Source organism: Strix uralensis, chromosome 18, assembly GCF_047716275.1.
Source record: "Strix uralensis isolate ZFMK-TIS-50842 chromosome 18, bStrUra1, whole genome shotgun sequence".
In the NCBI taxonomy this organism is placed as follows: domain Eukaryota; kingdom Metazoa; phylum Chordata; class Aves; order Strigiformes; family Strigidae; genus Strix; species Strix uralensis.
In genome coordinates, this window is record NC_133989.1 from 1,633,648 (window position 1) to 1,844,197 (window position 210,550).

At 46.6% G+C, this 210,550-nt stretch overlaps 8 protein-coding genes and 3 long non-coding RNA genes across 31 annotated transcripts in view; 6 read left to right on the plus strand and 5 right to left on the minus strand.

The window, feature by feature from the left end:
* STMN3 (stathmin 3) overlaps positions 1–16,459 on the minus strand; it is a 17,274-nt gene extending 815 nt beyond the window's left edge. Inside the window, exons 1-5 of the mRNA XM_074887907.1 lie at positions 16,168–16,459; positions 7,107–7,202; positions 6,470–6,645; positions 5,479–5,670; positions 1–4,972 (exon numbers count right to left, since the gene is read on the minus strand). The exon at positions 1–4,972 is cut by the window's left edge and continues 815 nt beyond it. Coding sequence (XP_074744008.1) covers positions 4,913–4,972; positions 5,479–5,670; positions 6,470–6,645; positions 7,107–7,202; positions 16,168–16,186 — 543 coding nt within the window. The 5' untranslated portion in view covers positions 16,187–16,459 and the 3' untranslated portion in view covers positions 1–4,912. The remainder of the gene's footprint in view (positions 4,973–5,478; positions 5,671–6,469; positions 6,646–7,106; positions 7,203–16,167) is intronic.
* Positions 16,460–22,156: 5,697 nt separating this feature from the next.
* RTEL1 (regulator of telomere elongation helicase 1) lies at positions 22,157–72,725 on the plus strand. 6 transcript variants are annotated; one of them, XR_012631430.1, is made up of 37 exons: positions 22,157–22,202; positions 22,562–22,679; positions 23,825–24,023; positions 24,390–24,483; positions 25,413–25,494; positions 26,100–26,160; positions 26,404–26,479; positions 27,200–27,284; positions 28,407–28,472; positions 30,300–30,453; positions 30,809–30,847; positions 31,473–31,551; positions 32,220–32,317; positions 33,598–33,653; positions 37,128–37,202; positions 38,107–38,188; positions 42,114–42,246; positions 42,406–42,519; positions 44,085–44,125; positions 45,191–45,276; positions 46,022–46,099; positions 46,830–46,907; positions 48,861–49,004; positions 49,810–49,925; positions 50,701–50,824; positions 51,924–52,077; positions 53,655–53,809; positions 56,683–56,778; positions 58,717–58,927; positions 60,136–60,273; positions 60,788–60,904; positions 62,781–63,023; positions 64,525–64,701; positions 65,255–65,440; positions 65,960–66,063; positions 71,266–71,434; positions 72,659–72,725. XR_012631430.1 is itself a non-coding variant. In XM_074888286.1 (36 exons), exons 2-36 carry the CDS (start codon positions 22,578–22,580, stop codon positions 71,338–71,340), a joined length of 3,918 nt encoding a protein of 1,305 aa, XP_074744387.1. In that variant the 5' UTR covers positions 22,157–22,202; positions 22,562–22,577; the 3' UTR covers positions 71,341–72,201. The 6 variants fall into 6 exon arrangements, 5 of the variants coding, with proteins under 5 accessions (XP_074744387.1, XP_074744390.1, XP_074744391.1 ...); XM_074888286.1 differs by lacking the exon at positions 72,659–72,725 and having other exon boundaries at positions 71,266–72,201; XM_074888289.1 differs by lacking the exon at positions 72,659–72,725 and having other exon boundaries at positions 65,964–66,063; positions 71,266–72,201.
* LOC141951711 (uncharacterized) lies at positions 71,421–82,358 on the minus strand. Of its 2 annotated transcripts, none has more exons than XR_012631432.1 (3): positions 81,516–82,358; positions 72,615–72,759; positions 71,421–71,523 (listed from the first exon to the last, which is right to left on the minus strand). It is a non-coding gene; the product is annotated as an uncharacterized LOC141951711 (long non-coding RNA). The 2 variants fall into 2 exon arrangements; XR_012631433.1 differs by lacking the exon at positions 81,516–82,358 and adding an exon at positions 80,237–80,359.
* TNFRSF6B (TNF receptor superfamily member 6b) lies at positions 74,135–87,437 on the plus strand. Of its 5 annotated transcripts, XM_074888300.1 has the most exons (7): positions 74,135–74,185; positions 78,556–78,639; positions 78,720–78,822; positions 80,339–80,415; positions 80,975–81,359; positions 83,530–83,727; positions 86,548–87,437. In XM_074888300.1, exons 1-7 carry the CDS (start codon positions 74,174–74,176, stop codon positions 86,823–86,825), a joined length of 1,137 nt encoding a protein of 378 aa, XP_074744401.1. In that variant the 5' UTR covers positions 74,135–74,173; the 3' UTR covers positions 86,826–87,437. The 5 variants fall into 5 exon arrangements, with proteins under 5 accessions (XP_074744401.1, XP_074744403.1, XP_074744405.1 ...); XM_074888302.1 differs by lacking the exon at positions 74,135–74,185 and adding an exon at positions 78,928–79,235 and having other exon boundaries at positions 78,589–78,822; XM_074888304.1 differs by lacking the exons at positions 74,135–74,185; positions 78,556–78,639; positions 78,720–78,822 and adding an exon at positions 79,772–79,790.
* Positions 86,852–89,183, minus strand: LOC141951712 (uncharacterized). The gene is made up of 2 exons (XR_012631434.1): positions 88,644–89,183; positions 86,852–87,386 (listed from the first exon to the last, which is right to left on the minus strand). It is a non-coding gene; the product is annotated as an uncharacterized LOC141951712 (long non-coding RNA).
* A 2,842-nt stretch (positions 89,184–92,025) lies between these two features.
* LOC141951589 (uncharacterized) lies at positions 92,026–100,740 on the plus strand. Its single transcript, XR_012631393.1, has 2 exons — positions 92,026–93,625; positions 100,317–100,740. It is a non-coding gene; the product is annotated as an uncharacterized LOC141951589 (long non-coding RNA).
* Positions 100,741–101,775: 1,035 nt separating this feature from the next.
* ARFRP1 (ARF related protein 1) lies at positions 101,776–114,267 on the minus strand. 4 transcript variants are annotated; one of them, XM_074888049.1, is made up of 9 exons: positions 113,570–113,659; positions 112,681–112,780; positions 112,204–112,291; positions 111,653–111,735; positions 111,074–111,155; positions 110,507–110,577; positions 104,233–104,333; positions 104,076–104,116; positions 101,776–102,675 (listed from the first exon to the last, which is right to left on the minus strand). In XM_074888049.1, coding segments are annotated over exons 1-9 (603 nt in total). In that variant the 5' UTR covers positions 113,572–113,659; the 3' UTR covers positions 101,776–102,640. The 4 variants fall into 4 exon arrangements, with proteins under 4 accessions (XP_074744150.1, XP_074744151.1, XP_074744152.1 ...); XM_074888050.1 differs by lacking the exons at positions 104,076–104,116; positions 113,570–113,659 and adding an exon at positions 114,115–114,267; XM_074888051.1 differs by lacking the exons at positions 104,076–104,116; positions 113,570–113,659 and adding an exon at positions 114,169–114,236.
* Positions 114,268–114,448: 181 nt separating this feature from the next.
* ZGPAT (zinc finger CCCH-type and G-patch domain containing) lies at positions 114,449–122,757 on the plus strand. Its single transcript, XM_074888247.1, has 7 exons — positions 114,449–114,499; positions 114,705–115,509; positions 116,276–116,409; positions 117,167–117,325; positions 118,381–118,512; positions 119,687–120,104; positions 120,560–122,757. Exons 2-7 carry the CDS (start codon positions 114,875–114,877, stop codon positions 120,696–120,698), a joined length of 1,617 nt encoding a protein of 538 aa, XP_074744348.1. The 5' UTR covers positions 114,449–114,499; positions 114,705–114,874; the 3' UTR covers positions 120,699–122,757.
* Positions 122,758–123,022: 265 nt separating this feature from the next.
* Positions 123,023–130,043, plus strand: LIME1 (Lck interacting transmembrane adaptor 1). Of its 2 annotated transcripts, none has more exons than XM_074888139.1 (6): positions 123,023–123,221; positions 127,587–127,739; positions 128,272–128,323; positions 128,430–128,517; positions 128,787–129,208; positions 129,566–130,043. In XM_074888139.1, exons 2-6 carry the CDS (start codon positions 127,624–127,626, stop codon positions 129,968–129,970), a joined length of 1,083 nt encoding a protein of 360 aa, XP_074744240.1. In that variant the 5' UTR covers positions 123,023–123,221; positions 127,587–127,623; the 3' UTR covers positions 129,971–130,043. The 2 variants fall into 2 exon arrangements, with proteins under 2 accessions (XP_074744240.1, XP_074744241.1); XM_074888140.1 differs by lacking the exon at positions 123,023–123,221 and adding an exon at positions 126,289–126,309.
* A 5,213-nt stretch (positions 130,044–135,256) lies between these two features.
* On the plus strand, positions 135,257–141,162 carry SLC2A4RG (SLC2A4 regulator). The gene is made up of 8 exons (XM_074888299.1): positions 135,257–135,373; positions 137,085–137,266; positions 138,136–138,245; positions 138,345–138,589; positions 139,118–139,218; positions 139,344–139,599; positions 139,746–139,825; positions 140,902–141,162. Exons 1-8 carry the CDS (start codon positions 135,257–135,259, stop codon positions 141,011–141,013), a joined length of 1,203 nt encoding a protein of 400 aa, XP_074744400.1. The 3' UTR covers positions 141,014–141,162.
* Positions 141,163–142,788: 1,626 nt separating this feature from the next.
* ZBTB46 (zinc finger and BTB domain containing 46) lies at positions 142,789–202,157 on the minus strand. Of its 7 annotated transcripts, none has more exons than XR_012631431.1 (11): positions 201,382–201,632; positions 194,902–195,029; positions 192,984–193,122; positions 184,355–185,324; positions 167,375–167,656; positions 161,265–161,437; positions 160,029–160,080; positions 159,629–159,937; positions 153,174–153,349; positions 146,827–148,012; positions 142,789–146,453 (listed from the first exon to the last, which is right to left on the minus strand). XR_012631431.1 is itself a non-coding variant. In XM_074888292.1 (11 exons), exons 4-11 carry the CDS (start codon positions 193,035–193,037, stop codon positions 147,626–147,628), a joined length of 2,403 nt encoding a protein of 800 aa, XP_074744393.1. In that variant the 5' UTR covers positions 193,038–193,122; positions 194,902–195,029; positions 201,382–201,562; positions 201,705–202,157; the 3' UTR covers positions 142,789–147,625. The 7 variants fall into 7 exon arrangements, 6 of the variants coding, with proteins under 6 accessions (XP_074744393.1, XP_074744394.1, XP_074744395.1 ...); XM_074888292.1 differs by adding an exon at positions 201,705–202,157 and having other exon boundaries at positions 142,789–148,012; positions 201,382–201,562; XM_074888293.1 differs by adding an exon at positions 201,705–202,157 and having other exon boundaries at positions 142,789–148,012; positions 201,382–201,591.
* Between the last annotated feature and the right edge of the window lie 8,393 nt (positions 202,158–210,550).

Sequence of the window (210,550 nt, forward strand, 5' to 3'; positions counted from 1 at the left end):
TTTCTGTGCGTGTGTGCACAGCCCAGTGCACAGCCACTGCGAGGGAGGGAAGTAATGCAGCGGGAGGGAATTAAACGAACCCCATGAGACAGGCTTTGCAGAGCCAGGGCCAGAGACTCACACCGGGCTAAGCAAAAGCAAGCAAGCTGAAGGTTACATTGGAAAAGGAGCAGCGATACCGACCTACCCCCAAGGTAGGATGCATGCAATCGTGAACTGCCACCATCCTGGAAGGTCAACTCAAAGGTAACCCCACGTCTGGGTCACAGCAAGATTTTTTAATGACTCAAAAAGAATAAGACAAGGAATAGGCTCAGTCCAGAAGCAGTCTGAGGGGCCAGCAGCCTTGAAACACCCGTTCACGGACAGAGCTGAGCTCTTTGCTGTAAGGGGTGATGTGAGCGCAGAGCTTTAATTTGGGATACGAGCCCCGTTGTCCCAGCTCTCCCACAGCTTCACTCACCACCTGGCTGTCAGTGCCAGCTGGGAGCTCATTTAGCTTCAGCGTCTCTGTCTTGCTCGAATCAGAGGCCCTTCTCCAGGACAGCTCTTTGGAAGGTGTATACATGCACGTAATAAATTGCCACCATCTCGTCTTTCCTCCCTCACACAACTGCAAACGGTCGTGGTCCGGGCAGGGACGCTGCCAGCGCCCTGAGGATGTTCTCCCTACCAGGCACGAAGTCTGGTGTTCACACGCTGCTGCAAAAATGGGGCTGCTAATTGTGGTTACAAAGCTTAATTGATAAACACCTCCGGGAATCAATGAAGAACCTCAAGCCCGACCATAAGGAAGGTGGCCCCGGGAACTGGGGGGCTGCGTGTCGCGCCGGCAACCGCGGTACGTGGGAACGGTCCGGGAATGAGGGAGGCTGGGACGGTAAGGATGTTAATGAGGATACTTAATTAGTCTCGATTGAGGCATGAAGTATGCTGCTGCACACAACCGCTAGCAACCCTGGGAGATGGAAAGGCATGAAATGACCGCGATCCCGGGCCGGGCCACGTGCTGCCGGTCAGGTGCGGCGCCGCGTGAGCCGCTGGCACCGGCAGCACCGTCCCGGTGGGTTTGGAGCGGCGCGGCGGGTGGGTGGACACCCCTCGTCCAGCCGAAACCGCGGGAGCTGGTGCAGGCAGCCAAAGCAATCACACATTTCCCTGATAGCGTCCAGTGGCACTGGACAAATGTCAAGCTCCCGAACATCCCTGCTACATTCACCCGCACCGGGCCAACATCGCTCTGCTGCACCCAAAGCACCCGGCCCCACGGATGAGGTTGTTTCCCTGGCAGCAGTTCCCTGACACTACCGATGCAAAACTCTCCCTGCACATCCCTGCTCCTCTGACGCAGGAGCTTACCCTGCAGTAACACGTTTTCCAGCCACGTCCACTGTCCCTCACAGCACCAACCTGACGGAGGGGAGAAAAAAGGAGTTTCCCAGTGCTCACACCTGCGTGAGCACCGTGTGCCGGGCCACTCTCCTGCACATTTCCCACGGGATTCTTTGCCAGGCAAAGCTATTGCAGGAATAAGTCCCCACCTGAGATCCAGGCTGGCCTCCGGGGAGCGGGAGGAGAGCGGGACTGGGGCCCTAAGCTGACAGCACAAAGGCAGACGCAGGCAGGAACCGAGTCCAGGGACTCGGTAGCTATTTGGGGACGACGGCTCTACCCAGCACAGCCTGCCACCAACCGCTCCTGCTTCAGCACACGCCAAACCTCATGGCTCCTCCGGCCTCCCCTGGGGCTGCAGGGAACAGCCTGGACCCCCTTACAGGAGGAGGTTTGGGTTAACACTAAATTACATGTACCAGAATTGAAGCATCACCTCTCAGCCCTTCCCTCTCCTCCCCAGCACGAGGAGCAGCCTGGCCCCGCTCTCACCGCCCTGCCCGCAGGACTCAGCTGCCTCCAGCTCCCGACGCCGTGATTTTCCAGCTGCTCTCTGGTCCGGCATCCCACCCCGCCAGCAGCCTGCCTTCACCCAGCCCAGCCTCCGACTCCTTCTGAGCCCCAAGGAGGGAGTGAAAACGGTCGTTTCTCTTGTTTTAAACTCCTGCTCATGAGTACAACATTTCTGATAATAATAATCATAATAATCATAGTACTAAAAACAGTATTTACAACAAGCTCCAGGTCAGAATTACACACCAAGCAAACACTCAGCACCACAGAGAGTAGGACAGGGTTAATATCTCGCAGATACCTTCTCAGATCCCACCAACGTGGGACACAGACATTTGACAGTTTCAACCATTTCTTACACACAAACATTTCGCTTAAATTACTTTTAAATTCTTTTTTTTTTTTTAAACTTTTTAAAATTTCTCGTCACTATATGAATGAGGTGATGCTGGCGGTGATGCCGCGCTCTACACAGATGCTTATCTAAGACAGCTGCTACTATAAACTGATCATTAGCTACTGTTAAGAAATTCAACCCTCAGTTTCCTTCCCTTTTCCCTCTTTGCCCTAAATCTTTTTTTTTTTTTTTTTTTCCCACTGACAGTGCTGGGGCTTTCTAACAGTCCTGTCCTCCCCCTGGCCCAGGCGGAGGGGTTTGGGAGTAAGGTAGCCCTTCCTTTTAGGAGCAGAGTCCCCTGACATCAAACTGTGGCCATCGAGGGATCCCTCCCGAATCCAGCTGGGACTTCTGGGGAGATTAGCAAAGAGCCCGGGATTTGATCTCCAGCAGCTGCTGCTCTTTGGCTTTTGGGGGGGTTTCTGCGACCGCCTGATGCTCACCCCAGACTGTAAGCAATTCTTTACCTAATTAAAGAACAAGGTAGACAGAAAACTCCAGCTTCTGACAAGACTCAGTGATGATTTCTTTTTCAGAGGGGAGAGGCAAGGGTTGTGGCCTCTCGCCGTTCCCCATGCAAACCCCTCATCTGCTCTAGCTTCTCATCGCTGCCAGCCATCGCCCCCCGGGGAGCCCCACGCCCCCCCTCTGCACCCCCTGTGCACGGAAATGATTCCCCAAAGATCCTGCAAAACCCACCGCAGGAGTCCCTCATCCCACCCACAGAACGGCTCTTCGGAGGCACAGCTAACTACCAATTACTACTAATTAAACGTCTCGGTGCCTTGGATGCCCCTTTGGTTTATTCTGGGGTCTGAGAGGGCAGCCGGGATGGAGGGGCCATCGCGAGGAGGAGGGAGCGGTGCCGCGGTGTCAATACCACCCAGGCACCCTGCGCCCGAAACTCTGTTAAAAAAATAACCACCCAGTAATCTCCAAGCGCAGGACAGAGGGGAATTCTTGTTACCTTCTGCCTCAAATGAAAGCAGCTTCCACCATCTCCTCTGCTAAACCTCGCCGCAGGACCGCGCTCTGGCAGGGCTGAGTCCCCAGCACTGCGTCCCGCGAGGCCCCGCTTGCCGGCGGGTGGCCATGCCCTGCTCTTCAGATGCAACATCTCCGCTTTGTTTTTCAAGGCAGAAGCAGAGCTGGGGCCGGGTGAGCAGGTCTGTGGATCTCAGCGGGAGGTTGGCAGCCCCTCGCAGTGCGCGGTGCCTGCCTGGAGCTTGGCCACCTCCGTAAGCCGGGACACTAGAAGATGAGGAATCTGTGGGCTTTGACAGTCACCTATTTAGATCAAGATGTTACTGCCATGCTTGCACGTTCTCTGCTCATCCCTACCTCAATCAAGAGACAAGTTTTTCTTAAAAATAGGCCTTGAAAAGCTAAAGATAGACAAGGAATGAGCATGGGGACATCTCTTCACCCCTTACTGCAGAACTGCTCCCCTCTTAGCTCCATCTCACCCAAAGCCACGGGTCTGGAGGTGCCCTGACTCCCCAGCCTACGAGCCAGAGCTCCGGGGCTCATCTGGCAACCTCTGGTCTCGGTGTCTGCCCTGTAATGGCACCGAAGAGTCCCATCCATCTTTGGAAAGAGGGAAGGATGACTATTCTGTTCACTAAAAGACTATTTCACAACCATGCACCATCTCTACTGGATTTTCTTTCTTACTGGAGTGACAGCTCGTGTTGCAGGAGCACTGGAGAGGCCGCAGACCCAGCGCCCTCTCCCAGGGCTCCCATGGAGCCGGGGACGCAATCGCCATCCGCGGTTCTCCTGGGCTGCTCGGCCAAGACCTCTCGGTCCCCGCTCTGCCAGGGAGAGGGTGGCTCAGTCTAGGGGCTCCTCCAGCTCGCGGCCCACCAGGGCGTCCGGCGGTGCCTGCGGTGACGGGGCCTTGCCGAGACGGGGACTCCCCTCCCGAGCTGTGGGTGGAGACCCTCACCTGCCTCCCCACGGGCTATCAAAGAATCATCCAGAGGTGGGGACTCTGGGTCACTGCCTGCCTGGGCTGGCTCCCGGCGCAGCCATGAGATGGGGGTTTCTGCACACTGCGACTCCGGAGCCATCCCATCCCTCTCTCCTTCCTTGCTCCTACCGCTGGCAAACATGGGGCTGTTCCCTATTCCACTTCACACACAGAAATTGTCACTTACTTCCCATTATTCTGAAACTGATATTTGGCTCAGAGCAAACACCAAGAGGAGTAAAAGCCCTGGATAAGAAATCCGTATCTCCGTGACACTGCTGGTTGAATTTATTAATATCTTAATTATTTTTTACATCAGTTTAAGAAATATTTTTTTTTTAAAAAAAGGACAAAACCCTCCAAAGAAGCTGTTTGATTGACTGATTGATCAATTGATTCTCTATTTCATGTGAACTAGTTGCTATTCTGCTTAGAGGTCCCTATGATCTGTGAATCCCCACAAGTACTGACAATTAAGGATGCAGAGATAGAGAAGCGTGTAGCTGGGGGACGAACACCAGGGGAGGGGGGGATGGAGAACCGAACGTCGCATCTAGACAAACAAAATAAAATGTGTTGGTTGGTCGATTGGTTGGTTTGTTAACAGGAATCAGGTGCTAGATGTGTAGAAAAGCCCTTTATCCAGAGATCTCCTCCCGCTGTTCCTTGTTCCTGCGAACTTCAGCTGCGTGCAGTTCCTGCAAAGATGGGAGAGACGACACCAGGGTAACACTTTCTGCTCTTGCACCCTCTATTTTCCTCCTCTCCTGCACGCAGGATTTGCATCAGAACAAAAAAAAGTGACCAGGTTCCCATCTGACGCACCCCAGGACAGTGGGTTACGCCTGCAAGGAGCGAAGCGTCCCCTCCGCGGGAGCCAGGCGGTGACACAAACCTACAGCGAACGCACTCGCAAGTCCCCTCGTCTGCAAATCCCCTCGGCCACGCAGCCCCTGCACGCGGGGTGGGCCTGATCCTGTGCCTTTGAGCTTGCACTTACCAAGATCAGCCAGACGGTGTTTTCTCTACTGACCCTGAAGGACACATCCCCCCTCCTCGTGCTGCTCCGGAGCGGAGCTGCTCCACAGCCCGTGTTCCATCAGCAACGAAACGCCCTCTCCCCTGTGCCCATCGCTCCGGGATGACCCCCCAAACCCCGCCATGGGTGTCAGCACCCAGCCCTCTCCCAGGACATCGCACTCGCCTTCTCGCGGAGCCGCTCCCTCAAGGCGGCAAGATGTGCTTCACGGATCTCCCTGCTCAGCTCCATCTTGTAGTTGAGCTTCTCCTCGGCCAGGCGGCTGAAGTTGTTGTTCTCCTCCAGCGCCTTGTGCAGCACCTCCCGCTCGTGCTCCCGCTTCTCTGCCAGCTGCTTCAGCACCTGCGCCTCCTGGGTCTGCCGAGGCAAGGCGTCGGGAGAGGTGTGAGGCAACTCAAGAGACTCTTCTAGCCGTCAACTCCCCCAAGAGGCTTTCTGACCGTCTCCTCTGCTCCAAACCACTCTGCCACCCGCCTCCATCCCATAACACTCTTGCCTGGAAGACACTTTGACACATTTTTCCTCCTATGGGGCAACGTCTGCTGGGTCCAGTGTTCCAGGCAGGCAGGTGACACAACGTTGCACCCACTGGCTCAGCAAAACCGAGGTGACACGTCTGCAGGTGCAGAGTCCCCTCTCCGAGTGCCACCTCATTCTTCAAACCATTTCAGCTCCCTCTCCTCTTACCCACCGACATTTGTAACATTTCTATTTATTTTCCCTTTTCCAATAGTTTTCCCCAGAAGACATTTTATACAGCGCTCACCATAAAGTGGGGCACAGCCAGCTGGTAGAGACACAAGGCTGTGTTTAGGTTTGGAGTTTCAGTTTGTGTGTGACCAGCTGCTGCATCTCCTGCAGAATTAGCTGGTGAGAACCGTCGCCCAGCCGGGTCACACGCGGAGGAGCGAGAGGACCCTGTACTGTGTGGTTTTAAGAATAGGAGGATGACGACAATGAGCACTGAGTCCAATTCCCTGCCTAAACCAGGCTGCAGAACCTCACTCCATGACTCATCTGACAAGTGGAATATAATAATAAGTGCAGAAATACTATTTCCAGACATTTTTGATTGCTCCTGCTAAGCCAGTTTTAGGGTTTGGTGCAATCAGTACCCGTCACAGAAAAGTCACAGCTCTACAGCACATCTCGTTACCTTCCTCCTCTCTTCTGCAGCCTCCAGCCTCCTCTGCAGCTCCTCCAGGGACAGGTCCTTCTTCTTGGGGGGGGAGGAAAGGATCGGGCTCTCAGGAGATAAATCTGAAGGGGACTTCAGGATCACTTCGAAGCTCTGGCCCGATGCCCTCTTATCCAGCTGCTTCACCTCCATATCTTTGGGGGGGAAAAAAAACCCAGAGGCTCTGTGGACCTGTGACCCTCAGGGGAGAGTTCACCTGAGGGCACCGGGGTCTTCACATAAGAATTAGAGTGTGCCCATGTCCTGACCTGGGTGATTTTGTTCTGTATTCAAAATTTCCTGATTAGTGATCAGCTTCATCCCCCCCAGGACAACGCAATTAATTTCATTTCACAGCACAATTACAGAAAGGCCAGCCTGCTGTTAACACCTGGTACGTCACCCCAGTATGAAGCAGCTGGCCAGTGCAAGCAGTTTCTTTCTGGGAAAATGTAGGTTACATTAATAAAATAAACTGTGAAAGGAGACAAAACATGAGCCAAGACATGGATTGCTGCTCCGGGATGGGGCAGCCCAGTGTGCTGACGAGCTCCCCTGGTACCTCAGGAGCATCACGCAAGTGATGCCGCCGCTCCCGCGGGAGCAGGTTACGTACCTCCATACTGGTAGATGGTGTTGGGATGGGGCTGGGTGTGGAAACAGGAGCAGATGAGGGAGAGCAGAGACAGCTCCTTCATTTTCTCCTTGTAGGCTGAAAAATACAAAAGAGCAATGAGAAGAGAGTCTAATGGCAACGACAGCTCTTTTTCATGGAGAAATGAAGCAAGTAGACACAAGAAAACCCATTGGCAGCTACCGGACTCCATGGAGGCTTTTCCAGGCTGCCAAAGCTTGCCAGAAGGTCCCCAGGGAGCGTCCGTTCTAGAGCAGACTGAATTATCTGCCAGAGTGGCAAATGTCACAGGAAGACATGCAGTGGGAATTTACAACATCTAGAGTTTCTGTGCAGGATTTTCCCTCCAAAGGAGCTGAAACGCTGCAGCCCGGGTAGTTAACCACGTTGGGACAGCTGCCCAGACCCTTCCTCCACTCCACTTCCAGACTCAGAGGTAAAATGACGCCCATCAACCCTCGGGAACATTCGGAATATTTCACAATTCAGCATTTCTGACATCAGGGTGAAGAGGTAAGATGTGGAGAAAAAAATGGGCATTTGAGTGATGAAACGGTTCAGGGGTGTTGCTATCGGGGGGAAGTGCTGCAACCCAGCTTCCCCAAGTACCTCCTTCCCTGCAGGAGCAGAGAAAGGAGGATGTAAGTGGATTCTGTCACCACCTTGGCCCACACAGGCAGAGGTTGATGCTGGTCTGCAACCACAGTACATCACAGAATCATCAGAGAATGGTTTGGGTTGGAAGGGACCTTAAAGATCACCCAGTTCCAACCCCCTGCCATGGCAGGGACACCTTCCACTAGCCCAGGTTGCTCAAAGCCCCGTCCAACCTGGCCCCCAACCTTCTGCAAAGGACAGGGAAATACATAATCCCTTTGAGCCCTCCAGTTTTCTCATCATCCCTGTGACTGGAGGATGCACTACAGCATCCTCAGCGATCTCAAGTGTGCAAGGTGCTGCCCTAACGACACACAGCTCGCACTGCACCTGTTTCTGGGGCAATCTTCACCTGTAGTTTCAGTTTAGCACATTTAAGACAGCAAACTGTTAGTACAGGCTTGACAAAGAACCTCAGAATAGAAGGATGACTTGAAAACAGAGAGGTGCTCTGTCAGGCTGTCGAGCTTTTTATCACATCAGTGTAACCCTCACAGCCTCGCTGCTATGTCACAGGTCAGCAGCTGATGGCTCAGCGGTGAGAGCTGCTCTCTCACAGCGGCTGTGAGGCTCTGGTCTGGCCTGGCTGCTCAGGGGACACCCAGGCACATGGGGACAGGGTCTTCATGGCTGCGTGTGCTGCCAAACCTGCCCTGAGCCTCCTCGTGCCGCCCTTCCTCCTGCCTCCACCACAGGGCACAGGAATTCTGGCGTCCAGCCTTGGCTCTGCCTCTGGATTTCCCACGTCCTTGTGCTTCTGGCCTGGGTTTGTCCCTTCCTTACCGAGCTTCTGTTTCAATCTCTGGCCAGGGGTGAACCTGCAGCCTGGCTGCCAATGCCACCTTCATAGCAAGACCCTTCACCGGGCCAGGAAGGGGAAATGCCCAAAACTTTGTGATATGGAGAGACGTTAGATGCAGAACAATTTGGAAAAGAAAAAAAAAAGTCACCCTGTGTTCCGTATGCCCTCAGGAACACCTTTCAGCTCTTCTCTGCCTTCCCACGGCTACTCAGGTGGGAAAACAGTGGTTTCTATGCCTACTGCACTTATTTTTCCTCCTAGGTACAGAACTTCACCCTAATTAACACCCTCCTTTTGCTGACTGACAGTCCCTGCAGCTCAGACCTTTACTGAACATTTTCCAGTTCACTCCACATTCTGATTTTAATACCCTGCCCAGCCCTTCTGTTAAATGTAAACCAAACAGGACCAGTTTACATCAGCAGTGCCAGCCACAGAGCCGCCCATCTTTGATTTTGTTCTTAATGAGAAAAATCTTTGGAAAGCCTCTGAGAGGGCTGTATTGTGCTCGAAGTCGTGGCATGCAGCAGTAAACTAATGTATCTCATAATGTGCTGCCAGGAGCCCTGAGGAGGGTCCCCTGGATTAAACGAGAGACATTATCATTTAATAGAGACAAACCACGCACCGAGGTCGTTGCTCCACCATTATGTCTGGCCCTGGGTGAAACCAAGACGTTAAGCAGACGTGCCACGGCCCTGGCCCGCTTGTTTAATTGTCTCCTAGCAGTTGTGACAGAGCACCGGGCTTTGTATTTCATGACTTGAACTTCAGTAGTTTCACGGTCCTCTTAGATGAGGGTGTGCTGCAGTCCCGGCCTTTCGGGAGAGCTGCTGGAGTGATTTCGCAGCTGCCTCCATTCCACCGGGATCTTCCCTGCCCCGCTCTCCCGTCTGGAGAGCCAAGTGACCGTCCCCCTCCGTCAATTAAAATGAAAAGGAGCGAGAGGACAAAAGGACGCGGCTTCACTGTGCTTTAATGAGCTCTGGAAGTGCTGTGTTCCCCCGGCTGCACCCCGGCGCCAGCCGGCACATGCAATTAGCTGCATGGGGGCACGGAGCGGGGGAGGGGGGGACGGGGGAGCGGGGCTGGGGGCTCCCGGGGCACCGGAGACCACCGGGGGAAGAGCCCGAAGAGCCCCGACCAGCCCCCACCGCTGGGCAAAGCCGCTCCAGCCTCGTCGCTGCCCGGGGGGGTGTTGGGGGGGGACAGGGGCGAAGCAGCGGGAACGGTGGGAGCGGACCGAGACCCCCCGCCGGTACCGGGGAGGGTCCGCCCGGCGCCGCACCCCCCCCGCGGAGCTGTCCGTTCAGCACCACCGCCCGGAGCTGTCCGTTCAGCACCACCCCCCCACCCCGGGGACCCCCCCAACAGCGCCAAGGCTGGGGGCTTCGGGATGAAGAGGCGGGGGGGAAGGATCGACCCCTGAAGGAATCACCCCTGATCCACCCCCTGAGAAATAAAGGGAGCCCTGCGACCCCCCCCGCCTCTGCGCCGGGACCGGTGGTTACACCCCGGGGGGGGGACGCAGAAACACCCACAGTGACACTCTCATGCTCACAGGCTTTTGATCTGGCCTGTCCAGTGACAAAAGATACGTGGTAGGTGTGTCCACCGCGCTGCTGATAGGTTAAAATAAGAAAAGGCATCCTGCGAGGAGAGGCAGCTCCTCTGGTTCCGTAAGGAAAAGTAAAAAACTTAACCTCTGGGTCAGTGTTCAGGAGATTGTGTCGATGAAGATCAGACCCCCGCTCTCCTGAAGCAAGACAACGTCTCAACCACACTGCGTCAGAACGGGCACGCTTAGAACTCACGGAGGTAAAAGATCATTGCAAACCTCAGCACTAAAATTTACTTCAGAAGTGCCTGCACGCACACTTGCCAATAGATATGAGGTTCTGAGGACATATTTATGCCAGTGGACAAAATCCTTGAACTGAGGTAAGACAGTTGGCTGGTCAGAATGTGATGTGGCCAACAAGTCCCTTCCAGGAAAGACTTTATATCTTCCAGTGCACCATGCACGTATTTTAAGAACAATTAGACGGGAAATGGTGAACTTCTAATTTAAGCATCTATTTGCATTTTTTACTTCTGCTAAGTTAGTAAAATTAAATTCAGCTTACACTGAGCAAATATTGCATATGTGTATAAATTAGTGAGGCTGTCTGTCTCCGTTCCCGCGATCCGTCTCCGTTCCCGCTGTCTCCCTTCCCAAGGGACCAAAGCATCGCTTTGGTCTCAGAGGTGCAACAAGAGCTTTGTCTCACTGGTGGGTAGAGGATTAGGCCTGGCTGCTCGCTCAGCACCAAGCCACCGGGAGGGTCTGGGTGCTCCTGGTTGCTTTCCCTCGAGCGACTCATTTCCTGTGCTCCCTCTAGTGCTGCACGGTACCTCCTGCATTTCCCTGGCCCTGCTGCCTCGCTACAGACCACATTTCTCCATGCAAAGGGTTTGTTTGTCTCCAAGTTAACACCCGGAGACACCGTCCAGCTGCTCCCCGAGCGGCTGCGGTGCAGGAGATGGAGGAACAGCCGGGGACGGGAGCGGTGCGTGAGCAATGGGAACCATCCTCCCGCTCGCGATGTGCCTGGCCAGTGGACCTCACCCATTTACTCACTAAAAAGTTTTGTTTTCTGCTTCCTACCCAGATAAAATGAAACTGCAGAGTGTTTGAGCAGCCTGTGTTTTTGTTCAGTGTTTCATGACGTCCAGCAGAAGAGAGCGAGGCCATTTAGGCACAACACTGATACAGTGTCATTCATAATGAACCAGAGGCACAGCAAGACTAATTTATGTGAATTCAGGCAATTTAAATGGATGAGACTGGATGTGCTATGTCTGACAGCAAGGTCAAAGGAAGGTTATTACAAGAAAATAATTTGGTTTGCAAAGATAACTTTGGAGAAGTGAAAAATTGCTTCCATAAAGAATATTATATCATGAAAAAAATGAGAACAGTCCAATTATAGATAGAACCAAAGCACAAACAGAAGGCAGAGAAACCAGAGGGATTGGGAACAGAGTCCTTCAGCACAAAGACTGCAATGCCACGTACACAACAAATGCAAGCGTAGTCCTTGATAAGCCTTGAGAATACAACAGACTCTAGATACTCTCACCTGCTACCAATCCCATCATCAAAATAATGGCCAGACCTTCACTTCAGTCTAACTCACTTCCACCTTCTTGCTTCCCAAATTCCAAAAACAGGTCAGCAGGAGAGCTCACACAACCAGAGAACACTAGAGGGTTGGGGTTTTTTTTTCAGATCAGCACTTGTAGTCCACACTGATGCCACACACCATCTCAGCTGTTCACCACGAGATTTGAGGCCCAGAAATTACTGTGGGCTCATGTGGAATCAACCCTGGGAACAAGCAGATGCGAGGGTTCCTCTGCCTTCTGTCGGACATCTGCTAAACTATCACCCAGGAACGGTTTCCAGTCACCTGGCTCCTTCCCCCCTCGGTTTCATTCGCAGCTCATGAACGCCACATCAATCCGTGTTACGCACAGCCAATGGATTAGCAAATCACTCAGGCTGGAGCACTGGGACATGTGGGCTGCCCTCAGGAAAATAACCAGGGAAATCTCCCTTTCCACACGCTCAGCAAGAGAGAAGGGCCTGAGCTGGACCCACAGCCTGGGCTGGGCGAGTGATTGATTGTCAGGAAGAAGCATGGCCTGGGTTGCTTGATAAAGCAGATGAAGGAGCCAAATGGAGGCAGCTGTCCCAGGGTGTTTGTGGATTTGGGGCAAACAGAGGTTCAGGGGGTCAGGTTTGGATGAGACAAAGAGCTACAAAGGAGCTGGGGATGGGGTAAGGCAGCGGTTCATGAGACAGGCAAAGACAGGAGTCCAGTGCCACGATGTGTCAGGTACGGACACGCCGTGTGACCACAGACAGTCATTTGGTCTCTCTGGGCCTTGGTTTCCTTTGCATTAACTGAGGATTATTGTACTTGCCCGTTACGCAGTGGTATTACTTGTAGAAACACAACCAGAGAATATAAGATTCTCTAGTACAGCACAAAACACGTAGAGGCACCTTGAAAGAATAAAAGGATTGTTTGGAAATATGCTGAGCAGCTCTTCAGCAGTTGGGCTGTGCCAAAGTGCTGCAGCACATGCACATGGTCTTTGGTTGTTCTCCAGCTCTTTTGTATTTCTAAATCACAGGCAAAAATTTGACCATCAGTTTAACTCCCCTCTGGATAGGAGATTTTTTTTTGGAAAAACATAAGCTTACACCTGGAAGAATAAAGCCCACGTCAGTAGGGCAAGCGGGAGGGATTTGCCAGGCATGTTGTTTCCAGTTAATTTAGGGCTATAGAAGTTTTAGTGAGCTTCAGGTCCCTCCAAGTGTTGTCATCAAGAATCATCAGCCCCGTTCACCCCAAGAAAGCTTGAAGTTGCAATCTGTCCTGCTGCCCACACTGCTGTCACAAAGGTCTTATCTGCAGCCTTCCAGTTGCCACATCAGACCACTAAATCTCAGCTTTTCCTTTGCAGAAGGAGAATGTGCTCATCTGCTAAAACAAGGCATTCACCAGATCTGAACCAACATTGGTAGGCTCCACAAAAGGGCTCTTTTGAGATATCTGAGGGATCCTCACAGAGGCTACATGGTGCCATCAAAGAAGGTATGATTTGTATTTTAGAAAGAACAAATATTTTCCAAGGATTTAGGTCCCTCATTTGGATACAGTGGTAAAAAAATATATATATATATAAAATGCCTACAATAGATTCTTTTGGCTTGTAAAACTGAAATCCTGATAAAAGTACCATCAATTTCAAGGCCATATAGACTCCATCAACACCTGAAGAAAAAGAAAATAGTGATTTCTTGAGAACACAGAGATGGAGAGCTTGATAGAAAGGGCTCTGACTCTCCAGCACGGGCAGTAGAAGTGTCAGGACAGGACGATACCATACAGTGTCCACCAGCACCATCCAGAAAAGGGATTGAGGGGATAACCCAGACCTACCTAAAGTCACACAACTCTCACATTTTGGTGTAGGAGGGGAAAAGCTCAGGATCTGTTGAGGCACATTTACCATGCCCAGTCGTGAGGCCAGGAATGACAACCCGGTGTTTCCTCTTGGCTCCACCTTCTCAGACACACTAACGTCAGAGAAAAGCCCATGAGGCTGTCACCTTACTGCATCATTTCATAATCTCGAGTCTCTTTATTCAACCCCGATGCCTGCAAATGGTGGGGAGAGTTACGCAGCCCTGCAGAGTCCAGCCAGACGCCGCTTCCACGGTGTGCAAAAGCACAAAGCCTCGTGCAGATGCTGCGGGGAGGAGGTGCGAGGGCTCTGCCCCTGCAAGGTCTGCCCGGCAGCAGGGCCAGCACCGCAGCTGAGCCCGCACTGAGCATGTGCCGCCGATTCCGCTGCTCTAGCACCAAACCCAACCACCGCGGCCAGGAGAAAACACCTGAGGTGGCAGGGAGGGAAGAGAGAGGACTGCTGCGCTGGGGGAAGCAAGCCCCGTTTCTTTTCATCCCAGGGATTGGTTGGTTTGTTTAAACAAACCCAAGAAAATCTTCCCTAGGGGGATAAGCCCCCGGGCACCAGCTGCAGACAATTGCAGCTGCTCTCCCTTCAGCACGGATTTGCTCTTGCTGAGGATAAAGAAGAAAATAATGAAGAAAGCAAACAAGACTCTTTCCTTAATTTAAGGATTTGCTTGCCTTTTTCTCCTGCCGTTCCAGGGCACTCTCCGTTCCTGCTGTAAGTGCTGTAGGCGATGGGGAGCTGCTCCCTGCAAAGGCAGCTGGGCGAGGTTCAGCCCTGCTCCCTCCCTTGGCAGACATCGCCCTATTCTCTTTCCTCCTGCCACAGCACTGGTTTCCGTGACTTTCTACTCCTTGAAATTGTTTCTCTACTTGCCCTGAGCCACAAGGAAGCATGGTTTCTCTGAAGCACACACTTCTCCATGGTCCTAAATCTCCTGTGACAGTAAAACTGCATCTTGGGGAAGATGAAATACGCCATAGGCATGGGGTGGGTTGGGAGGGTGAGAATGCACCTAGTGGAAAATGCGTGTTATGCCTACGCGTGTTTCATCTGCCACCTCGTCCATCTCAAGTTCGATGCAACCTTGGTTTAGATGGCTGGTAAGTCTGATCCGTCCCTCCCACCCCCACTCTGCAAACGAGGTCCAATCCTGTTCTGTAGGAGAGGAAGGCAGATGGGTGGGACCTCCCGAGCGTGCGTTGCCGCACACACTCATTGAGACAGGGATACTCGCAGAAATATGTACAATAGCTGGAGATTTTCTATCACAGAGACATATTTTTTCAATGCTCCTTTACCATCTTTAATTGCATGCAAAGCCCGCTCGGGATCAGCTGCACCCTTGCACCCTTCCCACCCCCCCTCCATCTCTCTGTCCCTCTGCCTTTCCTGGTCTTTCAGAAGGAGAAAGGAATAGAAAATGCACAGCAGGAGACAGCAAAGGCCAGTGAAAGAAGCAAGAAGTGTTGCCTGGTCTCCTTCTGGCTGGTTCCCTGCCTGGGGGGCACAAAGCACTGCCCACTTTTCCTTTTTGTTCAGCTCTGTGTCCCAGCCCTCCAGGATTTAGCTTCCCCCGCCCAAGCCCCTCTTTATGGACTGCAGAATTCAGAGCCATTTCAAGAATAAACTTGTTGGTTTTTTTTTTTTTAAGAAAAGGACCCTCCAAACCCACCCACTGTTCATTGTACCATTTCAGGCTTTTCTTCTCCATCACCCACGTTCCCAGTTTCGGCCATTTGAATCCCTCCTCTCCAGTTAGAAGGGACAAGACACATCTTTAGGAAAGGGCTGGACGGAAGCAGCGCAGCATCCTCAGGGCAGGCTGCCATCCTGCAGGCAAACCCAACCCCGGCACCGGGCGCCCGGGCGACCCCCGTTAGTGCTGCAGGAGGGAGGAAGGGCTTCCCTTGCAGCATTTGATTTCACCCAACGCCATCAGAGGACCGCTCCCCTGGAGCATCTTCTGAGGAAGAAATGTGAGCTGTGAAGAAATCTAGGGATGGGAAACCCTGAGAATACACAGAAACCCATCCAGGTTATTCTGGTTGGGTTTGGGGGGATTTTCTAGGGCATTACTGTCAGTGTCTGGTCCGTGTCTTTCTTTCCATTACCCATGTAGGCAACACATGATCTTCACAAAATAAAATGTAAATGCTGATTTCTCTGCATCCAGTTACACAGCATGCACATTTTTTTTAGGGGGAAAAAAAAAAAGCTGTGTCACGTTACAAAAATAATAATTAATTGGCATGCAGCAGCATCTTCTTGTGGCACAATGTAACAGCAGCAATATTTTAAATTGGCAAGTTTATCACATGTGTATTCATATTAAAATAAAAAGCCCACCTGCTATCTTGCATCAGAGGGGTGTGTGTATGGGGGAGGAAGGGGAACAATGCTGCCATACCAGCTGCCTCCTCATCAGAGAACTCCCCCGAAATGCAAGGAAAAAAAAAACAAACCCAAACCCTCAGAATAATGATTAAAAAAAATAAAACCTGCTGGTTTTATGAGCAGGTTCATGACAAGCCCCCCAAAAGATGTCTGTCCTACCTGAGACGGTGCTGGCCATGCTGCGGCGGTGGGAGCGGAGCGGGTGCTGCAGGAGCAGGAGCGCAGGGAGCTGCGGAGGTGCTGCAATGCTGCGGGGAGGGAGGACTGACTCAGCTGGAGGGGGCTGCAGCCATCCGCGGCGGGGAGAGGCTGGAGAGCCCAGAGAAAGGGAAGGGGTGGAAAGAAAAAGAAGGGTCACTAGTTCAGAATATTAATTAGCGTATCAGGCCTCCTTTCCTGGGTGGCTTTGACGGCAGATCCCTCCCAGGCAAGACTGCCTGCCAGAAACACAGACCCGCTGCGGGGGGGGGGCGAGGAGACACACCCAGCCGAGCTCTGGCAAAAGATGATTTTTCCTCCTCTTCCTCCCTTTTTTGTCTGCTCTAGACAGGCTAAACAGCTTTTTCCCTTGCTGAAAGCAGAAACAAGCAAACTCATTGATTTTTTTTTTTTTTAAATCATCCATTCCAAGGCAGTGCCCACCTGCAGGGCCAGGTCTGGGGTCTGGCTTATCTAGACTGAGGTGTAAAACCCAAACTCCAAACCTTGCAGCAGCTTTAGGCAAACAACGAAGGGAGGAGGGATCCCAGGCAGGCTCGGCATTTTTAGATGCGGGGATTTTTTGCACCAGCGCTGGGGCACAAAAGGGGCTGCAGCTGGGGGGAAAACTGCTGTAAAAGTAGACGAGGAAGAGCAGAATGGAGCCTTCTGATTTCAGTGGGACTTCTCCAGGTCTCTCCGCACCACCCCAGGCATCAGGAGCTTTTATTTCCCTTTTCAGTTCTGTTTTCTATCATTTCAATCATTTCCATTTGTGGCTGTTGCTAGGGGCCAATGCATCTGTGCTTTTAGAGTATCAAGACACACATTTGGGACCAAGGCAATTGCCAGCTGCACCCACCCGACCAGGGCTGCACAAACCCCACCGTGGGGCCTGCGCTTGCGATCCCACGGGATCCTCCCAGGCTCTGGCCCTCTCGTGCCAGATGTTATCCTGCCCGCTGCACATCCCCTCTGGCTGAAAGCACCCCAAATCTCCCAGCACGCTGCAATGCAGACGCTCCCAAACAATTCCAGCAGCTGCAGGCAACTACAGGTTGCTCGAGTAGCTGCCGGCGCTCTGGCTTGGCCAGGGGCAGAAGCCGTAGGCACTGCCTACTGAACTCAGTTAAAAAGACAGAGATTTTCCTTTTTTCCTAATTTTTTTCCCCAGTCTCCAAGTGTTCTATTCCTTCAACTCTGTATGTAAAAATAAATAATAATAAAAAAGAAGTCTAATTCAGAGTAATATTAACACTATCCACAAATTTTCAATGCGTGTTGGGAACAGGAGCTTTTTTATTACCATTAACTGCTCCCGGTTCTGTCTGAGGCTTGTTTTGCAGTTGCAACTCTCTCTACTTTCTCCTTGGGTTGAATCTCTCAGGTTTTACAGGTTATCTTGAAGCCAGCAGCCCTAACTGTATGTGTTCCAAAACGCCACTCCCCATTAACAGATGAAGGCAGCTATCCCAGGCACCTGCACACTGGGATCATTTCCCCGCTCAGGATGAGCTCTGCCTTGGACTTACCCAGCAAACCTGAGAGGGTCTGCCTACCTCTTGTGATAGTCTGGATCTTCTGGGCCTAAATCCGGTATGCATTTTATTCCTTTTATTTAGAAAAAGGAACAGAATGCTTTCAAGGTGCCGTGGCATGTGTCCCAGTGGAGCACACTGCATGAGAAATGGTCTTAAATAAGGATTTATGTGGCTACGCCACACATCATACACTTCAGCTCCAATATTGTTCACACTTTCTAGATAACCTGTCATATAAATAATGTTAATACAGTTAATTCTTGATCTGTCTGTAACACTGGGCGATAGATCTTCCTTAGTTTAGCTGTAACTCTTTTTTCAAGTTCTCCCTGATTTTCACCAGGAAGCATCAGAAGGCACTGGGTAATTTTTTCAACATGGGGATTAGGGAAAATTGGTGAGTACTTGGCTAATGTGCCTTCATCACACATGACATCTAACCAGGCAGACTACTGGGAAACAGTAGATTTTCATGGAGAATCAGCAAAGAAATTGATTTTGTAGCACGCACTTCTTTCACTGCTTTATTGCAAATGTTTGCAACATTTCTAACAACTAAATATTCCTAGATGCCTTTCAACATAGGAGGAGCTTCTTCCAATAACGTGTACTTTCAGCAATGCTGAAAACAAAAGAAAAAATTCCCAAACTGACAGAAAAGATTCTCTCTTCAACACATCCCCAAACAGGGATCCATAACAATCCTCGTGTTTCACTCCAGGGAACGCTCACCAAGGGCAGCCCACAGAGGAAGATTTCCAAGCTGCGGTTGTTACCAAAGGGTCACGGGCTCGACACGCTTCATATCGCTGTTTGTGGCTGCAGGCCTGGCAGAAGCACGGCTTGCAACAAGGAATATTTGGGGAATAATTTTATCTAGTGACTAATGAAATAATACAGAAAGATGAAAATCTTCTGGTCTGAAAGGAGGAGCGGGGGCTGCGATGCAGGAGGCTGTAACCGATGGCACCCAGGCAATCGCAGCGGCAGGAGACCTCCAGTACCATTTGCAGTCTCCAGCTGGGAGAAGCTCCCTTAGTTGGCATGAAATAATAATAACAATAATAAAAATCCCACACAGCACAGCAGTCAACCCCCTGCCATTGTAAAATAGTACGAGGGAAAGGAGAAAAAGAATCGAAGAGAGAAACCAGTGACAGCAACATCAGCATTAACCCAGGAAAATGTTTCCCTGAAGGCAAGAGAAACAAGAGGGTCATTGTGATGTTTCCTCTTTAGCACCCATCATGTGCACTTGAGAAATGAGCTCAAGTTGTGCAAAGGATCTGGATGAAGAAGAAGAAGAAGAGTTGTACTAAGTCAGTCCTGCAGAGGTGTAAGGGAAGCTGGAATTCAGGTCACCCCAGGGGCCGCTCAGCTACCACGGGAATTGTGCGTGCGTGAAGTGAGCAGTGCCAAGCTCCACAGCTGAGCAACTACAAATGGTAACGAGCAGCAAATGTTGAACACCTGAAGCTGTGAACTCTGCTCTAGGGGTTCCCTTCCAGCCCCCACCAAATCACTAATCCCATCCGCTTCGGTTTCTTTGTCTGTAAAATGAGTATTTACTCACCTTCCTAATAACAGGATGATTCTGATTAAAATGGGAGGGTCAAAGTGGAAAGCTGTTTTGTTATTTCCCAACAGTAAAGAGACAGAAAGGCTCTGGATTAGCTGGATTCAAAGGAATCAAGTAATTTTGTGGTCAAACAAGAGTTTTAGACTGTTGCTATGGGAACCATCACATCTCCTCCGAAAGACAATGAATGGCAACTTAATCCTCTCCTATCTGAAAGGGGAAAAATAACCTTCACGTGAACTGCGGGACTTTCACAGCCTGTCATTGCTGCTCCTCAAACTCTTTTGTCCCATTCCTCAAGACTCTCGCTTGTCTGGGAAGAGAAATCCTGTCTCAGCGGCCTCTGAACAAGAATGATGATTGTTCACTTTGTATTTCTGTACCGCAGCAGCTTTCTGCTTGCCGGGTTCTCTGCAGCTCGGTTCAGTCACTCACACATCCACTTCCCCACAGAGTTTAAGGATCACCTTTTCCATTTTTTTTCCCTTGAAGGCACCACTTCAAATGAAAAAAGGTTCATTCAAGATCTTCACCATCCACTAACGAGCGAGCAGTGGAGACGCCCTGGTTCCTGCTGTCTGGGTAGCACGTAGATGCCGTTACGGGTGTTACTTTCATATAATCCTCTGTGCCGCTCTGACAAATTTTTTAAACCTCTCCTCTTCTCCCTCATTCTCCCTCTCCAAACTCTTGCCTTGTAAGAACTCGGGGTTTATCCAAGGGAGCCAAACACCAGAATGACAATCCAGGCCTAAGACAAATGCCTGCCTTTATCATGTCTGTATCCCGACATAAACAGACGCCGTAGCTTCAGTAAACCTTCACAATTCTTTTGCAATCTTAACAAAAAATAAATTTTTCTCTTTAAACTTAAAAAAATTTGTTTCCTCTGCTCTCAGTTTTTAGAGGAAACCGGTGTAGCAATGCTGAAGAGAGACTCGCCAGTGCTGGCACTGCAGCCTTGGTCAAGTAAGGTAAATGGTGCAGAGGAACCACCCTCCAGAAGGATGAAGCGCGCAGCCGGCGCTGACTCATGTTTGCCGCTGGACACCAGTGCATCTGCTGACTCACACTCCTTTTGGGCTTTGGTAACCTTCCAGCTCTTCTCTCTCGGAAGGTAACACTGCTTCAATCAGCATCACTTAAATAAGTTAAAATAATCTGATTTGATCACTACTGATATTCTTCTTCAATGCAGGAAAGACAGATTTACAGGAAATAATGGTAATGACAGTATTGCACCTATTTATGATGAGTTTTAAACCTTTATTCTCCATTATAAAGACCTTATCCCACTCTCTCATTTTACAGTCTTTACAAAGTAATTTCTTTTGCAGCTTAATTCTGCGTAACTGGTACCAAGTCAGAGAGCTCACCATCAGAGACACGAACAAAATCAGTTGTTCTATTTTGTGTGAAGTGCCATGAAGATCTGAAGGTGTAACTCAATGCTCTCTAGCCCATTTGCTACAGTTAAAGGCAGTTTACAATACGAGCAAGTTCAGCTCAAGGAGTTTAAAGGCAACGCCCATAATCTCCCCTAATTTAACACCTGGAATACACAGAATGTACCAGAAGTTTGAGAACAGATTATGTAATATACTCGAGTTTAAGGTGTGTTCCTTTTAATAGTTATTTTTCTTTAAATATTAGAACACTTCTACATACAAACAAGCTGTGCAGCTTGCTAGGAATAAATGCATTTTAGTTAAAATAAACCAAGCCATATCCCATTCTACATCTACACAGTAACCATCTAACAGCATGAGATGCAGCAATGAAGTACAGAGAGATGCATGTAAAATATTTTCTTCCTACCTTCTCCTCATATAACTGCATAAAGCATGGGTTTGCAAAACCCAAACCCTGTATACCATTTATTAAAACTCTTGCATGGTTCCCTAGTCTTAGAAACTGAGTAATCCATCAGTCCCGAGCTGCTCAGAGTTTACTACAGTCACACACATGTGGAACCAACCCTCAGCCTGAGCAACCAAAACGCCGACGCAGCCATTCCTGGCCACGGATACACTGACAGGGAACTGAAGGCTGAAAGAATCGTGCTGAAGCAAAGCAGGGAACAAAGGAGCAGCACATTCACCCCTAACAATAGACACCCGTCAGAATTCATTACTGTTCTTAATGCAGAAGCTACAAGGCTCAACATAATGACACACAAACCCTCATATCTTAAATGCAGAGATTTTTAACAAAGAATCCTGTAGTAGTCTGCCTTCTCCTAAATGCAGCACCACTGAAGGGTGGCAGACGTGCAGCACAAAGCACAGCAGCGCACTGGAGACCAGTTCTGGTCAAGGGCATCGCTTATCCCACGGCTCCCCTGCGAGGTTCATGAAGGGGAGAAACGCCCGTCCCGGGCGGCCCTTGCCCGGGAGCACTCACATGCTCCAGGGGAACCAAACAGGGCTGAGAAGGTTTAGTAATGTGGCTGCTTTGCTACTTTTCGCAAATAGCCGATCTTCTGCCTCTTCGTGTCCAAGCCTTGGGCTCTGCCAAGGGATCTTCCAGCTGAACCACCCAGCCCCTCTCCCCAGGCCCGGGTCCCGCTTCCCTCCAGGCCCGACAGGGCCCAAACCCCACCGGACTTGGTCCCCTCCTGCCCGGGGCCCCTCGGGCCTCCACAGCAGCTCACAGAAGACGGCATCAGACCCCCCGCCCTCAGCTTCGCTGGCTCTCCGCCCCCCGGCGCGCAGGGCCCAGCCCAGGCCCCACCGCCACGGCTAGGCCCCGCCGCTGCCCCGCCCCGTTGCCTGGGCAACGCCGCAGCTCTCGCGAGAGTTCCTGACGGAAGTGACGTAACGCTTGTGCGCGGGCACGTGATATAGGCGCGGGGATTCCGAACGGCGGGGTGGGAGGTGAGGGGCGACTGTCGCCATATTGTCTGTATTTCCATGGCAACCGCTGCTGGGCCGCACCGGAGCGGGCGGGGGGTCCCGGGCAGGCGGGCCAGGCCGCACCGGAGTGGACCGGGGGGGAAGGTGGTTTTAGGCCACGGGCCGGGTCCCGGGTACCCGTGAGCCTCCTGCCCGGGTTGCGGTGCGGGTCGGCTGGTAGCGTCCGGTCCCGAAATATGAGGCGAAATTCGGGCCTTTCAGCATTTCATCGCGCAGATGAACCTGCCCCGGTTCCGGTTCGTCGCTCTACATGACACCGGCGGTACGGCCCCCTCCTGGTGTGGCGGCAGGGTAAATCGCGGGCCTGCTCTCCGTTGCAGGTACTTGACGGGAAACATGCCCAAGATAACGCTGAACGGCATCACGGTGGATTTCCCCTTCCAACCCTACGAGTGCCAGGAAGCCTACATGGCCAAGGTGCTCGAGTGTCTGCAGAAGGTGAGTCCCCCCCTGCCCGAGCCATTTTGGTTGGTTTATTGCGTTTTATTTTTAACTAATAAAGGACTTCTCTAAAAGTAGGTTGTCTCAATTCAAGTTTACTTTTTGTTCTCTGTATCCCGCCTTTTTCAAGTCTTCTCTGACCTTCTTTTACTTGTATTTTTTTTTATTATATAGCTATTAAGAGCCCAGAAGCGTGCAGTTGGTGGTCAGTAGAAATGTAGATAGGATGTTTTTGCCTCATTTGAGAAAAGAAAGAGAAGCTGAGCAAGTTGTCCTTGTGTTTGTGCGCTCTGCCCTTAGCTATCTGGGGTTTGGTTTTGTTTTGTTAGTCCTTAGACTTTTAGTGTAATTCTTCATTTTATCTACGATAGGATAATCAAATAAGAAGAAGTTTTTTATAATAGCTATCTTTGTTCTGGAGTTGGTTAACAGGTCTTCACGGTCCCTGATTTTCTGGGAGATCAGACAAGCCTGTGGTGGAAGCTTTGGCTTTCCACGTGGCTCAGCATTCCTCCATGTCATGGGCAATGGCTTGGTTCCTCCTTGTTTTAAAGTAAAAGTAAAGTAAGCCTATCATATATATATATATAAATTCTTTTCATACACTTGAGCATGAATTGTCACAGCGGTGCAAGCTCAGCTGCTAGTTTTTCTGCAACTTGTAGTATTGTTGTGCACTTTAAAATTGTAACATCCAGGAGGATAAGGTGTTAGAAGCAGTTACAAAATTTTCTGCCTAAACTATGATGTGGGATATAGTCTCAGTCCAGAAGGAAACTAGCAGTCTCTAATCTAAGAGTCACTTTCTGCAATAACTTTTAATATTTTCATGTACTTTTTGCTGAAATGTGATGCACTCTAGTTGCTCTAAGAGTGGAGAATTCCACTGCTAAATAAATGGTAATAGCTGGCTCTGGGTTTTAGATTGACCCTCAAGAAGTTGATTAGAGGGATCCTGCATGCTGTGCATCTATAACAACCTCACGTGAGGTATATGCGTGTTTCTGTCATATGGTAGAGTTTACCAGGTTGTGATTATTTTTTTATTGAGGAAATGCAGTACTGCCCAAAGACCTGTTCTAGTTGAATCTCCAAATTGCTCACTTTTTCCCTTTCCTAAATTTTATTTCTCTTCAATAAAGAAGGTAAATGGCATTTTGGAGAGCCCTACAGGCACAGGAAAGACCCTCTGCTTGCTGTGTTCCACTCTGGCTTGGCGGGAACACTTTAAAGATACTATCTCAGCCCGCAAAATCGCACAGCGTATGAATGGAGTGGAACTCTTTCCTGAGAGACCCATGTCATCCTGGGGCAACGCTGCCACCGATGCCGATATCCCAAGTAAGTACTGTGGGTTTTATGCTCAGGAGGGGTGATACAGGAACACTAATGAACACTTGCTTTTATCTATCTTTTGTAATAAGTATGTAACCATAAAAGTCATGGAGCCATTGTTCAGCAGCCAAAGCACAGTTTCACCATTTTGTAGATTTTACAGGTGTTTTGCATATTGTAAATTTTTCTTAGAACATTAGAAACTCATTTAGCTCATTTTGTGAGTGTGTGAACAGTTAGATGACAACATTTCTTGCTGTCTCTACAAGGCAAACTGTTACCATAGTACCAGCTGGGAAAGGAGGCTAATAATATCTCTAGTTCTTTCCATGCTAATAATGTTTTTCTGCTTTTTTCTCCTCTGCTCGGCAGCTTATTACACCGACATTCCTAAAATAATTTATGCCTCCAGAACTCACTCACAACTTACACAGGTCATTAACGAATTAAAGAACACAGTCTACAGGTAAATATGATTTAGGTTAATGTTCCTATTCAAAGAAAAGGTAGAGAAACCTGGGTGATTCAGTTACTGTTTGAATTTATGTGGATGAATGTATAAAAAAAATATATCCAGTGAAATGTAGTTCTCTTAATGTGCATGTATAGAACCTGGATTTCTTTGTTACTGGGTTTGGGGTTTTTTCATACTTCACAGCTTCTCTTATCTCCTCTGATCATAGGATTTCCTGAATTTGGTCTGGTTTTGGTTCTTTGCTTCATGCATTTACTTCTAAAATTATCTTTTTTCTTTTTTTTTTTCCTGGAGTATTTCTTTAAGGCAGTGGGAAGCCATTGCAAAGTTGAATTCCTTAGGCTGATGTAAATCTATGAGGAACTTTGTGGGTTTGCTATACTGTTGTCTGTGATGGTTTTCAGCTGTTGACGTGGCAGTGTGTTGCCTGAGCTCTTTGAACAAGCAGTAGTAATTTGTTTATATCTTTCTTGTAAAGATACAGCCTTGTAATAAGCAAAAAAATGTATTGCAGATGTTTGGAGTGCATCAGTTCTTGCCATAACCTTTCTCTAAAAATCACAGCCAGCTTGGAGTAGCTTGTGATAGATGACAGAACCCAGTTTGTTTGGCTGAACTGTCATAACAGAACCCAGATTTTACAGTGGATGGTGTAAGCTGCTTCTCACTACCTCCTGCTGTAAACTGCTGCTTATTACCACCCACTGCTACCAGGAGAAACGCAGTACCATAAAGTCAAATAACATATATAGCTGTTACAGACTGACTTACTGTTTCTGATTCCGACCCTTAGTTTGGGCTCATCTGTTTCTCCTGAACCTCTTCCTTTTGATATATTATACCCAACCCAGGCATGTACAACCATGTTCTTCTTTCTTGCTTTATTTTTAACATCAGTTTTGTGTATTCTCTTTGAACAGGCCAAAAGTATGTGTGTTGGGTTCCAGAGAGCAGCTTTGCATCAATCCTGAAGTGAAGCGACAGGAGAACAGCCACACGCAGGTGCGAACAGAGCCTTGAAAGCGTGCACAGTGACAACATGGAGGGTCTTTGTTTTGGTGGATGGCATGTAATCCTTAACTCTGACCTTGTTTAACTACTGGAGGCTGTAGGGAAAGGTAGTAGTTCTAAATGTGTTTCAGGGAACTTTTAATTTCTAGTTGTGTCAGTGCAAAATTTAATTCTGAGTCTCTGGTAGCGTTTTCCATCCAGAGAAAGATGTCATTGTGTAGGACGTGAAAGTTAATAGTTTGCAGTTAACTTCCTGATCTGCCACTTAAGTGTTTTTCAAGAGCAACAATAATTTCAAAATAGTGCTGCAGTGATTGATTTACCTGTTATGTTTACGAGTAATATCAAGTATTACTGTTTTGAAAATTAGTGGCAAAATATAACTAAGTTTCCTCTGAGCATCTGAGTGTTCTGTGCTGCATAAGAGATGAACTTTTATGGTGGACAGAAGAGCACATGATTTTAAAACTGAAGAACTGTGATTAGCACTTTTTCATTAGCTGGTGTCACAGAAAACTAATAGCTCTTCACCCTTTAATACACTTTTCAGTGCTTGTGCTGTGCTACTCTTGGCTAAAATATGCTCTGTTTTACAGATCTACATGTGCCGAATGAAAGTGATGGCTCGTGCTTGTCACTTCTATAACAATGTGGAAGGTGAGTTTGGCTGTGGAAGTAAAGCCCTGTTTTGGGGGGAGGGAGAGATTTGCTAGGCAGGTAGAGAAGTTTGGAAGAGTTGGCAGAATCTGCCTGTGCATCCACGTGTGTTGTTTTGCTCTGTGTTAATGTCTTTTCAAGAATGAAATGCTAGGAAGGGGATGAGCGTGATGATCAGGGTAGTGACAAATCTCTGTGTGATGCCTTTACCTAAGCTCGTGGTTGTAATGTAATTTTTCGCAGAAAAGAGTACAGAGAAAGAACTGATTGAATCGATCATGGATATCGAAGACTTGGTTAAAAATGGAAACAAGCACAGGTAAGTTATCCCCTCTGATCTTCCTCCTCCTTCCTTGTGAAAATAGCAAAAACTATTTCTCTGCTCATTTTTATTAATACCTTGGTATGAACTTGACATACACCGAAGTAGCAGAACGATGATGAGAGCCAAGTGGAGTGGCTAAATGTGTTGCAGAGACAGCTTCCAACAAACTCATGTGCACACTGAAGCCTTAACTTCTGTCACTGCAGTTTTCATCATACATCAATTTATTTCAGTCCTTACTGGCGTAAAGACTGAATCAGGTGGGAGTCAGGCTCACCAGTGTTTTATTTCTCACTTGAGCAGAGGCTACCAACATCATCTGATGTGACAAATGATATTGCAGGTTTGTTTCAGATCTAAGAGGATGAGGTGACTGCTTTGTTGAGATACAATAGCCTAGTCCATCACTCAATTCCAGCCTAAAGGGGCGAAATGATAATGCAGTAATGAATGCCACTCTTTCTCCTTTAATTTTTTTTGTTCTTTGTTTTGTTGAGCTGCACAGCTGGGTATTATTTTCTACACTTCTTTTTACTTGTCTTCTGTGAAGAGAGCTAACCATCTGCCCTAAAATTACAAGTGCCAGTTTCAACTCCTTAAGAAATTGATTAGAAACACTTGAGAGTATGAAACATAGTACATGAATGTTGAGTGCACTCTTAATATTTCTGCAAGTATTACTTTATAATTTGTACTACTTTTTCTTTTAAACAGAGCTTGTCCTTATTATCTCTCTCGAAGCCTGAAGCAGCAAGCAGATATTATTTTTATGCCTTACAACTATTTATTAGACTCAAAGGTAACATACACCTTTGCTTCTAAATGCCATTGTTCTTCTATTTATCTTTTATTGGCTTTTGGTGGATAAGCTGTAAAAAACTGATGGCTAGCAAGTGAATGCATTTTGTGGTATACTTCAAAGCTAATCAAAACCCAGTTCAAATTCAGAACCATAGAGGATGCCATTTTGTGTTTTTTTCTCCATAAAGTTCCTTCTCACATTTAAGAAATATTTTCTTTTTTTGTTTGAGGTCTTGCTATTTTTCTAGAATTAGCTTTGCAGAATGTGATGCCCTTGTTGTTTGGTGATATTCACCTCCTGAATACAAATCTTCAGTCACATATTGTGCAGTATTTTTGCATTTTTGACTCAGAATTTCTGGAGTTCTAGAATAAGGAAACTTTTTCAGTAGAGATTGGACACCTCTCTTGGAAATAATTGCTGGCTTTTTTTAAAAAAAAAGCTGTTGCAATAAGTTGTCCATATTTCATGGATAGGAAATGAAACCTTTGAAAACTCTGAGGAAACAAATCTGCTGGCATCTTTATGCAACGTGAAGTAATTAATGAATTGCAGTAAAGGCCAGATTACATTCCACTGCTACAAAAGGTAAAACAACCAAATGTTTAATAAATAAAAAAAGAATTTAAAAAAAATCTCTGACCACCTTAAGCAAAGAAGCATTCTGAAATGAAGTTATGTGATCTGGTACTGTTAGGGGTGTTTTCAGAGCATCCGCTTGTTGCAGAGAAGCCTGAATTTGTAAAAACAAGGCAAATCCTCCTGCTTCACACCCCACTCCTCCCAGATCCCTGTTGGCAAAAACAGTGACTGAAATGAATTCTGATAAACTTGTGCATCCTAGTATGGTACATCTGTTTTCTTCTTTATTACAGTGTTAGGTGTAACCTCTGTAGACTTTTACATGATGCATTTTAGCACCTTCGTTTCCAGAGAAAATGATTCTGTGGTTTCTATATTGGGTAGCCACAGTGGTTACTTACTGCATGTAAAAATAAATCAAAATACATGAAAACCCAAATCTGTCTCATGAGCCAATCTCTCAGTCAATCAGATCTGTATTTCTGTATTTCTTGGTGGCCTTTTTGTCCATTCCCTTTTTCTCTTCTTTGTCTTTAGAGCCGGAGAGCGCACAACTTGGACCTGAAGGGGACTGTGGTAATACTTGACGAAGCTCACAACGTGGTAAGTTGTTTCTGGTCTGCTGCCATTTTTCAAACTTCATCCAAAGAGAAAAATGGACCCATGCCCTATTACAGTCTGTAAAATCTGTGCTCGGCTATTTCAGTTGTTAAGGTTCATTGTCATGAATGTTTCTTGTTTCTGTGACAGTTAAAGCTTTGTAGTTCAATAACAGTTCTTTGATACTACTGTGATTTTCTACAAGGTGATAGATTCTTCCTGAAGGGTGGATCTCCAAATTGATGAGGGTGCTCGTTTTTTTGTTTGGAGAGTTCTCTTCCAGGTTGTAAGAAATCATAAAGGATCTATTCTTGAAGCTCAGCTGCATCAGCTGTCCAAGTGCAGTAGATGGCAAACGTGACTCTTGTAATATTTCCAAGTCTTCACTCATAGAGGGGGAAAAAAAGAAAAAAAAAAAAAAGTGCTCCACTATGAGATCATCTTCTTAGTTGGCTCGAAACTGCAGCCCTTTGCCTAAATAATGAAATTCAAAGGAACAATTGAAATATGTCCCTTTTTTCTGCCACGTGAACAACCTCCCAGAGGGATTTCTGCTGAACAGCTGCAAAGTTTATTTTCTGCTTGTGTGTTCTTTCAGTAAACAGGCCACTGGAGGGTGTGTTGTGTTGGACTAGGGATGGTCGCAGTGTTGTGTCCAGAATGGGCTGCTTTCATCAGATTGAAAAATGTGTGGAAATCCAGTCACAGTTTCTTGTGTGGTTTTTTTTTTTACCCTTTATAGTGTTTAAAATTATGAATTGATGCCTGCATGCAGCAATTAACCAGAACAGCTATTTCTACAGCTATGAGGACTACTCATTTTGCAATAGTTCTCCCATGGTACTGCTCTTTCCAGGTTTACATGTGGAAACTTAGTAATTACTCCGAAATAAAATTAACTTCTGATGAGATTTCTTATGTATGCAGCATTTTTTTCTTTATAACTTATTTCTTCAGAGCTATTGCAGTCAGATTTTTGTGTGGGTTAGTCCTTACTATTTCTGTTCATTCCTCAGGGAAAATGATCCTTTTCGTGAATGAAAAATTTGTGACAAAACAAATATGTGACTTATTTTTCAAGGTCATAGAGTTTTGTCAAAGTTATCATTTGCTGAGTGTTCAAACCATTACACTTTTTTTAAACAGGAAGTTAGTATGTTTCCTTCTGTGTCTATATTTGTTCTGGCATACATCTTGGCCCAAATTTTACATTTGAATGATACGCATTTTACTGTAGTTTTCTTGTGTTGTTTTTTTTTTCATGGCTCCCCCCTTCCTTTTTTCTCCATGCCCCCATCTCTGCAAGGTCATGAGGGGCAAGGACCATGTCTTCATATGAGCGGATATAGGGATATGAGTATTTCTTGAGAACATGAGAGGGACCAGGAAATAGCTCTTTCGAAGGACAAACTGATTATCTCACTAAAAAATTTGCTACTTGGACGGTTTGTTATCAGACAGCAAGTCTTGGCAACTGTGTGGGAGAAACAAAAGGATGTCAGGAAAAATCTATTAGCGGCAGCACTGAGAACACAGAGGAGGTGACACCTGTTAAGAACAAAAGGGATCTTAATTATCACGGTGGTTTGCTACTAGATGGGAGTGGTAGAATGTTGATGTTGTGGAAGAGGCAAAATTTGTTCTACTTTTCAGAAAATAAGGATCCTAATAATAGTCAAAGTCTTTGCGTGTTCACAAAATGTCCTGGCCTGAGCTGGAGATCAGAAATGAGATCAAGCCTGGTCATCTGGTCTTTATCATCTATGAAACTGCCTGAGCAAACAGCACACTGAGCAGTCCAAGTAACGCTTCCATCCCTTGATATTTTAGGAGAAGTTGTGTGAAGAATCATCTTCTTTTGACTTGACACCCTACGATCTGGCTTCAGCAATGGATGCTGTAAATCTCGTACTGGAAGAACAAGCCAAAGTAGTTCAACAGAATGAAATAAATGCTGAATTCAATATGGAGTTGGCCAGTTCAGGTGTGTGACAACTACAAACCACTGTTTCACTGGGATTATAGGGTGCCGCTACCAAGAACTGGAAAAGAAGTTTTCCAACCAGTTTCTGGAAAATTTACTCTCACTAATAGATAAATTATTGTTCGTTAGTAATCACTGCCAGACAAATATGATTTGGCCAAACATATTGGCTGAACAGATTTGGCCAAATCAATGTGACATGAGGGGTCATGAAAGAAAACAGTGGGTGAAATACAGAAGACTTCTTTCCACATACACAGTTCTAGCCTTCATATCTGTAATTTCTGGAAAGACATAAACTAGGAATGAAACAGATATGAAACATCCTCTTTGAAATCTTTCCTTTCTTCAACAGGACTGAACATGGAACTTGAAGATATAGCAAAGATCAAGAGTAAGGTTATTTTTTGTGTTGTTGAAAATTGACGTTGAAACAGTTTCAGAAGGTCAACAACTATAAATAGGGTTCATGCAGCATTTCTGTAGGTGTTGCTCATAACTGAGAAATCCTTGGAAATTTGTCTCTCTGGAATGTTTAGTTACATTTTTTTCCCAGGAGGATGACAGATTTGGCAGATGAATGTGTTGCTTCCTCCTTTTCTAGAAGTTCCCTTGTTTTCTAATCATATCAGTGTGCTGAAATTATATTAATTGCATCATTCTGCTGTAAGAACATGATACATAAAGTTAATAGAAAGACCTTGAGATGTCTCCTGTTTACAAAGCATTTCCAAGAACAGCTTTTCCTGTCTGTAGAGAAGAGTTTAACGTTTTGCTGACAACTTAAGCTTCATCTAAGAAATGAGGTCATAGAAGTTCTTGAAGTTGAATATTTAGAGGTAATATCTAGGAAATTGGTTTTGATCATTTTGATTTGTTTACAGAATCAAGAGAACAGCTAGGTTGCTGTCTTTGATAACAGCCTTTGTAATAAAGTAGGTTTGAAAAAGAGGCTTAGATGTGTCCCAGAAATAAGTTTCTGTAAACCCTAACTTTTTTCCCTCTTGGTTCTCTTAAAGAAATTCTTCTTCAGCTTGAAAGTGCTATTGATGCAGTGGAGCTGCCACCAAATGATAGTGGAGTCACCAAACAGGGAAGGTGAATTTATTTTTAATTTGTTTACATATTAAAAGCACAGCAAATTCTAGGCCCATGTGAAACTGTCAGCTGTTAGGGTTGGTAGTACTATTCTAATTTCTGAGAATAGTATTTATTCAAGGTTTTGGGTTTCCTTAAATCCCCTTTCTGTAGTAATCATTATTTCTGGTGGAATTCCCTTTTAAAGTCTTTCAAGAGTGGGAAAGCCTATGCTGTGTGTCTGTCTGCCGGCTATTCTGAACTGGAAGCTCCTCACTGTGCTGCTTTCAGTTTTGTGTTGTGATATAAACAGAGGTACTAGTGCTGCAGGGATTTGGTTTGAGGTATCTCAGAGCTCTGTAAGTCTATTTCTAAGCTAATGCATAGTGTATGCTTTTAAAAACCCATGGAAATTGCATGCAAATCAGTTTCTAAATTAATACGTACTGTGTGTTGTAGACTAATCATGGAAAATGTGAAGGATGAGGTCAGTATGCATTCTGTCATGGCAATATTGTCTGCTGTCTTTGTAACTAAATAGTCCCTGTAAATTTTTCTTTCTGATGGAGATAAGAACATGTTTTGCTACTAGGTGGTGAAATTGTTGTTACAAAAGAGTAACAGTAACTGTGTCCATGTGGTTATTTACAGTATTTACCCACTTGTGCTTTTTATTTGTTAAATTGCAGCTACATCTTTGATCTGTTTGCAGAGGCCCAAATAACATTCCAGACCAAATCCTCACTCTTGGAGTCATTAGAGCAGATTTTACAGTTTCTTTCAGGCCGTAAGTGTAAATTTATTAGTTGTTTCACTCAGACTTTTCTGTGTAGTGGAAGTAATTGGAAGTTTGCATTGTCTGGGGAGAGGAGGAGAAAAGCTTCTTTGTTCATGTTTAGATTATAAAGCTTTTAAAAGTCAAACTCTGACCCTGAGGACCTGTGTCTTTTAAGACTTGCTGTGAGGTCCTCTGCTGGGAAACGTGTCTTATGTCTGTTCGTGCACCAGAACTAGTTTTAAGAACCACTTTGTGTCAAAACCTGAGTGTGTACCAACATATGTGTGTACACACATGTGCGTACATAGATGACTTTTGCACACAACACTATTTTTCTCCAAAACCAGAAGGGTTGTGGGGTGGAGCTTGCTGACATTTTGCTGATGAGGCTTTTAGTGTCTTGAGTTCTTCCCTGGCCATGGAGATATGAAAAAAGAATGTTGGGAATCACATAATGTGGGGTTTTTCTGCTTGATTTAGCAAGCTTCTATTCTACTGTCTATCAGCATCTTGTTCTTAATTTGTCCTTCTGCAAAGAAAAATCTTCTACATGTGCTAAGAGAATGATTTAGTTAGTTCTTACTGGCAGACTCTTCAGTAGAAGCACTGAAGAGAGCGAGCCCCCTCCATGGAGACTAGAATCGAGACTGTCAGTTCTGCATCCTTTGAGAACACATCTCTCCTGCCTTTTTTTTTTTCCCCCCAGAATCTTTCTCCTTTTAGGCTGTTTGCCCTCGGGCTTAACAGGTGCATCTATTGATCATTTCTGTGGTCAAATTCTCATCATCAGTGTCTTTCAGATGTTCTTCTAACTGCTCCTCTGTAGTCACTGATTTAAGCATACTAGAAGCTTGGAAGTGACTGTAAATGCTATTTATAGCTATAGTAAAGGTTAGTTTTCTCTCTGCATACCTGGGTAGTCAGTTTTCTTTTTTTCATGAGGCTAATATTGTGTGAACTTTTGAAAAAGTAGCCAAACAGTTTAAGCTTATCTTTATTTTAATTATCTCCTTTCCAATTTGTAATGTAGAGGAGCCTTAAGAAGTTGATGTAACTGTCTCAGATGACAGCTTCCGAATGCAGCAGGGACATGGAACATCCTTTGGAATGCCAGTTTTATGTTTCTCCTTGGATCTTGAATAATGATGAAAAACTTGAAATGATTTATTTGTTTCAGATAATATTTTCGAGTCATTGTTTTCAGAGTGTTGTGCTGTTCAGGTAAGATATGGGTATAAACAAATGGATGTTTATTTGTGTTGTAAAAGTAACCATGTTATTCTCTCTAGGCACTGGGATATTTGTCAATACATCTGGACTGCATAAGCTCTCAGATATTATCCAGGTAAGTAATTATCACTACTTCTATATATGTCTAAAGGAGAGAAGATTTAATTTCAAAAATGTGGAAGGACATTGGATCTATTTTATTCTTGATTGTACGTACAGTTGTGCAGTGATGGAAGTCTGTGGGGTTTTGAGGAGAAAGCTGCTGCCTAATGCAATGGTCTACTTGGATTGTTTTACCCCGGTCATTCTTTTACAGTTTTGATGTCCCTTTTTGGAGATACTCGATTGAAATTTGTCCAGTTTTAGCCTCCACCAGGTGGAGCTGGGTTATTGAGCTGTTTACTTTCTAGCAGCATGTTTGGGAATGAGACCTTCTCATAAAATAACAGGACAGGCTATGGAAAAAAAGTGAAAGAAATATAATTTAACTGTCCTTTTTTTCATTTAACTATTAAATTAAGAGATCTGTAAAATAAAAATCTTTTTAGTGCCACAGGACCTGAATGTGACACTTGTGGGTATCCATATGGTGCTGTCAGTCCTCTCCCTGCTGTGCACTTGCAAAACATTGATTATGAAAAATCTGGGTCCCATAAAATTAGAAGGTGCAGTGAGCCAGTGGCCTGAAATTCAATTTCTAGCCTCCCTCTGAAGTTGACCCAAGCTCTAATATTCTTGAGTGATACTTGAAAAGAAGGTAATGTTTGGACAGTTTGAAGTTCAAACAAAACAGCATCTTAGCCATAGTGTTATGTATTAGAAAATCTGCTGATGTTTGGGATTAAGTTCACTACATTCCCAGAATCTGATGATTTCTGAGCATTGTCTTGGCCCGAGTTACTGGGTGTCAGGTTGAATTAGACCTTTTCCTGACAGTAAAATAAGACCTTTATTTCCCAAGTACTTGTGGTTTTTTGGATCAAAAAGATGTCTTCCCCCACATCCCTAGTAGGTGGGTGACATTTTAATATGTGTTAATACTTGCTTTTCTGTCTTGGTTTAATAATTATTTTTTTAATATTAAAAATTACTATTCAGCCACTGATGCAAGAAATCCCATGACGTGAGTCTTTTGTGGCTGGCAGTTTCTTTGTAGTTCTCTGGTTTTGTTCTACTCGGTGGTAGCCTGCCTAATAGATGAGCTGTCAGACTTCTTCAGAAATCCTTAATGTCATAGGTCTGTCTTCTGGAAAATGTGCTCCTTACAAGTGTAATCTTACGTTTATAGGAAGGAGAGGAGCATCAAAAAAGCTGCTAAATAATGGACACACAGGCAGGAGGGGAGTAAAGTCTGTAAGAGCAAAAATGAGGAAAAACACAGCGGTTTATTTAATCTGAAAAGTTAATTACTTTTGTGTCCAGCTCTGCCTTTGGCTGCAACAAATGAATTCTTTCTTTTCTGTCTGGGTGTGGTACCAACTATGTGCTTCAGTTTTCCATTTTTGCTGAAGGATTTCTAACAGCCTCACTTACGTTTCCCTTTACCTGAGGTTATTACTGTTTATACGTTTTAGAGTCCCTTTAAACTACGAGGGATTAAATCATCTAGATTTGAATTTAGCCATATTCTCTAAAAGTCCTATCCTGAGTCTTGGATTTTATTTATTTGAATGACATGGCTCAGGTCTATTTTTGTTATATGTAGCAAAACCTACTGACAACATTCAGGTTGTCTTCCTGCTGATTGCTGGAAAATGTTGCAAAGAGGTGTGAATTGTTCAGTATTGTTGCTTTTCACCTAAGAATTTACTTGCTATCTTAGCTTAATTGTAAATCTTCTCCTTCTAGAACTGTAATTTAATAGAAAAGGATAATCTTTATAATTTAAAATTTCCTAAAAAACATTATTAGATGCTTGTAGGAGAACAGTGAGGTCAGGTTAACACAATAACTCCTATAGGTGATTTGTTTTTCTTACTAAGTAAGACTTTCTGTGCTGGCTTTGTCTCGTGGTAGTGTATGAAGCCCTGTTATGCAGGTGGAGAGCAGCCTACGTGTCCAGAAGGACCCCACAGAATAGTGCCCTGTCTCAATCTACAAACAAATGTATTCAAACTTTGTGGACCTCATGATACAGACAAGTTATCTAGCTGTATTTTGAACGGCCCTGGTAGGTTTTTAACACTGAATTTGTCAATACTTGTGTGTGTTTGCAGCGGCATACACAGTATTTCTTTTTTATAGCAGTGGTTCAACAAAACCTTGTCTGTATGTTCTGATTCAGTAGTAGCAATTTGTGTACACTGATACCAGAGTGATTTGTGCTGGAAGGTGAGTGTCACCGCTCTGTGGGGCAGGTGAGGTATGCTTAACTGAGATTAGTTTCCCAGGGTTGCAAAGCTGAGAGATGAGAAGATTCAGAAGTAGAAGCCAGGTCTCCTGATCCCGGTGACTGGAGCCCACAGATCAGTGTGTGCTGCAGGACTGGGGATAATTGTCTGTGTGTGCTGCTTTAACCTGGGGATAAGATGAAAGGTGACTCCAATTGGAAGAGCAGTCTTTTGCTGAAAGCTAAGATCCCTCTGCTGGTGCTGCTGAGGACACACACGTGGACAGTTATTGCAGATCATCTGCCACATGATAGTCTGTTACCTTAAGATATTTTTAAGTAGGACTAGGTCAGTCTTCCTAGGTTAAACACAGTGCTTTTTTGTTACAGAGCCTTGTCTTCAAGACTTAATTTATAACCAGCTTGTTTTTATTAGCAACAAATTTTTTTCTTCCCTAGTAAGAACACTTACTAAAATCTTTTTTTGTACACCCTGTTACTTTTTAGAAGATAGTGTTTCCAGGAATTGTGCTGTTTTTGACTGGTGGAGAACATCTTTATTGTTGTAACCAGCTGATATTTTTATGAGCTTGGATAATTCCTTTTAAATGCCTGGAGAAATTTTGTTTAGAAAAATTAACAGAGGTTATAAATATTTGAGAACCACAGCTGTTTTCATTGAAGCTGCACTTGGAATGTCATATGTTTGAAAGAGCATCACCCCACCCTTAGTCATAGGACATCACATACAGGAAAGGGGAAGAAGCATAACTGTGCGGAAGAGTTGGTGTAAGCTTTTGATTTAATATATAGACAACTAGATATGATTACAACTTGATTTTCTTTGTAAGCAGAGTATTAATAGCGTAGGGTATCACGGCTGAAACTTTAAGGGAATTCAAAAAGTTCTTTTACACTCAGTTGTGACTGATCTCATGAACATGTAGTGTGTTTATGTTCATCCACAGCCAGGAGTCATGAACAGTGTGAAGAATAATACTGCAATTTGTGTAGTTTGAATATATTTAGATACTGGCTTGCCCTTTTTGGAACAACGAGAAAGTCATTACAGGAATTACCTGTAAAAAAAAAAAAGTATTAAATATTCTCTATCTTGATTTCGTAACAGGAGCAAGGAGATATAGTTAAGGTTATCACAGCAGTAACTTTTGTAGAGATACTTCACAGTGCAAAGATCCCTTAGGGATTTTGCTGGAAACAGTTGTTAAATCTTTGCATTTGTTTACATGCATCTTCCAGACAGTATTCAACATCGATCCTCCAGAAGGCACAACGGGTTTCATTCCACGTCAGTCGATATCTAAATATTATAAGGTATGGGATGCTTTGTGTTCTACATTTTTCCTTGCTGGCATTTAATGTCTGTGCTTAGTGTATCCGAGACTCAGAATGATGTGGATAATATAGCAAATGATGATGTTGATTACAGGCAGGATATGTAAGTTTTCCAGAAAAAAAAACCAAACAAACCAAAAAAAACCCCAACAAAAACCCTTCCCCCAACAATGAAACAAGCAAGCAAACCAAAAAAACCCCACCAAAGGAACTGTGGTTTAAGTTCCAAGGAATAAAGGGAGCTACACGGTAATTTTTAAAGAAACTCTAAAATTAAATTAGGAAAGAGCAGTAAAAATGAATCACTGGAAAGTTTGATACTGCATAGCATGTAAGAATTGATGTGTTCTTCCGATAATCTGTTCTCTTGACTTCAGTTTAGCCTATTGCAAGTACAGTAGAGCCGCTGAACCTCCCCCCGCAAAGTCCTTATCATTTATTTAGCATTTGGGACTTATGGGCTGTGATGCTGTAATGAATTTTAGGAACAGATTTTTTTTTTTTAGATAAAAGATAACTTTCATATTAAGTTTAAGACTTGATACTCTTTTTGTTGCCAAATGAAGCAAATCTTTCTAACACAATATTATTTTTCTAGTCTGGGTGTTTTATTCTGGTGGACAGTACCCAAATAATTGGGTTCTCTGTTTCTGCTCAGGGCAGCCCGTGAAAAGCTGCTCCCATAAACTGACTCAAAATGGCTGGTTAAATGGTGATATACCTCTTTGCTCGTTGTTAGATATGTTATGAAAGACTGAATACAACCTTACTAACACTATAAAAGTGACTAACTATCCTTAATATGGGTTAGCTTTTTTGAGGGCTGAAGTGCAAGCTCAGTTCTGTAGCCATCTCTAGAAATGTTTCTGTTATTTTCCTTCAGGTACACATTCATCTGGATAACAGTAATCAGAAGAAGAAACAAAGGACAGATCTCTGGAATTCATCGTCTGCAAAAAAACAAGGTACAGGACTTGGTCTTGGGGAGGCTCATGCAAAAGCTGGATTGAAAACTACTCAGCTGCTTTCTGATTCAAATATGAGAAAACAATTGAAGACATCCCAATCTGTGTTACTTCACATTTGTGAACAGGGAGTCCTCTGGCAAAATCTAGAATGTCACTGTAGGATTTTGAGTGAAATGCCACTTGTGTTACCTTAAATGACTTTGAGGAATGAAGGGCTGAACAGACTAACTCCATGAAGACATGTTCCAGATCTGTCTATATGCAAAAAAAATTTTTAAACCCAGCTGGCACAGTAGTGTTCCTCAAAGAGCTGGAAAGTCTTAAGTGCGTGATTAGTATGCCTTGTTGCCATGGTCCAAGTTAAAACCATCGGTAGATGTGCGATTGGGAAAGATATTTTTTTCCTCCACTCAGCAGAGAACCAGTGGGTGGTTTGGTTGTAGCATTATTTTTTTGGCCATCTTCTGTAAGATGAAGAGACTCGGAGCGTTAGTCTTGTCCCGGAGCTCTGGTTCTCTAAAACAGGGTAGGTTTTTAAGGCTTTGGACCTTGAAATAGGATTGTTTGAGGGTGTTCCTTTGCACTTCCTTGTTTCCAAGTACAGCTCCGTTGTGGATACAAGGAGTCAAGGGTGTTCTTTTCACTTTTATAGTTACTTCTAAAGGGGAGGTGAGGTAAGCAATCTCAGTATAAAACCTTCTTGTACCAGTGCTGCTTTGTGCATTGCTGGATTTCTTCTAGTGCAGTTATTTCAGTGAAAGAAAATCGATCTCCATTATGGAATGGTTGCTTACATTGGTGTAGAGAAGATCTTCAGACCAGCCCAAGAATGGGAAACCCTCCTTCAGGATTGACAGTGAGGTTTATGAAATGTTGTGTTATCCTCATATCAGCTATATTTCTCTCTATAACTGTGTTGTGTTAAACACAGAATTAGTGTTGCTAAGGCTGTGATTATCTTTTACAAGAAGGAGATTCATGTATAGATATGATAGTGAAAATGTGTGCCAAAGTATTGTAATAGTAAATTCCATGAAAGTTCTTAATCTCTGTTGAAATTACTCATAGATGGTGGAGGACTTGTTATGGGTTGGCTCATTCTAAAGCTCTGTAGTGAAGGCTCATGTGATGTGCCAGAGAAATAACACTTGAGACTGAATTCTTAGCCAGAAAATGCCATGCCAGGTAACAGCCTCAGGGCACTGTTACCTTCTCTGACTTTTTTTTTGAGCAACCTCCTAAGTTCTCCAGGGCATGTTGTCACTTATTGATAGTTTCAGCCTCAGCTATGCTCTTCAGTCCTCCTTGCTCAGCTGAGACTTCTCCCTCTCCTTGTCTTTCTCCTCCCACCTGTTTTGTTCCTTACGTATGCTCTGCAGAGCTTGGTATCTGGAATTACCTCAGTATAACCGAGCTTCAAAATAGCATATTTAGAAGAAAAGGAACTTGCCTTCTGAATCAAAGGCTTATCCTAAGGCTTTGTTGGACTTGAACATTCATTCTTTCTGATATTTTAAGTGATTTTTTTTAATACATACAATTAGGTGGAAACCAAAATATTTTCTGATTAGAGAAGACAAATGCAGATCCCTTTACCCAAGCCTTCTTAATAGAATACTCTCCAAGGACCTTTGTAAATGCTTTGCCTCATAACTGTCTCCTTAATTACTCAGTTACATGCTCTTGAGAGTGTATGTTTCACAGAAATCCTTTTCTTAAGGAAAAACGTAACAAAGAATGAGTTTCCATGAATTTTGTGGTTTTGCAGATAATGTCCCCTTAAGTGTTTCCACAAAGTAAGTTCTTTTCTGTTTATGAACAGAAGCATGCTGTTTGTTTTCCTGAGATATTGCTCAATTGGAGTTTGAAGTTACAGGAATAACTCTAAGTAGATTTTGTTAAATATGTGTGCAGGAAAAGACTAATAGGAACACTTAGATTTATTGCATAATTTGGAAGATTGATATACAGAAACAGTACAAAGCAGCTGCAGATTTCTGTGATTTAGTAGACACACACTGATAAAAACAGTCTTTGCAAGTACCTGTGCAACAAGACTGGCAGTTTGTTGAGACCTGCACTATGTGCAAACCTAGCAGAGGCCAGACAAGACTGATCAAGTCTCCAGTTTCCTGGAGTGGTATAGCAGATTGTATAGAAATAATGCAAACCTTTTAAGAATAGCTGTTTTCAAAGGATTTTGTAGAAATTATTCAGTCAAGCATAATTCTCTATAAACTGTAATTAGTGAGAAGTAGCATAGCTTGGGATAGCTGATGAGATCACTGCCCTAGCTGTGTTCTGTGCACAGATGCCATTTGTGAATGCAATATTGAACTGTTGCAGTTTTATGTTAAGATAAAATGCTTCTTGCTTCGCTGTAAATCACCGTGTTGTAAACTACTAGCAAACCATTTCTTCATGGATTAGCTGTCCTTGTCCCAGGAATGGAAAAAGCTGTGGCAGACATCTGTGTAAGATCCAACAGTTCCTGCTGATGAATGGGACATTTAAAATGGGTTTCATATCGCTCAGCCTGAAGACATAATTGCAGAACACCAGGCTAAAAACGTACTACAACTCCAGCCCCTCCAGGAGCTGGGCAGCAGGTGCCTGGCAGCCATCCTGCAGGGTTACAGAGAGGGTCTGTCAAACTGAGCGAGGAAAATATGAGTGGTTGGGCTTCTTCCCTCCTCGGCCATCCCATGTCAGCACAGTTTGCTTCTAGCGGAATTTCTTAGACTCCTTTGGCACTTCTGTAAGTGACTTTGCTCTTGGCTGTAGGTACTTGCTGGCCTGTCCATATACAGATCCTAACTGTAGTTTGCACCAATTCTAAGTGTGAATTACAGAAATACAGAATTTGCTAAATTTTGGAATGGGATTCTCCTAGAATCTGGACGTTGTCTGGATGGATTTGCCCAAATGAGATGGAAAAATTTAAGCTTAAAATAAATGTTCTCTTGTAATTCTAAGCAGTAAGTGACTCACTGGGCACATATTACTGGGGATTTCCTGAAACGGTTTAGCTCCTTTTTGGAAGTACAGTCTTTGAATGAAGTGTGCCCGTTTAAAAGACATGGATGCTAGATTTTAGGGTTTTTTTAATGAAACTAATCATGCAAAACAGAATCAAAAGCTAATGCTTTATTTGGATGCTCTTGTTCTTGACTTTGATTATTTCATTCTCTTGTTCCTTTGACTGTCTGAAAAGCTGATGTGAAGTTTTCGGCAAGACCAGTACTGGTACAACTATAAGCTGAGTAATGAAGGAAATAACTAATGTGATTTACTAATTTTTCTTTATATCCTTTCTGTTGATAATTTATAGTATGCCAGACTTTGTGTCATGCCCATTGTATATCCACATCCATGAAAGATCTGAACAGAAGTTGAAAGGTTTGGTAGTTGTCTGTGGGAAAACGAAAAGTTTAGCTGAGAGATTTATAGCCATTGGAGATTCCCAATGGAGAAGGGGTTGTTCTCTTTTCAAGCAAGAGCAGGGATGGAGATTTTTTAGTTGTTTGTCCTTCATCCCAGTATTGTGCAGTTCTTCTGCCATGCTTCCCCTTCCAGTTGTCCTTAAAGCAGGAAGTGAATCAGTGGATGGAGGACTGAGTAGTTTTATCTGCTCAATCTGCCTGTTACTTGCTGACAAAAAGATCTGATGCTCTGTCTTTTCTAGAACCATCTTTTGATTAAAAATATAATTTACTTAAGGTGCGAGGGAGCAATGACATTTTAAACTCTATTTTGAACGGCCATAGTAATTAAATCTGGGAAGGACCAAAGCAGAATGTACCATACATCTGGAATTTTACCTCCAGATGCTGGCCGGTTTACTCTCAGAAGTTCAGATGCAGTGTGCTATATGCTAGTCATACTCTAATTTTTCTTGGTGTTTTCTTTTTGTTTGATATAGGAAAGACCTTAAGCTATTGGTGTTTCAGCCCTGGGCACAGCATGCATGAGCTTGTTCGACAGGGAGTCAGGACAATTATCCTCACAAGTGGGACCCTCTCCCCCCTCTCATCATTTACAATGGAAATGCAGATGTAAGTGCCTGGATGTGTGAACAGTAACGTTACTGAAAATGCACAATCTGCTCTTGTGGTTTTAGGTTTTATCTCGGGATTTTCGAGTGTTCTGGAGTGGTAACCAGTAGGGAATTGTATAACGAGTATGACTGGGATCTTGCTTTTGTGTTTCTTCAGCCCTTTTCCTGTTTGCTTGGAGAATCCTCATGTTATTGATAAACACCAGCTCTGGGTTGGGATCATTCCGAAGGGGCCTGATGGAGCTGTGCTTACTTCTACCTATGAAAGAAGGTAATGAACTACCAGGTGGGATCCTGCTTTGAAGTCTTGGGTTCTGCCATTTTGGGTTCTGTTTACAGGAGAGTGCTAGAGGAATAAGTGGTCTTTGTAGTTCTGTTCTTGGATAAACACTGTGCTGAATAACAACACTCTTTAACCACTACTGTTAAAAATTTAGAACTGGAGGGCTGGAAGGGGTCAAAACAGATAGCAAGGAAGGTCAAAACTTGGTTTTGTTGTATAGTGACTTCTGTTGTGCAGTGTGATAGTCTCACTGGCATCTCTGCATATAATTTTAAAAGGCAGTTTCATGCTTTGGTGTGCATGGCAGAAGGTTCTGTGCTTGCCAGTTCTCTGCAGTTACTAAAGAGTGGCATCACGTTGGTGCTAGTACTGTGTTTAGGGATGGAATCCTTCTGTGGTGGTGTTGAAATGAGGATCAGTTCCTTAGGTATGAGACACGTGTTCTTCCATTTAACTTTCTTCCTGTAGTACACATGTTTTTGTGTTGGCACATCCTTAAGTCTATTTCAGTTTCAACACAAACAAACCTCTGGCTGAGAATTCTGTAATTTAGCCTGCTGCAGGCCTGACTTACTCTTTTAGCAATACAGAAAAAATAAAAAAATAGATCTTAAAAGCTTTTACTTAAGGGAAAAATGCCAGATGTTCACAGAACTGGAAAGGAACTTGGCAATTATAATTGATTTTTACAGAGGAGTCTGGAAAACCCTCAGACTGTATTTTTCATTTTCAGAAGCTTAGTGTGCTGTTTCAGTGTATTGTTGAAGATACTGTCTTCTGAAGTGGGAAGGTTGGGGATCCCCCCCTAAGGCCCAGAACACCTCTTTTTTTTTTTAAAGGGAATTCACAGTGTTTGCTGTGTTTTGACAACATCTGTATGGTGATTTGGGTATTTGTGGGTATTATATAAATAAGTACATTCTTTTTTTTTTTTCCCCTGTATAGGTAAGTTTCCTGGGAAAACAGTATGCAAAACTACAGGGCACTAAAAAGAAAGAAACATAAAGGCATGAGAGAACAGGTGACTTTTCAGTCAGGGCTGGAAGAATCATAAATACTGCTCATTGTAGAGCAGTACTCTTTCAGTGAAAGCAAGAGTGATTTACTTGGCTTATGCCACTACTAAATAATAACCATAGTAACCAAATTCACACTTTTTGCCCCCGCAGCCTCACCACACCTAATTAATCACTAATTATTTTAAATAGTTGTAACATTAGTCAGTCTTGGCAGCATCTGCAGACTTCTCTGGCAGAACTTTTCACCTTTAAATTATTAATATTAATCATGAAAGTCCTATGGCTGCCCCTTTCCACTTGTTACATTTTGATAATATTGAAGCTTAGATCATCTTCGGTGCTAATAAGAATATTTAATAGTAATAGTAATGTGTGGTCAAGGTATTACTAATTTTGTGTCCTTGGAATGGGTGCTTGCCCTGGGAAGGAAAGCAATTGGGAGTATGGATATGCTATTTTAGATCGGACAAAGTCAATATGTATGAAAAACACAGAAAAAGAAATACAATGGTGTTACTTGATTTCTCTTTATAGGTTTTCAGAGGATTATTTATCTTCTCTGGGGAAAACAATTGGTAAGTGAAGTGTGCAGATTTCAGAAATGGGTGGTTGCACAAGCTTTTTAGAGATCTACTAGAAGGAGAAATACCAGAGAAGACCCAGTAAGACAGAGGAAGGTAAAGGATTGCATTGCATATCTAAATGCTGTCTGGTCTTGTATGCTTCTGTTTGCTCAGGCAGCTGGCTGCTGTAATTGTGCACAAAAAAGATTCCTTGGTTTAATATTTCCAAGTTAGGAGTTCACTTTTTTGTCAGGTGTTTGTGTTTGAGTCAAAAACGTGGTTGCTAAACAGTCAGAAAGTGGAGCATGCTAGAAAATCAGTGCACAGAAATGATGCAGCCAAGCGTCATTTGCAGAGCAATCAAGGATCACAAGAAGACAATGCAATGTCTTGTGGTACTTCTAAAGACACTGTGTCGAGCCCACCTTAAGTCAGCATTTATTGTTTTGGTAATGTTTTACAAATATGATAGAGCTACAACATTTTAACACATGAGGACAGAGTAAAAGAGCATTTGTGTAGCCTGGCTGAGGTGTGTTTGAAGGAAATGGAGGAGAGTGCTCTGTGGTGTTCAGCTTGGCCTAAAAGGTGAAATTAAGAAAATGCTTTCACAAAATACCAGGTTAATATTTTTTTCAGTAAAGTCTAGACTATTTGAGTAGAAAAGTGTATCCTATTTGAGTAGAAAACTCTCAAAAGCAATCTTGTGGTACCTCATTCATTCCTTTGAATGTTTAGACTGCAGTGCACAAAATGATCTAAAAATAGATCCTACTGTCACAAGGCAAAATATGGCAAATGATACTCTATTTCTTTCATCTGTAGTGTTGGTGTAGCTCAATCTTTTATCCTGTTAACAGTACACTTCAGAAAGCTGGTTGGGCATCTGTATTAAAGTTTATACCTTGACAACAAGACTAGAGTTTAAAAAATGAAGCGACTTCTAATACATGAACCTTCCTGTCAAGAAAGCAGAAAAGATTTTTGGAAGGAACCTGTGCTTTTTCCTCTGCAGTCTGTGTACTCCAGCCCAGGATGAAAATGCCCTCAGCTGTGCACTTGCCTGTCTCATTGCAGGTAACCTCGTGCGAGTTGTACCACACGGGCTGTTGGTGTTCTTCCCGTCGTATCCTGTCATGGACAAGAGCCTGGAATATTGGAGAGTATGTTAATTGCTCTGCCTTTATTAGGTGGTTTGGTTACATGCATCAGATAGCTTGTAGTTATGCTATCTAACCATGCTCATTAAATGTTCTTTGTTAATAATAAATGATGAAATCTGGAAAGTAAAAACCCAGGTCAGGCTTCTCTTATTTTGATCACAATATACTGAAATGCAGTGTTGTAGATACCAAGCCGAAAAGAATCTTAATACCTTATCTCATCTGATCAAATTCATTTAATTTCAGCAGACTTCTCTTTATTAACCCTCCAAATTATAGATCTGGGGGGAAAAAAAAATCCAATATGAGCATTTCTCTTTATTTTTAATTTGTAACTGTTGCAACTAAATTCTGTAACTGCTGTGTTCATGACTTGAGTATCCCTGGTGAGACTTGGTTCTGTTTTAAATGCTCCTTCTCCTTAGAAGTGAATGCTGGGACAGAGGTGTCGTACTGCAGATGGGTCTCTGGGGGGTGGGTGTTGGGAACTTGCAAGTCAGGAAGAAAAGAAATGGGTCTCTTGTCTGCATAAGGTCCAAGTTGCACCAGCCACAGGGAATCACTGTGAGTGGTGTCGGATTGCGTGGTTCTGCTTCCACCTCTTCCTCTGTTTGGCAAGAGAGGAACGGGCTGTGTCGGGGAGGTCTGTGGTGACCACTCCTGAGCATTTCCTTTCTTGTGGGCCCTTCTGTATGTGCTTACGTTCACACAGCCCTTTCTCATACGTTCATTGTCTGTTTAACAGGAGCACGATTTTGCCAAAAGAATAGAAGAAGTGAAGCCAATGTTTGTGGAACCCAGGAACAAAGGAAGCTTTGCGGAGGTTGATTATTTGCATTACATACCAGTAACATTTTCAGAAACTGTTTAAATACCTTCTCTAAGATGTGCTTGGGTATGAAACACCCAAATTTTATCCTAGCATAAAATTAAAACTCTGAGAGCTTCTTTGAAGTATAGTGGTTCTAAACATCATTCCTTTACTCTTTGGGCCTGTTGTGCAGGATACAGTCTTCATTTGCCATCCAGCGATGTAACAGCGGCCAACATCCATGTGTGCTGAGTAATGGAGATGGTAGAAAGCTGCCGTTTCAGTAGTCAGCACCTCTTAATGTTCCACGGGACATTTCCTGCCAGCTTGTCATGCTTTGAGAGTAAAGGAATTGTGCAGTACTGTCTTTATCGTTTATAGCCACTCTGTTTGCTTCTTAGAGCAAATAAGATCCTTGAATTGCTTTCCTGGTCTGCCTGTTTCACTCAGACATCAGCAGAAACACAGGGCAGACCATGTTTTACCTTCTCATCAGAAGTATCTGGCAATCTTTTATGCTTAGCTAGATGTATTCTAGATTTCACAGTAACATATGGATTTTGCTAAGCAAATTGCTTCTCATATTTGCAATTAGTAAAAGTAAAGAAAATTATACTAAGCCAAATTAATCATATTTTAGATCTTAGTGTGCAAGTCAAATTTAGCTAGTGCGGGTTTCTATTTATGCATATGTGAAGGATAATCCTATTCTTGCTCTCGCTTAAACTAGTCTATCTTTTAGGTAATGGGTGCATACTATGATAAAGTTGTCTGTCCAAAGTCCAATGGAGCTGCTTTTTTGGCAGTATGTCGGGGGAAGGTAACGTAACTGAGAACTTATTTCGTCTGAGATCAGGCTATGTAATCGATGGAAAAAGCATCATTCTGGATTTCAGTACATTTCTGTTCTGTGACTGATTATATGTGGAAAAAACAAAAGTAGGATGTGCTGAGGCCTTTTGAAAATTATGTCAAGTTTACACATGCCCATTCCTGTTTTTATTGAACAGATACATCTTTGAGTTCTTTAAAGGGGATGAGCATCATACTTATTTCCTGTTGGCTGCTCACCAAAAACTCAACCCATTAGATAAGAACAACAGTTCTGGAGGAGAACTAAACGAAACATTTGTGATCAAACATATTGGAATAACACTGCTGAAAACCAAAAATATTATTTAGCTTTAAAAAATTTACATTAACCTCAGGTCCTCTGGACACACTTGATGGCCTTTCATTTACATTTCCCAGTGCTGATAAGTTGATTTATTATTATCAGTGGAAATATTTACAGGATCATAAATTACTCTTAGAGCATATTTGCTGCTGCTGCTTACTGCCTACCAAGAGAAGATTCAACTTCTTTTGAACCTTCAGTCCCAGTCTCCAAAGCGGTGGTTGTTCAGTGAAGACATAGCTCCTTTTGGGTGGGACTCAGCTGAATATCCCTGTCCTTCCAAAAGCAGTGTATTACCCTGAGAGTCTGTGGAGAGATCATGCTCTGGACCACCATGCAGCTGAAGGATAGACTGCTTAGTCTGTTGTAGTCACTGGGTTAATAGTGTGACTGCAAAACTGGAAATATTTGAGAAGATAAACTGAAAGACACATGTTGAGAAGAGCTCTAAAACTAGCTCTTCTCAGCCATTGCTTCAAGATTTCCCCCCGCAGGCTGTTGCTCAGTTTTTACATTGGCAGTAGGTTCTAGCAAGCTTTTTGCGTTCTCTGTTCCCTGAAAGAAACCTAAAAAACCCAGTCCTTTTAATGAAGAGGAGATTCTGTCCCAGTCGCTCTAGTTCTTTTGCTGGCTGTGTCTCAACCTGGGATGTCTTTAGAAGTTCACAGGAATTTTCTTTCCAGTTTTGGGGGGTTAAGGACAGGTTCCTTCTGTTGACTTTTTTTATTAGGTTTTTTCTTTTTGTCTAAGGTTGGTTTTCTCAGGCTCTTATTAGCCTGAGGGATTTCCTTTGTGTCTAAAATAAAATGTCCATAGCTACAAGTACCCGACTACTAGCTCCAGACGGATTATAGTGCGTGCTGTGATTGCTGCTCTTAGTGCTGCCTTAAGCTGAGCAGAGTTGGTCATTCCACCTGCCCATCCATCCCTGGTGTTATATTCCATCACAGCCACTTGTGTGGTATGGGAAACGAGATTGAAGAATTGATTGAGCTGAAAAACAAACCAACTTTTTTTTTTCCTCCCAAATTATTTTTTGGTCTATTCAGCTCTGATTTTGTTCAATTTCCAAAGTGATTTGCCAGCACAGCGTGGGATGTGAGCATGTACAGGGGGCATGAGTGACAAATACTTGAGTGGATGTAAGCAGCACAGCTGGTGAATATGACACTATGATTCTGAGCAGATTTCTGGTAGCTTTCCACTATTGTTTAGAAATTACTCTGTTCCTTTTTAATGTCAGAGAAGGTTTTTCGTGTTCTTATCACATTCGGGGTGTGGAAGGTTTAAACAGAGGTATTGACTGACATTTAAGATGTCTTCTGAATACAACTGTTCTGCTTATCCAGGAATAAAACACATGCATTAATGGTGTTGGCTGAGGTATGCTTTGTCCAGGGCCTCCTAGAGGAAAAAAGTAAGTTTAAAGTCCTGGTAATAAAAGCAAAAAATCTAGTCAAAACTACTTATAACATAGTCATAAACTACACTTGGCTAGGGATTTAATTTAATGGAGGAAAAAAGGCCATTAACTGCTGAATTGCTCTGAAATGTCACTTCAAATCCTGTTGATAATGGAAAACACTGTCTTTGCAGGCCAGTGAAGGCTTGGACTTTGCAGACATAAACGGACGAGGAGTCATCATTACTGGGCTTCCCTTTCCTCCTCGTATGGAGCCCAGAGTCATTTTAAAGATGCAGTTCCTGGATGAAATGAGAAGAAGTGGTGCAGGTGCACAGGTAATGCTGGGCAACTTTTCACTGTTGGCTGTTTGCAGGTTTGTGTCCCACTTTCTCCCTCTTGTCTCTCTGGATTTTGGCTTTTGTTATCCTCCCAGCCTCATGGGACCATGAATATCAAAAAGTCAAACAACCTGAGGAGTTTGGCACGAATACAATCACCCTTTTCTTTTAAAAATGTTAAGTGTTTCAAATTTTGCCTCCGGTGGCACAATTTCAATCAAATACAGGCTCAAAAAATGGTATCATTTAAAGTTTCAGTCAAAATCTTTTTGCATCTTACCCAGCTATCTTCCCGAGGGAATTATTTCATCCAGGGAGAGGGTGGGCAGGAAGAATTGCCTGTGCTGGCTGGTTTGAGGATTTTTGTTGTGGTTTGGGGGTGTGGTGTGTATATGTGTGTTTGGTTTTGGTTTTTTGTTTTGTTTTTCTTGGGTTTGGGTTTGTTTTTCTATTGTCAGGCATGACAACGAATGGCACTATAAATTTAGTTTCTTGTCCTGCAGGATAGCTGTTAGGTCTTAAATAATATGGTGAGTCTGTTGTACTACCAAGGCTGTCAGGGCATTGTATACTAAATAGCCCCTCAAATTGGATGTTACTCCTTGAGTTTTCTGTGCACTGTAAGTTCAGTGTGATACTTGAGCCAACCTGTATCTTGTTTTCCTGGGCTTTTAAGAGATTTGTCAGTAGATCTGATTGGATATAATATTTTTTTTTTATTTGAAAGAGATAGTAGCTGTACAGCATGGAGAATACACTTCACCTGGTAAATAATGTTAATTTTTCCTCCCACCTATTGCAGTATTTGTCTGGGCGTGAGTGGTACAGCCAGCAAGCTTCCCGGGCGGTCAATCAGGCTATTGGCAGGGTCCTCAGGCACCGCCAAGACTATGGAGCTATCTTCCTCTGTGACCACAGGTGAAACCTTGGCTCTGGAACATAAACCTACATCAATATCTTATGTCTCAACATGGATATTGGTATTTCGTATATAAACGTGGTGATGTTACTGTTTGGAGAAGGTTTAGTTCATAAGTAACTAAATTATTTTATATAACCAATTATATAAATATTACAGTACTTTAAGAAAGTAACTGGATTGTTACCTTCTGTTCCCAAAATATACTGTTTTGGAGCTGCAGAAAGAGATTAATGGTATTAATGCAAAATAAGCCAATTTGTTGAATTCATGTTTGTAATGCTACTGGAAATTATGTGGTAATAGCCTAGGGGTTTGCATTTTCTCCATCTCTCATTTGCGAAGGCAGTTGCCAGCACTGGAGTTTCAGAGAAGGAGGATGAAAGTGAGGAAAGATTATATTGCTGAAACAATATAATCTATATTATATATCCATTAATATAATATGTATATAATAGGCAACAAGAGTTTAATTGATAGCCTTCAATGCTGAGGCTCGAGGACAGCGAGCACATCACAGTTCAGTACTACTGTTACTGTTGCACAATTAAAGATTTTATGGATGAAAGGTAGGAATTGGCTGATTGCATGGTACATGGTATCAACAAAGCCCATTTTTCTCCAGAGTGAAGACATCACCGCATTATATTTCCTGCATGTTTCAATCTTTTATTGTCTTACTGCTGCTCCTGTGTCCTTTTGGACCCTGACCTAGCATTTAATTCATGCAGGCCAACCTGGCAAATAATCCTCTCCTTTTCCAATCCTACACAGGTTCACAATTGGTGATGTAAGAAGCAAGCTGCCTTCATGGGTCCGCCCGTATGTGAATGTTTATGACAACTTTGGACATGCAGTCAGAAGCGTCTCCCTCTTCTTCCGCATTGCTCAAGAAATTGTAAGTGTCTTAAAAAACCAAACCAAACAAACCCTCCAAATTTTCTTGATGGTGTTAGAAACTGAAAATACTAAGCCAGGTGGGAGATGTGGTGGAGTCACTTCTAAACACTGGAAGCTTTATGGGAAAGGAGGTATGCCTCATCTTTCTCCAAGAGTGAGCTGGGACAGGATGTGTTGTCATGCTGGGCAACTCATTGGGTTAGATCACAGAAATAACTTCCTCTTCCAGCTTCTCCTAAATAAACACAGCTTTTGTTGGATGGTATGCAAATAGTGGAACTGATGCATCGAAAAGCTTTCTACCTCACCCCCAGGGAGAGGGTATACGTGTAGAAGAATCAGTCAAACCCTCAAATTTAAATTTAAGCTGACTGGTATAAAGTGAGACAAATCCATCAGTTATTGTTACAGTTCATTGCTGGGTCATCTCTACTAACATGGCTTCTCTCTTAGCATTAAGAAGCTCTTTTTCTCAGTAACATTCTTTGATTTAAAAATTTATATTGTAAAAAGACTTTCTAATTGACTGAAGAAAGTCATAACAAGAAATGGGCTGGAAGACAGACAGAATGGAAAATTTTTTGTCCCCAAAATAGAGATTAATATTAAAATAAACACTTAAAATTTCACATACAGACTTGGATGACTTCCTGGAAGATGCTTTAGCCAAATACAAATTGTTCAGAATAGTTACAGATGGATGATACCGGATGACTTGATGATCTTTTCTGATCATAAATGGGAGTTTCATGGTAAATAAGAACCACAACCCAGTGTGCTTTGCCCAAAGGAGCTTTGTTGCAGGGAAGCAAGTTAGGAAGCAAGTTGTTCTTTAGTGGGGTCATGACCTTTTTTCTGTTACACAGGTCACTTACTGCTAAGCCTGCTTACTACCCTTCATCTATCTGTATCACTTCTGAGTTATTTGATCCTTTTTTCAAAAGCACATAAATCAAGAATGTATAACAATCTTGCTGTCAAGGGTTATTTGGGAAAAAGGAGGTGTCTTTGGGTTGCTGAGATTTTTGGTTGCAAAGGGAGTGGAGTGGAAGAGTGGCTTTCTTACCTACTGTAGCATTTTGTGAAACTGCTTGCAGATGCCCCCACCCCTGCCACAATGCCCTTCTGGCTCTGCGGGTTCCCTCAGTGAAAGCAGTTCGGCACCATCTACTTCATCGGAGCAGATCCTCTCCCTGAAAAAAGCCAAAAACTTGGATGACCACGTTCCCAGTTTGAAGAAGAAAAGAAAAGGTAGGTTTGGGTCCTCACAGATACACTTTTTTGTTTTAAGTTGAATCAAAAAAAGAAGAGCAAGAGATGAGAAACTGGAATGGGAGAGAAAGCAAGGAGAGCTCAAAGACCGATGTAAAAGTCTGATCAGAAGGGACATAGCTCAGCATTAGAAAATGGAGGAACCAGGTGCAACTACAGAGCAGAAGCGCAGATGGGGCCTGAAAAAGTGGCCTGCAGAACAAGGAGCACTTTGGAATATCATAGATAGTTTAAAAAGTAAGAACTGGAAGTCTGTGTTCTGACTAGCACTGACCTTCATATGTCCTCCTTCTTTCCTGTTGTATAAATGACTCTTGCACAGTAATCTGACTAAGAAAGCAGAAAGAGGGCATTGTCCTTGGAACAAAATGGTGTTTTAAAATTTGTGGTGAGCTAATGCCAAAGAATAAAGTATTTCTCACATCAGATATTCTTTCAGAATGTTCCGCTCTAGATTGCTTGTTTTGGAACAGAACAATGAAGTTGTGTTTCAAACTGTGGTTCCAAACCAGTTATGACTGAGTGTGAGGGTGATTTCACATCACATCTAAGCTGGTGTGAGCGCAGGATGTCATTGAAAGGGATTACTTTGGCCACCACTTGTTTCTCCCTTGATTTCCAACTGCATGCTTCTGCTCCTTCCCTTGATTTGAATCCATCTATTGTGCAACTGCAGAGCAAGCAAATGACCCAATTTACCTTTTGTTCATGTGACTGGTAGATCCATCTCAAAGATGGGCTGGAGCGTACGACTGGAGGTAAAGGGAAGGAGCTGCAGTCCCTCCTTTGATACGGACTTTCAGTTGCGTTGCGTTAGCTGTAACATCAAACTGCACCTGTAATCGTAGTTTTGGCTGATGTTTCTTGTACTGACTTTTTAATTTAAAGCATAATATACTTCTAGTCTTCTCAAAATAGTGACTTTTCTTAGTAACTGAGTGTTGAAATAATTTCACAAAATAGTGGAAATGTATTTTGAAGAGAATGCCTTTTAGAAGTAGCAAACTGATACTAATTTAACACTACCTGCAACTCTAACTTCTTATATTTAAAACCAAATATACCTGGATCCTGATTAGTGAGAATATGTATTCTTGGGACCTGAGGGTGACTGTGTCTTACAGGTATTGATACTGTGAGAGTTGTAGTTTAAAAAACCCACTTGTTCTGTTTAAAAACAAATCCTATTTCAAGCCAGAATCTCTTAAACAGTTTTAGAAATCTATAAAGCTGAAGTAGTTAGACAATTGTTGGAGTAAAAGTTTTTTTTTTCCCCTTGATCCTAAGCCATTTTGAAGCTAAATATAACCATCACTTAAAGAAAAGTTTGAGAGAAGTCCACCGGGTTGTGGTAACAAATGCTTGAGCAATTTTGGGCGTGATTAACCAAATCAGTCATCTTCCCAAGTCATAATGCAGTTTTGCAAGACGTGGAAGATTAAACCAACACATCTTTGGACTGCTATGTAAAATTTTGAGGTATTACTAAGTCAAAAAAAAATGCAAATAATAATGTGGAATGTTAATTTGTCATCTGTATTATGTTGTGATGACAGTAAATGGAGATGGAGCATCCAGCCTCTGCATGGAATATGAACAAGAGCTCGTCTCGCCTAGAAGACAATGTATTGGGCTCTTGGATGCGTTGGAGCGCAACGAGAAGAGCAGCGAGGATGCAGAGGAGGAAAGTGACTTGTCAGGAGAGGAAAAGGTAATGGCAATGGTGTAGCAAAGTACTTGCTTGTAAGTAAAAATTGTAGGCTCTAAAGCAAAATAAGCTTGGTATTGATTGAAGAGTACCAGTTCAACCTGCTTTCAAGGAAAAACTCACTGTAATCGGCACTGGTAACTGCAAGTTCTCATAATTTAAGCTTAATCAAAGGGTTTCCGTGCCACATTCAGCTAGATGACCAACAGGTACCTGCTTGTGCTGTGCTCCGTAGGTGCTGAGCACGTAGATTCCTGGCAGTTACCCACGCTCTCTGGAGAGCAAAGGGCTCTCCCAGAAGAGGTTGGTAGGTATGCAGTTCGTCCTGGGTGAAATCTGTGTCAGCAGATTCTAGGTGACCAGATAATGAATTTAAAAAGGGTGGGAGGAGTGTTTATGGATTAGATTGCACTTTCAGATAAAAATCTTTTGGTTTGCCTCAGAGAATGAATACTGCAGACTTGCGGAATATTCTTTATCTGAATCAAAAAACCACTATTGCATTAAGATCAACAAAGCTGTTTCTGTGCTGTTCTCTTTCTTTCCTCTTGGACTGGTATTTTTAATACGTCAGGGACTAGGCTGTGTTCTTCTTGCTTTCCCCAAATTCCTGTTTGCAGCTGGGGGTCGTTCCCTCACCTGACTGCCAGCAGCAGGAATATTAAACTGTTTGCAGACTCGGTTTGGCTGCTGGACTGGTGTGCGGACTCCAGAAATGGCTATTGCAACACACCTGAGCCGTTGGCTAAGGGGAAGAACGCCTCGGGGAAGTGTGGAGGTGTAAGGAGTATCTGGGGAATGTCTCAGGAGGCCTAAGGGAGATGGATGGAGACGTGTACAGAACAGAGGGAATGTACAAACTTGGAGAAACAAGCAAGGGTAGAGAATGTTTAACTTGTGTAGCTGATTGGGAAATCGGCTCCATCACCCATGGGCCGCCATGGCACAGACACCAGAACTTATTCTTTGGAAAGCCTGGCACATCTCCAGGCACTTGATCACTCAGCTACGATACGTTAACGCAGCTGCACTGCTTTTGGCGTCGTTCGGCATTTCCTGAAGTCAGTGAAGTTGATGGTCCGAAGGGCTCAGCACTGAGCCAGCTCGTGTCTGCTTTCTGTATTTGGCGTTACTACTCATCTGTGATTTTTTTTTCAGAGGACTGTGGGGTCATCCTGTGCTGCACCTAAACCCATGATTTCTGGTACCAGAGATCTGGGGAGTGTAGTCCCGAGACATGCAGTGCCTCTGAGGGAACCAGCCTCCACCCTGGGTCTAGTATTGAGCTGATTCTAGTAAGCATTTGGACTGACAATGGGGTTGGTGTGCTTTCATATCTTTCTTCATCCATCCATCACAGTATTTGTGTTACCATTTTTAATTTTATCAAGGTTATACTGTACCCTTGGTTCCTAAATAATGGAAATTAAGCTGCTGTCATTCTGAAATAATTTCCTTGGGGTGAAAAAGAAGAAAAGCAGCCTTTGTAGTCTCAAAAAAAATCAAAATACAAGAAATAGTCTCTCATTCCATTTAAAGAATGATTTGACAGCTCCCCTTAATCAGTTTTCCTTGTGAGATTTGCCTTATGGAAACTTGTCTTTCAGAAGCCTTATTAATTCTGGATCATGCTATTCAAGGTGGTGCCTTTACATAGTCCAGCATTAAGATGATATTTTTGATGATTTTTCTGACTTATTGCCTGTATCATAAACGTTTGACTTGCTGCTTGTATTCCAATTCTTCCCTTACATGATGCTTAAATAAAATATATTTAAATGTGCACTTAAATCATGGTCAGGCGTGTCTGGAATTCAGTATCCTTGCAGTATTATGAGTGCACTGGGGGTTGTATTTCTAAGTATCAGTAACTAACTCTACAAACTGGTAAATCTGAGGTTGTTGGCTTAGGGGTTGGTTTATTTTTAGTCTTGTTTTAGTTTAATTTGACTCTGAAGCTCTATGATCTGAATACACATATTGAGAAGACATAGTGGAATGTGGAGGTACTGTTATTTTACTGGTTCCTCTCACAAATGAACAACACTATTCTGTAAATGCACTGATAATCACATACTTGCTATGAAATTCTTTTATTGGACAAGAGCAAAGAAATAAATCACTTCACATACCTGCTTTCTCAACAGGTATGTAGAAACCAGCTGGCAATATAGGGCTGTCCTGCAGTTTCTTCTGTTACTTAAGTGGTGGTCTTTAATGTGGTCGATACTGGCTTGATCTAATATTGGAGTGTCTGCTGTTCAGCAATCCCACTCCTCTTGCTTCTGCCTGCTCACTTCTGTTTTGGAGCTTTGTATATACCAGTATTCCCAGTCACTGCAGTACAAACCCACTTTGTTACTGGGAATGGGAGATGCTAAGGAGCTTGCCAAGCCACAGGTGTTTCTGTTACTGTCTCATCCTGTCTGCCCTGATGTTTTCTACAAGACTGCTTAGCCTTCCCTTCTCAGTACCCCAAGAAAAGCCTGATACAGGTTTTCTTCAGAAGAGAAGTTCTTCCAGGCAGGAAAGAAAAGGGGCATGTGAGGCATCAGTTACACACAGGTATGTGTACACTCCCAGGGCTACCCTGAAACAGCTGTAAGTCCAGCTCTGCTTAATTGGCAATCTGCACCCTCAAGACCACCTTTGTCTTTTTTTCTCTGTTCTGGTCTCTCTGAATTGCCCAGTAAGTGATTACCTTCTAGAAACATGTGTGTGTCCCAGGCTGTTGCAATAATTTAGGTTGACTTGTTTCCCTTTCTTGAATGGTGTCACAAACAGGGTTAACAACCTGGAAATGGCTAAATTAAACGCACAATAACTTTGAAAAGCAGTTTTTTGGACCTTTCTTCTTTTATTTTTAATCTTCACAGGCACAACGTCTGTCAACACTTTCCCTTCAGTATGAGAAGAGGTTAACAGATGAGCAGAAAGGAGGAAGGAAGAAAATAAAGCTAGTCAGCAATACAGTATGTGTTTCCATGCCTGTGCCATCCCTTTGATCTGTAGACTGCTTTAATTTGAATTGGAAATTTCTAGGCAGACAGATGACTGATGCCAGAACAATTATGTTTTTTCTCCAAGTTGTAAATACTCATCAATGCACATCTGAAATCTTATTTTTGCCATGCTGTTTCTTAAATCTAGACATTACAGACCCAATCAAGCACAGTTCCAGGTAGGACTATTAGGTGAAAAAAAACTGGCATTGACTACCTTGTGAACATCTCCCGTTGACCAGGTGTGGTGGGTGGTTTCACTCTTTTTGATTAGAATAGACTAGAATAGTTCAGTTGGAAGGGACCTACCAGGCTCATCCAGTCCAGCTGCTGGTAGAGCCTCAGGTGGTATAGCTGACCAGTTCTGTTTGGGTAAGCAGTCGTGTCCTAACCCCACCTCTGGTGGATCATTGTTGTGTGTTATGTTTGCAGTTGTACATTATTTTTTTTTGCCCTGTCTCCAGACTCACTTAACTCATTAGATAGATATAGATATTTATTTACATATATATAGATAGATAGATATACAAAGAAGATGGAGCCTCCCTTTTTACAAGGAGTCACATGGGAAAGACGAGGGGTAATGGGTACAAATTACTCCTGGGGACATTCCAATTGGACACAAGAGGAACATTGTTCTCATTGAGAAAAATCAGCCACTGGGGAATCTCCCCAGGGAAGTGGTAGATTCCCCAACACTGAACATTTTTTAAGATTCAGCTGGACAGGGTGTTGGGCCATCTTGTCTAGACCATGCTTTTGCCAGGAAAGTTTGGACTGGGTGATCCTTGAGGTCACTTCCAACCTGGTGTTCTGTGATTATGCAGCTAGTTGCTTAAGAGTCATGATCAATTAATGGGAATCCCCTGGGTGATTGTGTGTGTCAGTAGTTGTCCAAGGTACTGTCTTAACTGGGTGCTGGCTGTCTGTCAGACTGCCAGTCACCTAGCAAACGAAACTGATGAAAGTAGTCACAGATCCTGAAGCTGATAATATTCAAGGTGTGAGAAAAGAAGCAGGTTCATTGCAGAAGGTTGTGTTTGCAGTTTGTTGCTACCTGATGTCATGATGAGTCAGCCTTGCCCTCAAGGTTTGGAGTTAAAGTCATTTCTCTTATTAAGCCTTCTCCTAAGAATAGAATTGTGCAATGAGACTTGGCTGCCTTCTCTAGGAACATTCCTCTGAAGCAGTCAGTTTTGACAGCAGAGAAGGTGAATAGCATCACTTTTCTGGGGGAGAATGGGTGCTCACAGATGTAGATGGGATTAATGTTTTAGAAACAGATACAGTAATCAGCTGGAGAACTTAATATACTTGTCCCTCAGGAGATTGCCTCGTTGATGCTGGTTTTTGTCATGAAGGCACAGGACAAGGGTTCTACAGCTTATATGTTCAAAGTGTGTGAGCATATTGCAATTCACAGTCACTTTCATAAAGTAGGGGTTGTTTTGAATTTTTTTCAAGTCCCTGTTGCTTGTGATTGTAGAATAATGTTTCCCAACACAAGAGAGTAATCTAACTTGCTCATGTGTATAGTGTCTTCAAAAAATGTCTTAGAGGAATCAAAATGCTTGAACACCCCCTGTTCTTTGTATCTCCTGCTTCAGAGATTTATGTTTTCCAGTTAATTAGACATTTCCAGGAGGTAGGCCAGTTAGATTAGTGCTTATTCTGTGGCACTGAAGCTGGTCAGGTTTTTTGGGTGGGGGTGTGTGTTTGAGGCTTTTGGGAAATAACAAGTGGATATGGGGGCGACTACCATATTTGTAAGAGAGAGTAACCTGTTAGTTGAAAGCATTCATTGTTCTGTGTGCTGGCAGAATTGTAAATATATTGCTTCCATCTGAATTCATTGAGAGTAACTCCTCCAGTCGTACTATTTACTGAAAAGTCTTCCTGTCTTTGCAGCAAGCTGATAAGAAAGCAGACCTGACGGAGCCAAAGAAGGCCCGAGCTACGCTGTACATCGCAACAGTGAAGGAGACCCTAAGCCAACAGAACTATGATCTCTTCTCTAAGGCTCTTCAGCACTACAAGAAGACAGATGACTTCCATGCTATGTTATCTCAAATGAGCTCCCTCTTTATAGAGGATGAAAAAAAGCATATCTTGTTACGAGGTGTGATGGCTTCCTTAGTATATTTGTGATGTGACCTTCGTCTTTTAAATAGACTTGGGTATTTCAGAGGTGGTTTAGACTGGAAATCCAGATCAATCAGGATGATAGTCATTAACATGCATCACTTTATATCCCCAGATCACGTAGAAAATCTTCTCAGTCTAATTGTCATGTTAGTTTGCATCTTGACAGGCATGAAAAAAAATCACATTCCATAGAAGCTTGTGTCTGTAAACTTTGCGTAACAGCAGTACAGCTTATTCCCTGGGGTTTAGGAGGTAAGATCAAGAGTGTGGCTGTGCGAACCCTTCGTAAGGGTTCAGTGTTAAAGCAGTGAATAAGTAGACAGAATATCTAGAGAAATTTTCTATTTAAATAATGGTGAGTATAAAGCAAGCGATCTGGGCAAGCATGGGTAGTTTCCTGGTTTAGCTGGTATCTTCTTGGCTTTTAACAACTGCCTTGACAGGAACTGGACTCGCACCAGCATTTCTTCTAGTTTAACAGAGTGTTTTCTCTGAATTTTCATTTCCCTCAACTTGTGAGCAAATGGGCAGATTTTTCTGTGACTGTTTTTCATCTACTAAAATAAAAAATCATTGTTACACATCCTGTAAATTGTTTAATTTTAAGGTTAAGGAATGGGAGGCTTAGTATGAGCACTTAGTACTAATAGTAGCCACAGTCTTGTTTCCCAATTTGCTGATCTGCTATATAGATGAGAAAATATTGAAATGCCAAATTAAGGCCTAAGTCTAGTTTTCAAAAGGGACAGGCACCTGAAACCTGAAGTTCATTTGAGGTTTAGGCTTTTGGTTGGCAAATATTTAATGGTAAGTAAGATGAGGTGTAAAATTAACAGTATATCAGTTATTCAAAGTATCAGCCTAGCAGATACTTTGGCCCATGATTTATGAGGTAGCTCATAAGTAGAGTTAAGCTACTTCATATTTACAGTGACAAAATTAGTTATTACCTACTGGTGATATTATTGCTGGAAGTTTGCATGATAGCCGACCTTTGTGGAACTTCTGTTCTTAATTGTATAAATATTAGATAATGATATCTTTAAGTTATTTAGCTGTACTTTTTTACCTTCATGTTACCTAACTTAGAAGTCCTGCCATTGTAGGTTTCTATGGCATTTATTACCTGTTGTGGACTGATTTTTATTTTTCTTTTCCCCTCTTCCCTCTCTCTAATGGAAGAATTTTACCAGTTTGTTCGACCTCAACATAAAAAACAGTTTGATGAAGCATGTTCCAATCTGACTGGAGTGGGCTGTGGCTACAAACCTGAGCACAGCCTCCTGCGGGAAGAGAGGGAGCTGCTAGCCAAGGAAATAGGTGAGGAGCTTGTTTCAGCACTGTGCAGGCAGTTGTATCATTTGACAGACATTACCCAGTCACAGAGCAGAACTGCAAGAATGAAAGGCAATTTAATTTAATCAATATTGAGCTAAGTCTCTGCTCGGCATGGTCCTCTTGCCTGCCTTCCTGTGAGCATGATGCCTGAGCATTAGTTACTGCATAGTTAGTAATTTTATTTCAAAAGGGGGGTTTACAGATCTATTTAAATTGTGAATCTAGGCTGTAGATTTAAAAACTTTGTGTGTGTCTTTGCTACCCAGAGAGTGCCACCAGAATTGTGAATAGAAGGTAATCATGTCCTCACAGAGCTTGTGAAATCTTTTGAAACCCTGGAACAATGAAGTCCTAAAAAAAGCGAGGTGTTAGCTGACCCCCTCTTATCAGAGAAAGACATCTACATCTTCAGGTGTTTTCAGCATGCTTTGAAATGCACCATTCTGTGTTCCTTCTCCCCTAAGTTCACTGTTAACATACTGGTTTGATTTAACAGAAGAAAAGCAGAGTCAGCAAAAAACTTCATTCTCAAAGGACTCATGTGCTCAGCTAAACCCTGGACTCCACTTGAACCGGGGAGGATTCCACTTGACAACAGGGCTGACTAGTGCAGGTACCCTTCATGTTCAATAAAAACCCAGTCCCGAGGTAATTCATGTTATGTTTTATTTCATCACTGACTGTAAGTTCTCCTGGTGGGAACCAATGTTGTTTTGAGGTCACCCAGCACAGTGGCTCCCTATCCATAGGTAGGAGTGATGGTAATTCGGAATTTTCAGCAAGGATTGTACAAAACAAAACATAAAACCCAATTAGAAAAAAAAACAAACCAAAACAAAAACCAAAGCACCAGAAGTTTTCCCTAGAGACTGACCTGGCCTACATCAGTGAGGGAAAGGGTGAGTTGAGCACAAGAGTGCTGGGCTTTGTTCACCCGGGGCTCGTGAAAGAGCCATTTGAGGAACGTAAATTTAGACTGGCTCAGCATGAATCCAGGTGTGAAGAAGAAAAGGGTTCCTGTTTAGTTACTGGTAATGTGGCCAGTCTGTTTTTTTCTGTAGAAACAGAGACTAGCAAATGTATTATCACAGTTGCACGTAATCTCTATATGCACCCCCCTCGTCTCATACTGTCCAGTATTTATCTTTGAAGTCAAAGGTTCATTTGTTTGATTACAGATTTTCCTGAGAACAGCTGGGAATTTTTTGTATTTCTCACAAGGAAATGAGTAGGATAGTTGGACAGCTTAGAAGTTTTTCAAGAGTAAAGAATAGTCAAAGGCTAATCCTTTTTTAAAAAAAAAATAAAATAAAAAGCCAGTGTTTCCTGGAAGGCTTTAAAAGCTTTTCATGTGTGAAGCCATGTTGTTTCTTTGACTTGTTTTCCTGTTTTGTTTTGTCTTTTAAGAACGTTTGAACAAAACAGAATCTTTGGTAATTATTTTGTCCCAAGGTCCATCAGATGGATTTTCCCAGAAACTTGTTTCCACTAAAAGTAATTGAGAAAATAATAGCAATAAATGCAAATGTTATTTCTCTTGCTCACTCCTTAAGTAGGGTATGCTCCTGTGAAAATGTCACGAAGCTGTATGATAGGCAATAAAAGATACTGATTATAAAATTCACACCCATCTTTTTCCCCTTTTGGGAAATTGAACCGAGCCCATCTTTTAAAACTTCATTATCTTCTTTAACTTCTTTAAAAGTTCTTTAGTGGAAAACAAAGATCTAAATACCAAAAGATGAGGCTGGTTAATTTAAATCAGTTTCTTTTCATATACTTCATCCATATTTGCATGCCTACAATGTGCAGACCAGAACTTTTTGATTTCCAGTACATTTTAGAGGAAAGACTTGACACTTTGAACACAAGTCCACTGGAGTTTAGCGGGATGTTCATAGCTACTTCCGCCTTCTGTTGTGCTCCTGCATTGCTCTCATGCTATCTTGTGTGTTATTTCAGGTTAGTTATTCATTTTTGACACTATGTTTTCCTGTTGGGAAACACATACACCCCTTTTCTCCTTTTTATTAGTAAGGGGTGAGGAATCTATTCTTTAAAATTGCTCTTGGCAGTCTACTTGCCCATGTGTCAGGCCAGCATAGCTGGTTAAGCCATCCATTTCAAATGCTTCTACTCCTTTAGTGTAGCACAAACCCTGATTTATTGCTGACCTTCATGCACAGTGTCTTCTCTGTCACCTTTTTCTCATTCCCTAGTGACCATCTGACACATTTCTCCATTTAAAAGATAAAACCTCCAGGAGATGCTAAAAGCAATCCCCAGAATACATTTGTGCTCAGTTGCCATTTCCAGGAGCAGGTCTTGGCTCTGCCCAAGGCCATGCCAGGGGGAGGCATGTGGCTCTGCAGGCCTTTACCACTTTCAAGTAGTCCAGGAACCCCCTTCTGAATGAAAAGAGTCAGTACAAAAGAGTGACCTGATTGTTCCTCCCCAAGCCCTGCTCACGTGTATTCTTTGTCTCTCAGGGCAGAACGCCAGTGGAGCTCCAAGGAGAGACACTGAAAAAGCATCGAGCTCTAAGAGAGATCGCCACCAGGTCCTCAGGACTACCTACCTCAACGATGTGAAAAGGGCTTTGGACAAAAGCGCTTACAGCCGCTTCTATGAAGCGTTGTTGGCTTACAAGAAGACAGATAACTATGATGCTATGATAGCAGTGATAGCAGCCCTCACCACTGAGAGGCCAGAAGACTTTCATCTCCTACAAAGTAAGGGTTTCTTGCCTAAATCACTCTCGTTTAGCTGAAAATAAGATGTAGGTGCTGTGATCTGACATGAACAATAACCTTTCACTGGTCATTAGTTTGCAAATTTTCCCCTTTTAGGAAAAACTTTCAGCATTGGTAAACTTCACTCCTCCCAGCTTTTCGTTTAGCAAACCAGATAAATTGAGCAGCAGGAAAAATGTGTTTAAATGAATCATTCAGAGAGCAAAAAATGTCAAGGTTATGAAATATTATCTCTGTTCAGTTAGAAATTGTCTATTAAAACCATTAGGTAATACCTCAGTAATTCCAGTCCTAATCTTCAGTCAGATGACTTCATTGCCTTTTTTTCTCCTCAATTACTCCAAGTGATTGCTCTTTAGAAAAGACAGTGACTATTGAACTGACTCCGTTTTTGTTCTCATGACCATTAGTTGCTATACTGGTGCTAAGCTCCTGGATCACTTACAGATTTTGGGATAAGAAATCACACTTTTGATTCACTATTCTTCTGCAGAGCTTTACCTGGAAATAGTTATGGAACTGTGTCATAATTTTGTATCCTTATCATTCATAATAATCATTGAGACATTTCAGGCTGGTTACTTATTTTCTCAGAAGTAGTTTAGTTTGTTTTTTTCCTTTCATAGGTTTAATGATGAAAGGATTCAGGAAACTAGAAGTTTTCAAAATTTGAATCAGGCTTTATTGTTTAAAAAAGGAAGAGGGGGGATTATATGCTGGTCTTGATCATCTTGGTGGAGACGTCTTGTCTTGTGCTGTGTAACACCTCAGTCCCACTTTCTCCCATCTCTCTTGTGAATTCCTCTGCAGGAAATGATGCATACAGTGTATGCTGGGAAATGCTGATGTAGTTTTGTTTGTTGTCTTTAGGAAATAATAATAAGTACTCCACTGACTGTGAATAGATGTCATAGTCTCCAAATTTTTAGAAAATATTTCTTCTGGTTCATTCACTTCACGCAGTGAAGAGTGGGAGGGAAATGAACTATGTGGCACTGAGTCATCATCATCTCATGAACATTTTTTTTTCCACAAACAGAGTCAGTATCTACTGAGCAAATGTTTTGACCTCAGAGGACTTTGGTAGGATTGTGCTTGGCAGTAAGTCATAATTGGGATTTTTAAAAATTTCTGTATGTGTTATAAATTCTTGTCAACCAAATAGTAACAAGGAATTTGAGAAAGGCTTTGCAGATATTGTGTATATATGTTCTTTTGCTGGATCAATTGCCAGGTGAAGGGCTGGAGCAGGTATTTGTGCTTAGCTGTAGAGAACAGAAGAATTCTGAGGTAAGCTGAGGTTATTTTCAGTACTAAATGCTCAGCTGTCTTCTGGCAAGGAGAAAAGCCTATAACTAGAAAATCAACTAGGAATATGGCTGATTCTGTTTTAGCTTTCAGAGAATTTGTCCCCTCCAAAACAGTCTTCCATGGTCAGGCATTTATTTTCCTCTGCATTTGACTGTTTTCTTTTGGACAGGGTTTTACATGTTTGTGCGCCCTCATCACAAAGAGCAGTTCAAAGAGATGTGTAAAGATTTGACTGGAATCGTCTGTGGTGAGGGAGAGAAGCAATTGCAACAGCAGGTTCAAGGTGAAGGGAGCCCTCTGAGTTCGGAGAGCTGGTGTATGAACGGAGAAAAAAGCCACGTGCAAGGTTGGAAAAGAACATTTGTCTGAAGTTTAGAATCTTATTTGCTAGTATGACGGGTAGTGTCCAACAGCCTGAGCTGTGCGCTAGGGCCTTCCTGCACTAGGTGTGTAAAGGAAGAAAAAGCAATTGTCTGTGTCCAAATTGTCTTAAAAAACCAAAACACAGGTGTAAGATAGAAGGCAATGTGAGATGGGGAAGGGCAAGGAAACAAGAAAAAATTATAGTGCTATCTTCTTTAAATGGTGAAATGTGTTATGGGTGAAGGCAGAATTTTTTGCGTCTTAAGTGGGGTGGGAGCAGGAGTGGATCGACATCCACGCTGTCTAGGAAGAACTTCCACACAACTATTTCAATACAAAGGGTCCCTTTCAGTAGTGATGTGTGGGTTAGTATCAAAACTTCTGTTAACCAGGCACTATGGCATAAAGAAATAGTTATTCAGATTGTGTTTTTCTTATACGATGAGATTTTACTGAACTTACTGCTGATCGTGCTTTGTGGAGTCTGTGTATTGTGCTCTGCATTATACTGTTTTGTATTCTTTCTTTCTAACCAGTTGCAGCCACTTTTAAGGGTGAGGCGCCAGAGAAGATTCAGAGGAAGATTTCCTCCTTCTGCTTTAACCAGGAAAGCAAACGCAAAGTGCCAAAGATCAAAGTATCAAAAGAATCCGGTAACGTGAGAGCACCCACCGGCTCTGGAGCTGTGCCCATCTTTCCCCTGGAGATGGAGCCAGAGTGTGGTAGGTATAGGTGAGGTTTCGGATGCAATTCTCTTAATACTCAGGAATAAAGATAAGTTACACACATGAGAATTGTGCTAAAGATCTATTAAATGATGATTGGTTCATGCTTATATTTGCTCAAGTGCGATAACGATTTGTGAGGTCTGCTAAATAGAATTTGTACTTTCTGCCACTTGCATGTGCCCTACCAAAGCCCTTCATTGTCTTTATCACAATGGTGTAATAGTTTCCTCAGAACTTACGTCTTTTTCTCCACAACTTCCTTGTAAAGTGAGGACCTAACCTCAGTTTCTAATTGGGACCTGAAGCACCAAGAGACTGAGTGAGGTCATGTAAAATAATGTAACAGGGCCAGGTATTGCCCTGTGAAGGTAATTCATAAAGCTCATGGTTATTGTTTTCTGGACTGCACTGGAAATGTATATGGATGAGAATTTCACAGGTGATTACTGGAATTTAGTCATTTCCTTCCTCTCTTTCTCTCTCACCCTCTCCCCATCCCCACCTCTGTTCTAGGAAGATTCCAGTGCTCTAACTGCAAATCTGAGGATGATGTGCCTTTTAAATGTCCATTATGTGACTTCACTTGCTGCAAAACATGCTGGGAGCAGTTCCTAAAGGTTATCTTGTTCATTGGTTTCAGTTTTTCCTGAAACTGCTGGTGAATTTTGTGCTTTTTGGGACAACCATGTGGTCAGCCCTGGAAACAGAATTTCTCTATTTACAGAGAGAACAGCCAAATCCCGATGGAAGATTTACCACTTGTTTCATTATTTTCTGTGCTCTGCAGTGTAATTGGAGGCAGATCTCTGCCTTATGCTGTGTTTTTTTTACACCTTTGCATCTCCGTCGAAGCTACCTCCACATGTTTTTCCCATCTAGAGCTGTTCAGGCAACAAGCTGTGGAGTCAACCTGAAAAAAAATTATTTTTTTTTTTTACATCTGAACCTTTTTTTTTTCTTGCTTAGTTCCATAATTTTCTCTATCTAAAAACCTACTATAAAGCACTATTGTGACATGAGGCAAATCGGGAACAGGCTGCGTAAGGAAGTGGTTGAGTCCCCATCCCTGGAGGTATTTACAAGAGGTGTAGATGTGGTGCTTAGGGACGTGGTTTAGTGGTGGGCTGGGTTAACCGTTGGACTCCATAATCTGAAGGGTCTTTTCCAACCTAAATGATTCTATGAATCTATGATTCTAAATTCATGATCAAATACCCTGTGTTATCCTGTCCATTGGTTTTCCTGGCTGAGTAAATTGGTGGTTGAAATTCTTTAGATAAGAGGATGTAACTGATCCCATGTGTTTGGTAGCATCTTACCCAGCATTTGATTTGACAGCCAAGTATTAATAATCTGTGAGCCTGGATATGGAAGTCTAATGTGAGAGTAAGGTGGTTTCTAAACATTCATAGGTGGTGGTGAAGGCTACTAATCAATGGAGCTCAGGGACCTACAAAAACAGTACAGAAGGAAAAGAAATTTCTTCAACCTGTGGATCTATAAGCAAGTACAAAATTACCAGTCATTCCAAGTTCCAGACAAAGGTCTTTCTCAGGAAGATGACACTAAATTATCCAGCTAAGCGTAGAAAATAAACAGTATACTAACATCCAAATAAAATACAACCAAGAGTTGGTCCAAGAGAAATAGAGTAATGCCCTGACTGATGCTCTCAGACATGTATCTCCTAGAGGGAATTCAGAGTAACTGTTCAAATAAATTTCATCCTCAGTCTTTTATACCATATTTCTTTAAAAATGTGAAAATCCAAATGTATTGGATTATAAGGAATATATGTAAGAAAGTACAAGAAAGCTGCAGATCGGGCAGTCAAACCAATTGCCTTGCATAGGCACTTGAATTGCCACTGAATACTCAATTTTTCCTTTTATGCCCAAGTATCATGGGGATGAACATCTGACAGTTGGCATACTCCACTTCAGAAAAGACTCTAGGAAAATCATGACAAGAATTTTACTGGCATGTGTTTATAATCTCTGCTGCTTGAGACTTGACTTGATTAAGGAACAGAAGGAGCTCCTTGGGGAGTTTGCCTTTTGGTTAGGCAAGCATTTGTTATCCCACAGCAATTATGTTATCTCAGCCCATAAATTTTTATCTTGTAAATGGCTGGGGAAAAACTCTCTCCTTTTGCCAGTAAGATGTAACTTGTAATTGTTTCGTCAGTTTAAGAACCCACAAAATTAGAACTGTTGTATATTGAGCAATTGTACTGCCCTGTTCTGTGGCTTTTGTCTTGAAATTAGTAATTCTGAGGTCTGGTTTTTCTCCTTAATCCTCAAGTTAATGTGAGTTCATAGCTCACAGATAAATCACAGAACTTGTTTAGCCTAAACTTTTTTTTTAATCATGCCTTTATCTGATTGCACATCTCTTAGACTGGAGATTAAAATAGTCTGGTTTACTAGATTAGATAGTATTTCAGATCCAGGTACTTGAATGACTCTAGAGGGGGGCAACAAAGCTGGTGGGAGGGCTGGAAGGCTTGTGCTGTGAGGAGCAGCTGAGGACACTGGGTTTGTCTGGTTTGGAGAGAGGAGGCTGAGGGGTGACCTCATCGCGCTCTACGCGTTCCTGAGGAGGGCACGTGGAGAGGGAGGTGCTCTTCACCCTGGGATCCAGCGACAGGATGAATGGGCGCCGTTCAAAGCTCTATCAGGGAGGTTCAGGCTAGATGTTGGGAAACGTTTCTTTCCCAAGAGGGTGGTCAAACACTGGAACAGGCTTCCTAGAGTGGTGCTTGATGCCCCAATGCCCTTGACATGCTTTAACTTTTTGTTCAGCCCAGAGGTGCTCAGGGAGTTGGACTAGATGATTGTTGTAGGACCCACCAACTGGAAGTACTCTTTGTTCTATTCAGGTATCCAATACAAAACAATGTTTGGGGAAGTGAGTCATTCCCCACGGGTTGTTTATTAATGACTTCCGTATTTGCCACTTACCTGAATAATCTTGCCAGTTACAGTGAAACTTCATCCCACGTTGACTAGGTGATATCAGAGGAAAGAAAGTATCTGTGTTTTTTCTTAGCAAAGTGAATCAGAGCTTTGTTTTGTGGTAGCATACCACAGCTCTGAGAGGTGAACAGTCTTCTAATTTGTAAAGATCAGGAAAGACAGATAGTTTGAAGCAAGTAATCAGAATACAATAGCAGGCACACTGAGTCAGAGGAAAGGTTTATCCAGCCCAGCACTCTGTCTCTGCCAGTGGCCAAAAAAGGATGGCTAGGAAAGGATAAAAGAACATGGCAGGCGTGAGTGACGATACTTGTAGGTCATCTCTCAGCCCCGAAGCTATTTGCAGCACAGGAACTCCCTGAGCCAAAGGTTGCTTCTGTTTACTAAGAAACCTCTGATGCATTTCCATCACCTCGTTCAATTCCCTCTGAACACAGATGAACCTGTCATCCGTGTCCTATGGCAAACGGCTCAGCCAAACGTTAGGTGAAGAGCCGTCTCTCTTTTTTTTTTTTTGTCATTTTGAACCTACTTCTTGCTAGTTCAGTTTAATGCCCACTTGTTTGAAAAGGACAAACAAAACATTCTTCCACTTCTCAAGAAAATGCATCATGGATATCATGTCCTTCTTGAGTGCCCCTTGGAGTCCTCCTGCACACACCAACAGGGTGATCCATTTGCTTTCTCCATAGACAACAAACATCAAAGGCCTTATTTAGAAGAATGTGGGTTTTTTTCTTGCTTTGAACCACAAACTGGTTGTGGTTCCCCACTGGGTATGGGGGATGTAAGAAGCATCTTCTCACCAGCTGAGACCTTTTGCTCCGCTGTTCAAGCATCCCTCAAGGCTCAGCACGACTGACATTCTGTAGCCTTTGTTATGGAGAATGTGAAACTACACGACCTGGTCACCTTTTACCTTTCTTATGAGACACCTTTCTAATGATGAATGGTTCTCAGTATACGTACACCAACGTTAGCTTGCTTATGATGCGATTCAAGTGTAGTTCAGTTACTGAAAAGTCAAATATCTTGTAGCTTGGGATATTACTTGAAGACTGATGCATAGAGACACTTCTCCCCATGACAAGACAATTGTTCTCTGCTAGTCATGTGGATGAGAAGGAAGAACAGCCTGGCTCAGAGCACAGGATTGCAAACAGGAAGAAGATTATTCTGTGTCTCTCTGAAACCAATCCCAGAGGAACCATCTCCTAACACGTCCATCCGCATTCCCGCCGTGTGCAGGTTGGTTGCACAGACAACTGACACCGTTCGTGGCCAGGACTGTCTTCGGGATCAAGGTGGCCTTACCAGCAGGAAATGAGCAACCATGGTTTCTGTGTCTGAGCTCTGAACTCTCATCAGAGGCATCGGGCTTTGTCACCACTGACTGGGCTGGATTTGAAAACTCTTCTCTGCTAACAAGTTACTCACTATGTTTTTTCAGCTCAAACACTTTCATGCATATTGTCCTCCGAGGAAGTGACTAACGGCTTATCAATTGAAATGCAATGACTTGGGTTTTGCAAATTGCAATGTCTCTTCCAATTTGTTATTTTACTGAAATAGCTTAGTGGTGGGGAGAGACAGTAAATAATTTTGAAATGTTTTAGAAGCTTTTGGAGGAGCAGACAGAACTCCCTGCAGCTGGAGGGGCATTAGAGGGATCAGTGCCGGCGGCTGTTGGGTGATTTTTCAGTGCATTAGGGGAAGTCTTGTAGGTGCTGTGCCAGTGTGTGCTGCTTTTGGTTTTAGTGTTCTGTGCAGAGGTCTACTGCTGCTTTTCAATGTTTAAATGCATCGTTTATTCATGCCCTTTTTGCAGGTTTTCCAGATATAGTTATTCTCATTTGGACTATCTGTAATATGGGCAAATAATACGAGATTTCACAATTATATATTCCAGTTAAAATTTTCAGAGCTCTTTTGACAAATCATTGTCTACTGGGAGGTAAAGTGAGTTTTCCTCTCCCCCTCTGTTTATGGTATTTCAATTAATGTTTCTAGACTCAAAATACTAGTGCCCAAACCCACTTTGCAGTGATTAACTTCCATACTGCAGCGAAGCCTGCGCACCCCCGCTGCTGTAGGTAACATCGTTTTAGCCTACGGAGCTGGCAGTTGTCTCATAAAGATTAATTTAAAACACTTTTTTACTATATCATTTGAAATAAGCAGAGCATTTTAGTTTTACCAGTAATTTGCAAGATATCAAAAGAACAGTTGAGGTTCATCTGCAGGTCAAATGGCTAAAGACCAGGCTTTAAGATTAGTGAAGAAGTAAAGTGGAACGTGGCTGGAGACACGGTTGCCTCATGAACCCAATCTTCTGCTGTTAATTGAGAAAGGTGTGGGGTGGTATGAAGAAATAAATGTGCTTGTTTCCCCTGCAAAACCCTTGGTTGGTCATGACCACATCTATCACTGATGTCCTGGTATGCCCGGACCACTTCCTTCTCATCTGTGCAAGAGGAAGCAGGAGTTCAGGGAACTCATCAGCCATCTTACGGGATTTCTCTAACAACACCTTTACTTCACAACAGCTCTTGCAGGCTCTGTATTTCCTCATTCCTGTATTTTAGTTTTCCAGATATGTCACAGCTGTAGTTAACTTGAGATAACAGCTGTAAAGTTGTTGCTACTTCACTGAGAGGCTTTCTTCTCCTTTTATTACTAGCAGTTAAATAACTGACTGCACAGTAACACTGCCTTGACAAATATTAAAAACACTATCTTGGGGACTGTAAAATGACTACATGGCTTATCATTCATATTAGACAGTTGCAGACTTGATAGAGAAATTTAATATCTATGTATTTTGTTCATTTATTTATATAGATGGTGAAGAAGTGCCCAGAGTGCCACAGTGATGTGAAGAAGCAGCGATTAATCCAAGTTTTCTTCTGGTCCTAATCTCACTGACAGGAAGGATGAGTACTTTGCACCAGCAGGAAGAAATCGCTGCACTCTGGCTCTCGAGCTGAGCAGCAGCAGGATGAAGGTTCATGTAAATATCTTTGATTCATACTGTGCACCAACACGTATCAGTTCTTCCTACAAAGGTGATCGAGTCTGAAAGGTCTCTCTCTCCAACCACTGGCAGGAGACAAAGCAGAATATTGTCTTCTGTTAGAACTAAGAAGGTTAATTTCTTAATTACTTTAGCCTGTAAATTCTGCTGTGGCCACCCAGGCTGAAATTTTATATCCTGGGGGCGACTGTCACTCACAGGCCCTTCAGGTAATACCAGATCCTGGAAAAACCCTGGAGACGGTAGTACAGTGGAACCAAGCTGCCCAGACTCCCCATCCTTACCCCCCTGGTGTTCCTGGAAGAAATGATTCACACTGGCTGTCTGGCAGCATCTGCTGTCTCCCATAGCAGAAGATCCTGAAAGGGTGACTTTTTTAAAAAAAAAAAAACAAAAACAAATTCCCGTGGTCGGGTAGCGAACATGTGCACCCCAAAGCCTGATTCCTTCTGTCGTGCTGGGATTTTTTTAAAACATGCTTCTAAGGAGGCTTTATTTTCTGCTCAGTACTGATATTTCCACTGTGCTTGTGTTATCTGATGTTTACTTTCCAAGAACAAAAAGGAACTAATTGATTTAGAACTTTAAAATAAATTGGGTTAGATGGGTTAAAAAAAAAATCCTTCGTACTTCCACTCTCTGTGAGTAGTGGATGTAAGTGGTTAACCTGAAAAACTGTATCAATTGTAAATCTTCAGTAGCGACTGTAAATTAAACTTTAAATAAAACCATTTTTGTCTTAATTGGGTTTTGTTTGATTTAAAAAAAAATTTTTACAGGATATAAAAACATTGGGTAGGAGTAAGTGGAAAGGGTTATACTGTGGGATTTTCGACACTTGAATATTTTTTGTTTCACAAAAATGAACAAAGGATTGTGTTGTCACTTGCTAATTAGTTTTGGGGTTCCTGTGAGGACAGAGACCCTTTATATAGCATATGTTTTCAGAATTGTCTGGAAGAGTATATTCTTTAGTAATTTTAGGGGTGTTTTTTTTCCTCAGCCTGTTGGTGGATTTTCATACCAATGGAATTTTGGAAAATTTGATGTTAATAATTGATAAAATTGAAAACTGAGCTGCATTTTAACAAAAATATCAAAGGTTCTTATTTCCCCCAGTTATGGAATTCAAAACTGGTGTCACTTCAGATCTCACCGTTGCTGGGATATTGGTCCTCACTGAGAAATTTCTTTTTTCAGACTGGAATCCACTTCCCATAGAAACAGTCTCGTAGTGTGTGTGATACTGCCTCGTGCACTGAAGTGTGAGTATTCCAGTCAGGGTTCACTGGTCAGACTACCTGAAGAACAAGAAAAGTGGTGTTCTTAAATGGCAGTGAAACAGGAACTTTCTGTATTTCATTAACTAATAATTAGAAATAATGGAGATTTAGATGGGAATGAAGGTAATTTTGGGCTAGCATATATTCTGACATGTTTAAATCTGTGAATGAATTTTACCTTCTATTTGTGTATTGGTTCAGCGCACTGCTGATAGTGGCTTAGGTTCTGAGAACAAGAATAAATATAATTCAGAGAAAGCTCTAGATATTTGAAATCTAAGTGGGAAAAAAATACAGAAAAATGTAAAAATGAACAGGAAAGGATTTGGAGTGACGGTGTTGAAGGCAGTAGCGTTTAACTCTTGTCTTTCAAAAGGGCTCTGAGTTTTGTAGCGAGGTGGCTGTTGCGTTTAATGATGGAAAAGCTGCGTTTCGCTGGACTGAAATCTTACCAGAAACATGGAAGAAGACAGCTTTGTTTCCCAAAACCAAAGCAACTCCATTCCTGAAATGTGCTTAACTTTATTTGTTGGTCAAGGGGTTTTTTGTTGAGGCTGCACCTTCACAAGTTGTGCCCTGAGTGCTCTTTATCATCATTTGTTCTCTTTTGCTTTTTTAACAAGTATAGCAATAACTATTGCATTACAAAAGTGGTTGTTTTTTTTTTTTTAAAAAAAAAAAATCGATGCTCTCAGGGGAAGGCAGGTCAGGCCAATGCTGATGTTTGTCAATCAGCAGCTTTGGGGTGATGTGGATTCCCTGTGTGGGACAGGGGTCACAGCTGCTTCCGAGCACGTCCCTGCAACTTCTTCCAGACGCTCGTTTTGAATTCTCGGCGCTGTCTTGGCGAGGAGCGGAATGGGAGATCGGAGAGAGCAGAGCGAAGGCTGGGAGCAGCCAGCAGCACTGTGTTGTTTAGTGGTAGAGTAGTTCAGTGCCTTGTCTACTCTGAAGATCTCTCCATGGGGAGAACTGCAGCTTAGTGCTTATGCCACTGGAGGGAAACCACGGCCCAGGCCACGAGCTTTGGCTGCCAGTGAGGCAGTGAAATGATGGCTTTGGGTTTGCCTGTTGGGAATTGCCTGCTACGAACTGCAGAACTGCTGTGGGACCCAGCAAGACTAAGTGAAACACTTAAAGGGACAAAGATTATTACACTCTTTTTTTTTTTCCTTCTCAGTTAGAATATTTTTCTAGCTGTGCTTTTTCCTTGCCACTAGAGTTGTTTTAGTTCTGGAGACTGTTCCTAGCTGGGCATGCTCTGTTGTTAGTGAGATGGAGCGGAGGAACTACGTTAGAAATATCTCAGTGCCATCAAGAGATTCCCACGTTCCTTCTCTTACTCTTCAGCAGTTGGATCATCTTGCTGCAGAGATTTACTGTTGATGTGCCTTCACTAGCTGAACCCTCTGACAAGCTCTGAAATGCTTCCATGTCCCCATGGGTGAGTCTGCTGTGCACAGATGGAGTTGATTTGGAGTTGATTGGCTTCGTTGCTGCTTTCTGCTGCAGTGGGGATCGCACTGCAGCGGGTCTGGAAGGCTGGTTCCCTGCTGCCAGCAGCTCTTGGGCAGGACGGAGGGATGCGAATGCGTCCTGGAGATGGGAGAGCATCCAGCCTGCGGGAGGTTGTCCTTGTTGGAGGCTTATCTGCTTAGTTTTAGCCTTAATGACAGAATTTAATGATTCTGTCGTTCCTGACCTGTCTTGGAGAGGTTTGCTGAAAAGTTATGCCTGTCAATTAAAAAAAAAAAAAAGGCAAGCTGCTGCACCCCTGACTGGTGATGAGCAAATAGGCTTTTACATGGCATTGTCCTTCAGCAGGTTTTACTGTAAACCCAAAGGAACTCTTGTGGGAAAACACGACTCTGAACTTGAGGTCTCCAGGTCTCTACCCTTGCAGATCGCTTGGTGTCACTAAACAGCAGCCCTGTTCCCTCTTAGAGTGTTTACGCTGGGGCTTCCAGGGCGTCCCTCCCTGGTTTATGGTAGACATGTGGCAGCGAGGTTACCTGTCCTCTGGCCCTCTCCAGCCTCTGCCCCGTAGCCGGGCACTGCGGGGTCCGTGCCTTCCCCGTGGCAGGTTGCTGGAGAATCTGTTCTCACCAAGGACTGTCCCCACGCATTTCCACTCCCCAAATTCCAAAGAAATGTTCCGAGGCTTGTGCGTCACCGAACCTCTCGTGACCCCGATACGATCCTCCTAAATGTGTTTAGAATGCTGCTTCCTCCCCCACCGCCCCAGCGATAAAGCTGCTTCCAATGAAACCTTGAAGAAGAGGGTCTGTAGGAACCAGCTGTCAGGACGTGCTGCAGATAGTGATCTCTTGTCGTCTTGGAACTAATTGAATTTACAAGAAGGAGACACAGATGGTACATCACTTATGAAGAGCAGAAAGTGAAAACAAGAGTTGTTTCAGAAAAAAAAAAATCTAGATTGCTCGAAGTGGTTAGAGGAACTGATCCCAGTGGAGTGCTCAGGAAGAGGAAAACCCATTGTGGACACTCCTTGGTGATTTGGGGCAGCAAATGACACATGAGTTACAGATCATGAAGGATGTAGATATTAATCTCTGTTTATTGCCCCTGCCTTGCCAGTGCTATGACTGTACCTGGGATAGTGTCTTGTTTTAGTGGTTTGTCACTGAAAAGGCTTTTCCCGTTGTTTTTCCCACGTAAGGCTGAAAGGACTTGGGAAAGAGACCAAAAATAACAAAACAGCTGTTTTATAGGAAAGACGTGAACTGTGTCTTTACTTGGAGGAGTGGCTACTGACTGAGAGTGAGGAATTTCTTTGCTTTTCAGATTTTTCTCTGAATTTTAGTGAGAAACCTGATTTTGCAAGAATAGTTTCGAAAAGCAGTGCTGCTGGGCACCCCGAAGCTCCCAGAAGTGTGAAATGATGCCCTGTGTGGGGAAGTGAGATCAGAGCCATGAGAACATGATGCTGAATCCCTTTGCTAAGCTACCTCTGCAGGTCAGAAAGTCAGTAGTGAGTCAAGTTTTTGCTTTCCAGTGACCCTGTAAACCCACGCTGGGATGTTCACTGGACAAGTGAAACAACAGACAGGAAAAGATTGATCGAAGGTGGTTATTCTACTGGACTCTGACTCCCTAAAAGATTGAGGTTGCTCTTTCTGTCCCACTGACGTGGTATTTCACACTCTAAATATTAATCTGACAAATTTTTGTCAGTTAAATTCAGAAAAAAATTAATTGGTGATGCTACAGTGCGGTGTGGTGAGGAGCTGCGGACTTCGAGCTCGCTGGTGACTTCCATCGCAGCGGTTACCGTGAGGAGGACACAGGAACTGCCCTGAGGTGCCCTCCAGGATGTACCTGCCTCTGCTTCGTCCATCTTGCGGGTCCCTCCACCCACGCAGAGGTGTAAGCAGGTGCTCTTTGGTTTTCTTTCAGTCGAAGCAGAATACGGAGGGAGACAGAGAAGAGATGAAGCCGTTCAGATAAACTCTTTTGAGTAATCCTCTCACAAACGTCGCAGTGTGACCCTTGGTCACTTCAAGCTACTCACGAGTTTGCAAAAGGCTTGATGACTTGATTTCTGTTGCAGCTTCTTGGAAAAGTCCAGATAGGTCAGCAAGAGGGCTGAAAACAGGCTGAAGAACCATGGGAAATCCGCCATAGGAAAACTGAGATCAGGCTCCTGCCTACCAGAGAAGGAAACGCGTTGCCGTTGCACGAAGCTGCTCTGAAAGGCCAGGCTGTCCTTGGCTGGGCTGAGCCCAGACTAAAGAGGCTTCGCTTAAACTCTCCAGCCAGGGCAGCTGCAGTGTGGGTCTTAGTGCTTGACTCAAACTAGTGATGAATTTCACCCAAAAAATATCTCCAAGAGGATGTGCCTCAGTCCCAGGGGAGTGCTGGGAGGTTAATTGATACATTTAATTACTGAGATGATGCATACTGACAAAGCAAAGCCCCATTAGTCCTTGGCTTATGTCAAAAGGTGTTACAAGTCATGGGGATTACTTTGGGGAGCTACAAGTGCCTCAGATAAACCAGCAGTTGAATTAAAATCCGTTTGAGAGCGGCCTGTGAAGATCAGCCCATTGCCCCTTCGGTGCAAATAAACACAGCCCAGGCCCTGCAGTCGGACCGAAATACTGAGCCCTTCGCCTCCAGCTGGAGCCAGAGTTGTTTCTTTAACCATGGTGGGGAGAAACTGATCTTCCTGGAAGGAGCTTTGGATTCCTTCTGACCATAGGGGATTGCTTCTCCCTGGAGAGCAGGAAGCTGGGTTTGATTTTCTTTGTAAATGGGGTGTTTTAGCTCTTGTAGGTTCCATCTTTAACAGCATTAAGAATAAAGTCCAAGAGATTCCCCATTGGCAGATCCAGGGACTGACAGGTGGAGGCGAGAGGCTCGTTCTGGTGTTGCAGAAGGCAAATGCTCAAGTGTTAATTCTCTGTAATGATACGCAAAATGACTTGGCTGCTGGCTCCTGGGGAGAAAAACCTCCACGTCCTCTCACCACCTCACTAGGGCTCCACCTTCCTGGAGACTTCGCACTCGCTTTTTGAGGGCCTGGTCTGGTTGTGACTGTTCACAAATGCCTGTTCAGAGTCTCTTTGAGACAGATGCTGCCTCCTCTCCTTGGGGGTTGCTGGAGGACGAGGGAGACTGTTAGGGATGAGCTCCCCCCTCCCCAGCCACAAGTGCCCCCAGCTCCAGCCCATGTTACTCTTCAGGACACCTTCTAGATAGCACCTGGGTATGAACAAGCTGTTTGGGCCTGGGCTGTGCATGTTGGATAATACCAACATACAAGGTGTGAGTAGACATGGAGGGAACAAGTGTGAAAAGATTATTTGGGGGCACGGAGAGATGAGGACACGAGGAGCCCAGTTTTCTTGCAAAGGAGAGAGATGCTGCTCCAGAGGGTTGTGGTTCGGACCCACAGCTCAGCCCTGTGTGTCACAGCTCTCAAAACACTCATTGTGGTGTTGGGCCTCCCAATATGAAACAGAGTACAAAATTTTCCAAATTTTTCTGCAATTCTGTATTTGGTGTTTGATGCTTAGAACTGCTCAGTGGCCTGAGCTGCCCTGTAGAGCAGAGGATGGAGGTGGGAGTGGGAGATGCTCGAGAGAAATACAAATTGTGACAGCTGCCCGAGAAGCTGATTTCGAGGGTGTTGGGTTGGCTTGTAAAAACGGGTCCTATTCCTTGTGGGCAGCCCTATTCCCACGTGGAATTTCTTTCTTGCAGCTCAAAGGGTGGGACATTTATTCAGAGCCCCAGCGCGGGTACCGAGTGCTGCTGTTTTCAGAGGCAGCAGCTGGTGTCCTCGTGGTCAGAGGTCTCCAGCCAGCAGAGCCCGACCCCAGACCAGTGAGACTAAAACCAGCACTTCCACAGCAAAGGACTTGCGGGAGGATATTTTAGCCCCTTCAGTGCCTCCACAGGGGGATTTTTGGGAAGTTGGGCATTAAACAAGTGTGTTTATGGACTGGCTACTGGTTTTGGACTGGTGTCTCCACACTATTCTGAGCCAGCAATGCTTTGTGGGCTGGTGGTGGTTATCCCTGGTTTATCTTAGAGATAATACGGGTGGTGCCACTCTGCTGGTTTCAAACCTACCAACTGGTATGGTTCCCAGTCGCAGGCCTGCTGCTCACCGCGCCAAGCCGGGCCTGGCAGAGCCCTGCCTGAGGCCGGGGGGGTGATGGGGGTGTCCCAGGACCCGTGGGCTGTGCCCGGAGGAGAGGCCGCAGGGTTGTGACGTGGGAGCCGGGGGGTTGGTTTGTGTGATGGTAGCGGCACAGGTTGCAGGGCGCTCTCTTGCCCTTTTCTCAGATGAAGATGACGTTAAGGGAGTGCAGTGCAAAACCCACCGGATTCCCCAGCTGGCTGCTCCGGGCCTTAGGATGTGATTTGTCGGTAGGTGTGTTTGTTTTCTTCCCTTCCACTGATTGCAAAGTTTAAAACCAAGAAGAAAGCTGAACTTTTTTTTTCCTCAGCTGTTTGGAATCGCTTGCAGCTTTCCCCCTTTTCTCTGCCTTGGGGCACCGTTCCTGACAGGAGAGGTGGTGTCAGGGAGGGAACTCAGCGGCTGGGTTTCAGGTACAGTGTGTGCTCTGCTCTTCACCAGCTCACTACGGAGCTCTCCTGCTTTTACACTCTTTTTTTTACATCCTGTGCTTTTCCTCCTTCCCCTGGGGCTTGCAGTTTGGGGGCTGGAGCAGGGGGACCATCAGCCCCCCAGCCTGCTCCTTGCAGAGGTGCCTTTGGATTTTCTCGCCTTCAGAGAGAAGCGGGTGAGACGGGCAGAAGGACCCAGCACCTGAGGCTGACGGATTTACGCCAGGGCAGCGCAGAGCGGGCAGGCACAGCCTGGCTCTGCTTAGTGCTGTGCCTACAGCCTGAGTTCAGGGTCCACTGAAATCTTTGGGGTCTCAGATTTACAGCAAAGTGGCACCTCTAAGATAGTTAAACGCCGACCTCCTCTGCTGCTGGATGTCATTATCCCCCAACAGGTACCTCTGAGTGTTTTAGCATTACAGTCGGAGTTAGGGTGTCATCCTCTGCTCCTGAGAAGGTTAAAGCTTCAGGAATGCATTGCCTAATCACTCAAAATTGGGGCTGTTTTAGCAGGGTTAGTGCCCTGGGCCCAGCGGGGGGGTTGCTCCTGTCCCTGGCTGGAACACCCCCCCCCCCCCCAGCACCACTTTCACTGCTTCCAGCCCCGGCCCAAAAGGGCTCCTCTGGGCTGTGGTTTGGGGGCGAACTGTGCCCCCAGCAGCCAGAGGCAAAGGCTGTTACTGGGAAGTTATTTACAGGCTGGGAACAGCGTGTTCACGGGGGGCATTTCCCCAGCCAAAAAAAAAAAAAAAAAAAAAAATCCTCAACGCGCCCCTGTCCCACTCCCAGCTCTGCGCTTCCTACCTGCCTCCTCCTTCCGCACAAGTCAAAAAAACACCTTTTGCTGCCCCGAGAGCTCCACACAAAAGCAGAAATGGGAGCGAAAGGAGCGTTCGGGCAACCGCGGAGCTGGACGGGGCCCCGGACCCGCCACACCGGGAGCCCGGGAGGTTGGGGCGGGGGGGGCCGGGATCCCTCGGGCCTTGCGTAAGAGGGTCTTTCCCACAGGCTGGGCTATAAAGGTGCTGCCCGGCGAGGGGAGAGGCGCGGAGCGGCGCGGAGCGAGGGTGCGGGGCAGGGAGCGCTCCCGGGGAGGAGCCGCTGCCGGGGGCTGGGATGAGGAGGGGAGGGATGGGGCTGGGGAGGGAGGGCAGGCGCTCCCGGGGGATGGGATGGGGTGGGATGGGGAGGGAGGCCTCGGCTGCTGCCCCACCGCCTCGCCCGCAGCTGCTGCTCCCGATTTTGGGGGTGACTTCCCTCCTCCGAGCACTTACGCATGTCGGGGCGATGAGTGAGTCAGGAGCGGGGTCTGCCGCTGCCCCTGGGCCGGGGAGAGCCGCGTCTCCCTCGGAGGAAGGACTGTTATAAAAACTCAGCCTTTCATAACCGTCCTTACCCGCCCATCGTTCTCTTTCAGCTTTAAAGCCGGGCGGCGGGATCGGTGCTGCTGCTGCCGAGAGGAGCTCCAGCCCCTGAGGAACTCTCTCTGTCTCCCCAGAGTCCTGGTCACGGCGCTCGGAAGCCCTCGGTGTGATGCCACCCCGCCACGTGCCGAGCCGAAGGCATCTGTCCCAGGTAACGTGCTGTCTGCTCGGAAGGCTGGGAACGTGAGCTGGGAAAAGGACGGGGGGGACAGACACCACTCTGGGATCTTCCGGTCCTATATGGAGTGTCTGGGTTCCCAGAAAAAGTTTAGTTCCTATGGAGCACGCTGGGGATTTGCTAGTTTGAAAAACTCCCCTTCTGCTTCTTGATCTGCAAAGGTCTTACCCCAAATGGTGGGGAACGGACTGGGGTGAAAAGAGGGGGAGAATGAGCTGGAGCTGCTTTTAGCACTAGAAGAGGGAAACAGGGTTGTGAAGGCACCACAAAATGGGTTTGAGAAGCATCGTTTGGGGAGGGAGCTCTGCCACCCAGGATGGCAAGCGGAGGGTGATGGGGAGGCACGTGGGGGGCAGCGGTGGGTCCCCGGTGCCACCGTTGCTTCACCCCTGGGGCTGGGGTCAGAGCGTGGCGGGGGAATAATTTCTCCCGTCTACAGCGGTAACGAATCCTGTGGCGCGGCGGCCACGTTTGCCGCTTCTGCCTCTGCGAGAGGACGAGCTGAGGGCTCTTTGCGCTGTCTCTGCTGCAGTGGACGTTTGCCCCTCTCCTCCTCCTCCTCCTCCCGGCTGAGCTCGGCTCCAGCGCCCAACCCACTTACCCATGGAAAGATGCTGTGACACACGAGAAGCTCACGTGCCAGCAGTGCCCGCCGGGGACCTTCGTGGCACAACACTGCACCAGGGACAGACAGACGGTGTGCGAGCCCTGCCCGGATTTGCACTACACACAGTACTGGAACTACCTGGAGAAGTGCCGGTACTGTAACGTCATCTGCGAGGAGAAGCAGGTGGAGGTGCAGCAGTGCAATTCCACCCACAACCGCGTCTGTCAGTGCCAGGAGGGCTACTACTCCGAGATGGAGTTCTGCATCAGGCACTCCGAGTGTCCGCCGGGCTCTGGCGTAGAGAAACCGGGTAAGTGCCCTAACCAGGCGGCCGCGGCAGCAGTGGGCGTGCTGCGAGGCTCTTGGCACATCCCAAAATCTCTACTGGAGCTAAAAATCAAGGATGGAGCTAAAAATCAAGAGGCTGACGGTTGCCTGTAGCCTGACCTATTCCCTTTGTGCTCACCAGCGTGCTGCCGTCCTTGCTAGCATGTGAAACTGGTCCCAGCTTCTTTTCCAAGGAGTGATTTGTTTGGTTTTTCCCTCACTTTTGCTTTGAAAAGCCTTTGAAATCCCCCAGCACCACGCTCAGTTGGGACGTGGCAACCCTGATTACTGGCTTCACGTGCTGCAACAGGCAGAGCTGGGCCATGATTCACCCGTCCCAGGAGCAGCAGCTCGTCCCAGCGGGGCTCTCAGCGGGTGGAAAAGTCTGAGCAGCTCCAGCTCCTCTGTCAGCTCCCTTTTCCTTGCAGGCGGGTAGCCAGGGAGCTAATTATCTGGCCTGAAAAGGGCTGTTAATGATGCAAGGGTAGGACTGGTGAGCGTGTAGCTCTGGGGCTGGGTTTTGTGGTTTTTTACTGAGTAATTTGGAGCAGCTGTATTCAAAACATGAAATGGATACGTGGATAGGTTCCAAAACCATAAATCAGCCTCATTTTGTTTCACGTCTGGGGGAGATTCACGAGGCCGAGACGCCGTCTCCTGGTAAGATGTAAGTCACAAGAGATTTTTAAGGGGGTTATTTTTCCCTTGTTTCCCCAGCACAATTTGCCTGCTCCCTTCGTTGCCCCCATTTCTATGTGGGCAAACTTTCTAAAAATACAAGTTGCCTACGAGCAGGTTTCGCTTTCGCTGTTCCCTGAGTGTCCGAGGACCAGGAAACCACAGCGTGGGCAGCATCAGCAAAACCAGCGTTACCCTGCTTCGTGCTTTGAAGCGTGGAGGCTTTTGAAGTCCTTCCATGTGCGGCACAGAAGAGCTCCAGGCTCGCAGGCCAGAGGAGAAATACCTGTTGTTTTCAGCTGATGCTGATGGTTAAGGTTTGGGGTTTAATTTTTTCCATAAGATGTGACTGTTACAAAACACGGTAAAGCAGCAAGAGCTGACCTCGGTCTCCAAGAGTGCGGGGAAGGCCTCTGAAATTAAACATCAAATTTGGCTGGAGGGTTGGCTGGAGCACTGAGGAGCCATGTGAGCAAGCTGGGGCATTTGAGGACAAGCTAATTTTTTGTTATCATTATTAATTTTTTCTAACAAATGGCTTCTTGTGTGGAGAATGATGCTACCCCAGCCCAGAGCTCCGAGCCCCAGGGCAAGGACCAGTGCAGGCGGGCAGAGCCCGGGGGCTGTGAGCTCTTGTGGCTGGACGGGGATGCAGTGGGCCCTGGGGAGAGCTTGCTGGCTTCCAGGGCAAATGGGTGCTGTGATCCGTGTGCGGTTCCTCTGGGGACACGGGCTTTTTTTAGGGTTTTCCATTAGCAAATATCACTCAGGCGTTGGGATCATCAGCTGCATTTGTGGTAGAGCCAAAATGGCCCGAGGCGGGTTGCAACAAGGTGGAAACCTTGTTCTTAACTGCATGTATGAAGAGGAGATGAAAAGGGACGTGAGGTTTTCTGCCATCAGGGCCGTTCCCTCTTCTCCCAAGGAATGTGTGAGACACCCTGGCGCAATCTCGCTCCCGCTGGTCCCTGTGAACCAGCGGCGGGTCTGGCCCGGAGCCGGGTGGGGGGGGGAATCTGCGGCGCTGCAGAAGCAAGAGGTTTTCACCTTCTCAGCAACTTTTACTTTCACTTGGCCAGGAGCCTCCTGACTCTGCTGTGAATCAAAGGGCCGGTTTGTCACTCAGTTTACCCATCGTCCCCGCTGGTGTCTCCTGCCCAGGAGGTGGCCCTTTTCCATAGCAGATGAGATCTCCTGGGTCTGGAGGCTGGTGACAGTTTATCAGCACGTACCAAATGCTTTGGCTTGGGAGATGAGGGGGGAAAGCGTTGCTGTTTGCCCTACAAGAGGACACACGGTCCCCGGGGTTGGGGGGGGGGGGCGCTGCAGGCGATGATCATTTCCAAACCATCACCCTGGTGCTCGAATGGTGTCTGGTACTTTGCTCTGCTGACATTGTCCCCAGCTCCCACCCCTGCTCCCCTGCCAGCTCGTCACCCCAGGCTGACGCTCCCCCCTTCCCTCCCCGCACACAGGTACCCCCTTCGAGAACACCCAGTGCCGCCCCTGCCCACGTGGCTTCTTCTCCTCCTCCAACTCCAGCACCAAGCCGTGCCAGCCACACCAGGACTGTGAGCAGCAGGGGAAGGTGACCAACGTGCAGGGCAACAAGTACCATGACACCCTCTGCACCTCCTGCAAACTGGGGGGAAGCAACAGCACGCAGGCACCAGGTGAGCCACAGCTCTGCAGGCCGGTGGGGGGATGCTGGGACCAAGAGTGAACTTTCTGGTGACATTTTCTATGTAGATGCAAAACGAGGTGAAACAGCTTGTAAAAGTACGGAGTGATCCATAATTAATAGTAATTATGGATAAAATACAGACTGTCTGCCTTCCTCTCCCTCCGGGGTCGGTCCTGCAACGGCCGCTGCTCAGCCAGAGCCCACGCAGGCTCCTTGCTCAGCGAGAACAAAGAGCTGGCAGTGAAATCCCGCTGGTTCTCACCAGGAACTGGGGTAACTGGGGGTGCTGGGGCACGAGGACAGTTTTGGCGGCTGTAGCTGATAGCTCGCAGTGATAACCAATACTGGTGGTCATGTAAACAGACGCGGTGTGAAGGGCCAAGCCACCAGCTCGGCTCCTGACATCTTCCCGCGTTCGCCTCTCCCGGCTTTCAGGCTGTTTTCCAGGAAGTTTCTATTGCGGCCGCAACCTTGTCTCGTGCAGGTTGGATGGGGCAGAGTCCAAGGTTCATCGGAGCTGAGCGTAGGGTGGATTTTGACCTGTTAGGTGAAAAAGTGGAGACGTGGTGTCAACTGTGTCACCGTGATAGTGCAGACGTAGTGCTGAGCCTCGGCGGAGGCTGAAGGTTGGGCAGGAGCTGCCAGTGGACACAGATCATGGGATCATCGAATACCAGGTTGGGAGGGACCTCAAGGACCATCTGGCCCAACCTTTCTTGGCGAAGGAGCCAGGGACAGCGATGGGCTGGCTCTGGGGCTGCTTTGTAACATGCACCCCAACAAGTTAGGTTAAAGGTTGGACTAGATGAGCTTCAAGATCTTTTCCAACCTTGATGATTCGGTGATTCTGTGAAATTAGGGGATAAGAAAGGGACTGAAAAGCATCTCAAGGCCCTGATGTCAGCTGAGGTGGGGCAGGCACCCGCTCTGCCCTGAGCATCCAGCCTAGATAGACAGGAGATCGATTCAGCGTGACTGACCTGGGTGGCAGTGAACCTGCGCTCTTGAACTTCCAAAAAAAAAAATCAATCATAGAGCCATAGAAGAGCCCAGGCTGGAAGGGACTTTGAAAGTTCATCTGGTCCAACCTTTGATGGGAAAGGGAGCCTGGATGAGTTTATCCAGCGCCATGTCCAGCCTCGTCCTGAAAACCTCCAGCGATGGGGACGCCTCTGCATCCCTGGGGAGGTTGTTCCAGTACAAAAAAATGAAGCTTGATAGAAGAGCTTCTCCATGGAGCAAGGAGGCTCTTCCCCCCAGCAGCGTGGGAGAGGAGCTCTCGCCTTTCCATCCTCCCCTGGCACCGCCAACATGGGGCATTTCCCCTCACAAAGCCTGACTCACGCCCCGAGCTCCTCGCCAGGAGAGGGGATGGGAAGCTCCGTCGTCAGCAGGACGCGGTCCCGGGGAGCTGGGGGTGGTCAGGTGAGAGCAGCGTCAGCAGCACGTGCGCTGCCGCTCCTTAGGCAACGGCATCCGCGGCCAGCCCGGCCTTTCAGCTATTTATAGAGCGAGAGAAGCCCATGAGCAATGGGAGCTGACGGGTATTTTTAACTCTGGTTCGTCATGATTTCACTCGGGAGGCGTGCAGGCACCTGCCTTCCTCCCTGCTGCAACAGCAACCGCCGCAGCGATTCAGTATAAACCCCGAGTCTGCAGGAGAGGCAGAGTCTGGGCAAGGGAGCCTGACCCACCCCACTATAACCAGTGAAACCTTTCCCAGTTTACAACGACACAAAACTGGGCTAGTGTCTCCTTGATTGAGTAATCGTTTGGCCTTGGTTTCTTGAAAATTCTTTGTGATTTCATTCCTTACACTGGACACACTCCAGCGGCACTTTAGCCAGGACAAAGTCTGTCCAAAAGCTCCAGTCTGGGCTGTGCCTGGAGCTGATCCCGTCCCAAGATGTCAAAAATCTGTGTGGGGAAATGAAACTATCAGGAAAAATAACGTGTAAATATTTACTGCAATTACTTAAGGTTTTTCTGGAGTTTCCCCTCTTCCCCTACTCCCTGGCAGGGAGGAGCATGGAAAAGGTATATTTACTTTTTAAAAAATTACAGGAACTTTTACACATTGGTTTCTAACTGCCCCGTAGAGGCTGCTGCTGGGAAATCCAGCCTGTGGCGAGGGCTGGACCCAGCCTCCCAGGGCAGTTAGCTGGTGGAGACGGGCTTTGGCCAGTTAATGATGCTGGATTGGTGCTTTCCTCCTTCCTCTTCCTTCCAACCTCCCTTTTTTCCAGTTGCAAGACGTGTATTCTGTTTGTTCCACCACACGCTGCCGGCAGCACGAGCCGGCTGCCCTCCCTCTTCCCCCCTGACTTGGGCAAAGGAGGAGCCTGCTGCGAGCCAGACGCTGCTGCCGGGACTCGTGTTCTGCCCGGGCAACCTGCCTGCGTGGGCAGAGCGGGGTGGGTGTGGATGTACGTGGCCAGGGGAGCTCAAATACCCCCCGAATGGGGAAGGGGGGCTGTGAGAGGCAGCTTTCCTGGCAGGGCTGGGAGCCCTGGTCTGAGCCGCAGCTGGAGAGTGCTGCCCAGGTGAGGACAGTGTCGTAGGAACACCGAACAGTTTGGGTTGGAAAGGGGCCTTTAAGGGCCATCCAGCCCCACGGGCAGGGACATCTTCACCTAGATCAGGTTGCTCAGAGCCCCGTCCAACCTGGCCTTGAATGTTTCCAGGGACGGGGCATCTACCCCCTCCCTGGGCCGCTGTCCCATGGGGAGGCTCGGTAGGGCTGTGACCTGCTCTCCCGGTGTCCCGCAGTCACCTTCCCTCTAACCTCCGGGTGTTTTTCTCCCACCAGCTCTAGGAGACGACGACTGTGAGCAAGCCATGATCGACTTCGTGGCGTATCAGAACATCCCCATCCGAAAGCTGAAGCGCCTGCAGCAAATCCTGGAGCACTCGCCGAAGAAGCAGTCGCTGGGGACCAAGGCAGCCGTCCAGGAGAAGTTCAGGACTTTCCTCACCCAACTCAAAGAGGGGCACTACGAGGTCACCAAGGAGCTGCTGGACGCTCTGCGAGCTGCCAAGCTGCACTCCATCGAGGAGAAGGTCCGTGAGCGCTTCCTCCTGGACTGAGAGCATGAACTGAACTTTTCGGGTGGTTTTGGTCTTTTTTTTGATTTTTTTTTTTTTTTTTTTTTTTCTTCTGTGGCTTCATTAATTTATTAATCTTTCCAAACCTAACTTGAAACGCAGCGTTAGAGAGGAGCGATGGGTCAGAGTCAAAGTGTGCTGTGGCAGCTGCGGTGGGTCCTGCTCTGCGGGCGGAGGGATCACTCCCTGGGCGCTGGCCGCTGATTTTCCAGCACTCAGCAAAGGTCAATATTTTATCAGAAGAGAAACATGTGGCCAGGGTCCTTTTTTCTGGGGAAGAACCCAGCTCCCCCTTTTTTTAAGAAAACTGTCTGGCTTTGTTTACAACTGTCTGGGCTTGGTTTTGTCGGGGGTTTTTTTAGTTATTTAACAGTATTTCCCACAGCGGATTCACTTGCATTGGTTTGTCATGCTTTGTTTGGAGAAGGGAGTTTACTGCTGAGACACACGTTGGGTGTAGGATGCCTCTGAAGTCACTGGTACAGCCAGCTTTAAATTTATTTCTAAACTACCTGTTTTTATACCATGTGCGAGAGATGTTTTCTAAAGAAAGAAACAAAAGAAGTTATTTTATTATACGATTCTCTGCCACCAGAGCCCTTTCCTAGTCTCATTTGGAGGAGAGAGGTGGTGTTGCCAGTCCCAGACCATCACCTTCTGGCTCCACTAACCCTTGCCTGCTTTTTGCACGTGCTCCACCCCCTGATCACACCACACCAGCCACCCACACCACACAACAGCCCACGGAGCCCAAACCCAGCCTCCCTGAGCCACGGCAAAGCGCAGCCTGTCTGCGCTGGGATCTGCCGCCGGTGCGGGCCAGGGCGAAGCTCACATCTCTTGGGTCAGGCCCTGAGCCCCAGGTCTGTCCCCGTGTCACCCTGAGCCCCAGGTCTGTCCCCAGACCTGCGGGGAGGCTGTGGCATGTGAAGAGGTGTTTAGTCAGCCAAGAGCTGTGCATTGGGGCACTTGTGCTGACCGCAGGTCAGGTTTTTTTTAAGCCTTGCAGATGTCACTTAGGGAAGTCAACAAGGGTGACCCTCTCAGGCGTTTTCCAGTCTGTAGCAATGATGACACAGAGCCGACATCTTCTGCTTTGAATGAGTCTGACTTTTTTATAGCTCTTTTTTAGCTGAGTAGCTGCCAGGAATAGTTTGTGGTTCAAAAGAGGAGTATTTTCCCCCAGCTAAGAGCTGTTAAAAGCACTCTGAAGCATGTGCTATGTGGAAATGCCCCCACACTTCCCCCAGGCGGGGACATACTGAGTACAAAAGGGGATTTTAACCTTCTCTCGCTGCCCACAGACACATCCCGGCTCTTCTCGCAATGCCCAGTTGTTCATCCACGGCTGGCAGAATGAATGGGGCTGATCCTGGGGGCAGCACGTGCCTTTTCACTGTTCCAGAGCTCTGGAGTCTCTGGATGTCTGCTCGTGCCTGCCTGGCACTGCAGACTTGCAACCGGGGACCCCAGACTTGCAACCGGCTCCCCCTGGTTTCGGGCTCTGGGGCTGAAGCAGCTCCTGACATCGCCCTGGGTCACTTCAGCCAGGCACAAAGAGAAGCAGAAGGCTGAAAAGAGCAGAGGGGACCCCTCGCTCACACCTCTGCATTGAGCCAGGACTGATCCTGGCAATCCCCTCACAGCTTTGTCAAGCCTGGTCCTGAAATCCTACAGAGGCGGCTGCACAAGGGGCTGTAACTCCCCTCTCCAGCGCTCAGTTATCACCATGTCTGATCTCCACCCTCCTGAGCTGCTTTATTCCAGTGAGCTGCAGCTCAGTCCCCAGGTGCGACTTACCCCGAGCCCCCTGGCAGTAGCAGAGTGCTGATGCCACGGTCCAAGAGCAGCCAGGGCAGGAGACAAGGAGCGTTTCCATCTGAGTACTCTGAGAAACGAAGGTCTAAAGGAGAACAGGGATGGAGGGTTGTTAAGTGTTGGAACTGCTTCCTGTTCTTCGTCCACGCCACCCTGGCTTCTTGAAATAAGTATTTACCCTGAGAGTCAGGGGGGAGAGAGGGAAAACGAGAGAAACTGGTAATTGTTATCTTGGATGCCGGTTTAGTTGGGTGATTTTTCCAGACAAAGATGTGCCTTTTCTGTGTATTTTTGGGGATAGAAGACCTCACTCCTGAGTTGGAAGTGCCCATGGGACACTGTGGCTGAGCTCGGGGTCTTGGGCCACCTCGTGTTGTCCTTGGAGCTTGTTGCTCTTCTCACCAGCAAGGTAAAAGCCGGGGTGCAGGCTGGAGGCTTCCACCAACTGCAGAGCGAGCCAGGAGGTGGCCAGCTCCAGGCCTTGGGCTCCTGGCTGAGCTGGGGCTGCTCACCGGTGGCTGCAACGTGGCTGAGGGCTCCAGGGGAGTCTGGGTCGGACCAGGCATGGGCAGAGCTTAACGTGGAGAGGCTGCAGTCCAGCCGTGCTCAGTCCCGTGCTCCTGCAGCAGCTGCTTTTGGAGGTTTGCTTCCACCCGCAGGTTTGCAAGAGATTATAGGTCCCACCGCTGTGACTCCGAGGGGCCAAACACCCCCAGGTGTAGGTGGTGCAGGGGTGAGGGGAGCCACCTGGCTCCTTCCCATCCTCCTGAGAAGTGAGGCCTTGCCGAGCCCCCGTGGCCCTCCCAGCACCGAGTGTGGGTCAACCATGTCCGACCCCTCCTTGGAGGGGACACAGTGGGTGTCTGTCACCCATGTACCATGCCAGGTTGCAGTGGGGGGCACAGACCTCGGCTCGACGGAGTAGGAGAGGATGCTTAAATACCTGGGCCCCAGCCTGTGTCAGACAAGCTCTGGGCTACCAGGCTCCCCCAGCCATTGGCCAACGCAGCCGGGAGCGAGGGCCTGGGGCAGGCAGGTGATGCCTTGTGCCACCCAGCAGCCCCCCAAGCTTTGTGCCGCCGGGGCCACTTGCTCTTCCAGGATGTGCCGTGAGCACCCACGTCTTACGATCCTGCTCTGCCAAGGTGGTTTTGAGCGGGAGGTGCCTCGGTGGGTGTTTCGGTGTTGGTGCCTCGGGAACCTTCCCAGGCAGGCGACGCTCCGGGCGCCGGTGCCACTTGCAGGCGGTTTGTCAGCAGTGCTCACCCTCTCCCCAGGCCTCCTGCTGCCGTAGTCTGTGGTCTCCCCCTGACCCAGGTCCCCTCATGCCAAGTTAGTTGGAATTTCTTGCACAACAAAGTTTCTCCTCGCGCGGGCTTGAGGATAATGTGACAGCAGGGGATCTTTCTGGTAAATACTGACCTTTATAACAGCGTCCAAACACCCCAGCACGTGAGTCCTGCTTGGCTTCCAGGAAATGGGCTTGCTGGGAAAGCCTGTGGTGCTGACCCCAGCTCTGCCCACCAGCCCCCCCTCCCTGGCTCTGCTCCCACCACCTCGCACCCCGACCACAGCAGGAGGTCACTGACCAACCTCTGAGTGATCATAAGTTTAATTAGTTGAAAAGGTGAAATAAGAGGATAAAAACCCCTTTTGGTTTTCACTGAAGTTTCCAAGGTCCAGAAGGAGAAGAGGAACAGTCAGCAGGTGAGCTTCTTCCTGATAATTACTGGTTTGTGTATGAACTGGGCTAAAGACAAGTACTTGGTAACATCTGAGAAGTTGTGGCAGTCCAGCAAAGTTCCTGCTGACTGGAAAAGGGGGAACATAACCCCCATTTTTAAAAAGAGAAATAAAGAGGACCTGCGGAACCACAGGCCAGTTGGCCTCACCTCTGTGCCCAGCAAGATCATGGAGCGGGTCCTCCTGGAAAGTGCTGGGGCACATGGAAAATCAGGAGGTGGTTGGTGACAGCCAACGTGGCTTCACTAAGGGCAAATCCTGCCTGATTAATTTGGTGGCCTTCGACGACGGGGTTACAGCGCTGGTGAGTGAGGGAAAAGCAACGTCATCTACCTGGACTTGTGCAAAGCGTTTCACACTGTCCCACATCCTTGTCTAAATTGGAGAGACATTGATTTTATGGAGGGACCCCTTGGTGGATGAGGAATTGGCTGGATGGTCGCACTCCAAGAGTTGTGGTCAACAGCTCAGTGTCCAAGTGGAGAGCAGTGACGAGTGATCTTCCTCGGGGGTCGGTGTTGGGACTGGCGCTGTTTAACATCTTTGTTGGTGACATGGACAGTGGGATCGAGGCACCCTCAGCAAGTTCTCTGATGACACCGAGCTGTGTGGTGCAGTGACATGCTGGAGGGAAGGGATGTGCCATCCAGAGGGACCTGGACAGCCTGGAGAGGGGGGACGTGCAAACCTCATGGAGTTCAACAAGGACAAGGACACGGTCCTGCCCATGGGTCAGGGCAATCCCAAGCACAAATCCAGGTTGGGTGAGGAGTGGCTGGAGAGCAGCCCCAAGGAGAAGGACTTGGGGGGGTTGGTGAGTGGAAAACTGACTGTGAGTCAGCAACGTGCACTCACAACCCAGAAAGCCACCCGTGTCTTGGGCTGCATCAAGAGAAGTGTGGCCACCAAGTTGAGGGAGGGGATTCTCCCCCTCTGCTCCGCTGTTGTGAGACCCCCCTGCGGTGCTGGGTCCAGCTCTGGGGGCACCAACAGCAGAAGGACACGGACCTGCTCGAGCGGGGCCAGAGGAGGCCACGAAGATGCTCGGGGGGCTGGAGCACCCCCCTGTGAGGACAGGCTGAGAGAGTCGGGGGGTTCAGCTGGAGAAGAGAAGGCTCTGGGGAGACCTTAGAGCAGCCTCCCAGGACTGAAAGGGGCTACAGGAAAGTGGGGAGGGACTCTTGATCAGGGGGAGAGGGATAGGACAAGGGGTAACAGGTTTAAACTGACAGAGGGCAGATTTAGATCAGATATAAGAAGAAATTCTTCCCTGTGAGGGTGGGGAGGCCCTGGCACAGGTTGCCCAGAGAAGCTGCAGCTGCCCCCTCCCTGGAAGGGTTCAAGGCCAGGTTGGACGGGGCTTTGGGCAACCTGGGCTAGTGGAAGGTGTCCCTGCCTGTAGCAGGAGGACTGGAACTAGATCCTCTTTAAGTTCCCTTCCAGCCCAAACCAAATTAAACGTGGATGTAGCTCTCTCCTGAGGATGATTCAGATATTTAGTACACACAAGATGATAATTTTCCCAAACACTACGAGAAAAAACCCAAGCCCACGCTGTTCTCTGAGTTGGGCTTCCCTACCACCCTACGCTATTAAAATACTTAAAACAGGGATGGAAAAAGAATAGAAAACCACTAGTTTATTTAAACTGTTGAGGCACGGCCGCGTGCTCCGTCAGTGCCACGGGTGCAGCCAGGTGCGGCGATGACTCAGGCTGGCAGCGGCCCCTCGAGCCCACGGAACGCCAGCGGCAGGAGCCGGCTTGCTCGTCGCCAGAGCAGTTCAGGCACGCTACGCCTCAACCACGAGTGCTGGCCCAGTGCTGGAGGGTTTGAAACGGGGTGAGAGAAATGATTAACAGTAGTTTAAGGAGTCAGTGGGAATTTTTCTAGTGAGGTCATCCATCGCTGGTTCACGCCTCGACGGCGCAGAGGAGAGACAGGGTTGCTAGAGGAAATGGTGGGGGGACTTTTTGAGGTGTGCGGGGGGCTGCAGAGGGGATGTGACCAGTGCAGACTCGTAATCCTGCTTGTCAAAACAGACTCCAGCCACCCTTGGCCCTTGGGTTACAGCCAAGTCGCAAAACAGGTAAATTTGGTCTTTTGCCTCCAGCCTTCCCCACATTTTTGGTTTGCTGGCGGCAGCCCCTCGCCCCTGCCCTCCCGTGTCGCTCAGCGGCTGACAGCGGGCTGAGCCCTCCAGACACAGTGGGAGAGGTCTCAGGGGTGCTGACACACCCCAAACTTGCTTGACTTCACCCATCGCCACTCCAAAGAGGCACCGATTTTATCTTTTGAAGCATGCACCTTTTTTTCTTCCGACTGTAGGGCTTTTTCCTTCCGATTGCAATCCCCCGTGCTGCGTGCCCAGGCTTTCCCTGCTGAGACTCGGCCCTCGCTGCTGCACGTGCTGTTTCTGCAGCGACCTGACGACCGGCCCGAGCTCCTCGGGTGCCAGTGCCGCAGGGGAGAGCGCCGGCCGGGCCGGGGAAGCAGCAGCAAGACGAAGAGGATTAGTCAAGCGTGTCCAAGAGCAGGAGCAGAGAAATAGCTGAAGCATGCAGGGCAAAGCAACTTGTGCTCAGCTCAGGGGCACCTGAACTGGGGGGGCCAGAGAATGTGACTTGAGACAGGACCCCCACCTCAGGCAGGGAAACGGGGGGTTGTGATGCTCAGGACAAAGCCACTGCCACGGCCCCCACCTGCTGTGGCAGCACCAGACCCAGACCTGCTGCGATGCTTTCGCTCACCCCGCGATTATTTTCCAGACCTCCCTTGCTGTGGGAGGTCTCTGTACACATTTCTTTCTGTCTGAGCCTCTCACAGCTTCCAGGGGGTTAAGTCTCAAAACACGCAGGACAAGCAGAAGTTTTCACATCCCTGTTTTTACAGAAAACGCATCGAGCCTGGGGCAGGTCTCCTCTCACAGTGTCACCACCGGACTCCGGTGCCACCGGCCGTGGCCACACACGTGGCACCAAGGAGCTGCTTTTCTCCCACAGGGTCTCACCTCATTCCCCTGCCTTTGCTTCTTCGACTCCTCAATTTACAATTTCTGTTCCCTTCTGTGTTGAAGGAGCTTCCTGAGAGTGGGATGACTCAGAGAGCAGGCAGGAAGAGGAAGAGCTGTCAGGAGCCAGCCTGGGCTGGTTGGACACGGGGGAACCGAGAGGTCAGGAGCAGGCAGCCCCGCAGCGTGGCCGTGTCATTCTGGGATGTCAGGTGAGGAGATGGACCGAGCGCTCTGGGGCTGAGCGTGGCTCAGCATTATTGAGCTGCACGTGGTCAGGGCTGAGGGGAACTCTGCCTCCTCATCACTTTTCCTCATATTTCTTTTAATGAAATGAGAATTTTCGCCTCATGTCAACCAAATCCAGAATCTGACTGATAAATCCTTGTAATGAAAATGTGAAAACCTCAGTGAAAAACATTAATGAAAAGGAAAGTTTGGTTTCTCAGTATTGTTCCTATTAAAGAAAGTCAAAACGCTTTGGTCACCTGATGACCCTCCAAGTGTTGCCAAAGGGTCCCCACTTCAGAGCCACATCTGGCCTCGGGGTGCAGTGCAGGCTGGGGGGTCCCCCCCACCCCTTCCCTCCGTGCCCAGCTGCCTGCGTGTGTCCCCAAAGGCCCCCTCTTTCTCCCTCATAAAACAGGATGAGCTTTCTAGGTTCCACGTTTCAAAGGTGTTTGGAGGTCTTTGCAGTAAGTGTCTTCCAAAAAAGCAAATTATTGCTGCCTGCTGCTGCGCAAGGTGAGAGCAGGTGACAGTACCCTTCATCCATGGTCTCCCTAAGTAGGTTCAGTTATTTGGGAGCATTTAGTACCCAGCAGACTTGTTCAGACAGCGCTGTAGTGCTGAGTCAATAGTTAAAAAGGGAGCTAAAGAAATATTAGCATGAAATTGCCTTTTTTAACAAAACCTTGGCTCCAGTTTCTTGTGGCAGTTACAGAGCACAACACTAATTTTCACTTATTTTCAGTGTTTGCTCCCCAGCAAGTGCTGGGAGAACAGTTGTCCTTTACAGAAAAGCCTGCTTTTGCCCCAAGAGTCTTACTTAAAAGGTCACTTACAGGAATTCATCCCTCAAACTGGGTCACAGCTGAAGCACATTTCTTCTACTCCGTCAGCCATTGTGTGGCTCCCCTGAATTTGCTCCCAAGGTACTTGGTACTCCCAAGGTCTGGGCGCTGACTCCTCTTAGCTTGAATAAAAATAGAGCATATTAGTAAACTTTCTGATGCCCTTAACCTTACATCCATTTCTGGGAAACAGGGTCAGGAGCTTGCAATGACTACAGCTATAATATCCTTACACAACACCCTCACTGTTTAGAACTGCAGGCACTTTATGTACTATTATCTGGGTCAACATAGAATAGTCGTCTTCCCAAAGCAACTGTTTGCTTACCCTTTAAAAACAATGACATCTTCCATCTTACACAATGTTTAGGGAGAGGGCTAGAACAGTTTTCTGTGCCGAAATGACTAAGCAGTAGTGGAAATCAGAGACCTATGTCCATCGGAGGGAATCAAGGCCCCGGTTGTTGCGTGTGCTGCCCCTTATCACCGCTCACCCGGGAAGAGCACCAGGCGTCCGACGCACGAGGAGCCGGTCGCATCCCGTTGCTGGGTTTGGGGCTTTCCCAGCTGCTCCGAACGTAGCGGAGCTCCAGCTGTGCCGTGGCTTCGCTGTAACTCAGGGGAGTGGAGCCGGGAGACTCGCTCATTTTTCTATGGAAGTGCAGGGAATGATGACATCCCAGCTCTCGCGGCGAGGCTGGGCGTTGGGTGGTCTGGGTGCTGCTGCTGAGTCTCAGACATGTGGGCTTAAGGGCGTTTTCGACTCTGAAGCGTAAGGGACTAGATAAAGGTTTGGAGAGTTCAGCTTGGCTCCAGGGACACGCTCCAATGCGCTTATTCAGCCTCAGTCAGATCGTACAGATACCTCGACACTGGTTTCTATTTCTGTCTCTGTACTTCTTTCTGTGATACTGGAGCTCGGTTGGTGATTTATGTGACTTCTCTTGATCTTCCCAGAAGTTAAGACAAGGACTCTTTAGCAGGGAAACTTGCAAGATAAGGAGTGTACACTCCCCACTTCATGACTCTGAACCTGAAAGAACAAATCAGCTCTGACAAGATCAAACCCAATTTCTTCTTTCAGCCGGTTTCATGCGTCGTGCCCTGACATGACGTCACGCAGGAACAACCTAGCCCGTGATTCAGCACCTCTTGTTTTACAGATCCCCTGCCCTTTGTTGTACTCATGGGGCATTTACTACGTCTTTCAGAGTCTGTGGTGTAGCCTGTCCTGTGACCCTGCCTCTTCTCATGGCATGGGGATGAGCTGGCAAAATTTCCACCACGCTGAGGATGTGGGCGCAGACTTGGGAGAGCTTAATCCTTGCAGGGGACAGGGCTGCGTGGGATCAGCTGCTTTCAATTCAGTCGTTGGCCTTCCCCCTTCCGCAGGTGGCCAGCTGCCTCTGCTCCCACTGCTTTCATTCCCAGGGCAGGGACCTTCTCTTAAAAGCGTGGTGGTCAGTGTAGGTGGGTATTATGCATCACTGCAACTATCTCATGGGAAAATATGCCTTGTTTTGTGGTAGAGGAGCAAAAACCTTGCAACAGAGCGGGATAACCCTTGGTATCTCACAGGTCCTCTCGTTCCCTGGATGGAAAAGCACATCTGGATGAGCAGCAGGCTTTGCTCACAAAACCCAGCAAGACCCAGAGTGAAATACAGGGGCTGCCTGTGTATTCAGTCCACTGGTGCTGTTCAAGGGGGTAGGCAGCAAGGAGGTGCTATTTGTGACACCAGCTTCTGGGAACAATGAATTCCTTATTCCTCTTTATGACTGTCTTATAGAACCCTTTTTTTTTTTCCTTTGGTGAGAGTGTGACTCAAAAGAAAAAAATTGCTAATCTACAGCTGAGATGGTATCAGGCTATTTAACTTCTGAGAACTAGCAGAGGAGTTCCCAGCTGTGAATGGAACTGGAACACAAGTAGGAACACAACAGAAACAATGCTGTAGGTTTCTGCTTCAGGAAAGCATTTAAAGATAAACTTAATTTTACGGTGAATTTAGTTTCTCCTCAGAGCAGTGCTTATGGTATGTACTGAATACAGACATCCTGAGGCTGCGCCGGATCAGAGGTTTGAACTAGTTCCTCCAAGCATTTAGCATGACATCCAGTCAGCTGAAGGATGTCCTCTTCAAATGCTGAAGCTTTTCCTAAAGAATGCTGTGGCTGCCTCCACCAGCTGCTGGGCAAGTCCCTGCAGAGCCCAACAGCTGTGTGGAGCTGCCTGCTTGTGCTTCGGGTCCCAGGCTCAGCTGGCGGCAGACGGTTCCGTCCGTGAGGAGGAAGGGTTTAAGCACGAGGGTTGCAGCACTGGAGGCCTCCGTGGTGTGTGCTTGCTCCTGGCAGGGAGCAGCTGCTCAGAGCTGACTAGATGGAGAACTATAAGTAAGTAGTGAATTTGTGGATGGTAGAAGACAGTACCATCTATGGGCATGCACAAAAAGAAGTTATTACTCATGAGTTGGTAGTGTTAGTAAAGCTTACTACATATTCATCCAGTGAGGATTTTGTTTCAAGGAAAGGATGCTTCATCCTGTGAGTTCCTAAGCAAACATATCTACTGCCTCATCTCCACAATTGTTTTTGATAGCATGTGACAGCATTATCATGGGAAAGGTGAGACCGCTGCAAAGACATCTGCAACAAAAGGATGTGGGGAATGTGGTATTCAACAGAGGATGGAATCAGCAGCTTTAAGGAAAGACAGCACAACCAAGAAGGAATGAGGAGATCTCTGCCTCCAGAAAGTGATTTTATGTGTTTAAAAAAAATGCCAGGCAGAATTCCACAACTGAGTAATTCACTGCAAATGTTACTCCTCCTCTTGTTTCCACTTGATAAGCGCCTTGTTTACGGAAGAAATTTAGGTCATTGTTTCCCCAGTGATGTTTTATGCTCTGCTGTCCAAGTTTTCTACGCCAGTCCTGTCATTTTCCTACATGAGGTTCTGACTGCTTTTAATACCAATTTCATTCATCAGAAAATTTAATCAGTGCTCCCTTCTGAGGTAACGAGTGTCATGGGTGATGGCTTGTGATCAGATTTGAGTTGTGCAGATGAAGTTGTATGAGAGCAGGCACTGCTGACAGCTGGGACTAGATCCTCGTGAAGTGGGTTGGGATAGAAAAAAAGCCTGAGTGTGCATAGCAAAACGAATGGAAAGCCCCGACAGTTGTCATGGAAGCTGATTTTACCAGAGGAGCAGAAAAAAACAACTCTGTAAGGGATTTCAGAAGCACAAGAAACAAAACCAATGGGCAATGCTGCAGGAAATGCCTGAGGTCCAGCAAACAAAATGTTTCATGTGGGATTTCCAACTTGTATAAAATTCCAGTGTGAAAAAGCACCTGCTCTAGGTTCTCTGGCATCCTTTGACCTGAGGAGAGCTCTGCAGAGGACAAAGGCTCTTCCCACCTCTCCCCTGCCTCTTATCTTCCTGGAGATAGATCTGAGCCAAATTTTAATAGAAAACTGTGCCAAAAGGGATTTTTGAGATGGCATCCAGTCTCTAACCTGTCTCTGGGGCAGGGTCAACTCAGCCCATTTTTCTTGCTTGTCCAAATTACTTTTGGGAAACCTACAGACAAACACTTGGGAGTAATTTCTTTCAGTCTCTGAAAACGGTGCCAAGACTGAAGGCAAACACAATCTGTAGTGCTTCTTTTGGTAAAAGCTGAGGAGCATGAGCAGAGCCACAAGCAGAGGCAGAACCCACTTTCCTTTACGGGTGGACATTGCTGTCTGTGGCTGCCAGTCAGTTACCCCCTACACTAATCAGATTTTGTTTAATTTAAAGGGATAATGGTCAGGGCTCTGACAGTACCACTCTTTGCCTTTCTTCACAGATCCTTCTAGAAGTTCTCTCCTTGACTAATACCACTTGCCAGCAGAGCAGTCCCAGGATACTGTTGCAAAAGATAATGAAATGCCTAAACCAATTCAGAAACCTTCAAGTACTTTAATCCAGGTTTTAGCTGAGAACTGTTGTAACCTTCCATTTTCCAAACCCACAGTGGTACCTCATAGTTAGTTACTCATGAGCATGCACTTCTGGAAACCATGACTAACTCAAGAGTCTCATGCCCAGCTAAAACATCATCGCTGAGGAGAAGCAAACTTCCAGACTTGCAGTGAAGTGCCCTTTTGCTGGAGATTGCTATCTGTAATGTGTAACAGCAGGCCCTTACCTTAAATGAACTGATGGCTGTGCTGGACCTGCTGGTGTACAAACGATGTTATAGTGTTAGAGGATGTGTCAGCAGTACAGAAATAGCATTCTAAGGAAGAAGAGACTAAAAATGGCTCGATTAGGAATAAAACAACCCTACAGCACTGGAAAGGATATTAAATCCAGTTCTCTATTATAGGCTGATTTCAAGTTAGCAGAGTAGGAAGGATGGTTGGCAGCACATTCCCCAGACATGCCTTCTGCTTGCTTCTTCACCTTGCTCCGAAACAGATGGAGCCTTAAATAAGATGTTGGACTTCATGTGAAGCTGTGTCTGATTTGTCCTGGTATTTTCCCCGGTTCTGTGGGCCGGGATGTCACAGCGAGTGGGGTAAGATTAGCATCACTGAGAAACAGGCCATCAGGCCACCGCGGCAATGATGGGACAGGATGAGGTAGTACCAGCAGAAAGTGCTGGAACTCAGCTATTCCGTGTCCTTCCACAGTTCCAAATGAAGATGAAATTGCCACCACATGGACAGCACGGCAATTCATAGAGTACTCAAAAACATTAGAAATGTTTTTGGGGTTTTTTTTAAGGAATGCTCTTGCCTGCTGCTGCTAACAGCTAATAAATGTTTGCATAGCAGGGAAATTCCAGATGGGTGAGAGAAAGTTAATCTGCCAATGTTCAAAGAAGGCAAATAGAATAACTACCATGATTATTAGACACAAGCTTTAACTGAGTGTAAAACATGCTAAGGGAAAAAAGGGATTACTAAGTGTGGATGATGAATCTGTTTCACCTTGGGAAGATAAAGCAGCTTTTCAGAGAAATAAAGTGCTGTAAACAGGCATGGACAAAACAGGTCTATCTCAAATGTATCAAAAAATCTGAAAAACTGATTACATTTGAACTACTCAAGCATCCTCACTTTGGCTGAGGTCTTGCAGGGGGGTCACTTGCAATGCAAAAGCATTTTAAATAAAAGTCTGTGCTTCCTGTAAGGACTTAAATAAAGCACAAGACTAAAATATGATAAATCATTGATTAAATTACTGATCAAAGCATAAGTTATCAGCTACGAGTGTATCATCGTAGACTATCCCAGTGGGATTTTTGTTTAGTGGAGCTTATACACTGACTACCCTGCCTTTTCAGAATGCTTTTCCATGTCAGTTTGGTCCTATTCCACTGGTCTGTACTGAGGCAGCAGCAGCAGAATAGACCTGCTTACAGAGACTGAAGCTGCAATAAAACCAGCTGAAGGAGGAAGTCATCGGTGTCCTTCTGCAGCCATTTATGACCACATAGAGCAGATGCAATGAAAAACCCCAGCTGGCTTAGCAGCACACCACTGTCTTTGGGCTTCGTGTAAAGTAACCGCGTGTGGTACATGCTCAGCAAAATCCAAGTCCAGGCTGTGCTTGCACTGCAAGATCTTTACCTTGCTCCTGACAGCTGATCAAGCTGGATTTCTTCACCGCAGTCATGCTGCAGCGTGGAGGATGCACCAAAGCAATTCAACAGTTGTCTGGACTGTTTACCTGCTGGGCTTCCCCAGCACTCGGGAAATCTTTCAGCAGTATCAGGTAGGTGCACTTGATCTGTATCAGTGGAAAGACCTAACTGCAAACCTCTTTCCTAAAACAGGCTTTGGGAGCCAAGCAGCTGCATCTGTGTGCCCCATCAAGTACCCGCTGTTACTGCTCTCGAAGCTCGCTCTGAACAATTGAACTTTTCACTGCCAGTTTCAGAGAAATCCTGATTTTTTGTGGGCATCAGAGCATGCTCATACTTACGCATCGCAGCTGACACACCTTTGAGAGAAAGATCTCCCACTCTTGAGAACTCGGAATTCTGAAGTCAAAACATTTGCTTTAATTTAAGACCTCCTGCTGACATGTGCCACAAAGCAGTCTTTGTGTCTAGAAACTTGTGAGAACAGTTATGGCCTCGAGCTCAAAACTGGTTTTTACCTCCCTGGTCTCCTAGGGAATAGGGAGAGATGTGAGACAGAGTTATGTGGAAAGCTTGGAAAACCCCTGGTGTCCCATTAAACAGATATTTCAAGTTACTTGACTGAAGTGTTTTGTCTCTCAGCAAGGTACTTTTGTCCACCAGTCACTGTTTTACATCTTCAGCACCAACCCTGACAACCAAAACAAGAGCCAGGACCACAGAGATACCTTGAAAATACTTTCAAAGATGGTAAAGTGAGAGAGATTTCCCTTATCATCCATGGCCACTGGGTATCCAACACTTGAAACTCTCAGCCCTACATCACATGCAGCACCGAGAGAAGGTTCCAACATCTTACAGTGGGCAAGCGATCTTCAAGGGATCCTCCACAGTCACAGAGTGCGTAAGAAACCTGAGATGGGTCTCTAGGACTAAAGGAGCCTAATGAAATCTCTGGTGTCTGAGTTAGATCTACTACAGTTTAATTCTTCTGGGATACAGTGCTGACATTGGCACCATTCAAATTCAAACACAACACTGGGTTATAGCAGCTGTTCTAACAACAGCGCGTAATTGAGAGGGATTGGATACCTTATCTGACAGTTTGTAGAGCCTTCTCCTATCCCAGTGTCACTGAGAAGGAAGATTCTGCTTTCTAGTATGAAATTATTTCCACTGACTTCATGTGCACAGCTGCCCTCACGCTTTGACCCAAATGTGAGGGAATAAATTACGTTCTCTCATTAAAAAAAAAAAAATCCACAATGAGCTACCTGCAGCAAATTTAGCAGAAAGTTCTTTGACAGATGCCAAATAACACCTTTAAACAAATACTACTAACTTGCTCAAACAGAACTTGAATAATGTCCTCGACTTACGTGAGCAAACACGTAACAGTCACCAGTGCCAGGAGTAGCTAAAACATCCAAAGAGCAACACCCGCTGCCAAACCACTGTAAAAACACATGTAAAAAGAGGTATTTGGAGAAATGTTAGGGATACGTCAGCAGAACTACTAGCTGGGTAGGCTACATAAGAAGTGAGTACTATTTGTCTTGGCGAGCTGCCTTTCTGGTCTTTCTTGCATTTCAAAAAAACTAGAGGGCTAAGTACCATTATTTCCGAGCATCAGTTGTTTCAGCAAGAGGAGTTCAAAGAAGTAGGAAGGTTTTATTGCATACCGATTTCGCCCTGCCTAGAGGTTCAACTTCCAGCCTACAAAGATCACAGAGAGGGCCTCAATTCATTCCAGTTACAGAAGATACCAGTTATTCTTATGATTAAAGAGAATGCACAACAGCGAGATTGGCAGTCAAAGCAAGGCAGTGCTGCTGGAGTTCATGTCCTGTTAAGAATATCCATTTTAAACAGTGTACCACTGTGCAGCTGCTGGCTTCCACATCTGCCTTTACCACAGGTAAAAGTTACGAATCAACGCGCCGACTGAAAACTGAGTTATAATCAACTGTCTCTCCCCATTATACAACCCGCAGCATACCAGGGCCAGTAACACCACCTGTAGTAACCACGGGGCTGGAGCAGCAAGCGATCTTCTCAGTTAGGAGGGACAGCCATTGCCCAGGCTCTCCCTCCCCTCTCATATTCACCTACACAGTTCCTTCAGGAGTTCCTTCATGTCACTGGCCTCTAGCCCGTTAGACTAACGAACCAAGAATCACAAAGTAATACAGTAGAAAATTAAGTCCTTTGCACCTGCAACAAAGTGTAGATTGCCACTTGGTCTATGCTCCCAGGCCAACGGCTTAATACTTAATGTAAAAGATTCCCACCCCCCACCCAGTTGGAATCCTTTGCTCAAGTTTTTTTAGACACAGAAAGAATGTTTGTCTCCAAACTCAGGAAAGAATCAGGTGTAATAGGAATCCAGTGGACCACCTTCTGTAAAGGGAACACAAATCTGTGTGGAAAGAGACTGTCCGTTCCTTGGCTGACTTGAAATTCTTACGTGATGTCCTTCTTTCTTGGGGGCCGGTGAATATTCCTCACCACGCACTTCACCATCCATTCAATTCCCTCGTTAACTCCTTTGCTAAGGAAAGAAGATAAGTAGACAGGACTTAAAAAAAACCCAAACAAAACCAAAAAACCAACAAAAGAACCAAGTACAAAAACACAGCTCCTGTAGTCCCTAACCAAACCTTTACAAGAGCAAGTGAGGGGCTCTGCCCTGCAGTTATTTATTGGCATTACTATCTTAGTTTCTCATACACACAAACAACGGGGATCTGATTTCATTTAATTTGGCATGTAAACTCCATCCTCTAGTCTTCTGGTGTCTGTACAAGTCTACATCCAATTTAGTTAGTCATCAACTCTGTGGAAACCTCGGGATGAACAAGCATCAAATCACTTTACATCTGGTTTGAGGTTATTTTACAAGTCTCAGTCTAGTTGTATCAGATCTTCCAATCCTGGCTCCAACTTTCTGTAATCATCTGTGCTGGGGGCTGCCAAGCAGGAGACCAACTCACTGGGGTCTGCACAGCTTCCCAGCCACGACTTCCACAATTTATTCTTTCAGTGCAAACTCAAACTGGAATTTTGAAAGGAAATTCCACGCAAATCAAAACTAAAAGTGTTTGTACAAAACCCACAACAATTGAAAAGGTTGAAGTTCATAAGATTATTATCTAATACTTCTCTTCCAGTCAGCGCTTAACCATTGTTCTTGTGGTCATTCATCCGCTTAATGGCATTTCTTAGCAATGCGGACAACAGGGATTTTTCTCATGGTTTAAGAAGCTTTTCTCATCCTTTGCAGTAGCTTGTATAATAATACAGATTTATTGCTAGATTAAAAAAAGAAGAAATCTCAAAAGCTCTGGATTCAGTACAGACAGTAATTCAGACAGGAGTACTTCTAGCCATCTGGAATAGTACTTTTGACTTGTGCCAAATAGCACTTTTCACTCAAAGAACTGAAAGTGTAACCAAAGTATTGCAAGTCTCCATGTGCAATAGTGACACCAAGGTATCAAGAATCTAGGGGGCTGGTCAAGGTCACAGCCTGCAGCCGTGTAGGCCTGGAGAAGAATCACAGCCTCCCAAGTTTTGGTCTGTTCCAGCCATTGTATCCTAAACCACAGGCGTCCCCAGTGTAAGAAGATTGTTCTATTATCTACATCACAAAGCTCATCTGCATGCCAAAAAATACAAAACCAAGAGCATAATTACGCCACCAACAATGGAACCACTGCTCATTTCTCTGGCAGTGTCACAAACAGCTATGTTTTCAGCTGACTTCTTACATAAAAGCCAGGAGCTGCAGCAAGCCAAAGACTGCACAGATTATTGTGTACAGAGGAGGAAAGATCACAGAATAAAGGACAAGAATCGATAGCTCCGTATGTCGCCAAGTCCTGCTGCTCTCAGCCAGCAGAACATTTTCATTGTGTTTCACAGGCGGGATTTACAGATGAAATTACTGACCTGGTGCAAGTCCAAGGTTCACAGACAAGTATCTGTCAGTGCTGGGAAGGAAGCACAGCTCTCTTTTAGGGGTTATTAAATCCTACAGTGCTGCTCTGCCTGTGTGACACTCCGCAGCTGTTCAGTTACCCAAAACACCATCCGCTCTCGTACTTACCCAGTAAGAGCAGAGCAGGCTTGTGTCAGGCAGTCTCTCTTCCCAATTTTGTTGATGCAGTCACTGAACGCTGTCTTGATGTCAGGTATTGACAGACAAGTCTGCAAGGGAAAGCAAAGAGCTTGCTTTCTATGCTACAAGAGACAGTGACCTTCTTCCAAAATGAATCCTACCACATCCAGAGCTCTGCTTCAGTCAGGATGGCACAACGCTGTTAGGTTAAACCCCCTCACCCACCAACATGGCAAATTCGCTTCTTTACATTCCCCCAAAAATGAACAAACTCTTTTTTCACACACTGCCTCACCTCCCTGATCCTCACGATGTTTCAAAGCAAATTGAGTCATGAAAAGGAGCACAACCTGCACAGCCTCGGGATGCTCCTTCCAGCCTGCCCCGAGCATCACACACAAGGTCTGTCTACCAGAAGACGACAAGAGCGCATCTTCCTGAAACAGCGTAGCTGCCACCATCCCAGACAAGCCCGTTCCTGTAGCTGACTCTTTGCCAATGGCCTGGATCAAGTCTCCTTACATGTGCACTCTCAGAAAATGGCTTGGATGTGATTTTTCCCAAGTACTCAGCACATTCCTTGACATTCAAGGCATTGCTGCTCTGGACTTGTCTGTTGGTGCTTTGCATGCAGGAGAAAGTGCTGACAGCACCGAACGCAGCACATTTTCTGATGCCTGGTGTCACTCTGTTCTTGGTCACCATCAGGTCTTGCACTTCTGTAAAGCTGCTAGGATACTGCTGGGAAGTGTTTTTTAAAACCCACAAATAAAGCCCCCCAATAAACCAGTGGATTATTTTCCTGACATAAATCACTGTGTTACCACAAAAAATTTATTCTTAGAATTACAAACACAACAAAAGTAAACCTGCCCTACTGAAGCCCAGACTTGCATCCTCCTCCCTGAACACGGGAAGCAGGTTCAAGAAAAACCACCAGCCTTTAAACCCTTTTCTGATCTCAGGACTCACTTCTTCCTTGGAAGCCTTGGACAAGGCTTTTAAGTGCTTTAGCTGGCCACAAGCCCAGGCTTCTTCCTCTTCCTGCAAAGACATTCTGAACCTTCAGTGAGGCTCAAATACCTGTTTTGGGCAAGTGTTTACTCCAAATGTCAAACTGGACCCTTGTGAGTCTTGAGGATTAGCCCAAGTGTATGTACACTTTGAAAGGACAGACTATCTGCAAACAGGAATTCAGTCTTCTGCAAGTCTGGGCCTTAACTTAGCCAAAAGATGGAAATTAATGATACCAGTTATCCATTTTGCAAAATACTGGTTCTGGAGAAATTAAATAAGGGAAACTACTGTGGGGATGACCATGACAAATAAGCATGTTTCAATGCTTATAAATAAGAAAGATTCTTAAGAAATGGCTTGAGAGGAGTTTAAAGACACCTGATTCACCCAACACCCTTGAATCCAGACTTGTGATTTTCCACTGTGAAAAGCCTAGAATCCATCAGTTGTGCAACTTGTGATGACTGTACTTTCTTATGACCTAAGTTGCATTTCAAACTTGCATTTTCAATCAATGAGCTGGAAACTGTATCCAGAAATGTTACTTACTTCATTGCACCAGAGCCCTAACAACTTACTTCAGGATTTCTGCCAAATGAGAAAACTACAACTCAAAGATGAGCTGTCATCCACAGGATAAATAGTTAAGTAATAAAAAAAAAATTAAAAAAATAAAAATCAAACACTAACTTTAGAGGGAGTCAGACTGAACTTGGGAGTTGGAATTCATACCAGTAGGTCTGACAGATGCGCAAGAGGTTACTACCAACCAACCCTTCTCTACCAGTTTGTAAGAGATGCTAGTTTAGTTTTGGTATGATGCTCACGGCCAAATAAGAAAGGCAGGTCCAACTGCCTTTTGATTTAAGTCAAAGCTCTAGACAAGTCAGTTACGCAACAACTGGGAAGGAAGAAGAGCTGAATGCCAATAATTTGAGCTATTTTCCATGTCGTTACTTTTTTTCAGCAAATGAGACTTGGCAGCAGGAGGGTTAAATCCCAAGGCAGCTGAAAACTGAGCGAACGTTTCTTGAAATATACTTTAAGCTTATCACAGTTTAATATCATAATAATTTCACCTTTTCTAAATGATGATACATTTTAAAATCTTTTTAAAATAAATTTGAGAGAAATCCACCTCCTTCACCTTGGCCATCTCGGAGGCCTTAGCGAAGTCCCCTTTTCCCAGTGCAGCGTACAACTGCTGTAGCTATTATAATCCCTTATAATCACTTCCCTTTCTCACCCTCTGGTATAACTGTGGCCTGCCCTAACTTCCACAAAGCTGTCCAGCCGTTACTCTCCACAGAAGTCTGCAGCAGTTTTCCTTCTGAGGAGCCCCTGCACCATTTACACTGTTCACAGGAGGATGTCACTGCATCACACGTGGTTTGAGGAACGTCCTTTTGCCCTTGGGCTGATGCACAGTAACGCGGCGGAGGGGAGAACACTGAGCTATCCACTCAGGGAAGCCTTGGTTTAGTGTTCAAGGGGAAGCCACGAACTGGAATCTCATCTCACGACAGAGGATGAGGCAGATCACCCATCACTTCAACGAGGGGCATGAGCTTCTCGTGCTCAGGAGAAAATGTCAGCTGCGGCTTCTAAGTTCCTCTCTTTTCCACCTCCCTATCTACATTACAAAATACTTGTTTATAGACATGTTTTGCTTCTCAACTGAAACCACATAAACCAAGGGGAAGCTGGATTTGTGATCACATAAACAGCCTACCATTACAATAATAAAAATCCACAAATGACCTTTCTGGAGTGATGTTATCTACCATACACTTCAGAGGAAACTCATACAACTTGACAAATCATATTTCTATCTCAACTTCCCCAAAAGAACATACTGTAAACCATCTTTTCATGAAGGCTCTTTGAGGCATAGTCTAGCCAGGACTGACCTGCCTGCACAAATTCCTTTTACGGAGGGTTCAGGACAGCATTCCCCAAATTAAGACTCAAGAACGGTACACCTAGAAAAAAACTGAAGTACAGGCTCCATTTCTGGAGTCACCTCAGAAAAGCACGAGTGGCTGTTTTAAGCAAAAAAGGTTGCATTGTAGAGTCTTTATCCATTTGCCAAATCCACTGCAGGAAAGACAGTGTTGCTGCTTGGTCTCGTGTCAAGAAAAATCCTGAAGTACAGGCTTGTCAGCCATCTCAAGAGTAATTAATCGGCAGAATGGAACTAAACCAGAAACAACAGGAAGGTGGATAGCCTAAATAAAACTATTTAATAACAAGTCTAACCAATCTGACCTATTATTTGGTGCCATCTTTTTTTACAAGCTTATTCAAATTAAAACTAATTTTACAGGGAAGCTGTGGTATTTCTTAAGTTGGAAATCAGGTGTTCTCCATGACAGCCATTCTATTTTCTAACAACTGTGTGGAAAACAGATAACACTGTGAGTCATCAAATATTTGCTGCTACTCAGCATAAGTCCTCTCATTTTCCAAAGACACGGGGAGGCTTTCTAACATTCCAGAGATTTCAAATTAAATTTCTAAAATTTATCTTAAGATTAGGAAGGCAAAACTTCCTCCCAAGGACTTCACACAACACCCAGTTATTTTCATATGCTATTTTTTCAGCTCAGTTTTTCCAGTATTTTTAATAGTGTTCCGAAATGAGCCATTCTATCCTCAAGTTTTAACAATTCGTTGTACAGCTCAGAAATATATAGCTTTATAAACCTTTAAACAACCACGTTCAGAAAGCGGCAAATAGAAATTCTTATTTTGCAGATTTTTCTGCAGTAAACAGTAGGCAAGCCAAGCTGCCTAATATTTTCAAAGGTGGCATTCTGACTTGAAAGGGAGTTTACATGGATTATTATACATTAGACACTTAATTCCCCTACAAAGCAATAGTTCCTTTAAAAAAACAAAACAAACTCCCTCCCACAACACATACTGGACCCAGTCTTTTAATTAATTATGAAATGATCCAGTTTTGAAGCCCCTGCTAAACGTAGAGCATTCTCCTTGTGCAAAAAAAAAAAAAAAAATCATATGTAGTATTGTCACAATATTAGAACTGGTGTTTTGCCATCTATGACTGTATTTCATCTCCTGATACGGCCAAACACCACTCGTGCTCGGCAGTGCCGAGTGGATGCAATTTACCCTTGGGTCATATTAACAGAATTCTTTATTAGAAATGAATTTAGCATCAGGGCCAAAAAGTTCTCACAGTTTATGCAATTTCAGGCATTGAGTCAGAACTTTTGTTAGCTTATTGTGAGGAATGTAAACTTTTTTAAAAAAATAAATCTATGTCAGATGTACCACTTTTGATATATTTCACCACAAGTTTTCTGCTGGCCTTTAAAGATGTAATCATCATGAATTATCTTTTGTCAGCAAATACCAGCAAGGTTAATATCCTACTTAACTTCCCTTACCATGACCCACATTAACAGCAGAGGCATGCTGGTGAGAATTCCTCACTACAATTACGTGTCTGGAGATTCAGAGCAGAAAAATCTCTACCCATGGCAATCCCATAATGTTTGATCTTCCTCCAGAGGTCTTCAGTTCTGCTAGATCAGTGGAAGAGAAACATGCCTTCTAGTTTTCTAAACCTTGCTTAAGTGAACCTGAATAAGTACTGAAAAATAAGCTATAGTCCCGTTAATGTTTTGTTAATAGCATTGATGTCTCTTTGCGTCCATACCCAAGATCATACTCTAGGAGTAGACCTCTAAATATACAATTTCAGTATTTCTTAAAAATTTCTTAAAAGTACCTCCAGTCGCTATAGTTTTGCTAATCTCTTGTCACAGTTCTACGACTGCATAAAGGCACTAAATCTGTGGGCTGGTCCTGGACCCTCCAGAAGGGGCAAGGAGCCATAGTATTATCTTGAGAGCCTGTTCCAAATACCTCTTTCTAGTCGTATAAAGTCCACTTGTTCAATCATTTTTCTGTAGTCTGGCCAGGGTGCCAGAAGAGCTGGTGTTTGCAGTATGCCCATAAAAAAAATATGCATATATAGCCATAAGGAAAATTGGAACAGCTTTCCAGGTCACTGCATACAGCTTATTTCTCAACAGCGAGAGGCAAGAGTGCAGACTGCTCCCTGCTGTAGAGCTGTAGTGTTGCATGGAAACTTGAGTGTTAATATTCTGGTTTCCACACAGAAAAAACAGTCAATTTCCCCCCACACCAGATACCACAGCAAAGTCAGGACCATAAATCAGGAGTTCTGTCTCAATCTCACACTATCTTTTAATTGGAACTACACTTCTTTTATTTCTATGGCTAGACAATCTTATCTAAAAAAATCTGTTGTGTTGTCCACATGAAGTATAACCAAATCCTCCTTTAAAGCCAAAGCGATTTCTATGGAAGTCTCCCCCACAAGTGCGCCCACTGAGATAGGTGTAAAGTCCAGGGGAAAAAGCTGGGAAGTATTCACGTATTTTGAAAGATTCCCATCACAACTGCCAGGGCCAAGTGCTCCAAATTCTACTGACAGTCTCTGGCTCCATCTAGAGATTAATCACCCGAACTGCAGTACTGGAATTCCACGTAGAATGAGCGGCAAGGGGGAGGAAAAGATGGAAAATACCACAACCACTTCAGGCACTCTCTTCCCTTTTTTCCATGCTGGGGGAGATGAGGACTGCCCTGGATGCATCACCTAAACAGTCACGCTGTAGTGCCCACTAACTTGTCAAATACAAGAGTGTTGCAGTTCTGGATAAGCTAGAAAGAATTCAAATTATCCTATCAAAAGCATTCCCTGCCATTCACTGCTGTCAGTGACAGAACGCTCTAGGACAAACTGAATGTTTCATGGAACAGACCTTCTCTGGTTATGGGAAAAGGATGACATTGCTTCACATATACTTGTTGGGCTGTTCCCAGGTAATAGTAGAGCAGCATAAACAAAGTGCACTAAACATTTTTTTGCTGAATAAACAGGAAAAAAACAATATCCAGATACCAAGTCATGGTACAAGAAACAGGCACCATGATCTGTTCTGTTTACATAAAAAGTTCAAAACAGCTGACATGGACATGCCTGTAGTAAGCTCATTTACGTCACTGGAAAAGTGTTGGAGAAAGAAAAAAGTTAAAACTAAATTCAAAGCAATTATTTCCAGCAGTGGGAAAGTGCCATAGGATCAGTCCAGGAATGCGAAACAAATTTAAGATGAATGCAGAGCTCACCTTTCCAAGGCTTATTTATCTGCTCACTTAAGAAGTAAATCTGCAATAATCTTACCTCTACATCCTGCTTGTTAGCTAACACCAGAATGGGAACCCCTTCCAGAGCTTCACTGGTAATCATCTTCTCTATAAAGCACAGAAACAAAAACAGAAGTTTAGCCAGTTCTGGAAGATAAAGTTGGGCAAATGCCCCACACAGACCATCTGGACACAGGGATGAAGCAAGAGGCTCCTTCTTGCATTACAGTTTCATTTGACACAATCTTTCAGGCCTATTTTCTTCACAGATTTTTTTTTCCAGATCAAACTCCAAACTTTATTTTGATCAATAAGCACATTACTGAGAATTAATGAGATGATAAATCTAACATAAGCAATAAAAAATTCAAAATCATTAGCATAAGCACAAAAAGAGATTCAAGGTCATTATAGGGAACAAAAGCGAGTCTGTGTTACAGACAAGACAGACTTCAACAAAAAAGTTCAGAAGCACTACAGTTGTGTCATCAGCAGGCCACACAGCTTACTTTAAGGACACAGGAACAGACATGATAGGGGAAGGAGAGAACTGTGCCACAATACATCATGAAATCCCAGGACAGGTAAAACACAACGTACTCACCAAACGCTCTTTTAGATTCTGAGAGCCTCTCCTCATCAGTGGAGTCAATAACATAGATCACCCCATGAGATTCAGCATAATACTGAAAGGATGACACAGATGTTAGTGTATCTATCCACCAGGACTGTTTGTTCCTCTTTCTTTTTGTTCCTCTTCTTTTTTTTTTTTTTTTAATTTGGAAAATTTTGATACACATGGAAGAGATCAACCAGCTAGAGGCAGCTGTTTCCAAAGTGTATGTCTGGAGAGAAGAATGGTGGCACACAGAACGCACTGCCTGCTCTGTTTGCAGACCTACTGAATGCAACAGGTGGAAAAGTTTATCTGTCTCCCCAAAAAGCTTATCTCTACTGGCACAACCCTCAGCTATGGGTTGGTAATTACTGCCTGTAAACAACTATGCAAATAGTGAGCATCATCTTTGGTAATCTTGCACAGATTGAGTTGAATCTCTGGAAAAGCGTTGATGCTAAATACTAGAGTTACCAACCAGTTCGTACGATTACTAAATGATCATACTGCTTCAATTCTAGAAGAGACAAAAGCATTTCTAAAACAAAAAAAAAATACATCTCCAACCTTGTCCCAAAGAGACTGTAGTTCCTCCTGTCCACCAAGATCCCAGAACATTAGCCGAGTTTTGCCAACATCGATAGTACCAACTAGAGGGAAAGGAGAAAAGACAACGCAATGAAAACTAAAGGTGTTCTCTGAAGCATCACCACCTGCGCACCCTCCTAAGAAACCTGGGGTAGGACAGTCCTCTAGAGGAACAAATCACATACAGGGGCTACTTTCCACAACAAAACAATAACTTCACAAAGAGCGACCACTAATATCAGAGACGTATCAGTGCAAATAATACCAGAATCAGGCCAACAAATGAATGACAGGGAAATTTAGTTTAATCTCTGAGCGTAGCACAGAAATGGGATACTTGTTTTTTTAAGACTTCGGGGTTTTTTCATTATAAGCTAAGAAAGCCCATTTTATTCTCTTACAAAAAGACATAAGGAGTTGGGAGAGATGATTTCGACTTCCAGGAACTATTTTGCCCTTGCCAATTCTTCAATATTTCAAACAAGAAACTGTGCAGGAAAGCTGAAAAAATCCCAAACAAATTTACTTACTGTTTAAGCCTACAGTGGTTGTGATTTTGGACAAACTCATCCCTTTGTAGTTCTTATTAAATCGAGTTTTAGTTTGTTCAAGGAAGGTCTGAAAAGGAACAAGAAAAAGTATTTACTCTCAAATATTTTACTGACTGGGGTAATCCTAACCCAAACCTGCCTTTTCATTTCTGCAGAATCCTGCTCCAACGGACGCAGCGCTACCTAACCTTGGAACAAACCACTTTTCTTGTTCCCTATTTTAGCAAGGAAAGAAGGGATCACAGGTGATTATGGGATTAAAAAGCCTCAGCTACAACCCTGAAAGCTTATACTAAATTTAAGTAAGAGGGAAAAGTTGATTCTGTGGTGTGACATCACTAAAATAACTCGCAATACAGCCAAAGAAAGATTGACCTTGTCTGTTGGAAATTTTATCTTTGGAGATGTTTAGAATTGCGTGTGCCTTCTGCGCAACTGGTAATAAACAGCACTTACGGTTTTACCAGCATTGTCCAAACCAAGGATCAAGATGCAGTACTCATCCCTCTGGAACATGTATTTATAGAGCCCAGACAGCAGAGTATACATCCTGCTCCTGCAACAAATACCAGGAAGTCATTAACAAACCGGTCATTTCCAAAAATCTCTCACTCCACAACACAAGTTTTTCCCAACACCAGATAAATAAATGACGTTATTCTCTTATCAGTAACTCTCATATTTAAGCAATCCCAGGACAAATCACAGATCCAGGAGAGATCATGCAAATAGCTCAAGATCAAATTTTCAAATGCGCACGAGTGAGGGACCTTCTTCCAAAGAGCTTAACCTCTGTTTCTGCACATAGTGCCCAGCATCCACTGCAAACTCAACCCCCATTTGAAAACTGTCCTGTCTGCTTTGGGGCTTAAAGAAGAGCTAAACAAGAGCTTGAACATCTTTCATGGTGCATTTAAGACCCAGAGAAAATGAAGTCAGCTTCATACAAATACAAGCAATAGGTATTTTGAGCAAGAATGTACAGGCCGGTCCCCCCATCCTTGTTCCCCATCCATATAACAATATCATGGGACCTTTAATGGTTGAACCGAGTGCAGTGTATCTTAAAGATGCATAAATCCCCCTACTTATCTTAATTTAAGCCTTATCCAGCAACAACCTTCTGTTATTGTATCCACCATACAAGTATATTGTCATCTTACAATGACATGAACACAAGACAGGTAAGTTAATGAGCCAAAACCACAAGATTAAGAATCAGACAAAGCGACACCAACACCTGCAGAAGCCCACGGGGTTTTTGTTGTTGGGTTTGCACAAACAAGGCAGAGAAGATTTTCTAAGATGCAAAAAGCATTGGTACCAAGTGCTACAGCTGACTCACATAACATTGCAACAACTCTTCTGTTTAAATACAGACAAAGGGAACCTCAAGGCAAAGACTCGGAGAGTCTTTGAGCAAGTGTGCAGATAAATAATCACTTTGAAGTCAAACAACATTGCCTAAAGGAAAAAAAAAAAAAAGTGTTTTGGACCAGAAGTAAGGGATTTCTCAGGCTGGGGCACTCAGCGTGAGAACGGGGCACCTCGGGGCGCAGGGGCTCCACCCACCGAGCGAGCGGGGACCCTCCACCTCCAGCTCTCCCGGGAAGGCATCGAGGCCGCAGGCTGGGGACGAACCGCCCCGCCCTGTCCCCTTTCGGACCGGCAAGTGATCCTAGACGTGCCCAACTACCGGTCCTCTGCCTTTAGATCCGGGAGATCCCCCCCTTTCCTTCTCCTGCCACATCCTGACAAGGGAGAAGGGGGAAACCGACCCTCACCGCCATTTCCCCCCTCACGGCCCCAGGCCAGGTCGCGGGCCGACGGCGCCTCGCAGGCCCGTCCCAAGCCCAGCCGTGCGCTGCGGGCCCCCGCCGCAGCCCTTACCGTCGCCCGAGTGCGGAAGACGGAGGACAGCGCCCACAACCCGCGGCCCCTCACCAGGTACCGCAGACACCTCCCGCCACAGCTCCTCAACGCTGCCCACCGGCTCCGGCCGCCGGCGCCATCCCTCGCGCGGCACTCTGGGAAATGTAGTTCCCGCGCCGCGGCGGGGGCAGTACGGAATGGCCGGTGGACTACAACTCCCAGAATGCTCAGCGCCGCAGACCCCACCCCACCCCCCCCCAAGTGCGCAGGCACAGTAGAAGGGACAGGCTCGCGGCTGAGTGGCGTAACGCGTTGGTAGGGAAGCCGGAAGTGGGCGGCCTGGAGACCGGAAGTTGGCGGGGTGTCATGGCGGCGGCGCTGTAGGGGAAGGGGGAGCTGAGGGGTGAGTGGGGCGGCCTTGGCAGGGTCAGGTTGGGGAGTTGCTGCCAGCCCCGTGGTGGAGGGATCGCGCCGCGAGTGTCCAAGCTACGGGAGAAGTGGTGACGTGCGTGGGCCCGGTGGGCTCCGGTAGGCGCCGTGGTGGGGGAGGGCAGGACCTGGCCTCTCCTCGGGCTCTCTCATCGCCTTTCGCCACCTCTTTGCTGCAGGAGCATCGGCCTGGTTACTTCCGAGGGAAGAAGCGCGACGGCGGGGTAGATGGTAGCTTCTGCGGACAAGGGCTTGTTATTCAAAAAGTTGCTCATCTTAAGTAAACTCTTTGAGTATGTTCTGAGTTCCCGGAAAGGACACAGTTAAACACACCTTTATTTTGCTGATAATGGATGAAGAGAGTCTGGAAGCAGCCATTCAGACCTATAATGCCCAGCTGCAGCAAGTGGAGCTGGCTTTAGGGGCAGGCCTGGACCCATCGCAGCAGTCGGACTTGATTCAGTTGCAGGAAGATTTAAAGCAGCTGATAGAACTGACTGAATCCAGCCTGGTGTCTGTTAAAAAGAGCAAACTTCTGGCTACTTTAGATACAAATGCTTCCTCCTCCTCCTCCCCAGGTCTGGAGCAGGACACCAACCCAGACAGTTCTGCCCAAGATGTGGAGTATGCTGCTTTTAAGGAGGCCATTGCTGAGCTTGGAACTGAGGAGAAGCCTTCAGCTGATAACAGCGAGGTATCAAAGAGAGATGAAGAAACTGATGACAAAAATGAATCAAAGTACAGCGAAGAGGAGGAGTCTGACAGAGAGGAGGAGGAGGAGGAATTAAGCGGGATGAAGGTTAAAGCCCCCTACTACAGTTCTTGGGGGACCCTGGAGTACCATAATGCCATGATTGTGGGGACAGAGGACTTGGAAGACGGCAGTGCAGGAGTCAGAGTGTTGTACCTCTATCCAACTCACAAGTCTCTGAAGCCGTGCCCGTTCTTCTTGGATGACAAATGCAGATTTAAAGAGAACTGTCGGTAAAAAAGAAAAAGGGGTGGGAGGGGGTTTATGTCCTTCCTGTAGCTAAAGGCCTTGTGGTTCAAAGGGATAAACCTCCTCTGAAAGTACCATGTTTGGCTTTTTCACCCAATGAAAGTTTGCCTTTGTTTATGTTTTGAAAATGTGTTATGGTAAACAGTGACATCAGTTTGGCTGTTTTCTTTAGCTAATACAGAGATGAAATGGAAAATCCCATGGGAAGGTTGGAGAGATTTTACATTCAAGTGGCTAAATTAATAACTGATTAAGTATTTTAAAATAAAACACCAAAGGTTGTCTGTTGATAGTGCATACATTCCAGTTGCACAGAGAGGCTGTAGAGTCTCCTTTGGAGATCTCATCTTTGGAGATCTTCAGAATTTAACTAGGTAAGGTCTTGAGCAACCTGATTGGTCTTTGAAGTTGGTTGTGCTTGGAGCAGGAGGTTGGAGTAGAGACCTGTGTGTCTGTGTGGTCCTGTTTATCTCAAAGGACCTGTGAACTTTTTTACTGGATGTGTCACTAGCAAGGAGAGCTTAATTCTCTGGGGTGGGATGGATTCTTTGTTACGTGACACAAATAATACGTTTAAGATGAAAAATGAATAAGTTGTGTAATTGAAATAACGCACGATAAAACTTCCATAATTACTGGTGAGGATTCATCACCACTGACAACTCATTTGCATTTAAAGAAGGAAGGAATTTTTATTGAAAGCCTGCTCAAGTGAGGTAGCGATAATTCCTCTTCCACCCTCCCGGGCAGGTTTTCGCATGGCCAGGTGGTCTCTGTGGAAGAGCTTCAGCCATTTCAGGAGCCCAACCTGAGCGCGCTGGAGGTGGGCTCAGCCTGCCTGGCGAAACACAGCGATGGGATATGGTACACGGCAAAAATTACCGGTGAGTCGGGCTTGAGCCGGGATTCAGTGTGGAAAACGAAGGCTGATGCTTAAGTGAATGTAAAACTTGACTATTTTGGCTAATGGTAGAAAAACATTAACTATGTAGCTGCATCCCTAAACTGAAAATCTTGACGTAGCTGACAAAATGATCTGAATTTTGTCAGGCTTGGGCAGGGAGTAGACTAGGAAAGAGGAGAGTGTTAGACAAAAAGGAGACATAAGAGCAGGAATGTGGGAAGGAAATGATTACATTAACTGCACCGAAAGGGAAGAGGCAAGTATTGCAGGGATTTGCATGCATATTAGATTAGAATTGCAATAATCTGCTCTTGTTTAAACAAAAGCCAGGGGAGCTGGCCCTGCCCGTCAGCTGCTGATACCGACTTTCCCGAGTCCTGGGAAGGGTGAGGGTTTAGGCTCTGTTTCCATTTTTCTTTGACTATTATTAGGTCAGAGGGGAGCAAGTCTAACTTCTCTTTAATTCCATTCCTCAGCAGCCCATCTTTCTTCATTTTTAGAAATAAACCTTTAAGTATCAACACAGGCGTTGTGGAAAGAGCTTTTCATGGCGGTGGGTGCTTCTCCCTCCCAGACAGAAATCTAAAGCATAAAGAAAAACCAGAATTTTTTAAAACATTGGGCCTTGCCCCTCTCCCATTGTGCTCCACTGGAGCTACCTCTGTTTTAGAAATCCCTCTGCCAGTTGCACATTGGAGACTTACTGGAACTCTTGTTCCTTGTTTTTCCTTCTGTAGACATCGACAGTGGTTACTACACTGTGAAGTTTGATTCCCTGCTGCTCAAGGAAGCTGTTGTGGAAGGAGACAGCGTCATTCCCCCACTGCGAAGCGAAGATGGTGCCGAATCTGCCGAGTCTGATGACGACAGCGTTGATGATTCTGGTTATGCTAAAGGTGAGAGAGTGGGGACGGCGTGAGCAAAAGTGACTTGTGATCTAGGTCTGCCCTTCTCTGGGAGCTACTGAATTAGTCTCCTAGAGCTTTCATTATAAGTGTCTCACCTCTGATGAAAGAGTAGCTAATCTCTTTATACGTTGCTGAAAGATAGAGAACAGTAATTAGCTATTATGTTACAATTGCAAGCTAAAATATTTGTTTTATGCAAATTACTGGGCTAATGAGGGTTGGTGGTTTCCATGGGAACTTCCTACACATGAAAGAAGAGGGTGTGATATTTTAGAGCTGAGTCCCAGGCTCCGAGTCTGTTTCTCATGCGCCTGGCTGGGTTGAGCTAATAAGAGAATTAGGAGACTCTGCACCTCTGGGAGCTCCGTGCAGCTCCAGGGCACACGAGACCCCAGAACTTGTGAGTGTTTGGTCCTTCCAGTGCCTCAATGAGGTTGCAGGAGCTGCCATGCCCTGTTTTGCTATTGAAAGCTGACACAGAGAGAGCCCAAGTGACTTCTTTGAGATTACACAGCACTGTCCCTGTGCTAGGGCCACAGTTACATCACAGGGACAAAGTTGTGTCCTAGAGCTCTTTAATTTAGGATAATAGAGATTATTGGATCCTAATAAGAGAAAATTAGCATTGTGGCCTAGAGGAGTCTCGTACCAAAGACATGAGCTGGAGGCGCAGAAGAAGGATTACATGCCACTGTGCCAAACACCGTACCCTGACGGTATGTGTCAGCCTGTATCACCATCCTAGAAGGAAGGAAAGGAAGTGTAAAAACATCTGGATGATTTTGCCTGGAACTGTGAGATGGTATGTGCATTAAATCAAGTGAGGTCTCCCATTTAAGTGACTCGCTATGCAGTGTTCATAAAAGGTGAGAGCTCAGAAGGAACGAAGTAAGGCTGGAGGAGCAGGCAAATGGCTCTAGGGTAGGAGAAGTATATTGTACTGCCTCGTGAGGGGTTTTCGTGCTGTGGGGGTGCCCCAGAGGAAGGTTTTGTGTAGCAGCTTTGTTTCTGTGTTTCACTGATTCATCTCTTCTGTGTCACAGTGATAGATTCGGGAGTTCCCGAGAACGGGGAATGGACTCCGGCGTGCAGTTCCTCTTTCGGTGGCTGGGAAGCCCATACTCGTGGTATCGGCTCCAAACTGCTCGTTCAGATGGGATACGAGTTTGGAAAAGGTGAGGGGAGAAGGTGGTCCTGGGGCTGTGAGAGCCTGACTGCCTCGATGGATCCTAAAACTAGTTAAGAAAAACAAGATTTTGGATGAAGCTAGAACTTTTCTGAAGGGCCAGTTAGATGAGGCTCAAGCAGTGTGATGAATCCCAGCCGTGTTAGAAGGCGAGAAGGGATAACTTATTTAATCAAGAAGGGATAACTTATTTAATCGAAGGACAGGCGTATGTGTGCACCAACCCTTGTATGGTAATAGCAAAAATGGGAGGCATTTGGAACCATGGTCAAGTTCATGATTAAAGCCGTGAGAACTGTTGTATGAGATGTTCAAAGGCTTCAGGTAGAAGGGAACTGATCTACGAAGCTTCTGATGTCTGTGTTAAAGCATCTCCTGGCTCTAGACGCAGACTTCAAAGCCTGCTGAACTAGCTTCTCACTACACAAATTGTATTGAGCCTTGGGGGCTTTAGGAGGGCAATCTGCTACTTGCATTCATCTCTAGTTCTCCCAGAGGAACCAAACCAGTTTTAAGAAGAACCTGGCTTGAGAAGCTGAGACTGTGAGGCTGAACCTAGTTTCACAGAAACTGGCCTGATGAATGGCCTCGGGCTTTTTATCACGTTTCTTCTGCTGTAGAAGGCTCCTGTCGTAGCATCTGCATCCACCGTGCTGTGGCCTTTGCTGCTGCCCTTACCTTGGGTGGTAGTTATGGCTTTCTGTACCTCAAAAGCCTGTTTTCTTGTTCTAAGCTTGTGACTGTTGGCGTGAGCTTGTGGTGGGAGGTGACTCGGAGAGGGGATGTCACAGAATCACTGAATTATCTCGGTTGGAAAAGCCCTTGAAGCTCCTCCAGTCCAACCATGAACCTCACCCTGACCGTTCCCAACTCCACCAGATCCCTCAGCGCTGGGTCAACCCGACTCTTCAACCCCTCCAGGGATGGGGACTCCCCCCCTGCCCTGGGCAGCCCATTCCAACGCCCAACAACCCCTTCTGCAAAGAAATCCTTCCTAAGAGCCAGTCTGACCCTGCCCTGGCACAGCTTGAGGCCATTCCCTCTTGTCCTGGCGCTTGTTCCTTGGGTCAAGAGACTCATCCCCCCTCTCTGCACCCTCCTTTCAGGGAGTTGTAGAGGGCAATTGTCCTCACTTGCAGTAATCTCTTGCTGTCTCTCCTCAGGGTTAGGGAAGAACGCTGAGGGCCGTGTGGAGCCGGTGCAGGCTGTGGTACTTCCTCGGGGGAAGTCCCTCGACCAGTGTGCTGAGGTGCTTCAGAAGAAGAAACAGGGGAAGCTGGACCCAGACAGGTCAAGGAAATGCCGAGCGAAGGGAAACAGCTCTGGACAATCGCCTGGGGGCAGCCGTAAGCCTCCCCGCAACGTATTTGACTTTTTGAATGAGAAACTGCGAGGGAAGAGCAGTGGGGAGAAGGCTGGAGGGATGGCACTGCCCGAGAGGAACAGCAAAGAGATCTACCACGCTAGCAAGAGCACCAAGAAGGCCCTGAGCGTCCGCCTCTTCCAGACGATGGAGAAGATTGAACAGACGCAGAAGGATATCAGAGGAATCCAGCAGGCCCTGGCACGCAACGTTGGACGGTAGGAAAACATGCTCTTTGGGACTGCAGGATGAATTCTGGGCGCTTCTGGGAAGGGGGGGCTTGAAATGAGGTGTGGGAGGAACAAGTGAAACATAATCTGGGTGAGACCTAAGGGGAAGTGGAGGGGAGAGACTTTAGGAGGTGCTTCAGACCAGCTTGGACACTGGCAGATGTGTTTGAGGTCCTTTGGCTGGAATTCAGGCTGTGACAAGAGGAGCTCTCAGAGGAAAGGTACTGGAGTCCTTTCCTTCTCATGCCCGTCTCTGAGCGTTGCTGTCGACCATCACAGGAGGACATTTTCTAGCCCAGATTGTGCTGAGCATCAGGTTCTTCCTGGCTTCCAGCAAGTCACTTGTGCTAATCCCACAGGAAAAGGCAAACCCTCCTGGGCTGGTGACAGGCCTTTGATCTTATCCTGCGGGATGACATTGCCGTAATGCTTTTTGCTTTCAGGCACAGCGTTGCTACAGCTCAGCTGGAGGAGAAGCTGGCTAATGCCCACAAACAGCTGGGGCAGCTGCAGGCCCAGGAAGCCAGTCTGCAGCGGGAGCAGAAGAAGGCAGACACGCATAAGAAGATGACTGAGTTCTAGTCTCCGAGGAAGGCGTTTGACTGCAGCGATTGTCCTTCTAGCCAGCCCCCGTGCTCGTGGCCTCAGAGCCTGGGTGAGCCATCCTGCTCCTCTGGGCCTCAGGCTGCCCAGCCTAAAAACTGGGCTGAAAAGCAGCGGTTTCTAAAACTAGATGCTTCTGAGCTCAGCTGGGAGGTGGGGGGGAGCACACATCTGTCCAGCCCTGGAAGCATTCCATAAGCCTGAGCCTTGTAGAAGGACTAGCTACAAGAAATACGATTCTCTGCTCTCTTGCACACTTCTTCCCTCTGTTACCGCTGCGGTGGCAGCTCCATCCAGAGTCGGTAGCTGCTCGGGGATGCCACTGCTGGCTACGAACCAGCTGGGGAGGGGCTTTGAGAGCCCCACATCCTGCCATCAACTGTGGCTTGTGTTTGCAGCCAACCAACGAACGCAAGCGGAGGCAGGATCCTGAGCACATTCCGGTGAAGCAGAAAAGGCTTGTGCTGGGTGAAAACAACAGCAAATTGCTTCAGCTGCTCTCTACCTTCTGTTTTTTGCTATGGGATTTATCTGATAACTCCGTTTTTTTGGGGAGCAGTTCCTTATAGCCGTAGCGTAATGAATAGACAGAAAACTGGCAGCTTGGAGGTGGGTCCTAGTGGCCTCAAGCGTCAGATTTCATCAGTTTGACTGTAAGAGTATCCCTAGGACATGCTATAGCCCAACTCATTGACTTGGCATGGAAAGCTGCGTGGTTCCACAAGTAGAGTGCCAAAGCTGGGGGTATAAGACAGCAGAGTAACGGATTCCCAAACCTCCTAGCTAGGGACGACTCCGCAGGGCACCATGTCATTTTTGCCATCGTTACTTGAGTTTTTCTGTCCTAGATAGCTCGCTGAACATGGGTCCTTTTCTTAAAAAACCTCGAGATGCAGATGCAGGTGGGCCTCGCCCCGGCTGAGCGCAGAGCTCGGGAGGGCTGGGTGCGCCCCCCCCCGCCCCGTGCAGCCCCCTCTGCGGGAGGGTTCAGGCTGTGCTGGCAGCAGGCCAGGCGGGCAGTGCCCTGCTCTGCAGCCGGGAGAGTCTCTGCACAGAGAGGATGCCTTCTCCCCTAGGTTATATTCTGCGTCTGGCAGCCAGTCCTTGCCCCAGAGGAGATGGTGGTTTCATCAGACTCTGTTTCTGGTGGGACTTGTACATTGTAATTGCTTTTTAAAAGAAAATTTGTTTGCAATTTCATGCCAGTATCTTAAGGACACATTTTTTTCTTAATTTAAGAAGTTGATTTCCTTTTATTCTGCGAGTCATTTTTCTGACGAAAAGTTTTGCTCCTTTAGTACCACCTTTTTTTTTTTTTTTTTAATCTCTTCCTAATAAACTTATAAAGCGGTCAGCCTGGGCAGGGCTGCACCTCCTTGCAGGGTCAGAAAATCTGAGGCTGAAGGAGATAGGATCAGAGTTGTTCGAGTCGTGTGGGATTCAGCATTGCTGCAGACACACCTCAGAAAACACAGCAACAGCAAAAGTAAACAAGATGAACGTCTTCAGAAAACCTGTTTGAGTGACTTCTCCTCCTGGAAGGCGCTCGGGTGCCGCTGGGACGGGCACGGTGTGGGTGTGAAGGTGGCGTGGGCTGCCGTGAGCACTTCAGCGTCCCTCGGTTTCGAACTGCATTGGCCGTGCTATCTTCATTGTTCCTAATTTGTGTTCTCCGTGCACTGGGTTTAACAATGGTTGCTCAGTGCCCTTCCCTCACAAATGACTGTTTGTTTCCCACACTCAAGTGTTGAGTGGTGATGAGGATTAATGTGCCCAGCTTAGCATGGGTGCTCGCTGAAGTGGCCCAGGAGTGCTGAGCCGAGCTGGGCAGGGAAATTTCTTGGGTTTGTTCTGTGCTCTGACACTATTTAACACCATCATCTCTTTGAGAATTGGGTCTCAGCTGAATCATATTTTGACCTTTCCTTGGGATTTCCACACCCTCACTTGTGTCCTATTCAGGCGGCCGCTGCCTCCCACCCCAGACAGTTCACGTCCCTGGTGAATAAAGTTGGTTTTTATTTTTTTTTTTCCCCTCTCTCCTTGTAAGGTGTTGTTCATTTGCAAGGTAATGATGATCTGTGGCAACCCATTCTTTCCTTCTCTTGCCCCGCGGATAGAGAGCTGGCACCAAAACCAGCTGGGTGGGGAGCGGAGCGCGGCAGAGGGTGCTCTTGCGTGCCGGGAGCTTGCGGAGCCCGGCTGCAGCGCCGTGAGCTCGCAGCCAAGGCGGGGAGAAACCCAGCCTCCCCTTGGGTGCAGCAGCCACCCCGACGGGCCAGGAAGCGAGCTGTGGTGTGCGCTGCACGGTGTCTGCTCAGAGCTGCCTGCTCTAGGGGCTGAAGAGGAGCGGGAGAGCTCAGATCAAGATGTTTGAAATGTTCGGGAATGCCTAATTAGGAATAACCGCCGGATAAAAGAAAATTCTCCAGGTTGGCTGGTGAGGAGGAGAGCATGATCGGATCCCTGCGCTTCACGCTCACCAGCTTTTGAATTTGCAAAGTAAGTAGCGTTCACTTTCTCGCCCGGCAAACCTGGGTGTCTGCAACTAAACCAGGGGTTGAAAAAGACTTTTTATTTTTAAAAAAGAAACCCTGATCTATATAGAAATGGCAGCGTTGTCGGAGATGCTGTTGCAGCTAGCTAGACTGGACAGGCAGGATTCCTGTGCTGCAGCGGGGAAGCATCAGCTGGGTTAAACTTCCAGGTGGCTGCAAGGAGGGCTGCAGGCTTTGTGGGCTTAAAAAGGAAGAAAAGGTGCTGGAGCTTGGCAACGCTGCTGGGGTCCCATGGCTCGAATCTAGAGGTTGAGGGGGAACCGGTTACTTTTGTGGTGGATGAGTTGTTGAGTTCAGAGGTGTGGGGGTATTGGTTTTTTCAACAGAAAAATTTCCAGTTGTCTGTAGGGAGGGGGACTGCAGTCTTGGGACTAGATTTGGGGAACTGCTGAGCTCCTGGCTGCAGGTGAGGAGGCTTGGGAGAGTGTGGTCACTGCAACGCTGTCCTCTCTAAACCTGAAATTGTGTAAAACTACTGAATCTGTGGCAAGAAAACCACTCTGGTAGGCAGGTGATTCTCGAGAAAACATGTACCTCCTTGCTACACCCATCCTGTATTTTGGATCTGACTTCCCATAACTGCAGCACCGGGGGCTCGCCAGAGCCTGTGTCTTGCTGCAGCTCAGCTCTGCAGAAAATCTCTCTAGCAGGTTCTCGATTTCTGCTTAGAAATGCACTTCTCTGCCCAAGTGAGTGCATTTCCAGCAATTGCAGAAGGGTGGGAAGAAAGAAAAATGCTGAAATGATGTCAGCCTTGACCAAAGCCACATGGTGTGAGCAGGCAGGTCGCTTACCTTAAGGTTTTTGTATTATATTTTCTCAAAAACCACTCCAGCATATGACTAGCGAGCAGGACTGTAATTGGAAGCGTGCATCCAAGTTTTGTGACGTTTGGGTCTGGCGTTCGGAAATATTGGTCCTTTCTAAATGAAGTGCCTCCATAGGAGTTTGACCATGAAATCTCTCCCTCCCACTCCAGAAATGCGACTCAAGTGGGCAAGATCTCGTGCCTGCTTTGTATTTGAAATAATCTTCAAATTTATTAATTGCATCCTGTGCTCTAGGGCAGCTTCAGTGTTGTTGACTAACTGTTATGGGGCTTTCGTTTTTCACAACTGAAAAGAAAAAAAGATCTACTTCTGCTTCTTGGGACTTTTTTTCAGTACAACTCCCCTGGGTACCTGAGCTGCGTTTGCTGCAGCCGTGTTCGCAATCGCTGATGGAAATCAGCTTGTAATGTTTGTCCTGGTTTCTTGCAAATACGCTTTTAGTAGTTTCATAGACTTTCTTCTCGTCTGAGCTGAGCACTCTGTGTGGTTTTATCTGGGTAGATGAATCAGAGGCCGGGCAAAATGAACAGCAGCAGAACTTAATTTTACAGTAAATTTAATCTTGTTTTCATGAAGCCCAGATGAGAAACTTGCGTCTCTTGTAGGAGTCACAAAAAAATCTCCCACGTCCTGGAGTAACAAACCGACGGCACTTACAGTGCCCGTGCTCAGGTATCGCAGAAGGGAGTTATTCCCTCCTCGGTGGGCTGGGGGTGTGCGTCACACGCAACGGCTGTGGCTGCTCCCATCTTCAAAGCCATCTTGGCTTGCGGAGCCAGCGCGTTGCAAAATGCCGTCTGCCGAGTCTCCTGCCCCGGAGAATTGCCCCGGGACTGGGAGATCAATACCTTTATTGGCAGAGAATTCAGGTGTACCTTTCAGAAGGTCTGTTTGAGACTTTGCCTTGCAAACCTGCTCAGTCCTACCTGAGCGGCTTCAGTCAGGCACTGGGTTTTCCTCTCAAATTTGTAATTCTGTGAGAACCAACGTCTTGTCCCAAGAAGTGGCTTCTCCCGGTGACTGTTGAGCCTGAAAGAGCGTGCACTCAGCAGTTTTAGAGGTCAAAACAGGAGCAACCACTGACCTCCTCCACAACAGAAAGTGGGTCAGAAGAATTTCTCTCTATTAATTTCGATTTAGGAAGCCTCTCCCTTCATTCTTCAATCTTAAAACTCCAGGGATGGAAAATCCACCCGCTGTGGGATAAGCTGCCCCATGTGTGCCTGCCTCCACGTGCTAAAAGCTCGCACTTTGATTCTGACATGACACCAGCTCCCGGCCATCGTACCTCGTTATAATTTGGTCTGCTAAACCTCAGAGCCTGCTCAGTTCTGGCCCGAAGGCAGTCGCTCCTGCAGCCTCTGTCCTGTCGCTCTAATGAGCTAAACAAGTTCAGCGAGGACTCTCTAAAGCGCCTGCCCGCGTTGCAGGTAATCCGTATAATTAATGTATGCTCAGACAGAAAAGCAGAGTTGTCTAATTAAAACATCGTTGGAGAGGGAACAGCCTTCCCTTCCCAGCTCTGATCTAAGCCAGTCTGTCCAGCCCAGTTAGTCCCCAAAAACCTCTCTGTCTCAGTTTCCGCGTTGAAATAATCGTTCTTCAGGGGTTAAGTCTTCAGTCAGGGAAATTTCCAAAGGCGTGGGAAGTTCTCAGATAAAAGGGTGCTACAAGTGGGCAGAGACCTGCTGGTTATACTGGGACAAAGATGCGCCGAAGATGCTGCCGTGTGACACAGGGTGCGGGGGAGCGAGGCCGGTCCCTCCCTGGGCACAGGGCTCCCCGCTCGCCGTGGGGCTGCGGCTGCTGTAGCACCTGAGGTTGATGCGAGGTGGGGTGGCTTCTCACCGCAGCCCCTCTGAGCTTTGTCATCCGCATTAAGAGATGTAAGAGGGTGAGTACGAGGCGCTCAGCATGCCCCACGGCACCTCAGAAACCGTCCTGCTGGGCTGTGCCAGCCCAGTCCCTCCTGGCGACTCTGCCCCGGCCCAGTCTGGACCAGTTACTGTGGCTTCTTTGAGCCATGCTTTACTCCAGTGCTGGGAACTGCCTCAGTCTCCCTTCAGAGCAGGCGTTTTCCGGGTGCTGGTGTGCACATCTCCGGTAGCACAGCAGCCTTTTTGGGGGAGCGGGGTGGGGCGTGTGCAGAGCTGGGCTTGTGCGGAGCGGGGAGCAGCAGCCGCCGTCTCGCCATCGGCACAGGTGAAGTGGTGTCAGCTTTGGCTTCGGGCTTTGCTGACGGCTGAGCAGGGACAGGGACGATGAAATGGGGTGGCCCCCTGGGAAAGGTGCTGGATCCTGATGAGCTGGGGAGTGTCTGCTCTTTGTGTCAGGCTCCCTTCACGCCCTGCACCGCTTGCTCTGGCCTTGCCGCTGCCAGGGTTTGCAGGGGAGGACCTTTTTCCTTCAGTAAGGCACAGGGAAGAGGGCTGGCTGTGGGCAAGGCACAGCTTTTTCTTTAGGCAGTGGAAAGCAGTCGAAAAGTCGAGCATTTTCTGCTCTCGTGTCACAGCACAGAGTGGCTGCAGAACCGGGTCGTGGTGGCAGAGGAGGCGTCGGGTCCGTGTGTGCCGACGAGCCGGCCCGGCTGGTGCTTGGTTACGATCCTGCAGCTCCCAGCCCAAGCACGGATGGTGCTGGGACGCTGCGGGGAGCGACTCGGGTTCCTGGGTGAGCAGAAACATTATGGGGGGGTTTGCAGGGCTGGGCTGGGCTCAGCCCCCCGGGAGCTCACCGTGCACGGCGCTGCGAACAGGGGGACAGCGGGGATGCCGGCGGCACCGTCGCTCCCACCCGGGATTCTCTACCCGGTGACTCCGCAGGTCTCGTGGCACGGGTGGATGGGGCTTGGAGGCAGAGAGGAAGATGAGGGTGTCCCGGTGTGTGCTGCCAAGCCTGGGGTGCAAGGAGGGTGAGGTGGCTGCGAGGCTGAAGCTCACCCCATTTCCGGGAAGCTGAGTCATCTCTTTGCCCGTCCTGCCTGGGCCACCCCACAACCCGCACTGGGGAGCGGTGTCACCCCCATCCCGCAGCCCGGGGCAGTGTCCCGGTGTCCCCAGGAAGCACACTGACCCTTTTGGGATCTCTCCGGAGGGTTTTCAGGGCCCCTGAGCGTCCCCTTTTCAACGTCTTGGTGGCGACTTTGGAACTTGAATCCTGTTGGGTTTGTTGGTTTTGTTCTTTTTCAAAGGCAAATGAAATCTGAAATTTTTCCTAGGGGGTGGCAGAGCACCCGCCGCTGGGCAGAGCGCTGGAGGCGGCGTGACAGCCCCGGCGAGGGCAGCAACTGGCCAGAAAATGGCCACCCCAGTTCACATCCCCCTCCAGAGCACCCAGAGAGACCCCCTGCCCCGGGGGGGGGGGGGGGGGGCTGCGCTGCGGGACCCCCAGTGAACCCCGGGTGCCGCGGATCACCGTCCCATGCCATGGTGAGCCCAGCAGCACCCAGTTGCACCCCAGCTGGTGTTTTCTCTCCCCAGAGCTTGGCCCCGCAGCGGTGTTGCCAGCAGTTCCCCCATGGCTGCAGCCGGTGGCGAGGGGCTGGCGCGGACCCCGCTGCTGCCAGCCGGCGCTGCCCTGGCCCTGCTGGGTGTCCTGATCTACCTGGGCGCTCTGTGCGCTGCCTGCAGACGGTACGTGCTGCCCGCGGCCCCTCCACTTTCCCTCCCGGGCCTGGGGATGGGGCTGGGGACCCCTTGGTGGCCCAATGGTGGCTTCAGGTGGAGACTCCCCCCCTCCATGTGCCTGAGCTGGGACCTCTGAGATCTGCTGCTCGTCTCACCCCCAACCCCCAGCCGCAGCCCCAATGCAAGTCTGCCTGGGCCTGATCCTGCACCCCTGTGCCTCGCTGCCCCCACCCCCATCATACCCCCCGCGCCCGAAGGCCTCGCGGGAGCAGCCTGGAGAGGGCTGAGCCGTGAGCAGGGTGGGCAGGACGGGTGATGCCAAGGGTGATGACAGTGGTGCCCAGCACAGCTCAGTGGGGTGCAGGATGCAATCGAGACCCCCCGCTCTGCCCCCCAGCCAGCACAGAGCCTGCTGCAGGGCTGGTGAAGGAGCAGGGTTGGGGGTTTGGGGGCCACTCCACCGATGCCCCTCATGGCCAGGTCGGGGTCCTGGGGCACCCACTCATCGCCTCAGGCTCAGCCCCACTTCTCCCCACAGCAAGGGCAGGAAGAAGAAGATCCCTCCGGACGGGGTGAAGCTGGTGGACGAGGTAAGCGCGTGCTGGTGGGGAGCAGGATCAACCCTGGGGGAGCTCTGAGGCCCCCCCAGCTCCCAGCCATGAGCCTGAGGGTGCGTGTTCCCCGCCCCCGTTTCAGTCCCTGCTCAGGCAGACGCAGCTGCGGTCGCTCAGCAAGTCGGACACGAAGCTGCACGAGCTGTACCGGGTGAAGGCCAGGGATGACAGTGAGTGGCTATCAAGTGGGGGGGGGAGGTCAGTGGCCCTTGGCAGGTGCCCGCAGGCCCCGCACCCCCTAGGTGAGCGCATCGTGGTGCGCACACACATGCCACGGTGCCAGTGCAGGGGTTAGTGCTTGCTGCACCCCTGGTGTCCCCCCCATCTCCCCTCCTTCCCCCCATCTCCTCTCGTCCCCCCATCTCCTCTCGTCCCCCCCATCTCCCTTCCTTTCCCCCATCTCCCCCTGTCCCCCCCATCTCCTCTCCTCTCCCCACAGCCCAGCGGCCGGTCAGCCTGGATTTCCCCTGCCCCGCTGCCCCCCCCGCCGCTGCCGACTCTCTGCACAGCTCCGGCATCAGCGTCCTCCTGCACCGTGAGCTGCCCCAGATCCCTGAGCCCCCAGCTGCACCCCCGGCCCCCGACCAGACCTACTCCAACCTGCTCTTCACCCCGCTGCGGAAGCCGGTGCCGGACACCGTCTATGAGTGCCTGGCGGTGGGGGGGGGGGATGGCCCAGTGCCCCCCACACCCGCCAGCACCCAGGTGTCCCCCCCACGCATCGCGCACGGGGCGGCCGATTACGCCTGTGTCCGGAAGGTGAAGAAGACGGTGCCTGTGGAGGTGCAGGATGGGGCTGTGACGGGGCCTCCCGCAGCCCCACGGTGCTGGGAGGGGGCAGGCGATGCCCCCCGGGTGAAGGTACGGCTCTGGGGGGGTGGCAGGGATGGGGTACACGGCAGGGAGGGAGCAGGTAACGTCCTGCCTCCCTGTACCACCCGTGTTTGGAGCAGGGTGTAAATCAGGCTACTGCATTTCCAGTGGAGATTTTAGGGGGGGCAGGATGAAGCCGAGACCCCGAGGGCGGGCAATGCCCACGGTGCTGCTCTCTGTGCCCTGCAAAAGGCTCCCTGGGTTGTGCAAAAAGCGGGATCCCCAAAGGTTAATCTGCTGCCAGGATCCTCCCGGGGGCTGTGGGGAGCTGGGGGGCGGGCACGGCCGTGGGGATCCCCTGTGTTGGGCAGGGATTGCCCCTGAACCCCCACCTTCCTTCTGCAGCTGGAAGAGATGTACTCAACGGTGTGCAAAGCCACCAAGAAGAAAACCCAAGTCCCTGCATCATCCCCCAGGGCAGCGAGGGAGGTGGGTGCTGGGCGGCCGCCCCCCCGCCGGGAGGAGGGTGCTCTGGCTGGATGCCGGCCCCCAGCAGCCCAAGGCCCCCCCGACCCCTGCTACGAGTCCATCAATGACAGAGCCTGGACTGCTCAGGGCCGTAGCCCCGACCCGGACTACGAGGCCGTAGACGTTAACTGGAAGAAGGCGATGAAACGGGACAAGCCAGGGAAGCCGGGTGCCCCCGAGAACCTCTACGAAAGTGTCGGTGACATTTGGGCGGGGGGGTCCCAGCGAGCCTCTGCCAGGACGGCGGCCAACGGCCTGGAGGTGTACATCACCAACCTATAGCATCCCCTGGGAGCTGGGTGCTGGCGGGGCGGGGGTTCCCTGCAAGCGCTTTCTGTATATATGTTGTTACTTTTCTTTAAGTGTCCTTGTCCCCCGTACCCCCGAGAGGGGCAGTTTGTGGGTGCTGGGTGCCACGGGGGAGCCCAGTGGGACTGGGCTGGCGCTGTCACCAAGTTGGGAGAACCACGTTGGGACTGGTCGTGTTTTGGGGCAGCCCCGTGGCCCTGGGCTGTAGGATCAGGCCCCTCGCCAGCGGGACTATGCCGTGAGCAAGGGTCTCTGTCCTCCCGCCTCTGCCTGGGGGAGAGCAGGGCCCTGTCCAGCCCTTGGGAGGCCCCAGGCAGCTTCGCTCCCATCAATGAATGTCGCTGAGGCTGGTTCTGGGGACCAGCGTGACAGCTCTGGCTGTGACCAGGGGCCAGCCATGTGCCTCGGTACAAATCAGCGCGGGCCACAGGCTCTGCTCCGGGACTGCTGCCTGTCCCTCATCACCCCCTCCCACCTTTCAGATGTTCCCAGTAGTGCCTCCGTGAGCAGCCGACTCCCAAACACCATTAAAAGGCCGAGAAGGGTTTATCCTGCTCAGGAAACCACACTTTAAAAACGGATCTAAAGCCCTGATTCTAGTGGCTGCTGCTGCAGCAACGTGGTGATGCTGGTGCCGGACAGCAGCTTCGGGCACAGCGTAACCGTGGGTGGGTGCACCCGTCCTGCAGCCAGGGTTTTGCACCTGAGATGGGGATGTGCAGCCCCCGAGAGCTGCTGAGGCGGGGTGGGCTGTCCCGGAGCAGGGACTGGCCGTGGCCATGCCTAAAGCCATGGCTTGGGGGCTCTGCGGAGGGTCAGGGTCGGACCTGGGGAGCATTTGCACGGGTCTTGCTGCCTGCTCGCCTCCACGTCGTTCCTCCTGTGGGTGCTGCTGCCTTGACAGGTGCTAAAAACACACGGGAGAGCTGGGGTACACACCCGGAGGCCTTGGACCCCAGGGGGGTTTAGCATCCCTGCCCCAAGGGACACCCGCTGTCCCCAGGGTGATGCTCTGATGGTGGCCCCAGTCCCACTGTCACCCCCGCCTCGAGTGTAGCCCAGCCGCTTTACAGCCAGCCAAACTCGTGGCACGGTGGCCCGGTGCTCGCCGGAGGCAGCCGGGACCTGTGGCGGCAGGGCAGGCAGGCAGGAAGCCGCGTGCCTTCCTTCGTCAGCTTTGCCCCTACATCACAGCAGGCGAAGAAGAGATTAAAAACGAAAACAAAGCGCTCAGCAAAACCCGCTGCAGAAGACGTTAGAGCTGGGAGGCAGCTCCGGCGCTCGTGCCGCTTCGTCAGCCCCGCGCTCGATGCCAAACCACAGCCGCTCGAGATAGAGGAGTCGGCCCCCGGCAGCTGCTCCCATCCCCCTGCGAGATAAGAACCCCGATAGAAAACGGCGTGGGGCGGTTGGTGCCGACGCTGCCACGCTCTTCCTGCTGCCACTCGCCCCGCACTGGGGCGCGGGCTCCCCCCGCACTGCCCCCGGCCGTGATCCTTCCCCGGCTGCTTTCCTCCCTCATCCCATCCCGCAGCTCTCCGGGGCCAGGGTCCCTCCTGCACCACCCAAATCTCCTGGGAGCTGCGTTTGAGCTGCACCAGCCCCGCGTGGGAGCATCCACGTCCTGGTGCGACCTGAGTTACTTCGCTCCCGGGGCAAGATGGGCCCCGTGGGGTCGGGATGGGGGTACCATGGTGCTGCTTCCCTGGGGAAAGGCAGGCTCAGCCCGGCACCGGGAAAGCTTCTGCTCTCGCTTGAGCTGGGGGAGGCCAAAGCATCTCCCAAACCTGCCCTGCCAGCAGCAGAAGCAGCCCCGTGTGCCCGTAATTCCCATGGTGCCTGCGGGACGCGGGAGAGCTGGACCGGCGGTTAAATAAAAGAACAACTGCCCAGTCCTCCAGGTGATGGAAAATGGGGCCGGAGCCTTGGCTGGAGGCTCAAAAACTGGGTGGTGAATGAAGGATCCATCCCGAAACATCGCGTGGAGTCTCGTGGTCTGGCTGGGAAGTTCGGGGTCAGGGCGAGGACAGTCCCCAGGGACAGCCGGGCACTGGGTCCCCACGAGCTGCAGGTTCCCCGCTCCCCGTCCCCCGCCACCCCCGCCAGCTGGGAGCCCACTGGGGGCCAGGGTCCCCGTCACGCTGCGAGGGGTCGGTGCTGCGAGGTGCTGCGCGGTGCCGTTCCCACAAGGGGGAGTGAGAAGGAGCCCAGCGCACGCTGCACGCTGCTGTACGGTGCTATATGGTGCTATATGGTGCTATATGGTGCTATACAGTGCTGTACGGTGCTATATGGTGCGATACGGTGCTATATTGTGCTGTACGGTGCTATATGGTGCTATACGGTGCTGTACGGTGCTATATGGTGCTGTACGGTGCTGTACGGTGCTATACGGTGCTATATGGTGCTGTACAGTGCTATATGGTGCTATACGCTGCTATACGGTGCTGTACAGTGCTGTACGGTGCTGTACGGTGCTATACGGTGCTATATGGTGCTGTACAGTGCTATATGGTGCTATACGGTGCTATATGGTGCTATATGGTGCTATACAGTGCTGTACGGTGCTATATGGTGCGATACGGTGCTATATTGTGCTGTACGGTGCTATATGGTGCTATATGGTGCTATACGCTGCTATATGGTGCTGTATGGTGCTATACGGTGCTTACGGTGCTATACGGTGCTATACGGTGCTGTACGGTGCTATATGGTGCTGTACGGTGCTGTACGGTGCTATACGGTGCTATATGGTGCTGTACAGTGCTATATGGTGCTATACGGTGCTGTACGGTGCTGTACGGTGCTGTACGGTGCTGCAGGGCGCTGCACTCTGTAGGGTGCTGCAGGACGTATCGCACGTCCCCATATGGCTCCGCACCCCCTATGGCTCTACAGCCCCTCTGGCTGCGCACAGCGCACGGCCCCGCACCCAAACCTGCCCCACACCCCCCAGCTCCCCGCGGCCCCGCGCCCCCACCGCTTCCCACCCGCCACGGCCCAGCACCCCCGTGGCTCTGCACCCCGACAGGCAGCACGGGCAAGGCCCCGGCTCCTTCTGCAGCACCGCCCGGGAGAGGGGCATCGCCGCCTGCCCCGGGGAGAGCATCGGGGTACCCCGGGGACACCCCCAGGGGTGCCAGCGCTCAGATGCCACCCTGCAGAGCCCCCCCCGCCCGGGCAGGGGGTCGGGCTGGCGGCACCGGGGCCCTTGTGCAACGGGCAGGCGACGCTCCTGGGAGTTGCACAACGCCGGAGCCGCCAGCTCAGCGCTTAGGCCGGCGTTAACAATTAAACCAGAGCGGGGGGCGGCCGGGGAAGCCACCCCCGGATCCCGCTGCAGCAGAGCCCGGGCGGGCTGTCAGAACTCGGGGGGAGGAGAGGCGTCACGCCCGCCATTGCTGCAGGGCTCCCTCCTTAATTCCTCTGGGGCTAACGAGGGCCGCGGGGTCAGAGCCCACCGGGGCTGGGACAGAGCTGTGGGATGGGGATGAAGACTGCTCTGGCCACACTCCTCCTCCTGTGCTCCTCACCATGGCACCCCCAGTCGCTGGGGATGCTCCTGGTCCCTGGACCCCACTGGCCCTGGCACAACTGGGGCAGGTTTGGGGCCCCACGGGTGTCTCGGTTCCCAGGGGGTCACCGCCCTTTGTCTGGCTGCTCCCCCCTTCCACAGGGACCCCGGGGATGGCCGTGCCGGGGTGACACCCCATCTCTTGGCCAGGCACGTGGGGTTTTTCCCAGTTTGCTGGTTTTTTTCACGCTTCCAAAGGCACCCGGGCACGGCGCAGGGTGAAGGTGACACCTCCAGCCACCCCCGAGGGCAGGGGACAAGGGGTGGGCCAAGCGCCCTGGGACTCCTGACCCTCCGCCACGCTGGGGCCATTACACCCCCCCAGGGCAGGGGATCCCCAGGACTCCAGCCCCAGCCACCCCCATGGCCCCGAGCCACGGGAATCACCCACGTTGACCAGCCCAGGGCTGCCAGGGGGGACAGGCAGGGGGGACAAGTGGGGGGTGACAGGTGGGGGCCACCGGCCGGGACAGCCACACGGACTCTGTCCTGGCCTTCAGGCTGCGGGTTGGTAAATCAAACAGCAGCAGGGCCTGGGTGGCCTCACGCCGACACCCGACGCTTGTGGCACCGCAGGTTTTTGGGGCAGGCGAGGCGCAGAGCATGGGTGGGTGCAGCCCGGGCACCCCGAGCACCCCCCGCACCCCACAAACCCCATGCACCCAGGGCATCCCCTGCACCCCGGGCACCCCACACCCACCCGCTGCTCCAGGTGGCTTTCGGCAGTGTTTCCTCAGGGCGGGCAGGACTGACCCAACCCGTGGGGTTTTGGGGACACCTTTCCCGCTGGGAACCGCTCTCCCACCCCAAAAATCCAGCCGCTCCCCCCTCCCCCAGCAGAACGACGCTGTCATTTCGGGGGGAGCCCTAGAGCTGATGGGGGAGCCCTGGAACTTCCAGTGGGACTAAAACTTTGGGGGGAACTTTGGGGGGGGGGGTGGACCCCTCTAAGTTTTGGGGAGTATAACTTTGTGGAGAGTCCTGCAACTTTTGGAGAACTTATCAAAGCCGTAAATTGGAGGCGGGGGGCACAACCCCACGAGTCATAACGCCGTTAAGTTCCGACGCCGCCACTTTGATGGAGCCGCAGGAGCTTGGCGGGGCCCTGCAAGCGGGCAGAACCCCCACACCTTCGGGGAGGACCCTTCATTCCGCCCTAGAATAATAAAATCAGAACTTTTTGGGGACACCCTGCAACTTTCGGGGAGCCCCTTGACTTTGGCGGGGCGGGGGGGGGGGGCGGGGGAGCGACTTTATGGGGTCCGCCCGTCGCTGCGGGAGCCTCAACACTAACAGCGGGGGGGGGGAGCCCGAAACGCCGGTTCAAGGGGCGGGGGATGGAAGGGGGGGGGGGGGTTTGGGGGGGGGGTCCCCGGGCCGCGCGCGGGGCGGCGGAGGGCGGGGCGCGCGAAGATGGCCGCTGCCGGCGGGGGCGTGTCGCGGCGGGGGCGTGTCGCGGCCGGGGGGCGGGGCGGGGCGTGTCGCGGCGCGTAAAGTGGCAGCGCGTCGGAGCCAATGGGAGGTGGCGAAAACGGCGGCCGCGGTCCGAGCCGGCGGCGCTGGCCAATGGCGGGAGGCGTGGGGGGCGTGGCCTGGCCGGCGCCGACACCGGGCCGCGCGCGGCGGAGCGCGCTCCCCCGCCGGGCCCGGCCGCGGCCGCCGCCGCCGCCGCCGCCGCTTCCCACATGGAGCCCCCGCGCCCGCCCACGGTGCTGTTGGCCGCCGCCCGCCGCCGCCGTCGCGATCCGCCGCCTCCTCCGCCTCCCGAGCCCGGCGGCGGCGGCGGCGGCGCCGCCCCGAAGGTACCGGCGGCGGTGGCGGCCCGGGGAGGGGTGTGAGGAGGAGGAGGGGGGGGGGGAAGCCGGGGGCGGGGGGGGGGGGGCGGTGACAGCTGACAGCGGCCCGCCCGAAACTTTCCCCGCCGCTAAAATGGCGCCGCTCGGGGACAAACTTCGGGGGGGGGGGGGGGGGGAGCGGTGGTGGCGGCGGGGGGCGAGGGGGGGTACCCGCCCCGGTGGGCTCTGCCGGGGGGGCGGGAGGGGGGGGGGATGCCGCGTGGATCCCAACCCCGCGGGATCCAGCCTGGGATCTGCCCGGAGAGGGACCCACCCCCTCGCCGTGCCGGTGGGGCAGATCCCGGCTGGATCCCCGGTGCGAACCCGGTTGGGTTTGTGGCCAAGCTGGGGGGGATCCTGCTGGATCCCGGGGGGGGGGCGGGATCTCTGCTGGATCCCCACATCCACTCACCGGGCTCGGCCGGGGATCTGTCCGCAGCGGGGGGGTCTGCTCCGTGCTGGCGGCGGCGCTGGGGTGAGCCCGGCCCCGGGGAACCCCCTCGGGCTCGCAGCGGGACCCCCTCGGCCGACCCGCCGGCGCTGCTGTCCCGGCGCAGCCCTGCCCCTCCTGCTCGGGGCGGGGGGGGGATTCCTGCAGGATCCCGGCTCTGCCCCAGAGGAGCTGCTCGGATCCGCTCGGAAAAGGGGGATCCGTGGAGAGCGGGCACGCTGCTGTCCCGGAGCAGCGCCCCCGGTTCTGCAGGGCTTGGGGGGATCCCTGCGGGATCACGGGGGGGGGTGGGATCTGCTCAGTGCTGCCCAGGATCTCCAGGCCTGGCGAGGGATCTGCTCAGCGCTGCCGGACGACAGGGATCTCCTGGAGCGGCCCCGTCCGCTCCCCGCTCTGCCGAGCTCCAGCGGGATCCCGCTGGATCCCGGCCCCTTGGGATTTTCCAGGAATCTGCCCCGGCAGGATCCACTTGTCAGCCCTGAGGAGCACACTCCGAGTCGGCTCCTTCCTTTGCGGGGCTGGGGGGGGGGATCCCGGCGGGATCGGAGCCCCGGGTGATCTGCCCAGGCGCAGCTTGGAGAGGGATCTGCCCAGTGACTGAACTTGGCCAGCGAGTGACCGGGGTCAGCCCGTGGGAAGAGCCACTCCCCGCTTCTCAGGGGATCCCTGCCGGGCCCCAGCCCTGGGGAGATCCTTGGGATCCACCCAGAGCGGGATCCACTCAGTGCTGGCGCTCAGTCAGTGGGTGCTGCTGTCTTGGATGGGCTTGGCAGGGCCCCTGCTCTGTGGGGATCCCCGCTGGATCCCAGGTGATCTGCTCAGGAGGGGATCCCCTTGGTGCTGTCATGGGGCAGGTGGGTGTCCCCAAAAAGTTCTGCCGAGATCCCTGCTGGATCCAGCCCTGGGGATCCACCTGGGGAGGGATCCACTGGCTGCCAGCACTAAGCCTGGCGGGTGACAGCACTGGCAGCAGCCTCGCAGGAGGATGCTGGTTGCTCTCACCAGGGAAATCCCAGCTGGATCCAGCTGCTACATGGTGGGATCCACTCGGGATCTACCCCAGAGGCAGCCACCGAGGAGCTGGCAGGGTCCTGCCGCAGCCCTGCCTGGGGACACCGTGCCAGCTCCCCTGGGCCACCTCCCCTCCCCGCTGAGATTGCAGGGGGGATCCCGGCAGGATCCGATGCTCTGGGGATGCCCCGCTGACAACCACCGTTTCTCCCGCAGGCTTCTCTCCCCTGCGGTGCCCGGGGGCTACCAGCGGGAGCCGAGGGCTGGCTACCACGCCTCGGGGAACCGTTGCCACGCCGGGAGCCGGCCAGCCGGGAAGCCATGCTGCGGGTGCTGGACGCCGGGCTGGAGCGATGCCTGACGCTGCATTCGGCCTACATCCCCGTGCCCCGGCACAGGTAGGACCACGATGGCCACAAGATGGGCAACAGCGATGGCAACCACCCTGCCGAAATGGCTTCTCCGTGCCAAGCTGGGATTTTTTTTCCAACGGCTACAAGAGGAGGACTTTGGCCTCTCGTCCGCACTGACGGGGGCTCCGGCGGTGACCGGCTGTCCCGTGTAAGGCAGCGCCGAGGGCTCTGCCCGGCCGTGGCCCCGCTGGCTGATGAGGTGCCAGATAACGAGCCCGCGAGCGGTTGCGGTGCTCAGCGCCGGCGAGGCTTTGCCTCGCCGGCGCTGAGCACCGCAGCCGCTCGCGGGCTCAGAGAGCATCACCGCTCTCCAGCGCCGTATTTATCCATCCCCGCGGCACGAGAGGTTTGCAAAATGGCTCCTGACCTCTTGCTTTTTTAAAAATTTAATTCTTTTTTATAGGTTTTTTTGGGATTTTTTTTTTTTTTCCACTTCAGGAAGTTGTTTGGCCCCAGCTGAGCAAACCCCCGTGTTTCTCAGCACTGGCGGCAGGATGCAGGTGCCGGTACCCTCCGGCACGGCGCTTGCCCGCGGATGCGTAGGATTCCCCCCCCCCGCCCCCCCCCCCCGTGGTGTTTTGGCTGGCTGCCTGTACTGCTGCCTGCGCCGCTGCCCAACGGGGTTTCCAGTCCGGGTCAGCGCAAGCACCTCAGGGTGCTGCATGGGACAGGGCACCCATGGGTGCCTTTACATGTGGTGATGCCCCCAGCATGATATGGCACCTTGGGGTGGGTGCTTACCCCACCGCTGTGGATTGGGGGGGTCTCAGCACCTCGGTGGGTGATGGGTCCCGGCGAAGGGGGGGGGCCTCATCCATCCTCACCGCAGCCCCCCGCTTTGCTCTCACTGGCAGGAAGCTCTCGGGCAAGGCGGGCATCGACGAGGTGATGGCGGCCACGGTGCTCACCAGCCTCTCCACCAGCTCGCTGGTCCTCAGTCACCCACCGGCCACCCCCGCCCCAGGTAAGAACTTGCCCTTGCCCCCCCTTTCCATGCCTGGACACGTTTTCCATGGTAGGACCTGACCTTCCTCCTCCTCCTCCTCCTCCTCCTCCTTGCCAGAGCCTGGTGGTGAGGTCTGGAAGGAGGCGCCCACCATGTCCTCCAGCTGCAGCAGCAGCAGCAACACCAGCGGGGACTGGAGCTGGGACCCCCCCAGCGACCGCTCCACCCCCTCCACCCCGTCGCCCCCACTCTCCAGCCACGTTCCCAGCACCTTCCTGCCCGCCCCGCTGCTGGACGAGGGCCCCGACGAGCCCGACGGCACCCACTTCGTCTTTGGAGAGCCCATCCCACGGAAGAGGAAGGTGGGATGGGGGTGAGGTTGAGGATGATGGTGGGGACACCGGTGGGGATGAGGTTTTGGGTGGGGATGATGAGGATGGAGATGAGGATGATGGTGGGGAGGGGGATGACATCAGGGATGACGGTGAGATTGAGGATGATTGGATGAGCTTGGGGATGGAGACCCCCAAGGGGGGGGGATGTTGTTGGGATGGGGGATGATGGTGGGATTGGGGATGAAGTTGGAGATGACAAGGAGAAGGATGTTGGGGATGGAGATGGCATCAGGGATGATGTGGGGTGGGGGATGAGGTTGGGGATGGAGATGAGGATGTTGAGGATGGGGATGACATTGGGGATGACAAGGAGGATGTTGGGGATGGGGATGACATCAGGGATGACAGTGAGGTTGGGGATGGGGATGACATTGGGGGTAGCGGTGGGCTTGAAGATGAGGTTGGGGATGGTGACAGCGATGGGAATGGGGATGACAATGGTGATGATGTTGGGGACGGAGCTGGAGCTACCGGCCTGACGCCTCTCACCCGCAGAACTCCACCAAGGTGATGTTCAAGTGCTTGTGGAAGAGCTGCGGCAAAGTCCTCAGCAGCTCCTCAGGGATGCAGAAGCACATCCGAACCGTGCACCTTGGGTAAGCACCAGGGGGGGCCCTCTGGACACCCCCAGACCTCCCCCCGCCCCTCCCCAGTGCCCCCCTGCGGGGTCCTGCCTTGGGAGGGGGTTGAACCGCCCCAGCCCGAGCCGCTCTCCCTGCAGCCGGAAAGCCGACCTCGAGCAGAGCGACGGCGAGGAGGATTTCTACTACACGGAGCTGGACGTGGACGTGGAGTCGCTGACGGACGGGCTCTCCAGCCTGACGCCCGTCTCACCCACCTCCTCCGTGCCGCCCGCCTTCCCCGGCCCCGAGGCGCAGCCCCCGCTGCCGCCAGCGCTGCCGAACCCCGACCTGGCCTTGGCCTCCCCCCCGGCCCCCCCCGGCCTCTGCCATGTCCACACCGACCACGCGTACCAGGTGAGGGGGGGTGGGATGGGGAGGGGCTGCTGCTGCGCTTCCCCTTCCCCACCCAACATCACCGTCACCCTCTGCCCTCCCCCCCCGCGCCAGCCACTCGGTGCTGAGCTCTGACGCGGCGGGGGGGTTGTGTCCTCTCTCGGCAGGGCTGCCCGGCCCCCCCGCGGCCACCGCTGCCCCCCGCCACACCCGCCCCGCCGCCCCCCAAGCCACCCACCGTCCCCAGGTGAGCCATCGCCAGCCGTGCCCCATCCCCTCTTGTCTGTGGGGGTGTCCGTGGGGGGGGTGTTAATGGTCACGAGTGGTGTCCCCCAGGGCTGGGTTTTGGGGCCACTCCTGTTTAACATCTTTATTGATGATCTAGACGAGGGGATCAAGTGCACCCTCAGTAAATTTGCACATGACACCAAGTTGGGTGGGAGTGTTGATCTGCTCGAGGGTAGGGAGGCTCTGCAGAGAGATCTGGCCAGGCTGGAGCAACGGGCTGAGGCCAGCTGGGGGAGGTTTAATAAGGCCCAATGCCGGGTGCTGCACTTGGGCCACAACAACCCCCAGCAGCGCTACAGGCTTGGGGAGGAGTGGCTGGAGAGCTGCCAGTCAGAGAGGGACCTGGGGGGTGATTGATGATGAGCCAGCAGTGTGCCCAGGTGGCCAAGAAGGCTGATGATATCCTGGCTTGTATCAGCACTAGCGTGGCCAGCAGGGACAGGGAAGGGATCTGACCCCTGGGCTCGGCACTGGTGAGGCAGCACCTCGATGAGTGGGTTCAGTTTTGGGCCCCTCACTCCAAAAAGGCCATTGAATGACTCGAGCGTGTCCAGAGAAGGGCAACGGAGCTGGTGCAGGGTCTGGAGCACAGGTCTGATGGGGAGCGGCTGAGGGAACTGGGGGGGTTTAGTCTGGAGAAGAGGAGGCTGAGGGGAGACCTCATGGCCCCTCTACAACTGCCTGAAAGGAGGGTGCAGAGAGGGGGGAGGAGTCTCTTGAGCCAAGGAACCAGCGCCAGGACAAGAGGGAATGGCCTCAAGCTGCGCCAGGGCAGGGTCAGACTGGCTCTTAGGAAGGATTTCTTTGCAGAAGGGGTTGTTGGGCGTTGGAATGGGCTGCCCAGGGCAGGGGGGGAGTCCCCATCCCTGGAGGGGTTGAAGAGTCGGGTTGACCCAGCGCTGAGGGATCTGGTGGAGTTGGGAACGGTCAGGGTGAGGTTCATGGTTGGACTGGAGGAGCTTCAAGGGCTTTTCCAACCCAGATGATTCTGTGTTCCTCCCGCCCCCCACCGTGACCTGTCCCCTCTGCCCGCAGGAGGCCGCGGGGGGAGGCCAAGAAGTGCCGCAAGGTGTACGGCATGGAGAACCGGGAGATGTGGTGCACGGCCTGCCGCTGGAAGAAGGCCTGCCAGCGCTTCCTCGACTGACGCCGCTGCCGCCGCGCTCCCTCCCTTCTTGCACATTTTGCACTCGAGGTGCCTTCGCGCCCCCCTCCTCCTCCTCCTCCTCCACCACCACCACCGCTGCCGCCGCCCCGGGGCCCCCCCGGACTCAGGGAACGGCCCCCCTGCCCCCCCTCCAAGAGCTTTATGCACAGACACACCCCCCCCCCAAAAAATATCTCCCACCTGCCACGGAGCTTGTCCACCCCTTTTTTTCCTTGGAAAATAAGCTAAATCTGCCCCCCCCGCTCCCCCCTTGCCGGCACCGCGGCGGGGGCTGGGGGGGGGGGCCGGCTGCTCCCAGCCCCCTCCCCATGCCGGGTTGGGGACCCCCCCGGGGCCAGGGGCTGCCCAGTGCTCAAATAAGCTGTGCCTGCGGCCGGCAGGGGCTTGGAGAAACGGGGGTGTCTGTTCCTGCCCCCCGCCTGCTCCCGGGGGGACCCCCAGTGCCCAGGGCAGAGGTGGGCGCCTGCCCCCCCCCCGCGCCCCCAGGGGGTTTTTACTCTTTGTATTGTTGTTTCTCTCTATTTTTCCTATCGGGGGAGCAGCCGCTCCCGCCGGGGCGATGCTCCGGGAAGTGCCTGCAGGAACGCGCCCATTTGCACTAAACCAAACTGCACAAAGAAGTTTCTTTTGTTTTGTTTTGTTTTTTTTTTCCCACCCCCCCCTTTTCTTTTTTTTTTTCCCCCTTCCCCGCCCTCCTTCGTGTGTTTTTATTTTTTAAATAAAATATATGAAAATTCGTATTTTTAAATACTCCCAGAGCACGAGAGCACGCCGGCTGTGATGCCGCAGCAGCGTGATGCCTCCAGCCCTGGAGGGGTTTTAAGGGGCTTTATTCCCTTCAAACCCCTTTTTTCCCCCCCAAACCCCTTTCCCCACCCCCCCCACCCCCCCCCTCCTTTTTTCCCCCCTTGTCCCCTCACACACGCCTGCCTGGGCAGGGGCTCTGGCCTGGGTTGGGCCAGGCCATGCTGGCCCCCCCCCCGTCCCCGTCCCTGCAGCCCCGTGGGATGGGGACAGGGAGGGGTGTGTGGCCCTGCCACCCTGCCTGGCCTTGCACCCAGGGCCGGTTCCCCCGCCCTGTGCAGGGAGGGGGGTCCCTTTGTATCGGGGACCCCCCCACACCTCACAGGGGGTCAGACCTGGACGGGGGCTGTGCCAGGCTGGGCCCCCCCCTTGTCCCCGACGCGGCGCCGACGGGGATTTTGATGTGTCAGATCCAGAAGAAAAAAAAACAAAAAATAAATATTTGGATTCTTTTTTTTTTTTTTTTAAATTATTATTGTTCGTTACTTTTAAGAAGGGCTCTGCGCTGCCAGGAGAGGGCACCCCCAGACATGCCCCCCCCCGCGCCCTGCATCCCAGGCATCCTCCCCGGAGCTGTGCAAAAGGGATTTTTAAAATTTCAAATAAATCCCTAAAAATAAGGAAATTGCCACCAACACTAACACACGGGGGTCAGGGGGGGCGCTGAGCCACAGGTACCTGTTTGGGATGGGTGTGGGAAAGGGGGGGGGTGAAGGCAGCATCACCCCCAGTCTGGGGGTGAAGGGGGGATTCTGGGGACCCCGCAGCGGCTCCGTCGCAGCCCCCAGGAGCGCTGAGGGGGGGGTGTGGGGGGGTGCAGGGCCCTGCAGCATCGCAGGGCTGCAGCTGGGTGGTGCCCGTGGCCCCCGCACAGCACCGGCAGCGCCCCAGCCGTACGTTCACTATGAGGAGAAAGGAGGGGGGGAAAAAAAAAAAAAAAAAAGACAAAATTTTAGCAGCAATTTCCCAATTTATTGAAACTGATTGAATTTTGCAAGTATGTCTAAGCTAAATCCCATCACAAAGTAATTATAATCAAGAGGCACGCCTCCGGCATGCCCAGGCAGACGAGAAACCGGGAGATCAACTAGAAAATAAGGTCATATTTACCTGAACTACGTTTACAGAAAATCAGTACAACACAGCCATGTTCTCCCACTGACTTCTGGTTACTAAAATCTCCTCAACCTCCCCAAAATATTAAACACATCTTCAATACAAACACAGGTTTATAATAATTAATATAAAGTCAGTATAATATAGAATATTCCCAGCAAAAAAAATAATCAACAATCTTCAAACGCTGTCCTTTTTTTTTTGTTTGTTTGTTTAGCTTTATTTTTGTAGACAGGTTTAAAGCACGTTGAAAAATAAATATATATGAAAGCATACACACAGCACTCTTACTATGCGGAACTAAAAAAAAAAGGCAGAAATTCAAAACAATATAGAATCTAAAAAATAAAAGGAACCATTAAGTATGGCTTTCTTAGGAGTTGCACATGTCACAGAATGAGCTAAAATAAGATTATCTTTCATAATATTGCAAAAAATTCCAGTTTTTGCATTATTTTCATGGAGTTTCTTTCCTAGAGGGCGATGTGCAAAATGGGAAGCATCCAGGCAGGGGGTGCCCGGGGTGGGGGCTCAGCCCCAGCGGGAACCAGGGCCAGGAACTGAGCCCCCACCCAAGTCATCGATCCCAAAACACACCCCCCAGCCCCCAAAGCAACGCGGCCGTCGCTTTGGAGAAGCGGAGCGTTTAAAGGCATGAGTCGCGAGAAGAAACACGAGGGGATCTAATGCTAGAGAGGGTTTCCTTTCATATGAAAAATATTCCTTTTGTAGTCCAAAACACTGATTTTTGATTAAAAAAAAAAAAAAAAAACCAATCACTTTGCAAACCTTCATTAGACACATCCCCCTCTCACCTCCCCACAAAGTCACTCCGCAGCTGCGAGGCTGTCGGGTGACCTTAAAATACACCAAACCGAGTAATTAATGATTTTTAAATAAAATTTTTGGAAATAACAAATTGTCAGAAGGCCACGCAAGAACCTCATTTGTCTTCGGTGTTTAAGATCCTCTCCAAACGCAACCCCAGACCACGGCCCACCCCGGGTGGGATTCGGTTTATTCCTCGGGGTCTTGTTGAGGAGGGCAAGGGCGGGACGGGGCCCTCTGCACCCTGTTCTGCGCAAGGCGGTCACAAAGCACGGCTTGAAATGCTCTTTGTACTCCTGGCACGCTTTTTTTTTAAAAAAAAATGAGGATAATAAAGAAAAATTCAGGGAGGGACATTCACAAGTATGTATGAATACTTTAAAAAAAATCCATCGCACATTATCGAGACCAAGTGTATCAATTTTTCACCTATAAGGGAGTTATTTTGAAACTAAATCTGTATATATATACACACACATATATATATATTTAGAAAAAATTAAAAAAAGGGAACCTCAGTGAAGTATACAAAGCCCTGAAGGGAAATACAAAGACGAGATGCTAGAGGTTACTCGAGCTAGTGTTGGATAGAACAGGCAGAATTATTGGTTTTTTGTTTAAATCTCCAAGAGCAGAAGAAGTTTGCATAGGCAGTAGATCCGAGACGCGCCCAGAGAGGAGCCCGAAGGGTCCGGTCGTGCGGAGCAACTGATGAAGTTTTATAAAGTTTCAGCATTTAAAAAAAAAAAAAAAAGCAGCCCAAATTCCTTTTTCGAACCCAAGCCTCACAAAGCGCCCGCTGGAGCGTGGAAGTTCAAAGACTAATTCCTGTATTTCCAGATCTGCACACCTCCATCAAAACAAAGCACTTAAAATATACATCAGGTGTTAGCAGGGTTTTATTTGGTATATATAGTGTATGTTAGTAATATAGAAGCATGTGCTAGATTATAATGGTAATATTGTAAAAGTTAGATTTTACGAGGATTTTCAGTTTTTCTCTCTTTTTGATTTATTTTTTGCATCCTCAGCTCAAAAAGAGCTTCAAAGTGGCACTACCAGGAAACACTTCTGAAAGCCATCTGGCTTACTGCCTACCCTTTAAAAAAAAAAAGGAAAGGAAAGAAAAGAAAAAAAATATATAAAATATTTCCAAAGGAATTGCAAAGTAAAGCTAAGCACCCCGTAACTCCGATTACAAAAATCGAGTCACCCAAAGGCGAGGGCAGGGAGGAGCGAGGAAGAGGAGGACTCACACCAACATCTCCTGCTCCTCCTCGGAAGGGACGACAGCGGATGGAGACGGAATGTCACAGAAAACGAGGGGGTTTGAATGGTTTGGGTTTAAAATTTCTTTTTTAAATAGACTTTTACATATAAAAAGCAAAGCTACAGATATCTTTTAAGTACTGTATGTATTTGTCTACATGTAACAGGTGAGGCTGCAAGTTCAGGACCTCAGACATCCCCTACCCCCCCTCCATATTTACAGGATAAATGACAATAAATACAGAGTCCGCACTCCGAGAGGCAAAAGTCGGGGTAAGGAAACAGCGACCTCGCTCTGGGACCCCCCAGCGACCGCTGGGCAGAAAGTACACAAAGGCCCAATCCTAAACCACTGGGTTTAAGTCTTTTTAAATACGGTAGGAGGGCTTTAGAAGAAGCTAAAATGTAAAATCAGATTTTTACAGTTTAATAAAAATGTTTCTGCATGACCCTACCGCCCTGTTCTGTATTTAGAGGGTTATCCACTCTTGCTGGCTAAAAGCAACAAGTCCCGCTTCACTCCTTCAATCCTAAGGAGCAGCAGCGACGGCGCTCACGTGGCCTCACTGAGCCAAACAGAGGATTTTAGGAAAGACCCAGGTTTCCAAATCACTGACGTGCACTAGAACCGACAGACCAGGAGCCTGGGAGCTGCTGGAGGCTCCCAGTGAAGGCGACCGGCACCGCGAAGGGGGAAGGTGCCCGCAGAGAGAAGGTGGCGAGTGTCTGCAAGGAACTGAGGAGCAGAGAAAGGAATTGAACGCTGTAAACCCAGGATGCGACTTTAAAAAAAAAAAAAAAGAATAAAAATCAAGGAATGAAGAACCGGCTACTGCAGGTGCCAGGACCAAGGCTCCCACCACTCTCCACCAAATCCTGGTACCAAGCAGCTCAAATCCTTCCAAGATTATTTGCTTTATTGGGGTTCACTGTACAATCTCCTTTTTATTTCCTTTGCTGGGTGGAACCACGCTTTTTGTTAAGGACCAGCACACCTGCAAGAACACTCTCTGCCCCGCAGGGATCGCCCGTCCCACCACGGGAGGAAAAATAGCACCTTTAGTCATTTGGCTTTCTGGTGAGGGGTTGTCTTTTGTGGCAGGTTTCAAGATACCATCACCACAGACATCGTATAAAATTGCTCCACGGTAAGGAAAGAGTGAGGTCTTCAGCTTTTTTTTTTTTTTTTTTTTTTTTTAAAAAAAAAAGCACCAGAAGCAAAGAGGTGAAGGGTAAAACAAGCTTCTTCTCAGGAACAAGACACTTCCAATGCACTTTGTTGCTGTTGTCATTTAGGGGTAGCTGGAAAAAGGCAACAGTGGCCGATATGAACAAGGAGAATCCAACTACCTGGCGCAGTCCCACAGAGTCTGTTAGGAGACACTGGGAGAGAAACCTGGTTCTTATTTAAAAAAAAAAAAAAAAAAAAGGTTTATTTGAAAATTTACATGGACCCAGTGCAGCTAAAGTTGAAGGTTTTTGTCATGGATTAAGTAGGTGTTACACCTACCAGTGATGAACAAAACTTTTTAGATTGGCGAGGAAGAACAACGTACCCAGGTGAAATCCCAGCCCCGCCGAAGTCTACGGGCCAGGAGCAGCAAGATCTGCCCCCAGCTGGGATCTCCTCACCTTGGCTTCTCGCCTTTCCCAGTTCATCCTGCACTTTGCTATATGCCTCATTTTTCCTACGGTTTGCATATATTATGAAAAAGGCAGCTGAGCAAAGGGAGAAAAGTGAAGATATTTGCAGAGAACGACAGGTAGAGAATTACCCGTGTCCTTTATAGCAACGGGTGCTTCTGGAAGCACCAACACGCGTTTTGGTGACCGCGGATAACCAAGGCTGGAAGACGGGACGTGGGTAAGATGCCAGTAGGTCCAAGAAACGTCATAATCTTTCTTTGATGGCGATTCTTTTGGAAGCTGAGAAAAGAATTCGTAAGGCTGTATCTGACTTGCCTTTTGATCTATTTGGCTCCACACAAAATAATAAAAACTCTCTTTAAATAACTTTGCAAAAGGCCTGTATCATCAAGGGAAGCCCTCCAACACACACATCCATTTGCTTTCACAACGTTAGCTTGTAATTCCACTGCTGCTGGGATTTTAGCACACAGACAAGGTGTTAAAAAAAAAAAAGAAAAAAAAAAACAACCAACCACCACCAAAAAAAACCCCTGCTTCGGACTCAAAAATCTCCCCGGTGTTCAGTTGAGGGCGGGAAGGGGACGAGGACTCATGCTTCACCCAGCCTCCCCATCGCACACCTGCGGAACCTCTACCTCACTTGCATGCACCTGGCTGGCTCGGCCGGAGGGCGGCCGCGGTCGGGGCTGGTCGTGGAGGGAGAAAGGGGAAGGCGAAGTCAGCCGTGCCGCCGGCAGCGACACGGCTAAGACAGTATCTGAGTGGAACAGAGAAGGACTTGTTTAGAAAACACAAGAGTTATTTTGCACACAATGGACGACAACAAGGCTACTTAGTTTTTCCAACATACTCCTTCTTCCCCCACCCTCCCTCCCCCTACAAACAACAGAGCGAAACAAAAAACAAACAAACAAACAAAAATCCCTAAGAAATCCAGGTAAAATCCTTGTCGTTCTCCCCAGAGTTGTCCTGCTCCTGCGGAGAGTCGACATCTTTGTCATCATCTAAAATCACGTCATCTTGTGACATTCCTACGTCATCCTTCCACTTGATGTCGTCGTCGTCTCCCATCTCCTCGTCTCCCTCCACTTTGATGTCATCCGGGTCTTCCATGTACTGCCCCTCCCCGGGGTAGCACTCGTCTGGAGACCCTTCGCCGCCGTTGTGGTCCAGGTGACCAGCGATGCCTCGGCCAGAGCAATCGGCACAAACCCCGTGGCGGCGCGAGCCGTGTTTAATCCCCACGCTGGCCGCGGACATGAACACTCGGTTGCACACTTTGCAGACGTATTTTTTATCTTTGCTGTGGACCTGGAAAAGGAGAACGATCAGAAAAGTTAATGTCAACGGAGGCGGATCGAGAGCCGCAGGGCAGGACGCGCTCCCCTGTCCTCTCCACCGCAGCCCACGAGCGCAGCCCGAGATCGTCGTGGGCTTCCAGCCTGAACTCAAAGCCACTATGATTAATTCAACCCTGAAATGGTGTCATACAGTGGAAAAATCCGTTTGAGACCGCCTTCAGATCATTAAATGAGTAGTTTTGAGAGGAACTTTTATCACTTAATTTTTTTCCTCCCCTTTTCTTGTTGTTTTTCTGGGGTGCGGCAGTTGCATTGCACCACCGCCACGAGGAAAACTTTTAACAGCACAAAAACCCCACCGGCCCAAGCGCTGGTTCTCTGCAGAGCAGAGCAGAACCACCCATGATCAAACCACTGTCAACATCACGTTAATTTAGGGGTTTCTCTCCTGACCCCGCTGCTGCCAAGAACCAAAGAACAGGGGCACTGTTAACACGGCCTGTATCTCTACAAAAATGCAGCCGAATGCACTTCTAACCTTATTTCTGACTACTTTGGTGGCTGAAAAGTGGTTTGTCACAAATGTTTCTGTTCTACAGATCAGGCTGCATTTTATGTCTGAAAATAACAGGCATAGGGAGCTATCACGCTTACAGAATAAGCGGTAAGTGGGAAAATGCTCTGTAGGACACCAGAAATCACGTCAAGATTCAAAATTCACCACACAATGAGAAAAATTACGTACTTTGAGAAGCACAAAAACACCTAATCAAAGGTGAAACCTATTGCTGGCCACTTTTGCCATGTGTAGAAGGCAAAGAGCTTGCTCAAAACGTTCACCTGCTCCTCTCCCAAAGGAAACAGCCAACCAGTGCAGCAAGAACTCCTGAATTCCACCACGAGGAGCCTCATCAGGTACTTTAATTTATATACACACACATATATATAAAAAATACATTTATATATTCACTTTATCTATATATAGAATAGTTTAGTTGGAAGGGATCTACACCAATCATCTAGTCCAACTGCCTGACTACTTCAGGGCTGACTGATACACATTATATTTTTTATATATATATATATATTCTTTTTAATATATTGACGCCACACCAGGACAGCCCGGGAGCGTGCCTTGGCCAGTGCCCTGTCGCTGGCACTGATCCGCAGGAGACACTTTGGGAAGCAGCACAGAAGCAGAGAAGGATCCACCTTGTACCAGACTGTTCAGTGACCGGCGATTCGGGGTCGTCCCGAGCAAGCCCTTGTGCAGACCATCAGCCTCGGGGCACATCGTGTCAGAGCCTAATCCTTTTCTGAACTCATTTATTCTTTTCATGCTCACCACAGCTTGTAGGAAAGGTTTTGCTGGTTAAACACGCCTTGGTGTGGGAAAGTCCTTCCTTTTCTTTTAAACCAGCTGCCTGGTGAGGCCAGTTCCCCGCTGCTGCCCCAGCACGGGACCATCTGCTCTCGCAGCCAGATTCTCTGTAACCCTCCGCTCACTGCTCACCCGCAACGCCCAGCCGAGCTAAAGGTATTTGGGAAGAGGACAAATTGACCCATCGCACCCCCTCAGCCCTCGCTACCACAGGACACTCACTCGGGCTTTGTACCACACCGGTCCCAGCCGCGTTCAAAGCCCACGAGCTCTTCTGATGTGCTCTGGCTTCAGGTTTCCCTCGCTCTGAGCTAGTCCCCGCCATGGATTCTTCAACTGCATCACGCAAAGTCATTGTATTTTATTTTTTTTTTAAACTACATGTAAGCTTTTGTAAAAGCAGTTGGACAGGGCTGGTCAAAGTCGTCTAACAACATCCATAGGCATCACTCATTTTTAACTGTTAGAAGAATGATTTTCAGGCATCAAAAGCTGAATAGGATTACAGAAGGTGGTCAAGGGTGCAGAATAGGGCTAAAAGAGCTGTACAAAAAAGGAAACGATAAAACAGGTACCAAAGCGACGCCTAATTCAAATATCTGTTTAAAAACTGATGACTTCTCTCCCTCTTTTCCCACGCTGACAGTTTAGTCAGCACATTTGAAGTGAACCACGTTACTGGATGGAGCTGAGTAGAAATGAATCCTATTTCCCTTACAGCCAAATCAGTAAATATTAAACACAGAAATGGTGTCTAGCCCTCAAGTGTCTGAAAATGCCATTAGAAAGATCATAAACACTATTCCAAGGGAGAGAAGGGAAAAATGTTGTGCTGACAACATCCTAGATTTCCGAAAAAATTTTAGAAACGGGTTAAGTTCTCAGAAATAAAGTGACGGAGGCAACCAGCTGGCACAACAAGGTGTTCCCTGCTGCAAAACTAGGAACAGGGCTTGAAATCTGTGCGCTTGCAGCAGGCCTAAGCTCACCACTTGGATCTGCCTCCCGAACACCAGCACCCCCCTCAAGCCCCCAAGGAAGTAACGAGGGGGCATCTCGGGGAGCAGGCAGTCCCCCGAGCAGATGGCCGGGCACTCGTCCCAACGGACACGCGCGCATGGAAGGGGGCGGCAGTGCATGGTGGAGCTCTGAACACCAGAGCAACTCCTCACGCAAGGCCCTCGACGATCCCGGTGCCAGGGGGTAACGCTGCCGTTCGGGAAGTCGGGACGCACTGGGACACCGGCTTCCAGCTCACCAGGCAGCAGCTCTGCCCAGGAAAGGCAGGGATGGAGCAAGCTGCATAGGTGGTGTAGTATCTGCAATAATAGCCAAGTTTGCTACAGATTTAATAATAGATAATAATAATAAAAAATTTTAAAAAGCTACTGCAAGGAAATAGAAGCTCAGTACGCAAACAAAACTCCTCCCCATCTAAATTTATCCTGCCGGTTCTAAGCAGTTTGCAGTCGCTTGCGACGCTGCGACAGCCCAGGTAAGAAAGTTCAGTACGTATGGAGACAAGTCACTTCAAACAGAACCGAGGGACTTTTGGTTAAGTTTTTCTGAAGCTGAAAACCTTGAGGGTATTACAGCGGTAGCGCTTCCTTCTGGACACAGCTGTTCGCTGCAACGGGGTGAGAAACCTCAGTTTATGATCTGCCACCGCACAGAAATATCATTTGAGATGCAAATATTTTGGAAAGAAAATCTTGTTTTACTTTAATATTCCAATTCAAAGAAAACAAGCATTTCTATTCAAATTTAAATTTTATATAAAGACTGTAAAAATACACTTTTTAATCCCAGTTAAACTAAAATAGTCCCTTTTGTCTTTGGTTACCAGTTGAGGAACCGAGAGAAACAAGGTTTTTGGTGTGTTAAACCTACTTCCTTTTCCTACACGTTATTTTTATAACACGTTTTTTTTTTATTTGACGCACACCAGCATTCATCTTTACAGATTTACCCAAGAGTCGGCAATTAAGCCCCAAAACATCAGACGCACCGGAAATAAGATGACAAGAGAAGCAAAGTGTATGAACCCAGCAGTTAATCTTGCCACAAGCACTTCAGGCAGCCTGCACAACTGCTTCTGTAAACGAAGATCACGGTGCTATTTGCATATAAGAAAATACCCCTTTTCATAGCTTCACTTCAAAAGAAACTTCAGATAAATAATGAAACTGGAATTTTTCTGGGGCCTTACACAGTACCAAAAAGAAAAAAAAAAAACCCACATCCCTGTCCTTTTTTCTTTAGTGCATCCATGCCTCAGAGTCATTTACAGCTCTTTGGAAGTGAAAACAAAATCGGTATTGTCAGGGCTGCACTTTTTTCAGGAACTGGCACTAAAAATTTGTAATCCAGCTGGTATTTTCTAAATTAGCTTCATTCCTGACATAAAAGAAGTCAGAGAGCGATTCAGACAGACATATATCCTCTCCTGTATGTGTTCACAAGTGGCTGATTTCATCTCCCCGGGTGTCTAACAGAACTTGAACTTCACACTCAACAGAACCAAGTCACTCACCTAAAATGATACCAGCAGCAAAAAAAGGAGAACTAAAATTAATCTGCAGAGCACCTCAGTTTCACTCCTGGAGGCTATAGGGCATTTCCCTGCCTTCCCCACGGTATGTAAAAATATGCTGACTCTTATTAGTATAGAATTCACAGAGCAAGAAAAGGAATTGCAAATTCTGTTACACTTGAACCAAGCTGCACTGCTGCTATTAAACTGCCTTTGCAGGAAGGTCTGCGAGGGGATGCACATGCTTGCAGGACTGGCACGAGGCATTCAAGTTCTTTGTGGCTTTTTGAGAATTACAACCAGGAAAACATTAATTACTCTAAGCACACCTCCTCTGGTAAGATATTTTTTACATTGAAAATTTAATACATAAGTAGGATACATATAGATAATATAAATATGGAAAAAGTTATTTAAATGACCTCAGTAAATCAATTCTTAGTCACTGAAACTGTCAATGCTCTTGATTTTGTTTTTTAATATCTCACTGTATTAGAACCTCACAGCTACCATCCCCAGTATTTAAAAAAAAAAAAAAAAAAATCATGTTTTCTTTACAACCTTCATTAGAGGGTCACCAGAACGTGCTGGTGTGCATTACTGAGATAATTATGTAGAAACTATTTGCTCTTCCACAACATCACCTCTATACCAAGCTTTGAGAAACCACTTTAAGATATCAAATTAATTCTTCCCTGAAAAAAAGCAAAGTTTGGCTTAAAATTTTGTTTCTGAGGAAGTTGTGAAAAGCCACACAATGGCACCAACCAGCCTCCTCACTGGCATCGAGCAGCCATCTTTAATAAGGCATAACATTATTTTTGATAACTAAGCATTGCCAGAGCAGAGTAGCTCTGCCTTGAATTCTTCTTGCTGAGTGACTGATTTTTAAAGCTTTCTGCACTGAGTCACTCAACCTATTAAAGAAAAAAAAATTCCTTTTCCATCCTGAAGACAGCATTAGGTATTCTCCCTCCTGGGAAGGAGAGGGCTGCGCTGCAGAGCGAGGCCGGGGCTGCGGGGCTGGAGCCCTCCGGCGGAGCGAGGAGAGCAGGTGGAGATCAGCTCTGGATGAACAGGCAGCAAAACACAGGGCCTTTGAAAGGTGGGGGGAAGAAAACATACTGGAGAAGCCTTCAGAGGAGCCCCGGAGGGGAAAACCTAAGCCAGAGGAAGCTCCTGTTATCTCGACCCCGAACCAACGGGCCCCGTTGCCAGGCGAGGCCGGCGCGAGCCGCCTGGCAGGGGCACTCTTACCAAGGTGTGCCGCTTCATGTGCTCCCGGCGGGTGAACTTCTTCCCGCAGATCTCACAGGGATAGGGCCTTTCCCCCGTGTGGGATCGCATGTGTCTCTTCAGGATGCACTGATGCATGGCTGAAAAACTGCAGTACGGGCACTTGAATTTCTTCCTGATGACTGTGAACTCGTTGACTGGAAGAGAGCAAGAGGAACACGCAGGTTACTTGCAGAACGTCTCAAAACAGTCTTCTCGTTTACTATTAAATTAGTTCACTGTGAAATCACACTCTCACCTCTTAACCATCTACAATTTTTTTAATCCTTATGCTATATTATTGCGCTTATATTATTAAAGCCAAGAACTTCAAGTACCTTCACCAGAGAAGCCTCTGAACAAACCAATGCACAACAGTCTGTAACACACATTGCCTAACGCTTGCTGAATGGCAAATAAAAAAGGGCTGACAATCTGCTATAATTCTAGTTTATTATAACGAATTATCCTAAAGATCTAAAATTCTAACACTATTATTTGTGGAAGAAGTTACTAGCCATGAACAGAAAACCACAAACGTAACACCCTGACAGTGCCCTGCGCTTTAGTTTTATATTTATGGGGTGATGCAAGATCATCACCACACGCCCCAGGAGCATTTCAGCGAAGGTGCAGAGACCGAGGATTAGCCAGAAGAAACAGGACAGTTACAACAAACACACTCTACGTTATCCAACTCTCAACTACTATGACCATCGCGGCATGGATACAGAAATATAAAAGGATGCTTATTGTCGAATTACAGCACGATCCTTGCAAGCCTCCTGACAAGACAACTTGAGGGACTTTTTTTTCTGCCTCCCCCCCCTCGTATTTAGCTGAACTAGAAAAGGGATGAATTCTCCGAAGTCATTCTGACATTGTTGATTCTTTTCTTCTTGTCATCTCCTCAGAAGCGCGCTGGAAGCGGACCCAGGGGACACAAACAGTATCGACAGCCCAGGGGTCGAATTTGCCAGCAGAATGCACATGGCAGCTGCGGTGGTATTTCCTCCCCCAAACAACGCGAAAGTGCCATATGCAAAATACAGCAGGTGAAAGCAGAATATTTGCTACTCCCTGAGGACATCCACCCACTCTAAGTTTGGAAGTGACTGCCCACCTGGATATGATCTTAAATCTCCACCTTCTAATAATGCTGTTGCTTTTCATTAGTATGTTAATTTTCACCCACTTTTCTCCTAATTATTGTTATTTCTCAAAGCAATATATTGTTTACATAACAACAAGAGGGGAAAAAAAAAAAAGCAAGTTCTAGTTAATCACCTTAAGTACACGATTGGGTACATAAATGGCTCTTGGTAAATGAAGACAGTCTATGTAGGAGAGCTAAGGGAGTAAGGGAAACACCAGACCTACTACATGGCTTCTAACATACCGAGTACTTTGCAATATTTTTAGATGCTTATTGAAATGTTATCTCCTACAAACGCCCTACCAGCCCAAGGTACAGTGCATGCCCTCAGTATACCACAGATAATGCCCTGGGAGTTACACTGTATGCTGAAAAACAGTCACTTAAAAATACCCTTTTTTAAGAAAGTCAGTAGGCCTATGTACTCGGTATCATTTAATACCTAATTCGGGGGTTTTTATTTTCTTTTCTTCTAAAATTTACTTTGTCTCGTATTTGCAATACAGATAAAACAATGTGGAAAGTACGTTTGTCCCTCTTGCAGAAGTGCAAACTACATGACGCTATTGAGACATCTTTACACAAGGTAACACCACCCTTCTTATTCAGAACAAACATTTCAACACAAGCTCATCTTAGAAAAAGTATTTTAAGAAGTTTTTTGTTGTTCTAGTGCAGGCTAAAAGCATGGTTCAAGATCTATCTTAAAAGCTGCTGTGATATTTTGTCTCAGCATTTGTTTTGACTACCTGGGATTAAACCTATCCTCCACGCTTTGAGCAGCAGTTTGAACTGGATCTAACATTCTCATATTCTTTTTCTTGCGTCCCTAACTTGCTGCTTTGGGCTGTTCAGCAACGGTGGTGGTCCACCCTACAGGTGCTTTTTTTTTTGGTGGGACTTTTTGCAACCCATTTGTGGAGCTGTTGAGAGAATTTTCTAGCCCAAGGAAGAAAAAAAAAAAGCCTACTCACTTGGGCCATGGCTGCAATACTGACGACAGGGTAAGTGAACGCTAAAGAATATTTCATTCACCTGTCAGTAAAGATTATTCACTGCGATCGGGCAGGATTTGGAAGGGCTGGTTTTGAGTGACTGTGCACTTGCAGTGCTTTGGGAACCTCCCAGAGGAGGTACTTTTAACATGGCCCGATGCCCAGAGCCTTGTGCAAGCTCTTGTTGATAATGTAACCACCCAGCCCTTCCCCATACCCATCCTGATTTACAAGGTTTAAAATTTTTTTTTAAACAACTAGAATATGAAAACTCTCTCTTTTATATTACAGGAAAAGTATTTTTTCTTTTATCATCTCCTTTAGATTTGTCTATACAATCAGAGGCAAGGAGCCCACCTTCTTCTACAGCAAGTATCAATTTTACGATACAAAGCTATTTGTGATAAATACATTTCCAGGCTGATCTTGCTGAAGCATTAGTGATAGGCCACACACACACCTACACTCCCTGGGATCACTATAAACCTATTACTATGAAGTCTAGACAAGGTAAGCAAGCTGTAAGCTGATCAAGGGAAGTCAAGAGGGGCCACGTAACCCTCCTTCCTCCAGGCCAAGGCCACGTCCAGTACTGCTCAACACCACAAACGTGACGTGTAGACCACGGCTAGCAGGAGAAGCCGCTCAGCAAGTCAGGTTTAAGCACCTGACTCCGGAAAAAACTCCCATGGAGATCCTGACAGCAACCAGATCCCAAGATTACGAAGCAAAAGTGCTTTAGAGAAGAGAATACCACAAAATCCCTTATTTCCTACATCACCAGATTGCACTTGATCCTGTCATTTCCTAAATGACCAGATGTCTCCTCTCATTTACTGTCCGACCTGTCCCTTCACTTTAGAGCTGAGCTACCGCAGAAGCCAAAAAGGCAACTCCAAACGTTAGGTGCTTCCACACACAAATAGCCATGGGTTTCCAACACAGAAATGTATTTCCAACAACATATTCGCAACGTTTTCTGATTTCAAGATCCCTCACGCTTACTTTTGCCTGCATTCAGCTTAAATCGCTCGAGAGTAACATTTTCGGCTTCTAGTACGCTGGTATTTAAAAAGTCACAGAACACTTTTTGCAGCTATAGTTTTATTGAAAACTATTTTTTTTTTCCACCAAATAGCCATATATTTAGTTCTCGTATCTCCAAAGTAAACACCTTAAAAACAAAAGCATTGTTAGAAAAATAACTGTATGGCAGAGTTAACGTTTTCATGCTCCTGTGAAATATCTGCACTCACAAGTACATAGACTTAATGAACAACATACCACCTTTGGTATGAGTATGATCTTTTGTCTAAATGACAGTATTTTATAGAGCTCACATATAGCAGCATTAAGGTCCTGAGAAATAATCTGCAAGGAGATCATCAAGACCATTAACAGTAGCGCCACAGGTAACCAGCTACTGGACACAACTACAGGAAGAATAGCAGCAAGAAGCAGAGAACGTAATACAAACAGTGCCACAGTAAAATACCTATGTACTTAACTCTGCTAAAGTATTTACAGATGATGTGCCTTTTTAAAATCGGCACAATAATGCTTGAAAAAAAGCCTTTGGTATTGTCATCGCAATTAACTTCACTTATTTCACTGAGGCTGTTAAATGAAAGAGGCTCCCACGCCCCTGACTTGAGAAGGGAAAGCACTAGCGACACACTGCCTGATAGAGCCACTCTGTGTTAACTCTGTAAACTCGTACGTAGCTAACCACTGAAATACTACACTCATGTGGTTATTACGAAGAATTCACAAATTTTAGGAGAATGCTTGTCCACTTCATCCTCATTATATTTAAGGTTATAAACAGCAAGGTGCAATTTAACTGTCAAACTTACACATCTTCCCATGCCATTTCTGAACACAAAAATCCTGCTTTTAAAAAGTTTTCTACACGAACCCGCTAAGCCTCTGCTATGTTATACCCTATGGTTCTAACATTTTAAAAAACCTACCCATGATCCTGAAGAGAAACACTGGAAATTCTCGGTGCTGAACTCAGGAAGCCCTCTGATGTACAGGCCAAGTAAAATACTACTTAAACCTCTATTAGAGAGAATGAGTTGACCTGACTATAGAAAAAGAGTTCCATGTTGAATTAAATCCTCAAATATGAGAAAAATGAACAAACATGAAGTGTCAGTAACTATTATCACATGAACGAATCCTTTTAAAATTTGCTGAAGTTACTTTTGCTGGCATCTTACTTTTCCAATTCAGACAAGTCCTACCATGCTGCTCCCAGATTGCCAGGTAAGACTCATTTTGGCCAAAACTTCCTCTTCTGGCTCAGCTTTCTCCTCCCTCACTTACTGGTTCTTTAAGAGCAAAATAAACTACAAAGCAATTAAACTGACATCTGCAACAAGGGAAGCTGACAAACTATAAACTACACAGGTTCACAGACAGCCGTGATCCACAATGCCAAAGATGTCCATGGGAACAAGAGCGAGAAAAATGAACAAGACTTTGCAAAAAGATAGAATTTAAGAAAAGTGAAGTATGGTGCACTACACTGATTATCTAGGAACATATTCTCAAATCTGACGGCACCCTGCGGAAACAAAGAGTAAGAACGAACTAAGCCAAGGAGGGAAACTCTGGCTTCCCAACCCTCACAAACCCAGCTCTGACGGGGCACAGAGCCGCCTCCCCGAAGCTCCGACTCCCGGCAGGACCGGGCAGAGCAGCGCTGCCCCGCAGCGTACCTGCTCCCTCGCTACGAGAGCGGCAGGGACCGGACGATCTCTCGTCCAGCTCTCCACAAAACAGCTTTGCAAGATACTCTCCACTGGAGACCTCCAGGCTGCTCCAGTCCACTTTGTGCACAACCAAGTATTTCTCGGTTTTGTCTCCCTGAGATGAAACAACATTAGGAGAAAGAACTTCCCTGAAGAACTCTACAGACCATTTGCAGAAGTTGCTTCAGTCTCCTCGGCTGCCTGTCTCGCACATTAAGGAAAGCAACCCTACAACGCCAAAGCTCAAGCTGCTGACAAGCTGTGTTGTACACAGAGCAGCTGGGAAGCACTACGCTTAATTATGCTACTTTCATTTCACAGTTACTATAAGCTGGTTTTGCATGTAAATATATAGCAAGAGATACAGAAATATTTAATCTTTAAAAAAAATAAATTAATTTCATATAATAGGAATTACAGTAAGACTTCTACCCTCCAGTAACAACCATTACTGATTTTGTATGCACACCCTAAGTTACAATTAGATCTTCTGCGTAAAGTCTCCTCTCCTCAGTTTCAAGAACATACATTCAGTCTGGCTGACTTAATTACATTATATAAAACAAACGAGTCGGAAAAATTTACAGAATTCCTGAAAACCACAGCCATACTCCAGTATAATTTTTCTGAAGTCCTAAAAGCACTCAAACATAGTCTCCATAAAATACACAAGCCCTGCGACAACTTTCAAGCCCCAGTGATATACCTTGTTGCACATATGAACAAGCAGCAGGTTCTTCTCCTTTAAATGACATAGAAAACCAGACTTTATAAACAGTTTACAGGGCTGAGCAACCCAGTGCTTTCACAGCTCCTAATCTCAAGATGAAACACCCTGAAATGCCCTAATTGTCTAATGGACAGAACACTAGACCAGAACTCAGAAGACTGAATTCTGTTATTAATTCTACTGCTAACACGCTCAACAAGCTGAGGTATGTTATTTTCCCAGGAAATACGAGGAAAACATTACCATTTCTTTTATAAAGCACTTTGAGATCTACTGATTAAAAAAAAGTTTAAGGTAGTATAAGCACGCAGTATGACCACACCAATAAGATAGCCAAAGTGCCCGGTATATGGACTGACGAAAGTTATTTTTGCACAAAAATTGCACCGTGGCTGCAGTTACACAGTGTGTGGAACCAGCACATTATCAACCTGATCAGCTCTGGGGAGTTACTCTATTGAATTACACCTGCGGTACGTTCGTTTGCAGCACGAGAACAATGGAACAATTTGCTTTTCCTAGTTTAAAAGAAGTGTCTCGTATACGCGACAGGAGCTACGCGTCCTCAGGATCCTCGTTTTGTCCTACACTCTCCAAAAGCTCAAACCCGCCCAGCTGGGCAGAGCCCAGGTAACACGCTTTCACGTGGCTAGCGAGGTTCTTCTGTGTACCGAAGCCCTTGCCACAGAAGAGACAGACAAAAGTACGCTCGTTCGAGTGCACAGACATGAGATGCCGGTTTAAGTCTGTTTTGTCCCGAAACAGCTTGGCACAGATAGGACACTGCATCTTCTTACAGTTGAAGTGGATGGTCTTTTCGTGCCGATCCATGTTTGATTTCAGAGTGAAGCTGGCGGGGCATTTGGAGCACTGGAAGCGGGCGAGCTGGCCAGGGGGCACGCTGTCAGCAAGGCCAGGCTGGGAGCAGTCGAAGTCGAAGGGGAGAAGCATGGAGAAAGCATGCTCGTGGATGTGCTCCTTCAGCTCTTCAGCACACTGGAAAACCCTCCTGCAGAAACCACAGGTCAGCCTCTTGCCCAGGGCTGCATCCAGGAACAGGCCATCAGCGGTTACGTCCATGTCTTCCGATCTCGAGAAACTCGTATCTAAAACAGAAATACGCAGAGACACGCACAAATCAGTGTCTTCTGGTATAAAATAATGATAGTTTAAAAAAATATTTTTCTCTCTACTTACTCGAATCAGAGTTATCGAACTGCCAAAGCGCTAAAAATCCATCGTAAGTGGCCTGCAAATGAAAAGCATACTTAAGGTAAGGCAAGCATTCACAAGAACACACCTTTGCAGTTAGTGCTCAGACTCCCATCTCATCACAGCCTTCGCCCCTTCTTTCAGGGAGACCTATCATTTGACGTGGCAACCCTACTTGTCCTCACAAAGCTGTCACTGTCAAAGCAGCTAAGTTAGCTGGGCCATATTTTGCAAGATTCAGTGTTTTGAAGACAGTAATCAACGTGTTTATTTAGGTCCTGGGTACCTACTCAGTTTCCAGTCCCGTAAGCATCTGGAGCTCCCACTCAGGCCGGCAGCAAACGCTGGATAGAAAATTTTTAGCAGATACAACAGAACTGGAAAATTTTCCCTTAGCCATACATAGCTACTTTTTCTTTCCACATAGAAAAGCCCATAGAAAACAAACACCTTCTGCGTAGTTCCCTTTATGCAATGCTCTCTGGCATTGCTGATCCAAATTACAAATAAAAGCTGATTTTTTAATTTTTTTTTTTCCATAAACCATTTGCAAGTATGCCGGCGTGTGGCAGATGGCAGCCCTCTATGAGGCAGAGGCATGATGCAGCCTGGACAGGTCTGCTGGAGACCAGGCAAGCGACTACCAGCCATTCTGACCAGCTCATTTTGTTCTAAGGTGACTACAGGGGAAAAAAAAAAAAAAAAAAAAAAAAATCTGTGTTTCCACCCATTTGTTTAATAGAACTGAAGTGTCATTCAAAAATATTAAGAATAAGAAAAGCCACAGAAAGCTATGGATTTTGTGTCAAATTCCTGACTCCTGTAATGCAGAAAGCCAGCCTGCTTCTATCCAAATTTAGACAGAAGAAAACCAAATGCAGAACACCAGAAGCAGGCAATGGATAGCTGGGGTCTCGGCTATCTTTACATCATTATTATATTCTTGTATGCAATGTTTTGCAAACAAAGGGATTTACAATAAAATACAGGTTTTTGAACACAAGTTCTGTTGAGGTAAGGCAGAAAGACTAAAATTAGGACAGCACCAGCCCTGACCTCAGACTTCTAGTTTTAAAATACCCTGTATTTAAAAAAGAAAAAAAAGCTAACAGATCAAAGTGTAAAGTATTACGGTCCTTCAAAGCACTGCTAACTGGGGAGAATTTGATTAAACAAATACCTTTGCATTTAAATTTCTTGCGTCTTCCCCCACAGTCTTACCTGGGTTGAGGAAGGCACCTCTCCTTTTATCATGGTTTCTGGTGACATTTCACCAGAAGAGCAGATCTCGGGGGGGCTCTGAGTGGCAAGGTGTGATGAAGGCAGCGGGGGAGATGGTGCTTCCACTTTGCCATCACATTCGCCCCTTGAACGATTCAAGTTGGTGCCAGGCCCTGGGGAACACAGGAAACGAATCTCACCCACGTGAACTAGCACCAGCTGGTGGTTTTTTAAAAAAGGCTTTGCAAAGGCAGCGCACCAGCACTCGCAGCTTATCTTCTGTCAGTGGGAGGGAATGCAGCAGGACAGTGATGCCAGGCTTTTTTGGTTGGGTTTTTTTTTTTTTTTTTAAACCAGCCTCCCCACCCAAAATGCCTCGTCTGTGCATGATGTATGTAGTGGAGTTATATCGCGTGGCACCGTCACTAAAGAGTCCGTCGGGAGGAAGCAGCACAGCGCAGCACAAATATCCAGAGCAATCGCTTTTCTGAGAGACACCCTTGGAGAAGCACCATTTCAAACACATACGTTTTGATCTTTAAGTAACGCACACACAAACTTTATTCTACTACTAACTTTCTTGAAAATTTATGTCAAAGCTTCAGATCTCAAGATCTGACCGTGGTGTTTTATTGAATACAGTACTGTCAGTCCTTGATCTCAAAGTGCTTTACAAAAGATGGGAAAAAATATTCCTTTCATCCTACAGTTAGCAAGCATGGAAGTTCAAATATTTGTACAAAACTATTCAATTATACCTGACAGTCGTTACATTCTAAAAATCTAGCATAGTTAAAAAAGCAAACATTATTCGTTTGGCCGAAGCAGAATCGTACCCTCTTGCCTACGCTGCAGCAACAGCCAAATGGTAAACAATGTTCCAGAAACTGCACTGATAATCAGTGACAAATCTACGTACAAATAAAGACTGCGTAATCAAGATCGGCGTACGTTACAAGTTGTTAAACAAACTTTAACAAACACCTTGACTGAATATTGGAGTGACATATCGAGCAGGTCATTATTTTCGAAAAGCAAGCAGGAGAAATCAGAAGCAGATATGGCATAAAAGTAAACAAATTTGTATTTACAGCACTCTATGCCCTAAAGGCTTTTTTATTTCTAACACAAAAGACTCTGATTGAAACCTTTACAGATATAAAAAACACAGTCTTTAATACAGCTACAAATAACAAGTCAAAGTTTATACTATGCCCGAATACAATACACTGTGATCTGGGTCACAACAAAGCATTTGAGTGAAACCACACAAAGGTTTCTAAATGTGAACAATCCCAAACCTAACTTTTTATCAGCTATCAAAGGAAATTCTGCTCTTGTGCCACAAGCTGGATGTTTGATTTACCTTCCTCCACTTTGATCGCAGATTGAAATCTTTCACAACTTAGTTAACTCTATTCAAGTGTGATAACAATACTTCCAGTTTTCATTCTGGTGGTGCTCATCTATTGCTGGTATAATTTAAAGGCAAGACAACAGAATGCTAAAACCCCGTGAATTCAAGGTAGGAAAAAATGGGGGGAAAAGTGAAATCGTCAGTATTTCCTGTCAGAAACTGTTACCAGGAAGCCAGCTCTCCAGGTCCATAGCAGAATTCCTGCCTAGACATCCACACGATCCTTTTTTTCCCCTGAACATCCCAAACTGATTCAAACCTCTCTGTTTCCATTGAAGCTACACGCTGGGACCATCGGCAGCTTTGAGGCATCTCCGGGGTGCACTTCCTTAAACAAATGGTATTTTAACATACAGTAAAGATAAGCCAGTGGGGTCTGGCTTGATTAATTCTTTATTAGCACCTCTACAGAGTTACACGGGTTCCTAAGAAACTATGCACTTCTTAAAGCAAAAGTTAAGGCTAAGGAACGAGCAATGAAACAGAGTAAGGAGAAACAATAAAATCAATCATCCCACGTGAGCCACAAAGATGTACAACAAAGTACAAAGATGCTTTTTAAAACAGTAATTAATATTTATTTGTTTTCAACAACTGCAAGTAACACAAGAAGAGACACCTACAAAAATGAACCATATTTTGTACACGAGAACACAAATGGCACCTGAATTTACATTTTGTCCCGTTCTGACCAGTACCGCGAGGAACCTTTTTCCCTCCTGAATTTGTATTGAAATTAATTTCAATGAAAAGTATTTTAACTTCTAAATCAGAAATCAAAAGTGCTTTCCTTCAGTCAGCTTTGCTTGTGAAAGATGATGCGGTTTAGCAGTATTTACATGAATACAGTATTCTCTGACAGCTGGACAGTAAGCTATTGTGGAAAAGAGAAAGGCAAAGGTTATTATAGCTTGTTTAAAACTGCATCCATTCTCCCCTAAATCTTCATTTACCATGTACAAAAATTCCACGCCAAACTGAATACCTTTAACTCCCTCTTAGGAGAGTTGACCATTATGTAAAATGTATTCCTTTAACATCCAGTGCGAGTATAAATTATTGGCTCCAATGAACCACTAACTAAAAATAACGTATTAGCCGGTTTGCCCAAAAGAAAAGGGCTCTGTGTACCATGTAATCACTTGGCCAGCAAGCTTCATAGGAATTGCTTCTATAAACAGTTTCAGTTGCAACAGGGTAAACAGGAAAAGCCAAACTTAGACATATAAAAAAGTATGCAATGTACTATTCTGAAAATGTGCAAGAGTCGCCCTTTAAGAGTCTGTCACCCCAAAATCTGAAAGCTTTGACTTTTTTTTAAATGAGAAAACAAGGCTGTAAACTAATCTATTCCTTTTCTAATGAATATTCAACTTCTCATCCTCTTGATTACACTTGGCAAAACCAGCTAAAAACATTCAACTAAAGCCTTTGAGACTTTTGTGGATGTGGTGTAACCGTACAGAACAATGCTACCAAAGTTCAGTATCGTAAATGAAATGAGAGACACATCATCAAACCAAGGAGCTCAGTAGAACCGCACTGCTGAAGCTGGAAATCAGCAAAGCATAAATAACCTGCTTTTACAGACAAGCCATGAAAACACGTGAAGATGAGAAAAACTGAACCTCTTATAATGTCTTATCTGAAAGACATCCCCAACAGTAAACTATGCGGGTTCAGTAACTAATGGTTCCCAAGACGACCTCAGTGTTACCCATGAACAACTCATATGTATTTTTTTTTCTGCAAAACCTGCATGTTCTTTAGGTCTGACAAGCATATGAACAATGTTGATCTTGACCATCCACCATGAACATCATAAATTCTCAGAGCCCTTCAGCTGCAGGTTATCTGGTAACTGTGATACCCAAATGGCAAGATATTTAAATTTTCCCTCCTGATTTTAAATTAGCTTGAACTGGTTAACTTTAGAAATGCTGTACTGCTGTTTGACTACATCATAGTGATACAACACCCCTCTCGCACACCCCGGGCTTCGTTTCCCATCAGCAGAATGTTAAGTATTTTCACTCCTCATACAATCATTACAATGTACAATGAATTAGGAAAAAAGAACACTGGCCAACATGAAAACCTTGGGGTATTCTCTATTAACTTTTACAACAGGATGAACTATGCAGAAGAAAAAATGAAAATTTGTAGTGTATGCAGTAACTTGCAGAGTAATATCCCCTTTAGAAACTGCTCATCAGAATTTTAAACACGTATCATATACCCTTTGGATCTGTCCACCTCCATTAAATCTTTTCCTCCAGAAAAGAAAAATAAATGTGAACACTGCTCCTTCCTTACTGTAGTGCTTCGTAAGAGAACACGAAGACAATCCAGTGAGAGCAGTTAAGATTAAAAACCACTTCACATTTTTTAAACTCAAGAGAGATTGATCACTTAAAACTTGTGAAGTTAGTGCATTTCCTTTTCAAATCAAACAGATGAACACTGTGCTGGTTTTGGGCTTTTAAAAAAAAAAAAAAAAAAAAAATATCTTTTTCACTGTGCTCCTGCCTACTCCCCCCGCCTTTTTTTTTTTTTTTTTAATATAACCCAGGACTTAAAATGACTCAACATCCTCAAATTGTGTTTGAAGAAAAATGTGAAAAACACCTACAAAGCTAGCACCAACCTAGACTCTGCTTTTAGATCTCCAGAATCTTGTTACCATTTGCTTTACTGTCATTTTATACACTGAAAATTCTCATTAAACTTGATGTCCTATTGTATTCAGTAACGACCACTTAAAAGCAAGAGTCTTGTATCAGAACATCTTTTTCAAGTGATTAAAATAAATCAATACCTGTGAATTTGAATAAGATGAAAGAAAAAACATGTCCCTTAACTCTCTGCTTCTGTAAAAACCCTCTTCGCAGGCCACAGCCACATCCACCCACTGGTGTGAGCGCTACAGACCAAGCGAGCTGTCTTTTTGTCTTATGCAATTCGCTTTGCTTCCATAAAGATGAGATAATTGAAGCTCAGCTGAATGAAATTCAAGTAATAGTGAGAGGACTGGAAAATAGGGACCTCAAACACAGGCTGGAAGGACCTCCCGAGCCATCGCACCCCTCGATGAGCAACCTCGATTTCTACGCCCTTTTCTACATGTGTCAAGCTTTATTTTAAACTCAGCTGGTCTTCTGCCTACACCATGCCTGTTCCTAAACTCTGCTTCTCATCTGGTTAGGCAGTCTCTAATTTCTAGCCCAAATTTATGACTGCCTTATACTAATTTGTCTTTACGCCAAGTGGTCCTTCAGCTTTTAAGGAAAATCTAAAGCCCTCCAAGCAAGAGAGGGATGATAGATAGAGGGCAGCCCCGTCATTATTCCAGTTTATCATGACAGGAGATGAAACCGCTGATTTTGCCTGTCACAGACCCGAACACGTGGTGTGTAAATGACCCTCGCAGCCGTGCACGGATCGACGCTCCCACCCGCCCCGGTGCCAGCCGAGGGCACGCTTCTCACCGCTCGCAAGCCTGGCGACTGAACTGCTGCTCAGGGTCTTGGCTACTGCATCGCAACCAAGGGATTTCTACCCAGGAGCCTAGTTTGAACCACCTAAATCTGATTTAATTGGGAGATCATTCCATAAGCGAACTACGGTTGAAGAAACAAGAATGTTGCATTAGCAACTCCCCCCAAACATTTAAGCTGCAGACTAAGGTACAAAAATTTTATTTTTTCTCTCTCAACTTAAAAATATTTTTAAAAAATCATTCCACCGATCAGATATGAGAAGCAAAAAGAGATACTAAGACTGACGTTACATTGTCCAATTATTTCTATCATACAACTCAAGTGACCACTAAAAGTTATCTATCTTTTGCCATTGAGAAAAGTAAAGATAAAATAAAATAACAGATATCTTAAGTGAACTTTTCATTCCATTTAATTGGTCAATTTTCTCAGTATAGATTAAAATAAACCTTTTCTGCTGGAAACTAACATGTAGCACTCCTCTTGCTCTATTTGATGTCACAAATGATATCCCCATCTTCCGAGAATATTATTAAAATACAGCATTAATGATTTTTCTTTCTTTGCGCACTAGAGAATCAAACTATCTTACGACTGCAATGACAAAAATACAAAAGTGTGCTGCAAAATAAGCTGTCCACACATAACGGTACATCAGCTGTCTCCAACAGATCCCCAGTAGAGAAACATTCATTTCCATGTGCAAGTCTAACAAAACAATCAATAGCTGCTCATTACTCAGAGAGAGGTCTAAAAAGTGAACAGCAAGAAGCAAAGATCACACGATCCACGAAATCACAACTTTTTCTACAGGAGCAACAGTCAAGCCTCCTCTCAACATTAATTTTGGATTCAAAACCTCTGGAGCTACTTCTTTTACCACAAGGATTCAAATACTCTGTATTGTGTTTCTAAGTACCATTTTGCAAACAAGTACAACAGAAATTTGAGGACAAGCACTACATACACGTGCACTGAATACTTTTTTCTATGGCTTCGGCAGTTAACATTAAAGTTGGATCGATTACCAGACACAATTTTCCAAATTTTATGGAAAATGGGATTAAGCAGGACTTAAAACTGGATATAAACATATCGGTAGTAATAAATGAGGCAGTGGCCTGTATCATCTTCTCACTAAAGATTTCACTTAAAGCATCAGTTAACAAAAAAATATAAAAACACAAACTTACGAGAGAGAGAATGCGTGCCTTTGGGTAAGTACTCAAACAGCAGAGAACTATCCTCTCCCAGCATGTCGGCTTTCAGAGACAGCAAACTGTTCTTACTCATGAGAGCCGCGCGCAGGTTGGCGACGGTGGCGGCCTGGAGCGCATCCTCCTTCTCCGGAGTGAGGGGCTGCGAGATGTAGCTGGCTTCCCCCCCCAGGAGGGCTTCGTCCACGCTGGCGTAGGGGTCCGATCGCTCCACTCTGCTGTCAGAGCTGCTGGGCTCTGTTACCGTCACGTCAGCACCTGCGTGACAAAAAGATGCCGTCAGAGACACAAGCAAACTCCTGCGATGTGGCGCACCGGCCACGCGTGCCCACCTAACCACGGGTCCGAATAACTGAGAACCAGGAACTTGTCACCACCTAGTTTGGCTTTATTGTCACTTTTCATGTGAGAGGGCTGTTTCTCACCCCCCCTTTTCCAAAAGTCCGAAGATGAAGCCGGCAGTTCAGAGGCTCGATAGGAAGCGGCACCCGCCCCACGCCTGGGGATTTCTGTGCTTCAGGCCTGCGTCCATCCGCACCCTTCACCTCTGCCCCGTCAACGGGTCGGAACTTCAGCACCACGTGCTATGACGGCAGGGCAGAGGGAGAGCGATGGGTACAACCTCCCCTACCACCCCTAACTGGACAAAACTTTATTTATTTTAAACAAAGATTTCAGGATAGTCTGCTAGCACTGAAATGACGTTCAAATGTTTAAGTTCTGGTTTTTCCATAATTTTACTCCGGTAGTTCAAATTTTCATTCCTTCCTTTCTTCCCCACGATGAAGGTTTTGAAAAATCCAGTAATAATTCCACCCTGTAATAGTGGACTGCTAATTAGTATTGATCCCTTGGGGTCACTTATCTGAAAAATACACAGTAATAAGTGGCTGCCAGCATATATCACAGGGTGGGTTTTATACAGAAGTGATGCAGTTAAAAACAAAAAACAAAGACACAGATGAGCCACTTGACAACAGGTAGCTACAAAGAAGCTGCATAAACAGCACAACAGACTATTAACAAAAACATCAACTAATGAACCCAAACAAAAAATGAAAAAGCTATGATAAGGCTAATTCCTCCCTGCAAAAACATAGTTTATTTTTGCATTTTGGGGGAGGTCTAGTTAAAGATTCTTGTTTGAACTTTGACTTTCTTACAGTCTTAAATAATTTATGTATTTTTATGTAAAGGAACGCGACTCTTACACTCCTCTCTGTTCTTCACAGTAAACAAAAACATTATCTACAAAAAGGGCTGTTACCCTGTTTATAAAGTGCGTAAACCAAATTGCAATTATCTGTTCCAGAATCTGCAGCAGCAGAACAGAGGTGACACACTCAAAACCCAGTCAAGGACCTGGCAAACAGGGCTAAAGCTTCCCAACAAACAGATGTTTTTGTAGCATTTGTACTATTAAGATGCAGAGGGAAAAAAATCCAAATCCAAAGAGACAGCATTGATAAAGAGTGATCAGATGGAAAAAGTTGTTTTGCAGATCCTGAACATTTTAATGCCTCCTAGTTCAAAATACAGTTAAATCTACTTAACGCGAGAGGCAACTACTACAGTTCAAAATAGTGGTATGACACGTACAAAATTAACACTCAGCTGCTTTCACAAATTCATCTTGCACTTCTCTGGACAAGGAATTCAGGTGTTGCTCATACACACCAATCAACTTATTCCCACACAAGTTTCACGGCAGCAGAGCTCACAAAAAGGGAAGAGGAAGAGTGTGGCACACCAGCACTCGGTTGTAGCGTTCGACAACTTCAAACCAGGGCAAGACATCAATCTACACAGCCTTATTAAAAATGCTAATGAGGACACTGGTACAGTGCCTACCTCCTGTAACCTGAAAATCAGCTAAAGGAAGATTATTATATTCATCTCATTTTACAGGTGGTGACTGCCAGAGAATGACGTGGTGACTGGCTCGAGGTGTCCAGCCCGCGGAGCTGGGATCAGTCTGAATTCCCCAGTCCCGGCCAAGGTCACACCAGATCCCTTAACACGTTCACATTCACTTTACTGGGCTGTGCTGTACTGCCAGTACCTCTTACTGGTAAGTTTTTCCACTTCCTTTCAAAAACAAAAAGCCTCAAGGCAAACAATAAGGAAAAAACAATCATTAGCAGAGTACTCCTACACCCCGGAGATGTAAGGAACTCCCAAGGCTGGGGGCTACAAACACACCAGCAGCAACTCTGCAAACTATCAGAGAGGCTCTCTCTTTAAACCAAACCATTTTCCCTCCTCTGTCCGTGTTTTGCTTCTGTAATCTCATATGATCAGTTTTATCAAATCTTAGCCAAGCAGAAGAATTCAATTGCTTTGAATTTTTACATATTTTGTCATCCCTCTGTTACCGAGTGAGCGTTTAACGGGTATATGCATTTTTCTAGATGATAACAAAGTTTGTTTTAAAAACAAACATTTCCACATAAAGGGAAGTTACAAGAGTTTAAAAAACAGCAGCTGCTACAAAAGGTGGCGAAGAAAGTGAATTCTAGCCCATTAAACTGCTAATGTAACAGACAGCTTTATCAAATCAAAGCCATTCCTCTGCTCCTCACCACCCACACGGCAAATCACAGCAGATAACTCAGGCCAGAAAGCGTGTTTGTCAACAAAACGGTGTTGCCAAATAACCGGGCAGGCAGTAAATCACCTTGCGTTTTCTCCCGTCCTTTTTCATAGCCAATTACAGATGCTGATTGACAGTTGCCAGAATCTGCTGCTGCCTGCTGCACATAAACACTAATTGCTAAAACACACGCAGATTAATTGTAACCACAACAAGACATTAAATGTTCCTCAAAAGCCAAGATTAGAGACAGACAGTGAAATAGAGGCTTTAGAGCTTCCAGTATTTATAGCTGATGTAACCTAATCAAATACATATTAAGACAAAATAAATATCCACTTAGTCACATAAGGACTAAAATATTCTCAGTGCACCAAAACCCAAAAATGCATGAAGTTCCTCTTCACAGCGCCTCCAAAACCACTTCTCCCTTTTCACTAGAATACAGCTTCTTTTACAACATTTAGCCAAAGAAGTATATGAATCAAAAGTATCCGTCACTTCCTGGTAATCTAAACTGTTTACTACAGGGCTTCAACAGTACGTAAACCAAGCTTTAGTAAATGAGCTTCTATTCTGCAATTATTCAAGGCAGCGGGTCACATGGCAGCCCGAGAGCTCCATCCAACTCCTCCACATCTCATTTTTCACACCGCTGAGACAGTCCCCGCGACTGCACAGATTCCAGGCACCGCTCGCAGGAAATCCCGATCGGGGCAGCAAGCTAAACACGGGATTAATGCTGCTCTAAAAAACCAAGCTCATTAGTCTCTTTAGCAAATAATTATTTTGCAGTTATTCTACTACACCAGCCTACTTTCCAAAACACGGAAGCTTTAGAAAAGCTTTATTAGTTTGTTGACTTGGATGAATATTTTTTATTATAATTTTTTATTTTCAGATAAAACACAGGGCCTATTTTTTAACAATTTTGGCAACAGTATTTCCATGCATCTCAAACTCCCAAAGCAACACTGAACTGGCGAAGTTCTTATCTACACATGAAAGCCTAACGCAAAAGGAATATATTCTCACAGAGATCACACATCCCAGCTCAGCACAGCACAACAAAACACGTCACTCCCAGCCACGCTGACCAGGCTTTATTAAATCTATAGAGAGGAATAACGCTCACGCCAGTACGACACCCCAAACACAGACGGGGTGGCTGTTGTGCAGACATTTACACCTGGGCAAAACAAAAGTGAACTGTCTGCTTGCTCTGCAAGGGAAGTACATCCGCAGCAAACTCCTTTGCTTTGCTACACTACGTGAAGCTCAAATCCAGACCAGAAATCCCATTTATCAGCAGGCAAGCTGCTACTACCATTAAAATAAAAAATTACCTCAGAGTCATATAAAACTGAGCTCCTGTCACAAACCCAGGTGTGAGAAAACCAAGCTCTACTAGTCAGAAAATCAGGCAGTGCTATAGATATCTGCCAGCCCCTCGAAAAGGGCTACAGCAGAAGTAAAGGTGATGCAACTTACTAAAAGTATCCGAATGAAATGTTCATGTGACAAATTGTTTTCCAACACCTAGGAGAAAACTGACAGTAAAAAGCATTAAACCTAGTCAAACAACCAAAAAAATACATATGTCATCTCAGAAAGACCAAGGAAAAGCTTCATTTTAAAGAATCCATTTGACTAATTACTTTAACACAAAAAACATTTTTGTCTTGTATTTCTTCCCCCTGCTTCAGTCATTTTTCCCTCGTTACAGTTTAAAACTCAGCTGTTACCAAACTACCTCCTCAGTCCCTGCTTCTTTCACACCACTTATTTCTTGTTTGTATTGTGTTGTTACCTTTTCAGTAAACCCCCAGTTGTGTTTTCTGTTGTTTCCCAGACTCCCAATGCTATTATTCTCTTTCATAATCTGGGGTTTTTTTAAGTAATTTTCTCCTCTTTCAACTTTCATTCCTGCTCTCTCATGTACATAGTTGAACATCTTCTAAAAATCTGTAGCTGGAGGACTAAACGCATGAGAAGAAAGGCGTGAATAAAAGCCATACAAGATCACATCTGTTGCTGGAAAATTCAAAGCAGAAACAAGCTCTTCCCCAAGAACTAAAGGCAACGTTTTGCCAGGTCGCTATGCCTCAATATTGCTCTTTTCATTACGGTCTCAAGGTAAGAGGAGATCCAAGAAGTCTGTCATCTTCTCTTCAAAGTCCCCTTGTGTTTGGCAGAAATACAAAGCAGTAACGCTTCCCCCTCGGTCTCCCGAGTTTCCAGGATGATGAGGTCGCGTGACACGCGTCGTCAAGCGACTGCCTACCTAATCAAAGTGACCCGACCGCCAGCGAGGTGGGGCAAGTCAGCCAGCAAACGCGGCGGTCCTTGAAAGGAGCGCAACACTATTTAGCTTATCACTTATAGCCAAAGCTTTAAGCCAGTTTCTCTAAGTTCTCTCTCTCACCCCAGCAAATTTCAGGAAGCTTTTAGGAGCCCCTCCAACCTCTCCTCAACTCCCCTCGGATGTAGCGCTTTTCCACACAGCACGAGCCATCCCTCCGAGCACACCCTTTTGAACGGGAGGTTATCGCTGCTCAGCACCTGGAGTAAACTCATCGGATCTGTACGAGTCCCCACAACCTCCAAAGACAACGGCAGTTCAAGTTCAGAAAGTGTCCTCACCCTTTCCACATAGCTCGCCCGATCTCACAGCGGCAGTACCTCTTTCACTGGAATTTAAGCCTTCAGGTGCTTCAGCAGAACTAACGCCATCGCCCTGCCCATTTCACCAGCATCCTTTTAACCCAACAGCAGTAGCACTGTCAACTAAACCCAGCCACAGTCTCTGGCTGCCTGCATTTTGTGGACACTTGCCAAAGCTAGGGGCGACAGCAAGATCCCACAACTGTCTGGAGCTAATTAAAGAAACCCTGGATAATCTTATATCCTACTCTTATTTGTAAAGCACACTTGACAGTCATAAACAGTAGAACCCCCAGCTAAGTCCACCAAATACTTTCCCTCCCATAGGCAAATGTGAAGTGGGGCTGGCAAGTCATACTGCTTATTCTTTGTAACGCATGTAAGAACAAAGCACATTTAAAAAAACCCACAGCAAAGTCTACAGGGGGAGAGAGTATTCTCCCTCTACATAAGTTAGGGTGGAAAGGTGAAGGGAAGGAAAGACAAACTTTGAGGTACACGAGTTCTGCTGTCAGGAACAGAAAGGCAACATCGAGGAAAGTACAGATTGAGAAGAGCAACTGAAGTTACGTCTTAAGTGGTGGCATGAACAGACAGCGAGCGAGTAGCTGTCCTGACTTGTGACAGCGTTACTGCTGCATTAACTGGGTCCATTTTTAAAAATCATAGAATAAATTGGATTGAAAGTGATTTCACAGCTACATTTGGAGTTAGATCCAGTTGCTCAGGGCCTTGTATAATCAAGTGCTGAGTATCTGCAGGGGGAGAGATACCACAACTTCTTCAGGCCCTTCCGCCACCGATTAACCGCTCTTTTAGCCCATGAGAATCTCCCTTCCTATAACTCATGTCCGTTACCTCTCATCATTTCTCCATACACATCTGAGAAGGGTCTGGCTCTGGACAACCCATCCACCCCCTTTTCTTCAAGGTTAAACCACGCTGTCTCAGCCTGTCCATGTACACGATATCTTGATAGCCTCGGCTGGGCTTGCTCAAGCTTGTCAAAGTCTTTCTTCTCCTGGAGATCCCCAAACTGGATCTTGTACTCCAGACATGCTTGACACGCTACGTACGCTCTTCGTGAGGCAGCTGAGCATGCAGCCAGCCTTCGCTGCTGCGAGGGCACGCAGGCCCCTCTTCAGCTCCTTGCTCACCAGAACACATTTTCTGCAAAGCTGCTTTCTCGCTCCTTGCCTGCCAACCTATTCTGGTGCACGGGGTTATTCTGTCCCACATGCAGGACTTCACATTTGTCTTTGTTGAATTCACGCTGTGTCTGGCACCGCTGCCTTCCAGCAAATCATTCCTCCCAGCCTGGTGTCATCCAAAAACTTGCTGAGGGTTCGCTCCATCCCACCGCCCAAGTTGCTAACGAACAAAGTGAACAGCATCAGCCTGGAAGCTCCCTGGAATGGACGCAGGCCTCACGCCTTCTGGGTAGTTGTTTAGGATCTCCTGCACACAGCTGGATAATTTTTAGTGTGGTAGTAAATGTACTTTTTTGTTTACAACATGACAAGCAGAGAGGGCAGAGGGGTGTGAGGGAAGAGGCCCCAACATCAGCAACCTCTCCCACCCCAAATGCTCATTCCTGCATCCTCCCCTGCTACTCCCTCAGTTGTACCAAGACTATGTGGATAGTTGTGAGGTGAACTTGAGACAGGAACTAATATATTAAAAATAAACTGGTTTATTAAAAAAGTTATTTTTAAACCCAGATCAGTTCCCCAATCCGGTTCACTACATGGTTGTACAGACATTTTCACCGGAACAACTGCAGGAGAGCGTGGGGGTGCAATTAAGTACCAAGGGAAAGTGGGAGCCACTTAAACTCAGCTTTTCTTTCAAGGACACTGCCAAATTATGACCTGAGCTGAACTCTTCTGGAAAAAACTCAGATGAAATCAAAGACTTAATTTTCTGAGGTTCTTCTACCTATTTGTGTCAAGTATCTACACAGATCTGTCTGACAGTAGATTTCATCTAAAATTTCAGGGATGATGTTTCTTGTATAGGTTTAGGAAGATTTGGCTTGATCTCCTTCTGTGCAAAAGATATAATTAATTTTTAAACTCACAGGGAAAAAAAAAAAAAACTTTTCATTTCCTAGTGTTTTTTTCTTGGGAATAAAAAAAAAAAAAAGGAGCACCTTGGCTGGTAGAAAAAAAATGACAATCTTTTACCAGCTGCTAAAAATATCCTTGAAGCTTGTGTTTCAGATACCCCCTCCTTTCTAGCAGGAATCCTTCAAAAGCATTGCACAACTTACTATTTGTTAAGCAAAACCCAGCATTCTCACATACTGTAGTATTTACATGGAGAAGTGATGCCATGAGCTATATTGGTTTTGATTAGCACTATTTTACAAACATAATAGTACACATGTGGATATAATAAATGTGCACAGCATTCAAAATAAGCTCCAATTTCACAACTCGGGAAACTATCAGGCAAACACAGATATTTAACCACAACATATATGATCATTAAAAACTGCCTTTATGTTAAAGACCGTAAGATATCTTAAGTGAATGCTTATGGAACCAAAAGCGTGGTCTCCTTCAGGCTGCACTTTCCCATCCCTCTCCTTCCAGGTTTGAGTCCCGCTACAGCTTCTCAACCCTGATTTAAAGCAGAGTGACCTGGGACACTGCCCTGCACTGTTGGGATCTGAATCGCTGAGAAACAACATCCTGCATAAAACTGCAAATTTTCAATGCTGTGACTATTTCTGGAGTGCTCAGGGGGAGTCCGTGCCAACTGAAAGGCAGCATTCATCATACAGGCTTGAATATCATTTTCAAGCCTACAGCCATAGGATGTTCTCCATCTATGTTTTACCAACAGAAACATTCTCCTCAATACCTCTAGAATAGCATTTCTAAAATAAAACAGGCTTGTTCTACACAAATACAATCTGGTTTTACACTGATATTTCTGCAGTGGTATTCTAAAAGCACAAATATATCTTTGTTTTCCTCAAAACAGTAATCAGTCTACAAGTATCAACTGGAAAATTCCCTCCACTCCTCCAAGTATCTGAAGAAAATAATCAGTTTTTATCTCTTTCCTGTAATATTTGTTTTTCTAACATTGAATCAAATTCTGCAGCTATTTTTCCATGATCTGTGTCAGCAAAAGGAGCTCCTGGCCCCAAACCCAGCTGCTTGTTGCTGCTCTCCCACAGCCTGTTCGTGACGTCAACTCAACTGCTCGTAGGGCTACAGAGTAAACCTGGTCAACAAGCTCATCTTCCCCAAAGAAAGATACAACAAAACACCCAAATCCAAAGAAGAGAGAAGTGGTTAAATTGGATGAGTTAATTGGTTTTGAAACTATTCTAAAATGGAATAATAAAGTGGTCCTTGCAGGAGCAGGAATGACTGGGCAGTGCAGTAATACCTTAAGCCACACTCTTGTTTCCACAAAATATGCAGAGAATTGTCAGTAACTTCAAGCAGACTATCACTTTAAAAACGCTGAGGTTGACTGCGAGCTTAACCTCTTTTCTAAGTCTCATAACTCACACAGTAAAAGGACTGATATTATTCTCTACTGCTCCAGTCTCTTGCTGCACATCTGCACATGGACAGAAACATGAAGGGATAGAAATATAACACTCAAGTATCACATTAAATATGAACGCTAGTACTCATGATATGACAGGATGCTGAGTTACAACCTTTGAAAATCCTCAGGAAAAATATTTACCTTTTGAAATAAGTGCCTGTAAGAGATGTTAAAAAAAAATAATAATCTGAGACCAATGCAGCAAAGTTAGTTTTTGGGCTGGGTTCCTAGGCACTGCATCTAAAGAATTAATTCCTGCTATGTTTTAATGCAAAAGCAGCACTTCCGATAGGAAAGTGAAAGTCCTGAACAGTGATGAATGCAAAGTAGGATTAGAATTTTTTTAACGCTAAAATTCTAAAACCTTGATTTCTCACTTGTAATTTCAGTAAAGAAACAAGAAGAAGAATAAAAAAATATCTTTTTTGAAAGGTTGACATCTCTGTAAAGATGAGCCTAGGGTAACCTTGGCACAAGGAACAAACGAAATAGTGAGAAGGGCACTGGAGAGAGGGGAAGTGCCTCTGATCTCTGGAGTTAAAGCAGATTAACAGTCTCAGGGCTGCTACCACAGGGAGGAGGAAGAGGAGGAGGAGGAGGGCTTTGGAGCCTGGGGAAAATGGAATGCAGGGTGGGGAAAGGAAACAGACACTGAGCTTTGAGCTAAAGCTGGTTTAGGGTGGAACCATTTTAAAGCCAGGGTGTAGCCAGGGAATAAGTGTCTGGGTTTAAAGCAATGATTTTAGTTTCCAAACTTGAAAATAACCTGACCTAACCCTTTAATAACAGCAACTCAAAAGAGTTATTCCTGCAAATACTGCATCCTAATAATTTTGTTAGCCTGTAACTGTGGTGATACGGAGAACCTAAATTATTCACTGAGCCCTCTCTGCAATGTTTCTGCAAAATTCAGCATACGGACACAGCGGTCGGGGGGCTCGGTGGTTTGGGTTTTTTTTGGCTTGGTTTTGCATTTTGCTGCAACTAGCTGCCACCTCCACACAGCAAACTGGATACTTCACGCACATGAAGAGAGTACCAAAGACGGTCTAGAAACCTGGGCAGCTCGGTAAGCGCCAGAGGAATGCAGAACAGGGGCTAAGCTGATTTCGGGGGTGGCATTAGAGCACAAATCTGTAACCCCTCCAGGTCTGGCTGCGAAAGAAAGCCTGGCATCGCCAACTACCACTGCTTAAGGCATCGAAATAGCTCCCCAATAAAAACATCATTAAAACTCCCTCAATTGTAGCAAAACAAATTTTAGTACCTTGCTCTGTAACTACATCTTCATGAAAAGCAGGTGGAAAAATGCAGTAATTAACTTAATTTTCCAAGTGGCAGGCAATTTGTAATTTACTGTTACCTACCCTCAAAAATACTCCAACAGCTTTACGGTAAGCTGAACATTTTGATTCAAAACATCTATCCTCCTTAAAAAGTGATCTTTCCAAAACTGAGCCTAAAAGAATGATCTAAATAATGAACTAACAGTAGGAAACTACTAAAAGTTGACCCCATGTTGTTTTAGGACATCAGATATTAATCTGACAACAGAAATTTTAACCAGCCTAGTTCTCATTCGCAGCTGTAACAAATACTTAAACACATGCCTTCAGTTTTTACACTGCAACCACAACTCAGACCACGGCAGATGGATTGGAGGCTCCATCTCTTCAAGGCAACATCAATTTAAATGAAGAGTAAATGTCTGTATTCCGACTCAGTGATTTTTTTTGGCTGCCACGCTACGCGGATCATTTCAACACCGCATGCTTTCAATCTACCTACCAAGACTTCCCTTCGCACTCCTTCAATACGTTTGTTTTCGCCCCATAAAAATCCACAATTTACCAATATATCTTTATTTTAGGTAGGATGAATAGTAAATATCAAGTATGTGATACCACATCTCAAAAAATATGGTTTTCATACACTTTTTGAGGAGCAGGGCGAGAAGTTTTGGATAGGCCAGCGTAGAGGGATCAGCGTGCCACTGATGGGAGACAGGCAAGGCAGAACAGCACGTGGGAACACTGTTAATTTACTCTGCAGCTGCATTTCAAGCTGGAGCAAAAGGTTTTTAATATTGGGCTGCAGAAGTTAAAAAGAAGAGTGAAGAATGACTGGACAGGAGAGTGTTAGTCTCAGTGAGGTTTATCCATCTCTAATGGGACTAGCTGGTACAAAAGCCTAAAAATCAGTTCACTCATTGTGCCTTGATGCTCAACAGGTATTCCTGGCACAGGCATGTTCTGGTTTAACGTTGCTCCCTCATCTCTTCAGTCTGTCTCAGATACCACATGTACTACACCAAATTCAGGCTCTTTGTTCTCAGTTCTCTTGTTCTATAATCCCTCCTCCTGCTCCTTATTCTCTTCTCTCCTATGCCATGCCACCTCTCCTTCCCTTTATCTCCATTCCATGTTGGCATAATCCTTCGCACTAAATGGCCTCCATCACTGATTGCAAAACCCCATTCTTTCTGAGCTTGTTCATGCTACATTTTCTTTATTTCTTCACTAATATTAGCCTTCAGTTCTAGGCTGCAGATAATCATCTTTCTTCTCTTTTAAACACCAGCTCTTCAGGACAGGTAAACTGGTTGTTTATAAAGCATCATGTAAAGCCAGAAGTATTATACAGGTTTTGCAAAACAAAAATCTTGCAAGAGTTCCTTAAACACCTGAATCCTGAACACAGACACCACACTCAAGTTTTCCCTCTTGTCATTACGCAAGACTTCTATTCCACTACTGGGACTAATATGCTTGCCAAATATCACAACAGGACCAATGGAATTTTCACTGTTTTTTTAAATAATAATAGTAATTTTTAAAAAATTAAGGAAAGATTTGAAGATCTGCATTGAAAAGGTGAAAGAGTTACAGGAAGCCTGGTAGCTTGGTGAGAAAAAGACTTTTTTGCAAGAATAAAATTATCCTATAAAATGACAATCTACACATTCACCTACCTGCGCTCAGACAGGTGCAGAGACCTCACCTGCACAAAATCAGTTGAGAGTTCATCTAGACCGAGCTCTTTCTTGCCTCCCTCAGAAGCCTTCTGAAATATAAGCTCACTATATGATCCAACTGTTAAGCATCTGTGCTCGCCAACAACTCCTGTAATCATAATTTGCTCCCTAGAAACGAAGACAGAAAAAGGGATAGGAAAAGGCTTCCGACACCAGCTGCCTCCAGTCTTCACGGAGAGCCAGTAGCACAACTCCCTGCAGCAGGCACTGAAATCAGCTTGTGTCATTGGAAAGTGATGAACTGAAATGTCTCCTCACCACAAGGGAGGAAACTTGTGCATAATTAAAGATTTTGATGGGAAAATATTAAAGGAACTCAGAAAGTCAGAAGGATACAGTGAAGTCCTGTCCATCCTCCGCATGAAGGTCACTATTCTGGGCTTACTTAAGTCCTGAAGCTCTTCTTACAGAATACAACAATTTCACTACATGTAACCAAAGTAAAGCAGAAAGTTCTCAAACTGTAGCATCTCTAAAAATGACTGTTCTGTTTTGAAAATAATTAGCTTCATTTCACAGTCAATTGGCACACAAAAATTCACTTGCAGCTTTAGGGTGCAAACACTCAGAAGATGTGTGGGAGTACTTCCTTCGAAATAAATTCCTGAATCATAACTACTATGCTTGAGCTAACACATTAATAGAGCCATCAATAAATTCTTCAAAAGACACCCTCCAAATGACAGAGTTTTCCATTATATGAAGAGGCAAAACCAGCAATTTTTGCTAACTTAACAGCTCTTCTAGTGAAGATAACTATCCTCTTTGGCGAGAACCTTTTAAATACCACCTGATCCTGTAGTCCATGCACTCAGGACGTGTAATCCTGTAAAAACTTTATCCAGCAGTGTTAAAGCAACAGCAACCTAAAGAAAATGAAGATGCTCAAGGCACAAGACTACTTCTGAATTTTGTAAGCATCTTTGATATTAAGACTAACAAATAGCAGTGTGTTTCTTTAGAAAACCTATGGAATTCAAGAAAAAAGGTTAAAATAAAAGACAGATCTGTTATTTTGGCAAGTCTGTGGAGGAAATTCTTCTTGGCTCAGTTATGAAGAAAGTTATTATTTATAAAAGCCCATCCTTCAGTTTACTTTGGAGGATTGCTGTTCCAAGTTAATGTGGCTTGGTGAGGAAAACATATATATGAATGTTTCGTACAAGGAAGGACAGACTGACATCCTGAACAACCCAAACAGGATGAGAAAGGAAAAACCTAATGTGTTTTATGCTAAACAGTGAATCCAAATTAACAAATTGGAACTAGCATGAAAAGATGGTCCTCATCAATCTTTGTGTGTGACTGATACCACCCTGTAGGAACCGAGAGCTTAATCACATTCTCAATCTAGCATCTCGATTTAGTTCGGATTCTTTTGCAAATCCTATTTGATCATTCTTTCTTGGATGAAGGAGATACACTCTCCACAGGAGATGTGAACAATCTCTTGCTTCAGTGGCTATTTCCATGATGTTAGATTACCATTAGTAAGACTACTCCAGACACTCCTTTTTATTTTCATCCATAGTGTGATCAAATTCAAAGCCTCTCAGCAGGACCCCACCAACATCTGGAAATGAATCAACTGATTCAGAAAGAATTTTCTCATCCTTTCAATTAAAAAAAAAACAGTGACTTTAAGACCCCATTGCATCATATTTAAGCACAGTCTACTTATGTATTTGGGACACTTTAATACACCCTGCCTATATTGATAAGGACATCTGTTTCCCACTGAAAGAAGCACCACTACAAACCAGCTGTTAGTCGTTTCAAAAATGCAAAGTTTCTTTGAGTTTCTTTGCAACATAACATCAATTAAGTAATCCTTACCTAGCAGTAGGAGAGTAGTTTTAATCTGTGAAGTATACTGCCCCAAATAACCACTGAATTAAAAGGGTGATGCAATGGTTACTTGCAAGATTCACCTTCCAAAACACTGCCTGCATCGTGCTGAAATGCAATGAAAATTTCAGAAGGAAGACACCAACACTGAACTTTTAAGATGGCCTCTCTCGCCTAACTCAGTTTTTGCATTGCCAGAAGGTCTGTGTTAGTCCTCCAGTATAGAGGCATTTGCAAATGGTACCCAAATTATCCCATGGTGAGGGCTTTCAGACTGAACAAGGAGCATCTTAAAATAACTGAATAGATCAGAAAAGAGAAGGAGCCTCAAAGAACAAAGAGTTCTAGGTAACTTTTTTCCTCTTAGCTACTTATGAAAGAACATTCAACACCCATTTCCTCAGCAAAGGAGTACCTTTTCATCTTAGACATGAACAATACAGACACGGACACTTCTAAATAAATGAAGTTTAAAAAAAAAGAGCCCTAGACTATGAAGTCTGTTTTAAAGAATGAAACCTGACGTTACTAAATCAAAGACAACTTCAAGCTGAAATTTAAATACATCCTAAATACTCATTACACAGTGCAGACGCTTGCCATTACCTGCTTTCACACAAGAGAGTAATTTTTTCTTCATGCACAGGACCTAAGCTTGCAACACCCCTCGACTACTTCTGAATCGTAGCAGAAAAATAAAGAACCTGGGGTACCAATAACGAACCTAAGCAGAACCCTGTAGCTTGGCAACCCGGGAGATGGAGCAGTTCACAAGAGGGTTGCTTCCACCTGCTGGAGATGGGAAATATTAATGCGAGCCCAAAAGACCCTCCTGCTTGTAGGGACCAGGACAGAGATGGTTTGGGGGAGTAGGGACGCCTTCACTGCATGCTGAAAGAGAAGCAACCTCACCAGTTCTGATTTCACCCAAACCACGCATCTACGGACAGAAGCAGTCGAGAGGCTTGCTGCTGACGAGATGTCCAAGTGTTGGATGAAACTGAACACACACAGATCTCAAACCCTTTGAATTCATACCCAAGAAGTCCCCCAAAAGACAAGCAAATTCAATCTAAAATGCACGCAGGGTTCCTCCTGCGTGCTTCCCCATAGCATGCAGATACACACCCATCCCACGAGCTCAGGCCCCACAGAGCACAAAAACGTCCCTTTTCAGCTGGGCAGAAAGGAATATTTTATCTCAGCTCACCTCTCCAGATGGCCAACTTGGGGAAACTGTGAGCAGCTCAGTGTCCCAACATCCCCCCCGCCCAGCATGGTTGTTTTTGCTTTGCAGACCGGCTGCCCACAGCCAGCACACGCAGCCCCTGGGCCCAGTCGGTTCTGGCATCCCTCTTGTTTGGGACAGGGAGAAGGGTTGCTCTTCAGTTTTTCCTTTTGCTTTACCAGCACTAGTGGATACTGAAACTACTCCCCCAACCACCACCATTCACTTTCCCCTTTCCCATCATTAGAAACACCTCTTTTATTGGAAACCGCACTTAAGACAAGTTTTGGAACAAATAATTTGATTGTGCCTGCTGATGTGCTGTCTCAGCACTGCACTGAGTCAACACCCAAAGCCATCTTCCTCTCATCTGCAAACAGTTGACAACGAAAAGGCCGCTTCTACTTAATTCCTTAACAATTAGGAATTAAATAATCTAAACTTCATTCAGCTTCCAGTAATACAATCTCACAGAATCATCTTGGTTGGAAAAGACCTCGAAGCTCCTCTAGTCCAACCATGAACCTCACACTGACCCTTCTCAACTCCACCAGATCCCTCAGCGTTATGTCAATCTCTTACATTTTGCATTGTTTTCAGTAAAGACATTTAATTTATAACCCATTTACTAAGACGGTCAGAGCTGTCACTCCGACACGTGTGGTTTTACGTCATATACCTGTCCAACCCCCCCACACACACCTCACGGACAGTACAAGGGATTGAATTGTTTTCATGGGACGCCATGAAAGTGAAAAATATTTGCGTGTGAACAGCATACCAGGCAATCCATGCTGAATCCTCATTCAAAACAATCCTAAAATACAGGCATTATAAAGACAGGATTCATCATAAATCACTGTTATCTCGCATTTTTCTTCTAACTCATGTTGTTTAGATTTTATCATCAGCCAATTACAATAATTACATGCAAGCTTGCTGCAGCAGATAATGTAAAACATAATAAATCTAAAGACATTTGTAGAGGTTACCCGTTCAATGAAAACCACATTTAAACTTCAGTATGTAAGCAACTTAAATGTCCTTTTTCAGCCCATAAAGACTCTTCAGACTTTCAGTACTATTTATACTGCTTTTTTTCATCTGAATTTGGCAACATAAGGGTATATAATCTCACACACCCTTCTCCTGGCTGACTTGGATTCTGGTATGCAGTGAAACACAGGCTAACTCACAGCACAAAGTTCTTCAGCTTCAGGGAGTTTAATACCGCAATCCCTTAAAGGCCTTAGGGAAAAACACCCAAACTCCTGTGTCAACAGGATTCCTGGATCTATTAATTGCCAGTGATGAATGAATCAAATCGAACAGTTATCTTGAGACAGAAAAATAACTACTGAAGATTCAAAAGAAGCCAAGAAAACATTTTTCTCCCTGGCTACACAATTTAAAAGCAGCCACTCAGACTACAGGTAGTCACACATCAAAATACATTTTAAGCCTTAGTAACACCTCAAAACTCCACATTATTTTTAAGAGTTACCAAACACTTATCTCGCCATTACCAGCAACAAGCTATGGTGGTTTTCTTACACATGAGAAAGTGACACCTGAATATCAGGAAGTACTGAAGATAGCATTGTTAAGACTAAATTACACCTGTGTGTGGTGTAATTACACCATCAATCTACTATGCAAGGAAAATTCTTCAACCTTGACATCACTTTGCACACCAGCTAAAATAAATTCCAACCTTTCCTCTCACAAATTCCAACAATTACAATGGTGTTTTGGGGGTGATTCAGGCCATTCTATGTTCAAGGCCAAAACAAAACGACCAACTTCTTTCACAGGAGAACCAGCCTGCGATGCTGAAGTTCCTGACTGAACCATGCAGTGCTTGGTTCTTCTGAATTGCTGGCAACACAGTTTTTGACATTTTTCCATTCCTGGCAAGCTAATACATTTCAAAGACTGATAAGATCATACCGTAAACAGATCTAATTAACTCAACATTTTCAATTTCAGCCATGAAAAATCAGAAGAAGGACTTACTTGGGTCTCGACTGCTGTACGGCCATCCTGAGGCAGGTAAAAAAGATGGCATGGGAGAACTTGCCCTGCTGTCATCCTCCACTTGCTGCGTAATATGCCTCACAGTTTCTTTATTTTTTCTGTTCTTCCTGCGCCCAGTGGGTTGCCAGCCATCCCCTACTCCTTGGTCAGAGAACGCGTTCTGTATTGCACTATCCTTGGCAGAAGGTAGTTCGCTCCCTCCATAATGTGACGGTGAAACCTGCTCCTCTTTGATACGTAAAGACCCATAGCCCATGTCACTAGACCAAAGAGACTGGGATGAAACATCTTCGTGGCTGTCTGTTTTTGGTTCTTGATCCTCTTTTCCGTAACTACTCCCTCCTTCGTGGCAGCTGGCAATAGCAGAATCTCCAGAAGAGTTTGCTGGGCTTGTTCGCCGAGCTAACCAGGGAGATATACTCCTGCCAGCCACGACTGCTGAAATCAAAGCATCCGTACTGCTGCTGGAAGGGGCTCCGAGCTCATAATCGACGAGGTCATCCGAGGCATCAGACTTTATGCTTATGTCGAGAGCTGCTTTGATGAAATTGTGACAGGCTTGTACAATATCTGTCATCTGCAGGTAGCTAGCAGCTGACATCACCTCAATGACGTTCCTGCTGGTCAGGGCGAGGTGTGCAGAGTACATGAAGTCAATGATTGCTTTAAAACCTTGTGCGGTTACAATGTCTAAGTGGGTGACTGTGGCCTGGTCGGAGGTTTTCTGCACCTGGCAGTACAGCGTTTTGAAGTAGCGACTACTCCCAAGCAGGACGTTTTTGTGAGCCTTAAATATCTTCCCCTCGACTATAATGCAAACGTCACAGAGGATGCCGTGTTGTCTCTGCTCGTTAAGCTCACGCAGCAGATGACGGTAGTGGGAAGCAATCTCCATATCTTCCTTTCGGTTATTCATTTGGAAATCTTTGTGTTTCCTCTTCCACAAGTCCTGTATGGGGAAGGAAATGACAGTATTACAAAATCCAATACAAGCTTACAGACCTGTTTTTTCAAAGACTCAGACAAACCCCAAGTTGTACCAAATTAAGTAACAGGTTCATGATGAAGGAATGCCACAGAATACAACTACTGCCTGGAAAGACTGCACATTCATTACAGGATGCAGCTTATTTTTACCAGGCTTCAAATAATTTAAGTTAAAAGGGACTAGATTTGAAGCTCAATCCTCCAGTGGCTCCTAACATCCCGGAGAAACATTTCTTTAAATTACTACAGACTTGTAAGAAAACCTGTCTTCAGTTACTTGGGTAAAACAGCTGTCAGTTTTTACCATTTGGGTTCAGTGAAGTTTGGTTTTGAAAGAGGTACTACACTTATAACCACGCTGACAGAGACAAACTATTGAAGAGCACTCTGTAACACAATTTCCTCAAGGGAACAAGCATTATGTGCAGCACACTGAATAGCTGAAATCCTCAAACAGCGAAAGCCAATTGAAACCAGCTATTTCCCTTGCTATATTGTGGTTGAGGGGCTATAAATACTGTTTTCAAGTCAGAAGAGCAATAGGCAAATCCAAGACCACAGATCACAAAACTTTGAGTCCCCACCCAAACTAAACTGGCAATAGATCAGACCTATGAAATTAATGTTATCTGAAGCTTAACTACTTATAAGCACAAGATTTTTAACTTTGCAATAAAACATGTTATTTCCTTGGCTTGACATCTCCGAGTCTACCCCACAACCACCCTAAGATCTTGGGTGGAGAAATTCTAATAATCACCTAAACATCCACATTTTAGAAAGGATGCTTATGACCCAAATAACAAAGCATCCATCAAGCTGAGAAGAATTCACAGGACTTTTGATCACCTTTCATAAAATTTGACAGTACTATCCAAAAAAAGGCTAGTTAGCGCCAGCAGCATGGCATATCTTGGAAGTTATGCTCCAAACTATCCTCCTCTTACACCCCAAAAGAGAGAAAAAGGTCTTAAATGTGGGTGTGTTGACAGTAATCAGTGGCACTAATATTTTCAGATTGAATTTTATCCCACCTGCAAAGTACAAATACGAGAGGAGCAATACATCAACATGGAGGAGTGCATACATACATTTCTCGCAGCCACGCAGCTCTGTTGTCCGGTCAGCATCATCCGAAACTCCCTGCCCTTCATCTCCCAAAGTCACACGTATCCACACATTTGTCTCTCCAGTGAGAGTTCACGACTCTCAAGGTGTTAAGGATGGACACATCAGAACAGACCGATGAAGTACTCTCCGCGACACCAAACCTCAGCAGCTACTGCCCTGGCAACTCCATACTCGCCTTTGCTGCCACAGCCTTACAAATCCCTTGGCATCAATCCCTGCCATTTTATCTAGCTTACACCACTTATCTGGAACCTGCTATCAAGATTTATATACTGTGTAACAGTGGTTTAATGGTCCAACTGATTAAGAGCACCAAGATGCCACACAACATGAAGGATATCTACTCCCTTCTCTCAAAAACTTAAATTTGTTCCAATATAATAAGTTCCAACTGTAAAATTGGTATGTGGGTCCACATGTCAACATACAACTGTAAAACTGGTATCTGCTGACAAGACCAAATTTCAAGTGTAATTACAGGCCGGCGCACACCTCAGAAGCCTGGATTTAGGCTACTGGTGGTTGCTGATAAAACCAAAATCACTGTGCTTCTGAGGTCTTACAGTCTTGAAGCGTACATAGTTAAATATAAGCACTGTCAGTAAGGAGGCTGATGCGAGCTTGAAGCAACCTTCTAACATACATCGAGTTCAAACACAAACTCAGTCCCATCTGTTCAAACGGGCTCACAGCAGTGGGCAATCCTAGGATAGCCATGATTAAGAAAGTTTCCTGTACTGTGGAATACAGATCCATAAGACCTTTGCCCCCTTCCCCTAGTCTGTGCTATTATTATCATCTACAGGAGCAAAATAGCGACAGTTTAGCCAACACCATTGGCTAGAAAACCACCTCTCAGCCCACAGAACATACGTGACACGGGACCTTTCTTCTAGAGAGCCACCTGATGATTCAAAAGTTCAAGTTATGCAAGATTGCCTGCACAAGCTTCTCCAGTTCCGCAGGAATGGAGCTGACACTGTCTCTTCGGCAGTGTCAGAAATGCTAATTTGCAAGACCAGCTGGTCCCTGATCATTGAGAAGCATTTGCTTCCCTCTAGAGAGGAAAGACCATCCTCCTGCAACACAAACAGGCTGAACTGGTGTTCATCTATTTCAAATCCATACAGCTTTTCTACAGAATTAAAGACAGAATGCACAAAGCAGCTTATTATTTTTTTTTTTAATTTGAACTGGAAGAGGTCAATAATAGCACAGCTCTGCACTATCTGAACGACACTACCTATTTACCATTGAAACCTGCCCAGAGACCTCAAATCAAATTCTCACACAGAAGCCATTTCCATTTCAAATAAATGAAATAAATAAACAAAAATCAGAGGCAGGGAGTAAGGGGGAGAAAAAAAAAATAAATTGATTTTTCAGGTGTTTGGCCTGAAAAGGTTGTGATGGAACCAGTCAGCACAGCAGCTCTCTAACCCAGGCTCTGTAGGTGGCTGCCACCACTTCCCAACATCTTCAGGTTTGAGAGAACCACCTCTTAAGGCAGAATGACAGTTCAGTTTTGTCTTTATTCCAGAAACCACTACTGCATCTACTTTTAGGAGCTGAAGAGTCAGCTTAGTCCCCTCAGGAAATACGAATTGCCACATAGGATAAAGTGAGTTGTCCATCACCAATCCCGTCTTCAACAGCTGCCATATCCACATGATTCAGAGGAAGATGCAAGAAAACCTCACAGCATACAATTACGAAGCCATCACAAGGTTTCAGGTATGGCATTTCCTTTTGGTGTTCCTTCACAGGTATCAAAATCCATATTCTAAGACATCAACCCTCTGGAACTGGTTGGGGGAAAGAAGAAAGAAAAAAAAAAAATCTCCTGCAAGGATAATTTTCTCTTCCTCAATTTAATACAGATTAGCATCAGGAGTATTTGTCAATGTCTTCAGCTGCTTTTGTGAATTTATACAACAACAGCTTTTCTTCTTGAATGTTTTTCACCTGGGAATTCTACCAATTCCTTGTGATTTTCTTTACTATTTCATATATTTATTCAGCTTAGTGCAGTGGGTTGGGTTCCCCCTCACTGTTGAGAACAGTCTATTTTAGATAGACCTTGTCCTCGGTTTGAGCTGCCTGTGGCAGAAACCCAGATGAAAATATTTGTCTCTTGCTACCTTTGGTTTAGACTGGACCAGTTTGAGGTTCAGGCGTTGACTAATCTGGTGCTTTTTACGGATGAAGCCTCTATAGGAAATAGCTTTTCTCTGACTTTGCTTCCTATCAAGGGATTTTTTTTACTAAACACAGATGTACACAAAAATCTATGCAAGATTCTGTACTGGCCTCCCTCCCACCCACCAAGCTCTTGACAGAAGACACCCTCCAGGCAAGCCATGGATGAACAAAAGCGTGTCGTTACAGTAAGATCATACAGTCCTTGTGTCTTCCTTGCCCACGTTTCCAAGGACATGGGGGACAAGAGCAGAGGGTGGGTAGGTACCTTTTGGACAAGAAAGCAAAACACCTGACATTCTAAAATATGATGAATGTAAGAAAACAAGTAAAAATAATGACAATATACATTCTTCTACGCAAAGCAAAGACAACTTGTCCTTGGTCCAGAGTACTTTAAAGAGATAGAGAGATGAATGGGGAGGACGCCCAAAGAGCAGCATCCTTCCCGCTGGCAGGTGAGCACATTACAGCTCTTTCAAGTACACAGGCAACGATGTGGGTGCTCCCGGGTTCAGTCTAATCAATAAAATTCAACATCTTCCAAACCAGCAATTATTATTGTAGATATCTTGATCTTCCTCTGTCTAAAGGTCTGCTACCTTATACACATCGTTCCACATTCAACATTTGTCACAGCATTGTACCTTTTAAATGAGAGGTCTTTGGGGGAGAAAATTAAATATGCCTCAAATTCAGAGGAATTAATTAGTTTTCTGTCTACCCATGTCAAACCAGAACATCCGTTTAATGTCAAGGATCACTAGGGAATTAATCCAAGTTAAATTTAAGGCAATTTGCTAGTAGTTAAAAATTCAGGAAGCTTCAAAACCCTGTGCTCTTGTGTTCCAATTTTACATGCTGTTTTGTGGCTTGTTGTTGCTTTGCTTTTTTTTCCCCCCCGTTTTCCTGGTAATGATATTTATCTCCACTTAAAAGATGTTGTGAAAAGATTTCTTCAGAAAAGCAGTACCCTTCAAACTTCTAGTGGAAGCACAGTAAAGATGGAATAAACTGGAGATTTTCTAGAAAGAGACCTCGAAGATCAATGATACATTTTTTTTGTTTTATCTCAGGTCTTTTCAGTACACTGAAGGATTTCAAAGTTGAGCACCTACTAAAATCCTTTAGGCCTGGGCCTGCGATGACAGCACATGGCTACAACACAGCTTTCCAAGAAACCAATGAACCATGAAAGCTCATCTGTAGACTTTCCACAAAATAAATTGTAACAGATCAGGTTTTCTTCGTAAGTCAATTTGCAGACAATACAGTAATTCAAGTCTATTACTTTCCAAAAGGTAGCTAAAAACCAAACCTGTCCCTAAACAAACAACACTTGCATGTAACAGCAAGAACCACCAAACATGAGCAGATTTAATAATCACTTTCATGCAAACTTCTGTCAAGATACAGGCCAGCTTTTTGTTTTTCATGTTGTCAAAAACCTGGTCTCAAAGTAAGCATTAATAATTTATATAATCTTTAACCCTAGCTAGAATGAACCTAGTTCTACAAATATAGCATCTATGAAAACTGTTTATTTTGCACTATCAGTACAGTTATTTGAACATGAAAATATCACCTGATGACATAACAAGAGTCTAAATAAACACAATCTTCACCTACTCTTGGGAAGGTTTTAAGAAGAGTAACCAGTAATGCCTACAACGCCAACCTCTCGGCATACGCACCCATAAGAAGTCTCCTGACCAAAATTTTTACACCAGTAAAATTAAGGGGTACAAATCTGTTGCATCTGAAAGTCAGTGCATTATTTGAATTTAGACAAAAAGCCACAGACAAGGAACGGAGTACACACATGAAAGCCTCCACAGTCCACTCTCCTGGGAAATAGTGGGGACAAAAATAAACTCCCTTCACTCAGAAAGAAAACAGGAAAGAAAAGGAAAAAAAAAAAAAAAAAAGACTAGAGGGGTTTTTCACGTTTTTGCTGTTGGTAGGGTTTTTTGCTGTTGGTAGAATTTTCTGTTTGTTTACTTTTTGCTCTCTCAGAATATAAGCAAATCAAAAATTTAAACTACATGACATTTAGTCTGTTACAATTTTTGAAACATGTTTCTACACTCAATACTGAGGACACAAGTTAGAGTACCAAAATATTCACTAGTGCACTCCACCACCAGTCACTCTATGCTCCCTAGAGAAAACATGCCAACTGGAATTTAACCAAAAATGTGTTGTTTCCTCCCCCCTCTCCCTTCAGAGAAAAGTAAAAACAGATTAAGGAAGAACTCAAATTCACTCCAATGGTTTATTATACAAAAAAACAACAAACACACCCCACTTCTTTGCTTCCCCTGTGTCCTGTCCACGTCTCCACTCCCAAGACATTCCAACATTTTTTAAATTCCTCTGCAAAGGAGCTCTGTAAGGTGAGATTGGGCTTGAAACGCCTCCTTGCACAACAAGACATAGTGTGTATACGAGTTTCACTTTTATCCAATTAAAGACAACAGAAATGCACAGGATTCCTCCTGTCCACGTGCCCTGTGGTGAAGAGAATGGAGAACAAAAAAACCACAACGTAACCTTAGCAACTGAAAAGGACGGTACTTGCACTTCTTCTAAATGAAAGAAAAAGCAGAAAACTTGGGATATTAAAGGATGATAACTCCCTGCAAAGACACCGCTCATGAGTTTTACAAGTACAAATCTCCAGAAGTACAAGTGTTTTCTCCTAAGTGTGTTTGAGGAATAAGAGCACACGATTCTAGAAGAGTTTCAATTTCTTGATACTAAATACCCCGAAATTACATTCATACATTCAGCTTTGTAGGTGCAAGCAACAGCTTATGAAAATGAACAGCTGCCAAAAAAGAAACTCTTCTACCCTGTTCCAGTTCACGAAACCAACCATTCCTTGTTTAAGTTGGCCATTCCAACCGCAACTCTGAATTCAGAGAGAAACAGGCAGATGTTTGTAAACAGACCAAGCCAGACCCTTGGGCCAAAGAGGTTACTCACAACTCAACAGTTTCATGAAAACAACAGTGTACTGCTTTTCCCTTATGACTGGGGATGAGAGGGTTTAATTACAGCCCAACAGAGCACGTTCATCCTTACGGGTTAGGAATCACAGGAAGAAAATAAAAGTTTCGTCATTCAGCTTGAGAAATAGCACAGAACTACAGAAAAGGCAAGAATTTGGGCAGCAAATTATTTCCAGTGAACTTAAAAATACTAGTTATATTTTTATTATCAAATTTGAGAGAGCCACTCAATTCTCAATGATTGTAGGGCAAAAAAAAAGCCCAAGCCCCAACCAACATTTAATTAACATCTGCCTGATGATGATTCACTAATATTTCTCCAATTTCAAGCCAACACTACTCCACAATCGACAGCATTAAAACAGCATCAAAACAGCATCTGCACTTAGCATCTCTGTAGCAGTTACAATCCAGAAAGTCGAGTGAAATTCAGACAGCAGCAGCAGGGCAAGCATTACACCTTCAGCAGCTCTAACACACCAGCAAAGAAATCACTCGCTCGAACTGCTGGTTCTCAGGGCAGGCAGAGAGATTCCAACTCCCTGTCGGTCCAGGTTAGATTTAGTCAGGAAATACAATCTATTTAAGACCATAACATCAGTTTACAATTGCTTCTAGCATGAAAATACATAGATCTGAATGCAGTTAGGAACTAAAAAGGCCGATTTCAGCAAAAAGAATAAGGACAAGCAAAACACTACACGGTTCTAGTCATTCATATCATCAAAGCTTTGTTTCTGCAATCCAAACATGAACCATAAGCAAAATCTAACTCCAATAAGCAGAACATAACAGGGAGCAATCATCAAATATTTCATTCTCTACTCCAAAACTTTAAACCAGCAACTTGGCTGGTTTATCAAACCATCTACCTGAAGTTACGGGGCCAGCTAGTGTGCAGAAGCTGGACACTACAAAAGTGCAACCAAAAGACACGATTTCTGAAGGTATCTTAGAAAAATCCATTTAACCTGCAATAGCTCTGACAGCACGTGAAGAATTTCAAGAGAAAACCAGGTCTGAAAATGAGAGCTAAGGGAAAACTGTTAGCCCCCGCATATTGGGAGGAAGGCAATTAGAAATGAGAATTAGAAATTTAGAAACTGTAAAGTTAAATAGGCGGGGGGGGGGGGGGGGGGGGGAAGACCCGAGATGCACATTTTGCTATAGTGTTCTTCAAGTAATAAGCAGTGAAGAGATTTTTTACCGATTTTGTTCGAGAAAGCGTGCAAACTTTAATATTAAAAAAAAAAAAATCCAAGACAATTACGTCTTACCAGTAACAAACTGGGTTCCAGGTCTAGCGTTTCTCCTACAACAGCTGAGGACATCAACAGCCCTAGGGCAGCACAGGTAGTGCACTGTTCTGTGACCTTCCGATAGCACTGTGTGCACTCTCGTAGGAGAAAGACAGAACTATAACAAAAAAACAAACCGGAAGAAGTTATGAACATTAAACTACAAGATTACTGAACAACAGTAACACATTTTGAAGTGCTTTCCCTCCAAATTCACCTTATTTATGACTTAATCAACCCCACAAATGTTAACTCAAAGCGTATCAACACACTGCAGGTAATTAAAGCCTGGTTACATTTTTTGCAATAATATAAGCAAGAGTTACTCCTTAAAGTATGGGAAAAAAAAAGTCTAATTTTAGATACTAAAACTTCAAACAGATCCTTGAAACAACAGTGTTTCCTGTTTGGTAGCTTTTCAAAACATTCTCACTTTAATGACTCTTTAAAGAGACATTTCTGGCCCAAAGGGCACTAATTCACCTTATCTGACCTATCAAATACTGAGGTTAAAAAGCTACCAATACAACTCCTGAAAAAAATCAAGTTAGCAATAGAATATTCATGAGAATTTCCTCTTGAAATGTATAACAGCCCGTTTCTACTGGCTGAAGCCATTTGAGGTTAGGAGACTAAACAATCCCAAGATTTTGAAGATTCTGTGTAAAATAGAGATGTTCAGGTATAGTAAGGAACACTCACAGATAGACTTCTCAGATAAAACATCAGCGTTTATGATTACAAGGTACAGGGAATAGTTCACCTACACAATGTTTTTTTGTCTGTGAGGACACATCCACTGTAACTATCCCCTTGTACACCTGTTTTTCCTTAAACAAATGACTTCGTTTTCTTCAGAATAACATATTCACTACACTTTCAACATTTAACTTCAACTAAAACTTGAAAGTTATTCAAAACTTTATACTGTTTATATACTGTTAATCATTACAGCAAAGTATCTGCCATGTATTTCTGATCTCTGTATTTCGGACATCATACAGATTAGCTCTCTTAATGAAAATAAGCTATAAATCAATAGTGTTGATTTCAAGACTGACCTTCTGTAGTAACAGATTGTGAAAGAAAACATCAGAAGATAGAAATTAAGAAAGCTTTTCCAAAACAAAGTAATGCTCACCATTATAAATGGTGAAATAACATATCTAATAAACAAATGAAGTAACAAGGAAAATCCAAGCATTCTTATGGCAACAAGCAGAACTGTGAAAATCTTGCAAACAAATATAACCCAACTGAGGCAAATACCATTGACTTTGTTCTCAATTTCTATTTCAGACTGCCAAGTCTTGCCTTTCTCTAATTCTGATTGCTTCTCCATAGCAATTGTTTTGGCTAGCTCTTTTCAGTCCTGTTAGTTAGACAGTTAAAAAAAATAAAATGGGGGAGTGAGGGAGCCAGACCAACACAGACACATGGGCAATTACTTTGTTAGTGAAGTGTAAAAGTAATACGTATTTTCACTCAGGCTTAGGACTGTTACTGTTAAGACTCTCATTTACGCCTCCGTCCCAGAGTCACAAAACGAGCCAGAACAGTCTGGTAAGAACTGTAAAGCTGAGACCTACCCTATTTTGCACTGCTCTGCATTTTTCCTTCTTGCTTTGAGCTCTGCACCTGTTTTCCTCTTCTAATCGAACAGAAGAGAACCCAGTGACCATGATTAATGGAGGCAGCCCTACCACAAGGTAAGAGCAGAAGAATAGCCAGAGGTATTTCTTCAACTTCTGCAGTTGGGTAAGATTTCTAAGCGAGCCTTTGTTATCAATGTTAAGTCAAATTTTATAAAGAACTGTAAGTCCTCATGACAATGGCATATGCAGCTACTCTTTCCCTTACCACATTACAAAAATATCCTTAAATGCTGAGAACTTACCAATATTTGAAAATGTTTCCTGTTAGCAAAAATAAACGTCACAATGTTTCACAGCTGGATAGTGCATGATTTAATGAATAGAGGAGAATGGTCTCTGGTAACAAGCTCCAAAAGGTTCATCAGATGCCCTGTATTGGGGAATGAAAAGAACAGGAGGCAAACATTAAAATCTAAACTTTAACTTAATACAAAAACCTGCAGTGTCAAATAAATACAAGCACCAGTTAAAATAGCTGCATATTTACAACCCAGTTTTCCATTTCGAACAAGACATATTCTGATATATAGGAAATATATTCTGATATGTTCTGACAGATAGGAAAAATTCTTTAGCCCTTGTGTTAAGTTAAAGAGTTTAACACACAAATTTTAAGACTATTAACAATTTCTGACCGCTTCCAGATAGAAATGCTTTGAAGAACTCACTGTAAAAAACGGGATTTCAAACAATTTTAACAATATTGTTTGTTCCAGTAAACATCACAAAGTTTCAGTTAATGTTTCTGTGACACCTGCCATCCACACACTTTAAATGGGGTTAGCATTAATCTAACAGTAAGAGTTACAGTGATTCTCCTCAAACCAAAGGTTACAGAAAAATTATGTGCCCACATTATACAAAAGCAAGATATTTGAGTTCTATTTCCACCTAACTTGACTGAGTCATGGCCTTCAAAAGCCAGCGTCACCCTCAAGTTCAAGAGCAGCGCGCACAAAGGTACTACTAAGTAAAGCAGTTTGCTCCTCTTGCAAGAATTTTAAAATTTTCAAAAAAGAAAACCCACAAAGGTACAGAAAAAGATGCAAATACCTAACAGCAGGTAAAAGTTTTATTGCTCATGCCTGTAAAAGCTCTGCAGCCTGAAACAGAATATTCCAACTGGTAACAATTTGCTAATACAACAGGATGCACCTTTCCAACAGGGCACCGGGTGCACGCTTTAGTTCAAAATGCTCGCTTGCAGTAATATTTCCACTGCACGTTGCATTTCCTCTGCATTCCCCTATTCATTTCCCCGTAACTTCCAACTCTGTCCAGGTGTCTGTCTCTCCATCGTGGAGAGCTCCATCATGGTACAGAAACAGTTGCTCGTATCATTCCCCTATTTTTGATCTCTGTTCTCTCTTTCTCTCATCTGGTTGCATCAAGAGAGGAACCGATCCAACCCTACCCATGCCACAGACCTTGCAGAACGCAGCAAGAACATTAAGAGCTAGCCAGCACTGAAAAAGCAAGTTACCTTACAGGGTACCAGGCTTGCGAAGTCTGGTGATATCAAAAAAATATAAGAATTTAGCTACAGGTATATCTGCTGCTCTAGCAGTGAAGATTAAAAAAATCCGAATGCCTGTGGCTAGTATGACACTTACCTGTCCAAGTGCCATTAACACCTACAAGATCTTAAGCTTCCACTTAAAAAGAGAGTCACAAAAGAAATCTAAGCAAAAGACTTTGCCCTTGTGCATCTGTTAGCCAAAAAACAACATAAAAAGCACCTTAAAACAAAAAAAAAAAAAAAAGAGGTTTAAAGAACTGCAAGCATATCACACTGGGAATTGCCCTGAGAATGGTTCCCCCAAGACTTTCTCACCGGTTTTTGGCTTTTTAACTAGGGGATCTTTGCTAAAGTTCCCAAACTCAGTACGTAAAAAGGGAGGGAGCTGAAGAAGGAGGAAGAATCATGAGATAATTTTTAGAGAGAAATATAGTACTGGGAGGAACCGAGGGAAAGAGCACCTAAGAGACAGAAGAGACATGTAAGGAGTTGGGAATAATCTAAGAGTTAAAAAAAATCAACCAGTGCAAAACTAAAGATAACATAGAAGGTGCTCTGCAAACAATCTAATTATGTTTGTGTAATTCGCAGTACAAGCACTTAGTGCCCTGTATCCCTTTTTACTTTTTAGTATAAATCTCATAATCCAGATTTGATCAACTATGATTAAAAAAAAAAAAAAAGTGGAGTGAAGCCAAGAAGGATACAGTGGTAATAAGAAGGAAGTCAATAAGCTAGTTTTATATTTAGCCACCACCTCATTCTCCACTACTATAGGGGCAGGACTTTTAGGAGTACTGTATCCTGACTACTTCGTTTATCAGTACTTAAACTAGTCTGTTTGGGTATTTTAAGCACCTAATGGCTAATACAGACCATCAATTCTTCTGTTTCAGAGCACGATTTGAGCACTAGTCAGAAAGGTATTTCCTCCAACGGTATGTAAGTGCAAAAGGTGCAAATTTTGTTTAATCCCTTCGTCAAAAGAGAGTGAGTAACTGCCCGAAATACCCACTCTTCCTGCAGAGTTGTGCTTCACAAGGTGAGAAATACCAGGAAGCAAACTCGCTTGGATGGAATAAGCAGTTTGTTCAACACAAGCCAAGGAAATAATTAGGAAAGATAACTAGGTATTTAAGTATACACAGGTATAAACATATTCCTTAATAAACCCTTCTCACTTCTCTAAGTAGGGTTCTTAAGCAGCTAAATTCCTGGCGCACACTCTGACATTCTTGTTACTAAGTTTATTTTAATCCATGCACAAGCTAATAGCTGTGTTTGTAGAACATTTCTGATGCCTCCCTCCATTACAGGACACCCCAACTCAGTTTTACGACAAAGCGAACGCTAAGCAGCTTCCAACATTTGCAGAATGTTTTTCTTCCTGAGCGTGTACACAAGCCGAGTGAGTAACAGGACAAAAGGCATCATCACTGTATGGGCTGGAATAAAAGCCGCATCCCCAAAACGCAAGGCAAAAAGGTGAGTTTCAGCTCTAGCTTGGCATCTGCCCGTTACATTTCAGCAAAGCTACTGTTCCTCTCCGCAGCTGGTTCCACACACTCGTACATCCTTACCTGTGCGCAACAGAACACCGCAAAGTGGAACACATTTCCATCTAATTAGAATTACCGTCAAGGATCTCAGCCTGCCTGCAAAGCGCTCGGAAGCTATTCAAAACCAGCATTTCCAAGGCAGTCTGATGTTTCTTAAATATATGGGTATGAAAGAAAGTTACAGTAACTGCTCAGAAAATAACTGCACCACAGCTAACTTGGTAAGGGACAGAAAACCCCACCCACGAGCCTCTGAACTCCACCATATCTCATTGGAAATTCCGTGAGGACTTCACACTAGTTTGCATTTATGAAGAGTGTTTCTAGCACAACTATGATTTTTCAACAGTGTAACAGAAAATCTTTTGGAAGAGCTGAGTAAACCCCAGCACCGCTGTTTCACAGAAGGGGAAGACTGATCAAAAGCAGTTACAATGCCAGCACGTTCAGTCGACAGCTACAGGATGAGAACCGAATCCCAGGCAGCTATCCCTCCAAACTGGACATCCTTGTGCGTCCAAACCACCCAGGCAGCACGAACCAGAAAACTACTGAACTGTTCAGGGAAGTCAAGGTCCTCTCCTCTCGCATGTCAAGGGAAAGAAGTCCTACACCAAGCAATACACACTTTTATTTCTCCTCCTGCCTAAAGGACTAAAAATCTAGAGGGAATTGAGAAAAACCAACTACTGGAAGCTGTATTTAAAGGGGCTGTAACACAAACACATCACCTAGCGAAACAAAAAGTCCTCAAGAAGGAATAAAGTGAAGTTTTGAAGCAACAAATTTTAACACTGCCACCCTCACCGTCCTTGTACTTGACCAAAATACCATTAAAATGCTCACAGAGATCCTTAGTTAAGGAGTAGTATCGCAGTACTTCACACAGACCAAATACCTCCCTCTATCTCACAGACGTGGTAGGTCCTTGTACTCTCGCCTAACGTGACCCCTGCTATCTACAGACAACCCCACGGCACGCTTGCTTTCACTATTAATACATCTCGAGTTTCAAATATCACACACATAAAACACAGGTAAGCTACGCACTTAAAAAATATTCAGGCCAGTCATAAGCCAGAAGCAAAGTGTCAGAATTTTCTAGGGTAACGCTCGCAGCCAGGAATGGCTCCTGGGAATTATAACGGACATGTGGGATAACCATTACAACTGCAGGTAGCTCTTCAAAGACTTAAACTAAGCCTTCTCTTTGCCCTTTTGTTTGCCCATTAAACTAAGCACACAGGAGCAAGGAAAACCCCTGTGAACGCTTTTTACCAATTTAGGAGGAGTCTAGAGAGCGTTACAGAGTGCTCTGGAGCAGCCAGTAAAACCGGCAAGAACATGAAGGGAAAAATGTCCTGGGAAAGGTTGAGCTGTTTATGAAATAATTCTGCTCTGAAAGCAAGCAACAGCAGTTTGGATTGGGTGTTAGCCTGCTGCTGTGCTGCTGGGAAGACAGGAAACTTTGCTTAGAAACTTCAAAAACACATATCTGAAAAAAAAAAAAAAAAAAATCCACACAAGTGGATAGCAAAGACAAAAAGAATACGCTCAACCTCACAGCAACACAACTCGTTACCGGAGGAAAAGCAGTCGTATTAACAGCAAGTAACAGATCTTTCCCACACGAGGTATTTTTCCTTTTGACAGAGGACTGCTGGGGAGGGGGGGCTGCTAAACTGGTTTTCCTCTAAGCACTTCCAGTTATTAAAAAAAAAAAAAAAATCCTCTTGCAAAGAACATATCCACTGTTGTACAACTGTCCCAGAAAACAAAGACCACGGGGAAAAAGCGGCCCATTTTCTTCAGTCTCTAAGAACCCCGTGTACAGGTCATGTTTTCAAAGGCTCAATCCTACACACTCTAGAACGAAGCAGCATTTAAAGTATATGGATAAACATCTAATGTTAGAATACCCCATTTTTTGGTACCACACTAAAATTGACCCAGTTACACCAAATCTAACATACAGTCTATGAAAACAACTGTGAGAGAAGTTTAGCTGTGAGTGAGTTTCCCCCTCCTGGACAGGCTGCATCAAAAACAAAAGACTAGTTTTCTATTTCAGTTACAGTTATCCCACCAGCGTACCAGACCACATAATATTTTTAAGGAACGTATGTTTGGGAGCTCCCCTAAATACTGCTTTGAGGCTCTCCCTCCAGCCCACAGGGCAGGCTCCTCTACCCATTTCTTGTCAGTTCCCAAAAAGCACCTTAGAGCGATAATTCCTCACCACATGTTGAAAATATTGTGAGTAATAACACACTCCACCCTTTTTTTTCCATCACTGAGGATTTCAAAATATAAAACTTGATAAACAGTGAGAGAAGATAGGCGGAATTTAGAAGGGAAAAGTCAAATTTTATTTCCAATTAAAAGATGCTATAAAACCATAAAATGTTCAAGCAAGGTATTGATAAAAGTGCACAGCAAGCTGCTTCCTCAAAATTACATTTTTCTCACTCTTCTTGGATAACATAGGTTTTCCTCTTAATCCCCACAGAAAAAAAAAAAAAAACAAACTTCCTCTCTTTTTTGAGAAAATACATTTAATGCATTAGTAGCAGGGCTGCTCTACGTGCACAGAGAATCCACACTTGTAATAAATACTTGATCAAGTTCGAGAACTGAGACCTAGATCTATATTACAGTGACTAAATGCTAAAAATGATACCAGTGATGCAATTAAAATGCATGCAAGAACTTTGGTACAGGTGTCTACAATACCACTGTTTGCTAAACACATCTCCTAATTAGCATGGCTTTAAACAATGCTGATAATAATCCGGTCCTGTAAGGCTTGCCAAATGAATCATTGAGATTGCAAAATAAAAAGCATGAGGAATTCATTAAAGAGCTGTTAAACTCTCCTTTGTTTATCTTTCCCCTGTCAGGTGTAAAAATAAATAAATATCAATTTATATCTCCGGATTTCATCCAAACGCTCAGCTTCACAATAACGCGCCGGTGAAGAACCTCCTCAGGAGGTACCAACGTTTCTTTTTTTTTCCTCCGTTTCAAAAGAGAAATCCTCCCACTATTACAGTCCTGAAAATCTGCTCCATTCTCTATTTGTCATCTGGGATTGAGTTATCAGACACTACTTGTATTACTTTGGGAACTGACATGTCTATTTACAGAGACACAAAGGCAATCCAGCAGCACAACCCCTTCTTTTCCCAGCACCTTTCCCAGCACCTCTCCTTCTCCCCTCAGCCAAATTTTACAAACACTTTCTTCTGGGGAGGGGGGAGGATACCTCACTAGTTTCCCAGCATGACAGAAAACATTTTCAGCCACTTTTGCACTTGTTACAGCCTTATGAAAAATCACCTATATCCCCCCCCCCAAGGAACAGCATTATTTTTTCAAGGGTTTTTTCTGTTTGTTGGGGTTTTTTTTTTTTTTTCCTTAAAAAAAAAAAAAAAAGAGGGTCACTTCCCCCATTTCAGCCTGCAATTAAAATGGAGGCAAGGCCAGGCGATCTATGTCTGGCTTTAGGGGGAGACAATAACCCAAAACAGGCCTGGCTTTTAAAAAAAAAAAAAAAAAAAAAAAAAAAAGAAGAGGAGAGGGAGAAAGAGAAAGAGAGACAGGCAGAAAGAGAGAAATACAACATGCTTCACCAGTATTATTACCTCATCCCTTTTTCCAAGCAGTTTTGAACCACACTCCTGACAAACTCTTGGTCCAACTTGCACGGATGCTGGTTTTTAGGGGGCGGAAAGGGTTTTAATGCTGGAGCCGGGATTGAGGCTGGCTATTCGCAAGTGGAGCTGCTGTTAAAATGCCCCCTTGTCTCTTCTCCTCTCCCTTGAGCTGGGTGTTGACGCAGCAGAAATTACCAGCTGGAAAATTCCCCTTTTGGAGGTTACGGGGAGGGGGGGGGGGGGGGGGGGGGCGGGCGGAGGAGCGAGGGGAGGGGAGGGCCGGGGGAGGGGGGTTAAACCCTGCCACTTACCAAGTTAAGCCATCCACCCACACCAAATAAGACATCGCGTCCCAAAGAAGGCACCGTGCCCCCTCCGCGGGCAGGGAGCGATCGGCCCCCGCTCCCCCCGCGACGGGCGGCGGGCTCTGCCCGCGGCGGAGGAGGGTGCCGGGGTGGGGGGTGATAATAACGATGATAATAAATGAGGCGGCGGTGCGGGAGCAGCAGGGGGGGGGACGGACGGACTCCCCGCCGCCCCCCCCGGAGCGCTGCCCGCCTCACCTCGCCTCAGGGCGGCCGCGGGGATGGGGGCGGCCCGCCCCGCCACCGCCTCAGGGGGCGGGCGGCCATGGCGACCCCCCGCTCGCCTGAGGGGGCGGCGCGCTTACCTGGGCCCCATGGAGGAGAGCGGGGTCTCGGAGCGGCCGGAGCTCTGGCTCCGTCGGTCACTCCGTGCCTCTCCTCCCGGGCGGGGAGGGGAAGGGGAAGGGGGGAGGAGGGCGGAGGAGGGGGGGGGGGGGGGAGAAGCCGGCGGAGTTGGGGGGGGGGGGGGGGGAAGCGGGAGGGGGGGGGGGGGCGCCCGGGCGCGCTCCCGCCGCTCCCTCGGGCGCGCGGGGCGCGAGCCCGCGGCGGGCGGGGGGGCGGCGCCGCGCGGCGCGTGCCGGCGCTTTCCCCGCCCCTTCTTCCCCCTCCCCATTGGCGGCCGGTGATTGGGCGGCGGCGGGCACTGGCCTCCGTAAGCCCCGCCCCCTTGGCCCCGCCCATTCCCCCCCCCCTCGCGCCGGGGGAGCGGGGGCGCCGCCGGCGGCTTCTGCCACTGCCGGACACCGGAAGTGAGCGAGGGCGGGGGCGCGCGCCCGGGCTCGCCCGCGCGGGGCACGACGGGACGGCGCGGTGACAGCGCTGAGGCGGGCGGCTCTGCCCGCCCCCCCCCACACCGCCTCCCGGTCCTGTCCGCACCGACCCCGGCCCCGGGCGGGGCTCCTCGGGCAGCTCCTCCGCCTCCCCTCGCCGTAGCGGCAGGTGCGCCCAGTCCCCGAGGGAGGAGCGCGCCGCTGCGGCCGGCTGCTTCCCCTCTGGCCGGGGTGCAGCCCCTCAGGCCCGCCGCGGCCTCCCCCCCGGGAGCCACGCCCGGGGAGGGCGAGGAAGAGCCGGGATGAAGGACGGGGGGTTCGCTCATCACGGGAGTCGGTGCTCCCGGCGGGGCTGGGCCGCTGCCCGCGCCGTGCTGCAGCCTCCTCAGCACCTTGTAGGGAAAAAAAACCCAACACTTTTCCCCTCTCTTAAGAAATAAGCTGTATGTCACACAACCCTCTGGAAAAAAAAAAAATAATAAAAGCTTTGCAGACTTCAGAGCCCCCCTGACTTGACTGGGCAGCGGGGCGCTGGCCCGGCTTAATGGCTGGCGAGCGTGGCTGGAGGTCTGGAGAATGAGGTTGTGCCGCTGCGAAATGGAGATCACAGTTACTCGTCGGCCATCAGATCCGGGGATGAAAAAACCTCTTGTTGCAACAAAGGGCAGGATTTTGCCCTTTCGACTGACGCGCTGAAGGTTCTGACAGAAACTGCCCTATATTTCAAAGGACAGAGCTTAACAGGGCAGGATAGGTCTGGAGCGTGGAGGAAGTCAGCGCAGATCGTGCGATAGCCGTGGTGAGCAAGGGAATCTTTCTTGAAATCTCTGCGGTCGCTGGATTGTGAAAGCAGGAGTTGGTCCAGCAGATAAAATGTTTGCAAGCTGTTTGTCAACATTTGCGTGCTGTGATTGTGGCCAAAATTGGGGAAATACACGCACGAGTAACTGGGGTTGGCCACTTGTTTGCAGAGTTAACTGGTATAGGTGTGTAATCACGGTAATTGCCCAGCTAATTGCGTGCCTAAGGTTTAAAAATTTCCTCCGTGGTTTCCTTTCCTTCATCCTATGTGTTTTCTTCATCTCTGGCTTTCAAGTAGGCAGACCTTCTGTTGAAACCTCGGCGCTGACTTTTATGCCTACTCTTTATTCAGATCCATTTCTACAAGGTGCTTTTAATCTCTAGGACGTCCCCTCACTAAAAAGTGTATTTTCCACTTTTTAATCTGTAATTTAAATAAACAGATGTTCCGTCATGTGTTTTCCTCCCCCCCCATTTCCTCCTACATACCCTAAATACCTTTAATTTTGAAAAGACTATGAATAAACTTGATTAATGAAAATCAAATGTCTTTTAACTCCAGCATGTTTTTAATTACCTCTTTATTTTATATTGCGACAGAGTCCAAGCAGCACCTTCCTAGAAAGAGTTCCATTAAAATGCAAATGAAGACTTTGCAGAAGTTGTCTGTTAATGCAACGAAGGACACAATTTCTTAGACTTAAGCAACATAAAGTCATCGCCAGGCGGGGTTTCCCGCTGCCACCTGCTCTTTCTGCACACGCAATCCTGGGTGTTCGCCTCGTCGGACGCACCTTTCCCAGTCTCTGTCACCTGTGGGTGTAGAGCACTGGAACTAAACAGCCAAAATCCCTTTTCCACCCTAAATGCTCAAGCTGGTTTTCATGGGAAGCTATCCCCCTCTGCGCCTGCAGGTGTTAAATTCTTCTGTGCTTTAAGTCTTTCTTCTTTTTAGGCTTCACGCTGAAATGTGAAGGTTAGAGTGGCTGATTGAAGGTTATAGGGGCTGATTGAAAATGGAGCTATATCTTTATGCAAATATACCTATTTTGCATAAAATCTGTATTATACCTGGTTGCAGCTATAAGCTCTCCTGCCTTTCCTCGCTCCTCCGTATCACAGCCCGAGCTCCCCCTGTTATCCCGGAGCTCCTCAGGTTCAGCACGTACATTCCCTTCCTCTCCTCCTACCCAGGGTTTCTTCCTCAGGTCTTTGTTGGAAGAAAGTATTTATTTATGTAGTATTTATCTGCGTGTCAGGCTGGGCTGACTCCCCCAGAGCAGCAGCAGCTGCAGCCTGGGCACTGCCCTGGGGAATGCTCTCCAAGAGGGGGAGGGTGGCGGCAGGCCGACTTTCCCAAAGCTGTTCCGCACAAAGGATTTCAGGAGACTTGAAAAGCTTTAATATTCTTTTGCCAATCACACCCCCTCCTCCTTTAATTAGAACTTTGTATCGTATTTGAGGTCAATACTGCAATTGCTCAGCCTGTCCTTAGGAGAGAGGTGGTTTCTCCTCATAAAGAAGGAAAGAACGTGCGTGGAAAAAAGAAGAGAATAGAAAAAAAGACAAGCTGGAGGAAAAATTGGGGTAGTTTGTGTGATTTTTGGTGTTCAAAGCGCCATAAACAAGATACGCAAAGGGGAGGTTAAGAGTGTAACGATGCACCTCTCTGGAGAAATGCCAGGGAGGAACGACCGCGTGTTTCCAGCCCGAGTCAACGTTCTTCGCAGCCACCACATCACAGATTTCATCACGGCAGAGACCGCCGGAGGTGAGGACTTTAATCGCACCTGCGAAAACAGGTAAAAGTCATATTCCTGTAGCACAAGAGCGCTTGGAATTGCCCTGACGGGTTCCCTTTGCTTTCTTTACGAAGAGCATGCGAGCGCTCGAACACACCCTCCGCTACCAAGCTGAAGCCCCACACCAGTGCTTAGTGGCCAATCATCGTCACTGGCTGCGCAAATTAAGCACACGTGGACTTGCGCGCCTGCCTTTGACTTCTGCCGCTGCTCAGCGTCCCTGCACCTCCGTGATTGCTCGCTGGACAATCTCAGAGACCTGACTGGAGGCAATAAGCCAGCCCTTGCATGCCCTGTCCTCCCGCTGTCCCCTGTGCCGGGGAGCAGCGACAGAGGAAAGCTGCCTGTGTCGCTGCGTTGTCCCATTCGCAAAATCTTTGGTAATGCTGAAGCATTCTCATTCCAGCTCCTCTCTCCAGCTCTGCTCTACCTTATATTCATCGCAGTTGTAGGAGATTTTACATTTGATAAGTTGAAATGATTTCTTGCAGGTCACAGAATCCCAGAATCATCTCAGTTGGAAAAGCCCTTGAAGATCCTCCAGTCCAACCATGAACCTCACCCTGACCGTTCCCAACTCCACCAGATCCCTCAGCGCTGGGTCAACCCGACTCTTCAACCCCTCCAGGGATGGGGACTCCCCCCCTGCCCTGGGCAGCCCATTCCAACGCCCAACAACCCCTTCTGCAAAGAAATCCTTCCTAAGAGCCAGTCTGACCCTGCCCTGGCGCAGCTTGAGGCCATTCCCTCTTGTCCTGGCGCTGGTTCCTTGGCTCAAGAGACTCATCCCCCCTCTCTGCACCCTCCTTTCAGGGAGTTGGAGAGGGCTATGAGGTCTCCCCTCAGCCTCCTCTTCTCCAGACTAAACCCCCCCAGTTCCCTCAGCCGTTCCTCATAAGACCTGTGTCCTTGTCATATGGTCAGTTTGGAAGCACATTGAGAAAACCCAAATGGCCTAGTTACTCTGTTTTTTTCCCCTCCAAAAGTTTTGTGCTCTGAAATAGAGGTGCAAAATATTCCTGAGTAACCTCTGATCTGTAAGCTCTGCTCGCAGTGATCCCCATTTTGTTTCCACATTCTGTACACAGCAGACATGGACCTCCATCACCAAAGCCTGTTCTTCCCTACCTACAGCAGGAAGAGAGCCATTCCGCAGGGCTCTGCTCCTACCCCTCACGGCAGCTCTGGATCCCTGAAAATCCTGGGGCCATCAACTTTGTCAACCACATCGAGAGCTGCTCGCTGATGCCGGAGGAAAGGGTTAAAGGACGCACATTCCTGTCCCTATTGCTCCGACCAAAGGTCAGGAGCTTCTTTAGGTGAAGAAAGGGAGGGAGGTGGTGCACAGCCCTGACCAGGTCATTTGAGGAGTAAACCACATCTGAGGCGAGCTAATGAAGCAGTATTTGTCTCTCTCACAGGCACATACTCCCGGTCTGTGCCGGGCAAGTTAGAATTCCTTCTCTAGTGGGAGTGAAGATGTCGATTGTATTTTTTCCATGATGTGTATTGAGGCATTTGCTAGGTTGTGGGAGTAAACACTTGGGGGAATTCTCCATGAGCTAGCAAGGGCAAGTCACAAGCCTACTAAATATGGTGAATGAAGATTGCAAAAAAACCCTGGAGAATAAAACTCCCTCTTTCCACCCCATCTCCCCACCACCACCACCCACGCATATTTTTTCTCATCATCGTGCACTGCTGTTTCACTGCTTGCCGGGTAAATCCGTTGCCATTTGTGTGACTAAACACATCGCGCTGCTTTAGCTTTTATTTTCTGTGCTGAAGGGCAGTGCTGGGTGGTCCTTCACATCTTCACCACTAACTGAGACACGCTGCACCATCCTGTTAGAGAAAGCAGAGACACCAAATATTCAACCAGGGGGAACAGCAGGAAATGCTCTCAGGTCTGTAAATACTTGAGGGGGTGAGAGATGATGTTCATGTACAAAGTATTTGACCAGCCGCATCCCACTGACCTCCTTTGGTGCTGCTCTTGAAAGAGATTGGCCGGAGTCAGAAACAGTTGATCTTTAATGCTCCAAAAATACATTCCCTTTCAAAGCCTCTCAAGTGGAGAAGCATCCAGGCTGCCAAATTCAGTCCCCACTCCCAACTCCTCATGGCCTGGGTGAGCTCAGCTCCAGGGTGTTCGTTTAGGTTCACCCAAGGCTGTAGATGATGGGAAGGATGAAGGTGCTGGGGTGATGGCACGGGTGTGTATGGGGGGACAGCAGCAAGCTCTGTCCCCAGACCCTCTCCTGGCTGCTCCATCCCCACTGTCCCTGGCTTGCTGCCCGAGCTCTGTCTTGTCTGGTGCCTGCTCTCCTGCCTGGGGTGGCCCAGCAGCAGCCAAACTCTGGTTCTGCAGACCCCGTTGGGTACCTAGAGCCAACCCAGGGCCCCGTCGATTCCCACCCAGAAGCCGTAGATCATTTCAGTGCCCGTCCAAGCTCAAGCAGATCACTGTGCCTCGCCGACATCGCCCTCCTCCTGCAATAAGGGATCTCTGATTTCCTTTTTCTGAGCTTGGGCTCTTCCCAGGGTTGCTTTCTGCTGTATTTTACATTGTAGTGCTCTGGTACTTCATCCGTTTAAGAGGTTTCCTCCTTTCCCAGGTAGGGACCTGAAGCAGCTCACCGCTCTGCGTTTTGCATGGTGCTCTTTAACCAGATCTTCTCCTTTTGCAGCTCTTCGCTGACATTCGCCTCTGTACGTCCGGGAAGAACCAGCGCCCGGGCCATGCCTTCTTCTGAGACCAACAGCACAGCGTTGGCACCTTTAGAATAAATTTTGATTCTTCCTTCTCCAGTATCTCCATCTTTCATGCCTGCAACCTTTTCTGGCCGTTACCCAGTCTGGCTCACACCACCCCCTTTAGAAACGGGCAAACCCATTTCTGGTTTTGGTAGGGCAAACCCGTTTCTCTTTTCAGCAGACACAAATAAGGACGTTCCCGTGGTGCCAGCATCCTTCAAACTCTGATCTGGCTCTTAGTTAAGCTTGAGCCTTTTTTGCTACAGTACTTCAAACTAGTCAACGTATAAGAGAGATTTAGATGAAATAGATCCTTCTGTTTGCAAAAGATTTTGTTTTCTTCAGAACTCAAAGAAATTGCAGGGCCGCATGCGAGTCCTTTGTTTCATGCAATCTGTATAAACAGTGCGTGTAACGGAGCTACGCTTGAAAAAGGCAGAAGCAACAGTGAAAATATATATAACTACTGAAGTCTGGGGAGTGTGGTTTGGGGTTTAGTCAGGCAATTGGTACTTTGCCTAACGATCAGGCCACATTCGAGGTTTAGCTAGGTTAAATACGCTAAATCGAGTTTTGCTCTTGTTTAGGCGGAGCTTGGGCACAGTCTGGCCCTTTTTGGGCAAATTAACCCCACCTCCATTCCTCCCTCAGCTCAGGAGGGATGGAGAGCTCATCTTCATTTTGCTCCTGCCATGATGTTTCTTTTTGGTTTTACCTCCAGTGTCGTGAATTTGCTCAGACAGCCCAAATTTTGGGGTCCCACGTGGCTGCGGTGGGGATAGCGGCAGATGTCTGTGATTGCTTCCCATTCTAAAATAAGAACAAGAAAAATTAGGAGGACCCTGGCGAAACATTCACAAAATGCTCTCAAATAAATAAGAAGCATTTTGCCCGATATTTGAATTTATATTAAATTGCTTGTCATGAGGAGTGATGAGGCTGTCAATAAATTAGTTTATATTAGAAGCTATTTAAAGGCAGTTAATAACATTTAGCATCACCGAGCCACTCTGTGAGCAGCAGTGCTGACGACGCCGGGTTCCTCCAGGCCTGGGAGCTGCCGGGGTCACGCCGGTGGTTGTGCGTCACGGTGGGCAGCACCTTCCCGCTGCGATGCCCAGGGCCGCCCTCTCCTCCCACCCTTCCCAATGGGAAAGTGACTCATTTAAATGCAAAAACCCCTCTTGGTGGTGTAAATGGCCCATGTATCGGTGATGGGTGTCCACTGTGGGCACTTCGTGGTGGTCTGTGCTCTCTCCTCCCGGGTTTCTCCCCGCTCATCCCGGCTTTTCCCCTCTGCCCAGAGTGGCCTGGCTGGTTGACGTGACCTGTAGCCGAAATCCCGGTGCTGCCCAGCTCCCCGGGAGAGCTCGGCCGCTGTTCCCAGCCCTTGGCTCCCGCAGGATTTCCTATCTGGGCAGAGCCAGGGTCGGCAGGGAGGGGTCCCGCCGGGTGCCCCGCAGCCCCCAGCCCTCGCCCTGCTGCAGGAAGCGCTGCCGGGTGCGCGGGGTGGGGTGGGGAAAGGAGGAAAATGGGGAGTCACGGGGGGAGCCACCAGATAAGGCTGGGGTGGAAACGCCGGGCGGATGCAGCTCTGGGCCCGGGCTCGGACCTGCGCCCCGGTCACTTCCCTCGTGCCGCCTGGCCAGAGCCGTTACAGGAGCCCAGGGATGAAATTACAGCCAGGGAGATCCAGCACCTGAGCAGGGGCCGGGCTGGCTCCGCAGCACACAGCAAACAGGCGGCGGAAAATCCCTCCCGGAGCCAGCTGCCCTCGGGAAGATGTTTCCTCTTCTCCTGGCTCTCTTGGACAGCCGGGCAGGCAGGGCAGGGCTGGGGCAGAGCCCGGCCTCACCGCGGGGCTGTGGCCGGGGGGATATTGGTCCGGAGGGGAGACAGCACTCTGTGTCCCCCAGGGCCCGACTCTGTCACCAGCTCCGGCTCCCCTCTGCTCACCTTCATCCCTCGCGTGTGCTCAGCCCCATGCAGGAGCCCTCGCGCCCGCCCATCGCGTCTGACCCCATTTCAACCATCGGGTGGGAAAATAGTGACTGTCTGGATGAGCCCTAAGTCCATCCTGAGCAGAGCTGTGATGGCGGGGCTGGAGCCCACACCCAGGTTTGAGGATGCTCCCAAGCAGAGGCAGAAACATTTTATATCCCCCGGATTTAATAGTTCCAAATCCCTCCAAAAATGTCCATGCTCTCTTCTCAGCTCTTCCCTAAACCTAACCCACTTGCTTTTATTACTCCTCCAGGAGTTTATTCCCAGTAATGTATTATCTGCTCCCCACGTTGCCGCACCAACCCCCAGCTGCAATTCCTGCCCTCGGCGGCTGGACCCGGCACCGCTTTGAGCAGCCCCGTGGTGCCGCCTCGGTCAGATCCTGCTCCATCCGTGCTTTTCCCGGAGAAGGCAGCGCCGGAGCTGCCGGTGTAACCTCCCCCAGCACCTGCAGCCGCATCCTTGCACCCTGCTTCTTCGTCTCCAGCCTCCGAGGGTTTTTTGGGGTGAGGGGAGCGGAGCTGCCCCGGCAGATGGGGGCTCCCGGCCCCCGCAGGGTCATGCCAGCCCCCAGGCAGGGTGGGAGCACCCTGGCCTGGACCCCTCCTCCAGACATCCCGCGGGTACAGGCAGGGCTGAGACCTGCGGGGAGCTGGGG

Coding starts and splice junctions, on each gene's coding strand:
- TNFRSF6B (XM_074888300.1), top strand. Junction 78,640..78,719: donor CCTTAGGATGTGATTTGTCG/GTAGGTGTGTTT, acceptor TTTTTTCCTCAG/CTGTTTGGAATCGCTTGCAG. Junction 78,823..80,338: donor ACTCAGCGGCTGGGTTTCAG/GTACAGTGTGTG, acceptor CTGTCTCCCCAG/AGTCCTGGTCACGGCGCTCG.
- SLC2A4RG (XM_074888299.1), top strand. CDS start 135,257: ATGGAGCCCCCGCGCCCGCCCACGGTGCTGTTGGCCGCCGCCCGCCGC. Junction 139,600..139,745: donor ACACCGACCACGCGTACCAG/GTGAGGGGGGGT, acceptor CTCTCTCGGCAG/GGCTGCCCGGCCCCCCCGCG. Junction 139,826..140,901: donor AAGCCACCCACCGTCCCCAG/GTGAGCCATCGC, acceptor CTCTGCCCGCAG/GAGGCCGCGGGGGGAGGCCA.
- ZGPAT (XM_074888247.1), top strand. CDS start 114,875: ATGGATGAAGAGAGTCTGGAAGCAGCCATTCAGACCTATAATGCCCAG. Junction 115,510..116,275: donor AGATTTAAAGAGAACTGTCG/GTAAAAAAGAAA, acceptor CCTCCCGGGCAG/GTTTTCGCATGGCCAGGTGG. Junction 117,326..118,380: donor TGATTCTGGTTATGCTAAAG/GTGAGAGAGTGG, acceptor TCTGTGTCACAG/TGATAGATTCGGGAGTTCCC.
- RTEL1 (XM_074888286.1), top strand. CDS start 22,578: ATGCCCAAGATAACGCTGAACGGCATCACGGTGGATTTCCCCTTCCAA. Junction 60,905..62,780: donor AACAGGGCTGACTAGTGCAG/GTACCCTTCATG, acceptor TTTGTCTCTCAG/GGCAGAACGCCAGTGGAGCT. Junction 64,702..65,254: donor AGAAAAAAGCCACGTGCAAG/GTTGGAAAAGAA, acceptor CTTTCTAACCAG/TTGCAGCCACTTTTAAGGGT.
- LIME1 (XM_074888139.1), top strand. CDS start 127,624: ATGGCTGCAGCCGGTGGCGAGGGGCTGGCGCGGACCCCGCTGCTGCCA. Junction 127,740..128,271: donor CTGTGCGCTGCCTGCAGACG/GTACGTGCTGCC, acceptor TTCTCCCCACAG/CAAGGGCAGGAAGAAGAAGA. Junction 128,518..128,786: donor GGTGAAGGCCAGGGATGACA/GTGAGTGGCTAT, acceptor CTCTCCCCACAG/CCCAGCGGCCGGTCAGCCTG.
- ZBTB46 (XM_074888295.1), bottom strand. CDS start 193,037: ATGTCCTCAGCTGTTGTAGGAGAAACGCTAGACCTGGAACCCAGTTTG. Junction 161,438..167,374: donor AGGCACGCATTCTCTCTCTC/GTAAGTTTGTGT, acceptor TGTGTTCCCCAG/GGCCTGGCACCAACTTGAAT. Junction 148,013..153,173: donor ACATGAAGCGGCACACCTTG/GTAAGAGTGCCC, acceptor CTCCTTTTCCAG/GTCCACAGCAAAGATAAAAA.
- ARFRP1 (XM_074888048.1), bottom strand. Junction 104,334..110,506: donor CTAACAAGCAGGATGTAGAG/GTAAGATTATTG, acceptor TTTCCCTTGCAG/ACTTGTCTGTCAATACCTGA. Junction 102,676..104,232: donor GCCTGCTCTGCTCTTACTGG/GTAAGTACGAGA, acceptor TTCTTTCCTTAG/CAAAGGAGTTAACGAGGGAA.